This window comes from Ambystoma mexicanum, chromosome 11 (genome assembly GCF_040938575.1).
Source record: "Ambystoma mexicanum isolate Mex_15411 chromosome 11, UKY_AmexF1_1, whole genome shotgun sequence".
NCBI classification, from domain to species: domain Eukaryota; kingdom Metazoa; phylum Chordata; class Amphibia; order Caudata; family Ambystomatidae; genus Ambystoma; species Ambystoma mexicanum.
This window is the reverse complement of record NC_090934.1, coordinates 245,459,862-245,748,219: the sequence shown is the minus strand read 5'-3', so window position 1 is coordinate 245,748,219 and position 288,358 is coordinate 245,459,862.

The window sequence follows — 288,358 nt, the reverse complement described above, 5'->3', positions numbered from 1 at the left end:
AGTGTTTGCACTGGGAACATGACAACCTGAGTACAATCCTGGTAGCAAAATACTTGAGCAAGCTTGCCAACCTTAAAAAAAAAAGTGGTTGCATCTGCCCTCTGAAGAAGGAAAATAACTGCACCAGTGTCAAGAATTGCAAGCTCTCGTGGGCAAATATTCACAACTTGTTCTCTCATCATTTCCCCTCCTGTCCCCATGTCTAGCTTTCAACAATACTCTACTTTATAAAGATAACTTGAAAATTACACATACCATAGTGTTACTCAAATATATAAATCCTTATAGAACTATGTTAGGCAAAAAGTGTACAATTGTGGCATCAATCTCCCCATATTGACTGTGAGACTACAGATACCAGAATGCAACTCAGCAAAAGGTAAAAAATGGTTGCTGAGTTCAAAACTTTAAAGGACGAATAGTAGCATGGTTTAAAAAAAATATATAATACGGATGCCGGGTGTTATGAGATATTTAAAAGTAAGAAAACACACAGCATTCGGGACTGTGGACTGTCTCCCACTGTCTCCCAGTCAATTACATGCGTGATGTAATCTTTCATGTACTGGGTGCTTGTCTTAGAAGTGCACGGTCGTTGCATGAGTTATGGTTGCTTAGCTTACCATAACTGGTGAATTTCTGCAGTTTTTAGGTTTTCCTTTTAACCATAGCGTCCCTCGAACCAAGTTTTTTCATTGAATTTCATAGATTTTTATTAGTGCAACTTAACCATAACGTCCCTTTAACAACGTTTTTTCATTGAACAGAATGGGTATTTATTAGTGCAACTTAACCATAACATCCCTTTACTAGTGTACCCTAATTTGCTACAACTTACTAATATCATACATACCCCAATATAGCAACATGTTTCCAATTAGAACACTTCCATTCCCCACCTTCTAGCATAATTGTTAACACTTGCATACACTTTTTGCAACTTTTTGCACTGTTTTTCTGTTCATCGATGTTTGCAAATGTCTGACATCATCGCAGACTTTTCGGACAGTATCACATGACCACACGCACACACATGACATGATGATGTGTCCACAAACGTGTCCCCTCTTCTCGAACTGGTCCGTCTTCGCAAACAGTTTGGAACTGCATTTTTCAGCTCAACTAGGAAGTAAATGTACCTTTGCACAGCTCCTAAACCTATTCTTACTCATTATCCATTAACAATCTAGAAAAACAGCACAAAAACTGGAAGAATAATAGTAAAACTGCTATTTATCTTAAAAATAGTGTCAGCTAATGTCATCCCTCCTCCCCAAGAGCCACCACCACCAGCTGGAGGACCTACACAATGAAAGAAGCACAATACTTCAAAAGAAAACCAAGAAGACCAGGAAGATGATGTAGAAGTGCCTACCGCCAGCACCCAGCGATAATCATGGGAGTGGCAGTTCTTTACCACTGTTGTAAATGTACCAAAGGCTTAAGCTACCAAAGTGAAATACACTGAGTACTCAGTCGCGAACAACCTGGGCAGTATTCCTACCGGACCACCTCCACACCAAACCCAACCACTGCAATGCTCTCAAAAAGGCTGCTCCTTTCTTAGCAAGTAGTAGGATGTCTTCCTCTACCTCATCTTCCTCAACCAATGCTGTAACCAAAGTGCCTACTTCTGTGGGACACAAAATCCCACCAGCTACCTTGCAAGCAATAAAGAGGCTGTTGATCCATATCTTTAGAAGACAACAGTCCTCTGTATATACTGCAACACACCATTCTGCAGGGGGGAGCAATTACGAAGTGCTTTTAAAGCTGTAATTAAGGAGCATGAGAAACATTCACTTGTACCTTAGTTTTAACACATGCGCAACAACTTCCCCTATCCACCTGCCCCTCCATACGTGTGGTTGGTGCCCCTTCCCTCATTTCCCTCCCCATCTTACTTTCTGTCCTCTCCTGCGAAAAGAAAATATACAAAAAGGTTCCTTTGGGAACAACCTTTCACGGTTAAAAAATAGAACAAAAAAATAAGCTTATAGACTCCATCTACTTGCATTTGTCAGTAAAGTAGTTAGATTCAATAAGATTATCCAACATTCCCATTAGCATTTTCTACTATGCTAATGGAATTAATAGACAATTGTATACTAGAGAAAATGAAAAAAAGCACAGCAACACATTTCCGTCTGAAATTCTTCTCTCTAGCATACAATAAACACCATAATCTATTGCTGTTTATAACTCAACACCTTCTCTGCATTCCCCGGTGTAGCCAATGCCTTATTAGAAAACCCAGATTGCACATGCACACCATCACACAAAACAGTCCTTTTACTCTTGTTACTTTTATGTTTGTAACACTCGCTCATTGCTTGTTTTAACAATTCACACATATATCCACCAGTCACTTAAAAAACTCAACATATGGCCTATCAACTTATTAAACTTCCACCCACCAACTGCCACTTAACAATGTTCTACACAATCTTTTGCCTCTACATTTCCCATACTTATACCAAGAACTTGTACATAGTGCTCCACTTCTGTCACTGCACATATGCATTGTGCAGTGACAGAAGTGCATAAATAAAAGGGGCAGTACGGATGGACAAGTGCTCCTGGGAGAACAGGAGGGTAGTGCCAAACAATACCAGGGTGGGAGGCCACTAGCTAACTGCTGGGGCAGAGGAGTCCATGGGTGGGGTACTTCATAACCGTAACGTCCCTTTAAAAACGTTTTTTCTGTCAATTGAATACATTTTCATAAGACAAAATGTTTCATAATGTTACATCACTGTACATAAGTTGTTAATTCCTATTTTAACATATATGAAACAACTGTAAACCTCCTTTAACAAACATATCTTTTGCAATGCATACTTATGTGAGTCATTATCAGCAGCGCATGTCCAAATAGGCAAATCAAAGTAGATATTTGTCCTTGCCGAAGGCCAGCCCCTCTGCCCACAGCAGAAAATGTTATATCCTAGTTTTTGTACTTACATTTCGACAATTGCAAAAAAGTAAAACACAGAGGAAAGATTTCCCAAAGCATCCTTTCAAGTCCTTGCTGACGCTCCTCGCACAACTTTCCTGCAATCCCGACCAGCGCTACGGGCTGCAGCCGCAAGCAGATTTATTTTTTCCCATTTAAACCTATAGCTTCGGCCATGCTACATGCCCACAACTTTTCTTCAATCCCATCCAGCACTCCGGGCTGCAGTCACAAGAAAATATGTTTTCACATTGAAACCTACCGCTTCAGGCATGCTGCATGCCCAAATAAGTAATTCAAAGTAGGCATCCGTCCTTACTGAGGGCCAGGCCCATTGCCCATGCACCAAAGTTTTATCCCTATTTTTGTTGTGTCACTGCCCATGGCAGAAAAGGTATATTGTAATTTTTTTGTTCTTGGGTTTCCACACTTTCAAAAAAAGAAAACACTGGACAGATTTGCAAAAGCACCCTTTCAGGTCATTGCTGATGCTCCTCGCACAAGTTTTCTTCAATCCCGTTCAGCATTCCAGACTGCAGCCGAAAGCAGAATAGTTTTTCCCATTTCAACCTAGAGCTTCAACCATGTTGCATGCCCCAATAAGTTACTCAGATTAGGCATTCGTCCTTGCCGAGGGCCAGGCCCACTGTCCATGTACCAAACCTATATCACTATTTTTGTGCTTACATTTGGACAATTTGGAAAAATAAAAGACAAAACAGATTTACAAAACCGTGCTTTCATGTCCTTGCTGATGCTCCTCGTGAAGATTTGTTGTCATTTAGTACAGCACTTCAGGTTGTAGCCACAAGCAAAACATTTTTTCCTGTTCAAGCCTGGGGTTCAGACATGCTGCATGACCCAATAATGAAATCAGAGTACACTATTATCAAGTAATTGCAGGGCGGTAAAATGGGTAGATCACTGAGATGTACCTAGTACTTTAAACAGATTACCCTGCTGCTGGTGATGGGGTTCTTTTGTGAAGGTGCCCTTCCTTCTTCAAGTGTTAGGTTTTGAATAGGACAGTGAGCCCTGTTTACCTCAGCATGGAGTTATTAAATAAGTAACTGTTGGCGTAATGAAGCAGTCTTCAAAACCATTCTTGATGCAATATTTATTGTTAGAACTCAGCTGACACGTAATTCGACTATATAGAGTCTTTCTCAAGGCATGTGGATTGTGGGCCAGGCATTGCTGCAAGGTTGTGGAAATGAGTCCAGCATTGGTAAGTATCTGCTGATTAGCATTGTCTCGAAGTGGATGCAGCGATAGTCATGGCGATCTGTTCATGCAGTCCTGTGCTGCGCTTTGGGCTGTAGCCACAAATAGAATTTTAGCCACAGGCAGAATTTATTTTCCCATTCAAACCTATCCCTCTTTTGAAATACTTCACCCCATAGCCAGTCCCTGCTGGCCATCCCCACTTTAACCCAATTTCCAGTCCCTCATGGTCATGGCCAATAACCAGATTATCCTAGTCCATGGCCACGTGCTATATCTCAGTCACCAATGGTATATCACTATTTTTTGTACCTATATTATGACACTTTTCAAAAAACGAAAACACTGACACATTTCCAAAATCATGCTTTCAAGTCCTTGCCGATGCTCCCTACACTCCCTGCAAATCCATCCATGTTTTATTTTTTGAAGAAGTGTCCAAATGTATGTACATAAAATAGTCATATAACTTTGCTCCCAGTTGACAACATCCATTCAGACTTTGCAGAACAATTCAAGGTTTGGTCTATTATCTTTCTAAAATCGTTTGTGCACATTAGTCAAACAGCAACAAAGTTATAAACCATTTAAATATTTTGGGGCCCGTCCTCTTATTGTGTTCCCTCTTGTTAAAACAGCAGCAAACCTCTAGAATAATATCACAAAATGTCATACAGTTTCATTGAGTGGCACCAAAGTTGTACACTATCCAAAACTGCTTTTCACCTACTCTTTATTGCAGAAATATGTATGGATGTCCCTGAACATCTAAGATGTACGTGAACATTACATGGATGTCCCAAAATGTTTGAGAAGCTCGAAGGTGAAAACCGCCTGTTTTATTTTTGCTTTTTATGGCCACATCCCATCCCATACTCATCATCCCTCACCTCCCCACAGATTGTTTCATTAGTTTGACAAGTGCAATGTTGGGTTTTTTAATATGTTTTTACTGCGATGTTCACAGACAACAGGCACTGTCCACAAATCCAACATGGTGGGCATTTCCCAAAAATATGACGTACCTCATGCTTTTCATCATCCAAACAGCGGGCGCGTCCAATTTCTGCGGACATCACAATGCCCTCTGGGTCAATTGGAGACCCGTTAAAAAAACGAACAGGGAAGTGAGTCCACGGACCTAAAATAAGATAACACTAAATATTTTTTAACTACATCTTCGCCATTTAAAAAAAAGATGCTGAACTAATTTACACAAAATTTACAAAAGCACGCTTCTGAGACCAAGTTGCTGCTCTTGGCGAAAATTTGGAGAAAATCCATCCAGCGTTTTGGGCTATAGGCGTGACCAAACTTTTTTTCCATTGCGTCCTTGGGAAAAACCACAAATTATGGGACCCCCGATAACTTTGTCCCCCCCTTCCACTAAACCTCATGAAACTTTGCTGAATCAATCTGACAGGGCACTAAAAGGTTTTGTAAGGACTCGTTCAGGGTGGCAAAGTTATAAACTGCACAAAAACTGCTCTTCCTACGGATGGAGCAACTTAACTAGAACAATAGGGCCACTACCACAGGCCCTGTAATATATAAAAACCTCCAAAACAGCCTAACATAACAGTGCGCTGCCTCTGTAACAGCTGGTCACCTGGGCAAGGTGGGCAACACCTTAAACTATTGTCCAATCATTTACTTTAAAGATATGTATTATTTTGTAGTCTGACTGGAGGTTCACCTTTATTTGTTGTAATACCTTGAAACTTTTTTGCATATGGATGTTTAATATGTTAACAATGATCACAGAAACAAGTTTACCAGGGATTAGACACGAGTCCAAGATGTCTGGTCTAAAAGACCATTGAGATCCTTGGACTTGAAAAGGAACCAATGATAACATGGTGAACAGGAAGTCAATTCCTCCATAACTTCATTTCACAAAGCAAATGGAATGTTTGATTGTATACTAGCCTGAGGAAGTCTGAGTCATGGGCGGAACGTGTGGCGATTTTTTGCTACCTGCGAGTGTCATTTTGTACTCCACCATGATTTTAAATCACAAACCTATGAAGGTGATGTTTGTCTGTTTTTATGACGAAATTAATAAACTAAAAGCATTTGCTCTGCTTTTGTATCCTCACCCCACGTGTGCACAGGTTGTTTTCTTGGCGTTTATGGTGGCGGTAACCACCAGTGTTCGGCAACCTGGTGCCAGTGTTTACGTATATATTAGTGATGATGGATAGCTATAGGGCAATGGGTTTTTCTTTGAAGCAAAACAACGCAGCGCAACACAGATTCTAATACCAATCCTGCGCTTAGAAACCATTCGCTGGTATTAAGCGCATTATAAATGAACAATAAAATAAAATATATATGAAAATCTCCAAAACAGCCTAACATAACAGCGCTCTGCCTCTGTAACAGCTGGTGCACCAGAGCCCGGTGGGCAACACCTTAAACAATTATGCAATCACCCCTCAAAGCACAAAGAGAGAAAGCTACCCGTTTCCACCCTAACAGAAACAAATATAGCACAGGCACTCATAGAAAAAGTACTAAGTGCAGGTTTATTCACAGATACATTCAGCCCTAAAGATGAGGGGCCACTTGTGCTCCCTAAAAATATGCAAATATTCCACCAAAAATTAAGGTGTAAAAATACTGCGAAGAAAAAATAGAAAACAGACACATAGCGCGCAGGCTTTGGCGCGTTAGAAACAGATAAACGTAAACATAGAACCTTGTGTCCCATGTTTTCACTCACACAGCTCCATGGATACGTTTGGACCAGTAGTGCACGTACTAACACAGGAACAAACTGCTATCATAACTGCCTGATCGAAAGGAAGTAAACATGTATTTTTTTATGTGCATGAATAACTAGATGCCAAGAAATAATTATTACAAAAACATATACGTATTTTCAAACACACTCACCCACATGGGTGAAAATTACCACATGCTCCATCGTCCACGTGGCTGAGCGTGTTTGAAAATCGCCCATGTGTGTGAGTGTGTCTTAAAATACCAGATCTGTAACAAGTGTGCATTATATATATGCATATTTATTTTTAAAAAACAATCTGCAATAGTTTATCTATTTTTTCAATAGCTACCATATATATATATATATATATATATATATATATATATATATATATATATATATATATATATATATATATATATATATATATATATATATATTACATGGCCTGCGGTAGCGGCCATGTAGTTATGGTTAAGTTGCTAAACCCATAGGAAGAGCACTTTTTGGGTGGCTTATAACTTTGCTCTCCCTGGACGAATGCTCACCAAACTTTGCAAGAAACGTATATGGACCACTCTGAATTTTGCAAAGTTTGGTGAGCTTTGGTCAAGGGGGGGGAGTTATAGGGGGGTCCCAAAATTTCTTTTTTTTCCCAAAGGCATAATGGGAAAACCATTCTGTCGCGCCTACAGTCCAAACCGCTGGACGGATTTTCACCAAATTTGCGGCAGGAGCGGCGGCTTGGTCCAGAAAGCTTGCTTCTGTTAATTTGGTGTAAATCCATCCAGTAGTTTTATTTTTAAACAACCAAAACGAAAGGCAAAAATATTAGTGATATCTATGTCCGCTCTGCGGACTCACTTCCCTGTTCGGTCCACTGACTGGCCTCTGATTGGTCAGAAAATTCACTGACTTTTGTTTGGTCCATGGACATCGGGATGTGGCCACTGATTGGGTGGTGAGAAAACGTGAAATGCGCCGGTTTTCCTGAAAGGACCGCCACCTTGGATTCGCAGACTTTTTTGAGGTCCGAGGACAACGCAGTGTAAACATTAAAAAAGCAGCATTGCACTTGTTAAACTCAACAAACAATCTCAGGGGATGTGGGAGGGGAAGAGGATTGGATATGGCCATAAGAAGCCAAAAACCGGGTTGTTTCACCCCCCGAAAGTCCGCAAACACTCCAGATGTCCTGGGGCAGTCCTGTGGTGTTCGCGGACACTTCAGATGTCCTAGGACATCTGTACCTATTTCTGCATTTTAGGGTTGGGGAAAAGCAGTTTTGAGATGGCTTATAACTTTTGAACCACTCAAAGAAACTGCATGTAATTTTGCAATTTTATTCCAGAACTAATTTTGTTGGATTCTGTCAAAAGGGGGCACAATTGGAGTGGGTCCCAAAATATTGTAAAGGCATATAAATGTGGTGTCATTTGATGTTGCTGCACAATATTTGGCAGAACGATTTTAGATCTAGATATAAATGATTTTCTAAAGTTTGGTGGGATTTTCTGAAGAGGGGGGGAAATTAGAGGGGGGTCTCAACATTTTTAGATGGCTTATAACTTTTTTTTTCTATTTGACGAATGTGGACAAACATTTTGGGAAATATTATAGACCCAACCTTCAATGTTTGTGTAAAGACTGAATGGATTTTGGCAAGTGGGGGCTAAGTTACATGACTATTGTATGCACATATATTTTGATTCTTTTTAAAAAATATAACATGGGCGGATTTCAAGCAAACTCGTGAGGAGCATTGGCAAGGACATTAAAGCATGGTTTTGCAAATGTGCGAGTGTTTTATTTTTTGACAAGTGTAATAATGTAGGTGCAAAAAATATTCATATACCTTTGGTGCCTGAGGTATAGCCTTGGCCAGGGGAGGTAGCTAGATTGTCTGGGTCATGGCATGGCATGAGGTCAGACAGTCTGGCTACTGGCCATGACCGCTAGGCACGGTAAATGGTGTTAAAGTGGCTATGTCTACCTGGGACTGGCTATGTGGTAAAGTTATTCGAAGGTAGGATAGATTTGAAAGGGAAAAAAAGTGTGAGTGGTAATGTGTTCATAGGGTTTTGCAGGCTGCCATGGCGAGGGAAGGGGGGCTGTGTACGGAGTCCGCCTTCTCATTTGGCTGTCTTGGAAAAGGAAGGAAAATCTATGTTTTAGCACCCTGGATTCCCGCTTGACATTTGTGATGTCACCTTTGATGTCCTGGGTGTTAGTCTTAGTAGTGCACGGTGGTGTCCTGAGTTATGGTTGCTTAGTTTACCATAACTGGCGAATTTCAAGGGTTTTTCGGTTTTACTTGGAACCATAACGTCCCTGTAACAAAGTTTCTTTCACTGAATTTCATAGGTTTTTAGTAGCGCAACTTAACCATAACGTCCCTTTAACAACGTTTTTTTCCACTGAATTTCATAGGTTTTTAGTAGCGCAACTTAACCATAACGTCCCTTTAACAAAGTTCTTTTCACTGAATATAGAAATAGACAATATAAATTGGATAAATGTTTCCTAGGATTCCCTTACTTTATATACATATAACATAGAACATACTGAATCCCCTACCTGTGCTAGTGGGTCTGATGTTAGCTAACCATGCGTATGTCCGCGAACAGACTCGGTCAACATCAACACTATCCAAAAACTCAGGGACTATCTTACATTGTTGCATCATGCAATAAAAACACTAACATGTTCAAAAAGCAGCACATAAATACATTACATTCAATAATAAATAAGAAGTGGAAGCTGTATATGTAACACACCAACCTTCCAATTACATAACAATGCAAAATAATGCAACATACCAAATCAAAATAATTATGCCTCCAACAGAATTACCTCACACAAAATGCACAGCAAAAATCAGCAGCACACCTACGCAGCAGTAACTCCAACACTTATCAAGAAACTAGTGAGTAGACTACATTTATTTTATATATTTATAAACTTTCTGTATTAGGTACAGTAAAAATAATATATATATATATTTATTTTTACACAGAAATGTCTAGTCCTTTGGAATGGGTGGAAGAAACTGATCCTCGTGATGAAATAAGTGAAAACATTGATACTAATGGTAGACACTACACTCCTCTATCTAAACCAATTAATACCCATTACTTTATGTGTACTTACCATTTTTTTTAACACACCATACAGACATTAAAAATAATACAGAACCAGACCTTAGAATATGATCTGCAGCAAAAAATTGATCTATTAAAAGAATAGTGCACTCAGAAATATTATTGTCCCAAGTGTTCAGGCATGTGTTTCTAAGTATACGTTGATCGATCGTGCAAACATTTCCTATGCACTTTAATTTAATTTTCATCTTTTTTGCACCTGCGAAATCAGGCACCAGGGCACGGCCATCTTGTAATAATCTTATCTGTTCCCGCATCGACCAAGGTGGACTGCCCTGGTGGCAGTAATTCATATGCCCCACCCCTGAGGCTAACATCACCAAACCTAGTGATATTCTCCACCTATCTCCAGGACGTTACTATACAGCGTAGTAAAACGCACCCAATCATCACCTACATGATAACGTTACTTGACGCAGAACCCGGAATATCAACACTCATCATCTCACAACACATTGCGTCCCAATTTTGAATATAAAACCATACTTTTAAAGGAAATAGCAAAACTGTACAATTTGTAAAGTACTTTTATTTCACAATAAAGGCTCCAAGAGCTTCCGGCGATTGCCATATTCAAGGAAATAGATACTTTTTTTCTTTGTTCTCAATACACAAATGTGTATGGTGAGTCACGCGGTGTTCCTTTTGGGTATGAGAATGCATTGGACGCACTGTGAATCACAAGCCTTTGGCATGAACTTGGAGCTAGGCCACCGTAAACGATGTCAAGTTGCTCCTTATCGCTGGTACGGTGTACGGGCCTACGGGCCCATGGCAATGGTCCCAAAAAAGCATCACTGTGATCCACCCATTAATGTGTATCTGTATCTGATGGTTAAAAAAAACGTCACTTTGTATCTGGAATCCATGACAATCGCAAAAAGCCAAGATGTAGCTGTTTAAATAAAGATAACAGAAATGTGTCTCAGTAGCCAATCTTTATTACAATTTCCAATTTAACCATTAATTTGGCCCACTGTTTCAACTATTGATAAACACAAACGTGAAACAATGTGAACTCACACAAAACAACGTGCAAAGTACTCTTCAGTTTGCGTTATAAATTACTGCTATGGACTATGGTCAGCTTGAAATGGAATGCTGAGGCTGACGCTGCAATCAGGGAGTAAGATAAAACCAAGAAGCACACAAAGACGGAATTTTGATTTAATATTAGCATTGAATTACGCGTTTGTGCAACCTAGAGGAACCCACTACTGGACTACACGCATCTCGATGCTGCACTGCCATGTGCCCAGGACAAAACAAACTACACACACAAGTTGTAATTGCGTGTCGTTGCAATATGCCACACACAACAAACAATACAATCTAACCCACCAATAATGTCACCAAATGATAATTTGACTAGTTTGTGTACAAAATCGTCGTAAAGTAAAACTTACATAATATTCGGCATTTCCATTCTATCGCCGTAACATAGACACTCCGTTCAGTTCAACGAATTTTCATAAAATGAAATTACATGTTCCTGTGTCCAATTTTTGAATGGTGAACATTATCATATATGAAAGTCTTACATCTCTCCCTTCATGCATTCCTTTCGAATCCTCCCTTTGTTTCATGGTCGAAAAACAATTGAACCGTATACTGTGTACCATGCGTGGGTTTGCTCAGCTAGAAAACAAAAATGCAATGGTGCTGACCTTCACTCAGAATGGGAGCCGATACCCTTCAGACCACAGTGGCATTACAAATAATTTTGTAAAACATATGAATTGTTTGCTACCATTCACCAATGTGGGTGACATTTCTACGGATTTATTTTGTTCCTCTGGAGAACTTCGGACTCTCCCAGCGACTCCCACAGTCAGGCCACACTACCTGTCACCTCATCCCATCTCCACTTCACATGGCAAATCACGTAAACATTTTTGAAAGGAGCTAGTCTCGAGCCCTGACAAAAAGTGATCGTATGAGAATGTCGGAGCAAACCCTGCTGCAAACCCCTCCTGCCACGCCGCAGACCCTGACGCCAATGACCGCAGTTATATATTAGTGGCTTATAATTTGCACACGTATGTTTGTACTCTCCCACTTTCGGTCACTAGTGAGATGAACAGTGTTGGCGTCTTTCAACCTTACAAATACACACACATAGTAAAAACTTAATAGTAATGCTTTCACGTTAGAATGCAGATGGTTCCAAAAACATCTGCAAGCTAACTAGATTTATACATGGTAAACTATCACTTGGTAAAAAAACCTTCACAACAGTACGTATAATCTACCACGCAACACCCACAACCAATAGACATCACTACACTGCATATATAGAAAAAAAGTGTGAATGGGTCAAATATAATGATACCCAACATTACTGTAAAACAGGGAATGAGAAGGTCTGTGACCTACCTCAATAAACCGCACCCTACATTTTCTTCTTTCCACCTGGACAAAAAACAAAACTATTGCCCATATTGCCCTAGGTAATAAACCAGAAAAAATAATCTTAACATTTGGAAGTATTTTCATTACTGCCTGAACTAAATATTCCAAATCTTCCAACAAAGTAGGGGCACTGACATACCGCTAATACAAAGCACCACAGTGCAAAACAACTACATGTGCAATGTTGACCCTGCCCATTATCTCCACAAACTTGAACAATTCCCTGCACACTAAAACCAGGCACAGTGCTCCACACCACTTCCACTCCACTAACATCAACATTTTTTGCCACATTCCTACATTTAGCATACTACTCCAAACCATGCACAAACATATCTCCAACCACCAACTACCATCTTCACTAGCCTCTTTCAACACAAACCACAACCTCAACATCTGATTGACTGATCCCTGCAGTCCCCTTTAAATGCTTCATTTTCTGAGAAACCCTGGATGTGCCATGCCCTGCCCATGGATACCCACGATGTCCGAGGAGCGCGTAACACTGGAGCAGCCCTTCTACCCTTTCTGCACCATTTCCTCATTGGCTACTGTTAAACAGTCACACAATCATCCACCAATCACATTCAAGAACTCTACATCTAACTCTATCATCACACATCAGCAGCACTTTAGATGTACCATTGATCACTCTCAGTACAATTTGACTGTCACTGCAACAGACCTATAGCAACAACTACTATAAAACTGGCCAGTATTTCGACTTGCAGATTCATGCACATCCACATGCAAAAAACACAGACTACAGGTATGAATATTTTCTACACAATACATGTAGAGCTCTTCTAAGAATACATATAAACAGAGTAACTGCCACTTACCCTATATAAACTGTAAAATGACCTTACTGTCATTTATACCATCTGCTATGATGAAGGTTCAATTGCAAACCTGTCTCCTCTGCAAATTTTTGTTTACTGACACAGCTATCTACATTTTTTAATTTCATATTAAAAGATGGCAGAAATAACAGTATAATTATGAAAAAGACTGTCCAATGTGTTATAAAATTACACGCAGCCAGGATGTATACATGCATCTTCATTCAAGCACACACACAGACAATATCAATACAAAGGCTCCCAGCTCAAACAACACCACTGCCTCTATATGAAATCATACTCATTTATTTCCCACACCTTCACAAATGCATACATTGCAAGCTTGCCTGTACAATCTCTGCCATTTACCCTTAAAAAATAGCAAAAAATGCATATGACTATTTCTTCTACCTCTTACCATTCAATAACATAACATTAAAAAACAAGTGTGCTCAATACGTTTACTATTATACTCATGTATAAAACATATTCGACTAACAAATTCTAAATAAAATATACAGGATACACATAGGTAATGAAAGTGCATATGCATACTATGCTCAGTTGTAAGAAAACACTACTACTACAAAAACAAAAAAAACAATGTCTACATTAACAAAATTGCTATAAACACACATATTCGCTAATTTCTTTCTTTTACAATTGGAGTGAAGACCACTCTCCTGAAAAGCAGCAGAATCTGAAGTACGAACAACAACTTTGAAGAAACCTATTCTTTCCATACAAAAAAGTAAGTACAATACTAACATAATGTTCTAACTGTTTTACTTATGTAGAACAAAGAACTGTATTAACCCTTTCCCATTAGATGTATTATTAGTGCTTCCCCTTACCAGTTGCATACTTTCTATTGTCATCTGAAGTCCAGTATAGTAACACACAAATACGAGAATAACCTTCCCAACTTGATATAGCTGCCCAATGCATAATCACATACCTCCACAATCATCCTTACCATCATACTCAGACACTCATGCACAAAGCACGCATACACGGCACAACATCCCAACCCACACTTTCTTTTCTCTCCAACAAACCCCAAAGAATGCCTGCCATAAAGCAACTCTGTAGAAAACAACGCAGAAGTAGAGCAAATCAAAATAAATGTGTCCAAAATAATCATCCATCTCTACCAGATTTTGTACAAAAACTTCAAACAAAAGAGCTAATACAGTCATTACGCGAAATAAAACAAGCTTCCAGTACAGACACTTTCCCTCCTCTATCAAAATGTAAAACAAAACAAAAAGTGATTAACAAGACTTCAGCTACCACTACTGATAATGTTACAGCTATAAATCTTGATATAGTAGCAATTTACCATACCGAAGAAAATATTTTACAAAACATTTTCTGCCACAGAGTCCTTCAGAACCTTATAAAAACAGGAGAGTAAGCATGGACAACCCTTAAAACCTACCATGGAAAAATAATCCTAAAAGCTCTCATAGACAGTGCAATCCTTCTGAAAAGGAAGTTATTTATTTTATTTTTAAACAGAATGAAACCACTAACAAAACAAACTACTAAATTACAAAAAACACTTCTCAACAAACTGAATATCAACAAAAATAGCTCCTTAAACATTTGTGGAGGTGAATGGAGTCACACCACTAGCAAAGAGCCATATTTTAATGAAGAAGCATATAAACAAAAGCAAACAATCCCAATTGCCATACATAGCAGTGGACGAGGGTATGAAAAACTTAATAAGACCATTATGAAAAAAAGAAACCCTGCTCACAAAAATATCCCCAGAAAACTCAGTATCACCTCTCCTTTCTAATAAACCAAAACGTCCAGCCTACAAATGGCCGTGCACATCAATGTGAAACATTGTCAAAAAACCTTTCAAATCTTTACACCACTTCCTCAATCAGTATGTAAAAAGCAAAGACAAAATCAAAATGAAAATACTTCAAAATATGGATTCCTGTCCAGTGCGCAAATACACAGGACTACAAGGACATTCATTAGCCTGCATTTCAGGACCTATTTGCAAAAGCACCTTCCATCATATCAAAATGATATCAACACATCATTCAACTATGAACATCTGGTCCATTAACTCTACTATGCTAAAAGTCCTGCTTTGGCACTACTCAATTTAAATAACACTCTTCTACATGGTACATTCAAACAACTACTGAAACAAATAAAGCATATCTATAGGAAATATTTTGGAAGTGAAAGCCACTTACAAAATACATTAGCTTTACAACAAACTACAAACTACTGTACAAATAGCAACCTTCTATTAAACACATACAAAAAAGAAATACTAAAGTTTAAAAGTACCTCTGGCGAAGTACCAAACCATGTGTATGTGTTGCCACAGGACGTTTATTTTTATTTTTTTATTGAATTTTATTCAGGAAACCTGAATTTTATCAAATTTTCGAATGCATTTTGCTTCAACTTGTCACCCTGTCCTCTCTAAAGTCTATGACGATAATCCTGCAGCGAATTCCTGAAATTCCCTCCTCACTTTTGTCCATTAACAGAGTTTTGGTTCAACTGTGGACTGGACGATCGCAATGACTGGTTGATTTGCAGAAATGCTAGTTCTATTAATTTTACCATGGCCACTGTCCATTTAGTCGTTTCTCCAGATATTAGTCTGTTCCACAGCTCTTCTTCTTGCAGCATCCAGTGGTTTGTTGTCAGCGGCAGGAGATATGTATCTCGTTTTTTTTTGGTTTTGGGGCAATCTATCACCAAATGTCTCAGGGTTTCAGTCACTGCTGTCTTTTTACAGAGACGAAAGACATTTTCATCCCCGGATGGGTATAATTTCCTGTGTTAGTAAAAAATTGAATCTAGCTTTCATGAAGAGATTTCTTTTCTTTTTTTCAGGAAATTTGACAGAATAGTTCAGGGGACTTTTCCTTTTGTTGAAGGTCGGAGGAAGATGATTTAAGAGTTTGTTCCCTGCCGCTTTCTCAATCATCTGGATCCAGTCCATTTCTTGCATTTTCTGTTTGATTCTGTCAGGATTTTCCTTTAGCTCTTTTTCCGTACAGGCTATTTCTTTTAGCTTCTCTTTTCTATTGTCTACCCATTTTTTTGAGGGCTGCACATTTTCCGGTCTCGATTACTTCCATAATGATGTGATATGCTGGTAGTGTATCGGTCATGCTGATTTTCCTATATAATCTCATTGCACTTTGGTCGACCATCGAGGCTAGTGATACTAAGCCCAGTTCTCGTGTGATGGCCGGCATGGAGGTCGACTTTGGCAAACCCAGGACTGCTTTCCAAACAAGCCCTTCCAATTTATTCCAGAGTGGATGTGGGATATTCAGCGAGGCTTCCATTCCGTACACCAGTGCTGGGACAACTTTGGTCTTGTAAAAGTTTATTGCAGGGATTAATGAGAACTTCCAAAATTTGCTGTCTACTGCTCTCGTTTGCGATGTTAGCCATTTGGCTTTATCCCACAGCAGATCTTGCATTGCCATATCCCTTCCTGAGCTGTCCATTTGGACTCTGAGATATTTGATATTCTTTACCATTTCGATTTTGGTATTATCGAGGAACCAGTTCCGCTGCTTGGTTACTTTTCTTGGTGCCTTCTCGAGTACCATGATTTTTGATTTTGTTTTGTTTATCTCTAGATGATTGTCCTCCATGTACTTCGCCAGGTTGTTTAATTTGCGTTTGGTCTGGTCTATTAAGATAACGTCGTCGGCGTACAGTAGTCTCGGAATGCTGGTTTTTCCGATTTTGGGAGGGAAAGCCCTAATTTTTTTCTTCGGAATGTTGGTAATCGGCTAAGAACGCGATAAATAGGGCCAGAGCTAGAGGGCATCCCTGTTTGACACCTCTGTTGACCCTGATCTCTTCTGATAGTGTGCCTTGTTGGTTTAGCTTCACTCTTATCTTCGTTTGGGAGTGAAGAGCTTTTATTGGCTCTAGCACCATTGTGGTACAGTTCCAGCTGCGTAATTTCGTCCACAGTTTGTTCCGATTGATCTTATCGTAGGATTTTGAGAGGTCCACGAACACCAAATAGACATTGGGCGCTCCTTCCTTCACTTTTGCTTTTAAGATGTTTAATAGCATGATGTTAATCACTGTACTTCCGTTTCTCTGGAAGCCTGTTTGTAGGCTGTCTTTGGATGGAGCATTTCTTTCCCAATTTCTGAAGTGGTCGAGCAGGAGTGTTGCGAATATTTTTCCTATAATATCCAGTAATGTTATCGGCCTGTAGCTCTGGGGGTCCCCTCTAATTCCTTTTTTGGACACCGGAACTATGACTGCTTTCAGCCATGCTTCTGGGATCAGTTTTTTTTTGTTGCCACAATCAGCGAAGATCTTGCTGATCACTTCACATCACTCTTTCGGAAACTGCTTTAGATCCACATATCAGCCCATCCGGGAGCTCTGGATGTTTTTAGCTTCCTGATTTTCATTTCGATATCCTCAGGATTTGTTACGTCAACCCAGGTTGAATTTGGGTTGCACTCCGTCACAGGTGTATTTATCTCCGGTCCTTCAAATTCGGTCGCTAAATATTGTATCCACTTTCTTCCAACACCGCATTGCCCTGTGTCGTGCTTGTTGTACTGTTCATGGTTCTTATCAGTGTCCAGAATTTACTTGCTTTTTTTTTACGAGATTCTTCTCATCATCTCTTCAGCATTGTTTTGGTAAAGGGCAGCTCTATGCTGTTTCAGCCAGTTGTTATAGCTTTTTACTTCTAACTGCCATTTTTCCCAATCTTCTTTGATGTTCGTTTTCTTTGCTATTCTTCGCAGTCTCCGCCCCACTTTTCTTTTTTCGACCACTGCTTTGTCGTAGGCATTCTTTGAGTGCTCTGGTTCGGTGGTTTTTCTCAACCCTGGCTTTTGATAAGCCAGTAGCATAGGTAAATACTTTGGTCTTTCTGCAGTCTTGTTGGGCAAATTGCTAGCCACTGTCAGGTCCCAAGACAGCTTGATTTTCAGGATATCCGCTTCTGATATTCTAAGCCGTGTTTGTTGAGTATTTGATTCAGTCCCCACGTGATAGTTCAATTTTTCAGGTCTCTTTCCTTGCCAGGTACAGGAGAGTAAGTTGTGGTCACTGTGCTTTGTACTTTGCACTCTGAAACTCTCAATGCTCGGTATTAGACCTTCCATTATAAATATATAGTTGAGAGTTGCTTTTGAGGACATTCTCTCCCAAGTCGGAATGTTGATTTGTTCTTGGAACAACAAGGCAATATTTTGAATGTTTCTCGATTTGTTAACTTCTTTCCATGCTTCCCCTCGGTCCTTAGTTGCTTCAGTACCCTTAGGCCACTGTACCTCACTTGGCTTTGCCTCAGGTGCCTCATTACATTTGGCATTGAAGTCCCCACATATAATTATTTCTATTTTGTCGAAATCTTCATACAGCTGGTCTATTACTACTCCCATGTTGGAGCAGAAGGTTGCTGTTGACATGCATTGTGGGTTCCAGTAGCAGTTTATTATTGCTAGATGGTTAAGTTGGACTCTTTGTTTCTTCGCGCACCGTTGCGACCAAGTGGTTAGAGTCACAAGCATTTCGTATGCTCCTTTCCATTTTCTGGGTTCCGATAGGCCCAGGCCCGTTTTGATTGCCGTTAACAGGCCCGACGATGGTCGGCCTAAGAGGCCCTTAACTGCTGGTGATATTTCCACCGTGAACCCGTCAAGCATGGGCTTCTCCATCAGCCAAGTCTCTTGCAAGCAGACTATGTCATAGGGGCCCAGATTCACATCTCCGACTGTTGTTAAATGCGCGTGGCCTCTCGTATTCCAAGATCCCAGACTAAATTTTTCATTTTCGGGCCATTCCACTCCACTTGTTGCGTCCTTGGGCAGGTCGCGGGCAGGCCCTGGTCGTTGCTATTTCTCTGAGTTCTTGTTCCAATTCGATGTTAACCACTTCCAAGGGCCTTCCGCTTGGGGTGACCCTGTCCTTTTTGCCAATTGGGTTTCCGTTGCCTTTCTCTTCGGCTCTTGCGCTTTGGAGCTAGACTCAGTATGAGTCTGATGCTCATTTTGTTCCTCTCTTCTTCTTCTCCATAACCCCTACCCATTGTCTGGGTATTCCCTCTTATAATCGGTTTGTTGCCTGTTTTTTTCCTCTTCCTCCTTCCCAATTTGGTTGCTTTGTCACTTTTCATTTCTTTGCATCTGTTGGTTTGTCTACCACGGTTCCTCTTTTGCCTTGGGATTCATCCAGCGCTTGTGTCGGTATAGGTCCTCGGTTTTCGAATGATAATGCTTTGAGTACTTTATCATTTCTTTCTTTTCATACTCCTGTTCCCTTCGTCCCCTCCTCCTCCTTTTTATTTCTGTTAGGCAAAAGCCCATTTGTTCAATTTCTTTGAATGCCGAGCTATCGATGTATTTGATTCCGGCTGCTTTAACATGAAGATATGCTTTGGCCTTTCTTTCACTGTGGTATGGTTCCACTAGTTTTAGATCTTCTGTTCTGATTTTCCATTAAGTTTTCATCTTCTTTGTTATCTGCAATACTGCTGGTCGATTTAGTATTAGATCCTCATCCAATGCTTCCACTTGTTCTAACTTAAATACACGTGTCTCTTCTTTTATTTTTGTTTGCCTTTCCCCCTCCTCTCTTGATGTTCGATACAGGCGCGGGCTCCCTCGGATTCTGGTTCTTGATTTTTTTACTTTTCTCGTTCTTCACTTAAGTGTCTTTTGGATTTATATTGTGAGTCATCATTTTTTTTTTCGACAGTACTGCACTGCTTTTATCCTTTTCGCAATGTTCCTCTTCTTTTCCTTCCTTGTTTGCTCCTTTTTTCTGGTTTACGTCGTCCTCCTTTATCTCCATCCCATTTTGTTCTACGTGTTGTGATAAGTTCATTAGGTCGGACTTACTCATAAATTCCTCTGCTGTTCTTGGCGATCTTGTTCTGTCAATTTCTGTCGGCCGTTTGATAGCCTTGTTTGTAGACCCGTTTCGCTGTGTGTTGATTCGACCCTACAAAGATCACCTTTTTTTCTTCGTTTGGCTTATTGTTAGCTGCTAACTGCAGTACTATTTATCTGGGGTCCTTTTTTTGGTTCGGTTGGTGAACTTCTTCACTAGAGGTGAAGACATGATTTAATCCAAATCCATATGCTGTATCTGCCAGTCTGTGTTTTTGGACTTCAGAATTGTTTCTATTTATTTGTTCCATACTTTTCTTTCTTTCTAAGGCTTCAATTTTACTTCCCCAGTTCTTCTGCTGACTGGTAGTTCTGTCTTCTACCGCCGTTATATAACTTTCCACGTGTGACATTTTTTTATCATATTCATGAGAATCGCGGTATTGTCTTGGATCTCCTCTTTGATGGCTTCGTAGAGTTTGCAGAATAGGGCTAGTGCAATAGTCATCGAAGACATGATTGCTAACATGTCTGTTTTTTTATTTGGTGATTCTTTTTGCATTGCTGTTGCGATGTTACTTAGTCTTCGGTTTTTCTGTGATACTTGAATTTTTTCGGTTCTCCTAGTAACACTTGGTGATTCTATTGATGAGTGCTCCATAAACGACATTTGCTCCGGCTCCCTTACTGCTTGACACCTCGGTGGTCTTTTGGTCTATTGATAATTGTCCCGATTGCTTGTTTCCTCATCTGTTTTTTTCAAGGGTGTCATTTTTGTAAGACCTTTGGTCAAATGGGGCTTAGTCCAGGCAAAGCGCTGATCTCTCTCGACCTGAATATGGTCCCTCCGTTGCGCCTCTGGCATTTTTTGCTCCGCCTGTGCTATCTCCATCACTTGTCCCTCCATTTTTCCTTCTGCTTTGGCCAATTTAGGTTGCGCCCCTTTCTTCAGGTGTTCAATCTGATCATTGTACGCTTTAAATCGGGGATCGCTCCTTGTCTCTGATTGGTTGGGAGCTGGCTTCTCTCCCTTCTTCGGGTCTTCTTGAGTTCCAGTACCTTCGTGCTTACTGCTGTTTCTACTTTCTTGAGGACTAGCCTCTTCATCCGCTGGAATGGTTTTTAATAAACAGCCAATGTCCGTTTTCCTCTGTTTAGCAACTGGTGGCGTTTCTTGTGCCACTTTTAGCATCTCTGCATCTGATACTTCTATCTCCGGATTTATCTTTCTTTTGTGTTGTTGCGTAAAGAAAGCTTTTAGCGGACATGATAGGAGGGGGTTTGGTAAACCTTTTGAGGTGTACCCTCGCCTTTTGGTCACCTTTGGACCTCCACTTTCTTTTGATTTTCCCTTTTTTCCATTCTGCTCCGTCAAGGGGAGTTTGTTTGTTGATCTCGTTTTTAAGGAATTTTTCGCCCCTGATTTTATTGGTTTAGCCTCCATTTTTGTTTTATTTCTATTTTTTCTTTCTTCTCGACGTCGTCGTTAGTATTTCCCCATCAGACTCCTTATTGGAGTCTTCGGGCTCATCTTCCATTATAATTTCTGGGTCAGTGCCCACCTCTTCTGACCTTTTCCCTTTCCGTGTCCGTCTCATTTCCAGAGATCTTTTTTGCTGTTGTTAAGCAGTCTTTTCTCATTTGTTTTGGCATGTTTTCGTGATGCTCTCTACTCTCACTATGGATCAATGGCAATATTTTTATTTTGTTTTGTGTATTTTCCTCTTTTTCGAATCCATTCAGCGGTACTTTATTTGCGTCGTTCTCTTTGTTTTTTACAGACTTCTCAAGCTATTGGAATTTGGAGTTTCTGGGGGTTTCAGCTGAATTTTGTGGCCCTCGAGCATCGGGGCTGTTTTCCGCTTCTGCAGTATCGACTTGGGCCTCTCCTATGCCTGTCTGAAGGAGTACGGCTTTGCCGCCTTCTGCCTCTTCCTGGTCCCCATGCGGCTCCACTCCTCCACCTCGCTCCCCCCCGCCGCCGCCGGGACTCCACTTGGTGCCCGGTATGAGCCGTCCTCCGACCGCTCTCGCTTGGGCTCCAATCGCCTTACCGGCGGATGGTGGAGTACAACCAGCAGAGAAGGCAGTGGAGGAAGACGGATTCCTCATCTCCTCGGTGATGTCCCGCTCATGGCTTTCGAAACTGCTAGGATCGGACGTCTACCGACTGCCTCGGGTCTGCCTCACCCGATGTCACTGCCATCAGCTGCTCAGGTACGGCTGTTCTTTCCTCTCTGGGCATGTGATTTTCCGCTTCTTTAAATTTCTGGTGTACGGCCCGTGATTATCGGGTCCTTATGTTCGGTCAAATACTCATTCACTTCTCTAGACGGAGCTCGTAGACCGGACCCCTTTTCCAATTTTTCCTTCTCTTTGCGTCCTGTGGCCTTAAATCATGGCAACTTTACTGTTAATTTCAACAGTCGCACGTCGGGCTCCATACGGCTCTGGCTCCGCGTCTGCAGCGGACTGCTGCAGACTGCTCACAACCTCGGCTCACCAGCTCCGCTCACCGCTCCGTGGTGTGTTAGGGTAAATATAGGCACCACCTCCTCACAACGATGTGGAATGACTGGGCTGCTGCTGCAGACTGGCTCACAACCTCGGCTCACCAACTCTGCTCACAGCTCCGCGGTGTGTTAGGGTAAATATAGGCACCACCTCCTCACAACGATGTGGAATGACTGGACTGCTGCTGCAGAGTGGCTCACAACCTCAGCTCACCAGCTCTGCTCTTCTGACACATCAACCACAGGACTTTTTATAGAAGTAGCACAAAAACTGTAGACATAACGTACAAAATAGAAGACAGTGAAGATTCCAAATGGTTCCAATTAGCTCTCTAACTTATAGCAGAAAACAAATACAAAATTACTGACCCCTTAATACTTTGCAATTATTGCACTGCAAAACTTGAAAACAACCAAACACCTTAACGTGCTATAACAAATAACTTGAAATTATTCCCACTACCAAAACCCCTGAACCCCTGCAACAACTATATTTATATGAGAGCATCATCATTCATACAGTGCACCCACTTCAAACAATAATACGCCTTCAACAAAAACAGCTAAATTACCTCCCTCTAAACTAGTGAAAGTCATTTGTGGCAAAGTAGTTTATTTACCATTAGATCTCAAAGAAAATGTACACACTCATACACCACAATCCAAAATATTTACTTCCAAAGGTATCTTATAACGCAGTCCTATTACAAACTCTACAAACTTAACTGCATAGCCTAGCCAAAACTTCACATACAAACTGTAAAAATGAAACAATACACAAACGTTTGGGTTCTGGATATTTGATGTCTGTTCGATTCTATGGGTGTATTATGCTGCAGTGGTTGTGGCCAGGGCCTAGAGTCTTGGGTGAATGGCGTACGGCCTTCGGCCATACACCCAAGACTCTAGTCCCTGGCCACAATCACTGCAGCATAACACACCTATGCTACAAAACATTTTGACTGTGGTATGTAGTCTGTTTAGAGGGGATATTAATTACAATCAATCCTCTACTAACAACCAAAAACCAACATCATACTAAAGTAAAATAGCCAGTAGTACAGTTATTATGTCCTTGGACAGCCGCAAAGACCCCGGACATGGCGAACACATCAGGGGCACCTGCCACCTAAACAAATACAGTATTTGACCCATCTCTTACTCCCCAAACCTCCCCAACCACTTCTGCACACCAACACATTCCCCAAAATTACATTTTGCCTCTGTTCGCCGCCGTGCTGACGGCAGATCCAAGATGGCGGGCGCATCGAAACAATGTGACACACCTCACGTCTCACCCTAGCCAATAGGCAAACACGTTGCGTGTCTGCGGACATGACACAAGCCTCTCAGCCGATTGGTATCCTGTCCGTGGAGCAAACAGGGAAGCACGTCCGCAGAGCGGATACAGATATCACCATTTTTTTGCCTTACATTTTGGTTATTCTTTTAAAAAAATCTACTGGATGGATTTACACCAAATTAAAGTTTTTTCCCATCATGTCTTTGGCAAAAAAAATATTTTCGGACCCACCTCATAACTTTGCTCCCCCTGGACCAAACCTCACCACAATTTGCAAAAACATTCAGAGTGGACCATATACTTTTTTTGCAAAGTTTGCTGAGGATTCGTCAAGGGGGAGCAAAGTTATAAGCCACCCAAAAAGCGCTCTTCCTATCTTCCTTTGGGATTAACAATTTAACCATAACTACACAGCCACTACTGTGGGCTCTGTAATTAGGTTAAAAAAACTTTGTCAAAGGGACGTTATGGTTAAGTATCTCTACTAAAAACCTATGAAATTCAGGAAAAAGACTTTGTTAAAGGGACGTTATGGTTAAGTTGCACTACTAAAAACCTATGAAATTCAGTGAAAAAAACTTTGTTAAAGGGATGTTATGGTTCCAAGTAAAACCGAAAACCCCCTGAAATTTCACCAGTTGTGGTAAGCTAAGCAACCATAACTCACGCCACCACCGTGCACTGCTAAGACTAACACCCAGGACATCAAAGATGACATCACAAATGTCATTGATGACATTACTGATGACATCACATGTCTGGCTCCCTCTTTTTTCCTTTACTGACATATCTAGGCCAGTAACAGTCAGGAACTAACAATTCAAAAAGTACTATATTTTTAGACTTATACTTCAAATATGTTCCTACAGTAATTCACTTGGGGTTCACTCACAGCATATGAAACATAAACATAGGGGAAAACACAGACTTGGAAGACTGCAATGCTTTTTTTTAAAACTACCAAAATGTAAGTCCAAAAAATGTTTGATATCTATGTCCGTTCCGTGGACACACTTCCCTGTTCGCTCCGCGGACAGGACACTAATTGGTTAATCGGCTTGTGTCATGTCCTCAGACACGCAACGTGTTTGCTGATTGGCTGGGATGAAGCATGAGGTGCGTCAGATTTTTGGAAACGCCCGCCATCTTGGATTCACGGACAGCGGCCGTTGTCCGCGGACATTGCAGTAAAAACATATTAAAAAACACAACATTGCACTTGTGAAACTTGTGAAATAATCTCTGGAGAGGGGTGATGAGGATGAGATGGGATATGGCTGCAAAAAGCAAAAAAACAGGTGTTTTTCACAGCAAAAGTTTGCAAACACTTCTGTGAAGTTCGCAGACACTTCAGATGTTTGGGGGAAGTTTTTGAATGGCTTTTAACTTTGGTGCTACTTAATGAAAATGCATAGAATTTCGCAATTGCATTCCTAACCTGATCCCAAATGAGTTTGCAAAGTTTGGTGGGATACTGTCAAGAAGGGGCAAAACTAGGGCGGGTCCCAAAATGATGTAAAGGCTTATAAATGAGGTGCCCTTTTACGAATCAACACTTATTTTGGCAAACTGATAATACACATAGATATACATGTTTTTGTGAAGTTTGGTGTGATTTTGTGAATAGGGGTCAAAATTAGAGGGGGTCCCAAAATAATGTAAAGTCTTATAAATGAGATGCCATTTGTCGAATCTACACTTAATTTGGCAAACTGATAATAGATCTAGATATAAATGTTTTTGCAAGTTTGGTAGCCTTTTGTCAAGAGAGAGCAGAATTAGAGGGGGGTCCCAAAATATTGTAAAGGCTCATAAATGTGGTGCCATTTGACAAATCTACACAAAGGTTTACAAAAAGATTATAGATCTAGATATAAATGTTTTCATAAAGTCTGAATGGATTTTGTCAAGTGGGGGCTAGGTTATAAAAAATATCGAAAAAAAAAACAATTCGACATTTTTTTTTTCGACATTTTTGATTCGACTTTTTTGACTTTCGAAATTATGTTTTCGAAATTATGACTGGACACCATGACGATTGTATGTGCATACATTTGACACTTTTGAAAAAATAAAACATGGGTGGATTTCCAGCAAACTTTTGTAAGGAGCACTGGCAAGGATCTGAAAGCATGGTATTGCAAATGTGCCCATAATGTAGGTACAAAAAATAGTGATATATCTTGGGTGACTGAGGTGTAGCCTGTGGCCATGGGCAGTGGCCAGATTGTCCAGGTCATGGAGTAAGCTCATGATCCGGACAATCTGGCCACTGGCCATGACTACAACAGACAACACATGGGGTTAAAGTGTCCATGTCCACCTGGGACTGGCTTTGTGGTGAAGTTATTCGAAATTGGGATAGATTTGAAGAGAAATGTGCTCATGGTAATAAGGTCATAGGTTTCTCTTTTCGCCTTATACAGGCTTCCATGGAAAGCGAAGAGGGGCTCTGTATGAAACCCTGCCTTCCCTTTCCATGGTGGCCATCTTGGAAAAGAATTTTCCTTCCTACACCAGGACGCCAAAGGTGTCCCGGTGTAGGAAGAAAAATCCTTTTTTTCAGCCCCCCGGGTTCCCGCTTTGGGAACCTAGGGTGCTAATGGCGTTCATCCCCCATTACAGGGGCTGGAATGGGGGGGATAATGGTCCAGAGACCTCGTTATCCACCCTCGCTTCGCTTAGGCTGATAACGTGGGCTGCCGAGCCGGTATCCATCGTTCCAGTCCCTGGAACGGAGGATGAACTCCACAATATTCCCATTAGCATAACACAAAATGCAAATGGAAATGTTGGAAAATCTTATTGACTCTATGTACTTTACTGAGAAATATAAAGTAGATGGAGGCCATACTTTTTTTTTTTTTAGTTCTATTTTTTAACTGTGAATTTATTTTATAATGTTTTTATTGGCATTTGGCATTTACGGTTATATTCCGGGCCATTACAATCATGGCTTGCATCGATACATGAATTAGATACCACTTATGCCTTATTAGTTATGGGTAGCATTGAACAGCTCTTTTGTTGTTTTTGGATGTATTTTTTTTTTGGCAGGAGAGCTAAGAACGAAATGTGGGGAGGAAATGAGGGAAGAGGCACCAAACACTCATATGGAGGGGTAGGCGGACAGTGCGTGTGTTATTTCTAAGGTAGGGGGCAGTGTTTCTCATGCTCCTTGATTACAGCAGTGGTGGTGGCTCTGGGGAGGAGGGATGTCATTAGCTGATGCCATTTTAAGATAAATAGCAGTTTTGCTAAAGGTATGTGCTGCGGTCCTTTTTTTGGTTCGGTTGGTGAACTTCTTCACTAGAGGTGAAGACATGATTTAATCCAAATCCATATGCTGTATCTGCCAGTCTGTGTTTTTGGACTTCAGAATTGTTTCTATTTATTTGTTCCATACTTTTCTTTCTTTCTAAGGCTTCAATTTTACTTCCCCAGTTCTTCTGCTGACTGGTAGTTCTGTCTTCTACCGCCGTTATATAACTTTCCACGTGTGACATTTTTTTATCATATTCATGAGAATCGCGGTATTGTCTTGGATCTCCTCTTTGATGGCTTCGTAGAGTTTGCAGAATAGGGCTAGTGCAATAGTCATCGAAGACATGATTGCTAACATGTCTGTTTTTTTATTTGGTGATTCTTTTTGCATTGCTGTTGCGATGTTACTTAGTCTTCGGTTTTTCTGTGATACTTGAATTTTTTCGGTTCTCCTAGTAACACTTGGTGATTCTATTGATGAGTGCTCCATAAACGACATTTGCTCCGGCTCCCTTACTGCTTGACACCTCGGTGGTCTTTTGGTCTATTGATAATTGTCCCGATTGCTTGTTTCCTCATCTGTTTTTTTCAAGGGTGTCATTTTTGTAAGACCTTTGGTCAAATGGGGCTTAGTCCAGGCAAAGCGCTGATCTCTCTCGACCTGAATATGGTCCCTCCGTTGCGCCTCTGGCATTTTTTGCTCCGCCTGTGCTATCTCCATCACTTGTCCCTCCATTTTTCCTTCTGCTTTGGCCAATTTAGGTTGCGCCCCTTTCTTCAGGTGTTCAATCTGATCATTGTACGCTTTAAATCGGGGATCGCTCCTTGTCTCTGATTGGTTGGGAGCTGGCTTCTCTCCCTTCTTCGGGTCTTCTTGAGTTCCAGTACCTTCGTGCTTACTGCTGTTTCTACTTTCTTGAGGACTAGCCTCTTCATCCGCTGGAATGGTTTTTAATAAACAGCCAATGTCCGTTTTCCTCTGTTTAGCAACTGGTGGCGTTTCTTGTGCCACTTTTAGCATCTCTGCATCTGATACTTCTATCTCCGGATTTATCTTTCTTTTGTGTTGTTGCGTAAAGAAAGCTTTTAGCGGACATGATAGGAGGGGGTTTGGTAAACCTTTTGAGGTGTACCCTCGCCTTTTGGTCACCTTTGGACCTCCACTTTCTTTTGATTTTCCCTTTTTTCCATTCTGCTCCGTCAAGGGGAGTTTGTTTGTTGATCTCGTTTTTAAGGAATTTTTCGCCCCTGATTTTATTGGTTTAGCCTCCATTTTTGTTTTATTTCTATTTTTTCTTTCTTCTCGACGTCGTCGTTAGTATTTCCCCATCAGACTCCTTATTGGAGTCTTCGGGCTCATCTTCCATTATAATTTCTGGGTCAGTGCCCACCTCTTCTGACCTTTTCCCTTTCCGTGTCCGTCTCATTTCCAGAGATCTTTTTTGCTGTTGTTAAGCAGTCTTTTCTCGTTTGTTTTGGCATGTTTTCGTGATGCTCTCTACTCTCACTATGGATCAATGGCAATATTTTTATTTTGTTTTGTGTATTTTCCTCTTTTTCGAATCCATTCAGCGGTACTTTATTTGCGTCTTTCTCTTTGTTTTTTACAGACTTCTCAAGCTATTGGAATTTGGAGTTTCTGGGGGTTTCAGCTGAATTTTGTGGCCCTCGAGCATCGGGGCTGTTTTCCGCTTCTGCAGTATCGACTTGGGCCTCTCCTATGCCTGTCTGAAGGAGTACGGCTTTGCCGCCTTCTGCCTCTTCCTGGTCCCCATGCGGCTCCACTCCTCCACCTCGCTCCCCCCCGCCGCCGCCGGGACTCCACTTGGTGCCCGGTATGAGCCGTCCTCCGACCGCTCTCGCTTGGGCTCCAATCGCCTTACCGGCGGATGGTGGAGTACAACCAGCAGAGAAGGCAGTGGAGGAAGACGGATTCCTCATCTCCTCGGTGATGTCCCGCTCATGGCTTTCGAAACTGCTAGGATCGGACGTCTACCGACTGCCTCGGGTCTGCCTCACCCGATGTCACTGCCATCAGCTGCTCAGGTACGGCTGTTCTTTCCTCTCTGGGCATGTGATTTTCCGCTTCTTTAAATTTCTGGTGTACGGCCCGTGATTATCGGGTCCTTATGTTCGGTCAAATACTCATTCACTTCTCTAGACGGAGCTCGTAGACCGGACCCCTTTTCCAATTTTTCCTTCTCTTTGCGTCCTGTGGCCTTAAATCATGGCAACTTTACTGTTAATTTCAACAGTCGCACGTCGGGCTCCATACGGCTCTGGCTCCGCGTCTGCAGCGGACTGCTGCAGACTGCTCACAACCTCGGCTCACCAGCTCCGCTCACCGCTCCGTGGTGTGTTAGGGTAAATATAGGCACCACCTCCTCACAACGATGTGGAATGACTGGGCTGCTGCTGCAGACTGGCTCACAACCTCGGCTCACCAACTCTGCTCACAGCTCCGCGGTGTGTTAGGGTAAATATAGGCACCACCTCCTCACAACGATGTGGAATGACTGGACTGCTGCTGCAGAGTGGCTCACAACCTCAGCTCACCAGCTCTGCTCTTCTGACACACCAACCACAGGACTTTTTATAGAAGTAGCACAAAAACTGTAGACATAACGTACAAAATAGAAGACAGTGAAGATTCCAAATGGTTCCAATTAGCTCTCTAACTTATAGCAGAAAACAAATACAAAATTACTGACCCCTTAATACTTTGCAATTATTGCACTGCAAAACTTGAAAACAACCAAACACCTTAACGTGCTATAACAAATAACTTGAAATTATTCCCACTACCAAAACCCCTGAACCCCTGCAACAACTATATTTATATGAGAGCATCATCATTCATACAGTGCACCCACTTCAAACAATAATACGCCTTCAACAAAAACAGCTAAATTACCTCCCTCTAAACTAGTGAAAGTCATTTGTGGCAAAGTAGTTTATTTACCATTAGATCTCAAAGAAAATGTACACACTCATACACCACAATCCAAAATATTTACTTCCAAAGGTATCTTATAACGCAGTCCTATTACAAACTCTACAAACTTAACTGCATAGCCTAGCCAAAACTTCACATACAAACTGTAAAAATGAAACAATACACAAACGTTTGGGTTCTGGATATTTGATGTCTGTTCGATTCTATGGGTGTATTATGCTGCAGTGGTTGTGGCCAGGGCCTAGAGTCTTGGGTGAATGGCGTACGGCCTTCGGCCATACACCCAAGACTCTAGTCCCTGGCCACAATCACTGCAGCATAACACACCTATGCTACAAAACATTTTGACTGTGGTATGTAGTCTGTTTAGAGGGGATATTAATTACAATCAATCCTCTACTAACAACCAAAAACCAACATCATTCTAAAGTAAAATAGCCAGTAGTACAGTTATTATGTCCTTGGACAGCCGCAAAGACCCCGGACATGGCGAACACATCAGGGGCACCTGCCACCTAAACAAATACAGTATTTGACCCATCTCTTACTCCCCAAACCTCCCCAACCACTTCTGCACACCAACACATTCCCCAAAATTACATTTTGCCTCTGTTCGCCGCCGTGCTGACGGCAGATCCAAGATGGCGGGCGCATCGAAACAATGTGACACACCTCACGTCTCACCCTAGCCAATAGGCAAACACGTTGCGTGTCTGCGGACATGACACAAGCCTCTCAGCCGATTGGTATCCTGTCCGTGGAGCAAACAGGGAAGCACGTCCGCAGAGCGGATACAGATATCACCATTTTTTTGCCTTACATTTTGGTAATTCTTTTAAAAAAATCTACTGGATGGATTTACACCAAATTAAAGTTTTTTCCCATCATGTCTTTGGCAAAAAAAATATTTTCGGACCCACCTCATAACTTTGCTCCCCCTGGACCAAACCTCACCACAATTTGCAAAAACATTCAGAGTGGACCATATACTTTTTTTGCAAAGTTTGCTGAGGATTCGTCAAGGGGGAGCAAAGTTATAAGCCACCCAAAAAGTGCTCTTCCTATCTTCCTTTGGGATTAACAATTTAACCATAACTACACAGCCACTACTGTGGGCTCTGTAATTAGGTTAAAAAAACTTTGTCAAAGGGACGATATGGTTAAGTATCTCTACTAAAAACCTATGAAATTCAGGAAAAAGACTTTGTTAAAGGGACGTTATGGTTAAGTTGCACTACTAAAAACCTATGAAATTCAGTGAAAAAAACTTTGTTAAAGGGATGTTATGGTTCCAAGTAAAACCGAAAACCCCCTGAAATTTCACCAGTTGTGGTAAGCTAAGCAACCATAACTCACGCCACCACCGTGCACTGCTAAGACTAACACCCAGGACATCAAAGATGACATCACAAATGTCATTGATGACATTACTGATGACATCACATGTCTGGCTCCCTCTTTTTTCCTTTACTGACATATCTAGGCCAGTAACAGTCAGGAACTAACAATTCAAAAAGTACTATATTTTTAGACTTATACTTCAAATATGTTCCTACAGTAATTCACTTGGGGTTCACTCACAGCATATGAAACATAAACATAGGGGAAAACACAGACTTGGAAGACTGCAATGCTTTTTTTTAAAACTACCAAAATGTAAGTCCAAAAAATGTTTGATATCTATGTCCGTTCCGTGGACACACTTCCCTGTTCGCTCCGCGGACAGGACACTAATTGGTTAATCGGCTTGTGTCATGTCCTCAGACACGCAACGTGTTTGCTGATTGGCTGGGATGAAGCATGAGGTGCGTCAGATTTTTGGAAACGCCCGCCATCTTGGATTCACGGACAGCGGCCGTTGTCCGCGGACATTGCAGTAAAACATATTAAAAAACACAACATTGCACTTGTGAAACTTGTGAAATAATCTCTGGAGAGGGGTGATGAGGATGAGATGGGATATGGCTGCAAAAAGCAAAAAAACAGGTGTTTTTCACAGCAAAAGTTCGCAAACACTTCTGTGAAGTTCGCAGACACTTCAGATGTTTGGGGGAAGTTTTTGAATGGCTTTTAACTTTGGTGCTACTTAATGAAAATGCATAGAATTTCGCAATTGCATTCCTAACCTGATCCCAAATGAGTTTGCAAAGTTTGGTGGGATACTGTCAAGAAGGGGCAAAACTAGGGCGGGTCCCAAAATGATGTAAAGGCTTATAAATGAGGTGGCCTTTTACGAATCAACACTTATTTTGGCAAACTGATAATACACATAGATATACATGTTTTTGTGAAGTTTGGTGTGATTTTGTGAATAGGGGTCAAAATTAGAGGGGGTCCCAAAATAATGTAAAGTCTTATAAATGAGATGCCATTTGTCGAATCTACACTTAATTTGGCAAACTGATAATAGATCTAGATATAAATGTTTTTGCAAGTTTGGTAGCCTTTTGTCAAGAGAGAGCAGAATTAGAGGGGGGGTCCCAAAATATTGTAAAGGCTCATAAATGTGGTGCCATTTGACAAATCTACACAAAGGTTTACAAAAAGATTATAGATCTAGATATAAATGTTTTCATAAAGTCTGAATGGATTTTGTCAAGTGGGGGCTAGGTTATAAAAAATATCGAAAAAAAAAACAATTCGACATTTTTTTTTTCGACATTTTTGATTCGACTTTTTTGACTTTCGAAATTATGTTTTCGAAATTATGACTGGACACCATGACGATTGTATGTGCATACATTTGACACTTTTGAAAAAATAAAACATGGGTGGATTTCCAGCAAACTTTTGTAAGGAGCACTGGCAAGGATCTGAAAGCATGGTATTGCAAATGTGCCCATAATGTAGGTACAAAAAATAGTGATATATCTTGGGTGACTGAGGTGTAGCCTGTGGCCATGGGCAGTGGCCAGATTGTCCAGGTCATGGAGTAAGCTCATGATCCGGACAATCTGGCCACTGGCCATGACTACAACAGACAACACATGGGGTTAAAGTGTCCATGTCCACCTGGGACTGGCTTTGTGGTGAAGTTATTCGAAATTGGGATAGATTTGAAGAGAAATGTGCTCATGGTAATAAGGTCATAGGTTTCTCTTTTCGCCTTATACAGGCTTCCATGGAAAGCGAAGAGGGGCTCTGTATGAAACCCTGCCTTCCCTTTCCATGGTGGCCATCTTGGAAAAGAATTTTCCTTCCTACACCAGGACGCCAAAGGTGTCCCGGTGTAGGAAGAAAAATCCTTTTTTTCAGCCCCCCGGGTTCCAGCTTTGGGAACCTAGGGTGCTAATGGCGTTCATCCCCCATTACAGGGGCTGGAATGGGGGGGATAATGGTCCAGAGACCTCGTTATCCACCCTCGCTTCGCTTAGGCTGATAACGTGGGCTGCCGAGCCGGTATCCATCGTTCCAGTCCCTGGAACGGAGGATGAACTCCACAATATTCCCATTAGCATAACACAAAATGCAAATGGAAATGTTGGAAAATCTTATTGACTCTATGTACTTTACTGAGAAATATAAAGTAGATGGAGGCCATACTTTTTTTTTTTTTAGTTCTATTTTTTAACTGTGAATTTATTTTATAATGTTTTTATTGGCATTTGGCATTTACGGTTATATTCCGGGCCATTACAATCATGGCTTGCATCGATACATGAATTAGATACCACTTATGCCTTATTAGTTATGGGTAGCATTGAACAGCTCTTTTGTTGTTTTTGGATGTATTTTTTTTTTGGCAGGAGAGCTAAGAACGAAATGTGGGGAGGAAATGAGGGAAGAGGCACCAAACACTCATATGGAGGGGTAGGCGGACAGTGCGTGTGTTATTTCTAAGGTAGGGGGCAGTGTTTCTCATGCTCCTTGATTACAGCAGTGGTGGTGGCTCTGGGGAGGAGGGATGTCATTAGCTGATGCCATTTTAAGATAAATAGCAGTTTTGCTAAAGGTATGTGCTGTGTACTAGATTGTTAATGGATAATGAGTAGGAATAGGTGTTGGAGCGGTGCAAGGGAAATGTTGAAGTTGAAAGTTCCTAGATCAGTAGAAAATACAGTTCCAAACTGTCCATGAAGCATGGATCTTATCGTGAAGTGAGGATGGGTTCTCGGACACGTCATCATGCTGCGCGCCTATTTATGGTCATCTGGCACTGTCAGGAAGATCCGTAATGAAGTCAGATGTTCGTAGACGTCCACGGGTGTAGAACTAGTTGAAATTGTTGCAAAAAGTGTTTAGAAGTGTTAAGAATGATTCTACAAGGTGGGAAATTGCAGAGTTTTAAAGTGACACTTTGTAAATTGGGCACAAATATTGCTATAAACCTATGAAGTTCAATGAAAAAACATTGTTAAAGGGACGTTATGGTTACAAGTAAAATAAAATGAAACAGAAATGTGTCAGTTATGGTAAGTTAAGCAACCATAACTTGCACCACCACCGTGCACTGCTAAGTCTAACACCCAGGACATCAAATATGACACCACAAATATCATTGATGACATCACTGATAACATCACACATGACATTAATTTGATGAAAACTCCATATACACTTCAGTTATATTATTCCACCATATTACAAATATGTATACTCCCCCTATATTAGCTATAATAACTATACACATATTACTATAGTGCACGTGGCCAGTGACCAGTGGCCAGAATCTTGGGGGCCCGGCGTACGGCCACTGGCTACAACCACTACAGTGTAAGTAAGCCATATATTAAGTATATACAATACACCTTCAAATATCAGGACTCACCAAGATCCCGCTCCCTCCCAAGATGAGGTAGAAGAAGTCATGGGTGTGGCGGTTCTTTAAGACCATTGAGTGCAAGGTTGTACTTACTTGCAGAAAACCTAGGCAGTACTCTTTTGTGACCACATCCATGCGACACCACATTTGTTCTAAGAAAAGATATTCCTTTCTCAAGGAAGAAGTAGGTTATCTTCCTCTACCCCATCTTCCACAACCACTCCGACCACCACACAGGCTACTGCAGCGGGTCAAACGATCCCGCCGGCTGCCTTGCATGCCTTGCATGCCACACAGAATGCTCTTGACCCTTACCTTTCAAAAGTCACAATACTCTGTACTGTGACACACCACTCTGCAGGGCGGAGCAGTTTTAGAGTGTTTTGGGGGCCACAGTCAAGAAACATGAGAAACACTGCCACCTACCTTAGATTTAAGGCACACCCAACATCTTCCCTTGTCCACCTACCCCTCCATATCTGTGGTTAGTGCCCATTCCCTCCCTTCCCTCCCCCATCTTACCTCCTCACCTCTCCAACAAAATAAAACAAAATCCCCAGAAAACATAAAAGCCAGAAAGACAAAAAACACCTTTCCTAGTTATAAAATAGAACTGAAATTAAACATCTCTAGATGTTCTGCAGTCTGCATAGTCCATGACATTGCAAAAGTTTGTGGATGTCTGTAAAATTCCAGGCCTTGGATGGGGAAAATAAAATCAATGAACTTGCTTTTCATTCAAAAATGGTGGCTCTTTAAATAACTTTTGGGGGGGTTTATATACTGCAGGAACAAATGTTCTACTGTACTTAATTATTTTTGCTAACTTTCACAAAAAAATGTCTGTTTTTGTTTTTATTTACTACAACTACTAAAAAGAGCCTGCAAAACATATTTCACAAGTTCACAAAAAAAAGTCAGGGCATTGTGGATATTCAAAAGAAAAATATGATTTCCGAAGCCAGTGAAATGCCTTGCATCTCCTCGAAAAATATTTACACCATCCCACTTGATATTTGCATTGTCAAAACATGCCATTCCTAAACCAAACAAAAAAGCACATAAACCTTTATTGGCATGCTGTCTAGCTTCTTCTATTTCAGAGCAAAACAAGTTTGGACGTCTCAAGATTTGACTTTCATGGATTTCAGTAAAAATAATCTTTGCAGCTGGAAACAGTTCTATTAGATTTTTCAACATATCCTTCATGGCAAACTGCAATGATCTTGCAGTCGCATAGCCCATACCGCTGCCTCCACAATGCATAATAATAATATCTGGACATTTAAAGTGAGCCATATTCTCACCAAATAGTAATAAAGTTTGCACTTTAATCCACAATCTGCATACTACGAAACTTCCACTTCTTCCCATCCAATAGTAGCAGAGATGCCACGAGATTCAGAATAAACCTTCAATGAATGGATCCAAGAATCACCCATCCACACTCTCTGCTTCTTCATAGCCATAGCCTCAGCCATCTTCACTACACAGAATAAAGAAAAGACTTGCTATCCTTTACTCATGTTCACTTGCGCTCCTCCTCCTCAACCTCAAACTCCCCAATGGCCCTTTTCTTTGGCAGGCATCCTTAAAAGGCCCAGATGGCATGTGTGGGTCCGCAGACGACTGCAGTGTTTGCTGACATGGAGCACCTGCACACCTTTTTTCACCTATAGAAACAGCTACATATCAACTTTATTCCACCCCCACGCTTTGCAGGCTTTCTTTCGGCCACCAAATAACCCAAAATCTTTTTTCCAGACTTCTTTCTCACCCCGATGTCCAAGGTGAGCCGTGATTTCTGCAAACTCAGTGGCACCTGCACACCTTTTTTTTCACCTATAAAAACAGCTCCATATCAGCTTTAATCCACTCCCCTACCCTTTCCAGGCCCTCTTTCGGCCACCAAATAACCCCAAATGTGTTTTCCAAACTTTTTCCTGACTGCGCTATCCGCAGACAATGACGGCTGTCTGTGGATCCGATATGGTGACAATTCCCAAAAATATTACACAGCTCACGTTTTTGAACATCCAATCAGCGGGTTTGTACAATGTCCTCTGACATCATGTGCCCCTTGATTGGATCAGAGGTGTCCGCGGACCTCAAATCAGGACATGAGTCCGCAGACAGGACCCAGATATCACTAATTGATTTTTACCTACTATTTGCCCTTTTTCTCAGAAACTGCTGGATGGATTTACAACAAATTTACAAAAGCAAGCTTTCAGGAACAAGCCGCCGCTCCTTGCGCAAATTTGGTAAAAATATGTCCAGCGGTTTGGGCTTTAGGCACGAGCAAAGGTTTTTTCTATTGCATCTATGAGGATTTCCACACATTTTGGGACCCCCTTATAACTTTGTGCCCCTGGATGAAACTGCAACAAACTTCGCAAAGTCATTCTGAGGGAGCCATATACTTTTTTGTGCAAAGTTTGGTGCAGATTCGTCCTCAGGGGGCCAAGTTATAAGCTACTCAAAAAGTGCTCTTTCTATGAGTTGAGCAACTTGACCATTACTACAAGGCTGCTACCGCAGGCCCTGTACTATAGCATTGCAGGGTAAGTATACACGTTACATGTGTATCCCTGCAGGGGAAGCAGAACTTGTATACTTATACTGGATTTGTCACATTTATTTGCACAGATAGAACAACCAAAATGTAGACATTTGCTAGGTATTTTCTTTTTTAAATGAGAATGAGTACAAGGGGTTCAGAACTCAAGTCCTTTGTGTTCATGACCCAGCACATAACCACAAGGCCAAAGGATGGTTTATGTGTAAGCAATACACATATACAGTTTTACAAATTGCATATTCAGTTGAAGGTTAAGTATGAAACGTATGTCAATTGAAACACTCATGCCCATATTCTGAACTTGGTTCAGTGAAGCTGCTAAACAGAAGTATTCACTGCGCCAAAAGAGGACGCCCAGGCTCCACTAGTATTCTCAAGTGGGCCTGGGTGTCCTCGTAGAGCATGACAGTGCACTGTGTGGATCGTGCCTGTTTTTAGTTGTAACAGGCGCAATCCAATCTCGGCAGTATTTTTGTAAAATAACAACATATTTGTTATTTTACAAATATTTTGCAGAGAACACAGGTGTGTATGAACATGTTCCTATACACCAAAGTGAGCAGCTTCAACAGTGCAGGATGTTGAAGCTGCTCACTTTGGTGTAAATGAAAGTGTTCATATACACCTGTGCGGTGTATACGAACACTTTCATTTAAAGTGAGCAGCTTCACGTTGCATCATGCAACGTTGAAGCTGCTCACTTTGGCGTAAATGAAAGTGCTCATATACACACGTGTGTTGTATATGCACACTTTCATGTACACCAAAGCAAGCAGCTTCAACGTTGAAGCAACTTTGAAGCTGCTTGCTTTGGTGTACATGAAAGTGTTCATATACAACACACGTGTGTATATGAGCACTTTCATTTTAACCCAACAAGGCTTCTTGTGGCACTCCACCAGTTTAACACCACCAAAAGGGTACCGTATATGTGCACTAGTTTAGCGCACATATTAAACTGGTGGAGTGCCACAAGAATAGCCTTCCAAAAATCCAGTTTACGAATGTGGAGGTTGCTAGGTTGGTTTCCAACCCATCCTAGCACCGCCACATGTATTCTAAATTGGCGCATTCCTTCCGACTTCGGAAGAATGCATCACATTCAGAATATGTCTTAAGGTTGTTAACCCTTTTAACGTCCTTTTCGGTACTTAAGACTTTGATGAGAATATGTGCCTCAGTTCTCTCTGGCATAGTGGGTAAGTGCTTGGCTTAGAAATCTGGCAGACCAAGGGTTCAAGACGGCAGGATTTAAAAAAGAAAATAATTTGATTCATGCGCTCATTTGGCGCAGGGCTTTTAGGTCCAGCTGCTAAATGTCAGTACTTAGCAGCTGACCATGCTGCCCATTTGGATTACCGCTCTGTGAGTAGCTGATTACTCCTTGTAAATGAAACACGTTAATAGGCTCTATGTAGCACAGTACCTGTCAAAGTGCACCCTTTGCAAGAAATAATCTGTTCCATGTACGACCAGCTGCTAAATGTCAGCATTTAGCAGCTGACCATGCTGCCCATTTGGATGAGTGCCCTGTGAGCAACGCAGGCTGTGTGTACCACAGTACCTGTCAATGTGCAGCATTTGCAAGTCATAATCCATTATATTTGACAGGGCATTTATACGCGGCTGCTGTATCAGCTGTGTCTAAGTATCCCTTGCGCTAAATCAACGGTACCGGAATGGCTTTCGTCCCGAAATGGGCATGCCGAAATTGGTATGCACCATGGGCAAAGGCAGCATGAACAAATGCTGGAAAATGCTCTCATGCACTGTTGGTCACTTGGCATCTGCTGCCCTTTTTCATGTGTTACCCTACACAACCGATTGCAAACGGTATGGCTTTTCACCTAGGTTTTCACAGAAGGTGTGCTGTAAAAAGAATCATTTAAACATATTGTATCACTTTTTTGTGGGGGCATAACCTCTTTCAACTACCCATGGTTGCTTGGGGAAACCTTGCTATCCTCGGCCGCTCACGCACATTCATAGGAAAGGGGCACGCCCCTCCATTTATAAAATTCATCAGACTCCACTGGGTCTGATGCAGGCACCTGGCTAAGCCCCCCAGCTCCAGGAGACAAACAGATCCCTACTCATAGACCTGAACAGAGCCACCAGATTTGAGCCCTCAAATCAATGTCTTTTCATTGGTGCTTATCTCGTTTTATTGAGCAGAGGCAAACGGTTGAGTGTGCATCTGTGCTTTCTGTCAGAAAAAGCACTGTCTATTGCTCTCTTAGCACTAACGCTACAAGGCCTTGCTTGATAAGTGCCTACATGACTCCATCTCATCGGTTCGCCTTGATTAAACCCGCCAACATTTCCGTCACGCCGCCTCGTTGAATTATGCAATATTGAAGCAATTGTTCTGAGAACTCAATTGCTTCCATCTACACCCCTCTCCTTTAAGATTGGCTCCAGTATTCTCCCGCCACACTTCCTCCTCTGAAACCCACAATCGCTCAGAGAGTTATTACATCTCAATCAGCGCTGCCACTTCTAGTCCAGTGTTCTGGAACTGAAAGAGGCAGGAAGGAGATCTATGGTGGAGGAGGCAGGCTGAGCAGGCTCCTGTCTTCAAGGTGCAGGTTCATCTTTAACATCACTGAATCTGGGTAATGGATAATGTGAAAGTGGGTGACAAAAACAGACCACCCTGCCTCAGAGGCATGGGCCATAGTCATTATTACATTTAACAATATATATATATTATACAAAAAGAAGTTTAACAATTCGAAATTGCATATCTGAAAGGATATCCTAACTAGCAAACAATAACATACCACATTATTTCATTAACATATACTTACATTTTATTACTCACATGTAGTTAAAATTTTCAATAAAAACAATCATAAAAAATGATCATATCCCATAAAACCATTACAAAAGTAAAAAAGCAACACAAATATATCTGTATAAGTGGGTCCTAATGGTACGATTTTTCTAGGGTCAATAACAGTGTCTGGCTGTTTCATATTCTTTGATGTATTCAATAGGAACCTATTGAATACATCAAAGAATATGAAACAGCCAGATTCTTCTGTGGCTTAAGGATCTGAGTGTGAATTGCTGACACTGTTATTGACCTTAGAAAAATCGTACCATTAGGACCCACTTATACAGATATACTTGTGTTGCTTTTTTACTTTTGTAATTGTTTTATGTGATATGATCATTTTGTATGATTGTTTTTATTGAGAATTTTCACTACATGTGAGTAATAAAATTTAAGTATATGTTAATGAAATAATATGGTATGTTATTGTTTGCTAGTTAGGATATCCTTTCAGATAGGCAATTTCGAATTGCTAAACTTCTTTTTGTATAAGTACTTCTCCATGGAGTAAGAAGTTGTGGTGAACCCCCCCCACTGTGGATCAAGCCGTTTTTAGAATAGTATTTAACAATATATGTCATAATAATATGCTACTTTTTAAGCATGCACTGCTGCTGACGTTATGCAGTAAATGCTTGCTGTTACTATTTACAACTTTTGTAACTGTTTTGCAGCTGAACACCACTGAATATATTGACCTGGAAAAGATGAAAGGCTGAGTGGACGATGTTGGTATTCAAAGCTGTGACCTGCAGTATGGTGATAGATTTTAGCACTGGCCAATACATGTATCTGCTTATTGTGTAGGGCTCAGGGTGATACATATACTGTATACCTTTGATAGAGACAACCATCTCCGGGAAAGTAACATTTGCAGACATGACACCAACCAGAGCAGATGGGAGTAAGGGAAGTCTGTGCGTGTTTGTTAGTGTGTGCTTATGTGCTTTCTTTTGTTAGGGATGGGTGAACCTCATTGAACCAATCTTACAAATATAGCCAGGTTCCTAATCAGTTTATGTATTATTTATATATTTTGACATTTATACGGCACACCTAATCCAGTAGCATCTAGGCTCTTTTTGCTTAAGAAGGATGGTTACATTGGTAGCTTGCATAGGTGTTAGGTTACAAAGGTTGCTTGCATAGGTTACAGAAATTAGTTACATTAATTACATCATGCATTAGACTGAAGTCGTAATAAAAAGAATTTGGTTGTTATGTGTATAGAGGCAACATCATGGATAAGTTTGATACATTGCTTATCGGTTGCCTTGTGAATAGTGACAGGGTGGGATATAGTTGCTAGAGGGAGGTGGGTGTAGGAGGGTGGTGCCTGGTGCTGGTCAGCATATAGTAGATGTGGCTTTAGGTGTTTTGGGAGAAGAGCCAGGTTTTGAGACCTTTGTAGAAGGACCAGAGGGAGGGGTCTGATAACAAGGCTAGGCGTATGGAGCTCCATTGTTTGGCTGCAATCACAGGGAAGCTGCAGCCTCCCTTTGTTTGAGTCTAAACCTAGGAATGGCAAGGTGGCAGGTGTAGGCTGAACGGGTGGGTCTGGATGATTGGGCTTTGGATATTTGTTTAGCCAGGTAGATTGGGGCGCTGTTGGAGAGGCATTTGTGGGTTAAGGATAATGTTTTGAATTTGATTCGATCTCAAACCAGCAGCCAGTGAATATTCCGTCTAGCTGAGGAGATATGTTCTTTTTTAGAGACGTTGAGGGTGGCTCTGACTGCATTATACTGGATTATTTGTAGCTTGTTGATGTGTCTGGCATTGGAACCTGCAAAGAGGGAGTTGCAATAGTCAATGCTTGACAGAATGAGTGCTCTGGCGTGGGTGATGGAATTGTTGGAGGTTAAGAAAGGTCAACAGGCAGTGATCAGTTTGGCGGTGTAAGCCACAGCTGTGGCAATTGCATTACTTGCCTTGTTAGGGAGAGTGATGAGTCCAGGTAAACTCCTAGTGTTTTTACCTCTTTTGCTACCGTGATCATGATGCCGTCAATAGTGAAGAGTTTGTAGGATTGAGGTAGGTTGTTTAGCCTGTGTTGATTGCCAATAATGAGTAGTTGTTTTTTTCTTCATTGAGACATAGCTCATGTTGTGCCATCGAAGCTTGAATGGTGAAGTAAATTGTGTTCAGTGATTTGGAGTCAGTGCCGTTCTTTCCGGTAATTGGTAGAAGTATTTGGTTGTCGTCCTGCCTAGTTAGGATATGTGACGCCCACTTTTTCTAGGAGGTCAAATTGTTGTTTTGTGAACACGTTTTACAGTATTGGGAAGACACAGGAGCCTTGGGGGACTCTGCAAGAGACTGGTGCGGGGGGTGGGGGGGGCTGCCGCAGACGTGGGGAAGACTCTCATGGTACGGTTAGAAAGGAAGGATTTAGTCGATTTTATGGTGTCAGTCGAGAAGTGAGAAGCCATGGCAAGGTGTAGCCTGATTATGTTGTGGTTGACTAACTCGAAAGCTGCAGAGAGGTCAAGTAGGAGAAGAATAGCCAAGCCCCCCTTGTCTTTGATTTGGTCCATTTGAATTTTGAGGTCCAAGAGGGCCGTTTGTTTGCCATGACCCAGGCGGAAGCCAGATTGGCGGAGTCCTAGAAGGTTGTGTGTTTCCAGATATTTTTGCATTTGTACATGTGCTACTCTGTCGAGCAGTGGCGGCTGTTATTATAGGGCGGCAGGGCGCCGCCCCCCCATAAAGAAGAGCAAGAGAAAAAAGCAGAGCAGAAGCACAAAGATTCAGAAGAATCTCTTCTGAATCTTCTTGCATTTGCTGCATTTCCCAACAGCGCGGGGGAGCTGTGGCAACTATACTGTGGCAGCCGGCCGACGGCCATAGGACTCCTATTGGCGTCGGGCCGGCTGCCACAGCAGGGCGCGTCCAGTTTTACTTTCATTTTTTCAATAGAAGAAAGCGTGGAGCTCGTAGCTCCACGCACTCTACGTAAGCACCTTTCATTAGTAGGCTGGCGGGGCGCTTGAGGGGTGGCCCCGCCAGCCTAAAATGTGCGCAAACAGCGCACTGAAGATTCCTCCCCCCCACCTAGCTACAGTAATGTCATTGGCTGTTTTCCAGCCAATGACAAACCTTGCATTGGCTGGCAAACAGCCAATGACATTACTGTATCTATGCAGGTGGCGCAGGGTGTGTACGTGCGCCTGCGCCACCTTCACACTTCTCTTTCTCTGCCCGACGACGAGCGAGTGGACAAGGCCGACCGGACCTGCTCAGATGGATGAGTCCGACCAGAGACAGTCTGGGCCCTGCCTTGTCGGCGGTAAGTTAGTACCCACTGTTTTGGGCGGCCGCGTGTGTGTAACACGGCCCCTACAGTCAGCACTCAAAGACATGCAGGCCAGGGCCTACACGTCTTTCAGTTCTGACTGTCGGGGCCGTGTAGGCAACTTGGGGCCTTGTGTCACACATGGCCCCAGAGTTGTGTGTGTCCCGGGCCTGAGGCAGTCCTTAGCGCCCTAATTACCTGAAGGTTGATTCACCACTTTTTACTAACCTTCAGGCAATTAGGGCGCTCAGGAGAGCTCAGACACGTCTTGGAAAAACCATTACAATCTTAGAGGCCGTGGTTTTGTTTTTGTGGTCGGCGATCACGAAACTAAACCATGGCCTCCTCGATCCCAAGGTTTTTCCATGACGTGGTTGGTGTTTGGTAATGGTAATGCGCTTCATGCAGAGCAAACCGCCTCGAAGCGCAGGTGGGGAAGGAGCTAGGGGAAGGGGCATGGAAGGTAAAGTTCCTTTCGCAGGAGTCCTTGCATACACATAGGTGAGGTTGTGCGTCTACCATGCTCTTTTCATTCTTTCCCGGGATTATTTTTCTTGCCAATAGAGGGAGAAGCCCTCATTGCTAGCCTGCCATTCAAAAAGTGAGAATGTGTTCTCTGGCAGAAAGCATAGTAGCTGTTGCCAACAAACCTTTATGTGGTAGTCCCATAAAACAACCACTTGGGCCAGTGTCTTTACATGTTTGCCGTGTGCCAGTCGGGCTGCCGGTAATACACACATGCCCCTGTGTTGGAATGGCAGTTTGATTTTGGGTCCCATTTTGAACATTTCCTCGATTAGTGCATCCTCATCATCTCTATTAAATACTCACGCTTGCATCGAGCCATTCTTTGAATTTCTAGCGCTCGTAGAAGTGTGTTATTGTTTTTTTTCTTTCATATTTCTCTAGGCTGTTTTAGCTTATTCGTTCAGGCTAACGGTGGCTGTGAGCATCTTTGAGTATTCAAACGGTCTGGCGCAGCGTCAGTCTATGTACAGTGGCCCTGTGGGTCTGGTTGGGCTACAGTGTAGTTTCTATTAGGAGCGAATACTGGCCTTTTGTAGCCAATGCCAGATGAGCACCTCCGAGGATCGGGCCCCCCTTCTTTGGAAAACTTCCCGGGAAGTCTGCAAGCAGGATCAGATGGGGCTGGGTTGGGCTAAAACCCACCCCATTCACTTCCACGGGGAGGTCATGAGACTGTTCACAAATTGCATTCCAGATGCCAGGGACATGCAGTTTACTTATCGAAATGAGTGACACAGAGCGTACAAGCCAAGAACTCCTTCCAGAAGTAGAGAGTGAGTGAGCGGGCGGAGACCCCCTTCGCATTGGCATTGGTTTGAAACCAGACACTCACTACCGTGGGGTTTTTCCATTGGGTGCGAGACCTCGAGCCCACCTCATGTGCTGAATGTCGATTGAGCGCCCATTTCACCGACCCGCAATATGTGCCCAGTCGCTGGCTTCCATGTGACGGGCCTTAAAGAGGGGCTGACCGATGGCCTCCAAGATGGCTATTGTAGGCCTCTCTGCTTGATATGGGGCAGTAGGTAAACATTGTGCAACCTGTCGGATGGAGAACTCAAGCACAACATGCCCACCTCGAGAAAGGGCCAATGCAATGTAACAGGGGTTCGATACCCGGATCAGGGCTAGCTGCCCCCTTCATATTTCTGAAGTCTATATATTGAGTGTCATGAGTGCATAAATTCGATCATTACAGTGCTTTGAGGCAGTCTGTGACTGTGAGCATAAAGCGCTATATGCATCACCAAAAGGAATAACTAAGTATGCATTGCCAGTACATGCAGAATCGCCATGCGTCTGCTGACTGCAGGTCCACGTGCAACCGCTCCTGCATGTTGGCAACTCATTGCATGGCAGTGTGTGAAATGGAAGAAAAAGAGGGCCAGAGGTGTCTGTGGAGCTGGTTGGCGAGGGATACGGAACAGTTGGGCAGGGCAGGGCAGGGCAGGGCTAAGAGCAACGTGCATGGGGGAAGGTGGAGGGAGATGGAGAGACAGGGGAAGCGGGGAGGAGAGGGACACAGAACAGTTGGGCAGGGCTAAGAGCAACGTGCATGGGGGGCAGGCGGAGGGAGATAGAGAGACAGGGGTAGCGGGGAGGAGAGGGACTCAGAACAGTTGGGCTGGGCTAAGAGCAACGTGCATGGGGGCAGGTGGAGGGAGATAGAGAGACAGGGGAAGCGGGGAGGAGAGGGACACAGAACAGTTGGGCAGGGCTAAGAGCAACGTGCATGGGGGGCAGGTGGAGGGAGATGGAGAGACGGGGGAGCGGGGAGGGAGGACAAGATCATGGTAGTGTTGGTAATGTTACACCATAGTACCAGCTATTTTCAATACAAGCTGCTGTAAAATACACCATCACACTTGCACACGTAAGAATAGTGTACCACCATTAATATGTAAAACCTAATGCTTTTTTTCATATTTTGGTAGGTTTTTTGGACAGTAAATTGCACCTTTTGTAGGCCATTTTTCCAAAAGTTTCGCGGGGGAGAACCCCCCCGCACACCCTTTGGACGGGTGGGCTCGCGCGCCGCACGCGCTCGCTACAAAATTCACCCAGGGAATTTTACGCCCCACCAGCTTTCAAACTCACCAGCCGCCACTGCTGTCGAGTATTTTCAAATGGAAAGGAACGGTGGTGATAGGTCTATGATGAGTATGGATATTTGGGTAAAATGTAGATTTTTTGAGCATTGGGAGTACCCAGGTTTCTTTCAAATTTTCTGGGACATTACTAGAAGAAAAGGAGTTGTTGATTAAGGTTGTAATAAAGGGAGCCAGCTTGTCAGAACATTCTTTGATCGGAGAGGCTGGGCAAATGTCTACTTTGCATCTAGACATAGTTTGTCCCCTTATGATTTTTGTGGTTTCGGCAGAAGTAACAGGTGTGAATTCGAATCTGGGAATAGAGGTAGGTGGCGTGGGAGTCTGGGGGCTGTGCGACAGAGGCGAGTTTTACTTTTTTGGCTTGGATTTTGTTTTGGAGGAGTGTGATTTTGTCACTAAGGGCATTTTGGATGTTCGAACACCAAGGTAGATCCTTGATGCAGTGGTCTGGAGATGGGGCCGGTGATTGAAGCTCCTGCAGTATGGTGAAGAGTGCTCGAGTTAGTGTTTTCAATTCTCATATTGTATGAGTTGCCCTTTGCTGGGATGGTGGCTTCCTTGTATTCCATGGCAAGGGTTTTGAAGTGCAGTTTGTTTACGTGGGTAAGTGTTTTTTTCCAAGTGCTCTCGGCAGTTCTTTTTTTGGTACAAAGGTCTCTGATGCTGGCTGTGTACCACGAGTTTGTGTAGGCTATAGGTTGGGCTTTATGGTTGCCCAGAGAAGCTACTTTGTTAATGCCATCTGGAGGGTCTGGTTGTGGAGTGTCACCATGGAAGTGGGATCAGAGGTGGAGTTTGGATAGGTGGTTATCGGTAGTAGCATGGGGAGTATATTGTCTGGGGTGATACTCTGGTGATTTCTGGAAAGAACCGTCTGGGTGAGTTAAGGATGATTGTTATGCTGGGTTTTGACACTGATGGAGAATAGTATGATATTATCGTCTGAGCATGTGCATGGGTAGTTGGATATTATGTTGATGAGGCAATTGAGGTCTGCTAGCCAGTCCAATGTATATCCTTTATAATGCGTGGGATTGGAGATTCAGTGGATGAAACCTTGTGCTTCAATGGTGTTAGCGAGAGCCTGGGTATCTGATGGGTCATTGAGACCTAAATTGAAAACACCCATAATGACGATTTTTGACAGAGGTTTGGTATTGGATGCGAGGAGTGAAGCTATGCCTTCCTCAAACAATGTCATGGGCCTGGGGTTCTGTAGATAAGGTGGAGAGTGATGGTGGATGTGGCAGAAAGGGATATTTTGATGGCGATCAGTTCTCCCGAAGGGAAGGATTGGTTGATCGTTTCTATCAGTTTAAGGCTATTTTTGGCAATGATTGCTACTCTGCCACCTTTAGAGACCATTCTGTCTTTCGTGAGGATGGTGTACCATTCGGGGATGGCCATAGAGATGGCCGGGCCAGCTGTTAGGTGCAGCCAAGTTTCTGTGATTGCAAGGAAGTCTAAGTTGTTAACAGTGTTAAGGTATCCAATGTCCACGGTGTGGGCTAGGAGAGATCTGACATTGATAAGGACTCCCTTAATGTTAGTAGTGGTGCCTGGCTTTGCATAGTCCATGGTGGTCGTTTTCAGGGGGTTGGGCTTTGATAGTTTTTTCTTAACGAGTGTAGGTTTGGCGATTGGGAGAAAATTACAATTTAGGGCATTGCTTACTTCTTTATGGGGGCTGTTTCCCTCGCATAAGCTTGCTTGAATGACACAAGCAGGAGGTGAGCTAATGCGCGTGACTGAGTGTTGGCTTCTGGTCAGTGGGAGGGTATTAGATCTGGAGTTGAGTAGTTAATTTCTCTGTGCGATGGGAGGGGAGGTGGTTAGTGAACTTCTTTGAAGCGTAACATGGTGGGAGGCTACGCGGTTGTTTCTGTGTTCTAAGGAGCATGTTTTATTTTAGTGTTGTGTGAACTTATGGAAGGTGATAGGGGTTGTAGCAAAGGTATATTTCATGCAGGGGGATAGGCATGGTGTAGACAGCTCACTCATGTGTTCCGGGGGGTTGGGAGTGTTCTGGAGTGAGGTAGTCAAGTGTGTGGTAGTTGGAGAGTAGGTAGGCAGGGGAAACAACACACCTTGGGAAGGAATAGGGAAGGTGGAATGGCATGTGAATTATAGAGCGCCTGCACCATTTGCAATGAATGTGGGTGTTTGAACTGGGAAAAGGGGTGTGGGAGGTGGTTGTTAAGGCCGACAGTATGGGTTAAAGTCTCCATAGATTGGTTGGGCCAGGCAGTAGCAGGACTGGTAATTGGAGTTGTGCCTGAATTGGGAGGAAGGCCCAAAAGGGCCTCTAATATATGTGAAAATATCACCTCACACCTAGATTTGAAAGGTAGCTAAAGGGCCTCTAACACATGTGAAAAGCACATCTAGAATTGAAAGGTAGCCAAAGGGCCTCTAGGACATATAAAGAGCATCTAGCTTTGAATGGTCATCAAGTGGGCCTCTAACATATGTAAAAAGTACACTTAGAATTGAACGGTAGCCAGAGGGCTTCTAGTACATGGCAAAGCACATCTAGAATTGAAAGGTAGCCAAGGAGTCTCTAAGACAGGTAAAAAGCACACCTAGATTTCAGTGGTCACCAAAAGGGCCTCTAACATATGTAAAAAGCACACCTAGAATTGAACGGTAGCCAGAGAGCTTCTAGCACAAGACAAAGCACACCTAGATTTGAGTGGTCACCAAAAGGGCTTCAAACACATGTCATAAGCACATATAGGGGGTCATTACAAGTTTGGCGGTAAGGGGTTAACGGCGCCGGTAATGGTGCTGGTGCCGTTAACCCCTTACCGCCGCCTCACGAGGTCCTTTAGCGGCGCCCTTAGTGGGAGCCGCTAAAGGACCAGCATGCTAACAACGGGCCCGTTACTAATGGGCCTGTTGTTAGCATGGTCCCCATTCCCATTGAGCCCTATGGGGGCTCGAATGGGGATGGGTTCCCTTATGGGGAAATACTGGGTCCTCCAAGGTTGGAGTGGCCCGGTAATTCCCCATTCAGGGAACCCGGACCCTGTATTCGGTAATGGGGTAGCCATGGCGCTAATAGCACCATGGCTACCTCCAACCTCTTGATGGCCGCCATAGAGTTGAACGGTAGCCAAAGGGCTTTTAGCACATGTCAGAGCACATCTAGATTTGAAAGGTAGCCAAGGGCCTCTAAGAATTATAAAAAGCACATCTAGCTTTGATGTACAAATCACACCTCGAATTGAACGGTAGCTAAAGGGCTTATAGCACATATCAATGCACATCTAGAGTTGCATGGTCACCAAAATGGCTTTATACACGTGTAATGAGCACATCTAGAGTTGGACGGAAATCAGAGGGCCTCTAAAACCTGAAAAAGCGCACCTAGATTTGAGACACAGGTCAAGGGCCTCTGACATCTGTATAAGGAGCACAGCTACATTTAAAAGGTAGCCAGAGGGCCTGTAGTACATGGAAGGCACATATGGATCTACAGGGCAGATGTGAGTTTATAAAACCTATATGGCATACCTAAATATACATGATAGTCAAGGCGTGTAGAGCTTATGGGAGCAGACTTAAATTAGCAGACATGATTTGATATGCCATTTATAACATACGTGTACACAAGTGTTTCAATGCGCGACGAGGCAATGGAGGGGAAACAGACGGAAGACAGAGGGCCTCTTTATGACCCAGGTGCTAATGGGTTAACGGTGCGGTAAAAGGCTTCAGCGCCGTTAACCTATTAGCGCCTAATTGCGAGGTCCCTTTGCGGCACCGTACCTATCGCCTTCCCCATTCCCATTGAGCCCTATGGGAATGGGGAAGGGCCATGGTGGCATGGGGAATTACCGTCCCGCCAACCTCGGAATGAGGTGGTAATTGTCATGACCACTGCTTTCAAGGAGTCAGGACCTACCCAACATCCTTGGAAGCAGGCTCATAACATGTCTTATCGGCACCAGCAAGTCCCAATAGGGACCTTTTGGACCTTGTCCTGGCACCGGTGGTGCCAGGCTCATAGTAAGGATCCGTCCCGGCACAGGAAGCGCCAGGCTCATATCAAGTGTAAAAGTGCTTGGGTGAACCTACCTGGAGCAGACCATGCTGCTTACTTACCAACAAGATGATGCTTTACTCTCTTCTGGCAGGGACTACTTTTCCTTCTGGGTGGGGCAGGCACCACTCCCTGGATCATTGCTGCTGGAACCCTTCTGGAAGCAGGAACTCTTTTACCTGGGCGAGGCTGCTGTGGAAGAAGACATCTAAGCACTCCTATGGGCTATTTAAACCACACCCGATTGGTTCCACATGCTTCGCGTTATTCTGCATCTGCAGCAGGACGCTCACCGTGTCAGCTCCAGCGAATCTTCAGCTCCGGATCCTGTAATTACGAAAATTACCTGCTGGGAACCAATCTTCAATCTTCAGCGGCTCCTGCAAAACAAAAGGCACAGGTTAGACAAAGGCAAAGTTAGCGCTTCAACTCACCCGATCCATCGGCAGCATTCAAGACGTTCTTTCTGCATTTCTCGTCCGGCATCGGCCTGCAAAGACGAAGAACATTGGTTAGTAACGCTTGGTTACAATACTGCTTACCTGTGTTGCGCTTGCTCCAACCTTGCTCGCACTGCATTCCGGCACCTTTCAGAGACAAAAGGGGACATTAAGGTGCATTCTACGGCCCCAAAGCAGCCTTCCTACTTACGTGCCTTCGAATTCATCATCTTCTTGTTACGCTCTCTGCCACAAATCGGGGAGAGCATCTTCTTTGGCATCGACAGCATCTGAAAAGTAAAAGACATTGGCCCTCATTACGACCCTGGCGGAAATCGAAAAACGATGGCGGAAATGCAATACCGCCATCGAATAGCGCTCGGTGCGACTATGACCCGTCACCGCAAAGTACGAAGCCATTAGCGACACCGTAGTGAACGCCAACGCTAACTGCACCAAGCACGCGCGCGCGCGCCATGCCAAACCGCAAACACCACCATGGTGCAACGGTACGCCAATTCCGACCCTAGCGGACATGTACCTAACGCCATCAGGCATGGCGTAATGTACCATTCCGCCATGGCGAGAAGTACGGCATCGCGAATCAACCGTAAACGGCCCCACTGAGTGCCTGTACACCGCTCCCTGCCCACAAAGTACAACCCCCCGTAGGTGCAATGAAGTCACAATGCAACCATTGAAATGTACAAGTCACCCATGCATGCCAACGAACAAAAGAAACACAAGAGGGGCCAATGGGAGCTGCAGGGCACAGATGGCACGAATACAGAAGCAATCCCAATGGACATGACCACAGTCCCCCACCAAGAAACGCACGCAAACACAGGCACCTGTGACCAGCAATATTCCGATAATCACATCATTCCACCAGTCCACCTGGCTGACCGGCATCTGTTACACAAAACCCAATCCCCCGCCCCAGAGCATGACAACATTCAAACTGTCATATAGGCAGCCCCCATCCCTGACCTCACGGGCTTAGTAGGCAAACGCGCCCAGTACAGTACCACGCAACTAAACCCCGAAGCTGGAACCCAATGCAGATCTCCTCACAATACATCGCCCCCCAAATAGGCATATGCCACATCACTTGCAAAGAAAAACGCTACACGGGCCAAATCAGAATAGAAATTTATGCACATCAAAGTCACCAAGCCCATACAGCCATCAGGCCATGAACTCCAAAACACCAATCACCATTGTGGGCTGCATCCGCAAGAAATGACCAGCCACTACTTGTGTGTCGCCCTGTTCCCCCATGGTACACAGAGCCACATTCACGTACGAAAAGGCAACATGGAAGCGCACAGAACCGCAGGGCCGTCCCAATGGGGAGGCACTAGTCCAGCTGAAAGGCCGAAATGTTGCTCCGAGCCACCAGTACTGCGTAAGGGCATGTGGGCCATTGGCGATCGTCCCATAAGATCGTAATGCTGCTCCACTGATTAACACGAAGCAGCAGGTGTCGGGAGTAAAATCCATCTGCAGGAGTGGCATACAGATGGCAGTGGCAAAAGGGGAGGAGATACCTGTCAACCAAAAGAAAAGAAAAAGAACAGAATGGCCATCAGAACCACATTCGAACAACTCACTTCAATGATCACACGAAATCCACAGCCATATGCATGCTAGCCCACTCGAAAGGATCATCACCACCCCAAAACCACTTGCGACTCATAAACATCTATATCGAGGTGCAAACACCATCACAAACGAGTGTACCTGTGCATGCGTCTGTTAAAACAGAATCCATCAGATGGGAATGTTAACGTGCATGGACACAAGTGTCTGAGTGCGCCTCGAGACAGGGAGGGCTCAACAAGGCCAGATAGACGATGGTCCCACTATGGCAGCCCTGCATCACATAGCGTAGGGGAGGCGGATAGATCCCAAGAAGCCCTGTACATGGCAAACTCTGTATCAAATCACCTGCCCATGCATCCATTCATCATTCCCTCATCCCGGGATCAAAACGCCTGAATAATTACTCACATAACATTAGAAACATCCATTGAGTCTGTGCGTTATGCAGCCTGCAAAATCCACAGTGCCCCAGCCCGTAATTCCAGTGTTGTGAAGTAACATGTATTTGGGAACGGCCGGCCTCATCGCCCACGTAGCTATTGCGCATCCCAAACTATTCATATCAATCATTGCTCCCTCGCCATGGGCCCTGTCTCAAGGACATTGAACAATGGAACGTTATATTTGCAGTCAGACCTGTGGGCATCTCCTCGCCGCTAGCTGGAAACCGAAAGCGCCGCCCTTCGAATTCCTCATTTGCAACACCACGTCGGAAAGGCATCTGTGGCCGTTTGAAATCACTAATTATTCCATCGAGTGCGGCTGTGTGTGAAAATGGCAACTGCCTTCACCCACGAATGGGACGCCCCGCCCGTCGTTGCAACTCGGTACAGTGATGCATGAGGGCCCACCGTTACTCGAGTACTACGTTCCACTGACCCTTCACAAGTCTGTTCGCGACTGCACAGATAGTATGGGAAACAATGGGACCACAGCAGAATGAACATATCAACCAATCTTACACGGCCATCGGGTACAAATACATGATAGCAATAGCAAGATACCATTCCCCGAATTGCAGCGTTGTGCGCGTGACGTGCTCGGCCAAAGGGGAGAGCAGTTTGCACAGGTGGAATGAATCACCACAGGTGGAGGCCATACAGCCTGAAAACACATAAATTGCACAGCCAGTCTCCTCCCACAACCACACCGAAATGCTACCGGCAGGACTCGCGATGTTGGCCCTGGGGGACCTGATAGCACTGCAAGTGCTCCAACTCCAAGAAGAAGACGAACACCAACTACAACCAGCCGCACAGAGGAGACGCAGGAGGAGGAGGAGGCCAAGGCAGGGCCAGCAAGGCCCACCAGCACAGCCACTACCACCACGCAGGCAGCCCGCAATACCACGCCTCCGAGCCCATCCGTTCAACCTCACTGATGAGCAGATCCACACCCTCTACCGTCTGGACCGGGACACCATAGCCGCCATTGTGGACATGACACAGGCTGACCTTGTCAGCATGATAGATAGCCCAACCGCCATCCCACCCCGACTGAAGGTGGTGTCTGTACTCCACTTCCTGGCCACAGGCACCTACCAGCACACAGTCGGACAGTTGCATGGCATTTCTCAGCCACTGTTCTCACGGACACTATTGCAAGTGCTCGATGCCCTCCTGCAGCACGCAGACGACTACATCTCCCTACCACGCTCGGAGCAGGAAATTACAAACACGAAAGTGGGATTCCATGCACTTGCCGGCATACCGGGTTGCATTGGTGCCATCGACTGCACCCATGTTGAATTGGTCGTCCCACATGCCATGGAGGCCCAGTACCGCAACCGTAAACAATTTCATTCCCTGAATGTACAAATGGTGTGTGACTCCAACAGGATCATTACACATTGTTGTGCCCGATTCCCTGGATCAACCCATGATTCTATGGTCTTGAGGAACTCTACAATACCACGCTACATGGAGCGACACGCAGGGAACAGATCCTGGCTACTCGGTGAGTCTCATTACATGCATGATGATGTGGGGTATGTGAATTGCCAATGACCTGGCAGGAAGGGGGGGGGGTGTGCGTACGTATCAATGGCATTCCACATCATACGTTTCTCGTCCACATACAGGTGATGCTGGATATCCACTGAAGAGATGGCTCCTCACACCAGTCCGGAACCCACGGGACCAGCATGAGGAGGACTACAACCATGCCCACTCACGTACCCGTGTAGTCATAGAACAGGCATTCGGCCTACTGAAGGGCCGTTTCCGCTGCCTCAGCAGGTCTGGCGGGGCACTCCTGTACCGCCATGAGAAGGTTGCAAAGATGGTGATGGCATGTGTCATGCTCCACAACATGTGCGCAAGCACCTGATGATGGTCATGATGAGGGTGGGGATGTGGCAGCACCTCATGGAGTCTGCGAGGCACCGGAGGCCCGTGACATTCGTCAGCATCTCATTGATGTATGCTTCTAGCACTCACGCCTGGTGGCTGATACATGGACACGGGACTCGTGGCACTGCGTGTGTCTGGGACATGCACAACATGGACTGTACGCCTATGATGGCCTAGTACACAAAGATCAATGTCCACACATCTCATTGGTTGATCGTGCACTTTTAATGGCATATGTGATGTCATGTTGAACACCCTATCGACCCGCCACCCAAGTGAGCCCAACACACCCCCTCCACCCTCCTACCTCCCCCCCGAACACCAGTGTCCAAAGATGCTCATTGTCAGTGGGCTGTCGCTATTGCATGCCCCCTCTGCGGGTATCAGGGGCACCCCTGCCTGTGGAGGGCAGGTTCCTCCCAGATCTACGTTGGGGGCTGCCCTGGACGGAACTTGCAACGGATGATGTGTCTGCCTGCTCACGTCCATGCATGTCCCTAAGGGTTTGCGAGAGCTCAGTGAGCACACGGCGCACTGCGGCAAGTTCGGCACATACGTCCTTGGCCGTCGCATGCAGTTCCCCCCTGAGGCTCTCGGTGCTACTCTCCATTTGGACTCTCAGGCTCTCGGTGCTACTCTCCATTTGGACTCTCAGGCTCTCGGTGCTACTCTCGATTTGTGCCCTAAGTGTCTCAGTTGATGTTTCTATGTCTGCCTTAGTGCCCCCACATTCATCGGCATGGTCCTTGAGGAGCGTGGCCAGTTGCTGCTGTTGTTCGATCAACTGGTCGAGGGACTGTTGCCTCTGCTGGGCCATGGCCATTTGCGGGGGTGTCACAGAGGGGCTGTTGTCCTCATGTTGGCTTGCCACAGGGCTTGTGGGGGATGGCCAGTCGTCGTCTTGTGGGTGCCCCTGCGTGGTATCCTCATGTTGTACGGGATGGGACAGACAGGGGGATTGGGACAGGTCATGGATGGATCTGACTTCGGCATCCCCGTTTTCTGTGTCCGAGCATGCTGCCATCAATGGGGTGTCACCTATGGTGCTGCTGCCACCAGAGGCAGTGCCTTCTGTGGCATCCATTGGGGGGACCTGTGGTGGTGGTGTTGTGGGCATGCTGGCTGCTGGGGTGCCTGTTGATGTTCCCTCCTCTGTGCTGCCACCTGATTTGTGCTGCTGCCGTGTCTTGATGCGTGCAGCTGAGGTGGAGGGTCTCTGGCCGTTGGTCTTGGCCCTCTTTGCAGGTGTGCTGGTAGGGGTGTCCTGTAGCTCGTCGTTTGGATCGGACCCTGTGGTGGAGTAAAGGAGGGCGAGGGTTATTGATGGGTCTGTGGGAATTGGAATGGCATTGTATCACATGCATTGGGGTGGTACCTGAGGGTGATTTGGGTCGGGCCCTTGGAGGTGCTTTGATTTGTGTGTGGAGTGAGGGTGCAGTTGTTTGGCAGCCTGCAGTTAGGGTGTGCCTGCTGCACGTGTAGTGCGTGTATTTGGGGTTTTTAATTATTTATGTATTTATTGTGGGTTTTAACGTGCGCTATCAGGCCGATGTGTGTGGGCGTTCTCCTGGACATGTGTTTCTGTTGCACTATGTGGACGCATGGTACTTCACATGGATGGACTGTGTGGATTTGGCATTGTTTTATCTGGCCCACCTACCTGAATCTTCGGATGTCGGCACTCCTTTCTCCATCCCTCCGACTCCCTCTATGCTCTCCATTCCGATGGTGGAGGCACAGATTTCGTCCCAGGGGGTCAACTTGATGGGTGATTCAGGACCTCCCCCGGTGGCTGTGGCAATGTTGCGGTTGGCAGAGAGTATGCTGCGGACGCGTATCCGCAGGTCGTCCCATCGCTTGCGGCATTGCTGTGGGGTGCGGGGTGCGGTCCCCACCGCACTTACCCGCTGTGCCACCAGAGCCCATATGGCCTTCTTGTTTGCAAGTGCCGTCCTGGTCATTTGCGTGCAGAAGACGACGGCAGCATTCTCCTGGAGGGTCTCTGTTAGCACGGTGAGTTCCTCACGGGAGAAGTGGACCTGCCGCTTGCGGTCGCACGCTTTCTTCGCTACTTTTCCCATTTTTCTTGGTTTCGCTAGGGTGGTTGACGGGTTGGGGTGTGTTTCAGGGTAGTGATTTTAGTGGTTGTGTGGTTTTAGTGTATTTATAGGTGTACGCCGGGATGTTTCCCGTTCCGGCCCCATGTTTTAACTTCCGTTTCCGTATATTTCCGGCCACCGTACTTTCCGGTAGGCGCACACTGCGGTGACCGCTAAGTGGGGTGGCGGTATTGCACCTAGGGCGCCGTACGGCGGCGGTGTGGGCCGTTTTGGGGTCATTTCCGCCATCGCGGACTTTGCACTTCCGCCATGCCGTGGTGCTCGTGCCCGATGGGTCGGAATGGGCCGCACTTTGCTCCTTCGTGCAATGGCGGAAACGCTATTTACGCTGTGGCGCTCCGGTCAGTCGCTTTCCGCCAGGGTCGTAATGAGGGCCATAGACATTAGGGAAAAAGACATTTGAAGAGAGCAATCTAAAGAGAACTTTAATACTTACAAGTCACGCTCGTGCAGCAAACGGCGGCTTCGCTCTCAACTACCCTCTGCAATCAAGAGGCGGAACTCACATCCAGTGAAGTAACTGGACCCAGCGCCCCTGCACAAGACGCAGGATGGAGAGCTCAGCATTCACTTACTTAAGGTGAGCACAACAATCACCCGAGTACCACGGGAAGAGAGGGAGAGAGGGGCTAAGAACTACTCCCAACCTTCCAGCCACTAATACCTTGATTTTCCACTTGCAGACACCTCACTCTGCAGGTCAAGCTTTCGGTGAGGAAGGGGTCAAATCCGGGAGCCAAACGAATCCTACGCCTAACGTTGAAGACGTTTTCGCCGCCCAGTCAAGACCAGCGCCTCCGAGGGAACCAGGTGAGCGTTACAGAACGCGAAGCCTCACCATACATTTCCCGCCCAGGCGCAATGGAGACTTCGGACACAGACCAATTGGCCCAGTTGCTCGGGGAGTTGAGAGCAGAAGTACACGCAGCTCGCCAGGAAACAAATGCCCTAAGGAGAGAGCTAGTGGTTTCTAAGGAGCGAACAGACGACTTGGCTAGACAATTGTTACAAGCCCAAGCGGGACAGACTCCTCTGCCTACCCCTGGTGGAAGCCATGCCCCAACAGCTTCCTCTAATCCGGTGCAAATGAATCTACCATGAAATGTACCTTTGGCTCCGCCCGAACGCTTTTCAGGTGATCCGAAAAGATTTGCTGTGTTCATCAATCAGTGTCGTTTGCACTTTCTGTGTAGACCTGCCGCTTTTCCAACGGACCAGGCTAAGGTGGCCTTCGTGCTCTCATATCTTAGCGGCAGTGCCGCAGATTGGTCTATTCCTTTAGTGACTCAAGATAACCCTATTCTGTATAATTTCCAGGACTTCCAAGCTAGTATGGAAAGATTGTTCGCAAGACATTCTCAGGGACAGGCCCTGGACAATGAACTTCTTTCACTACGACAGGGCAATCAAGATCTTCTGGCCTACATTGCATCATTTAACAGACTAGTGGTTGAAACCGGGTGGCCTGAGGATAAGAGAATCACCCTTTTTTATAGAGGCCTTCGTGGAGAACTTAAAGACGTTCTGGCCCAGGTGGTGAATCCTCCACAAGACTGTTCCGAATACATTGATCTGGTGGTGCAACTGGATCATAGGATACAAAATCGAAAAGCCGATCGTTCCAGGTTTGAGAATCGAGTTTTTTCAAGACCACAGAGCTACGTTAAAGGAAATGATACTGTGGAACCCATGCAGATTGGGGTGGTGAAAGGACCTCTAACCCAAAAGGAAAGAGAAAGGAGAAGACAACTGCAATTGTGCCTCTATTGCGGGAACTCAGGGCACTTCCTCCAAGATTGCCCAGTGAAACCAAAGAAGAAGACAGTAGGAGCTTCCGATAAGGGTGCCAAAAGTTCAGAGTCGGAAAACAACCTCGCCCGACAAATGTAGAGGTCCGCTTGCCGAGCGTTAAAACCAGTTCTTTGACCTCGCATTTTACCATGCCCATGGTCCTCGTGAGTCCGGAACAACCCAATCGTATGCATGCCATTAAAGCATACATAGATAGTGGCGCAATCGGCAATTACGTGGACTGTGAATTGGCCGCCAGGATGAACCTATCTCTTTGTCCTAAGTCGGTGAAAGACGTTATCACCACCGTGGATGGTACGGAAATAGCTTCCGGACCAGTTACTCACACCACCATGGAAGTGACGTTGGTAAGCCAAGATGGACATCAAGAGAAAATCGTGTTTGACTTGATCAAGGCTCCACAGTTTCAAGTTATCCTGGGACTCCCTTGGCTGGAGAAACACAATCCTCAAATTGATTGGCGAGCAAAGACAATCCGGTTTCCAGAATGCGCACCTACCTGTTATCCGCAGCCCCCCACAAAGCTAGCTGCAACTGCTTCTGAGAGTCCTCACCTGCCTCCTGAATACCGGGAATTTCAGGACGTCTTTCGGAAAGATCAAGCTAATTCGCTGCCTCCTCACAGATCATACGACTGCCAAATAGACTTGGTTCCAGGATCCACTCCTCCATGCAGTCGAATTTATGCCCTCACAGAACCTGAAAATCTTCACCTAAGGCAGTATTTGGACCAGTACCTGACTAATGGATTTATCCGTCCCTCGAAGTCCCCAGCCTCTTCAGCTTTGTTCTTCGTGCCAAAAAAAGAGGGAGACCTAAGAACATGCATAGATTACCGTGCCCTGAACCAGATTACGATTAAGAACAGATATCCGTTACCATTGATCCCTGAACTTCTTGACCAGGTTAAAAGTGCCTGTATCTACACAAAGCTGGACCTCAGAGGAGCTTACCATTTAGTACGAATAAAAGAGGGCGATGAATGGAAGACGGCCTTTCGTACTAAATATGGACTGTTCGAGTATCAAGTAATGCCCTTTGGGCTTTGCAACGCTCCGGCAGCCTTTCAGTATTTTATGAATGACGTCCTCAGAGAGCTCATTGACGTATGTGTAGTTGTCTATATTGATGACATTCTGGTCTAATCGTCCTCCGAGGCGGAACATCGAAAACATGTCACCGCAGTACTGGAGTGGCTCCGAAAACACAGACTCTTTGCAAAATTGGAAAAATGCGTTTTTCACGTCACGGAGGTCGAATTTTTGGGATTTATTTTGTCACCTAATGGAGTCCACATGGACTCAAGAAAAGTGGACGCTATTGTTAAGTGGCCCTCACCAACGTCAGTGAAAGGAGTTCAAAGCATGTTGGGCTTCGCCAACTTTTATCGAAGATTTATCCCAGAGTTTTCTCGAGTAGTCCAACCCATTACAGCCCTCCTCAGAAAGAATAAACGTTTCGAATGGTCTACAGAGGCTGAACAAGCTTTTCAGGAACTAAAAACAAAATTCACCTCGGCTCCAGTTCTAAAACATCCTCGCCCGGAACTTCCCTATATAGTAGAGACTGATGCTTCCAGTCTCGCAATGGGAGCAGTACTTTTGCAAAGAGACCCGGAAACAAATCAGTTACACCCAGTGGCATTTTGGTCCCGCAAATTTTCAGCTCCTGAAATCAACTATACCATTACAGATAAGGAACTTTTGGCTATCAAGTCCGCATTTAAAGCTTGGCGGCATTATCTCTTGGGAGCCCGACACACAGTCACCGTCATCACGGATCATCGTAATTTACAGTACCTTAAATCAGCCAAAGCTCAATCCTCTAGACAGCTTCGCTGGGCATTGTTTTTCGCCGAATTCGACTTTGTGATAACTTACCGACCAGGCAACAAGAATGGAAAAGCAGATGCTCTCTCCCGAATTGGAGTAGATGAACTCACGACCAATCCTGAACCCGTACCCATAATTCCGGAACAGAGAATCCTGGGTTTGATAGATGCACAATCCATTGAAGACATTGAAGCTAAAGTTAAAGATCTTCTGACTCCAGCAGAAGTGCAAGACTGGCAACTCAAGGGAGATGATTTCACAATGGATAAGAACCTACTATACTTTCGAGGAAGATTATATCTACCATGTACCGATTTACAAAGACAGGTGATCTCTTGTTACCATGACTCCTTAATGGAAGGACATCCCGGCATTACCAAAACGTTGGAAAAGATAAAAAGACATTTCTGGTGGCCGTCTTGGAGAAAGGACATTAAGGATTTCATTAATTCCTGTGGTGTGTGCGCTCAAAGCAAAAGCCAGAAGGAGAAACCAGCAGGCCTCCTACATCCAATAGACATTCCTCCACACCCATGGCATACTCTCTCCATGGACTTCATCACGGATTTACCACCATGCTCCGGATTTAATACAATCTTAGTGATTGTGGACCTATTCTCGAAAATGGCTCATTTCATCCCATTGAAAGGGTTACCTACAGCTCCAATTTTGGCCCGAGAATTCCTCGAAAACATCGTTCGGTTGCACGGCTTTCCTTCAGTTTTAATCTCGGATAGAGGGAGTCAATTTATTTCCCACTTCTGGCGGAGTTGTTGTCGCCTAATGACATAAGGCTTTCGACCAGCCACCATCCCCAGACCGACAGGCAGACCGAGAGGACCAACCAAACCTTGGAACAGTATCTACGCTGCATGTTACAACAATCAGAGGGCACTTGGAAAGACATTCTCTGGATTGCGGAGTACGCTTATAATAATTCAGTCCACGCCGGAACTGGAAAAACTCTGTTTTTTCTTTCATATGGAATCCACCCTCGCACCTCAAATCTTGACCCACCTCAGACTCTTGGAACACCCGCTGTAGATCATCTGCATTCGACAATCACTCAAGCCTTTAAAGAGGCCACATCTCACCTCAAGCAGGCCAAGGAGCAATACAAGAAGTGTGCAGATCTACATTGAAAGGAAGCTCCTCAATATCTTGTGGGAGATCAGGTCTGGCTATCCACCAAGCATTTACCCCTAAAAGGACCGCGTACTTTCAATCCACGATACCTGGGGCCTTACCCAATCACAGCCATAATCAATCCCGTGGCGGTTAAATTGGGCCTACCTGCCCATATGAAGATACATCCAGTTTTCCACGTCTCACTACTGAAACCCATGCAACCTGGAACCCGTTTGACAAAATCTCCAGACCCTATTCTTGTGGACGGAGAACTAGAATTCGAAATACAAGACATATTAGACTCAAAGATTTCCAAATCTAAATTATACTATCTGATTGACTGGAAAGGTTATGGCCCCCAGGAACGATCTTGGGAACCATCGGAACATGTTCATGCACCCCGTCTGGTTAAGAAGTTTCATCGAACTTTTCCTGATAAACGAAAACCCCCGGAGAAGACGAATTTGGGAGGGGCCTTGAGCGGGGGTGCTGTCATGACCACTGCTTTCAAGGAGTCAGGACCTACCCAACATCCTTGGAAGCAGGCTCATAACATGTCTTATCGGCACCAGCAAGTCCCAATAGGGACCTTTTGGACCTTGTCCTGGCACCGGTGGTGCCAGGCTCATAGTAAGGATCCGTCCCGACACAGGAAGCGCCGGGCTCATATCAAGTGTAAAAGTGCTTGGGTGAACCTACCTGGAGCAGACCATGCTGCTTACTTACCAACAAGATGATGCTTTACTCTCTTCTGGCAGGGACTACTTTTCCTTCTGGGTGGGGAAGGCACCACTCCCTGGATCATTGCTGCTGGAACCCTTCTGGAAGCAGGAACTATTTTACCTGGGCGAAGCTGCTGTGGAAGAAGACACCTAAGCACTCCTATGGGCTATTTAAACCACACCCGATTGGTACCACATGCTTTGCGTTATTCTGCATCTGCAGCAGGACGCTCACCGTGTCAGCTCCAGCGAATCTTCAGCTCCGGATCCTGTAATTACGAAAATTACCTGCTGGGAACCAATCTTCAATCTTCAGCGGCTCCTGCAAAACAAAAGGCACAGGTTAGACAAAGGCAAAGTTAGCGCTTCAACTCACCCGATCCATCGGCAGCATCCACGACGTTCTTTCTGCATTTCTCGTCCAGCATCGGCCTGCAAAGACAAAGAACATTGGTTAGTAACGCTTGGTTACAATACTGCTTACCTGTGTTGCGCTTGCTCCAACCTTGCTCGCACTGCATTCCGGCACCTGTAGAGACAAAAGGGGACATTAAGGTGCATTCTACGGCCCCAAAGCAGCCTTCCTACTTACGTGCCTTCGAATTCATCATCTTCTTGTTACGCTCTCTGCCACAAATCGGGGAGAGCATCTTCTTTGGCATCGACAGCATCTGAAAAGTAAAAGACATAGACATTAGGGAAAAAGACATTTGAAGAGAGCAATCTAAAGAGAACTTTAATACTTACAAGTCACGCTCGTGCAGCAAACGGCGGCTTCGCTCTCAACTACCCTCTGCAATCAAGAGGCGGAACTCACATCCAGTGAAGTAACTGGACCCAGCGCCCCTGCACAAGACGCAGGATGGAGAGCTCAGCATTCACTTACTTAAGGTGAGCACAACAATCACCCGAGTACCACGGGAAGAGAGGGAGAGAGGGGCTTAGAACTACTCCCAACCTTCCAGCCGCTAATACCTTGATTTTCCACTTGCAGACACCTCACTCTGCAGGTCAAGCTTTCGGTGAGGAAGGGGTCAAATCCGGGAGCCAAACGAATCCTACGCCTAACGTTGAAGACGTTTTCGCCGCCCAGTCAAGACCAGCGCCTCCGAGGGAACCAGGTGAGCGTTACAGTAATTCCCCATTCCGCCATGGCGGACACCGGCATGGACTATGGTGCTAATAGCACCATGGTCCTCCGCCTGGGTCGTAATGAGGCCCAGAGACAACAATCCTACTAGGCCAGGTGAAATTGAGATTGTCCAAGGGCGCGGGAGGTGGGAAGGGGAAAAGTGCAGGGGAAAAGGGGGGGAGGCAGTGCAGTACATGGGATAACAGTAAAATAAATAAAGACAATAAATAAAAGTCCTGCCAGCTGGTGGCAAGTGCAAGGGTAAGTGCTGACATCAGGTGTCAAGTGCTAGTAGGGGCTGGATGGATACAGAAACAGTCCCCGAGTGCAAGGATTGCCAGGGGGGCAGTGCAGGTGTGCAACTGGCAGGGAGGGGACCTGGGCCCGAGATCAGGGGGTAGCCAGGTAACCATTGCAAATCCAGATACAGCCAGGAGGAAGTTTGGTAAATATGTAGGATTGTGTCTCAAGATCAGCTAGTGTTTGCAGTAGAATGTAGTCACTGCACACTACGTTCAGATGACATGCCTCGAATGTCCTGGTTGGCGGCCCGCGTGTGTCATGGATTCTGGCAGTAGAGGATAGGGAGAGGTAATTTATGCGTGTTTGTGCTTTGGCAGTAACAACAGTGTGATCCAGGGTTGGGCGTCAACAATGTGGGTACTGTGTGTGGACACAACTCAAAAAGATTGTCTTACTTGTGATACTGGTGTAGGTCAGATCTTGGGAGGGCTCACCAGTGTTTGCGGGTGAAATATTCTAGAAGTGTTGGCGGCGACAGAGAGAAAGTGGGGTGTGAGTGGCGTGAGTGGCGTGGTCGCGTCACGTTCCTCCACGCTCTTACAGGCTCAGACAGGAACCTTCGAAGAGGGGCCTTAGAATGATGTGGGCTGGATTCCGCCTGCCGGTCATGTGATTGGCTCTGTGTCGGGGTGAGGAACCAATCACTGTGAGACTACATTGGCATGGATAGCTGCTCGCAGAGGATTTACTTTGGTGGCCATCTTGTCTGATAATTCAAATCTTCACTTACAGTAACACAATGGTTGCAACAGTACCTTGCTAGTGTGATGGCCTGACATCTAGAAGGTGCGCACATGTAGAAAGCAGAGTATGGTGCAACACAGTGCACCACTCAATAAAGCAAGTTATTCGACACAGTTTTCATTCCTCTGTGCGTCTCTTCAACCTTTCACTGGATGATGTAGTCAGGATGCTCCTGCAGCAGTTTATTGAGGGTGAGGAGCTCCTGATCTCTCCAGGTCCTCTGATTCCGGCTGGGTGAAGGAGTGTGAATCAGTCAAACAATTTAGAGCTGAAACTTGATTTGAAATGATTCCAAAGTGCCAGACATAGATAATAGCAGCTTAAACATATCATTAGCTTACCTGTCTTGAGTTTTGGCAACATTTTCTGTTTTCCCTTTTTTTTAATCAGTCATGGATTTATTTTTTTACGTTTGATGATGAACAATATGCCTATGTTCAGATCTAATTACTTTAAAGCAGATTCAGACGTATGGTTCAGAATGATTCAGAATGGATCGAATGACTCCGAACCATGAACGAGGTAAATCTGTCATTGAGATTATCGCTTCAAACCCCCTAATGATTCGAACTGATTCTAACCATTATTTTATAGAGTCAAGCCATGGTTCAAGTTGAGCACTGTAATGTTATCCCTACGTGTTGCCTTCCATTGCTCCTTACTGAAGACACCACTATGAGGCAACTATGAATGTCAACCTTCCTTATATTATTCACTCCAATGGTAGGTAGAAGCTGGCAAATACAGACTTCAACCCTAGACTAAAATAAATGCTTCACATTGCCTTCCCAAGCTGTCTAGCTTCTCCAGCTCAATACACCACAGAGTTCTTCTTTATTGATCCTTCTTTTGACTATGCATTGCTCTTATTTTCAGTTACCCTGTCTTTTCTTGTATCCATCCCTCCCTTTCCTTATACTTCCATCGCTCTCTACTCAATGTCTTATTCTTGTTCTTTTTCTCTACATCTTTTTCATGAAATATGTGTCCATCCATGTATAGCATAGACTTTTTCCGTACATACCCCAACAAGAAGGCTCTTGTCTTCATTTCTCACTCCCTCCTTCCTGGCAAAACAGTTTATCATGGCATTGGTGAGATATCTGTCATTGGTGCATCAACCAGATCAAGAAAGCTCGTGATCCCAACACACAACTCACTTTTGAGGCCTCATATGCAAGATTGTATCTAGTTCTGGGGTCACCTTTTGTATCTTGTGACCAGTTAAAAGGCCTTATATGATGTATTGTGTCTATGTCTGGATACAAAATGTGCTGCATTGTTTGCATGTATGGAAGACAATGCTGTAGTTTTTAGTCCAGGACCTTTCAATGTACAGCAATAATTGTGTGTAGGTCTGACGCCATAATCTGATGTACTACTGCATGTTCTGGAGGGAAGCACTGAAGTACTGAGTTATTTCCCAAAGGCATCATCTCGATGATATGGCTGCCAGTTCTGGAGGCCCCATGTGTACTAGTGTGCTTTGTGCTCCTACACCCAAAACCCCACAATAGTGTACCGTGCTGAAGTCTTGTCGTGAACTTCTATCTTGTATAGTTGTAGAATCCACATCTGGAGCATTGTATCCAGTTCTAGAGGCCCCAATAGTGGATATAAGATGGCTGCATGGTAGGTTGCTTCACCAGATACTCTCAAGGCAGCAGTACAATATGCTATATTCTTATATCATTGTACAGGGCATGAATCTATATTCATGGTGGTTGCTTTCATGGGTCTGAGGGATGCAGTCGTAGACCTCACTCTCTTCTGTTCTTTTCTCTTTTCTTGATTATTTAATGATCCCCATAATGGCATTTATTATTGCACAAGCAGACACTGACAATTAATACTTTTGGTCTCAATGACATTTTGCCAGGCATTGGTTGGTTTCAGCCTTTTGGCTGTCCCTGGAGTTTGTTCTACAAGAATTGGAGGCTGTTCCTTCTCGGTCAGAGCTGCCATGTTGTGGAATGCCCTTCCAATTGCCCTTCTTGCTTGTCTGATTCCTATACATTTCAGGAAAGCTTTGAAAACACTACTCTTCTAGTCCGATGCTCTTCTCTGATACCTGTGTTTGGAGTCTTAGCACCAGGTTGCCTTTTTGGTGTCGGTTACGCTGTACCACTGTACAAAAAACGTTAACATAACAACATAACAACATCAGGGAGCAGGTCAGAACTAGGACTTTATCAGATGGAAGGAGCAAGCTGGATGTACGTATCGATGGGAAGATGAGGGTCTAAATTCACTGTGAGTAGGAGAGTAATTTGAGGGCCAATACTCGATAGGCCAACATGGATCCACGTATATTGGAACTGGCAATTGGGGATTGACATATGCAAAATGGCATCACTGGAGTGGTTATGTCATAGCAATAACAACAAGTGTTTGCAGACGTTGGGCAATACAAAGGTGATCTGACAAAGCCTTCTTGGAGCATAGACTGGTTGGAGGTTGATTCAAGCTGCAGGACATCTCCCAATTGCACACCTTTCCGTTCCACATGGACTTTAAATAGTAGTTTCTAAACATTGACAAAAATAGCATATGAGAGAAGAGGAGACATAGGCACTTGCCCAAGATCACACAGGGCATCTATCAAGTGGTGCAGCTGGGATTAGGACACATTGGGCCTCATTACGAGTCCGGCGGTAACCTGCCGGTTTTTCTGGCTCGGTTACCGCCAGACTTGTATTACCATTCCGCCTCTGTGATTCCCGGAATTACCAGGGCATTACAACCCGGTGACCCGGGAATTCTCGTGATGGTGCAGGTGTTTGCACGTCCGCCTGCAGACGGGCAGTTTTAAACCCGCCAAGTCAGACCTGGCGGGAATGACTCCTCCGCCTGCAGGACTCAAGATCACCTGGTATGGAAACAACGGTGACGTTGGGTTTAACGCCACCGTTATTTCCATACCGGGTGACTCGTAATGAGGCCAATTGAGTTTTTCTATAGTCACAGGGTCTCATCACAAGTCTGGCAGTTATCCAGCACAATTACTGCTGGGCGCTAATAGCGTTACTGCTGGGATGAGCAGCGGAATTAGCGCTGCATCACAACCTGGCGTGAACTCGCCCCGACTCCGGCATCAATGATATTACTGCACGGTGGTAACTGTGCCAAAATAAAGGCTACCAACGAGAAAGTAGTGCTAATAGCACTATGCCGCTATGCCACTGGACCCAATGCTATTAGTGCCAACGCTAATAGCACTGGCAGGGGAAAATGCATCACCGCTGGAACGGGAAGCATTGCAGTGGCCATTTTGAAAATCACAATCCACTAAATATTTCACTTCCTGCAGCCATCCGGTCCTGGTAAGCAGCTGAAATGTCTCAGAAGAGGACAAGAGGCAAGATGGATGAAAATCGGAGGTGGAAACCAACATTTGGCGAGGGGAAGATGGTGTTCCTCACAGATGAGGTAATTTTGCACTGTGAGGAACTCTATGGCAGTCGCCAACCAAGGCTACTGGGCAGGTCTGGACAGCAATATGGAACTACATCTCCTAAAAGGTGACAACAGTCTCAAGTGTACCCCGTGATGGAGAGGACTGCTGCATGCGATGCAATGATCTGAGGGTCAGGGTGCAGGAACCGCTGTCCCAACACTGTCAGGAGTCCCTGGTGACAGAAGGAGGCACTGTTGAGACACTGGTCCTCACTGCCTGGGAGGAAAAATGCAGCAAGGCGCTGGACCTCGAGGGGATAGTGGGAGCTGGCAGTGCAGAGGCGTGTACCAGCAGCCAGGAGGCTGCACAAATGACAGCTGAGCATGAGATGCCCTAATGGACAGAGAAACCAGTCAGCAGGCCCAAAAGTTGGGTATGTCAACAGGGCAGAGTGACGAGGTGGCAAATCAGCCACCCTCCACAGCAGAAATTTAGCAGGGCACAAAGGGCACCCCTGAGCATCACAGCAGTTGCAAGGGCAGGCAATTAAACCAACCAAATGCCATGCGCACCACACCCCAACTGACACACCCTGTGGCAGTGGGATTGAGGTGCATGAATGACCACAACACCATGCAGCAGTCACACAAGCATGTTGCAGGCCCAGTAGGCCTGCCCCATGAGGGCATGGCAGACAAGCCACAGGGAAGTACACATCCCACACACCAACATGTTCCCAGCCTGCCAATCATCGTGCATCACATACAGCCCTCCTGTCTGCACAGCATTGCCCCATAGAGTCATGACAGTGCCATGGAACAAGCTAACCCCCCACCATGTGAGTGACACCCAGGTATTGGGGCCATGAAGCACCACAAGCATGCATGTCAGATGACACCTTACCCTACCCACACACAGGCCAATGACCAACAAGCCATGGGTCACACACACATCTATACAAGCAACCCCATGATGCTGGGCCCACATGCATCCTCCCATGACCAACCATGGTCATTTGCCCATATGTGTGAGGTCACACTCAGTACCATAGCAATTGTGTCTTGCATGCCAAAACATGCAGGGGAACCATACCTGATGACATTCCCTATGTCCCCTACAAGCACTCACGCATCGCCAGAAGCATCAGAGGAGGAAGGTGTAGGCCCATCACAAAACGAGACATCCAGGTCCTCAAGGTCTTCCGCCACCACCACCCCAAATCAGCTGACACAGGCCACACCAAGGTGGATGTCCCGAAGTGATACACTGCAGCAGATCAGTGTCAAGGCAATGGCTTCCACACACCTGAAGGCCATTTAGGACAGCATCCAGGGGGCTACCCACATGTTGTGGGTGTCATGGCACACAACAAGGCAGATAAAACAGCCAATATGTCCGCCCTGACACTCTACGCACAACAGTTGAGGGAAATGATGCAAGCTGTCTCTGCACTAGCAAAAGCCATCCGACAGCAGCAGAACCTGGGGACAGGCTCTGTCCCATCCACCTCCTCCACACCCACAGTACGGTCATAGCAGGGCACCCCACACAACAGTCACTGCGCCTTCTGTACCCAAATTTACCAGGGGCCGGTAGAGGGCGGGGGAGGCCACGGTTGTGAAGGACTGTGGGACACTGAATGCCATGAGATCCATGCTGGGGAGGTGGTGGTGGGAGGCGGAGGGAGAATAATGTGTGGGAAGTGGTGGTGGGAGGGGAGGGGGGCTAGTCTGCAGGGAGTTGGGGGTGGGAGGGGCGATAGTGTGTGAGGAGTTGGTGGTGGAGCGGGTGGGAGGTGGGGGTTATGTGTCTTGGGCGTTGGTGGTGGGAGGGGGAGGGGAGATAGTTGGAGTATTTCATTCCATAAAAACAGTGAAAATACATCAGTGCGAGGACATTCCTGATTGTGTTATTGTCGTGTTTATTGATTTGGGTGGTGTCATAGAGTGGTGCATAGCTTGTGCCATGTGAAAGTGTGAAACAAAATTGTCTATAAGACCCTGGCATATTTTTCTCTCAACCCTCATGTCATCTCTGGCAATGCGTGCATTTGCCTATGCCACAGGCACTGCTTCCTCATCCTCTGGGGGTGGCAATGTCCATGTCAAGGGGTTGCGGAATATTTCTCCTTGGGCAGATATTGTGCAACATAGCACACACAAGCACCATTTTCTTAAATTTCTCAGCAGCATACATCAGGGCTCCACTGGTGTTGTCGAGGCAGAGGAAACGTGCCTTCAGGAGGCCAAAGGTATGCTCGATGCACACAAAGGTCCTGTTGTGACTGTGGTTGGAGCCATTCTCTTGCAATGTTTGTGGTTCACGCACAAGGGCATTACCCAGAGCAGCTGTGGGTATCCAGAGTCACCTTCATGGGTGGAGACACATGCATTAGTCACGGTGTAAGTTGTGGGGGTGCACTTACACAATATCAGGTCAATTGACTGTGCATGCATATGGGGCTTCATTTAATGGCATGTGTCTATTCTGTGTCTGCGCCATGCATTGTTTGTGCTTCACTTGCACCCTGTTCCCTTGAAGCATATGTTTTGTAAGGTGTCTGTCAGTGACATGGAAAGTAGACATGGTGGCTGTCATGTGGCTGTGTATTTGCCGCCTGCGAGTGCCATGCTGGGTTCCCCATGGATCCTCCCTGGACATCTGGTGTCAATGGGTGGGAATTGTGGGCTGGTCACACATGGGTGCATGGACGTGGCACTGGCAGGGATGTTGTTTTGTGTGGCAATGTGGTCATTTGTCTGCATTGCTTTGGATGTTGTATGTTGCATTGTGGTACCCCTAGTCATGTTGGTGTATTTGATTGATACTGTATGTGTACTACTGCTTCTCCAGCTGTAATGGCACCGGCTGATTTTACAGTTGGTAGTAATATGCCGGCCCATGATCGGGTGGAGCGGTATTGTCTGTACTGATTCCGTTCCTGGCACTTTTAAGGGTTACCGCCGGACTTGTGATGAGGCTCACAGTCAGCAATTTCATCACAAGAACACATAGGGCCTCATTACACGGTAGGCGGTGAGCCATGGCGCTATTAGCGCCATGGCTCATGCCGGTAAAATACCGGCACCGCCTTGGCGGTAAGGGGATTTACCGCCCCATCCCAAGGTTGGAGGGGCGGTAAATCCCCCTTCCGCCATTGCCCTTCCCCATTCCCATTTCTGCCCCATAGGGCTCAATGGGAATGGGGAAGGCGCTAATTACGGCATCGCAATTTAGCGGTGCCGTAATTAGCTCCGAGGTCCCTTAGCGGGTTGGTATTTAACGCCTGCAAAAAGCAGGCGTTAAAACTCCAACCCGCTAAGGGACCTCGTAGTAAGGCGGCAGGGATTTACCGGTACCGGTATTTTACCGGTACCGGTAAATCCCTACCGCCTACCGTGTAATGAGGCCCATATTCTCTTTTTTTAATGCCACTGCATTTCTAGCCAAGCAAGGAAGAGGCAGGTGTAATCAGAAGAGTAAACAGTATGTGTACACAAGCTCAGCAACTTAGCAACACAAGCTATTTGTATTATTTACACGATGGAGGATATTTATAATCGGAGCTCTGACAAAAGCAAGTTTGCATTTTTTAATAGGGAGCAATGGTTCTGTTACTATATGCCACACACATATATAAACGTAGTCTGCTGTAAAATGGTATGAATCACATGATTGCCAGTGACACTGGGAGGAGACGGCTACAATGACTAAGAAGCTCCCATCTTCAGGCAATAGTATTCTGATATAATGATGATTTGCACCAGCAAGCCGTGTGAAGAAAATCCACTATACCTGATGCATATCATTTCTCTTTCCTCTGTTATATTGTGATGTTTTTGAGGGGATTCTCCTTGATTATTTTTCTTACTTTAATTTCAGCTACATTTTTGGGTGGGTTACGCATACATGTAAAACATGGCACTGTAAGATTAATTAGCGTGTTTTGGGAACACAGAGCACAGCACCACTACACAGGATCAATGTATAGCATGTTTTTGAAGTGCAGTGCCATTGCATGGGTTTGGTGCATTGCTATGATGCAATTATTTCAAGATATGTGTTGCCAGTGCAACCTATGGACATGAAAATGAAGACAGGCTACACAGGTAAAAAACAAACCATTTTCTCATTTTAAAAGCACACATTTTTCACATTCAAAATGCACACCATTTTATCACCTGAAATTCCTCTGTTGCAAGAGACACATTTGAGAATTAATATACTAACCTCATTAACAAAACTAACCTGATCTTAACTTCTTAATAATATAATGTGGGTTATATCCACTGCAAAATGAGGCATTTTAAACACGCATCCAGATTTTTTTTCTTTTTTCGCTGTGCTGCTTTGTCCACAGTATTTGCAGGAAGCAAAGATTCGAATAAGCAGGAAATCAGTTTTGTTACAGTTGCTTACTGTAAAAGATTTCTATTGTGTGCAGGAGGAGGATAGGACATAGGGGATTCTTATTGGACAAGCATCATATTAGAGGCTGTAACCAAGTTTTCCTGTAGAATCTGGGGGAAGGAGAGAGGCAGAATACATTTTTACACAGCTCGGAGTAAGACCTGACTGGTGGCTGTGGAGTTCCTGATTGAAAAAGCAGATCCCAGCTGCACTGCTGCAGAGACTGGGAATCCCAGACAATAATCCCCGGTTTGAGTAACGGCAGATGCCTGTTCTCATTGGGGGTGCTTGAAGAGGGAATTACCACATCCAGAAGGTGACCAGCCAAAGAATTTCACATGCTGAACAGATTAGGTGCATTGCAAAGTACGGGGGCAGTGTGCATGTGTGCGAAACTATTCAGTCAGTGTAGAAGAAAGAATTCCAGTATTTTATCAACAAGTTTAATGTTGCGACTGTTCTTGTCGCCCTCTTCTCATTTTGTTACAGATAATGTTGACTGTGCTATTTCATTTATTTCTGTAAAAGAGTACGATCGTGTTTAAATGCAATTTTTATAATACACAAACATATCTGAAAGCAGACGGGTAGTGTGTTTTATTTTCTCTTTCCTTTGTGCATTTACCATTACAGTGCTGATGATGTGGGGAGATGTTTAGACAGTGCAATTGTCATGTTTAAGGTAGCTAAAAATAAGACTTGGCTGCAGCTGTGTGCACGATTTCATTAAGTATGAGCAATTAAAATAACTGTGTCTGAAATAGCCTGCAGAAATAGAGACCCGGGACATAGTTCACTATTGTATATAAAATAGTGAGTGTTGTACCACATGTTAGCTCGCTGGTGTAAATAATTCAGTGAGAATTGCCCATGGTGGCACACTAAAAATGAAAATGTGGTATTTCTGAAATGTAGGCCTGAGGTCTCTCTAGTGATCATACAAACAATCTAAACAAAAATAAGGGGTTCTGGATATTGGGGCCACAAATAAAACAAAGGAATTATGCTCACCAAAAATACCACCAACCACGCATACCAACCACGCATGTCTGTGTACTGAAATAATGCATATCCACCGTGTTATTATTATACCTAACCTAATCTGAGTAAAAGTAGTGATTGTTGCTAAATTATTTTGGTGGTAAGACAATACCGCAGGGCCCCAAATCTACACAAAATACCCAACAGCACACCCCATCCGTCTTCATTGTTGCTATTGTGCACCTTTTAATCCCAAAATGCTGCTGCCAGGTTTTTTTACGGGTGAGCATTTCCTCCTCAGAGGTCCCTTACTTTAGACCACTGGCCTTCAGTCTGTAGTGTTGGTCTCTCTAGGGGGCCAAGGGTTGTCTGAGGTGGGGAGGTACGAGGCTCTTTCAAAAATGGATTACAGTGACATATTTTAAACAAAAATATAATCAGTTATATCTTGGAGTAGTGTCTGGGAACAATATTTTTACTCAAGGAGGATGGGGCTCATTATAGCAAAGTTTTAATGCCACTGTTTAAAACATTCTGTTTGCATTCTTTGGATGTTTGCATGCAGCCCGGTACTTATTCTGTGGGGTCAGATGGAATGCTCAGGGCGTCTATTGAGCAATGAATGATATCACGGAGGTCGCTGCAAAGTTTCAGACTATGTAGAAGGTTTGCTCTCTCAGAAAAGGTCCTGCGTTTCCTTTCATAAAAATGAAAAGTGTAGAGGTCATAGACTCTGATGAGATTCATCCCTTGTCTCTTGGGAAAGTTAAATGTGAGCAGAAGGTGGTCATCTATGGAGGTTTCATGTCTACGCTCAGGTGAGGCATTGACGTGCGGCAGTGTTTCTGCTGGTTGGGGAGCGTTCTTTCTTTACAGTGAATGTCATTTTCAGGTTTGGTTCTGGATCCCGACATTGTGCCGCATTACAAGTTAGGAGGTGCAGGTAAAATGCAGCGGTATTATGATACACTGCTGCGTTACTGCACTGACCAACTATGAGTTTGGCGATAAATTGGCAGTAACTCTGCCGAAATCCCCCATGGAGTCTTATGGACTCCAATGAAATGGGGACAAACATGTAATGTGACCCATTGCATGGTGAATTGATCCCTAGACAGCAATGGCACTGCTTGCTGCCTCCCAATCTGAGAAACATGCAGGCAGAAGGCATCACTCTCCAATGATGCCCAATCCAGGTTGCATGCAGATGGGAAAAGAGCATTACAGCAGAAGCCTGTCAAATCCATCCCCTCTGAGAGCAGAGAGTGTTTAAACAACAACAAAAAGACATCAGTAGCAAACCAGACAGTGGCAGAGGAAAGAAGACTGTTCTGCACATATTAATGCACGGCTATGATAAAGCCAAAAACTTAGCTGTCCTCCTCCTCAGTTTCTGGAGAGTGAGTGTTGGGAGGCAGATGATTGCATCATCCATAGCTTCTGCCCCACCCCCAATCCAATACCACACAGCTGAGAAGTGTTACTCAGACAACCGTACCGCCTTGTACACTAGGTCAAGTGTGCATTTATACATGAAAAATATTAACATCGCAACCATAAGACATGAAGAACACTAACATAACCAATATATAAGCAGAATGCAACATGAATGACTCACAACTATAGCTCCAATTTAGAAATAATAGTGCAATAGAGCAGCCATATTCTTTGAAAATGGATGCTGCAGCATGCTTTTAAATAGACAAAAGCCTCAAGGCTTTTAGAGAACTGAAAAGGCTGAATCCGCAGAAATACAAAGCTCTGCAGAGCAATAGCTGTTAGTTAGTGCAAAGGTCAGAAGGAGATAAATTGGTTGGCAACGGCATATCAAATGTTCGAAATAGTGATTCCTAGGACATAGGCAACATACTCCCCAATTAATTGAAGCTTATAAGAGTACAACCAAACTTTGTTAGTGTTAGGCAGAATCCTGTGCAGTTCCCTTAGGGAACACTGCAAAAAGATGAAGACCACAGGAGTAAGCAGTAAACCCAATTGGTAGCGGTCTGCACCACCCAGATTTACCTGGTGGCTGTGGCTGAGCAGTCAGACTTTTCTGAAGAAGAGTAGGGCAGTACATAGAGTATACACAATAGTGCTAAAGACACCGTAGAGCAAACAAACACTGACCAGACTTTGTATAAAAAGTATATAGTTGTTTATTTAAAACACACTTTAGGCAATATACTAGCACTCTAAATCAAAAGCAAGTTAAAACACAGTCATGTAAAGTACACAAACCTCCCTTAACAACTATTAGACAAGTCAGAATTAAAACACCACGATTTGTTAAACAGATGTGAGCGCATAACCTGATTGCACTCCAATAGTTCAGTTAAAGGGAGAGAAAAAGGCAGAGCATAGAAATAAAACAGGTCCCAACACTTTTAGGAGTTCTCAGGGAGCAAAGCGAAATGTGCCCAGGATCACAGGGTTTAAAAATGCACTAAAAGTCTTTGCAGAATGTTCAAAAGAGGTTGGGGCGATTAGAAGGATTTAAGGGTCACCTTTGGCAAACTGAAGAAAGGGAGGCCAGGCAGGACACAGTACCTTAAACAGAGAGGAAGCTCTAGCAGTGGCAGTTGTTCCTGGCAGTGGTTGCAGTTCATTGTTGCGACCAGGGGAAGAGAGATTCTCATCGAGGAGGAAACGTGGAGTCGTTGCACTGCACAGGGATGAAACCAGCCGCAGAGTTTGTCAATAAAAGGAGTGTTCCTTTTATTCGCAGTCAAAGTGGTGAAGCTTGGCTATCCGGCCGCCGGGGTGCTTGGCACAGGAGATTCGACCAAGAGACGTCTTTGGAAGGCGAAAAGGGTGAACTGGTTGGTCCCACCAGCTCAGAGGAAGAAGACTCGTCCAGCAGAAGATCTTCTCTTGTCGTCGGGAAAGTGGTGAGGTAGTTGCAGCAGGGCTTCACCGGTGGTGTCGTCGTTGCAGATTGGTCAGCTTCTTCCCTCTTCGGATTCTTAGGTCCTGTGTCGACTTCTGAAGTTCCAGTCCCAAAGGCCCTGCTTTTATGCAGAAAAACCCCCATTCATCAGCCTAGGTGTCAATCACACATGCTAAGTGGTGAGCCGGACGGCTCACCACTGGGCCAATCAGAGTAGAGTGCGACTTGGGTTGCCGAGGCAAATCAGTCGAGGGTGCCAATTCCCCCCTCCACCCCTCCTGTGGAACCCAGACAGAGTGGCACCATTTGGAGGGCTTCTGTGGAGAAGCCCGCCAAAATAGTGGAACAAAGGGCTCGACCCTGGTCAAAATTTACAGAGACGGACATAAACGCCATTTTAGAAAAGAGTTCTGGCAAAAAGATCCAACCAGGGATTTAATATTAAATAAATAAACCAGCGGTATCTTTAACATTGCACCAAAATGTGGTGTGTTTAAAATCAATGGGAAAATCCCATAGAGAATATTGGATTACAGTGACATATTTTAAACAAAAATATGATCAGTTATATCTTGGAGTAGTGTCTGGGAACAATATTTTTACTCAAGGAGGATGGGGCTCATTATAGCAAAGTTTTAATGCCACTGTTTAAGACATTCTGTTTGCATTCTTTGGATGTTTGCATGCAGCCCCGTACTTATTCTGTGGGGTCAGATGGAATGCTCAGGGCGTCTATTGAGCAATGAATGATATCACGGAGGTCGCTGCAAAGTTTCAGACTATGTAGAAGGTTTGCTCTCTCAGAAAAGGTCCTGCGTTTCCTTTCATAAAAATGAAAAGTGTAGAGGTCATAGACTCTGATGAGATTCATCCCTTGTCTCTTGGGAAAGTTAAATGTGAGCAGAAGGTGGTCATCTATGGAGGTTTCATGTCTACGCTCAGGTGGGGCATTGACGTGCGGCAGTGTTTCTGCTGGTTGGGGAGCGTTCTTTCTTTACAGTGAATGTCATTTTCAGGTAGCGGTCTGCACCACCCAGATTTACCTGGTGGCTGTGGCTGAGCAGTCAGACTTTTCTGAAGAAGAGTAGGGCAGTACATAGAGTATACACAATAGTGCTAAAGACACCGTAGAGCAAACAAACACTGACCAGACTTTGTATAAAAAGTATATAGTTGTTTATTTAAAACACACTTTAGGCAATATACTAGCACTCTAAATCAAAAGCAAGTTAAAACACAGTCATGTAAAGTACACAAACCTCCCTTAACAACTATTAGACAAGTCAGAATTAAAACACCACGATTTGTTAAACAGATGTGAGCGCATAATCTGATTGCACTCCAATAGTTCAGTTAAAGGGAGAGAAAAAGGCAGAGCATAGAAATAAAACAGGTCCCAACACTTTTAGGAGTTCTCAGGGAGCAAAGCGAAATGTGCCCAGGATCACAGGGTTTAAAAATGCACTAAAAGTCTTTGCAGAATGTTCAAAAGAGGTTGGGGCGATTAGAAGGATTTAAGGGTCACCTTTGGCAAACTGAAGAAAGGGAGGCCAGGCAGGACACAGTACCTTAAACAGAGAGGAAGCTCTAGCAGTGGCAGTTGTTCCTGGCAGTGGTTGCAGTTCATTGTTGCGACCAGGGGAAGAGAGATTCTCATCGAGGAGGAAAAGTGGAGTCGTTGCACTGCACAGGGATGAAACCAGCCGCAGAGTTTGTCAATAAAAGGAGTGTTCCTTTTATTCGCAGTCAAAGTGGTGAAGCTTGGCTATCCGGCCGCCGGGGTGCTTGGCACGGGAGATTCGACCAAGAGACGTCTTTGGAAGGCGAAAAGGGTGAACTGGTTGGTCCCACCAGCTCAGAGGAAGAAGACTCGTCCAGCAGAAGATCTTCTCTTGTCGTCGGGAAAGTGGTGAGGTAGTTGCAGCAGGGCTTCACCGGTGGTGTCGTCGTTGCAGATTGGTCAGCTTCTTCCCTCTTCGGATTCTTAGGTCCTGTGTCGACTTCTGAAGTTCCAGTCCCAAAGGCCCTGCTTTTATGCAGAAAAACCCCCATTCATCAGCCTAGGTGTCAATCACAATTGCTAAGTGGTGAGCCGGACGGCTCACCACTGGGCCAATCAGAGTAGAGTGCGACTTGGGTTGCCGAGGCAAATCAGTCGAGGGTGCCAATTCCCCCCTCCACCCCTCCTGTGGAACCCAGACAGAGTGGCACCATTTGGAGGGCTTCTGTGGAGAAGCCCGCCAAAATAGTGGAACAAAGGGCTCGACCCTGGTCAAAATTTACAGAGACGGACATAAACGCCATTTTAGAAAAGAGTTCTGGCAAAAAGATCCAACCAGGGATTTAATATTAAATAAATAAACCAGCGGTATCTTTAACATTGCACCAAAATGTGGTGTGTTTAAAATCAATGGGAAAATCCCATAGAGAATATTCCGGTGGAATATTTTGCGTGGTAACCACTGCCACCAGCCAGAAACTCAACAAGGGGGGACTGGACAGTGCCCCCTTGAAAACAGACCAAGGGGCAATATAATTAACCCCTTCTAGTACTTCCACAATATGATGGTTTGTACTGGTTTTGTTCACAATTTAGGACTAGTAAAGTCAATGGTGACTTTACATGCCCTGGGCGACAGTAGTCAGTCCTAGGGTATGGAGTCTATGTTTGGGGGTCACTATGACACTCCTGTGTTACTGCACTGAGGGTGCTGTGTAACACACACATAACAAATAGATGATACCCTATGGAGTAGAAAGAAAACCCCATAGCCCATACGCACACACAGAGTCAAAGAGACTCAAATCATGCCTAAGAGTGGGAGGAAAAGAGTCTCACTCTTAGCAGGAGAAAAAAACAAACCCCAAAAATCCAGCAAAGCCGCTGGGTGACTCACTAGGTTTGGGAAATTAGCCTTATAAGAGAATTCTCCCTAACAGTTAGCCAAATGCAAGGGTGCAGTCAGCCAAAACAACATCATAGACAACAACTCAAGAGTGTCCCTAGAGGCAAAAGAAAACATGGCATACACTTTAACAATAGCTAAAATCTCATAAACAGGAGGGGATAATTCCACTTCACACACTGTCCTCTTGCACATGACTTGTAATTGTAAAACACTGGCTATTCATTAGTGGCAGCAGAAGAAAGGACACCTGTGGTACTCCCTAAAAGCACACACCGACTCAAGGTTAAGCACTTAGAGATTGCTGAAGCTCATGGTTTAGGGAATGAGGGATGGTAATTAATTTATTGAATAGAAAACAGTTCATGGACCTCTCTACCCCTACTACTCATCTGGTGCATATCTTCACAATCTGTCAAAATGTCTAAGGTTCGTTAGCAAGAAGCCAATCAATCGAATTCCTTAGTGTCAATCCGCCACCATGCCAGCCAATTGGTTTTTCTTATAAGTGATGTATTTTTACTTTTATCAATATTGGGATGGTCTCAGTAGGAGCACACAAATATGAGTTGCCTAGTTAACTGTGTAACCCCTATGTGTTCCATATGTAGCTACATCCCTTAACTAATCTCCATTCACATTGGTTTTGTAAAATTGTGATGATGTATGACTCCATATATGGCGCATCAAAGGTACTGAAAGTGTTGTTTTGTATGTATTCGAGGAGAGACTCAAGATTCTGATGCGTTTATGATGTCCCTGTTTATTTGGATGATAAAAAAGTTGAACTTTGCCTGGCACTTTGTCTACTTTGTCATTGAGTTTGGCTTGGAGTAATTCCAGGACCTCTGGCATACCAGGAACTTCTGGCCCACTAAACACCTGTTAGCAGAGTTTAGGTTTGGCTATGTGTTGTCGGGAGCATCAGGAAAGTCCCCACTGTGTCCTCCGAAGGTTGCAGAGGTGACCTGTCGAGAACAAGAACACACACGCAACAGGGAAGGGTCGACAGGAGCAGGCCACCCCATAGGGTATGGAGAGTCGCAGGCTGATATGGGAGATCGATACACAAGGCCTTTAACAGATCAACGGATATAAGTAGGACATTGGCACGGCAACACAGGGATGGTGGGATATGTTGTATATTGGGGGGTTGTGACTAGATAAAGAAACTAAGACAAAAGAGATAGCTGTAGCTACATAGTAAAAATTGTTACGAGGTAAAAATGAAAAGTGATGGATAACCTCACCAGGCGATGGGAAGATGGCCATATTATATTTTATTTTATTTTATTGTGCAGTGATTGCAGGTGCCAGCCTCATGGATTTGTGGTGAATATAAAGTGGCAGTATGGACCCGAAGTGTGTGGTTCGGTATGAGAGCAATAAGGCTGGGCTGCTCAGATTGTGAGTGGCATTTGTGGGGCCACTTAGAAGGCTTGAAGAGCAGCGCTGTGGGGCTGCTCAAAGGTAGAGTGGCATTTTGTGGGGCCACTCCGAAGCATTGGGTGATGCAGGAGGTGTAGCCTCAGGGAAAGATGGAGGAAGAATTAATATGGTGGAAAAGCATTGAGCGGAGGGTGTTTGAAAAGGAGAAAAATTGTGAATGAGAATTAATGTAAGGTTTGGTGAGTATTGCTAAGTTGTGTGTAAAATTATTAAAATGGGTGATACAAAATCCTTAAGTATCACACCGAGTTGGTTCAAGATACAGTAGGCAAGATGTTTATGCGATGGCTGCAAGAAGGCACTCATTTGAAGACAGTACTGCAACACATGTGCACTTTTGTACATGCCACCCATAAGAGAACACAATTACATAACAGGTTATGTATACTGGAATTATGAAAAATCTATTCAGTAGAAGGCAGGTCAACTGTTGGGCTTTCATTCACCGTGCTGCTGTTGGCAGTTGCCTTGGTGACTGGCTGACACTGCTCAATTTCGGCAGCCGGCATATCCACAACATAGGTTGAGGTTGATGCATGATCACGGCCCCCTCACATGACACAATTACGCTGCAAGCTGGAAATGGAACAACAAGGCTATGAAAATCCGCTTGCAAACAGCTTCCAGTGCTTATCAGTTGTTCTGGCTTTTTTGTGATTCCTGTTTTGGATCTCGGACGTTGGCTTTTTGACCTCGTGGATTTCCCCTTTGGATTGCCTTGTGGATTACCCTTGGATTTTGGTGACATTGATTTTTTGTTTTTGTTTTTGGTTGTTGGACTTTTTTAAATGTATTTATTGATTGGCTGAGAAACTCAACCTTTCAATAACACAAAAAGAGAATCATGCATTAATTATGACAAAATTATACTGAAATTACATTAAAAGAAGAAAGTTCCAGTGCACTCATATCACAACTCATAAAAAAGAAAAAGAAAAAAGAGAAATAACAAGAAATTACAACCATCCTAAATCATAATCCATCTCCAGTATTCCCATTACATATCTAAAAAGACAGTGTTTTTACATTTAATACATAGTCAATTAAAAGTGTTTCTTATTACACCAATCAGAACATTTGTCACATTTGTATGTTTTCTAAAAACATTTTCACACAGCCAAATCATCATTATTCAATTTTAGATCTGCTAAAAAATTCATAACAGCAAACCCCAATTATTTTGAATGTATATGATAGATGTGATACCACATCCTCTCTTTATCAATATTCCTGTATTTGTTAAAAAATGTCCAAAAGTATTTAACACGCATGTATACTCGTTTTTCACACTCTACCACTACATCTTTCAAAGTTTCAGTTGCACTATTACAAAAACGACATGACTATTTTTGAAGTGAAGAGGAGTGCCATCTCCCTGTTACCTCTCTTTTTTTTCCAAAGGTTTAGGGGTAATTCATGGAATAAATGTGCACTGAAATTTGTGGCGCAAGCTGGTGCAAGCGTGAAAAAGCTGGCATGAGATTCCTGGAAGGCCCAGCGCGCGTTTTTTCCAGGATGTGTGCCAAATCTGTGCTTACCTTACACGTCACTGTCACTTTCCAATCGCGTGTGTGACAGCAACAGGGAAAGCGCACAACTTCTCGTGCGCACACCTGAAAAGGGGGCGGAACACGGGGAATGGGGAGCAACGCGTGAAAATGTAGACGTAACGTGGGAAGTACCGCAGGGAAACACAGGCAATGCCCACACGCTAGTGAATAACACGTATTCATGGAATCAAATAGGGAAAACCTGCACACGTCAAAACACACGCACACGCACAATTACGTCCGCCACACAAAAGCAGGCAGAAGCACCCCCGCACAGCATAAAAGTGCGTGCAAACAACAAACAAGTATATACAGCTACGATGAATGTCCCATTCCTCACAGCAGTGATCGTGGGACACCGCAGGAGGAGGAGAATAGCCAGGCCCTGCATTTTTTTGCCCAGAACCAGCCTTTTTGGGATGCCTGGTGACCAGGTATATGGCAGGTATAGGTTTCCAACTCATATCATCCTAGAGCTGGTCAGGGTGTTGGAGGATGAACTCACATCACCCACCCTGTGCTCCCAAGCATTGAGCCCCTTGGAGAAGGTGCTCAATGTACTGCATTCTTTTGCCACTGGGTAATTTCAGCGGACAACTGCCATACTGGGGGGCGTCTCAGAGCCCACGCAGTCACATTGACTACACCAGGTGTTGGCAGTCATCACTGCGCACCCCTCAGTCCACAGGCACATATACATGCCCAAAACACCAGCAGAAAGACAGGTCATGGTCCTGGACTTCTACAGGGTGGCACACTTCCCCAAAGTGCTCGGTGCCAAAGATTGCACCCATGTGGCCATATGTCCACCTAGTGCCACTGAGCTCATCTATTGAAACCGCAAGCACTGGCCTTCCATCAACGTGCATTTGGTATGCGATGCCAAGGGAATCATCACCTCTGTCTATGCAAACTATCCAGTGTCCACCCATTATAGTTTCATATTCAAAATGTCCACCCTGAGCCAGTCCCTGGAAGCTGGGAAGCATGGCGACACATAGCTCATAGGATAGTACAAATGCCTGTGCACATGCATGCATGTCACACACAGAGAAATACACCAGCCCAACTAATGACAACTATTATCACCTTACCAGGGGACAGTGCCTACCCTCTGAGCGCCTACATGATGACGCCAATACGGAACCCCACCACACCACCCCAGGAAAGATACAACGCAGCCCATATTGCAACCAGGGCCATAGTGGAGCACACATTCAGAGTGCTCAAGTCACTCTTCCGCTCCCTTGACCGCTCTGGTGGACAGCTACTACATGCACCCCCAGTAGTGTGCCGGATCATTGTGGCAGCATGTGATCTGCACAACATTACAACACGGCATGGCGTACCGGTGGACATGGTGGGGCCCCCACATCCCCAACCACATGCACAGCCGCTGCGCATGGGAGGGGAAAGGGCATGTGGCAAGGCAGCCCATACCCAGCTTGTGGCCACATTTTTCACCTAAACTTCAACTCCTGCGGAGTGCACACAGGCCTGGCACATACCAGGTCACAATCGATGGTGAGAAAGGGACAGTTAACTGTCACAACCTAACCACCCTGAGAATGTGTCCACGGAAGTGCCACATTGTGTGCATCCCTGGCTACTTAAACACAACCAATCCCATGTGACCAAAGGGAACACATGCAAGGTGCATATCCCCAACCCCACAAAACAGAGCATGAAAGTATGGTATGCCACCCAAACCCTCCCAACCCCCATGACCCTCGTCTGCCACACTATACCATGGTATGCAACAGCAAAACATCAAACCATATACACAACACATGACACAATAGGTATGAAGTGCCACGTGAGAAATGTAAATAGGCACCAGACAATCACATCTGACATGGAATCTGAAGAAATTACTGAACAAAACCTCACACCCTGAAAATGGTGGCACAAATGCAAGCCACCAGTGGTGCAAGCAACAAAAGTCAGAATACCTGTTGGCATGTACATTGGACAATAGAAAATTGCAATATCAAACACTGTGAGATGCGTGTGTGTCCCCTGCAACACACCGCTCACTGGACAGCGCAGTGAGTGTTCATTTCGTTGGGGAAACCCCTTAAGCATCATTTAAAAAAAGTGCAATCAACAAAATAGTACCCCATCATGCATGTACACGATCAATAACTCGGAAGTGAACATGCATTGTCGGGACATAGCATGCCTGAGAAGGCAATCTGTGTGCACGTGTGTGCATGGTGTCAATGTAGTTGGTGTGGGGGGGGTGTTGCCTAGGTGTTTGTGTCAGTAGGGACATGCATCGAATACATGCATGTGAAATTAAGTGAGCCTCAGTGTCCTGTACACAGCACATGTGAACGAACATTACACTTAAGGACCCCCCTGTGTGTTAATCCACACCCATCCCCTGACACCTCAAAATAAAGCACAACATAGGATCAGCCATTGACCAGTAGAACATATCATGTACAGAGTACTCCACATCGACAATGGCAGCCAGTGACCCATCATTAATTAATTGAAAATCCTTATAGGACCTACACACAAAGTTCATCAAAGCGCCTCAATGAGGGAGGGGACAAGGGAGAAGACCAGTACATTCCTACAAGTCCTTCAAACAGTCCATAATCTGAAAATGAACTACCAAAACAAAGTACATTTTACAAGTGCCTGGAACAATAAGGGAGAGTCTAGGGAGGGAATGTGGGAAAACAAAACTAGCATCACCATTGCTATGCCTGACGGCAATAGTTGTGGTGCAGGAGTCATATAAGGAGGGGAGTGAGGGAAGAGGAGGGTAGAGGTGAGGAGAGTAACAAAACAAGTGACAAACTGTGGAAGGTCAACAAAGAATCAAGATAGTGCTGGGGAGGGGGAGAAGAAAGACAGAAGGGAAAGGGGGAAGAGACGACCTGTAATCAGTGGTGGAGGGACCAATGATAAAAGTAAGTGCCCAAATAATACTTAAAAAGGTGGAGGTGGGGGGGAGATGGACGAAGGCAGAAGGGGAAATGTCTGCAAAGAACAAGTGGCTACGTATCACCATGCCTGATGGCAATTGGGGTAGTGGTGGAAAATGACAGACAGAGGACAAGGAGGAGGGGAAAGGGTAGTGGAGAGGGAGGAGAGAAGGGAGGAGGTGGCCAGGGTCAAAATGCATGAAGGGGAAGATGGGGAAAGAAACCACACACAGGGGGCAGTGGGAAAGAAGACGGTGCAGAAGGGGAGGGGATGTGATGGTGAAGGGGGGAGACAGAGGGAGACTGGCAGGGGCAGGGGAGACAGGGGGACAATCAAGGGATACAGAAGGCTGGTGGACAGGGCTAGACGGGGCCTCCATTTTGGGCTTTTGGTAGTGGTGGCAGGCTCCAGCCCCCTGGTTGGCCAGATTGTCACAAGGGCCAAGTGCAACCAATGGGAGGAGGGAGCAGGTCCAGGACACAAACATGACAGTTAAGTCAAAACCAATACGGCCATACTTCAAATGGCACATCAAAACACCAGCCAGGGCTGCAAGATGCCAAAAGTGGTGCAAGCAAGGAATGGGTGGTCGTTGAAATGCGTGGTGACATGGATAACTCAGCATGCAGCCTTCATGTGGCATATCAAAATCACTGTGGGGAAAGTGTCCCAATTCAACATTGTCAGCACACGGACCCCTCCTACCATCAGTGTGTGCTACACAGCCAATGGGTGCCTGGTACAACCTAGAGCAGGAAGTGCATGAACATAGACAGTCAATACATAAGAAATATCATGAGCAACATGTTGAAATGCACAGTCAACAGAATACTCACCAAAGTGAAGTGCAGACATGCATTGGAGAAGCCATCTAGAATACCCACTAGGGGTGTACACACAAGTAGGACTGCAGGCTGGCCACAGATATGACGAAAGCCCAATGCCCCTGTGTGAGATGATGCTAAATCAAGCCATCCTTGTGAGCCCATGGAAAGGGGAAGCAGGAGTAGCATATGTGTCAGGACCCCAAGCAAAACACATACACAAGACAAGCCTGCATGGGCCAGCTGGAACACACAGTGGATGCTTTCAAATGCCACAAAGCACCACACTGTCACATGAATGCACAATAGACAAAAGAAAATGCAATAAATAAAAATCAGCAGAAAATTAAAATCAATTAAATAATTATTTGCTGGAAAAAAAGAAAGATAAAATTTTAGGAAAAAAAACAATTATTTGCAGGCAAAAAAAAAAACAAATTGCCAAAACAAAAATTGCAGGTCAAAAAAATAAAAAAATATAAAAATGGCCATATGTGACCCAGGGGTTGAGGAGGGCCCACAGGAGGGGGGAGGTACAGGGTGTACCTCAACACCCACATGTGTAGATGTTGAGATTGAGAAAAAAAACCTCACTGGGCTCAGCGCCTGCACGGCCCGACCTATGTGGGAGATAGGCTGTCATTGTCACCCTCTGGATGGAAATCAGAAGGTGGACGTGGCCCAGTTGCCTCACCACACCCATCCACGCCTTGCCCCTCAACGGCAGCAAGCATGCGGGTCTGGTAAGCCAGGTCCTGCATGGCAATGAGATGTAGGTCAGCATGCATTCCTCACATTTTACACGTGCTTCCTCCTGCAAGGACTGACGTGTAAGACGGAGTTCTGCCTGCATGGCCTCACATTACAAACAGAGCAACTCCCGGGTCACATGGAGTTCAGATAAGATGGTTCTTTCAAGCTGCACCATCCTGTCTTCTGTCCGCCTACTGTCATCCATCCAGAGCTCAGCCAGAGTAGATCAGAGGGATTGTTGTTCCACCCTCAGGGCCTCACGGTGTGCCTCTGCTTGAGCATCAAGTGCTTGAAACAGAGCCACCATTTCAGCCCGACGCGCCCTGTCAGACGCCACCATGCCCAGCTGCTGGATCAACATTTGCCTTACAGAGGGGCGGATGGAATAGGCCACACGTTCCATACCTTGAGTAATCATCTCAGCTGCTCCCCGCTGTTGCTGTGCTATGGCAATCATGGAACGCTCCCACTCCCATTCAGTTGACCCCGGTGGCACACGGCCACCGTGTTGCTGGACACCACACCTGCCGGGCCCAAGGAGCCGTGGTCCTTGCTGTGTTGGTGCCACCCACGGCTGCAGGTCTGCATCCCTCCATCAACCTGATGCCCCAGGAACATGGCCAACTGGTGTTGAGTGTGACCATGCACCCGTAACCACCCCAGGTAGACATTCCAAGCCTGCCTGGCCCCCTACTACAGGTGTCGCAGACAGAAGATCATCCAACACAGGATCACTTACCGGCGACGACACGTCATGATGCAGATCCGGCTCAACATAGTGGTCAGAGGATACAACAGAGCCTGACTCAGAGTCAGCTCTGGACACAATGGCCGGGAGCACCAGTGGGTTCTCGTGGGCTGCCACCCCATGACCACCACTGGTGCCTGGTTGGTCATGTGATCTGACCACCATGTCTGGGATGACCTCTTCATCCTCTGCCGCCAGTGTGTCATCACCTGCAACATAAAGAAAAGAAACAATGACAGGCATGTCAGTAGCACATACCACACACATACAGTTCACAACATTGACAGCCAACTAATAAAACAGCCATGTCATAGGCAACTCAAACCCCAACATGCATCCAGTGGCATCGCAATGCAAGAGTATCCCAAAAGCATAAAAGGATATGTGCAAAATGTTAAGGCAACAAATGTATTGCATGTTGCACATCACCTGCATCACACACAACCTCTAGCAGGCTCATATCCAAAGCAGAAATGTGATATGGCAACAAAGAGATGACACATAGCATAAGCATGGGGGAACACACAAATAGCCACAGCTAGAAATCAAAACAAACACACCATGACACATGTAACATGCATGTTCATGTGCAGCACTCAACTTCCATCAACTATGCAGAGTACATGTGTCACTGGAGGCACCCACGCTAGTGCCTTTCTATACAGTGAAAGGAGGGACATGGGTACATTCATGTCAGGTCACCATCACACAGCAGCATTGTGTTTGCATGTTGAAGGGCTGAACTTAGCACAGGAATGGGTGTGTGCAGTGCAGTGCATGTGTAGCCCCTCAACTTCCAACATCAACACGTACGTAGTGATGACAATCTCCAAACATGACGACAGTGTAAGGGCAATTGCAGCCATCATGTGCAAATGGCATGCACCTTGTAGCATGGATGCTGTGAAACACCCACCCTCTGGGGATAGCAGGGAGGCACTGTATGGCAATGAAATGTTCCTCACAGAACTGTGCATTGCCAGACAGTGTAGAATGCGTCTATTGCATTTCGCCATTAAAATGTCAATACAGCCGATGAGAAGTGGACATGATGGAGGACAGATGAGGAACCATCAATAGTACACCCATGCATGTAGAAGACACAGCACCAGTTGAAAAGAGGCAGTGGCCCTGTAACAGGGGGAGCCATTGCATTGATACAGATGTGGACAGCCTAAAGTGATGACACACAGACCTACAGTATGCATGACATGGCTGTCCAAAGGAGATGACACTTGGATCATCCTGGAAACATAGTACAATGAGCAGGTGGTCAAGGACACCTAGGTGCAGCCATGGAATGCACATGGAACATGATTGGAGCCACTGCAATCATCGCAGTCAGACTGAGACACACTGCTCCAAGGACAAAGGATGTATATGACATGATATGACATCTCATCAAGAATGCACTTGTACACGAGTGGCTCAGAGCGCAAACAAGCAAAGGGAAGGGAACAAGGGAGAAAAGGAATTCAAAACAACCATCATACTGGGCACAGTGACATTGAGAACATGCAAGTACACGGAGAAGGGATAAAGGGTTGAAGTTCCTGGAAAGGAGAGAAGGGGAACTTGCCAAACAGAGGAGAAGGAAAATTAAGTCCAATGATAGAATAACCATTCAAAAGGTGGTAGTGCAGCCAGCAAGAGGCAAGTGCAAGATCATTTGGATAGGGCAAATCTGATGAGTGCAGAAGAAGAGTGGGGAACTGTATGGGTACTCGCACAGGACCCATTGCAATAGGAGGCTTGGAGGCAATGCAGCATGGAGGCACGGTGAGCAGGTTCCTGGGCCGAAGGACAGAGTGTGTGCAGGGGCACAGTGCCAACAGAGGAAACTGTTCAGCTGGGGAGAAGAGGGGCTAATGCAGGAGCAAATAGGAAGGTCTTGAGGTGCTTCCGGAAGCAGAGATGTTTCTCCTCAAGTTTCAACGTGGCCAGTTGGCTGTTCCAAAGGGAGCTCCCAGCCATACACACAGATATGCCCCCAGATTATTTATCCAATTAACCACTGGCCCGGAGGGAGTGTGAGGTAGGTGAGCAAAGGACTCAAGAGGAGAGGAATTGGCAGTGGAATTGTTCAAGGTATTTTGGACCCAGTCCCAAAAAATCCTTGTGCACAATGCAGAGGGTCTGAAGTATCATCCTTGCATTCACTGGTAGCCAATGAAGGGATTACAGAGCTGGAAAGATAGGATCCCAGGACTTGAGGCCAAGGACAAGTCTCGCAGTCCTGTACTGGATTAGTGGTAGAGGGCGGAGTGTGGAGGCAGGTCAAATATAGAAAGAGCCTATCACAGTACTCCAACCTTGAGTAAACCAGAGCTTGAGAGACTGAGAGCATGTGGGTGAACGATACGAAAGGCACAGTACCCCTGAGGAGGTGAAGCAAGAAGTTAATCTATCTCAAGATACATCAGAAATGTGTGTGGAAAAAGAATGTGTGGAGTCAAAGGTGACCCTGAGGTTGTTGGCTTTGCAGGTGGAGGTAGGAGGAGGGCCAAGTGGGGCTGGCCAGAGAGTGAGGGGAAAGGATGGAGAAGGTGTACCGTTGAGGAGGATGTCAGTCTTGCTGGCATTTAGACAGAGATTGGTGGCAGTACACCGATTGCAAATGATAATGAGGCTATTAGAAATAAGGGAGGGAGCAGAGGTGGCTAAAGGCAGCCTGGAAATGAGTTGGTTGTCATCAGCATAGCACTGGAAGTCATAGCGGAAAATGAAAATGCAGTAGGCGAGAGTTGCCAGGTGCTGTTTGTGTAACGCTCACCTGAATCCCTCGGAGGCGCGAGTCTGGTCTGGGCGTTCTCCGAACCTTCCAAAGTCACTCGCAGGTCTTTGGCACCACCCTGGAAGGGCCAGCTCCTTACTGTGATCTTAATCTGGAGAGTGAGATGTCTGCGGGCAGAGAAGAAACAGGGGTTAATGTCTGCCTGACGGGGTTTCGGCCCTTTCCCCTTCCTGACACTCCTACAACTCTCCTAGGCCGCACGTGCTCACCTTAGGTAGGTAAAAGCGGCGCTCTCCATCCTGCGTATGTGCAGGGGCGCTGTAGCCAGTTACTTCACTGGACGATAGTTCAGCCCTTTATTGCGGAGGTAGAGTCCAGAAGGCAAGACCGTCGTTAGCTGCACGAACGGTGAGTGCCTTATATGAGTCTTTTTATTGTCCTTTCAGAATCTTGCCTCTTTTGCAGGTCCGGTATGCTGATCCGGTAAGTGGAGAAGTCCAGAGTTTTTGCAGGCAAGCAAAAAGTTCATCTGAAGTTAAATGCACTTTTAAAAGTCTTTTTTCCCTTTCTTTCAGGTGGCTGTGCAATCGGCGATGAAGACTGATGCCGAAGGATAGTGCCGGAGGATGGACAGGTATCACCGCTTAAGGCGCGTGAGTAGAAATGGAGTCCTGAGCTCTAATAATGTCCTTCTTGTATTTTACAGGTGCGGACAAATGGCGCTGAACGGAGCTCGCGGAGACCGTGGCACAGGTAAGCAGATATCACAGGGTTATCGCTAACCTGTATTCTTTGTAGTTGCAGATGGCTGGAGAACGAAGAATGGCGGCACGAGGCCTTGGAAGGCGCCGGAAGGTGGTAAGAGCAGCTCTGGTACTTTCTCGTGCTACTCTAATGTTCTCGTTTTCCTTTTCAGATGTCGCGGAAGGCTGGAGCTGGATTCAGGAAGGTAAGTTGAAGATTTTCCTGTTTTCAGGTGCAGAAGAAGAAGAGCAGCTGGAGCCGACACGGTGAGCGTCCTGCTGCTATTGCAGAATAACGCGAAGCAAGTGAAACCAATCGGGTGTGGTTTAAATAGCCTTCAGTAGTGCTTAGGCGTCTTCTTCCACAGCTTTCAGAGGTAAGAAAAGAGTTCCAGTATGTAATTCTTGGGAGTGGTGCTGGCCCCACCCAGCAGTTAAAGTAGTCCCAGCAGGATTGGATGAAGAGTTCATCCTGCAGGTAGGAAGGCAGCATGGTCTGCAGGAGGTAAGTCCACCCAAGCACCAATCCTTTTTATATGAGCCCGGCGCTTCCAGTGCCGGGACTGGGTCCCTTTATGAGCATGAGCCTGGCGCCGCTGGCGCCAGGACAAGGTCCAAAAGGCCCCTACGGGGGCCGGCTTGTGCCTGGAATAAGGGTCATGACCCTGCTTCCAAGGATGTTGGGCTAGATCTGACACCTTGGAGGCAGTGGTCATGACAGCACCCCCCCTCAAGGCCCCTCCCAAATTGGTCTTCCCCGGAGGCTTTGGTTTGTTGGGGAAGGTCCGATGAAATTTTCTGATTAGACGCGAAGCATGGATATTTTCTGAAGGTTCCCAAGATCTCTCCTGGGGGCCATACCCTTTCCAATCAATCAGGTAATACAGTTTTGACTTGAAAAACTTAGAATCCAAGATGTTCCGAACCTCGTATTCGTTTTCTCCGTCTACTTGGATTGGCTCTGGAGGTTTAGTCAGACGGGTTCCGGGTTGCATAGGTTTCAGGAGTGAAACATGGAAAACAGGATGTATTTTCATTTGAGTGGGCAATTCTAATTTAACCGCCACAGGATTTATCACAGCCGTGATCGTGTAGGGTCCTAAGTACTTTGGATTGAAGGTGCGTGGTCCTTTTAGAGACAGATGTTTAGTAGACAGCCAGACTTGGTCTCCTACTTGGTACTGAGGGGCCTCTTTCCGATGTTGATCAGCACCTTTCTTATAAGATTCTTTGGCTCGTTGAAGGTGTGCGACGGCTTCCTTAAATGTTTGAGTTATGGTCGCATGAAGATGGTCCACAGCGGGTGTTCCGAGATCTTGAGGCGGATCTAAATTAGAGGTCCGAGGGTGAACCCCATACAACAGGAAGAAAGGGGTTTTACCTGTTCCGGTATGTATTGAGTTGTTGTACGCATATTCAGAAATCCAAAGAATGTCCCTCCAAGTACCCTCTGATTGTTGTAACATGCAACGAAGATACTGTTCCAGAGTTTGGTTAGTCCTCTCAGTCTGCCCGTCAGTTTGAGGGTGGTGGCTGGTAGAGAGTCGCACATCAATTTGTGCAAGACGACAACAACTTCTCCAGAAATGGGAAATGAATTGGCTCCCTCGATCAGAGATTAGGACTGAAGGGAACCCGTGCAAGCGAACGATGTTTTCAAGGAATTCTCGGGCTAGAATGGAAGCTGTGGGTAATCCTTTCAGTGGAACAAAATGAGCCATCTTTGAAAAAAGATCAACAATTACTAGAATTGTATTATATCCGGAACAAGGGGGTAAATCCGTGATAAAATCCATTGAGAGGGTGTGCCAAGGGCACGGTGGAATGTCTATCGGATGCAGTAGCCCGGCTGGTTTTTCTCTCTGGCTCTTATTTTGTGCACAGATGCCGCATGAGGCCACAAAGTCTTTGATATCCTTTCTCCAGGACGGCCACCAGAAATGTCTTTTAATTTTTTCGGAGGTTTTGGCTACACCCGGATGTCCCTCTATTAAGGAATCATGATAGCAGGTGATGACCTGTTTCTGTAAGTCATCACACGGTAAATAAAGTCTGCCTTGGAAGTATAATAGATCTTGATCTATCGTAAAATCCTTTCCTTTCTGCAGCCAAGTCAAGGAATCTTCGGGAGTTATTATTTGCTTGATCTTCCTTTTTATGTCGTCAAGAGACATTGTGTTGATGACTCCCAAAATCTTTTGTTCGGGGATTATGGGTACTGGTTCTGGATTAGCTGCGAGTTTGTTAACGCCTATTCGTGAAAGGGCATCAGCTTTTCCGTTTTTGACGCCCGGCCGAAACGTAATCACAAAATCAAATTCTGCGAAAAATAATGCCCAACGGAGTTGTCTTGAAGATTGGGCCTTGGCTGACTTCAAATATTGGAGGTTACGATGATCAGTAATTACAGTGACAGTGTGCCGGGCTCCTAGGAGATAATGCCACCAGGCCTTAAAGGCGGACTTGATTGCCAGAAGTTCCTTGTCCGTGATTGTGTAATTGATTTCCGGGGCCGAAAATTTGCGGGACCAAAACGCCACAGGGTGTAATTGGTGTGTTTCAGGATCTCTTTGTGACAAAACTGCCCCCATTGCAAGACTAGATGCGTCGGTCTCGACGATATAAGGAAGTTCTGGACGAGGATGTTTCAGGACTGGAGCAGAAATAAATTTGGCTTTCAAATCTTGGAAGGCTTGTTCGGCCTCTGGAGTCCACTCGAATTTTTTGTTCTTTTTTAGGAGAGCCGTGATAGGTTGGACTATTCGAGAGAATTCGGGGATAAACCTTCGATAAAAATTAGCGAAGCCCAACATGCTCTGTACTCCTTTTACCGAAGTCGGAGACGGCCATTTGGTGATAGTATCCACTTTTCTTGTGTCCATGTGAACACCGTTGGGTGACAAAATGAACCCCAAAAATTCGACTTCCTTTACATGAAAGGTACACTTTTCCAATTTAGCAAATAAACGATGGTGGCGAAGCCTCTGCAAAACTGCGGTGACATGTCGTCGGTGTTCAGCTTCTGAGGAGGAGTATACCAGGATGTCATCAATGTAGACGACTACACAAACATCAATAAGCTCTCGGAGAACGTCATTCATAAAGAACTGGAAGGCGGCCGGTGCATTACATAGTCCAAAAGGCATTACTTGATACTCGAATAATCCGTATTTTGTGCGAAAGGCCGTCTTCCATTCGTCACCCTCCCTGATTCGTACCAAGTGGTAAGCTCCTCTGAGATCTAGTTTAGTGTAAATGCAGGCGCCTTTTACTTGGTCCAATAGTTCGGGAATCAGAGGCAGCGGGTACCTGTTTTTGACTGTAATCTGGTTCAGGGCGCGGTAATCTATACACGTTCTCAGGTCACCTTCCTTTTTCGGGACGAAGAACAAAGCTGAAGAAGCTGGAGATTTTGAGGGACGAATAAATCCGTTAGCCAGGTACTGGTCTAAGTATTGTCTGAGGTGAAGATTTTCTGGCTCAGTAAGAGCATATATTCTACTGCACGGTGGAGTGGATCCGGGTATCAGGTCTATCTGGCAGTCGTATGATCTGTGCGGGGGCAAGGTGTTGGCCTGATCTTTCTGGAAGACATCACTAAACTCTTGGTATTCAGGAGGCAATTGGAGGTTCTCGGAAGCGATGGCTGCCAGCCTGATGTCGGGCCGAGAATAACAAGTTTGGGTGCACTCTGGAAACCGGATTACCTTGGCTCGCCAGTCGATCTGAGGATTGTGTTTTTCCAACCAAGGAACTCCTAGAATAACTTGAAACTGCGGGGCCTTGATTACATCAAACACGATTCCTTCCCGATGTCCGTCCTGGCAGAGCAGCGTCACTTCCACGGTGGTGTGAGAGACTGGTCCGGAAACTATTTCTGTACCATCCACTGTAGTGATTACATCTTTTACCAATTTAGGACATAAAGGAAGATTCATCCTAGCTGCCATATCTTGATCCACGTAGTTACCGATTGATCCGCTATCAATGAATGCCTTAATAGCATGCATACGATTTGGTTGGTCGGGGCTTATGAGGACCATGGGCAGTACGAAATGCGAGGTCAAGGAACTGGTTTTTACGCTCGGCAAGCGGACCTCTACGCTTGCCGGGCGAGGTCGTTTCCCGATTCTTGTTGTTTTGCATCCTTATCGGAAGCTCCCAAGGCTTTCTTGACCGGTTTCACTGAACAATCTCGAAGGAAGTGTCCAGACTTCCCACAGTAGAGGCACAGCTGTAACTGTCTTCGCCTTTCTCGTTCCTTTTGAGTTAAAGGTCCTTTCACGATGCCTATCTGCATGGGTTCCACGGAGTCATTTCCTTTAGCAGGGTTTTGAGTCTTTGAGAACGTCCGGGTTTCAAATCTGGAGCGATCGGCCTTTCTGTTCTGTAGTTGATGATCTAATTGAACTACTAGGTCGATATAATCGGAGCACTCTTGCGGAGGATTTACCACCTGTGCTAAGACATCTTTAAGTTCTCCACGTAGCCCCCTGTGGAAAAGCGTGATCCTCTTGTCTTCTGGCCACCTGGTTTCAACCACCAGTCTGTTAAAAGATGCTATGTACGCCAGGAGATCTTGGTTACCTTGTCTTAGCGATAGGAGTTCATTGTCCAAGGCCTGCCCTTGTGAGTGTCGTGCGAACAACTTTTCCATACTGGCCTGAAAGTCTTGGAAGTTTTGGAGGACCGGATCATCCTGTGTCACTAAAGGAATGGACCAATCAGCCGCATTGCCACTAAGATAGGAAAGTACAAACGCTACTTTAGCTTGGTCAGTTGGGAATGCAGCAGGTCTACACAAAAAGTGCAAGCGGCATTGGTTGATGAATACTGCGTAGCGTTTAGGATCGCCTGAGAAACGTTCTGGTGGAGCCAGGGGCACGTTCCCTGGCAGATTAATCTGCACCGGATTGCTTGAGGTTGTAAGTGGATAATTCCCTCCCGAGGTAGGCAAAGGTGCTTGCCCAGCTTGAATTTGTAGCAATTGCCTGGCCAGGTCGTCCGCTCGCTCTTTGGAAACGATCAATTCCCTTCGTAAGGCATTTATTTCTTGACGAGATGCATGTACCTCGGCCCTCAGCTCCCCAAGCAATTGGGCCAATTGGTCTGTATCCGAGGTTTCCATTGCGCCTGGGTGGGATATTTGTGGTAGGCTTCGCGTTCTGTAACGCTCACCTGAATCCCTCGGAGGCGCGGGTCTGGTCTGGGCGTTCTCCGAACCTTCCAAAGTCACTCGCAGGTCTTTGGCACCACCCTGGAAGGGCCAGCTCCTTACTGTGATCTTAATCTGGAGAGTGAGATGTCTGCGGGCAGAGAAGAAACAGGGGTTAACGTCTGCCTGACGGGGTTTCGGCCCTTTCCCCTTCCTGACACTCCTACAACTCTCCTAGGCCGCACGTGCTCACCTTAGGTAGGTAAAAGCGGCGCTCTCCATCCTGCGTCTGTGCAGGGGCGCTGTAGCCAGTTACTTCACTGGACGATAGTTCAGCCCTTTATTGCGGAGGTAGAGTCCAGAAGGCAAGACCGTCGTTAGCTGCACGAACGGTGAGTGCCTTATATGAGTCTTTTTATTGTCCTTTCAGAATCTTGCCTCTTTTGCAGGTCCGGTATGCTGATCCGGTAAGTGGAGAAGTCCAGAGTTTTTGCAGGCAAGCAAAAAGTTCATCTGAAGTTAAATGCACTTTTAAAAGTCTTTTTTCCCTTTCTTTCAGGTGGCTGTGCAATCGGCGATGAAGACTGATGCCGAAGGATAGTGCCGGAGGATGGACAGGTATCACCGCTTAAGGCGTGTGAGTAGAAATGGAGTCCTGAGCTCTAATAATGTCCTTCTTGTATTTTACAGGTGCGGACAAATGGCGCTGAACGGAGCTCGCGGAGACCGTGGCACAGGTAAGCAGATATCACAGAGTTATCGCTAACCTGTATTCTTTGTAGTTGCAGATGGCTGGAGAACGAAGAATGGCGGCACAAGGCCTTGGAAGGCGCCGGAAGGTGGTAAGAGCAGCTCTGGTACTTTCTCGTGCTACTCTAATGTTCTCGTTTTCCTTTTCAGATGTCGCGGAAGGCTGGAGCTGGATTCAGGAAGGTAAGTTGAAGATTTTCCTGTTTTCAGGTGCAGAAGAAGAAGAGCAGCTGGAGCCGACACGGTGAGCGTCCTGCTGCTATTGCAGAATAACGCGAAGCACGTGAAACCAATCGGGTGTGGTTTAAATAGCCTTCAGTAGTGCTTAGGCATCTTCTTCCACAGCTTTCAGAGGTAAGAAAAGAGTGCCAGTATGTAATTCTTGGGAGTGGTGCTGGCCCCACCCAGCAGTTAAAGTAGTCCCAGCAGGATTGGATGAAGAGTTCATCCTGCAGGTAGGAAGGCAGCATGGTCTGCAGGAGGTAAGTCCACCCAAGCACCAATCCTTTTTATATGAGCCCGGCGCTTCCAGTGCCGGGACTGGGTCCCTTTATGAGCATGAGCCTGGCGCCGCTGGCGCCAGGACAAGGTCCAAAAGGCCCCTACGGGGGCCGGCTTGTGCCTGGAATAAGGGTCATGACCCTGCTTCCAAGGATGTTGGGCTAGGTCTGACACCTTGGAGGCAGTGGTCATGACAGCTTGTAAAGTCAGGCCGAGAGGTCAGACCCCTGGTGAACAACACAGGTAGAGAGGGAGATTGAAAAAAGGAAGGAGCCAAGTTGTAGCTGGGAGGGTCACACATGCCAAACACACATGTCATTGAGTAACACACATCAATACTCTCCAAACGATGCATCATAATCCATCCTCTCTCCCACTCCATGGATTTGTTTTTCCGGGATGAACTCTGAAGTGATCTCCTCATGCTGAGTGAGTTCATCCTCCTCTGGTGGTGGCCCACCACGAGTCACCAAAGACGTGGAATAATTGGAGGCACGCTTTTGTTTTGCACTGCGTCGGTGGTCATTCCAACGCTTGTAGCAGTCCTGAGCCGTGCGCACCTGGAATCCCATGGCTGTCACACCATCTGCAACATGCTGCCATTGGACCCAACGCTAGTGATGCGTTGTATGGCACTGTGGGGCCACAAGCATATCGCTTTGGTGTTCCGACAAGTATTCCACAAGGAAGTCCAATTCCTGCTTGCTGAAAGGCTTCTTCCTTGACGTGCCAGAGACCGGATCTGTGTCTGAGGTCCCAGCCTGTTGCGCAGGAGCACACTTCCTCCTTTTGGCCGGTGGTACTTACCCTGAGTGGCTAATGTGGCCCTGATCAGTGGGGGCAGTGGCGCTGGTGGACTGGACCAAGGCATTGGGTGTTGGTATGAGGATAGAAGGTCTGGCTTGGGTCTGACTCACTGCCGGTGTGGTGTTGGCTGCATCTGCACATACCACCACCCGGCTGCTTGGGGCAGAAGATGTCATAACTGCCCCAGAAAAGTGTGCCCCAGTCACAGCTACACTGGACCCACATGACCCGCACCTCCGGACAAGATGGAAATAGTCCTGGGAGTCCTTGTCACGCAACGCAACATGCGCTGCCTGACCCAGAGTCCGGGTGGTGGTTCCCACAGCTGCACCTGTAGCTACCACCACCGGTGGGCCTGTGACAGCAGATGTAAGTTGCTGTTGGGTCATATGGGCGCCAGGTTGTGATGCAACAGCTGCATCACCAGGAGCCACAGGGGGTGGTGGCATGTCTGTACCAGCACGTGGCTGGGCATCCTGCCCCAGTGGGGCATCCCTGCCTCTTCCCCCTCTGTAGCCACCCTGGCCACCCTGGACTCCCTGTCCTCCCTGGACTCTGTACCCACGTGCCCGACCACATCCAACCCTGGGAGGACGCCCAACTTTGTCGCCCTTAGCCTTTGGTGGCCTCCCAACCATGGCACAGATGCAAAATAGCCGATAGGAGGTGCACTCAACAATTGCCCTGGGCAATTGGCTAGAAGGGGGCAGGGTACTGGATGGAATAGGTACCCCAGTGTTCCTGCAAGGCTGCCTGTAACCCCTGGGGAAAAATGATGGGTCACGCAATCACGCAATGATCAGGCACCCCCAAAAATGAAAAAAAATAAACAATTTTAGAAAAGAAAAATGTGCACGTGACCCCGGTAGCCCACGTGCGTGGATTTAACCTCAAGCAGTATGGTGTGTCACCCAGGGACACAAATAAACACATGGCACACGCGGGCTACTATGACCTCGAAAACAGTAAAGTAGGCAGCCCATTACCACAGGGCATTACCCGCAGGCAGCCCTTCACCCCTGGTCATGCCCCGCAGGCAGCCCATCACCACTGGGCATGCCCCGCAGGCAGCCCATCCACCCTGACCATGCCCCAGAGGCAGCCCATCACCCTTGGGCATGCCCCACAGGCAGCCCATCACCCATGGGCGTGCTCCGCAGGCAGCCCACACCACAGGGGGGACTTTTTCTACGCAATTTTGCTGGAGCGAGCGGGGTACGCATATTCCGAGGGATGCCCGGGGAGTTTTACATTCGATTTCGCTGGCGCGAGCAGGGTACGCGTATTCTGAGGGGTGCGTGGGGAGTTTTACACACGATTTCACTGGCGCGCGTGGGGTACACATATTCCGAGGGGTGTGCGGTGAGTTTTACACGTGATTTCTCTGGCGCGATCGGGGTACGCATATTCCGACGGGTGCGCGTGGTGTTTTACATGCGATTTGGCTGTTGCGAGCGGGGTACGCGTAATCCGAGAGGTGTGTGTGGAGTTTTCCATGCGATTTCGCTGGTGCGAGTGCGTATCCCGAGGGGTGCACGTGCAGTTTTGCATGCAATTTCGCTGATGCGAGCGGGGCACGCGGGGAGTTTTACACGTGATTTCGCTGGTGCGAGCGGGGTACGTGCATTCTGGGGGTGCGCAGGGAGTTTTCCACACGATTTTGCTGGCGCGAGCTGGGTACGCATATTCCGAGGGGTGCACAGGGAGTTTTCCATGTGTTTTCGTTGGTGCGTGAGCGCTGTGTGGCATTTTTAGTGCTTTTTTGTGGTTGGGGGGCTGTATGCTGATCCACTGGCCTTTGCGCCATGTAGGGGATTTGTGCAATGTTTTTGGTGCACGGGGCGGGGTTGGGGGCATAACTGGCTCTGCTGCAGGGCCACTGCACCACTCTTCCCCACGGCTGCTTATGGATGCTAGTATCCATGAATACGCTGTGCGTCAAAATGGGTTTTGGCACACGCAGCTGGCGCAGACTGACGCACGCTCCCTCTGTGCGCCAGCATCGTGCACCACTTCTGCACTGAAAACTCATGCGCAAAAGGCCTGACCGGTGCTGTCTATCTGGGGAATCATACAGGTACTGTTCCATTGAGCCATAGCGTTTATGAGCAGAAGGATTTTGTTTAAAAATGCTATAGTTACCACATGCTTCACTTGTTTGGATCCAGTCCATTTCCCACAGCTTTTTCTTTGTTCACTTCGGGTTTTGCAATAGGATCACTTCTGAAATACAAGCATTATGCATTGTCTCGTGTGCTACCAACCTCCACTTACTAATAAACACATCATTAGATTGTTTCACATAGTTAGACAGTATATTTAATATATTCTGTTTGTTATCTACAGTCAAACACTTACGATACAACATAGATGCTTTCCATAAGTAATGTGCATACAAGGAAGACAATCCCAACTCATGTTTTACCAAAGCAATTGGAGTTGAGATTGGTAGTTTTAGAATGGTTTTCCAAAACCCACCCTCTAATTTATTCCAGTAAGATTTGGATTTTGGCATTTTTGTTTCTGATCCATATGTTAGAATAGGAACAGTATTCTGTTTATAATATGTCAGCACTTGTGCAACAGTGAATTTACCAAACTTTCTATTGATAATCCGAGCTTGTGATGAAGCTGTGCTTAATTTTATTTTCAGGCTTGTCTCATAAGGCTGATCACGGGGTTTATTATTTATTTTGACCCCCAGAAATATGTAAGATGGTACAATTTGAAGTTCTACTTTGTCTAGATGCCATATATTTTTTCGCTGCCGTTTTTTCCCATGACTAAACTCCATTATCTGAGTTTTTGTTCGTATTAATTGCTACCAGGTTTTGAGTGGCATTTTTCTCAAAACTTTTTTGCATGTTGGTTAAGCCAGATGGCGTCTTCGATAACAACAACAAATCGTCTGTGTAAAATAGCCATTTTACTTGCTTTCCTTCTAAGTTTGAAGAATCTGTTATAATGTCACTAAACCCCTCACCCAAATCCAATATGAAAAAATTGAATAAGGTAGATGCAAGACTACATCCTTGCTTCAATCGCCTTGTTGCTACAATCGGTTCAGATAAAATTCCTTCTCTACTTAATCTGATTTGGATTGAGGTATCAAAGTGGAGTTCCATAATCCATTACAGTATGTTCCATGGACAATGGTGTTTCAGGAGTTTCAGAAACAACAATTCTCTGGATACCATGTCAAAAGCTGTTTTAAAATCAACAAATGCTATATATAAAGCATGCTTCTTTTGCTTGTGGTTTGCAATAATAGCATTTAAGGTTAATAAATGTATGCTTGTCCCCATACCTGATATAAACCCTGTTTGATATGGGTCTCTCAGATTTTTTTCTGATAGCCCTGCATTAAATTCTCTAATTACAATATGCGCAAATATCTTGCCAGGACAATCTAACAGTGCTATGGTCTATAAGCAGCGGGATCATCTCTATTTCCTTTCTTATACAGAGGAACGATCACTGATTGCTTCCACGAGGAGGGTATTTTACCTGATACCATCACATGATTAAAGATCTTATACAGTATTTTTGACCAGATGTCCGAGTGCAATTTCAACATGGAGTTATTTAAACCATCTTGTACTGCAGCTTGCAATGTAGTGTTTTATATCCTCTTCATCAAAGCTCATGTGATTCCCGTTTAAAGATGAGTTGTAGATAGAATACCAGTTAAATGTGTTTGATAGATGGTTTGATAGTATTCTTTCCATGTTTTGTCTGCTATTGAATTAGATTGCACGGCTCCCTGAGACCCCAAAGCTACCTCATTGAATAAACCCCAAATTTCAGCTGTGGGCTAGATATAATCATTTTTAGCATCTGTTCAAAGTCATTCTGGTACCTCAACGCTCTCCTAACTCATATCCAATTTGTATACATTGATTTCAGATGTTTCACCTGTTTCAACCTTTCAGCTATTGATAAATGCTATAATTTCCGAATCTCATATCGTAATTGACATTTTCTAGTTTTTGTTTCTAAATCGAAAGCATGTATATGACTAATCCTTTGTGATACTGTATTCAATTTTGGTGCTAAGTATTTTTGCATTAAGGATACATAGCTCCTTTCTCCTTGCTTATCAATCAATGTTTCCAGATCATATAAATATTTACAAGACCACCGCAACCGGTTCCCACGATTGTTATCTGTCACTTGACCTTTATAAATATCCCTTTTCCCCCTGAGGCATCCCCATTCCATAACCAAGTTAGTCACAGTTGACAGTGATCACTAAAAGTATTAGGGATTATGTCCAATGCCTCGATCCTTGATAGATACTTTTTATTTATAAGGACATAATCAATAATAGCTTTAGAGGTACCTCGGTGCCATGTATAGTGGGTGGAACGTCTGTTTCTATAGCCCCATTCAGCATCACATATTGTCTTTCTTCCATTAGCAGATTCCATCTTAATTCCTCGGGCTTTAGATTATCTAGTGCATCTTTCATCAAATGAAGATTCAGGTCACTCACTATCATCACATCAATTTTCCCAACTAGGACCAGCCTTTGCAGTGTAGTTTCTATCTTCTGGAAAAATTCATTTGGTGACAATTGGGCTCTACCCCAATAGACATTTATTATAGTCATAGTACAATCTGCTTTCTCTAGATTTATCAGTTGCATGAATGGCAAAATTGGTTCATGTAATTTTGCATTGAAGCTCTTCGCTTTCTTTACAGCTATCATTAAACCTGCTGTAGGCCGACCTTTAGCTATTTTAACTGCTGGTGTAACCAGAATATTGTAGCCATCCCATATTGGTATATCTGTCAACCAAGTTTCTTGCAAAACAACAATATTGTAATCATTCAGGTTACTTTCTTTTGAATTTATAAAGTGACTGAAACCTCTGGTATTCCAGGATAACAAAGACACCCTCTCCAATGCTGATCATTCATTGGTACTGGTTATCCACTTGGAATCTATTTTGAGACTGTTGTTGAGCTTGTGGTATGATCGATCTTTCCATCTCATATATTCTTAGACTTTTCTTCTCCTCTTTCTAATTCGTGTTCCATCTAGGTTGAACCAGTTCCTGCGTCATTATGAATCCCATCTCATGGAGTATCGTCCTTTCTTCACAGATTTTATTCACAATTACCATAGATCATATGGCTATCCTGACTCTTGATAGATCAAAGTCATCCAAAACTGTATGGCATCTATGTCAGAGGAAATTATATTCCTTCATTTTGGAATATCTTGGCATATATTCATTATGCTAGATCGATTTAGATCAAATTTGACAAACGGATGATCTTGACATTCAACAATCAAATAATGGTACTTCATTGGTGTTTGCTGCTGTTTTGTACTTATAACCTTTTTACTACTCGCCATCTCTCTGTACAACAGTCAAAACTCAACATCTTCACCACAATATCATCTGGTTGGCTATGGCTGGATTAAAGTTTGAGGTTGTTTTTCTAGGCCACTCAGACCCTTCAAAATGTCTTGGTATACCAAGGTATTTTTGTCAATTTGATTTACATCTTGTACCACTTGGTTATTTTGCTGTTTTAATAGATACAAGGCTACTGTCTTCTGAATTTCCTTGAGGACTTCTATACCAGCTTTGTTTACTTTTTGTTTGTTTTCCATCGCTAGCTTCAGTTTCCCATTTTTCACACTGGTATTTTTTATTTGTAATTCTGCCAATGGTGCTAATTCATTGAGTGGTTTATACTCTGTGATCTTTATTGGTGTCATTTGTTTTAATTGGTATTCATTTGTCCTCGGTTGTTCTTTAGCTAATTCTTTCTTCATTATTTCTGCTCTTTTTTGTGATTTATTAATGTTCATTATCTTTGTTTTCTTTTGTATTTTTAAATTTTGTGTATCAAATATTTGGAAATGTTTGAGCATTAACTGTTTCAGTTGAATCCCTCACTGTTGATTGATTTGTTCCATCATTTACTTTATCCAGTACTATGTCTTCAATCATCTGAATCAATGGGCCTCATTACACGTTGCGCGCTAAAAATCGCAAATTACCGGCATGGCGGCCGTAACGTGTCTGCCCTAGCATGAGGGTGCTAATAGCGTACCATTACGAGTACGCGGTCACGAGCATCGCGCCATGCCGGTAATGCCACAACTGCCATGCCGCTAAACTCCCCCAATAGTCCCTTACCGGCTTCGACGACAGTGCAGATAGCACCTCTGCCTTGATGCAGCATGCAAATAGCGGTCACCGCTAATAGTGGTGACTGTTAAATAGCAGAACCGGAAACAGCGTCATCGCACAGGAACGGGAAAGAGCACGGCGGCCATCTTTAAAAACACAATCCATTGCCATCCTCTCCCCCCTGGAGCTGATTGTAGGACTTTGCTGTTGGAAAATATCTGGAACACCATTACCATTCCCAAGGCTCTCAAAAAAACAACTGACCGCCAGCGGAAAGAAAAGTTTTCGACTGAGGAGCTACTAATGCTGACACAGACCCTATCTGAAAATGCTGCAGTGATCTTCGCAAACGACATGTGCGGGAGACACTCCTCCAAAAAAAATCAATCTGGGAGGAGGTGGCACTGAAAGTAAGTGCTGTGGGCACCAGCACCCGCACTGTACTTGAGTGCCGGAAAAGATGGGATGACCTTAGACTCCGGGTCAGAATGATCTTGGCAGAAAATCACAACATTGCCACAGCCGGTGGATCGGGGTCGCCAATCAAACTAAAAGAATGGGAGGAGACATGTGCCAACCTCATAGGAGTTGAATGCATCGAGGGAGTCGGGAGGATGGAGCATGGTGTGGCAGGCACTTCGGATGGAGGTAAGTGTACCAATGAAATCATGCAATGTGAATCTACTGGTCCCCGCAAATGTCAGCCCAGAATCACCTCATGGATGGGCAAACAGCCACACATGCATCCCACCATGCCCACGTCAATGCCAGACCGAAACACACACACATGCACACATCAACAGAGCCAAGTGCCGCACACAACACTGCATGGATGAGCCACTGAACTGACACATCACCTGCATCCTTTACAATGACGTCCAAATGCCCACAAATGCATTGATGATGTATCCTGCATTAAGTTCATCGAACTGTACACCAATGCCATCCCCCTTCTTGTCCCCGACAGGGTCACACACAGACAGTCGCGATGGCGGGAATGCATCCTAGGCACCCCCTGCGCAGAAGAAAAAAAAGGCCACAGCCCACAGAGGACACCCCCACAACATCCAGGGGAAAAGGCACAAGGCTCCATTTGCAGAGTCTCAAACATTGGTCGAGCGCCACTGCCAAGGCCACACAAAAGCCAACTGCCCCACCTCCAGAGGTCCACTCACCACCAACGATCACAGCCACCGAGGGACCACCATCAGCTGCAGCCAGTTCGGCAGGAGAGGCGGCAGCCCTTCTCCATTATCTGATGTGGAGGACCCAACAGAATTGGACCTGGGTATGCACACTCCAAGCCCCCCGGAACCCCCCAGCCATCACCACCACACACACCTGGTTCCAACGTCACTGGTGATGAGACCATGGGAGCTTTCAGTAGCCCCCGGTGCCTCCATCTGTTCACCTGCCTGCACCACAATGCACACCAGCCACACCACCAGAGCCCGACACTGCCCTTGACCTGGCCAGCATCAGCCAGCGGCAACAGGGTCTCACTGTGCTGGTTGGGCAGCAAGTGGAGGAGGCTGCCCATCTCAGGGAGGAGATTGCAGAAACATCCAGGCAGTCCAGGGAGGGGATGGAGGCATGTGTGGGGAGCTCATCCGAGTTCGTAAGCTCCTCACACGTATTGCGGATGCTATGGACCGGCAATTCCCACCACCACCACCACCTGGACAGTCTGCCCCTTCTTCGTCCGCCAGTTTGCGGCAGTCAAGCCCACCCCGACGCTCCGCACGCACCACCAGGCGCAGCTCTAGGCAGCCTCCCAATGCTGGTTTTGGCAATGACCAATAGGGAGTTAATGTTCATGCTTCCGCGTGCATGCCTGGATGCATACATTGTGGAAGACACATGAGGGACTGTTGTGGGGGGTGGGGGGAAAGGTGTGATGGGACTGTTGTGGGGGGTGGGGGGAAGGGTGTGATGGGACTGTTGTGGGGGGTAGGGGGGAAGGGTGGTGGGATGTTTTGGGACATTCACATTTTCCTGTTTAAGATCATTAATACACTGGTGTTTGAGCAAAACACAGGCCTGGACTCCTTCATTGTGTATGTGTACTTTATTGAAGCCAGGGTCCATTGTGAGCACACAAACAGACACCAGTGCATTACTAGCCATATCCAGGTGACAGTACGAGAACATGTTACTCAGAATATGTGGTTGATCAGATGCTGTCTCACAGCACGTCCCTCCTGGCCATCCCCTCTTGCATGACCTGCATCCCCTTCACCTCCATCCTCATCACCATCATCATCCTCATCAGGTGCCTCCATTTCAACGTCAGGGGGCAGTGGCACATTCGGTCTGATACACATATTGTGCAGCATGACACATGCCATGGTGATCTTGGCCACCTTGTCATGGCCATAAAGGAGAGCGCCACCAGACCTGCTAATCCACCTAAACCGTGATTTCAAAAGTCCAAAAGTCTGCTCGATCACGATGCGGGTACGGGTGTGTGCACGATTGTATTCCTCTTCGTGCCTGTTCTGTGGGTTCCGTACAGGTGTGAGGAGCCACCTCTTCAGGCGATAGCCAGCATCACCTATGTGGGGGAAGGAATGGGGTCCTGTTACTGTTCACCTCAAGTGTGGCCTGTTCATTTCACAAACATTGACTTGGCATTGAGATTCAAGTACACAATCAACAGCATACATGCAACTGGTCTGTGTAACTGCAATGTGCAAAGGTGGGCTCAACCCTGCAAGTAGACATGCCCCATTAATGCCTCCAATAGTAATTGACATGTCCTGTGTGAGGCCAGGTCTTAGGTGTCACTGTGCCCAGGCAGATTTGGTATCGCACTGGTGGTGTACTGCCCTTCCAACATTGACATTGCCATGCTGAGAGGCATCACTTCAGTGGTGCTATGGGTTCGTGGTGCATTGCTATGGCTAGGGGGTATCACTTAGCATGCATTGAAGGGCACAAGTAGCCACAAACGTTGTCCCGTTTGTCGCTCCATGTAGCGGGGGATAGTTGAGTTCCGCAGGACCATGGAATCATGGGTTGATCGGGAAATCTGGCACATCAATGTGTGATTATCTTGTTGGCGTCACATACCATTTGGACATTGATGGAGTGGAATTGCTTCCTGTTTAGGTACACTACTTGATTGTGATGTGGGACGACCAATTCCACATGTGTACAGTCGATGGCCCCGATGCAACTTGGGATGCCTGCCAGTGAATAGAAACCGACTTTGGTGTTTGCAATCTCCTGGGCAGTCCGTGGCATGTATATGTGTTTGGGTGCATGCTTCAGGAGGGCATTGAGTACCTGGTTCAGTGTGCGTGAGAATACTGGTTGGGAGATGCCATGCATCTGCCCCACTGTATGCTGGTAGGTGCCTGTGGCCAGGAAGTGGAGCACAGTCACCACCTTCAGTAGAGGGGGGATAGCAGTTCTGATGTCTATGAGGCTCACAATGTCGTGGTGTATCATGTCCACGATGCTGGTGATGGTATTCCGGTCCACACGGTACAGGGTGTGTATCTGCTCAGGTGTTAGGTTCAATGGACTGGCTCTGATCCTGGGAATTGGTGGGTGCCTCTGTGGTATGATTAGGTGCTGTGGTGGTGCTTGCTGTGCCTGTCCTGCCCTCCTCCTCCTGCGTCTCCTCTGTGTTCCCTGTTGTTGTTGCAGCTGTGCTGCAATCAGATCCTCCAGACCATGTAATGCTGCTAGTATTGGAACCATCTTGGTGTGGGAAGGGGTGTGGGAAGGGGTTTGGTCTGCTCCTTTTGAGCAGCCACAGTCTCCATTGCCTCCACCTGTGCTGATTGTGGCCACCTGTGGCAGGTGGTAACACTGCATAGTTCTTTTAACGGGTGGTTCGCGATGGCGGTATTAGCACCATGCCGGTGAGGGGTTTTGGGTGCTTTTCCATGCCGCTATTGGCACATGCACCAGGCTTGTGATGATGTGCTAATAGCGGCATGGCGTAAATTACAGACGCGAGGGTCGCGTGCCCGCAGACTGGCCGCTATTAGTGGCACCATACTTAGCGGTGCCGCAAATAGCGGTGAGAAAGGTCATAATTTGGATGGGGATTTAGCGTTACCGGTATTCCATTACCGGTAACGTTAAATCCCTACCGCCTACCGTGTAATGACGCCCAATGTTACTTTTACTTGTACTTTTCCACCATTTATCTTTAGGGGGTTCAAAATTTCATCTACTCTTTCCATGATCTCCTTTATTTTCTTCTATCCCAGCCATAGTCATATTCGACTTGGCTGCTAAGAGTTTTCCAGAAATATTCCTTTCATCTTCAGTTTGAGAACTTACTGTTATTTGTTTGCAATGACGCAATATTTCATACCTTTCACTTTGGTTATCATCTCCATAGTTCCTGATTTGATTGTTCCTATTTTGATCCGCCATTTGTGAGATCATCATAGTTTGGTGAATTCTTTTTTGATCCATGGCTTTATAAAGTTTTGTTAAAGATGATAAAGCCACATTCATAGCAGCTAGCGTAATATTGACCATCACATGGTCCACCTCCTGTTCAACAGTTGCAATGGATTGGGTTGTAGTACTTACCAGGCCCTTTCTTTTTTTTTTTAGTTCTAATTTTTCATTCATCAATGTTGATGGATTAACAGGGATCAAATATGTCGAAATTACTGTCTCCCTATGTTCAAATGAGTCCATACTTTGTGAAGTCGGGAGAGCTTCCAGGCTTTCTGTCGATATAATAGTATTTTCTATATGTGAGACCCCTGTCTTTTCACTTGCGTGTTTAATTGGTGATACTTCCTCAAGCTGTATGAAATTGGCAGTGTTTGAGTGCATGAGCACAATTTCTTCTTCTATACACAAGGAATTACTAGTGTTCATAAAGTATATGGCCTCTTTATCAACCTGACCAGTGATATGTCATTCATTATAAGCTGCCCTTAATTCTCGTTGTTTCTCCACAGTGCATGGAGGCGGCTGGTTAATGCTTGCACGGATTAGAACTGATTGCTCTTTCACTACTGCCGTCTCACATCGATTAGCTTCAGTGGCCATTGTCATATCAGATATCCCTTTCACAGCTGAAAAGACTTTACTATGTACAGGCATGATTTTACTTGAATTTCCTCCGTCTTTGTCAATTCTGGCATCAAGTTGTTTTAGTTTATTTTGGGTAGCAGCTCTTGTTCCTACTGAATTTTCATTATGGTGGTAATAAGAACGTATGTCCGTTACTTACGGCCTTGAGCAAGGTAGTCCTTTAAGGAAGGATTTCCTCCCAGCCATTATGACAAGAACTATTTTACGCATTGGTGATTCCCCATTACTTTGGGGGTTGTCATTATCAGCTCTACACAATGGAATCCCCGATTTCATACTAAATAGGGAAAACGGCATTATCTCTTTGTATTCTTTGGCAAAAGTAGCAGCCGCATTGTGTTCTCGGCTACGCTATATACAAAGCGAACCGCTTGCACTGCCTAGGTTTAGAACACAATGCTTATGGGCACAACACACGTTACAACACGTATCGATCGAAGGATCGTTCACAGATAGCAAATCCACAATGTTTAAAGACACACCACACGTTACAGCATGCAACCGGTACAAGCTATTTACACAAAAGACACATACAAAATTCAAGCAAAATTAATAAGCTAAGTCAACTAATTTCGTTCCTTAAAAAAAATAAAAAAATAAATTAGGGAAGTCAGACCAACCTCCCCAATCCAGCCCAAGACAGCCACAGACAGCAGGCCTTTGCACCAAAGCCCTTCACGCAAAAGCGCGCGCACAAAAGCACAAGCGTGTTGACTACATGGAATGCTGGGATTTGAGGGCTGAGCAATCACACTTGGCAATGCCGGCAGAGAAAGAAACACCTATATGGTGGTAAGTAACAGAAAAAGTAGCGTTAATGTTCCATTGCGTTGCAACAGCTGACCAATTCAATTGAAGTCACTCAGAGTTTGTTTTCACTTCATATCGTAGTTCCTTGCATCTGAATGACAAAGTCCCACGGATTCACGTTGTACCAGCATTCACTGCAGCCACATATAGCTGCCCTTTGCACCAAAGCACTTCACACAAAGGCGCGAGCGTGTTGCCTTTATGGAATGCTGGGATTTGAGGGTGGAGCAAACACATTGGCAAACCAGGCAGAGAAAGAACCACCGTAGTTTGTAGCATCTGAATCACAAAGTCCCACAGGTTAACGTTGTACCAGCGTTCACTGAAGCCACAGACAGCAGTCCTTTGCACCAAAGCCCTTCACACAAAAGCGCCTTTGGATTGTACTTCCTGGAACTCTTTTGGATTACCCTACAGCATTGTATTTGTATTTGTATTTATTTTATTTCTATAGCGCACCAGGCCCAGGGGCAACCGGGCGCATAACTTGGATACAACATGATGAAAGCATAACATGGCAGTATAAATGTTTTTACAGGAGAATTTCAAAATTTACGATCAGGAGAAATAGCAGTGAGAAGATAAGCAGAATGCATATACAAGAGTCTGTCAAAGTGCAAGTAGGGCAGTGAGCCAGTGTTAGATGTCTTGGGAGGACAGCCAGGCTTTGGTAAGGTGTTTGAATTTCAGGAAGGAGGGTTCTGCTCTCAGCTCATTAGGGAGTGAGTTCCAAAGTTTGGCTGCCAAGATGGGGAAGCTGGTTCCACCTGATCTTTGGAGATTGAATCGTGGGATGACAAGGCAGTTGGCTTGGGCCGATCTGCGAGGTCTAGTGGAGCTGTGGAGGGCAAGTCTGTTCGCCTAGTAACAGGGAGCTTGGTTGTGAAGGCATTTATGGGTGAGAGCCAAAGACTTCAAGGAAATGCAGTGTGGGATAGAGAGCCAGTGAAGGTTACGCCTAGTATCGGATATGTGCTGGCGCCTGGGAATGTTGAGGGCGCTCTGATCGCATTGTTTTGGACAATTTGTAACTTATTTAAATTACAGCGATTAGTACCTAGGTAAAGGGCATTGCAGTAGTCGACCTTGGACAGTACGAGGGTCCTAGCCAAGGTCACGCAGTTAGCTGTGGAAAGGAACGGGCGACAGGCCGTAATAAGCTTACAAGTATAAGCTGCTGCTGATGAGACTGAGTTGGTTTGTCTAGTCAGGGATAATGTCGAGTCAATGTAAATCCCTAAGGTTTTTGTGTCCTTAGCCGTAGGGATAGTATTCCCGTCAATGGAGAAGGACTTAAAAGCAGGGTCAAGTTTCGTGAGTTTTTGTGGTGAACCAAGAATGAGGAGCTCTGTCTTTTCATCATTTAGACAGAGTCCGTGTTGAGCCATCCAAGCTTGGATGACCTGGTAGATGGCGTTGATGGCGAGGGAGTCAGTAGTGTAGTCACCTGTGATAGGGATTAGTATCTGGGTGTCGTCAGCGTAATTGGTGTACGTGACACCCAGATGGTCTAGAATATCAAAAAGGGGTTTGGTGAACACGTTATATAACGTGGGCGAGACACAGGACCCTTGAGGCACGCCACAGGAGACCGGGGCCGGTGGGGCGGCTGCTAATGGAGAGAACACGCGCATTGATCTGTTATCGAGGAAGGAACTGATCCAGGTTGAGGCTTTGTCTGAGAAGTGCGCAGCTGATTTGAGGTGGTGACAAAGAATTTTATGATTAACAAGATCAAAAGCCGCCGAGAGGTCCAGGAGAAGTAGTAGCGCAAGTTTGCCTTTGTCTTTGAGATCTTCGATCTGCGTTTTTAAATCGATAAGGGCAGTTTCAGTACCGTGGCGTGGCCGAAACCCCGATTGCCTGAGTCCCAGAGGTTTGTTTGATTCAAGGTATTCTTGAATTTGTAGGTATGCCGCACGGTCAAGGATTTTTAGTAAAAATGGGACAGTGGTGATTGGCCTGTAGTTTGTGGGTATGCTGGGATCCAAGGTAGGTTTTTCAGGAGCGGGATGACCCAGGCATCCTTTAGGTTGTCCGGTACAATCCCAGAGCTAAAGGAAGAGTTAATGAGTGTAGTGATGAATGGTGCTAGGTCATGAGCTGCTTCCTTAATAATAGGCGCAGGACAGAGGTCACCATGGCAGTTGGAAGGTTTAAGGCTGGCGATGATCTTTTCCACTTCAGGAATGGAGAGTGGAGAGAAGCTAAAAGGAGTCAGAGAATCTGGGATGGGGTGGTTTATAATAGGTGTAAGGATCGGTAGAGGGTTAGATTGAAGGCTAGTTTGTTTGTTGTTGATTTTAATTTGAAGAGTGGCAATCTTGCCTAGGAGAGCCTCTTGGATTTTGGAGCACCAAGTGCTATCTTTGGTACAGGTGTCAGGTGCAGTAACAGGAGTTTCAAGTTCTTTTAGGATTTTAAACAGTTCTTTGGTGTTGGATTTGGCTTGTTCGATGCGTTTATTGTATGTGTCTTTTTTTGCCTGAAGTATGGCTTCCTTGTAATTAAGGGTGGCCAAGAGTAGACACGATTTGTTGGCTGGAGAGTGGTTACTTTTCCAGTGAGATTCCGCAATTCGTTTATCTTTGCGTAAAGTTCTAAGGGGTGTGAACCAGGAGTTCAGGTGGGCTCGAGGTTTGGATTTTCTCAGTTTAGAGGATGCGATGGTGTCTAAGGCTTTAAGCATAGCCCCATTAAAGGCGTCAACCAAGGCCGTGGGGTCAGAGCATGAGAGAGCCTGGTCATTGAGAGCCGGAAGGAGGAGAGGGAGGAGTCTGTCGCAGGTGATGTTACGTTTATTGCGAGTGGCCGTAGCAGGTGCAATGCTAGGAGAGAGGCTGACAGATTTGGACTCGATATTGAATGTAATTAAGTTGTGGTCAGTCCATGAGCACTGTTGGTTGGAGGTAATGTTGATGGGACAATTATGGGCGGCTAGCCAATCAAGGGTTCTACCCTTGTCGTGGGTAGGTTGGTTTATGAACTGTGTGAATCCAGCATTCGTAAGGATATTGTCAATAGTCGTGGCAGCAGTGTCCTTGGGGTCAGAAAGACCTAGGTTGAAATCCCCCAATATCGTGACCTGGGAATTGGTTTTGGTGTTGTGATTGATGATGTTATAGATGTCCTCCGCGAAAGTGGATAGCGGGCCAGGTGGCCGGTAGAGTAGATGGAAGGTGATAGAGTGGTTAGGGGTAACAGCTAATTGAGCCGTCAGTGCTTCCAGAGAGGAAAAGTGGTGCGTGGCAGAGAGGTGGAGGTTTAGGGCATTTTTGTGGATGATGGCAATGCCACCACCTTTGGACTGATTAGAATTACGATCATGTCTGATAATGTTATAGTCTGGAGGGATGGCGAAGGAGAGAAGAAGACCTGAGGCAGGATGGAGCCAGGTTTCGGTAATAGCGATAAAGTCAAGGTCGAGGTTGAGGATGAGGTCAGCTACTTCTAGGGCGTGAGCCGAGAGAGATCTGGCATTGATTAACGCACCTTTGATGTTGCTTAAGTTGGGGGGATTGGAAAGGGATGGTGGAAGATTTGGCGTAGGTGTGGACAGTGTAGGGGTCTGAGGCAGTTTGTTACGATGCGCTGAGTGATGGGAAGCGTGGGTGAGTCGCGAGCCAAGTCTTGCATTTCTCAGTGTGATGGATCAAGGTATGTTTGGTAAAGGTCTAGTAGCAAAGTGTTGGATCCAAAGGGCTGGGTTGTTGAGGTAGGGGTTGGTGTGGTGAGCGTAGGATGGCATAGTTGTGGTGTGATGCAGGTGAAAGTGGAGGACGGGGGCGGTGGTGTGGTTAAGTACGGTCCAACCAGAGTGCAGTATAAGGAGAAGAAAGGTGGGCAGTAATCTAGTGAGTAGGACACTTAAAGTGTACATGGGTGAGTTTATAGCAATTAGACTGTTGGTGAGGGGCATGTTGACCTAGTATAGTATAGGAGCAAGTGGTCTGATAGTGACCAAGAGGGCGACCATTAAGCACAGCACAATTACAGTGGTCCGTTAGCGGCCATAAGGCACAACACAATTACAGTGGTCCGTTAGCGACCATAAGGCACAACACAATTGCAGTGGTCTGTTAGCGACCGTAAGGCACAACACAATTACAGTGGTCCGTTAGCGACCATAAGGCACAACACAATTGCAGTGGTCCATTAGCGACCATAAGGCACAACACAATAGCAGTGGTCCGTTGGCGACCATAAGGCACAACACAATTACAATGGTCCGTTAGCGACCATAAGGCACAACACAATTGCAGTGGTCCGTTAGCGACCATAAGGCACAGTACAGTGGTCTGTTAATGACCATAAGGCACAACACAGTGGTCCGTTAGCGACCATAAGGCACAACACAGTGGTCCGTTAGCGACCATAAGGCACAACACAATTGCAGTGGTCCGTTAGCGACCACACATTCACAACACAGTGGTCCGTTAGTGACCATAAGGCACAATACAGTGGTCCATTAGCGACCATAAGGCACAACACAGTGGTCCATTAGCGACCATAAGGCATGGTACAATAGCCTTGCAGGTTAGTCAAGACATAAGCTTGGTGAAGGCAGAACACGGAGAGACCCCTATAATGCTGTGGTAGTAAAGTCAGCTATAGTAAGACGGGTGAGGTCTGTAGTGACCAAATGGCACGACACAAATCAGTGTATACTGATAGCGATCATAGGGTACAGCAATAGTCATAGGTGGATAGTTATTGACCCTGGGGCAGAATACACATCATAGGATACAGTGCACACGAGATGTGAATAGGCCAGGATAGCATATTCCGGTGAGGCAGCTGTATGCAGCAAGGCAAGGCGGTAGTTAAGCAGATGACGTGGTGCGCATATCGTAATAGGCAGAGGAGTTAGTACGGAATTAAGCACATGCCAAGTTAGAGGTAGGTCAAAGGTAGAATGCTGGTAGGAGATGCTGCCATAGGGATTGTTAGCTGTGCGAGTAGAAATTCTACAGCAGTGATGTACTCACGGGTGGTGACCGCCGATAGCGGGAAGAACACTACTCCTCCGCCTTTGCAGGGGACTTCCCTCTGCAAAGCGGCTAACAGGGGCAAACAGGGTCGAATGGCCTTAAGAGGCCTTCGGATGGCCGCCGGCTCTTCCGCCTGCCGGCGGATGTTTGTATTTAAGTATAAATACAAATACACGTTGCCTAGCAACGTAGAGGCGTCTCAGCCTCGTTACCGTGCCGCATCGCGCCCGACATTTTGAAAAGGTGGATGTCGGCGCGTGCGGCTTTAAAGGGAAGATGGGGGGCCAAGGGTGCCAGGGAGGCGATGGGGTGCCCAGGCAGGGCAAGATGCAGCATCAGCTGGTGTCTGCGGGCGGGGAGGGCCGGCTGCCGCTCAGATGCAACATGCTCCTCGCCGGGATCTCCTCGCCGGGTCTTCGTTCCTGGTGGGTGTGGGGGCTCCTGCCTTCTCCACAAGTGGTGCATTGGTGACTTGAAACATTCTCTGAACTTTGTTTTTCAACTAGGATTGGAACTTTCTTAGAACTTTGTATTTTGAACTGAATACAGACTCATACCGCTCCCCATTCATCAGGTTTATTCCGTCAGCTTTCCATTACACCCTTGTGTCGGCAGGCTACATGACTCCACTTCACCTTCATAAACCTGCGAATGCCCATTTCAGGTACGTCATTGGTCGTATGGGTGGATTGACTGAGGTAAGATAGTATTATTGTATTGATTGTATTTTACTATTCCCTTTACAGCTGCCGAGGCCCTAGCAGAGCTGATCCTGTTACAACTTTGGCTTCATTGGTTGACAAGGGAGTGCCTTTATTGTCCCTGGCTGGCACATGTAGAGAAAGGTCTGAGTACAACTGGGACATCTAGCCGTGACAACAACATGGAAACAGCTTTACTATCAAACGAATGGGTGGGAGGACAAATAATGCTCAGGCTGGATGGAAAGGAAATCAATGATTCTAAAGTAAAGGCAAACAAAGTTATAGACAGGCAGGTGGAGGCAAGGGAAAGGGAGTAAAGAAGGGAACAGAGAGAGAAGTAAAAAAGAATGGCAAAGAGAGAGAAAGAGTGAGAGGTGTTAAGAGAGAAGGAGAGAAGACTAGATGAAGAACTGAGATGAGAAAGAGAAAAACAAAAAGAAAAGGAGAGAAAGCAAGATGCAGAAAGAAGCAGGGAGAGGTAATGAAAGAAAGTAGATGAGATTTTTTCAGGGCTTTGCATCTCACAAAGGGAAAGAGAAAGGAGGTGGAAAGAAAAGGAAGAGGTAAAGAAAAGAGAGAAGCAGCGAGATGAAGACAGGGTACGAGAAAGTAGCTTAGAGAAATGCTGCAAGAAGGCTGATGCCATTATGCACAGGCAGACTCGGTTGGATCAGGTGGAAGAAGGCGTTATGAGAAGGAGAAGTTACAGTTTAGACAGGAACAGAAAGGAGGATAGAGGGGCAATAGAAATGTGGAGAACGGGACAGTGGGAGAAAGGCAGGAATATCAAAGAAGACATGACAAGCGGAACGTACAGGACTGATCCCCTTAGGAGATTAGATTTCAAGAACAGGGAACACACAGAAAGTGATGATATGATGTTTGACGATTAAAAAGACAAAAAAAGTGAGGGAGAGGTGCCACAAGCCCCATCCACATGTACCCAGATATGGAGATGGCTACCGTGGGCAGAAATGGAGGAGCCATCCATAAAGCCAGAATCCTTTGAGTATCCACAGCACCTTAAGGCACGCTCAGACAGTTAAGAAGAGAGGTCACAGTATGTGACTAGATTGAGAAACCTACCCGGATGGAAGAGAGTTAGCATAACAGATGTGGTGACAAAGACAAGAGGCAACCATGGGTCAACAATATTACCATCTTTTACCACAATTTGAGTCAGTGACTCCCCAAAGAAGTACAGAGTCAATAAAAGAAAATTGTGGGTATAGAGGCAAAACCATGGCCAGAGATACATTTAAATATTGTTCATCACTGCAAATTGAAACAAGAGAAAGATATAAAGAAAGTCGAGGAAAGGAAGATAGAAGAAGTTATGCTAGTGCAAAAGAAATTATCAAAATTGACGACGGAAGGGGCCATGTTAATAGACACAGTTGTTAACAATGCAGTGCAGGAAGCTCAGCAAATGCAGCCAGGACCTAATGGAAACTTCTCTGGGAGGGGCTAATATAACTATTACCCACGAAGTAGTGAATTGGCGCATGGTGATAGCGCTTGATGAGGCACACAGGTTGACTGACGTGACAGATGAAAAAATAGTTTACATACGATGACTCAGACAACAAAGTAATTATTCATATTTGTTTCACATATCAGCTGCAAATTGAAAGCTGGGATATTCCCCAGAAAATAACATCAGTCAATAAGGTACCATCCTTTTTAGAGGAATATTTGGCATGTGTACCAAGCTCACTATGGACCAGAAGCAGTCCGTATGATGTTCCGCTATTAAAAGAAGTAGGGGCAGTAAAAACTAAACTGAAGTAAAGGTGATTTTGCCACGGGTAAGGCAGTATCCCATGTTAAAGGAAGCTGACAAGGGTTTCTTTGAAACCATTGCTACCTTAGTGTGACAGGGAATATTAGTGACTTCAGAGTCAACATGAAACACAGCTGTGTACCCAGTGAAGAAGGTGACACTGGGGATGTGGCAATTTATACAAGATTTACGTCCCCTGAACAATATTGATGAGGCAGAATTTCCATTAGTGCCAAACACAGCCACGATAATATGTATCATCCCAACGAAAGCTAAATATGTTACATTGATCAATTTAAAAAATGCTTGTTTTTGATTTCCCTACACCAGGAGTCCCAATATTTGACATTGTTCACTTACGCAGAATTAAACTGCAAAATACTAATTTACCACTCCACACCTGGAAAGAATCACGGGTGTTGTGTTTTTTTACAACCGTTGGAGGGGTTTCAAAGGCTTGGGCTGCCCGTGTTAAATGCACTAGGTGTGGAGTCACATTCAGTACGGACAACATAGGCACTACTCCTTCGGTACCACCTCCATGTGCCACCACACCCGGACATTCCACTTGGATGCTCTGAGAAAGGCTGTTTCTTTCTCAGGGAGTAGGCTATATGAGAGGCTGTTGATCCTTACCTTTCTAGGTCAACAGTACTCTGTATGCGCTGCGACAAACCACTCTGCAGGGGGGAGCAGTTTTGAAAGTGGTTTTGAGGCTGCGGTCAAGGATCATGCCAAACACACACCCTAACTTAGATTTAAGTCAGTCCCAACATCTTTCCCGGTCTACCTGCCCTTCCATACCTGTGGTTGGTGCCCCTTCCCTCCCTTCCCTCCCACACCTTACCTCCTTTCCTCTCCTGGAAAAACTGAAAAAATCCCCATAAAATACAAAATAAATAAAAAAAAAAACAAAAGGTTCCATTTTGAGCTACATTTCACAGTTAAAAAAATAATCTTATAGATTCCATGGACCTCATTCTAAGTTTGCCGATCTGGAAACAACGATGCCGGTAAACTTACTGGCACTGTTTTTTCCGGACTGGTAAACTATGGGTTTGCCTGCTGCAGCCGCTATGCCTGACAGATATGACCCTGCCAGGCACAGCGGTCACGGCATGCAAAACTGTCACAGAAGCACCAGCACTATTAACAACAATGCTGGTGCTTCCATGTCCCTATCGGACTCTATGGGAATGAGGATTAACAAAATCACTGGTGCCTGACTTCCAGGCTGCCGGACCTCGAATAGCCTAGTGGCATTGGGGAGTCAGACTGTGGTACTCTTTTACGGGTCTGGCAGCAACCTGCCGGTAACACTGGCACGCTTACCACCAGACCCGTAATGAGGCCCCATCTGCTTTACATTTTTCAGTAAATTAGTTAGACTCAATAATTTCCATTAGCATTTTGTTCTAGGCTAATGGAAATAATGGACAATTGTATAATAGAGATAAAGAAAAAAGGACAGAAACTATTTTCTGTCCCAAATACTTTTCTCTAGCATACAATAAGGGCCATGACTTCCTAAACACCTTTTGTAGTTTACATAGTCTGCAGACAGTGTAATAGTCTGAGGACATATGGAAAATTCCAGGCAGGGGTCGGAGTTAAGATCAATTAACTTGTTTTTGGTTAAAGAATAGTGCATCTTAAAAGAACCTTTTTTAAATGTGTGGGGGTTTTTATATACTGAACTAACACATGTTCTACTGAACTTGTTTTTTGTAACTTTCACAAAAACTTCTAATTTGTTTCTGTTTTTCCTTTTTTATTTATTACAGCTACTAACACATACTTCAATATATATTTTACATGTTCACATAAACTTTTTCAATGCATTCTGAATATTGGAAAGAAAACTTGATATTTTCATTGTGGAAAGATGTCATTCCAGCAACCTTTAAAAAACCACATACAGCTTTATTTACATTCCGCCCGGCTTTTTTGATTTGTGGACAAAAGAAGTTCTAACGTTTCCAATTCTGTCTTTTAGCTATCCAAGAAAAAATAATCTTCAAACATGAAACAGTTACATTAACTTTGTAAATGTATCTTTCATGGCAATCTGTAAGGATATTCCAGTATCATAGCCCAAACTGTTCCCTTCACAATGAACTACAATGATGTCTGGTTGCTTCAGAGTAACCATACTTTTGCAAAAAGGTAGCAATTCCACCCACTTCAATTCTCAAACTCCATAACAAGAACCTTTACATTCTTCTAATCCAAGATTCATAGATAATCCACACTGCTCAGAGTACACCTTTAACCAATGGATCCAAGATTCTCCCACCATCCAGATACTCTGCTTCTTCAAAGCAATAGCCATAGCCATCTTAGCTGCACACAACAACGAAAACATTTGCTCACCTGTGTTTCTGTGCAGAACAACCACAAACCTGATTGAATAATCCCCAGATGTCTGTGGATGTTCATGACATTCAGCGGTCTGTGCAGTCTCCTTTCCATGCCAGGCATCCTTAGAAGACCCAGATGGCACATGCAGGTCCATCAACCATCGTGCTTATCCATGGACACGATAGCACAGGGCAACCCTTCTACCCTTTCTACTTTTATTTTTGTAACATTCCCTCATTGGCTACTTTCAAACAGTCAAACATCCATCCACCAAAATCATCCCAAAACTCTCCATGCAACCCTCTCACCTCACTTCAACACTTCAGATATACATTTAAACTCTGAGCGTACATGTCTCTTGTTACTCACAGCCTCCTGCATCAAAAACTACTCTAAAACTCTCCAAGATTTCTGTTTGCAGATTGAACAATATTTACATCTAACAAACATAGTACAGGTATGCTTCTATTTTTTAAAGTCATTCTTTAAAACCCCTCTATAAATATATGCAAAGGGGGGCTGCCACTAACACTCTAATAAGCATCTTAATAAGCATACTCTCTTTTTTAACCACTGCTATCAAATGCCATGTATTGCAAGATTCTGCACCTGGTCACATCATGTAGCAGTAACTTACTTGTACTGCCAAAATATTAAACTTCCACACACCAACTGCCACTTAACAATGTTCTACAAACCCTTTGCATCTGGATTTCCCTTACTTGAAGAAGAACATTATACACAGTGCTGCTACAAATGCATTTTTTTGCTTTCAACAATATACTTCTAAAAGGAAACATTTTAAAACGAACAGCATTTTGCATTGTTTCTTATGTATAAATGGTGTACTTTCCAACCTTTCTCATCACATTCCCTATATTGTCACCATTATAACAAATGTAATCATTAATACATTCTCCACCTGCTCACTCATATGTGTATAATACCAAAGTATCTACATGCAACACTTCTCCATACATACAACATACTGATATTTTCCAACCTCTACTATAAGACACTATAAACTCCTCAAACTACAAACTGCCATTGCATTACCACTAGGACAGGGTTTCTCTATTTTTTAAAAACATTGCAACACAGAACAAATACATTGCACCATAAACACAGCACTTTTCTTATTAATAGCACCAAACCAAAAATTGCCCTAGTGCAAAACATAGATTTTTCATGCATTTTTACATGAAGCCAAACTTTGATGTACAACTAATACCATGACCTATTAGCCCTACAAGAAATGTTCCTCTGCCACACAAATAACCTAGATATGCATCTTTTTTACATGCCAATGTTTACCCTGTTCCTTATAGTGTCCCACACAGCACTAGTCATAGTCCAATTGTTCTAACAACATAGTTAACAGACTTTACTACTCAACCCACAACACAACACATATTCACGTTTGTTCCCAACAACTCCTCCTACCTTAAAAAATAACAACCTCTCTTTGTGAACTGCTTCACCATTTCCACACATACCAACTTACTAAAAAAGAAGATTGACAAAGACAGCTAACGAAGACAGAACACTCATCACATCCTACAAAGTAAGTAGATTAATATAGCATGTATATCTCTCTAATTGTAACAATGTACTTTCACTTTATATTAGGCTACAGTATTATTTTCTATTCAACAATGTTGTACTTCACTCTTTCTCATGTTATTGCAGCATTCACATGCTTTCTATTCCAATCTAAACATTGCTCTTTATTCAATACACCACCAATTCCTTACTGCCTAACAACACATCCAACTCTCATCAATTTTTATAGCACCATTTAATTTCCTTACTCATCCATACCCCTATCACGTGAGGTCCTTAGTTAAAACTCACCTACTTTCACACATTAGCACACTCCACACACTTCCTCACCCTTTTACAATTACACCCATGCAACACTCATACCTTTGCACTAAAAAACACCATTATAACAACATATGTTTTCCTCAAAACATCATAATATTGCTTCTTCTTCTGTCACACCACCACTCCCTTACTCATTAACACCAGTAGTGCTCAGCACATTCTACTATCAATAGTTTATTACCCATTCCCATCACATAGATATACATATTTTATAAAACACCACCCAATTTCAATCTCATATTTACCCAAGCCCATCACACCAATACAGTCTCTTACTCTTACAACCTTCCGAGCCACACCTATCATCCCACTACCAAATCACACACCACTCTATTCATCTGTACAATACATTCACTATTGCGTACCACTGAAAAGTAAATTGAAACAACACATATTTCGTCAAACACACCCTTCTTTAGTTTTTTGGCGTTGATGGTGAGGTTAGTATTGGATGGTGCGGGGGTAAGATCTTTTTTCAACCCATAGCCACGTTCCAAACAAACATAGGCAAACTTTGTATACAGCTTCACGTTCCCATAACAAGGTAATAACTTAAATTTTAAGATTGCTGATAATGAGTGAAACAAACTCTAGACCTGAAATGGTAAAAATGTCTTTGTCCTTATCTGTCGCTAAAACTGGAAATCACAAAGAAAAAGACGAATTAACACGCCACAAAAGGGATCACAAAAAGATCAAAGAAATATATTAAATAAAGAAAGGAAATTATATTATTGTTAAAAGAACAATTGAAAAATATGTGAAACACCTCGGATAGCATACTCAAGAATATCTGCTCTTTTTGGTGTTTTACAGAGTGTGTAATCAAATCCACTTGTCGCCCAACTACGCAGATACGGTACTTGAAAGGGCTCCCCACACCCATGTATATGAAATAAAGTAAGGAAATGATATTATTGTAATAAGAACAGTTGAAAAATATGTGAAACACCACGAATAGCATACTCAAGAATATCTGCTCTTTTTGGTGTGTTATAGACTGTTTAATCAAATCCACTTGTTGCCCAAATACGCAGATACCGTGCTTAGAAAGGGCTCCCCGCACCCCATTTAAGAAATACAAGGTTAGTGACAGACTAATCCCATATTAGACAGAGAATGCCATAACTTCTTAAATTCGCTTTTAGTAACCAATAGCATATTTGTTTTTTTACAGTTGCTCCTGCTCCAAAAAATGACGAATGTGGGGCTTAAGTTTATTGTTACATGAATGAGTGTACAAGAAAAGAAAACGTCCTGAAGACGGGCCCTCATAACCACATGATGAGAAGTCATCTGAACATGTTGTGTTACTAAGCGGACCTAGAAACACTAATCAGTGTTGACACATAAAAGGATACATTTTCATCCTTGTTTGGAAGTAGGCTAGGGGTTGACAAAAGACCATATCTCCCGCACCATCCAATACTAACCTCACCATCACCCCCAAAAATCTAAAGAAGCTTGTGTTTGATGAAATGTGTGTTGTTTCAATTTACTTTACAGTTGTACACAATAGTGAATATATTTTATTGTGTTTTTTATTATGTTTTTTTGTTCAAAATAATAATTAAAATATGTATTTGATTATGGCATAAGGCGTAGTTATAACTCCTTTTCCCTCTTTCTATATATGGTTTAAGAATTGCCAAATCTTTAGGATGCGAGGGCGGGAAGCTAGTGTGGAGCTCTCATAGATATTACTGGTTCTTGCCCCTCATCACCTAGCCCCCGAAAAAGAGGACCACCAAGCTCACGTGTAGCATTTTTCTTATTTGGACAACCCAACTGGTTGGTTGAGCTCATTTAAAAGCATGGAAAGCGTAAATATTGCATCGTTTTCCGAAGATCAATATAAAAAGTGTCTAGACCTGCCATCAATTCTAGGACCTCCCTTAGCGGGAGCGGATTTTGTACCCCCCACTAATCCAAATGATCTAGATTTATTTACCCAAACACGAAAGAAGTTGGTTTGAACTGAATCCATGGACAACTCATGGTTGAATATCTTAAGGCGGGTGTAATCCTAGAAGGGTTACAAGTCAAAATATATATATTTTTCTAGAGAATCCCTCATTTTTGGTTAATTTTGGTGGGGTCGGCAACAAATTCTCCCGTAATTGGGTGATCCTGGTAATAGAGACGGCAGAAGAGGAGACTAAAATGCAGATGGATGAACTGCTCCTCCTAGAAAAGAAAATTCAGGATAAATCGGTAGTTCCTGATACTAAAGTACTGCTTGACAAAATAAACGAAGAAATGGCAAAATGTAAGACTTTCACGATAGACAAAAAGATCTGGAAGCTAAAAAGGGACATCCAGAACTATAAAGGAGAGGTTACTTACCCATATCTGGTACCTGGTTTTTACCAACAATCTAACCAAAACCAGAATGTTAATAAAGGATCAAATAATTCAAGAGCCTACAGAATTGTTGTAACCTTTTCTAATTCATCCAATTGCAGTGACTCGGGGTCAAACAGCAGTTCACTGACAAATAGAGGTGGTAACCCCAGAAGAGGTCCATTTTTTTTCGGGGACAGGGCAAACAGGGCAAAACTCACCAGCCAAGCAACCATGGTATGAGAATGCACCAATGGCAACCACCCCCCAAAACTGGTAATCCTGATATTTAATTTAAGTGACCACATTCTTTGTCATACTGAAGTGGAGGTGCTTAGCAAAGGACTTACCTTTGTCCCAGTGTCAAAAGCAGATCACTTTAAGACAGAAATTGAATTACGTAATTTCTTTTGCATTGTAAGATTGAATTGTTTTTTAGAGATGCAAAGGAATCAGATGCAAATAAGGGTAGCACATCTGGCTTAAAACCTCCATCATACTTTACTCCCCTTTCAATGATGATCTCTCCGAAAATTCTTAATTTTGAAAATAAAATTCTAAAAGAAACTAGATGTTTGTTAAACACAAAAAACAGCCACAAAGATAATCTATCAAAAGAAGAAAGGAGTGTATTAAAAAACCTTGAGGACAACCAACAATTTTTGATCCAACTGGCCGATAAAGGTGGAGCAGTCGTATTATGGGAAACTTCACTGTAGAACACAGAAATTAAAAGACAATTGAATGATAGAAATTTCTACAGACAACTACCCAACAATCCAACAAGTAGAATTTCTGAAGAAATCGACAGCCTTATGACCCATGCCCTAGATAACGGCTGGATTGGCGAAGATGAGAAATCGTTTTTGATTAGGCGCATTCCAATCACTCCGGCTTTCTATTGCCTCCCAAAAATGCACAAAAATGTGCTAGTACCACCAGGATGCCCAATTGTGGCTGTGATAGGTTCACAATTAGAACCATTATCTATGTACACAGACACCTTTTGAAACCATTCGTTGTAAGAATGAAGTCATATGTGCAAGACACAACAAGTATGATAAAAATGTTGGCCACTTTAAGTACAGAGGAGGAAGACATCTTAGTTACACTTGATGTCGAATCATTGTATATGAGCATCCCCCAGCAAAAATGCATACAAATTATGCATTCCTACCTTGAGAAAAGATCTGATAAAACCATCCCGTTAAACTTTATTGCCCAATGCATAAGAGTGGCTCTTACAAACAACTTTTTTTTTGGCTGATGGAGAATTCTACCAACAAATGCATGGTACAAGTATGGGTGCTACATTTGCCCCAGACTTAGTTAACCTCTTTATGGATGATCTAGAAATTAGATCAGTATATGTGGATCAGAATCCATTTAAGACCCAAATGAAGTCATGGCATTGTTATATCGATGACATCTTTGTGCTATGGGGAGGAAATCAAAACAGTCTGTCGGAATTTCTAACATGGTTAAATACCCAACAGGCATTTATCAAGTTTATTATGACATCTAACAAAAACAAAATAGCCTTTTTGGACATGGACATTTTTAAGGTACCATCTAATAAACTGAATACCACCTTATTCAAAAAACCGACGGACAAAAATACTTTGCTATTATACAATAGCTTCCATCCACAATCCCTACGAGAACATCTTCCGTACGGCAGTTTTTACGCATCACGCGTAATTGTAGCACTAAAGATGATTATGAAGTTAACAGTAAACAGCTAAGTATAAAATTGAAAGAAAGGGGATACCCTGCTCACATTATCTGCAGATCATTGAAACAAGCTTGACACAAAAACAGGCAGGACTGTTTAGTGAAACAACCAAAAATTGCATAGGAAAAGATTACACGTGTGTCCACATTTTCTCCAATTAGCCATGATCTCCTTAGACTTATTATAAAAAACTGGGGAAAGATTTCAACTGAGGACTATAAAATCAATAAGCCCCATTTTGCATTCAGAAGAATGCCAAACTTACATGAAAAATTGGTCCATACTTACCCCATCATAAAAACCAAGGTCCCCCAAACACAAACCACCTTGTGTGGCCTCCCTGTATGTCGATTGACAGGCAATATAAAAGACATAGATCTAAAAGGCAGGAAATGGAGCCTAAAAACATTTACAAACTGCAAAACAAAGTGGGCAATTTATGGCATAAAAAGCCCCTGCGGTTTGTTTTACATTGGCAAGACAAAAAGACTGGTGCAACAAAGGGTGTGTAAAAAATGACACAACAGATAAACCTTTGGTGGTACACTATAAAGAAGCACACCATAATCAGGAAGACATCTACTAGTTTATAATTGAGACCGTTCCAGCACACCCTTGTGGGGGTGATCGAGATTTGAAACTGCTCAAGTTTGAACAAAAATTGATTTATCAATTAAACTCTGTAAAAGACGGCCTTAACATCGCAATTGAGTGGGGACTATTTATTCATTGAAAAAGTATAGTGTGGTAATTAAAAATATAGCAAGTATCCATATTGACACCATGTAACTACCATTTGAAAATTCAATTAACCATCTGACTTTCTGTATACAGTTATGGTGTAAAGGGGAATGCAACAGGGTCATCGTTGTAAACACCATTCAATACATCCAAGATGGCGAATCCATGAATTAATGCTGGAATCACACAGATGAAACAGAATGAAACATCACATGACTAAAAGATATGCAAAAATAACAATGGGCTTTCCCGTTATATATTAAGAGCAATGTAAACTGATTGAATCATATGGTCTGTCTGTTTTCCGACTCAAATCTGATGAGTACATCCAAGATGGCGGACTTCTGTCAGAGGGTGACGTCATCACGCGTAAAACTAAAAGACGTTGATCACATGATCGCGCGATCGCCTCCTATTTTTGAAAATAGCAAGCAGAGGAAGCGCTGGGAGTCAATCGAATTGAGATACTACTAAGTAGGATTGTTTTTGAAATAGCAAAGCCCCTTTTCCTAGTCAATATGATCACAAAAGCTCAAAATTACAAATATGGTTCATTCGGAGATAAAAACACGTAGTGTGTGAAGCTGCACTCTCATACAAGTCACACGACTTTTTCTAAGGACAAAAGACCAACAATGAGAAAGAAAAACCGCCCACTGAAACAAACATAGGTGAACTTTGTATACAGCTTCTCATTCCCATAACAAGGTAATAACTTACATTTTAAGATTGCTGATAATGAGTGAAACAACTCTAGACCTGAAATGGTAAAAATGTCTTTGTCCTTTTCTGTCTCTAAAGCAGGAAATCACAAAGAAAAAGACAAATTAACATGCCACAAGACGGATCGCAAAAAGATCAAAGAAATATATGAAATAAAGTTAAGAAATTATATTATTGTAATAAGTTGAAAAATATGTGAAACACCACGAATAGCATACTCAAGAATATCTGCTCTTTTTGGTGTGTTACAGAGTGTGTAATCAAATCCACTCATCGCCCAACTACGCAGATACTGTCTTAGAGAGGGCTCCCGCATTCTATGCAAGAAATACAAGGTTAGCAACAGACAAATCCCATATTAGACAGAGCATGCCATAACTGCTTAAATTCGCTTTTAGTAACCAATAGCATATTTGTTTTTTTACAGTTGCTTCTGCTCTGAAACATGACAAATGTGGGGCAATAGTTTATTGTTACATGAATGAGTGTAAAAGAAAAGAAAATGTCCTAAAGACGGGCCCACATAACCACATAATAAGAAGTCATCTGAACATGTTGTGTTACTGAGTGGACCTAGAAACACTAACCAGTGTTGACACATAAAAGGATACATTTTCATCCTTGTTTGGAAGTAGGCTAGGGGTTGACAAAAGACCATACCCCTGCACCATCCAATACTAACCTCACCATCAACCCCAACACTCTAAAGAAGGGTGTGCTTGATGAAACATGTGTTGCTTCAATTTACTTTTCAGTGGTATACAATAGTGAATGCATTTTATTGTGTTTTTTATTATCTTTTTTGTACAAAATAATAATTAAAATATGTATTTGATCATGAAATAAACCATAGTTATAGCTTATTTTCCCTGTTTCCATATACGGTTTAACAATTGTCACACCTTTTGGGTGTGAGGGAGGGAAGCTAGTGTGGAACTCTCATAGATATTACTGGTTCGTGGCACTCATCCACCTAGCCCCCGAAAAAAGAGGACCACCAAGCTCACATGTGGCATTTTTCTAAACAATATCACTACAACACAGGCAGTATAGCTCAGTGGCAACACATTCATCTTGGAAGCAAGACGATGCAGAGCAACACAGATTTGAATCACGGCTCCGCGCTTAGAAACCTCTTCGGTATTAATCGTGTTGTAAATAACCAATTATTACCATAATTACTTGTAAAATTCAATTTAGTTATAACATGCCAATGGGTACCTAACTGCTTTAAACATAACCTTAGATACAACACACTTCAAACAAACGTCCTATCACACTTACACTCACATAATATATACTCATGCTACCAAACACATGCATTATATAAAATGTATAGTCTTTAAACCATGTAAATGCAAAAAACTATATGTAAATATAGTCCTTTTTTTAAAATCCAGTATGGATTTCTTTTCCCAATAACCCAATGATTATTTAATGTTAATATAACAACTGTGTACCACACACTAACATTGTACCAAACATAGTACATACAATGTACAAAGTATGAGGGTCAAACAAGTAAATCTATATGTACTGCATTCTTGGTGAGGGACTGTTTGTGATGACACCTGCTGCAGTACCTACGCGCCCCGTTAAATTAAAAGGGTTTGTCCATGAGAGTTGAGGTGATGTTAAAGATCTTGCGTCGCACCAGGTTTAGCTACTACGGAGACTTAGAGTCCCTCCACTCCGTTTGTGACAATATATAATGGTTGTGTTGAGCTATCCCTTGATAGTGCGCCGAAAAATAATGGAATGGCAAGTAGTGATGATTAATCAATTCCTGTTTATTTTTGTGATGTTAGAGCCTTTGTGGATGACACGTGTTTCGGCAGAGCTGTACGTACATACGGAGGACTTCTTTGTATCAGGAGGGATTCATCCCTGTGAACTTCAGCACCTTTATGCATTATGCAGTGACTTATGAGCTATCTATATAGCCTGGATTCGATAAAGGCAGCTCTGCCGAAACACGTGTCATCCACAAAGGCTCTAACATCACAAAAATAAACAGGAATTGATTAATCATCACTAAATCTATATGTACAATTGTATGCAATTAAATATTTTAAACTGTCTTGTTATACAAATTATACTGTTTTATTTCACAGAAAAAAAAGAGAGATTCTAGCCTTATTGCCATATGGAACTAAGTATCCATAGCCCGTATTATACTTTTTTTCTTTACAAAGAAATGACTACAGAGTCCATAACCATTATGCTAAATTGTACTACAATCATATACACTTCAATTATATCATTCAACAATATCACAAATATTGTATACTCCCCTATAGTACCTAAAATTACTGTACGCATATTACTAAAGCTGTGGTCACTCGCCACAATGCCACGAATAGAATGAAACCATATAACAAGTACGTACAATACACCATGAAATATCAAGATTCACCCAGAAACCTCCCAATCCCAATGACGTCCGCAAACAAATGTTTGTATCTGCGAAAAGGAAAATTGACTACAGACTCAGCAGCACCTGCACAGCTTTTTTCAACTATTAAAACAGCTCCATATGCACTTTTTTCCTCTCCCCCGTCCTTTCCGGGCACTCTTTCGGGCACAAGATAGCCCCAAATGTTTTTTCCAGACTTTTTTCTCACTGCGCTGTCCGCGGTCAAAGGCCGTGGTTTGAGGATCCAACATGGCAACCGTTTCAAAAATATTGACTCATCTCACATTTTCAAACATTCAATCAGCAAGCATGCTTGATGTCTGCGAACAGCAAGCCACCCTCTGATTGGCTCAGGGGCGTCCGCGGACAGCGAAGTGAGTCCAGATGCAGATATCACTATTTTTTTGTACCTAGTTTCTGGCCAGTTATTTTTTTTAAACTATTGGACGAATTTATACAAAATTTACACAAGCATAGTTTCGGGACCAACCCGCCGCTCCTTGCCCAGGTTTGGAGAAAATCCATTCCGCGGTTTGGCTTGTAGGGGTGAGCAAACATTTGTTTACATTATGCCTATGAGGATTTCAAAAGATTTGGGAAACCCCCTATAGCTTCCCCCCCCCGGACAAAACCAGACCAACTTTCGGAAAATCATTCTCAGTTGGCCATGTACTTTTTTGCAAAGTTTGGTTAGGATTCGTTCAATGGCGTCAAAGTTAAATGCCACCCAATAAGTACTCTTTTTACGAGTTGAGTAACTTAACCATACCTACACGGGCCATAACCACAGGGTGTATAATATAAATAATAGGGTGCAGCGTTCGCCTCCCGATAGTTAAGGTGAGACGGACTCCCTTAGGAACCTCAAATAATTCTACTGATAAAAACCTTTGATTCATGCAGTGGATTTGGCCAACATTCTGAAGTCAATTAGAGATATATGCCCCTCCCCCCACTAGGCCTCGTTTGGCAAAGATGTGTTAAAAAAGAAAAAAGTTATTAAGAAAAAAAAACATGCAGCCTATTTGCCATTCATTTTCACTTAGATAAAAAAGGACAATTTTTTCCGGAACTCACCGCCCAAAACGCTGGACGGATTTGGATTAGGTCCAAAACAACTTGGGCACAAATCATTTCTTGGAGGCCTTTTTGTGGTTTAGGGTTATTCCACACAGACTTTTTAAAAAATATTTCTCCAAATTAGAAAAACTGGGTGTTTTTAGAAATGAAACAGAAACCATCTTGTTTTTCTCTCAATGAGAGAGATAGCTGCAGCTATAGCCAAGGATGACAGAAAATGAAACACAGGGAAAAAGCCATTTGTGGGTACAAAAAACATGCAAATGCATCAGGCTAGAGCTGGGGGTGGCTAGAGAGCATCAAGTGACATTTGGGAGTTGGAGGGGGTCTAGGGACTGAGTTTACAACACCAAGCTTTTTTGTAACCTGGACTAAATCCACAAAGAGCTGACCTCTCAAAGCACACTGCATCAAAGAAACAGTGTGTGCTTTGGGGGGAATGGGAGAAGGCAGGGGAGGTGGGGAGGCTGTTGGGGAGTGGAGGAGCTGGACCAGATGAGGGGAGCACTTGGTGAGGGCCTAGGGGCAAGAAATCATTTTGTTTTTTCGGCCTTTTTTTACATGTGCAGCTGTAAAACTACAGATAGCCACGGCTACCTGTAATCCATACATAAAATGACTGCAGATAGCCAAGTCTACTTGTAGTTCGTTACCAACGACTATAGAAAAAATGTGTGCAAAAATAAAACAGATATTTTAACAGTTACAGTGACATTGGGGGTGAAAAATCACTGGCTACGGAATAGGCATGCGGCACTCTGTTCCATGCAGTCACCAGGACTGACACTGCTTAACTTCAAAGCAAAGTAGCTGCCGGCACCTTGAGGCCATGTTGCCTGATAAATGACCACAAGTTACAAGACAGCTTAGAGCAACATGGTCTGAGAGGGCTGGCCCCTTCTTCGCTTTGAAGGCCTTGGTTACTGCATGAATGGGAAACATCCCACAGTCCCGGCTGCCTTATGTTTTCTTCATTTTAAATATCTGTTAACACACTAAGAAAACACACAGCACTGCATTCATTTATTTTAAAACCGTGCTACTGTCAGTCCTCGAAAGTATTGCACTCAGAGACCATGTGTTTGCCTTTTGCTGAATTGCATTCTGGTATTTGTAGTCTCACAGTCAAGATGGGGGAATATTGCCACTATTGTACACTTTTGACTAACATTATTATTATTATTATTATTAGTATTATTATGTTTATTAAGTGCGGGCCTAGCTTCGAGAAGCAACAGGGTGTGTTACAGAGGAAGACACCATTACAGATATTTAACAGTGTGCGTTTACAGGCATGTAACATAGTTCTATAAGAATTTATATATTTGAGTGAAACTATGGTATGTGTACTTTTCAAGTTATATTTAGAAAGCAGAGTATTGTTGAAAGCCAGACATAGCGGTGAGGAGGGGAAATGATGAGAGGGCAAGTAAGTCATGAGTATGAGCCCACGATGTGTCAAAAGAGTTTGCAATCCTGGACACTGGTGCAAACCTTAGGCATAACGTTAGACCAGAATCTAAACATGAAATCCCAAGTGAGTAACTTGGTCTCCTCATGTACCTATTACCTAAAGTTATTGGCTCATCTCCAGCTTCTCAACTCACAAAATAACGCAGAAACAATAGCCAGAGCTATAATTGGCTCAAAGATCAATTACTGTTGCAGTCTGCTCATCGGGGACCCTTTATCTGAGATCAATCTCCTGCAGGTGATTCAGAACAGCGCGATCAGGGTGGTGAAGGGCCTTAAATGGAGAGACCATGTGTCTGATGATAGGCCCATTCTGCGCTGGCTTCCAGTGAAGGCAATAATTCAATTTAGATTGCTTCTGATGATCCATAAATGTCTCTTGGGTCGTATGCCAATTTACCTGATGGAGGGGGGAGTTGAGAAACAGAGTTAGAGGGCACTGACATCCAATAACACCCACCAACTGAGTATGCATCAATGCAACTCCAGCAAAGCACTCAAGGGAGCCTTCAGCATAACAGCCCCAATGGCATGGAACAATGCCTCTTGGACTTAAGAGAGGTTGAATCTACTGATATCTTCAAAAAGAGATTAAAATTGCTTTTATTTTATTGGACTCCTGAATAGCTGAGAGTCATTCCCGCCTATTTGAATGCAAACTGACCTCATTGATTTGTCCTGTCTGCGTTAGTTTTATGTGCGTCCTTAAGCCTTTGGGTACAAGGAGCACGTTATAAATGCAACGTAAAGTAAAGTAAAAGTAAAGTTATTCTCCCTTGATTGTGGCTGCTTTTCAGGGCACAAGTAAAGGACAGTTGTTGGTGGAGAATGTAACTCTTTTTCAGAGGGTGGACGCAAACCCTCTGTTTCTTTTTGAGGTTGGCAAGCTTGCTTATCTATTTGACAACCAGGATTTTACTCAGATTGTCATTTTCCCAGTTCAGTAGCTTGCCCACAAGACCACAAACACTTGTTTCATATTAGACTTTTGTTTTCCAGGGAATATTTCATTACAGATTGCTGGGTTTAAAAGTTGAACATGATTTATACTTTGCCAGCATATTTATTAGAACATTTATTCTCTCAGTTTATTTTTCTGGTGTTCATCACTTTTTTTTAAAGTCCAATGCTATTTTGGCATGCACACGTTGTTGTTAGGAGAAGGTCAATTGAACTAGAATTGTATATTTCCCTTTAAGATATATGCTCACTTACTGTGCATACATTCATGGGTGCCAGCTTTGATTTTCACTGTGGGGGCAAATGTAGCTGGGCATATGTTATTCTTGCAGCCAGTCATGTTTTTTTCCTTTTCATTGCTGCTTAAATGCGGTAAATTGGGGTTGTACGATGTATCACAACAGTCACCAAGAGACAGGCCATAAAACAAGGGGCTTGTAGCACACTGCTTAACCAGAGTGTGTGAGCCTTAGCAAATTATTTAATCTCATTGTGCATTGCCAAAAATCAATGTGAGTTCTTGAAGCCTACAATTTTTTATACATAACAATATCATTGTCAAAACATGTCAAAATCAGTTTGTGACTAATGAACAACTTTGGAAGATGGGTTGCAAGTGTTTTACAATATAGAGTAGCCGTGCCCACCGGTCATTTCCAAAGGCCACGGCTGGTAGGTTGGTAGTGTTCTAAAATGGACAGTTGGCACAGCCGAAGGCCATGGCTAGTAGTCTGCTAGTAAATCAAAATGAACAGTGGGCACAGCCGAAGGTCATGGCTAATGGTCTGGTAGTGTTTTAAAATGGACAGTGGACATGGCCGGCGGGTAAGGCTAGTGGTCTGGTAGTGTTCTAAAATATACAGTATGCACGGCCATAGGGCATGGCCACTGGCCATGTGCGGAGTAAATCTATGGATTAACAAAACTCTTGAAATTCAAGGAATACACTTTAGTTGCAAGGACTTTAAGGTGAGCAATACATTGTAGCAAAATCATTGAAATTCAAGGACAAAACGTTAGTTGCAGGGATGTTAAGGGGAGCACTTAAGGCAATAAAACCCCTGAAATTCAGCTAAAGACATCTTAACTTAGTACCCCCCACCTGTTCAGCCTATGACCACAATGACAACCTCACAGATGACATCACTGGTGACATCACTAATGATATCATCTATGACATCATGGATGACATCAATGGTGGAATCGCTAATAGCATCATGTATGACATCAATGATTATTTAACTAATGGCATCAGACATAGGATCACTCTACGTATTTGCCCATATTTACACCACTCTTAAATTAATTTCTACACATGTGATATTAGCTTTTTAGACTAGTCCCCAAAAATGAGAACAGTTTTTAAACAGTAAACAGCTACACATACATCATATCACTACTTGTGAAGCTTTCCTTTGTCATACTTTGGTAAAAGATGTTATCTGAATTATAAATAGTATAATGCTTAGAATGTTCTGATTGTGTCAAGTATATCTAAGACATGTTCACTATAATATAATATGGATATACATTTATAAAAGAATTTGTAGAAATGAATAGACAGCAATATACGTTGAACCCTAATTATTAACTATGTTTTAAAATAAACATATGTAAATAGTCCATTTTTTTATTGTAAGAAAAAAGTGTACACGCATCATTTTCTAAATGACATGAAAAGTGCTTTAAAACAAGGAACAACTATGTATTAGAATATATTTTAAGATTTCCATCAACGGGTATTGAAAGTGATTATAGCTCTAAATGTATAAATGTATTGAAAATAAATGAAGTTTTAAAATTCAAAATTTGCTTGTAAACATGTACATAAATGTATATTTCTTTCAGTGTGTCTTTTGTACGTGATTAACCTGTTAAAATTGAATAAAACACATACTGTGATATGATAGGTTATTTATGATATGATAGGTTATTTATAACGCGCTTAATACCCAGAGGTTTCTTAGCGCGGACCCGGGGATCGACCTGTGGTGCTTCGTGTCATCTTGCTTCCAAGGCAAGCACGTTGCCCCTGAGCTTTCCTCCCAAGACTGTGCAAAGTAAACATCATTTTTAAATAGTATCCAATGTTTTAATACATTGACTTCTGTGTATGTCATTGATGTCATCTGTGATGTCATCAGTGATGTAATCAATATGGTCATAGGGTGCGCAACAGGGGGCGCAGATTTAAGGTGGCTTTAGCTGAATTTCTGGGGTTTGGATGTGTTAAGTTCTCAACTTAACGTCACTGCAACTAAAGTTTTTTCCTTGAACTATAAAGGTTTTGTTAAAATGAATTGCTCACCTTAACATCCCTGCAACTAGTTTATTCCTGGTTTTGTTAATCCAAAGTTCTTTCCTTGAATATATATTTATATAGATATCTATCCACTCTTTCGGTGCTGTTCCATCGTTCTGTGAGTAGCACCCCCGTAATGGATACAGTGATTCCCCACTAGAGTCCGAAAAAGATTTAAAAATTCAAACCTTTATTGAAAAAAACGATTTGTTCAAAATTCTTTCGTCACTATCCAGGTTGTATAAGACAGCAGACAACGTCAACTTGATGCATTTTGCCACAATCCTGAGGCTTGTTCACAATAACCACCACCATGTGAATCACACTAATATACAGTGATGTGATGATAGAAAGAGAAAGAGGTTTGCACAGATGACAAAATTGACAGCCATTTTGCCTTGGATTGTTTGAACGATGCAGTTTGATTATTAGCCAGAAAACTAGCCTTGTTCTTCAAATTGTGGCAGCTAATGCACCACACATGTGATATCAGCAATGATTTTAATAAAGTGCCAAGTTCATTGTTTAATTCGTTTTCAAAGTTTGCCATAGAGTCTTGTGTATTTAAAATGTGCAACTCTCCTATCAGCGGTACATGTTGTGGCAAAATTTAAAATTAAACATTGGCAGATTTTTCTATTCTGGCTTTTTTTTTTTATACGCGGCAAAATACTGCAAATAATGCCTGCCACAGAGTTGCATGTTGAAATGACAAATGTGCAAAATAATGGGGAGAGAATGTAGTATCCTATGTCATTGTCTCCTAGGTACGGCGTCCCTGCCTGCACGCGAGTTAGGAATGTTAGTGTTTGAAGTGGTGTTCGGAACGAGAGAGGTTGAGACGGGTTGAGGGAGAGAGCGGAGATTGTGAGCGGCAGTGCAGGGCGTCGGAGACTCTCATAGTAAATAAATACATTTACTCTTCACGTTGTCTCCGAAGCATACTTCATTTTGGCGACGAGCCTCGCCGGCGTCCTGAGAACACAGGAAGCCGCAGGGGTTCTCAAACCGAGAGCGGCCGCTCCGAGCCCTCGCAAAGCGTTGCGTGGCTTGTGCTGGGGAAGAGTCGTGTTGTCCTACCGGAGCCCTACCTAATCCAAGTAGACAGCGGATGCTCCGAATAAACGTGTGGGATCGTGTTAGTTTGTGCTGTTTTTTTTTTTTTTTTCTCTTGCTTGTGTCTTCACTGCTGCAGCAGCTGTATCGGTTTTGATTGGCAGCTGAGCCAATCAAACCACCAATGAGCATCTCGCACGGAGTGTATTGAGGAAAGGGACCCTCCTCACTAACACAGATCACGTGATCTGTATTTATTGGAACCAGGCAAATGAGGAGTAGATAGGAATCTCCTCATCCTCCTCACAGTACTTTTTGAACACAGAATTTCTTGCAAGTGATTTGGAGAGTTGAATCACTTCAAAGCAGTTTTAACCCCACAACTGGATTTGACCTCATCTCTTACAGACACAATTTTCCAGAAACATGCAGGGCATCAGCATACAACCCCCAGCTAGTTTCCTCCCAACTGCAGGTCAACCTGTTGTAAATTGGTTGGAATGGAAGGAATTTTGGTTGAACTATGTTCAGACCATTGACCAGGAAGGCTTAACTCCGCTTAAAAAGAAATCACTGCTGCTCCACGCCTTGGGATTGGAAGGACAGAGGAAGTATAGGGAGTTACCAGAATTGCCTGTGGATGAGGCTGGGGATACTGATGAACATGAAAAAGCTATAAGACAACTAGACAAATATTATACACCTGAGACCAATGTAGCTATAAACAGGTATAACTTCTACATCAGAACTCAAAAGGAACATGAGTCTATTGAAGATTATGTATCAGCCTTGAGGGCGTTGTCACGCACATGTCGTTTTGGGAATGGCATCACATTGGATGAACTCATAAGGGATCAAATCATCATACACACGAAAGATAGTTTGGTTTAGGACAGACTTTGGATGGTGGGAAACCCATCCTTGCCAGAAACTATGGCCATTGCCAAACGTATAGAACACAGTCATCTGTGCTCCAAAGAAATGAAAAATAGGAAACAAGATGCTGTTCTAAACATGCAGCAACAGAATGACAAACCTACGTTGGATTCAGGAGAACAAGGCATGGTCAACACTCTTAGGACAAGAGAACGTTCAGAAAACTATGCAACCAAGAGTTGCAGGTCCAGGGGATTTGAGAACAAAGGACATCTGGTCAAGGGCAAGAATTGGGCGAAAACCGAACCCAGACCGAATGCCCCACAACTTAAAGAAGCTGACAGATGTTACAATTGTGGAAGAACGGTACACTTTGCCTATGCCAAGCATTGTCCTGCAGTAGGACAGAAGTGTAGTAATTGTGGAGTTAAGGGACATTTTGCAGTCACGTGCAGACGGAAGAAGAGAATTTCGGTCATACAGGAGGAAGACGAAGAATCGGATGAAGATAGAGTTTTTACCATCCGCGTGCCTCCTGAGGGTGAATTCAAATGCCCAAGCTGTGTCATTATAATTGACAATTGGAGGCTTAAAGTGAAAGTTGACAGTTGTTCTCCATGGACGATTATCACGAAGAAAACCTGGAAAAATCTACTAGCATTGGGTTTTAAGAGCAAATTCAATGAATCTGATATAAAAAACCCTGGTGGATTCGAGGGGTCAAAGATCAAGATAATTGGCTGGTTTTCAGCCATCACTGAATTTAAAGACAGGAAGGCAGAAGTGAAGATACATGTTGCAGAGAAAGGAGTCACCATTATTGGATGGAGGGATCAGGCTGGTCTCCGTATCAGATTAGACCCTTGTGACAATGAACAAATCCTAATTGTCAATACAAGTTGCAAGCAGAGAGAAGAAATAGAGAGTATAAATGGCACACAGCAGAAGAAATTGGGCCTGGAGAGTATAAATGGCACACAGCAGAAGAAATTGGGACTACTGAAAGACTTTTCACATAGGATTTGTCTAAAGGATGGAGCGGTACCTGTCAGACATGTGAAGTCTAGACCTATACCATTTGCCATAGCAGACAAAGTAGAACAAGAATTGGCAAAGTTGGAAGCAGAGGGAGTCATTGAAAAGATCGAATCATCGGAGTGGGCAAGCCCCATTGTCGTTGTGATGAAAAAAAATGGAAATCTTAGAATTTGTGTAGACCTCAGAGATGTGAATAAGAACGTCATAGTTGACATTTTTCCCCTCCCATAATTTGAGAAATGCTAAATCGTATGGGTGGTGCAAATGTGTTCTCTACTCTGGATCTCTCTAGTGCGTACCATCAAATATCTCTGACGGAAGACTGCAGAGACATCACAGCTTTTGTTACTCCACATGGGCTGTATAGATACAAGCGCATGCCGTTTGGACTAGCGTCAGCGGCAGCGGTGTTTCAAAGGGTCATGGAGCATGTGCTGAAGGGATTGAAGGGAATATTTGTTTACCAAGATGACATTATTGTATTTGGCAAAGGCCGAGAGGAACATGACATGAGATTGAAAGATGTTTTGTTGAAATTGGAGAGCGTGGGTTTGAAAATTGAGAAGAATAAATGCAAGATTGGCATGGATGAAGTTGAGTATTTGGGGCACACAGTCAATAGCAAAGGGTATAAACCGAAGAGTGATGCTATGAAAGCTATCAGGGAATCTCCTAATCCTAGTAATAAAGATGAGCTTAGGTCATTTCTAGGACTTTGTGAATATTATAACACATTTGTTGAGAAATTTGCAAATGTTACAGAACCATTAAGGAAATTGTTAAAAAAAGATGTCAAATTTGTATGGAGTAATGAGTGTGATGAGGCTGTAAATTGCATCAAGAGACAAATTTGTAATTCAAAAGAATTGGGTGGTTATGTTTTTGGCAGGTTGACCAAAGTTACGGTAGAACGCTAGTGGTCATGGGCTAGGAGCAGTGTTGTCCCAAATTGATGAAAGTGGCAAAGAGAAAACAATCTGTTATGCCTCCAGAGCAATTTCAGACACAGAAAGCAGGTACTCTGTTATTGAAAAAGAGCTATTGGCGTGCTCATGGGCTGTGAACTATTTTAGAAAGTATCTGTGGGGTTGGAAGTTTATCATACAAACCGATCACAAGGCATTCATTGAAGTGCTATCTGTAAAGGGTATGTGTAAGGCATCACCGAGGTTGGCTAGGTTGAGCATTAAATTACAGGATTATCATTTTGTGACAAGGTATGTACCAGGTAAAAGAAATGTTATTGCAGACTATTTATCACGGCTACCATTAAAGAATACGGATTTGGAGCCAGAAGGTAATGAGGATATAGTGGCGGTTGTTCTAGAGGTAACCTCTAAGGAAAAGTGGTTGGATGAGTTTTCCAAAGACGTAACATTGCAGAAGATTGCAGATTTCACAATGCTAGGTTGGCCAGAAAAGAGATTGGTTGATGGAGAGTCTATGAAATGTTGGGAAGTGAAGGATGAGTTATCTATGGAGGAAGGATTTTTGATGAGGGGGTGTAAGGTGATACCTCCGAAGGTTCTGTATGAGGAGCTCATAGAGAAAGCACATCAAGGTCATCCTGGCATAACAGGGACTAAAACTAATGTACGTTCTGCATACTGGTGGCCAGGTATGGATCTTTTAATTGAGAGATTTGTCAGAAACTGCTGGCCTTGCCAGAACAGTGATGAAAGTTGAAGGAGCTTCAAGTCAGAACCTGTTGTCATAGATAAAGGGGAGGCTCCGTGGATGAAGTTAGGCATCGACATTGTGGGACCTTATGCAAGACTTGTAGGGGAAAAAAGGTTTTTAATTGTTATGATTGATTATTTTTCAAGTTGGGTGGAATTGAAAGCTGTCAAAAAAGTTGATTCTGGAGAAATTATCAAATTTCTTAAAGACATTTTCAGGAGAGAAGGTTTTCCCAAAACCATTATTAGTGACAATGGGGTTCAGTTCAAAAGCAAGGAAATTAAAGAGTTTTCCACAACATCTGTAATAGTTTGGAAGTTTTCTGCGTTGTACCATCCTCAAACCAATGGGTTAGTTGAGAGATGTAACAGGATGGTTGTGGAGACAGTGGAATTGGCTTTAAGAAACAACATGCCTGTGAATGAAGCACTTATGGAGAAATTATGGAGTTTAAGAATGTCAGTAAAAAGGGGTTTAAATATGTCTCCTTTTGAAATGATGAGGGGCAGGGCTCCCAAAACATTGCTCACTCCAGAGTGGATAAATTGCAAAAGAGTGTCAGAGTCCAGGGAATTGAGAAATAGTAAATGCCATGGAGTTAATAATAGGATGTCATTGGGATGTAAACGCAGGATTGAAATTTCACCGGGTGATATGGTAAGGATTAAATTAGGTCACAGTGTGAGGAAAGGTGATTCTAAATACAGTAAACCGGTTAAAGTGCTGCAAGTGCTAGGTAAGGCAATAAGGGTGAGTGGTGGTTCAGTATGGAACATTGACAGAGTAAGCAAATGGAATTGGAAACTGGATTATGGTAATAGGAATCAACCCAGACAAGATCGTGTTCTTGATGATTTGATGTATAGTGAAGACAATTTGAATTTGGAGACTGATGTTGTTTCTGATTCTGTCTCTCAAAATATGGAGGATTTGCATATGAGAGACAATTCTGATGTTTTGGCTGGTAGCCAGGCTCCAGGAAGTAATCAGTCTGGGGAAGATGGTGTGAGTCAGAGAATAAACTCTTGTATGAATGATGAAAACAGGAATGTTGGTATTAGATATAACAGTCAGCTAGTATGTGACATGGTGCGTAACCCTAGAATAAAGAGGTTACCGTTCTGGACAAAAGATTTTGTTATGGGGAAGTAGAGATTATGTCATGAGAATGCAGCATAGACACACTAATTGTGTTTTATCTTGTGAAGCGGTTGTTTGTAATGCATTTGTCAGTATATAGACATGCTATTCAGATATGCTTTAGTCAATTGATATTTGGTTATTTAGCACTACTTTGTTAATTTGTTGTTTCATCGTATTTCTTAAAATATACTTCTTGGTTTAATTTGTTTCTGTATAATTAATATTATTAAGTGGAAAAGGGGGGAGATGATGTAGTATCCTATGTCATTGTCTCCTAGCTACGGCGTCCCTGCCTGCACGCGAGTTAGGAATGTTAGTGTTTGAAGTGGTGTTCGGAACGAGAGAGGTTGAGACGGGTTGAGGGAGAGAGCGGAGATTGTGAGCGGCAGTGCAGGGCGCCGGAGACTCTCATAGTAAATAAATACATTTACTCTTCACATTGTCTCCGAGGCATACTTCAGAGAGTCACATACATGTCTTGCTCTTAGATCAAATATGATCAAAAGCAATGATATTTCTAATGTTAAAAACTGTCAGAATGGTTATGACAGACACTGGCAATAAGGAATAGATACTATGCCATGTGATCAATAGAATTGTGGCAGATCTGGCAGCATTATAAATACAGACAGGTAAAGTGTCTAGTCCTTTTGTTGAAAGTGTTTAAAGTATCGCATTATCTTGAAAAGCAGTGTTGCATTGAATTGAATTGAATTGAATTGAATTGAATTGATTGTTTATTTGTATAGCTCTATGCACAAAGTGTTTCAAAGCGTTTCAAGGAGGGAGTGGACATGGGAAAATACAAGCACATTCATAAAAGTCCTTCAAACAGTACATAATGTGAGAAATAACTATCAATCATAATAGATAGTACAAGTGCATGTAACACTAAGGGAGAGGAGAAAGGGTGGAAGGAGGGAGACAAAACAAGCAGTAACATTACTATGCCTGACGACAATTGTTGCAGTGCAAGAGTGATAAAAGGAGAGGGATGTAAGGGGGGTGGAGGGGGAGAAGAGAAGGGGCAAGGAGAGGAACAAACAAGTGACTATCAGTTGAAGGTCGACGACTAGTCAAGATAATACTGCGACGGGAGGGGGAAGAGGGAACAGAAGGGGAAAGGGTGACAGGCATGCTGTTATCAGTGTCAAGGGAGCAATGATAAAGTAAGTGCAAAGAAAAGTTTAGAGTTGAAGGGGGGAGGAGGGGAAACAGCTGCAAGACAGGCGGCTACGAATTACTATGCCTAACGGCAATTGGGGTAGTGCCGGAAAATGACAGACAGAGGTAAAGGAGGGGAGGAAAGTGTAGTGGAGGGAGAAGAGAGAAGGAGTGGGGGCATAGGACATAAAGGCAAGAAGGGGAGGGGGGAGAGGAAGGACAAATAAGGAGGCAGAGGGAATTTTAGAGGGGACAGAAGAGGGAGGGTGGGACTGGTAAGGGAGGCGCAGGGGAGACATGGGAACACTGGCGTGGCAGGGGAGATATGGGGACACTGGGGGGGACAAGGGGGACAAGGGGACACTGGCGAAAGGACAAGGGGACACTGGTGGGGGCACAGGGGCAGGGCGACAATGGGACACTGGCAGGGTCAGGGGGGGCAAGGGGACACTGACAGCGGGCAGAGGGACAAGGGAACACTGGCGGGGGCCAGGGAGTGAGAGGCAAACACACAGGACCAAGAAAGAGGTGGCTAGTGGCGTACCATGGTGGACAGGGGTAGACTGAGCCCAAGAGTGGCCATCAGATGTAAAAACTATCAAGGTGATAATGACGAGCATAAGCAACAATTAGTTGTATACCTTATAATCAACCAAATTGTGGCAAGTCGAGCAGCAATGTAGATGTTAATAACTTAAGTGTCTAGTGCCTTTTATTGAAAGTGTCTAGTGCATTACATGATCATGGACATTTCCTGAGTAATACAATGAGATCTCGCTGGAGTGTCATGAGCTACGTTCTTACTGGCAACTGAAGGGAGGAATTTTATCTTTGAACAAATGAATATCAGTAGCAAATTTATGAACATTACTGAGAAAAGTGTCTAGTGCCTCAAGTAATGACATAAATAATGTATGTCTTTGACTAAAATAGAACATGGTTGGCTGAAGTGTCCAGTGCATGAATAGATAACATAAGTTAAAAACATGTTAAGGGTTTAACGATCATGTATCTGTCTGTGCTGACATTGTTCTAGCGTCTACGTATGAGCATGAATGGTGAAAATATCTACCACTGCTCAAATCGGAAATTGATATTCTACGTAATGCTAGTAACCACCAACAGGTTTTGGGTCAGTGTCTAGTGCCTAAGTAAAAAAATAAAATATTATTATTCTTGACATCGATGTAAACATTGCTGGATAAATTGTCTAATGCATACAAATAAAACATGAACTGTGAACATGTCGAGATTGCATTGTATCTATAAAGGTTGTTATAGTTATGATACATATATGTCATGATGGATAAGGTGCTTTCTGTAGTTCATATTTAAATATCCTCCTATAGATGCCTATGGCTGTGGGTGTTTTATCATCCAACATTAACTGCTTGTTAATGCGCAATGTTTGAGAGTGGTTAGTGTATACACCACCTATCCATTAAAGCACACAGTAAAATCTCCTCTATTTCTGACATTTGTGGCATATAAAGTCGTATAGGCTGACAGACAATCCTATAATAAAACATATAACATAGACTTAACCATCCAAGATAGATGAGGTGTAAGAAAAGAACATACAATTAATATCCATCCCAAATGGGAAAAAACCTACATCAATGCCTAATCTTTATGGTATGTATAAAGATGTACATATACAAATAAGTAAAACAAACCATGGTTCACCGGTATGCAAAAGGAAATATGTTTTGCTTGTGAAAGGGAACAGCTGGAGGTGAGTAGCTCAGTACCCAATTGTTCATGGATTCTTGTTATAGCTACAGGCAAAGCATAGTGGCATTCTTGCATGCAGTGTTAGGTAACTATCTATTGGTGTCCAAATGTGTTGTTACTCTGACAGGTGTAAGTTATTATATGTTGGAGTTATTCCGTGCCCAGGAAAGTGTAGAGTTCTTTATCAAGATTGTGTCTTCCATAGTTTTTACTCTTGAAGAATATGGTGAATTGTGTTTCTTACTGTCGGAGTAGATGTTCTTTGTCCCCTCCTCTTTGTCCTGTTTCAATCCTGTGTATCCCCAAGAAGCTGAGTCCTGCGGGGTTACCTCCAAGTAAATCGAAAAAAAGTGTGTGGCCATGGGATGAGCAGCGTTGTTATTTTTAATTATTCGTACATGTTGTAAGATGTGCATCTTTAGTTTGCATTTCATGCTTCCCATGTACCATTTGTTACATGGACACTTGAGAACGTAGACCACAAATTCAGACTCACATGTAATCTTTCACTTGATGGTGACAGGGTGTCCCAATAAAGGATGGTTGTAAGTGTTATTGTTCGAGGCATATTTGCAGATATTACAGAGTGTGCACTCAAAAAAGCATTCACCACTGTTTTTTAAACAATTGCCACAGTATCTTTTAAGGAGCTACTTTTGGGGGCGTGGCCAGCATGCATGCTGTAAGGACAGGCTCCCGCGGAGCTCCGTTCTGAGATCCTTGCAAATCAACCTAATATCGCTATAACTGGTCTGCAAACTTAAGGAAATGAATAACATCGAAGGGGAACCGATTACTGACACTCAACCCTGTTCCTGGGGCGAACCGGGGCAGGGAAGGCTGAAAACACGAAGCTGGACGCTGAGCCCCTGGGACCCACAAGATGGCGGTTCCCACCCCGGAATAAGAACGAAGCCCTGGAGGCCTAAATTACCTTGCGGAGCGCGCCAACAAAGGACTCTCCCCAACACCGAAGCCGATGGGGCGGGCCACTCGTTCCCCAGCTGCGGAGAAACCACAGGGACTGAAATTCGAGCCCAGTGATATCGGCGCCGAAGGCACTCCGGGGAGCAGTCGCTGCGGGAGGAACGAGGGCCGGAGAGATGCACTCGTGGTGCAGTCGAGCAGAGCTGATGGGAAGATCGTAGAAACACTGGGCGCAGTGTGCCAAAATATTACGCAGTAAGTGAGGCGGAAAAGAACCAGATTTGGGGCACGGGTGCGGGTGCGCGACAGACCCCACACGGCCAACCAATAAGCGGGAGCGGCCAACTCGACTCTCGGACCCGCTACCCTCCGCCCAAAGACACGAAAACCATAACGCAAACCAAGAGCCGCAGGGAAGGCCTGCATAGCTTGCGTAACCAGACCCGGATAAGAGACTGTGGGACCGGGCACCGGGGATGTCTCCCCCCAAAAATAAACCGAAATTGGTTATGATGGATTCCTTCACGACAGTCAGACCCCAAAGACAATCACAACAAGACCGAGAGACCTCGGAAGATCCGCCTCAACAAGAAGAGGACCTCAAACACATGCAAGTCCTGCAGGCAATAGCGGCCCTCCGCACATCAGTCGAAGGGAAGATAGAGGAGGTGAAATTGGACATACAGCTCATGCGTCAGGACGCCTGAAACCTAACTGAAAGGGTCACGGCGATACAAACTACCCTGCAAGACGACGTGGAGAGTACCCAAGATCTAAAGATAAAAGTCCAAGACTTGGAACAAAAAGTGGCAAGGATGGAGGAGCGCTCCGAGGATGCCGAGGGTCGAGCCCGCCAAAATAACATTCGTATACTGGGGGTTCCAGAGGACTTGGAAGGCCCAGACCCGACAGAATTTATCGAAACATTGCTACAACAGGAAATTGGTCCAGGAAACCTCACCCAGGGGTTCTCCGTTGAAAGAGCCCACAGATCTCTCCAGAAACGTCCCCCACCCGGCTCACACCCGTGCCCAATCATTGCCAAAATTTTAAACTTTTGTGACTGGGAAACTATATTGTGGTACTCCAGAGAAGGTGGAGAGATCAAGAGGAAAGACTCGACAATAGTCATGTACCCAGATTATACCCCCACAGTGCAACGAGCAAGGAACTCCATCCCAATAAAAGCACAATTACGAAAGCTCAACCTAAAATACATGTTGCTCTACCCGTCGCGCCTCAAAATTCTGTACAAAGGAAGAGCGATATTTCTGGACACCCCAGCCACAGCAAATGTGGCTCGAACATAATAACCAGGCTGATGGCAAGGAGGAACCACCACGGTCAGACTTGGGCTGACTACGCACCCGCCATGCCAAGAAGAGCAATGCGATTCCCCCACACGAATACAGAAAGCAGACAATTATACTACAACTTAGTCCTACTGTGATGTAAGCCAGATCGGATAGGAGATCGGAGGACCACGCAAAATAAAAGAAAGGCGACCCACCCCACCGGAATCTGTGCAGGCAATCCGCCTACACACTACCTGATCCGGAAGGCCAGGAGTGGCCTGGAAGGCTCAGGACCCCCTGAGTGCTGCAAGTTCAAAGCAACTCCTAGGGGCAGTTTGTGTTGTTTTTCTTTTTGTTTGTTTTCCCCATTCACACAATGGGAGTTACTCAAGTTAAAAAGTCTCCAACAGGTGCAATAGGTGGTGCCGGGGAGGACGGGCACGGAGGGAGGAGGCCAAAAAGGGGTGAGCGAACGGAAGAGGTTGACGGTTGATGGACTGAAGCAGCGGAAATCCTATTAACCCACCATGGCAACTAGAATAAAAATAATGACTTGGAACGTGAGGGGCTTGGGAACTTACCTACGCCGGAACAGAATCAAGTCCTACTTGAACAGAAAGGGAGTGCAAATAGCACTGTTGCAGGAGACACATTGCACGGCGGACTCTCTGGCCAAATTAGGCGAACATTGGGGAGGACAAGGAATTGGAACCACCTACTCCAAATACGCCAGAGGAGTATACACCTGGATTCACCTCCCTTTCCATTTTATTAAGTCTGAGATAGATCTGGAGGGCAGGTTTGCGATTCTGTGGGGCCGACTAGAACAGGAAGAGGTATGTATAGTGAACTCCTATCTTCCCAACACTAATATTCCAGCACATCTGATCTCAATGTATCCCAAAATTGCCCCATACAGACACAGCATCTTTTTTTGGGCAGGAGACTTCAACGGTGTACGAGATCCCAACCTTGATAGGTCCCAGCCCCACCTGAAAGGTCCCTCAGCAGCCACGGTAGCCCTATCCCTATTAATAGATGGACTATATCTTGCTGACACATGGAGAGAGCAGCACCCCAACGCCCGAGGATACTCGTACTTCTCCTCCCCATATGACCTTCATACGAGGTTAGATTACGTTTTCATTAGCAAATAACACCTGTCACAAATAGACAGTGCACAACACCTAGGGAGAACCATCTCAGGCCACTCGTCACTTCTAGTAGAATGGAACCACACTGGCCCTAGACCCCCTATCCCTATGTGGAGAATGCCGATTGACTCCCTGGGTGATCTGGCATTCAGGAAGGAGCTGCACGACTTTATAGACAACTTTATAGGGGTACATACCAGAAGTGTCGACCACCTGACCACGATGTGGGACGTCCTAAAAGTAGTGATAAGGGGGGAAACTATAACAAAAGCGGGAGGTATTAGAAAACAGCTGCGAGGCAAACTAGACCAGTGGGAGCAAGAGATCGAGCAATTTGAGGCCACCCCGGTAAGCACTCACCAGAGAGAGGACACCCTCAAAGCACTAAATGCACATCGGCATGGGACAGACTAGCTAAATTTGACTACACCACCAAGACTAACAGAGCACACACAGAAGCCGACAGGCCGAGTAGAATGCTGGCCTGGCTGTGCAAGAAAGAACACCCCAGGCACACAATCACCAAGATACAGGATGCAGAGGGCAATGAATTCCAAACACAACAAGGCATAAAGGACGCCTTCAAGCGTTTTTATGAACACCTATACTCCCATAAGGACCAAATTCCCCGAGACCAAATCACAGATACATTGGAGGAAATAGGACTCCCCAGACTAACCCCTGAACAGACTGAGGCCCTAGATGCAGACATCACGACCGAAGATATAACAGAGGCGATTAAATCGCTGGCCAACTGCAAGACCCCTGGGACCGATGGGCTACCCGCTGAGTTTTATAAAGCGTACAAGACCTCCCTAACACCTTTCCTACATGAGGTTTTTCAAGAAGCATATGAGAGAGGGATATTGCCCGACAGCATGAGAGAGACTCTTTTGATACCGATCATTAAACCTAACAAACCTGTCGACGAATGCGGCTCTTACCGCCCAATAGCCATGCTCAATTATGATGTGAAAATACTGACACCGATATTAGTGAAGAGGTTGGCTAGAATCATATGGGAGATCATGCACATGGATCAGTACGGCTTCATACCGAGCCGGAACACGACCATGAACTTACGCAGATTACAACAGGTTATAAACCAAACTGAGGCTAGCACGGAGGCATGTGCACTGCTATCCCTTGATGCCATTAAGGCGTTCGATTCTATATATTGGGAATGGCTTGTAGTGGTTCTAGAAGGTTTCGGCTTTGGCCCGGGGTTCATTAGGTGGATCAAGATACTTTACACAAAACCCAGGGCTAGGGTAAAAAACGGAAAGTATGTATCCGAGGTCTGGGACATATGCAGGGGCACTAGGCAGGGATGTCCACTATCTCCCATGCTTTATGTGCTAGGACTAGAACCTATTTCCATCTATTTTCGGAAACAATTCTTCGATGCTGGGATACGCCTGGGGGAGTGGACCACATCATCTCACTTTATACAGACGATGTGCTGCTATAAGTTACGGACCCACACAATAACGTGCCCACAATGCTAGATGTCTTAGACAACTTTGTGAAGGTCTCAGGCATACAATTTAGCAGGGCGAAGTCCTGCCTCTTCCCTCTAGCTGGCCTCAACAACAAGAATATTGTAGAACTTCCTTCTGTGGGGATACAGTGGGAGGTCACCTCGTTTAAATACCTGGGAATACACATAATGCACACCCCCGCACTGATGCACGAACACAACATGAAATCAGCAATCCCCGTCCTAAGAAAATCCATGAACTTCTGGGCAAAACTTCCCCTGTCTATGATGGGCAGAGCCTCAATAATTAAAATGATTGTCCTCCCTAGATTCCTGTACAGGTTCCAAAATGTACATTACTACATCAATGCTTCCTTTTTTCACCTGCTAGAAGTGATACTCCGTGATTTCCTATGGGGGAAAGGAAGACGCAAGATAGAACTCACCACCTTGGTCCTGCCGCATAGCCAGGGGGGAATTCAACTCCCAAACTTCGAGAAATATTATTTGGCAGCGCTACTCAGTTTTGTGACCAAGTGGCTGGCAGACGACACCACATCTGAGACGCCCCTGCTACAACCTTTGGTCTCCCTGATCCATCTGAAGGAACTTATTTGGGCCCCCAGCCACCTGATGCGAAATGCCTCCTTCTTGGCTGCCCTAGGGCGAAAAGTATGGCACAGAGCACAGGCACTCACCCACGCAAAGCATCACTACTCCCCAGAAATACCAATGATCTCGGACCTATGCAGATCCGACATGGACCTGCAACACCTCAGACGCTGGGAAGAAAAAGGGATATATACGTGGGGAGACCTATACAACGATGGCACCTTTAAGGAATTTGAAACACTACAGGAGGAAGCCGGAACCCACACGGGCCAGTTTCTGTGGTATCAAAGGATACGGACTACAACACGAAATAAGTGGACAACATGGCCGGAGGAACCGGAATCAAACCCTCTGATCACACTATTGTACAGCTTGGGAGAGGGATGGAGACCAGTGTCCCAGATCTATGGCCACTTGAGTGACACCCCCAACCCACGAAGTGCCGATCTGAAAAGAAGATGGGAAACGGGCATGGGCCGGGAAATGGCTGATGGAGAATGGGAGAGGGCTCTAGCGTACCCTAAAGCAGTCTCCAGAAACCACAGATTTAGACAAATACAGCTGAACCTGTTATACCGAACATATTTAACCCCATCCAGGCTGGCGAAATTCAATAAATCACCACACTCTCAGGGTAATTCATAGAATTTCGCAGAAAAGTGTCGCAAGCGGCTGGCGCAGAGTGTCCGCGTGCGATTGTCTGCGCCAGGCACGTGCGCTAAAACCGATCTCCGCGCACAGCGTATTCATGGATTTTAGGCTCCCAAACCAGCTGTGGCGCAGAGTATCGCAGCGACCCTGCAGCAGCGCCAGTAACGCCCCCAAGAACGCCCTCGCGCAAGGAAAAGCCATCAAAATCGCTAAATCATCGCAAAGGGCTGCGCTAACCCTGGACCAGTTTACAGGGCTGCCAAACAAGGAACGCAAAGCGGGTAACGTGCATATCAGGGGTACGCGTGAAGTTATACACGCGATTAGCCAGGGTACGTGTATTTCAGGGGTGCGCGGGAAGTTCCACACGCGAATAGCCTGGGCGCGTGTATTTCAGGGGTGCACGGGAAGTTCTACACGCGATTTAAGCAGGGTACGTGTATTTCAGGGGTGCGCGGGAAGTTCCACACGCGAATAGCCTGGGCGTGTGTATTTCAGGGGTGCGCGGGAAGTTTTACACGCGATTTCAGCAGGGTACGTGTATTTCAGGGGTGCGCGGGAAGTTCCACACGCGATTAGGCTGGGTGGGTCCTCACAGGTGTTCCTTGTACACCCTCGACGGCCCCTGCAGGCAGCCCACAAAACAGGGGACTACCCTGCACACCTGCTCATGTCCCCCTGCACCCCCACCCCCCAGCAGTGCAGGGGCAGCCTCCACCAGGCCCCCACCCATGTCTCCCACCACCCCACCCCCCAGCAGTGCAGGGGCACCCTCCACCAGGCCCCCACTCATGTCTCCCACCACCCCCACCCCCCAGCAGTGCAGGGCCACCCTCCACCAGGCCCCCACTCATGTCTCCCACCACCCCCACCCCCCAGCAGTGCAGGGGCACCCTCCACCAGGCCCCCACTCATGTCTCCCACCACCCCCACCCCCCAGCATCCAGGGGCACTCTCCACCAGGCCCCCACTCATGTCTCCCACCACCCCCACCCCCCAGCAGTGCAGGGGCAGCCTCCACCAGGCCCCCACCCATGTCTCCCACCACCCCCACCCCCCAGCCACCAGGGGCAGCCTCCACCAGGCCCCCACTCATGTCTCCCACCACCCCCACCCCCCACCATCCAGGGGCACCCTCCACCAGGCCCCCACTCATGTCTCCCACCACCCCCACCCCCCACCATCCAGGGGCACCCTCCACCAGGCCCCCACTCATGTCTCCCACCACCCCCACCCCCCACCATCCAGGGGCACCCTCCACCAGGCCCCCACTCATGTCTCCCAGTGTGCTACGTGTATTTCAGGGGTGCGCGGGAAGTTCCACACGCGAATAGCCTGGGCGCGTGTATTTCAGGGGTGCGCGGGAAGTTCCACACGCGAATAGCCTGGGCGCGTGTATTTCAGGGGTGCGCGGGAAGTTTTACACGCGATTTCAGCAGGGTACGTGTATTTCAGGGGTGCGCGGGAAGTTCCACACGCGAATAGCCTGGGCGCGTGTATTTCAGGGGTGCGCGGGAAGTTTTACACGCGATTAGGCTGGGTGGGTCCTCACAGGTGTTCCCTGTACACCCTCGACGGCCCCTGCAGGCAGCCCACAAAACAGGGGACTACCCTGCACACCTGCTCATGTCCCCCTGCACCCCCACCCCCCAGCAGTGCAGGGCAGCCTCCACCAGGCCCCCACTCATGTCTCCCACCACCCCCACCCCCCAGCAGTGCAGGGGCACCCTCCACCAGGCCCCCACTCATGTCTCCCACCACCCCCACCCCCCAGCAGTGCAGGGGCACCCTCCACCAGGCCCCCACTCATGTCTCCCACCACCCCCACCCCCCAGCACTGTGGGGCACCTGCCAGCAGGCCCCCACCCATGTCCAACTCATGTCCCCCACCACCCCCACACCCCAGCACTGTGGGGCACCTGCCAGCAGGCCCCCGCCCATGTCCAACTCATGTCCCCCACCACCCCCACCCCCCAGCACTGTGGGGCACCTGCCAGCAGGCCCCCGCCCATGTCCAACTCATGTCCCCCACCACCCCCACCCCCCAGCACTGTGGGGCACCTGCCAGCAGGCCCCGCCCATGTCCAACTCATGTCCCCCACCACCCCCACCCCCCAGCACTGTGGGGCACCTGACAGCAGGCCCCCGCCCATGTCCAACTCATGTCCCCCACCACCCCCACCCCCCAGCACTGTGGGGCACCTGCCAGCAGGCCCCCGCCAATGTCCAACTAATGTCCCCCACCACCCCCACCCCCCAGCACTGTGGGGCATCTGCCAGCAGGCCCCCGCCCATGTCCAACTCATGTCCCCCACCACCCCCACCCCCCAGCAGTGCAGGGGAACCCTCTACCAGGCCCCCACTCATGTCTCCCACCACCCCCACCCCCCAGCAGTGCAGGGGCACCCTCCACCAGGCCCCCACTCATGTCTCCCACCACCCCCACCCCCCAGCAATGTGGGGCACCTGCCAGCAAGCCCCCACCCATGTCCAACTCATGTCCCCCACCACCCCCACCCCCCAGCACTGTGGGGCACCTGCCAGCAGGCCCCCGCCCATGTCCAACTCATGTCCCCCACCACCCCCACCCTCCAGCACTCTGGGGCACCTGCCAGCAGGCCCCCGCCCATGTCCAACTAATGTCCCCCACCACCCCCACCCCCCAGCACTGTGGGGCACCTGCCAGCAGGCCCCCGCCCATGTCCAACTCATGTCCCCCACCACCCCCACCCCCCAGCACTGTGGGGCACCTGCCAGCAGGCCCCCGCCCATGTCCAACTCATGTCCCCCACCACCCCCACCCCCCAGCACTGTGGGGCACCTGCCAGCTGGCCCCCGCCAATGTCCAACTAATGTCCCCCACCACCCCCACCCCCCAGCACTGTGGGGCACCTGCCAGCAGGCCCCCGCCCATGTCCAACTCATGTCCCCCACCACCCCCACCCCCCAGCAGTGCAGGGGAACCCTCCACCAGGCCCCCACTCATGTCTCCCACCACCCCCACCCCCCAGCAGTGCAGGGGCACCCTCCACCAGGCCCCCACTCATGTCCCTTATCACCCCCACCCCCCCGCCACCAGGGGCACCCTCCACCAGGCCCCCATCCATGTCTCCCACCACCCCCACCCCCCACCATCCAGGAGCACCCTCCACCAGGCCCCCACTCATGTCTCCCACCACCCCCACCCCCCACCATCCAGGGGCACCCTCCACCAGGCCCCCATTCATGTCTCCCAGCGTGCTACGTGTATTTCAGGGGTGCGCGGGAAGTTCCACACGCAAATAGCCTGGGCGCGTGTATTTCAGGGGTGCGCGGGAAGTTCCAGACGCGAATAGCCTGGGCGCGTGTATTTCAGGGGTGCGCGGGAAGTTTTACACGCGATTTCAGCAGGGTACATGTATTTCAGGGGTGCGCGGGAAGTTCCACACGCGAATAGCCTGGGCGCGTGTATTTCAGGGGTGCGCGGGAAGTTTTACACGCGATTAGGCTGGGTGGGTCCTCACAGGTGTTCCCTGTACACCCTCGACGGCCCCTGCAGGCAGCCCACAAAACAGGGGACTACCCTGCACACCTGCTCATGTCCCCCTGCACCCCCACCCCCCAGCAGTGCAGGGGCAGCCTCCACCAGGCTCCCACTCATGTCTCCCACCACCCCACCCCCCAGCAGTGCAGGGGCACCCTCCACCAGGCCCCACTCATGTCTCCCACCACCCCCACCCCCCAGCAGTGCAGGGGCACCCTCCACCAGGCCCCCACTCATGTCTCCCACCACCCCCACCCCCCAGCACTGTGGGGCACCTGCCAGCAGGCCCCCACCCATGTCCAACTCATGTCCCCCACCACCCCCACCCCCCAGCACTGTGGGGCACCTGCCAGCAGGCCCCCGCCCATGTCCAACTCATGTCCCCCACCACCCCCACCCCCCAGCAGTGCAGGGGAACCCTCCACCAGGCCCCCACTCATGTCTCCCACCACCCCCACCCCCCAGCAGTGCAGGGGAACCCTCCACCAGGCCCCCACTCATGTCTCCCACCACCCCCACACCCCAGCAGTGCATGGGCACCCTCCACCAGGCACCCACCCATGTCTCCCACCACCCCCACCCCCCAGCAGTGCAGGGGCACCCTCCACCAGGCCCCCACCCATGTCTCCCACCACCCCCACCCCCCAGCAGTGCAGGGTCACCCTCCACCAGGCCCCCACTCATGTCTCCCACCACCCCCACCCCCCAGCAGTGCAGGGGCAGCCTCCACCAGGCCCCCACTCATGTCTCCCACCACCCCCACCCCCCAGCAGTGCAGGGGCACCTTCCACCAGGCCCCCACTCATGTCCCCTATCACCCCCACCCCCCCGCCACCAGGGGCACCCTCCACCAGGCCCCCATCCATGTCTCCCACCACCCCCACCCCCCACCATCCAGGGGCACCCTCCACCAGGCCCCCACTCATGTCTCCCACCACCCCCACCCCCCTGCCACCATGTGCAGCCCCCACCAGGTCCTCACAATCCCCAATCATGTGCGTAATGGTCAGCCTCCACAGGCAAAAAGCCCTACCAAGTAACCCATTCACCCACATGGAAATGAAAACACATGTTACACCCCCAATGTTCATGAAGCAAATGAACCCATGTCCGTCACACACATATTTTCCAATTGAATGGGAAAACACACAACATGACATGCATGAAACCAATGAGATGAAACCACACAGTGAACAATGGAAAAAAAAATGTATTGGACAAAAATACGAATGCTAAAGAAAGAAAACTAACTACAATGTAAATGTGAAAAAATAAGCTGCATGTCCGCATAAAAACACAAAAGTAGAAAATCAAATCCAAAAAAGTTTTGTCCAAAGTGAAATGTAAAAACTCTCCATGCAACAAAGAACTATGTACAAAAATAACAAGGGTCCATCATCACAACTGAACTAAGGAAACCTCCTAAAAAACCTACCTAAATATCAACTATATACAAAAAGTGGAGCAGTGTCCGTCGACTCCAAATCATAAGAACAAACAAAGGAAACCTAAAACTAAAGAACTATATACAAAGGCGGCGGGCAAGTCCAGCGGCTCACTCCGTGGTGTTCCGGGCCAGGGCATCATCGAACTCCTGTTCGATGTCCCGGAGGCGGTCCAGTTCCATGGCCCCGAGGGTCCGCAGGGACGACGCCGTGTCCTCCTCCAACCCCCTGCGGATTGCCTCGAGGCACTCGGCCCGCCTCAGGGCCCTCCGCATGGAGTTCTCCGCCCTGACCATTGTGAGCCGCGCCTCTTCCGCCCGCCGCTGCTCCGCACCTATGGCGTGGCCCAACCGCTGCCACACGGAAGACACTCTCTGTCCTGGGTCCTCCTGCCCTCCGGCCGATGCCTGCCCCTCCGATGTCGAAGGCCCCGAGCCTTCATGGCTCCCACCATGTTGCTGCTGCTGCTCTGCCTCTGCCCGTGCACTGGCTCCTGCTGCCTGAACATCCTCCGCCGGCTGGGGTGCAGTTGTTGATGTGGCCACCCCTGCTGGACGTCCGACTCCCGACTGTGGCAGGGATGCCTCCTCCACCAGCCTGGCCGCACTGTCAGAGGCAGCTCCACAGGGCACCCAGCTGACTGATGGGTGGGAAGATGGCACAGAGGACGACTGGCGCGTAGGGGGTCCAGTTGAGGAGGGGGTCGGAACAAGCCCCATCAGACGGAGGAATCTGGTCTGGGTGACCTGTCCCAGCAGGCTGACGTGGTCAACGAGCCATTCGAGATGACGTGCAGTCTCTCCATGAAAAGACTGCAGGTCACCTCGCATGGCCCGTTGACGCAACGCCACACCAGCCAGGACAGGCTCAACCCGGACCTGGATAGCCACGTCCGCAGGCAGAGGAAGGCCAGTTGACGTCAGCTCATCCCCTGCCTGGAAACGGGTCTGGACGTAGGCATCCCTGCTGGTGCAAGATGATGCAGGGACAGGATCGGGGACAGGATTGCACACAGGCACCTCCGCGGCGGCCTGTGCTGCCTCCTGTCCCTGGTCCTGGACTGCACCACTAGCACCAGTGGGATCCCCACCTCCAGACCCCGTCTCTGGTGCTTGCACGGCCTCCTCCTCCACCAGACCCCCCACCAACCTGGATGACTCCGTGCCATCTTCCCCTGTTGGGCCCTGTGGGGTCCCAGCTGCCCCTTCTGCTGCCGAGGAGTCCAACTCCAACCTCCGCCTCTTGGACCTCCCCCCGGCAGCTGCGGCCTGGGACGCGGCACCGGACTCCTCACTCCCCGACGAGATGACAACACGGGAGGGGAGCCGGGCCTTGCGTCTCCGGCTGGCGGTCGGATCCCCGCCGCTGTGCTCCACAGCACCTTCTCCGCCCTCTTCATCAGTTGACGCTGCAGACAGGGAGAAACAAAACACAGGCATCAGGGCACTGTACAATGGACACATACACACATGACAGTTGCACATGAGTGGCATTGGCAAACCTCAGACATGTCATCACAATCCCCAACACACATGTCATTGCAACTCGCACACATGAGCCATACCACAGCCATATCGCAACTGCCACCACCATCCATACACATACAACAGCATGAGCAGCCAAAGGTGACCCAGACATCACATGCAACACAGGAAGTGCACCACACATGTACACACACCACCACACTTGCATGCATGTGTACACCTCTGCCAAGTGTGGCACTGTTCAGACGGGCATCCATGTCACATCTGCCAATCAGGCTTACACATACTGCAGTCACATGCATCCATGTTGCATCACTGTTGCACCCTTGTCAAATACACACACATGCACATGTACACAGTGCTCATACATGCAGCCCAAAACAACATACATGCCTGACATCACGGACATGTCTACTTACATACACATACATACAAACATGTGTGCACGCACAACTGCATTTGCCATGCAAGCCTACACACACAAGCACCATCCATGTCTCACACATTACAGCCCTCGCATGTGTCAGCCCCACGGCCATGTACACCCCCACCCATACTCGACCCCATACAAACAGATGTGCAACCTGCACAATACCGAATAATCACCACACGCACTGCTCACAATCAGGATGCATGTACACTCACCGCTCGACTCCAGACGGGTCTGCTTCTCCAGGACCTGGACGTGGAGCGCGGGGGATATGCATTCCAGGACCCCCATCTGTTCTTCCGACAAGTGGCCCCGGCGCCCCTTGGCATCCACTGCCTTCAAGAGGCGCCGGGCCTTGTTCAGGGTCCTGGACCTGAAGTCCTACCAGCGCTTCCTGACATGTTGTAAGTCCCGGACTGCCACCCCCTCCGCGTTGATGGCAGTCACGATGTCAGTCCAGATCCGAGTCCGTCCTTCCTTGTCGGCGCGGGAACTTCCGAAGAGGGCATCATACTGCCCCAGGACTTGCTCCACCAGGACACCAACTTCGGTGGCACTGAAGCTGGTGCCCCTCTGCCTCTCTGGCCGGGGGTTGTCAGTGGTCCCAGATGGTGTTTGCCCCGACATGACAACCCCAGAGGCAGGAGTGGGTGGGCAACTGGGTCCTGGGGCTGGGCTGTGGAGCGATGGAATCCCAGTCGGGAGTCTTCGGTTCCAGCAGGGGTGGTCACAGCAACAGCACCCCTGGCTGATGTGCAGGCAGCAAATGGCAGTGCACGTGGGCAGCAGGCAGTCAGGCAGCAGCAGATGGTAGGTGGGAGCGTGCTCGGGGCTCTGGGGGGCAGTAGTTCGGCCTTCTGGGCAGGAGCGTGGTCTTCCGTGTGCTTACGCGTGGCCAGCTTGGTACGGAGTGATTTGGCACGTGAAAATCCTGCACGTCACCGTGAAAATCGAGGAAAGGCCCTTAGCGCGTAAGCGCGTCAGCACGCATACGCGATTCTATTGGACCAAAGGCCCTCAGCGCGTAAGCGCGTCTGTGACGTGACCCGCACGGGTGTTTCCCACACAGCACGTGATGACAGAGCACACGTGGAAAGACTGCACGTCAGAGTCTCATCGCGTGTGATTGGTGGAAATGGCCCTACACGCAGAAGTGACAAAGCGTGTAATTGGTGGAAATGTCCCTACACGCAGAAGTGACAAAGCGTGTAATTGGTGGAAATGGCCCTAGCGCGTACACGCCGCGTAAGTGACGCTGGACGTGTGGCCCTGTATAAAAGGTATGTGTAGAACACGTTTTCCTTGTACGTGCTTTTCGTGGAGAGCGAGTGGGTGAATTCTGTACTTCTTGTCGTTTCACACGCGATTTACTTCACGGCGTTTCAAGTTCGTATTCCCTGTTACCTCTGACAGCTTTTTCTCTTTTTTCGCTTTTACTGGTTTACCTGGGCCTGTTTCCTCAAACAGTGTTCCCTTCTACTCTTGTCCTGTCTCCTCAGACAGCGTACAAATCTTCTTTTGGCGGGGGTGTTGCCAACCAAACGTGCTCCTTTTACACGCTCGTTTACCAGGCAGACGGTGAGTCACGCACGTATCTAACATCTGTGCTTGCCCCGTGTGTAGCCTACCCCTTCAGAGGTCATTCTAGGCTGCGTGTGTCGTCATCTCCCTTTTTTGGGGCTCCTGTGCGTAGCGTGACCCGTCATCTTTCCCCAGGGGTTACAATCAGCCTTGCAAGAGCACTAGGGTACAATTACCATCTGGTACCCAACCCCTTTGACCCCCTATTGCCCAGGACAATAGTTTCCAGCCACTCCCATACGCACATTTACATCAGTGCCATGGCTGGGAGGCGAGGATTCCGTAAGGGTGGCAAAGGTGGAAGAGCCACAAGTGGTGGCCGTGGTGGATCCGGTAGGGGACGTGGTTGTTACTTGCAGGGTGAGCCTGTCCCCCCATGTGTGGAGGACCAGTCAAGGGCACCCATAATCCCCCCGCCCCCTCCCGTTGAGGCTGATGTGGCTGACACCATCCATGCTCAGCCCTTGTTGGACCAGCCCATTGTGGCACCAGATCTGGCTGACTCCATGGCTGACTTCCAGGTCAGCAGGCCTATGACACGTGCGCTGGTGCACGTTGATGTCACCATGCCACGTGCATCTGGGCCAGCAAGGTCATCTGCTGCACCAAGGAGGCAGGGCGGAGAGGCTGCAGGGGCAGCTGCGGCTCCATCCACCCCAGCCCTCACACACCCAGCCAGGACAGTGTCGGTCCTAGTCCATGCTGCTGACATTCCCCCTGACACCATCACACTAGAGCCAATGCCTGCACCAACTCCCATGCTGAGTGTGCAATCCCACACTCCTGATACAGAGTCCACCAGGGCTCCTGCCCCTAGTGTCCAGAGCGGCGCAGGACACTCAGGATCACCACCACCTTCCAAGCGGAAGAGGAAGAGTGCTCGTCCGGCACTGGCTGATGCCCCAGACACGGCTACACAGTCCGGCCCCAGGACCCAGTTGCCCACCCACACCTGCCTCTGGGGTTGCCATGTCGGGCACTTCCACATCTGGCACCAGTGGCAACCCCAGGCCAGAGGGGCAGAGGGGCACCAGCTTCACTGACAACGAAGTTGGTGTCCTGGTGGAGCATGTCCTGGGGCAGTATGATGCCCTCTTTGGATCGTCCCGCGCCAGCAAGGAAGGACGGGAGAGGATCTGGGCCGACTGTGTGGTTGCCATCAACGCGGAGGGGGTGGCAACCCGCAACGTCCTGAAGATCAAGAAGCGCTGGGAGGACTTGAGGTCCAGGACCCTTGTGAAGGGCCGGCGCCTCGTGGAGGGGGGCCGGGGCCGCATGAGTTCCATCCAGATGAGGGTCCTGGAACGCGTACGCCCAGCGCTCCACGCCCAGATCCTTGAGAGGGAGGCCCGTCTGGAGTTGAGCGGTAAGTGTCCAAGCATTACTGTGTGAGACAGGGCATGTTGCGGTGTGCTGGTTCTATGATACTTGCCTGTATGTGTGCCATAGGCCATGTATGCATGTATGTGTGCAGGGACATCATGGTAATGCATGTGCGACCAGTGATGTGTGACCCACATGGTTGTTGCATGTGTTCAAACGCCGCATGGGGAGCCCTATGCAGATTTTGAACATGAGAGCATGCCAGTCTCTGTACCTGGACATGGGTGGGGGTGAGGGATGGGTGCTGATGCCAGGTACATATATGGTAGCCATGTCTGTGTGCCAGACCTGCGTGTCTGTGACTTGTGCATGCCATGGATGCATGACATGTGTGTGACAATGCACAGATTCAGTGAAGCAGCCAAATTACCCTTGTATCCGCTGTGTTTGGTGTGTTTGGGGCCAGATGGATGTGACTGAGGTGAAGTGTGTGCATGTGATAGGCATGAGCCATGATGCATGTGAGTTACATATCATTGAATGTTTCAAGAGTCCATTGGACATGCATGGAAATGTCCATGGCATGCACCATGCCTGTTACTGTGTGTGTTTTGCCTGGACTGACCCATGTGTTGTGGAGGGACATGATGGAAGTGTACTTTGACAGTGGTGCTCATCTGCTATTGCTTCCTGTCTAGGGGACCATTGTACAGTGCCCTGATGCTTGTGTTCTTTGTCTCCCTCTACGCAGCGGCTAGTGAAGAAGAGGGCGGAGACAGCGCTGTGGAGCAAGGCGGCAGGGATGCCCCCACGGCTGCAGCGGAAGGGGTGGGTGAGCCCCCACAGGGGCCTGCTACGGTGGGAGACTGTGAGGAGCCATCCAGGTTGGTGGTTTGCACAGAGGAGGAGGAGGCCGCCACTGGGGCACACATGGGGCCTGGTGGGGGCATCCCTGCTGGTGCAAGTGGTGCAGTCCAGGGCCAGGGGCAGGAGGCAGCACAGGTTACCGTGGAGGGGCCTGTGCATGTCGCTGTCCCTGACCCTGTGAGTGCACCACCATGCACCAGCAGGGATGCCCCGTCCCAGGCCCGTCCGCAGGTAGAGGGGATGTCCATGTCACCTGACTCCACCCCACCTGCGGACGTGGGAACCCCTGGCCTAGTGGAGAAGGTCCTGATTGGGGTCGCGATGCGCACGGCTGTGATTCGTGATGCCGTGCGTGCTTCCCGGGAGGAGGACGCACGTCATCACGAAGTGCACCGTGCCGACGTGGCCCAATTGGGATCGGCCATGTTCGGGGGTTTCCTGCATGTGTTGTCCAATCTGGCGGCCCTCTCCTCCTCTGTGCAGGCTATACACCAGTCGTTCTCCTTGCCGTCTTCCGGCCCAGATGCCACCAGGGCCCCCTGTGGACCTGCCCCGACCAATGCAGCCAGCTCGGTGGGGATCCCATCCCTGCCACAGTTGGGAGTCGGAGGTCCAGCAGGGGTGGACAACACAGCAACTGGACCCCAGCAGATGGAAGATGTGACAGCATCATCGGGCAGGGCACGTGCACGACGGCGTCGGTGGTTTCCATCAGCCTGGATGCCGTCGTGCTGGCAGAGGCAGTGGCGTCGGAGGCAGCAGCAGGCTCGACGTGGGAGGCATCATGGCTCGGGGCCTTCAAGATCAGAGGGGCAGGCATCGGCCGGAGGGCAGGGCAACCCTGGGATGGTGGTGTCTTCCGTGTGGGAGCAGTTGATCCAGCGGATAGGTGCGGAGCGGCAGCGGGCGGAAGAGGAGCGGCTCACCATGGTCAGGGCGGAGTTCTCCATGCGTCGGGCATTGAGGCGGGCTGAGTGCCTCGAGGAAGCTCGCAGGGAGTTTGAGCTGGACATGGGGTTATCCCTGCGAGACCTCGGGGCCAGGACAGAGTCCCGCCTCCAGGACATCGACATGGAGTTCGATGATGCCCTGGCCAGCAACATCACCGAGTGAGCCGCAGGACTTGCCCGCTGCCTTTGTATATAGTTATTTAGTTAGTTAGTGTTAGGTTTCCTTTATTAATTTTTTTATTTTTGGACCGCTCGGACAATGGCCACTTCTTTGTATATATTATTTTCATTAGGTAGTAGTAGGTTTCATTTATGGTGTTGGGCTCATGGACCCTGGAATTTTCGTGTATATAGTTTGCTTATTGAAGAAACATTTTTTTTATTAATTATTATGTTCACCATGAGGAAATGGTTTTTCATTATTTTACTTCCACATGATTTTGCTTTGGACAAAATTTGTTTTTGGATTACTTTGTTTTTTTTTTTTTACATTTGTTCTCGGACATGGACCATTTATTTTGTTATCCCCATTGTTGTATGTTTGATTTTTTTACTTATTTTTCATCTTTAATACATGTTTTTTTAACTTTCACTTGTGGTATTTTCTCATTGGTTTCATACATGTCATGATATGGGTTTTGACATTCACTTGCACCCATTGTGTATGTGTGTGTGACGGACATGTGTTCATTTACAGACTTGCCATTGGGGTTGTATCATGTAATTGCATTCACTATGTGGGTGGATGCAATCCTTGCCTGGGTGTTTGTGCTGGGTATGCTGGCCATTACTGCCATGATTGAGTATCGTCAGGACCTGGGGGCAGGGGGACATGTGTGGGTGCCTGGTGGAGGGTGCCCCTGCACTGCTGGGGTGTGGGGGGTGGTGAGAGACATGAGTGGGGGCCTGGTGGAGGCTGCCCCTGCACTGCTGGGGTGTGGGGGTGGTGGGAGACATGAGTGGGGGCCTGGTGGAGGCTGCCCCTGCACTGCTGGGGTGTGGGGGTGGTGGTTGACATGAGTGGGGGCCTGGTGGAGGCTGCCCCTGCACTGCTGGGGTGTGGGGGTGGTGGGTGACATGAGTGGGGGCCTGGTGGAGGGTGACCCTGGTGGCTGGGGTGTGGGGGTGGTGGGAGACATGAGTGGGGGCCTGGTGGAGGCTGCCCCTGCACTGCTGGGGTGTGGGGGTGGTGGGAGACATGAGTGGGGGCCTGGTGGAGGGTGACCCTGGTGGCTGGGGTGTGGGGGTGGTGGGAGACATGAGTGGGGGCCTGGTGGAGGCTGCCCCTGCACTGCTGGGGTGTGGGGGTGGTGGGTGACATGAGTGGGGGCCTGGTGGAGGGTGACCCTGGTGGCTGGGGTGTGGGGGTGGTGGGAGACATGAGTGGGGGCCTGGTGGAGGCTGCCCCTGCACTGCTGGGGTGTGGGGGTGGTGGTTGACATGAGTGGGGGCCTGGTGGAGGCTGCCCCTGCACTGCTGGGGTGTGGGGGTGGTGGGTGACATGAGTGGGGGCCTGGTGGAGGGTGACCCTGGTGGCTGGGGTGTGGGGGTGGTGGGAGACATGAGTGGGGGCCTGGTGGAGGCTGCCCCTGCACTGCTGGGGTGTGGGGGTGGTGGGAGACATGAGTGGGGGCCTGGTGGAGGCTGCCCCTGCACTGCTGGGGTGTGGGGGTGGTGGGTGACATTAGTGGGGGCCTGGTGGAGGGTGACCCTGGTGGCTGGGGGGTGGGGGTGGTGGGTGACATGAGTGGGGGCCTGGTGGAGGGTGACCCTGGTGGCTGGGGGGTGGGGGTGGTGGGAGACATGTGTGGGTGCCTGGTGGAGGGTGCCCCTGCACTGCTGGGGTGTGGGGGGTGGTGGGAGACATGAGTGGGGGCCTGGTGGAGGGTGACCCTGGTGGCTGGGGGGTGGGGGTGGTGGGAGACATGGGTGGGGGCCTGGTGGAGGCTGCCCCTGCACTGCTGGGGTGTGGGGGTGGTGGGTGACATGAGTGGGGGCCTGGTGGAGGCTGCCCCTGCACTGCTGGGGTGTGGGGGTGGTGGGAGACATGAGTGGGGGCCTGGTGGAGGCTGCCCCTGCACTGCTGGGGTGTGGGGGTGGTGGGTGACATGAGTGGGGGCCTGGTGGAGGCTGCCCCTGCACTGCTGGGGTGTGGGGGTGGTGGGTGACATGAGTGGGGGCCTGGTGGAGGGGGACCCTGGTGGCTGGGGTGTGCGGGTGGTGGGAGACATGAGTGGGGGCCTGGTGGAGGCTGCCCCTGCACTGCTGGGGTGTGGGGGTGGTGGGTGACATGAGTGGGGGCCTGGTGGAGGGTGACCCTAGTGGCTGGGGTGTGGGGGTGGTGGGAGACATGAGTGGGGGCCTGGTGGAGGCTGCCCCTGCACTGCTGGGGTGTGGGGGTGGTGGGTGACATGAGTGGGGGCCTGGTGGAGGCTGCCCCTGCACTGCTGGGGTGTGGGGGTGGTGGGAGACATGAGTGGGGGCCTGGTGGAGGCTGCCCCTGCACTGCTGGGGTGTGGGGGTGGTGGGTGACATGAGTGGGGGCCTGGTGGAGGCTGCCCCTGCACTGCTGGGGTGTGGGGGTGGTGGGTGACATGAGTGGGGGCCTGGTGGAGGGTGACCCTGGTGGCTGGGGTGTGGGGGTGGTGGGAGACATGTGTGGGTGCCTGGTGGAGGGTGCCCCTGCACTGCTGGGGTGTGGGGGGTGGTGGGAGACATGAGTGGGGGCCTGGTGGAGGGTGACCCTGGTGGCTGGGGGGTGGGGGTGGTGGGAGACATGGGTGGGGCCTGGTGAAGGCTGCCCCTGCACTGCTGGGGTGTGAGGGTGGTGGGTGACATGAGTGGGGGCCTGGTGGAGGCTGCCCCTGCACTGCTGGGGTGTGGGGGTGGTGGGAGACATGAGTGGGGGCCTGGTGGAGGCTGCCCCTGCACTGCTGGGGGGGGGGGGTGGTGGGTGACATGAGTGGGGGCCTGGTGGAGGCTGCCCCTGCACTGCTGGGGTGCGGGGGTGGTGGGTGACATGAGTGGGGGCCTGGTGGAGGGCGACCCTGGTGGCTGGGGGGTGGGGGTGGTGGGTGACATGAGTGGGGGCCTGGTGGAGGGTGACCCTGGTGGCTGGGGGGTGGGGGTGGTGGGAGACATGTGTGGGTGCCTGGTGGAGGGTGCCCCTGCACTGCTGGGGTGTGGGGGTGGTGGGAGACATGAGTGGGGGCCTGGTGGAGGGTGACCCTGGTGGCTGGGGTGTGGGGGGTGGTGGGAGACATGAGTGGGGGCCTGGTGGAGGGTGACCCTGGTGGCTGGGGGGTGGGGGTGGTGGGTGACATGAGTGGGGGCCTGGTGGAGGGTGACCCTGGTGGCTGGGGTGTGGGGGTGGTGGGAGACATGAGTGGGGGCCTGGTGGAGGCTGCCCCTGCACTGCTGGGGTGTGGGGGTGGTGGGTGACATGAGTGGGGGCCTGGTGGAGGGTGACCCTGGTGGCTGGGGTGTGGGGGTGGTGGGAGACATGAGTGGGGGCCTGGTGGAGGCTGCCCCTGCACTGCTGGGGTGTGGGGGTGGTGGGTGACATGAGTGGGGGCCTGGTGGAGGGTGACCCTGGTGGCTGGGGTGTGGGGGTGGTGGGAGACATGAGTGGGGGCCTGGTGGAGGCTGCCCCTGCACTGCTGGGGTGTGGGGGTGGTGGGAGACATGAGTGGGGGCCTGGTGGAGGGTGACCCTGGTGGCTGGGGGGTGGGGGTGGTGGGTGACATGAGTGGGGGCCTGGTGGAGGGTGACCCTGGTGGCTGGGGTGTGGGGGTGGTGGGAGACATGAGTGGGGGCCTGGTGGAGGCTGCCCCTGCACTGCTGGGGTGTGGGGGTGGTGGGTGACATGAGTGGGGGCCTGGTGGAGGGTGACCCTGGTGGCTGGGGTGTGGGGGTGGTGGGAGACATGAGTGGGGGCCTGGTGGAGGCTGCCCCTGCACTGCTGGGGTGTGGGGGTGGTGGGTGACATGAGTGGGGGCCTGGTGGAGGGTGACCCTGGTGGCTGGGGTGTGGGGGTGGTGGGAGACATGAGTGGGGGCCTGGTGGAGGCTGCCCCTGCACTGCTGGGGTGTGGGGGTGGTGGGAGACATGAGTGGGGGCCTGGTGAAGGCTGCCCCTGCACTGCTGGGGTGTGGGGGGTGGTGGGAAACATGAGTGGGGGCCTGGTGGAGGGTGCCCCTGCACTGCTGGGGTGTGGGGGTGGTGGGAGACATGAGTGGGGGCCTGGTGGAGGGTGACCCTGGTGGCTGGGGTGTGGGGGGTGGTGGGAGACATGAGTGGGGGCCTGGTGGAGGGTGACCCTGGTGGCTGGGGGGTGGGGGTGGTGGGTGACATGAGTGGGGGCCTGGTGGAGGGTGACCCTGGTGGCTGGGGGGTGGGGGTGGTGGGTGACATGAGTGGGGGCCTGGTGGAGGGTGACCCTGGTGGCTGGGGGGTGGGGGTGGTGGGAGACATGTGTGGGTGCCTGGTGGAGGGTGCCCCTGCACTGCTGGGGTGTGGGGGGTGGTGGGAGACATGAGTGGGGGCCTGGTGGAGGGTGACCCTGGTGGCTGGGGTGTGGGGGGTGGTGGGAGACATGAGTGGGGGCCTGGTGGAGGGTGACCCTGGTGGCTGGGGGGTGGGGGTGGTGGGTGACATGAGTGGGGGCCTGGTGGAGGCTGCCCCTGCACTGCTGGGGTGTGGGGGTGGTGGGAGACATGAGTGGGGGCCTTATGGAGGCTGCCCCTGCACTGCTGGGGTGTGGGGGTGGTGGGAGACATGAGTGGGGGCCTGGTGGAGGGTGACCCTGGTGGCTGGGGGTGGTGGGTGACATGAGTGGGGGCCTGGTGGAGGGTGACCCTGGTGGCTGGGGGGTGGGGGTGGTGGGAGACATGGGTGGGGGCCTGGTGGAGGGTGACCCTGGTGGCTGGGGGGTGGGGGTGGTGGGTGACATGGGTGGGTGCCTGGTGGAGGGTGCCCCTGCACTGCTGGGGTGTGGGGGTGGTGGGAGACATGAGTGGGGGCCTGGTGGAGGGTGACCGTGGTTGCTGGGGGGTGGGGGTGGTGGGTGACATGAGTGGGGGCCTGGTGGAGGGTGCCCCTGCACTGCTGGGGGGTGGGGGTGGTGGGTGACATGGGTGGGGGCCTGGTGGAGGGTGACCCTGGTGGCTGGGGGGTGGGGGTGGTGGGAGACATGAGTTGGACATGGGTGGGGGCCTGCTGGCAGGTGCCCCACAGTGCTGGGGGGTGGGCGTGGTGGGGGACATGAGTTGGACATGGGTGGGGGCCTGCTGGCAGGTGCCCCACAGTGCTGGGGGGTGGGGGTGCAAGGGGACATGAATTGGTGTTCATTAGTTCAAGGAGACATGTGCCTTTGCTGGGGGGCATGCCCATGTTGGGTGGGCTGCCTGCGGGACATGACCAGGGATGCAGGGTAGTCCCCTGTGGTGTGGGCTGCCTGCAGGGGCCGTGGAGGGTGTAGAGGGTACACCTGGGAGGACCCACACTGTCAAATCACATGTGGGACTCCCCGGCACCCCTGAAATACACGTACCGTGCAGAAATCGCATGTGAAACTTCACGCGCACCCCTGAAATACACGCGCACAGGCTATTCGCGTGTGGAACTTCCCGCGCACCCCTGAAATACACGCGCCCAGGCTATTCGCGTGTAAAACTTCCCGCGCACCCCTGAAATACACGCGCACAGGCTATTCGCGTGTGGAACTTCCCGCGCACCCCTGAAATACACGTAGCCCGCTCCCCCAGGCCCGATTGCGTGTGAAACTTCACGCGAACCCCTGAAATACACGTAGCACGCTCACCCAGGCCCGATCGCGTGAGAAACTTCACGCGAACCCCTGAAATACATGTAGCCCGCTCCCCCAGGCCCTATCGCGTGAATGACTTCACGCGCACCCCTGAAATACACGCGCCCAGGCTATTCGCGTGTGGAACTTCCCGCGCACCCCTCAAATACACGCGCCCAGGCTATTTGCGTGTGGAACTTCCCGCGCACCCCTCAAATACAGGCGCCCAGGCTATTCGCGTGTGGATCTTCCCGCGCACCCCTGAAATACACGCGCCCAGGCTATTTGCGTGTAGAACTTCCTGCGCACCCCTCAAATACAGGCGCCCAGGCTATTCGCGTGTGGAACTTCCCGCGCACCCCTGAAATACACGCGCCCAGGCTATTCGCGTGTGGAACTTCTCACGCACCCCTGGAATACACGTAGCCCGCTCCCCCAGGCCCGATCGCCTGAGGAACTTCACGTGAACCCCTGTAATACACGTAGCCCGCTCCCCCAGGCCCGATCGCGTGTGAAACTTCACGCGAACCCCTGAAATACACGTAGCACGCTCCCCCAGGCCCGATCGCGTGAGAAACTTCACGCGAACCCCTGAAATACACGTAGCCCGCTCCCCCAGGCCCGATCGCGTGAATGACTTCACGCGAACCCCTGTGATGCAAGTACCCTGCTGAAATCGCGTGTGAGACTTCCCGCGCACCCCGGTATACACGAACACGTATTTTTTGTCAGCGGGTGTCCGTGTTTGTGGGTACCCCTTTGCACGTCATTTTTCCTGGAGGGCCACAGTATGGGACATTCATCATGGCAGTATATAGGTGCTATTTGTTGGCGCACCTTTTGGCGCACATTTCTTACAGCCGCAGAGACGCTACCGCCTGCTTTCTTGTGGCGGTCGTGTTTGTGCCTGTGCGCTGGTTTGAGCGTGCGCTTTTTTCCCCTATTCTATTCCATGAATACGTGTTGTAGGCGAGCGTGTGGGCGTTCCGCGCACTTGTGCCCTGTACTTCCCCCGTGACGCCCACGTTTTGGCAAGTTGTTCCCCATTCCGAGTGTTACGCCCGTGTTCCGCCTACTTTTGTTGCGTGCGCCGCGCTATGTGCGAATTTCGCTGTGGCCTGTGCGATTTTCGCTGTGACCTGGCGCACGCTGTTAGATGGCCTTTGCGCCAACGTGCGCCGCGCACTTTTTTATCGCACATCCACTGGTTTTCTCGCGCACGGCCTTCCATGAATCGACGTGCGCTGCTTTTCGTGCGATTTTCGCACTTGCACTGCGATTTTCGCTATTCCACTGCGATTCGCACGTTTTTGCCCACTTGCGCCGCGCTAATCATTCCATGAATCGGCCTGTCTGTCTGCACCTGGTGCAGAGAGAATAATGCAGACTGATTCACATGTTCTGGTCGTGCACCAAAACACAGTCCCTATGGGCCACCGTACAACTGACAAGTGAAAAAGCAGGGTTGACTGGGTACAAGTGGACCCCGGACGAATGCCTTCTGGGAACGTACCCCAGGCCAGCCAAACTTAAACACCTGGCCAAATTAATGGACATCAAGTGCATACTGGCAAAAAGGACAATTGCAATGTCCTGGAAAAAACCCACAGGACCCCAACAAAAGGCATGGCACAGAGAATTGGAACAATGGGTACAAGCTGAAACAAAGGCATGGGAAGACAGTGTTGCCAGGTCCACGGACGCCTCGAGCATGACCCTAACGGCCTGGAAAGAACTCACAGGATCCTTGTTTCCCCCCTCGGATGACAAGCCCCCATGAACAAGAACAAACCCATGGAAAACGGATTCACAACCAACATCACAGGACCCCGAGAGCAACTAGCCACACCTTCACTGGGTCCTTACAAGCTCAAGTACCCTCTCCCCCTCTCCCCCCGGCTTGCCCAACCCCCTCTGAATCGACAGACTGCCCTGCCATGATGGAAGGAGCACTTGGAGACAGTTAAAGTTGAATTGTTAAATGTTAATGTTTTATCACGAAATGCATATTATCCTCTAACTATGGACATTTTTTATGTCATGCAAATGTAAAATTGATAAATGCCAATAAACAAATTTAAAAATAAATTAAGGAGCTACTTTTACGAAAAGTGATATCTGGGTATTCATTAAATATTCCACATAGATCTTTGTCTGCTCTCAATACCTTCCAATATGTTTTAATGATATAGCAAATAGTTTTGGCATGGGTGCCAAAAGTCAAGATGAGTCTTGCGGTATCCTCATTAGTCTTTTTAATAATATTCACTGATTTTCCTGTTTAGTGATCACACTTTTATGTAGGCCCATTCTCTAATCCTCTTGGGGTACTCTTCTTTTCGAAAGCCCCATGCAGTCCTCAAGGGTAGTCCAGTTTCTTCATAGCCTGATGAACTCTCCATCGGGTATGTTCCGTATAAAGTTTTTAGGGTGGCCAGTAATAGCGTGCAATGGAGCAGTAGAACCTGTTGATTTTTTGTAAAGTTCACAGATTGCTTGTTGGTCAACTATTTTCACTGTGACATCCAGAAACACTAGGGAGTTGAAGCTTTGACTTTCTGTGAAGGTAACTTGAAGCAAGATGCAGACAACAGATTCAAAGTTCAAAATAAAATAATTTATAAAAGCAAATGTCAGAATGCAAGAAGGCCTAACTTGCCCTATGCTAAGCTGGGATTTCCCTACCTGAACGAAACTAAGGAACATCAGAGTAAAAGAGTTCAACTTAAAAGTCCATCTGTGACCAAAATCTATCCTTGTCTTCACAACTAAAGCCAACCAATGTGTATGGATGTCAAAAATAAAATAAATGGTGATTAACATAAAGTTCTGAGCTTCTTCCAGCTTTTAGTTTCCATTTCAGCGCCCCTTCCCCAAGTTCAAAAAGTCTTAAGATTACCTTTCTCAAGTTCAAGGCACTACAGTTCCACACAATCCTCGGGGTTCCCTTCCCCAAGTTTCAAGCAACATAGTTCAAAAGAAAGGGGTCTATCAAGACAGCATTTGCAGTTTATCAAGTCTCTGGGTTCTCTTCCCAAAGACTTTAACTCAGCCAATTGTATTTGTGTCAGTCGTTTCAAAAGTTCAACACAACTCTAGGTCAACCTGACCCTCCTTCTGGATTGCATTACCAGTTTACTTTCAATGTTTCTCCGTGGCTTGTTTCACAATGTTTTTGATTTCCACAATTTAGGGCTCACTGGTCTAGGTGCAGTTATCAGACCATATGGTCCACCCATCCCAGGTCACATAACCAGGCTCCCTAAGCTCTTCAGCCCAAACAGGTTCTCTGTACTTGCCCCTGTGCACATAGTCACATTCACTTAGCTCCTTTCTGTCAGCCTCTTGGCTTTATATGCAGTTGTACACTCTTCTGGCTTCTCCTAGTGAGCTTCTTGGCTTTGCCATAAGGTGTCAAACACCTCCTGCCAGTCTTTGGTCTTGCCGCACTGCATACATTGATAGAATTCACTTTGTGATGGTTTTATTCATTCCCCATCTTTCTATGGCACTCTTTCACACTTATACTCTTTTCCGCAGGTTGCTTTTACATAGGCACTTTCCCTCTGGCTGTCATCTGCTATTTGCTTAACCCATAAAGTTTTATCCACTGCAGTACTGAATATGCTTAATTTCAAGATTCCATTCAGTTCATTAGTCAATATGCATGAATCAACTTTGTTTCGAGTTTTCATTCAGTTCGGTATTCAATATGTATAATTCATAATGGTTTCAAGTATTCATTCAATTCGATACTTTGTGACTGATGCGTAGCCTGGTAAGAGTGCCCTGACACGCAACGGTCCTCTGTGGTCCTCCCCGGTGGCTCCTGCTGCTTCCTTTCTGATTCTCAGGTCAGCAGGCTGGCCTCTGTGAGCCCCACAAACAAGCAGAGTGCTGTCTTGCACACGCTGGCAACTCTGCTGCCTCTGCAAGGACACAGACACCGTCCTCCCTTTTTTGCTGCCCGCTTGCTGCTCCAGCTGCCTTTCCCAGAATGGGTACTCCCACACCTGTGACAGACTAATGGCCAAACTCTCCTTGGTCTCCACAGGTCCTCGGGGATAACGGCCAGTGTCCTGGCTCCCCCTCGGGTCCCACCACAGCTGCCTCCCTATGGCTCTCTCTACTGTTCTCGGGCTCTCCCTTTATACACCTGCAACCACTTGACAGGTTGCAGGTGTGGATTCTCAATTGGGCTTGAAAAGTGTGGGACGAGAAGACGAGATCGTTTACAATAGCTCAGAGAGGCTGGGGAAGGGTTAGGTGTATTTTTAATAGGAAAAGGGGGATACCATGTCTCTTCCTTGACCCTTCTCTTCTTTCCCCTATTTCTGTTGTTTCTAGAGTAATAGTATCTCTGGATACTTTCCTGGTAAGTGGGATAGGGATAGCAATACCCCATAACATTTTTTGGGATTGAGGGTTCTCCCTGAAATGGAAATTGGAATCCTGTGCATCGGCTTATAACTTGGCCCCCCGGACTAATCCTCACAAAACTTTGCAAAAGAAGTATATGGCCCAGACAAATTGCTTCTGCGAAGGTTGGTGAGGGTTCATCCAGGGGTGCTAAAGTTATAGGGGGAATCCCAAAATGTGTTTTTTTTCCCATAGACACAATGGAAAGAAATGTTTACTCATGCCTACAGCTCAAACCGCTGGACGGATTTTCACCAAATTTGTGGCAGGAGCGGCTCGGCCCCAAAAGTGTGCTTTTGTAAATTTTGTGTAAATCCGTCCAGTAGTTTTTTTTTATATGGTCTCAGAGTAGGTACAAGAAAATTAGGGATATCTGAGTACGATCCACGGATTCACTTCCCTCTTCAGTCCGTGGACAGGCCTCCGATTAGTCCAGAGGGCGACATGATGTCCGTGGCATCAGACATGCCCGCTGATTGGATGGTGAAAAGCGTGAGGTGCATCATGTTTTTGAGGAACGCCCACCACATTGGATTCGCAGACGGCACCTGTTGTCTGCGAGTGTCGTGGTAAAACATATTAAAAAACACAATATTGTACTTGTCAAACTAATGAAACAATATATGGGGGGTGCAGCGTGATGAGGATGAAATGGGTTATGGCCATAAAAAGTCAAAAAAATAGATGAAAACACTTTCTTAAAGGAACATTATTGTTACAACTAAAACCGAAAAACCTCAGAAATACACCAGTTATGGCAAGCTAATCAACCATAACTCAGACCACCACTGTGCACTGCTAGAACTAACACACAGCACATCAAAGATGACATCACACATGTCCTTGATGACATCAGTGATGACATCACATATCTGGGTCCCTTCTTTTTGTTTACAGACATATCGATGACAGGCTGTTTTATTCAGTAATAGCCAGAATATAAACATTGAAAATGTGTTATATATCTAGACATTAACCAGCCTGTATGTTACTAAAGTACTTTCCTTAGGCTTTGGTGCACGTATATGGGGCCATAAGCAGGCCACAAAAACACAATTCATTTGTATACATGATGATTCATTTTAATGTTATTGACATTTTCTGGTGATGTTGTTTCTTTCTTCCATACTTACCCTGTATGTGTCTCTGATTTGTTTGAATTGTGGGTCTTCATATTGATGGGGCCCCTAAGGGACCCTCGCTTATGGAAACAAGGCACAATCACCACACACAAACTGATACGCCAGACACAAGGTTCAATTCCCAAAATCTTGGGTTTATTGCAAAGCAAATAGTCTCCGGTGGCTGGGTCTCAACGTGTGTCTCCAGACCCCGAGGGACGCAAAAGAGCAAGTATTTTACAACACTCACATATATACAAAACAAACATCTTACTATCAGTAATGACATTTTCAATACCGCCCATAATGTACTTCCTTTGAAATGGAGTTGATGATTGACAATTGTGATGAATATGACACCTTCAGACATTCATTTAGCAACAATTTGAAATTTGCGGACTTGCAGACATGATTCTTTGTTTTAGGGAACACACTGCTCCTGTTCTTACAAGCAAGCTGCGCGCAGGGGAGAGACACATTCCAGGCCTCACTATCTTCCAGTTTCTATTCGTGTGCTAGGGGTCAACTCGCTCTACAGGGCTCAGTGAAGGAGGCTGCAAAAGAGAGCATAACTCAAGCCATTAATTGTTTGTTTCTACCATTCCTACCACATCAGCGAGACTAGCTGGCACCTGCGTAGTGATTAAATGCCTTGTTGCTTACTTCCAAGGACTTGTGAGGGAGGAGACCGGGCATTGCTGTCTGGGTTGCCTGCGTTGTGTTTCAACATGTATCTTGTGGCCTTGCTCTATGCATGAGCAACAACGGAATAACGGAATAGAATATGCTTACAGCAAAGCAGTTTGGACAGAAAGCAAGAAGCGAAAATTAGTCAAAATGGCGAATTCTATTCCATCAAAATGGACACTCTCTGGTCATGCTCATGAGTCTGTACTAATAATACTGAACATATGAGACGGTTGGTTTTCGGCCAACAGAATACATTGCCTATGTTATGGGAGGGTAGTTTTTGGACTCACAATATGTATTGCTTGTACGAATACAAGTATGTAGTCTTGAATTATTACCTATTTATTCCATGTTTAACATTGCTCAAAACTCTGATAAGGTACCATTCATTTTTTTACTATCCAAAATTACCAGATTAGAAAGATTGTACTTCTATGGTGCATGCTGCAGCCATTGTAATTGGTTATTTAAAATACGCTTAATGCCCAGAAGTTTCTAAGCGTGGACCCAGGGATTGAACCTGTGTTGCTCTGCATGGTCTTGTTTCCAAGGCGAGCGCATTGCCCCTGAGATAGCCTCCCAAGCCTATGTGTTTGCATGATTAGGTTCCTGTATTTACAACAACACTCCAATATAATGTTTTTCAGATAAGTACATTCTTTAATACATTAAGTAATTCAAAATAGGTCTCCTGATAACTCCTGACATCTTGTTATCAACATTATAAACACAACCCATTGTACAGAGTTTTCATCAACATTAAGTGTATATGTGATGTCATCAGTGATGTCATCAATTACATTTGTGAAGTCATCTTTGAAGTTCTTGGTGTAAGTCTTAGCAGTGCATGGTGATGGCGTGAGTTATGTTTTCTTAGCTTGCCATAACTGGCAAGCTAATGAGGTTTTTTGGTTTTACTTGTAACCATAACGTCCCTTTAGAAAAGTTTTTTCATTGAATTTCATAGAATTTTATTAGCGCAACTTAACTATAACGTCCCTTTAGCAAAGATTTGTCAGTGAATTTTATAGGTTTGTATTAGTGCAACTTAACCATAACGTCCCTTTAACAAAGTTTCTTCAGTGAATTTAATGTGCTTTTACCAGTGCAGGCTAATTTCGTACAATTTACTAATATCATATTTACATCAATATAGCAAAATCTTTTCCAATTTACAAAGTTTCACCTTAAAACTCTGCCATTTCCAACCTTCAAGCATCAATTTTAACACCTCTATACACTTTTTGCAACTTTTTCCACTGTTTTCGCATTTGTCTACATCTGAAAACGTCTGACATCATTGTGGAATTTCCGGACAGTGTCATTGACCTCACGTGTGCACGCGTGTGCCATAATGACGTGCCCACAAACGGGCTTGCATTTTCTGGTAATCTAGCAACTTTCAAGCTTAAAATGTACCCTTGCACAACTCCTACTCATTAGACTTAACAATCTAGCACAGAGCAAATACTTCGAGGAATATAAGCAAAACAGCTATTTATCTTAAAAATGTCATCTCTATTGCCCTCCCTCCTCTTAAAGAGCCACCACCACCACCAGCTGGAAGGCTTACACAACAAAATAAGCTACGGGGCCATCTCCATGCATTGTCACACCAAATCCAACCACTGCAATGCTCTCAGAAAGGTTGTTCCTTTCTTAGCAAGTACTATGCTGTCTTCCTCCACCTCATCTTCCTCAACCAATACTGTAACCCCACAGTGGGACACAAAATCCCCCCAGCTACCTTGCAAGCTATAAAAGAGGTTGTTTATCCATATCTTTTGAAGACAACAGTACTCTGTATATACTGCAACACACCAATGTGCAGGGAGGAGCAATTTCAAAGTGCTTTTGAAGCTGTAATTAAGGAGCATGAGAAACACTGCCCTCTTCTTAGAGGTAATACACGCGCATCATCTAACCCTGTCCACCTGTCCCTCCATATTACTGCTTGGTGCCTCTTGCCTCATTTCCCTCCCCACATTACTTTCTGAACTCTCCTGCAACAAAAAAAACAACAACAAAAAAGGTTCCTTTATCAATCACCTTTCACAGTTAAAAAATAGAACTAAATAGAATAATCTTATAGACTCCATCTACTTTACATTTCTCAGTAAAGTAGATGGACTCAATAAGATTTTCCAACATTTCCATTAGCATTTTGTGTTATGCTAATAGAAATATTGTAGCGTTTATCCCCCATTCCAGGGTCTGGAACGGAGGTTAACGGCCCGGCAGCCCAAATGATTAGCCGATGCGAAGCAATGGTGGATAATGAGGGCTACGGACTGTTATCCCCCTTTCTAACTCCTGTAATGGGGGATGAAGGGCATTAGCACCCTGGGTTGCCAAAGCAGTAACCCAGGATGCCAACAAAAAGGATTTCCCTTCCTTTAGTGGGACACGCATGGCATCCAGCTGTATGTAAAAAAATCCTTTTCCAAAATGGCCACCATGGAACGGGAAGAGGGGCTCCATACAGAGCCATGGTGACCTGAGGGGGCAACACGAAGGAGCAAATTCAGCAGGAGCACCCACTGCTAATGTAATAAAGTAAGTAGGGGGTCAAAATAAAAAATGGGACGGGGCAGAGAGGAAGATGGTGGCGGGATAGCCGGCCATCCGGCGACTTGGAACACAGGCTTGTACCAGTGGTTCAGCCCTGCCTTCATACAAACCTGATTGCGGCTCCCCTGCCCAGGGCGCCAATGTACAATTGCATATTACAGAAAAATATAAAATGACAGAAACAATTTTCTGTCCCAAATACCTGTTTCTAGCATAGAATAAGGGCCATAAGCGATGGTCCTTTATAACTATCTACGGTTTCCACAGTCCCCTTTCCACGCCATGGATCAATAAAAGACCCGGATTGCACATGCACACCATTGCAAAGGGCAGCCCTTCTACCTTTTTTAATTTTATATTTGTAACACTCCCTCAATGCCTCTTTTCAAACAGTCACATATCCATCGAGCAAGCACTTCCAAAAACTGTACTTATAACCCTATGACCATAGTAAGCTTCCACTCATCAACTGCCACTTGACAATCTTTTACAAATCTTTTGAATCTACATTTCCCTTACTTATACAAAACACTTGTACGCAATTCTCCTATAAATGCACATATGCATTGTGCAGTGAGAGAAGTGCATAAATAGAACAAGCAGTATGGATGGGCAAATGCTCATGAGAACCTAGGAGGAAAATGCCAAGGTATGCCAAGTTGGGACACCACTGGGTAACTACTGGAGCAGAGGAGTCCCAAGGGTGGGATGCAACTTAAACATGGCATCCCTTTAACAAATATTTTTTTGTCAATTTAATAGGTTTTTATAAGTGAAACTGTTTTATGGTGTTTCATCACTATATATAAGTTATTAATAATTCCTCTTTTCATATATATGAAAGAACTATAAACCTCCTTTGACAAACATATTTTATGCAACACTTACTTATGTCTGTCGTTATCAGCAGTGCATGCTGGGGATGGAAATCATTGTTCAATTGCCTATGGCATAAGGCTCCATCATGACCCCAGCCGAACCAAACCACCCCTATTATTCACTGAACCTATCATGCATCCTAGCTCAGTGTCCACTATACCCTAATAATGTAACCAATGTCAGTTCACGTGGCTTGCAAACCATGGCCAGTCTCCAAATCCATGGGGCGTAGGCTTTGGCCATGCCGCATTCCCCAATGCGCAATCGGAGTACACATTTGCATTTGCCGAGGACCTGGCCCACTATCCAGGCACCAAATGTGTATCACTAGTTCTTCTACTTAAATTCTCACACTTTTGAAAAATAAAACACAAGACATATTTCCAAAAACATGCTTTCAAGTCCTTGCTAATGCTCATCACGCAAGTTTGTTGTAGTCTAGTCCGCCACTTCAAGCTGAAACCGCAAGCAGAATATTTTTTTCCAATTCAAACCTACTGCTTCAGCCATGCCACATGCCCGATGCCTCAATAATCAAATTACAGTACACATTTCTCCGTGCTGACGGCCAGGCCCATTGCCCAGACACCAATGTTATATCACTGTGTTGTGTACTCACATTTTACACTTTAAAAATACAGGACATATTTGCAAAACAATGCTTTCCAGTTCTTGCTGACCCTCCTGGTGCATATATGCTGCAATCCCATCCAGAACTTCAACCTGTACCCACAAGCAAATTATTTTTCCCTTTCAAATCTATTCCAATTTTAAAAAATGTTACCACATAGCCGGTCCCTGGTGGCCATGCCCATTTTAACCCCATTGCTGGACCCTCAATAGCCAGATTGTCCAGGTTGACACCGTAGGTCATGATCCCGACAATCTGGCCACTGCCCATGGCCACAGGCTATACCTCAGTCACCAAAGGTATATCACAATTGTTTGTACCTACATTACAACACATTTCAAAAATTAAAACATGGACACATTTGCAGAACCATGCTTTCGGGTCCTTACCAATGCCCCTTACACGAGTTTGGTGGAAATCCACCAATGTTTTCTTTTTTCAAAAGTGTCAAAATATACATACATACAATAATCATATAACTTAGCCCCCACTTGACAAAATCCATTCAGACTTTGCACAAACATTCAAGGTCGGGTCTGTCATCTTTCTGAAAACTTGTGTCCACATTCGTCAAACGGCAACAAAGTTATAAGCCCTCTAATAATGTTGAGACTCCACCTCTAATCTAGATCTGAAATCTATTTGCAAACTTTTGTGAAGATTCGTCAAATGGCACCATATTTATAAGCCTTTGCAATATTTTGGGACCCCCCTCTAATTTTGTTCCCTCTTGACAGAACAGCCTCACACATTTCATTGAGTGGCATCAAAGTTATAAGCCATCCAAAAACTGCTTTTCACCAACCCTGTAATGCGCAAATAAGCATAGATGCCCCCGAACATCTCTGATGTTCGCGAACATCACAGGACTTCCTGGACTGTTCACGGACATCAGAGAAGAAACAGGCCAAAGTTTTGGCTTTTTACAGCCATATCCCATCCTCATCACCCCTCACCTTCCCATACATAGTTTCAACAGTTTGACCATTGAAAATGTTGTTCTTTTAACATGTATTTACCAAAATGTTTGCGGACAACGGTGCTGTCTGCAAATCCAATATGGCAGGCTTTTCCAAATAATACGACGCACCTCACGCTTTTCACCATCCAATCAGCAGGTGCGTCTGATGTTCCCGGAGCTCACGTGGCCCTCTGGGCCAATCAGAGGCCCATCCGCATACCGAACAGGAAAGTGAGTCTGCGGATTGAACCCAGATATCACTCATTTATTTTACCCACTTTTTGGTTGTTTTAAAAATAACTATGGGAGGGATTAACACCAAATTCCAAAAGCACGCTTTTGGGACCAAGCCACTTCTCCAGCCACAAATTTGGTGAAAATCTCTCCGGCATTATGGGCCATAGGCTTGAGCAGATTATATTTTCCATTGCATCTATGGGAAAAACCACACATTTTGGGACCCCCCCCCATTACTGTGCTCCCCCTTGGCGAAACCTCACCAAACTTCGCATGATCGATCTAATGTACTATTTTTGTAAAGGTTGCTGAGGATTTGTCTGGAGGGGTGCAGTTATAAGCCCCCCAAAAGTGCAGTTTATGAATATTATTAGAACCTGTGTGTTATATCTACAAGCTATACAAGTTGTGACTGTTTGTTAGTATATATGGAGAGATCTTGGTTTGGAACACGCTGTTCACAATATGGAGGAAATGTTAGGTGCGGACCTCCCCTACAGACTGCAAAGTTTGATAAAGATTTGTTAAAAAGTTATTAAGAAAACAAAAAAAACAAAAATAGTTGTGTCTACTTCCCATTCATTTTCCCATAGACAAAACGTTAATTTTTGCAGACCGCACAGCCCAAACCGCTGGACGGATTTGGACCAGGTCTGAAACAACTTGGGCACAATCCATTTCCTAGTGGCCTTTTTGTGGTTTGTGGTTTTTCCATACAGACGTTTTTTAAATATTTGATGAAGAATTGTGTGCCCCCTCTCCAAAATAGATGGCTATAGCTTGGTTAAATTGCCAAAACTGAGTATTTTTAGAAAAGAAACAGCCGCCAAAATGGTTTTCTCTTGATGGGAGACAGCCCACAGTCCTGGATGCTGTGTCTTTTGTACATTTTAAATATCTCCTAACACACTTAGAAAACACATGGTATCCACTTTATGTTGTTTAAAACCATGCTACTGTCAGTTTTTGAATGTATTGTACTCACAGACCATGTTTTCGCCTTTTGCTGAATTGCATTTGGTTTTTGGGTTCCATGTAATAATGTCCCCGCAAAAATGTCTCCTGACAAAAAATGTGTCATTTTTTGCTGAGACGTTATTCCATTGAACATGCGGGGGACAACCCCGCAACCCACATTTTTTTTTTTTTTACAAGTGGAGCAGGGGTACTCCCTGCAACCCGTCCCCATAAATAATATCACCATATATAATGTTGCCAATTGCTTTTCTCAGCGACATTATGCATGGGGACATTATGTATGGGGACATTATTACCTGATACCGGTTTTTGTAGTCTCCCAGTCCAGATGGTGGGAATAATGCCACAATTGTATGCTTTTTGCCTAGAATAGTTCTATAAGGATTTATGTATTTGATTGGCACTGTGATATGTGTACTATTCAACTTATCTTTATAAAGCAGAGTATTATTGAAAGACAGAAATGGGGGTGAGGAGGGTAAATGATGAGAGGGCAAGTAAGTCATGAGTATGTGCCCATGATGTTGCAAGAGAGTTTGCAATCCTGTACACTGGTGCAGTTATAATCCGCTCATTGTGGGTGCTTTTCAGGGCACAATTAAAGGACACATTCAGTTGGACAGTGTCATGTTTTTTCAGAGGGCGGAAGCAACACCTTGAGGTTGGGAAGCTTTGCTCAAGTTTTTGGCTACCAGGATTTTACTCAGGTTGTCATGTTCTCAGTGCAGAAGCTTACCGGCAAGACCACAAGCACTTGTTGCGTAATGGGATTTTGTTTTCCATGTAATATTTCATGCCGGATTGCTGGGTTTAAATGGTGAGCACCGTTCATACTTTGCTAGCATAATTCCTCTCTCAGGTTATTATTCTGATGTTCATTATCTATTTTTAAAAGTCCATTGCTATTTTATTTTGTCTTCCGCAGTTTCTTCTATGGGAAAGTCAATTGAATACAATGTGTGTTTCACTTTAAGATATATGTTCACTTACTGTGCATATATTCATGGGTGTCAGCTTTTGATTTTTTTCGTTAAGGGAGCAAACGTACCTGGGCATATGTTATTCTTGCAGCAAGTATTTTTTTCCCTTTTCCGTGCTAGTCATGCAAAGCATGACAACAGTCACCAAGACACCAGCCATAAAACAAGGGGTTGTAGTAGCTGATTAACCAAAGTGGGTGATCCAGGCAAATAAGTAAATCTCATTGTGCATTGCCTAAAAGCATTGTGAGTATTCAAAGCCTGCAATCTTTTATACATAAATATACCACTGTCAAAACATGTCAAAATCAGTTTGTGATTGATGAATGTCTTTGAGCGATGGCTTGCAAGTGTTTTAAAATATCTAGTAGTCTGGTAGTGTTTTAAAATAGACATTGGGCACATCCAAAGGTCGTGGCTAGTGCTTTGGTAGTGTGCTAAAATATACAGTGGGCTCGGCCATAGGCCGTGGCTCACTTTCCATGTGCAGAACAAATCTATGGAATAACAGAATCCTTGAAATTCAAGGACAAAACTTTAGTTGGAGGGAGGTTAAGGTGAGAACTTAATGCAACAAAACCCCTGAAATTCAGCTAAAGCCGTCTTAACTCTGTCCCCCCTGCTGCGCAGCGTATAACAAGAGTTTTGCAGTGCAGCTCTCTACTTGAGAAAATTGACCCTGTTTTCTCCTTAATACTGACCTTTCCACCTATCTTCCGAACAAGGAAGCATTTCAGCCGCTTGTATTTGAAATTCACTGAAAAGTGGAAAATAAGAATATTATTAATACTACTTCACTATGTCTGGCCATGCATGGGGCACGAGTTGCATGCAACTGCCACGTGTGTACGCGTTTATATCGCATGGCACTGTTTCCAACTTGGGGTCCTTAACATTTCCAAATGGACCCACAGTCGGTGAACACACTATTAGTAGGCTAAATTTATAGATTGTAGGTCCTATAAAGGGCAAATGTGGGGGTAATTGGAGCACGTGTATTTTGATAATAAAAAGCTGTGCTCAATTTTTCTTTATTTTGGAGCCTGTAGGGAAAGTTAGCTGATGTGCAGCATATTGCAATGTAGGGTATTAGTAATGCAAATTTTAACATTACTAACTGTTAACAATACTCATTTTAACACTACTGACAATAGCAATTAGTTTCAGGGCAGAGTGGATTTACTTTTGCTTAGGCCATAGGCCATGTTGCAGGCACACAAACATTCACATTGCAATGTTAGTTTAGAAAATAAATGCAAAATTGAAAATCTGAAAAGTGGTGTATCTTGTAGATGCTGGATACATGGTGCATTGAGACAGCAGAATGAGCTCAGGAAAGAATACTTTCATTGTTCATGCTGGAATAAAGCACAAAGGCAAGGAGGTTTTGTTTCACATTCATCCGTACTAGGGTGGCATGTTGGTCAAAAGTGATGTGCAGAGGTCATTATGGAAAAGACTCGAAGAGACTGGAAAGTTACTGAGGGCGGTGACTGAAAGGGGGATGTTGACTGACCAGAGACATTGCTAGTGACATCACGGGTGATTTCTGGGAATATGAGGGAAAACAGTGGAGAATTCATATGGAGATAAAGGTAGGCGGCAGGTGGATGTGAGACGGTTTAAAAGGTGAGAAGAGGAGAAAAAGTGGGGAAGGACACTTGAAAAGGGAGGAGAGACAGAGAAGGTGAGGGAGAAAATGAAAATTTAACAGAGTTGGTCAGTGTGTTCCTGGTCTGGCTGGGATTTTTCAATGCATGCTGTTCAGCTTTTCCTGATGAGGGAGAGGTGCTGTGTGCAGCCCAGAGCTGCATAGATAAGGGCTGGGTACTGAGCTGTCAGCATGCTGCCCACTGTGACCCTAAAGCTCAAGCTCTATATTGGCAGTGGAGAAGGAAGCTTTGAATTGAGGGTGATTGCCAGTCAGGTGAGTCACGAAGCAGGCAGAGGCTTCAAACACTAAGATCTTGGTGAGTATAGGTAAAAGAATCATTAACTAGGGTACTACCCCCAGTCTAATTAGTGAAGTGTAAAATTGACCACAAAAGAGCAAGAACTAATTTGTCCTTGAGGTACCGCGGGACAACAGAGTTAGCCTGGAAATGAATTATAAGTCGTTGAGAAGAGGGTGAGTTTTGCTTTTTGTCATACAGGAGTTCTCAAAATGTGCTATTTATACTTCCAAGATTGTTTATAGGGAATGCATGTCTTCTGCTAATTTTACTAATGAATACTAGCTAGGTTCGCTCAAGGGAATGAGAAATCACTGTTCTGTGGCAGGGGGTTGTGAATGAGGGCTTAAGAGGTTTAGAGTTTAAAAGCTGCTGTTGTTTATAAGACGTGAATACAAATGTAATGATGCATCATGAAAGCTGTATTTACATGGTTTGTTCTCTTATGTCAAATGAGACATGTAATTTTGTTTATGTGCCCATGTGTAATAAGTATTTCTTAAGTGTTGGCTGTTTTTGATGAACCATAATATTACAAGAAAATCCCCAATTGCAAAAGAGTGTTTTAGTTATAATTGCTTCAGAATTTTATTTTGGTTTCTGAAAAAGGTGTGAGGGTGTTTCATATTTCCTGGTAAAATACCAAGCCTTCCTGGTGTCTAGCCAAGAAGACCATTATAAAAGTATAGTAACAGAGATGGCAATAAACATTTCTTACATTTGGTGCATTGGCAGGGAAATATTTTGGCTAAGTGTATTTGTTAGGGGTGGCGCAGTATAGCTGCCATAGTTTGCTTATTATTATGAACCTATTGCACACAAGGCCTCCCCCCGACCACAACCTGAGTGTTTGGAATAGAGGAAGAAGATGTCGGGGACTAGCAAGCTTATACAAACACACATTTTCTCTGCTTATCAAGGACACCTCAGACAGCACAACATATTATAAATCCCTTCTCTTAAAACTGCAACTCTCATTCTCCACTTCCCACAGCAAGCCACACCGTTGACGCGGTCTTCAGCACCACAAGCATCATATCAACACTGCCTCCACGTCCCCTACGATGGACAGATCACTCAGCAATCTTCTTTCCATACCACTTTCAACTGCGACCCCCTCCCAAGGCCATGCCTGGCAGCCACCAACCTACACACCTCTCAGCCCACTCTGGAATAAAGTTGTTATCACCCCATATCTAGCAAACTCCCTCCTTGACTCACTTACAGCACTCTCCCTCCAGGTAGACCCCCAACCATCAAACTCTTTCCCACGACTAGCTCTCCAGTGCCCTCACATCTCTCGCCCCAACAAATTAGACTTTTTAAATCTGATGACCGAAAGGGTCAGCAAGAGTGCATAGTTTGTTTGGGGTCTATGCCATTGTTCATTTTGCAAAAGTTGGTCAATCTGAGGAAGAGGGATGGTGAGGTTGTTGCAGGCCTACAAAGTGATTTGGCAGCCATGCGTGAAAAAGTGTTTCAGTTAGAAGAGACCCCAGAAGGAGTGGCGGCCCGTTGCAGAATTGCAGTCCAAATGTGAAGCTAAGTGTGGATGTTACGCAGAAAGAGAAGAAACTGGAAGAAAGTGTGGGGGAAATTAATCACCTTCAAATGATTTTCGATGGCAACCGGGCAGACAGTGATCTTACTTTGTCAGAGATGCAATTGCTATGGAAACATTATAACCAATCGGCTAGGGAAATGCAATCACTGGAAAGTGTCGTGTTTAGGTTGATGTCTGAAGATGATAGAAGATGGAGGCAATCAATGATTATAAAGTTCTGGTCACAGAAACAAATGATTTAAGAGTCAAACTAAGGAAAGAGAGTTCTGCAGTTTATAGAGACATACAAGAGTTCTGTGTACAGCTTAGAGAAATAAAACAGCAACATTTGGATCTTAGAAATCCAGAACTGTGCTCAATGCTCCGTGAACAGCACAGCATGGCTTTCACTGAGGCTATGCCAGTTCACAGTCTGAGAGATCTGCCAGATGATGCATGTTTAACAAGGGCTGGCCACGCTCCACTGTCAGAGGCTAGGCCTGTTTTCCATGGACCAGAGAGAGATAGGTCAAAATGAAGCACATTTAAATCCATTTAAAATCATAATTAAACCTTTAAAAAAAGATTTGGTTGTGACTATCAAAGAGCATCTAGAAAATGTTCTTCAATTGTATCGTACTTTGGAGATTCTAAAAACACACTATGTGAGATTTTCCGATCTAATGATGGATCCGGGTTCTGCTACTTTTAAATGAAGCCTTAATGAGCAGGAGAATTTAGCATAGGATGATTTTGAGAGAAAGATCAGAAAACAGATCCCCATTTCGGTCTATTCAAGATGCGAGAAAAGTGGCATATACATTGTCAGCACAGCCAGATAAGTGCCAGAGACAATTATTGCAAAACAGGAAATGAGTGTTTTCAAGATTTGTTGTGAGCTGTGATATACACTCAGTAGAGTTTGAGACCAGGTTCTTTTATGGCCTGCAAAAGGTAGTGGTATCTCAGCTCAACTAGAATTTAATAGAGATAGGACTTTGCAATGGATTCTAGATAAATATGGGTGAACATGCAAATGCTGGAGAATGATTGGTACCATTAATTTCCTGTTTATTGGTTTGAAAGAAGTTAGCAACTCTTGGTTTGTGTTCACATGTAGGTTTTATTTGTTGGTAGATATCCAATTGGCCCAACATGTATGCTAGGTGCATGTGAGAAAATTGCAACACGTGGTTCGACTTAAGTCTTTATCAAGCTGGCGGTCAGGAGGTGGTTGGTCCTTGTTAATGGCGCCTGGGCCTTAAGTGTTTGAGCAATGTCCGTTCAGGTAGGTGGCTGCATAGCCAATCTGTTGGTTCTCGGGTCAATTCCCGTCATTCAGCAGTGTATGCTCCAACCATGATTCTAGATCAAACAACAATCATTGTCGAAGTAATATGACAGAGTGAGAATAAAAGCAAGGAGTCAAAGCAGAAGTCAAAAGATACTGCCCTGAAGTGTTAGAAATTAGATTAGGGAAAATGTCATTAGAGAATGACACATTGCATAGCAAGAAGTTTGGGGACATGCAGGGAAAGGTAGCACCCCGGACAAATGTATTTCAATCCATAGACACTAGTGAGATATATACTGACATTATTCCCAGTTACTTTGTAATTCACCATGAATGGGGTTTTGGTATGATATAGTAGGGCCTAATAACACCCAAAGTCAACTGCATAACAGACCCACCAGCCATTGGGGGCACAGAGTAGATTGAACCCTGCTACAATGATGTACAGCAATCAAGCCCAGCATAGATATGTAGATAGGTTCATTGCAAATTTAAATCAGCAACGGGAGCAGTATCCATCAAAAGAGACAATGTTTAACCTATAGCCCTCACTCCTATGTGCAGGCCTCCCCACAAGGAGATCATGCACAGATGACAGCCATCCCATGCTGTCCACCTCCTCTGTCCCGGGAGTTTAAGGGAAACACTAACATGAATCAGTCTCCTGAAAGAAACCAAAATAGGACTGCCCAATATTAATCCAACCAGTACTGACTCAGAGTACACAGAGATGATTTTAGGGATATGGATAGATTCCAGTCCTTAGAGGCAAAAAATGTTAGCTGAGCAGATAGGAAGGCTTTGTGCAGGGCGGAAACAGCAGCTGAGTGAGAATGCAGAACATAAGAATGACATCACACAGGGCATTCATAAATGACTAATCAGGCAGATTTCCCACAGCGAAGGCATGAATGATCCACCAGTGACTGAACAAACCAAATTGCTTAGTGATTTAAACTTAAGAAAACAACCAAATGATAACAATGAATCAGACAATGTTTAACCTATAGCCCTCACTCCTATGTGCAGGCCTCCCCACAAGGAGATCATGCACAGATGACAGCCATCCCACGCTGTCCACCTCCTCTGTCCTGGGAGTTTAAGGGAAACACTAACATGAATCAGTCTCCTGAAAGAAACCAAAATAGGACTGCCCAATATTAATCCAACCAGTACTGACTCAGAGTACACAGAGATGATTTTAGGGATATGGATAGATTCCAGTCCTTAGAGGCAAAAAATGTTAGCTGAGCAGATAGGAAGGCTTTGTGCAGGGCAGAAACAGCAGCTGAGTTAGAATGCAGAACATAAGAATGACATCACACAGGGCATTCATAAATGACTAATCAGGCAGATTTCCCACAGCGAAGGCATGAATGATCCACCAGTGACTGAACAAACCAAATTGCTTAGTGATTTAAACTTAAGAAAACAACCAAATGATAACAATGAATCACATACATTAAAGGAGTTTGGTTAATTTAGAGTTAAACCAAACTTTCAGGTGGTATAGATAAGGACGAAGAAAGAAGAAATGCAAAGGAGGAACCCAAAGAGCAAAAGGTCAAAAGACATTTTAAAAAGACCATGGCACATGAAAAAGATGAGGCACACACAGCTGAACCTTTGATAGTCAATGAGCATGTGGACCATTACATGGTTAATGGTGCACTGAAGGCCTCAGCAATAAATGGAGGAAAAGTGAATTAAATGCTAGATGAAAACCGAAAATGTACAAAGACAGTTAATAGGTTTTCATTGGCTAAAATGTGAATAGTGCTCATATTTCCACAGCGATGAACATTCACTAGATGGAAATGTGCAGGTGAGTTCCCAGAGGAGTTTTCCGAGAAACAGGTGTTCCAAGAGGTGACATTGACAGTTATGGTACAAGATGCATGTGAGTTTCAAACACAAAATGCTGATATTCTGCCACATGAAGCTAATGAAAACACAAAACAGTTGTGCGTCAGAGTGGAGGTAAGTAAAGGAAATCAAAATCATGCAGCGAGAGCAGAAAATGGTTGGTGGGAGAATTCAAAGACCTCGCTATACAAGGGGATCAATCAGTAGCAAAACTCCAGATGCATACTCCGGACAGAAAATTAACAGAGAGATTGAAAAGGAGATGGACAAAAATGGGGGTAAAATGTCATTTCATATACCCCTTTGTTTAGCAAGAAGGCAGGCGGGTCTAAAGAAAATAGGTCCTGAGATTAGCAAAAATTCACATTTCCTACGTATACTTGAATAATGTGAAGACAGGTATTATGCCCCTATTACAAACAACTGAAGAACAATGCAATGTATTTGCAATGGGATATACAAGCGCCCATGTGACTGGAATGTCAAGGAGATGGTTGGATAGCATAAATGAAGGGAGACTCTCACAAGACATGTTGAAATTGAAACCGATTGAAGGCCCTGTGCATAATTTAAATGGGGAAGAAAACCGGTAGAAGGTGGCACTGGAGTTGACATCAAGGTAAGGAAACATAGACTGACGCAAGAGGTGGTGGTCATGCCCACTGAGGAGACCCCATTCCTATTAGGAAAAATGTGTCTGAGGAGGCTGTCACTCCTCACTGATGGGGTAAATGGGGTGCTGTGGTCTTTGGCCTAAAAGCCTCTGAAACCTCAAAAGGTGTTGTTCCAGGTTAGCAATGCAAACGTATGACAAACCATTGCTAGGTCAGAGACACCAATGGAGGTGTATCTTCAAAATGGCTTTGTACCCAGTGTCACTGTCATTCTCATGTGTCAGGGTGAAATGCAAGGAGACAAAAAGAGCAGTCATTGAAGATCCACTTGGATTCCCAGAAGAACTAACAAACACAGATAGATGGAAACGCATTGGTGTTCTATCTAAGTGATGAAGACTGCAAACAAAGTGAGGTTTCAGAGTCATATCAGAAAAAGTATATTTCCACAATTGCAGAAATACACACGAAGGAAGGACAGGCCAGTGAATGGGCATATATAAATGATTGAGGCAGTTTTGGCCCTGGAACAGGAAAGGAGTTTTATTAATGAGTAAGTGTTCAAACAAATGCTTGACAGTGAAGAAATTTCATGTTTTAAAACTAAATACATTTAAACATTTCAGATTTGATGGTTCTGAATTGGGACAGAGGGCCTCATTACAAGTCCGGCCGCCGGACTCGTAACACTGTTTCTGCCATCTGAGATCCCAGTGCCACCGGTACATAACAAGTCCCGGTGGCCCGGGATATCAGGCAGTGGCCCGGGATATCAGGCAGTGGAAATTATAAGTCCCCATTCCCATGGAGTTCCGCAGTTCCGCAGGACTCCATGGGAATGGGGATATAAAAGCACCGGCATCATTGATAACGGTGACTGTGCGCCTGTGAAAACTCTGTGGGCAGGTGCCATTATTCCTGGAAGCTCAGACCTGCCGGACGCAATGGCCCCAATCTGCAGAGTTGTAGTGTGGCAGTCCAGAAAGGGTGCCGGTATGGTGTGACCGGCACCCTTATTTCCGGAACGCCACACTTTTAATGAGGCCCAGAGAATTGTGGGGAGGTGAATGTTGAAAATAACAATAGTGTCCAAAAGCATTCATCACAAAATATGGATTGTGAGTGGGACTGAAGGCAAGTTTTATTAGGGGAATTACATCATGCACAGAATGAGTATGATATTAGCACCTGAATTTGAGGATAGAAGACAGGCATACCATTGCATGCAAATAATGCCATATGCAGTTGAGCTTCAAGTAAAGAAGAATGTTACCACTTCTGCATGCACAAGGCAATTCAAAATGGCATTGAAGTACAAGAAGGGACAGAAATTGAAGGAGCCTGATGCATTTTTTTTGTCTCAATGAATCCAAGAGGCAACATGGGCTAGAAAGTGAATACACACCATTATTGGAAGTCTGGGAGGGTCCCATCCAAATACTTATGGATAACAAAGGATGTTAGGATATTTACTTGGAGGTAGGTACACCACTAGGGATAGCAATGCAAGAATCACATTACACTGCAGTTGTAAAGAACCCAGTCATTCGGAATATTCCTGAAAACTATGTCACCTCACATGGTGAGTTGTCTGAGTCTCTAGATTCTAAACCAAAAACGGATTTTCAGAATTCAGTCAGTGTATCCTTATGAACCAAAGGATGTGATTTTTTGTCATGAGGATGACTGCACCTTATTTCAGGTGGATGAAAATGAAACAGAGGAAAAACAGCAAATTGAGGTGGAGGCTGAAGTGCCAAGGTACTTGAGAGTCTGTCTCTCCAAAAAGATACTGCCACGCATTTAGCGGAAAGCACAGAAATTCCTCCTTTGGAGGATTTTTGAGAATGTTCTAAAATGGTAGTGGAGCAAATCCAGGCAACATATGCCTGCACCAATGAAGAAGAGAAAGACCAATTGAGAAAAATTGTAATTGAATTCAAGAAGGTATTTGCGAAGGTTGCATATGATTGTGGGAATACTGATATGTATGGTGCTACACTGCCAGAAGGCTATGGTAGGAAACCTGTATTTGTGCGACAGTATAGGGTACCCTTGGCCTGTTTAGAGTCCCTTTCTGAAATAATAAAAAATGTGGAGTCAAGAGGAATTATTAGACCCATTCACAGAACCTCAAACACGCACATATTAGGTGTGGTGAAGCTCAATGTTCAATGGCAGTGTTGTACACACTTTAGGGAAATGGACAAGAGGGTACCTGTTTCAAGGTGGCCTCTTCTATTCATTGATCAAGGTCTTTCACAAGTCCAACAGTGAAAGGTTTTTACTTCCTTAGATCTAACAGCAGGGTATTGGTGTGTGCCTTTAGCAAAAGATAGGCAAAATATATTTCCCTTTTGGTTCCATGGAACTCAATATGCATGAAATTGTACTCTGTTTGGCTTTATCGATAGTCGAACTGAGTTTGGGATCTTTGTGAACAAAACACTCCTGAGTGCATCCGAGAGGGGAACTGTGGTCTATGTGGATGATGTCATGATAAAAAACGAGGATATAAAAAGCCATTTCAGTGAAATTAGACATATGTTCAGCCAGTTGCAAAAGGCTGGGCCAAAAGTGTAATTGCAGAAGAAGCATTGATGTAGAAAAAGGGTACATTTCTTGGGACATGAAGTTAAATAGCAAGGGTTAAACCTGCAAAAGAAAAAGGAAGAAGCCATCTCCAAAAGTTCAAAGATCCCAATGAATCTGAAAGGCCTAAAGAGCTTGTTTGTTATTATAAATTACAATAGGAAGTTCATTGAAAAGTACATGGAAATCACACAACAACCATTGACTAAATGACTAAAGCAGGGAGTGCCCTGGAAATGGGGACAGGAACAATGTGAACCGATAGCTAAATTAAAAGATTGTCTAGTAAAGGCCACATGTTTGGCTCATCCAAAGATGGACCAAGATTTCTTTCTGGAGATAGGGTTCACAGATTGGTGCATGTCAGCAGTCTTATATCAAAAGCATAGTTCAAATAACAAAACCATTGCATATGCTAGCAAAGCATTGTCAGAGGTGGAAACAACATTTCATGACTGTTAAAAAGCACTTTTGACTACTGTGCAGGTATTACAACATTTTCAACCCATTATTCAAGGAGAGCGGGTGATTGTTGAAACTAATCATCAGGTCCAGCAATTCTTGCAGAGTAAAATAATCAGATCAGGGAACTTATCCCAGTCAATAATGACATCATGAACATTGGCATTACAGGGATTCCCTGTAGAAGTGAGATATGGGCAGGATAAAAGGAGCCCATTAGCACAAGTGCTGGCAGACTTACATGACTGTGATGCTGTAGATGCTACAGATGTTACAGAATTGGAAACAAATTTGACTGAATTTGAACAATCACCGCACAAGGCCTTCGATGAAGAAGGTTATAGAGATATCCCAACTGTGTATGTGGATGGATCTGTTTACCACATGTCAAGTGGCAGAATTGGCAGCAATTTACAAAGCAATATCCACAGCAGTTAAGAACAAATTGAAAGAAATAGTTTTGTTTAGCGATTCTGATTATGCCCAGAATAGGTTTGTAGAATAGAATCACTTGTAACAACAACAAAAAACACCAAAACATGGAAAACTGATTCAGGCCATCGGCAATCTTGGTTAATTGAATAAGATGAAAATATGATGGCATTCCAGAATAACAGGGGAAGATAAGGAAGGAAAGGACAAGGCTGATAAATTGGGCAAAATCAGTGCAGCAATGGGGGAATTGTTCTCTATTGAACACTTGCTCGGTGTGATCCACGTGGATGCAGTGGCATGTTCCAAATCTCAGGGAGCAAGTGATCAACCGGTGGTGCAACAGAGCTTTGATACTTCCAATCAGGATTTGATCAAGGCACAGAAATAGGTCTCTTTTACAATCATCTGTCAGATGCAGAGCAACATCCTTTCTCTTTAACCAAAAGAAGGGACACATACATTATCACTAACAAGACATGTTACCCTCAGAACTCAGCAACATTAATACAGCCACTTAACAAATATGGGCTGTATGTGATATGATTAATAACATGTACACATTAATTGCTAAAATGTCATCTTTTTAATTCATTTACTTATTCATTGCACAAGTTTCAAAAAAGCATTAAAAAACACATATACACCACATAAAAGTATACAATGTTAAAAGTATTGTTTCCACCACACAATCAAGTTTACAGATGCTTGATACACTCCGCAGTAGCAACGTAATTACTCTTGCTTCCTACTACGGAAAAAAATCCCAACTTATATAAGTTTCTGTCCTTGGTGTTCTCAATAACTTGACATTCTTCAGGGGCAGAAATGTGTCTTGTGCTTTCTGTAGTCTTCTCTATTCTTTCCCCTATGGTTCCAGTTCCTATAACTGGGGGTACATACAAACATCAACACATTACTAACACGGTTTGTTTATTAAACCTAGCCATCCCTAATCACCAATAGGGTTCCACAAGTATACAATTCTTAATATACCTGTACCAAAAAACACTTGTAATCCTAAATTTGTACAAGTTCCTTAACAATTACTATTCTTGTTAATCACCTTTTAAGTGGTAGGGAGAGTTCGCCTATATCTCAACACAGCACCTAGGTCATTTCTAAGTATATCATACCCAGACAAACAACCAATCGTAGTCACTTCCCTCTAAACCTATTGAGAGAAACCATATCATAGGTATAGGATAATATCCTCACCTCGGTTACAGAGACTGGTATTCTCACTCTTGAGGAGGATTGTAGTTTCTTACTTAGAATCCCACCATATACCATGGCCAATGCGGGTCATTTGTTCAATTTTGCTCCATCCATGGCTTTAATGGAAAATGAAACCTCTATGAGTTTTTAAATTGCAATTTTAGGACTGCCTAAACTACCAACACCTTTGCAAAATATACCAAGGCTCTTACCTTCATACAGGCTGTGTGTATATTTCTAGCGGGTCCTTAAATACCCCACAGCTTCAGGTCATGTTCAATGTCAAGGGGTTACTTTCACCTTAACTGGGTAAGTAGGATTACAACACCTCCCTGTAGTGAAAACAGACCCATAGTGGATAGTGCAATGTAAGTTTAGAAAATAAATGCAAAATTGAAAAGCTGAACAGCGCTGTGTATTGCAGATGCTGGAATCCGGCCGTGATGAGACAGCAGAATGAGCTCTGGATGGAACACTTTCATTGTTCATGCTGGAGTAAGGCAGGAAGGAAAGTACATTTTGTTTCACATTCATCCGGGTTTGGGTGGCGTGTTGGACAAAATTGCTGTGCTAACCCACAAGGTTTGGACATATGTTTGGCACTAAACCCCATGATAAACCAACCGGCCCCTTCCAGGAATCCTGACATTCCTCTGATATTGACCCTACATCTGCTTTGCCCCGTCGCTGAACAAACCTCAGAAGATGGCATAGGAGGGTGATGACCTTTGTTGTTTATTTAAAGTTAATTTATCAGTTACATGATTTTTTTTTCCCACTGGTATATGTTGAATGCCAACTACTGCAATTGTAAATGTACTCTTGAAATGCCAATAAAAACATTTTAAAATAAAATTTTAGAAAAGACTGGAAAGTTACTAAGGGTGGCAACTGCAAGGGTGTGTTGACTGACCAGAGACCTCACTAATGATATCATGGGTGGCATCTGGGAATAGGAGGGAAAACAGTAATTAATCCATATGGTGAGATAGGTAGGAGGCAGGTGGATGAACAAGGGTTTGAAAGGTGTGTGGAGGAGAAAAATAAAAGGAGGACATGTAAAAAGGGAGAACGGACAGAGAAGGCGAGGGTGAAATAGACATTTTTACAGAGTCGGGTCAGTGTGTTTCTGACCTGGCTGGGATTTTTCAGTGCATGCTGTTGGGTTTTCCTAACAAGACAGAGGCACTGTGTGCAGACCGGAGCTGCATAAATGGGGCCGGGCACTAAACTGTCAGCATGCTGTGCCACTGTGATGCTGAAACGGAATCCGTATCTTGGCAGCGAGTGACCATAGCTTTGAAGGGAGGGAGATTTTCAGTGAGGTATAGGTAAAAAGGATAATTAATTAGGGTACCTACCATAGTCTAATTAGTGAAGTGTCAAACTGACCACAAAAGGGCAAGAACTCATTTGTCCTTGAGGTGCCAGGGGACAACTGAGTTAGCCTGGGTGTAAATTGTAAGTTGTTGAGAAGGGGGAGTTTTACTTTGTTCTACAGGAGTGCTCAAAATGTGCCAGTTATACTTCCAAGGTTGCTTCTAGGCAATGCATGTAATTTTGCCAATTTTGCTAATGAATACTAGCTAGGTTCGCTCAATGTAATGAGAAATAACTGTCCTTGGGTGGTGGTTGTAAATGAGTGCTAAATAGGTTTGGAGTTTTAAAGCTAATTATGTGTATAAGATGTGAATACAATTGTAATGATGAATCGTGAAAGCTGTTTTACGGGTTTTTGTTTCCTCTCTTGTGCTAAATGCGAAATGTTATTTTGCATGTGTGCCCATGTGTAATAAGTGCTTCTTAAGTGTTGGTTGTATATAATATAACAATAAAAAACCCAATCACAAAAGAGTGTCATGGTTATCGTTGCTTCTGAAGTTTATTTTGGTTTCTGAAAAAGGTGTGAGGGTGTTTCATATTGTCTGGTACAGTACCAAGCCTTTCTCTTGTGCCTAGCCAAGAAGCCTGTAAACATTGTGTAGTAAGAGAAAGGTGGCAATAAATATTTCCCTTGAAAAATCACTATTTAAATAACACCTGTTTCTGCAACTACAGAACCGGAATGAAGTCCCCCACCTGCTATACAGGATTTATACTAATGCCGACCGCTAAGCAAACCACTTTGGCCTTCGTAACACATGGTGGTTGAAATATTGTCTCCAGTTGCACACAGTTACCAAGAGATGCATGTTCTATGTTAAGTCGGCTTCTGTTTTTCCCTTTCCCTGGTTACATTAGAAGTTCATCAACAAGCTTTGCAAAATTAAACTCCATTTAGTGACTTTAAGAAATGCTGCATTTCCCAAAATAATTGACATATTAAATGTAACCAAAATTGAGCCGCAGTATCTATCTACCTATCCTTCCATCTATCTATCACTGGATCTGTCTATCAGTCTATCTATACATCCATCCACCTCTATCTCCAACAGCCTCTTTCTCCATCTGCCTCTGACTTTATCTTTCTCTACCTATATTTGTATCTGTCTCTATCTGGCTATCTACCTATCTATATATTGGCTTATAGCTCTTAATCTATCTAGTGCACCCTCCATGCCGGATCTATTTATCTCTCTGTGAATCCATATATCTACACTTCCAGCTGCACCTACTTCTTGCCACATCTGTCTATCTCTGGTTCTGTCTAACCACCTCTACATACTCTGCTGGGGTAAGATTCCTTGAGCAGAGTGGTCACTCTTATGGGCAATATGGATAGAGAGAAGTTAGTTAGGCAGGGAGTTGTTTCATTTTCTCTGCTTGATGAATTGTGTGTGCACCTCTCATTGCCCCACGACTCATGCTAGAGTTCAATTTACTCACAAAGTTTAAAAATAAGGATTAAAACAATTCCACTTCAAAAACGTTTTTGGAGGGCAGTTTGTAATGAAGCGCTATAAATTGAACGGAACCCAGAGATCACGGATAAAGGAATGCAGGCTGGGGTAAATACCTGCAAGTGATTAGGTTTATATGTGATAAAGATTCAGCAGTTTTATGGCTCGTTTATTGAGTGTTCTATCTTATTGGAATGGTCTGTGGCAAAGACATGGAGATATTTTTTTTAAATTAAGAAAAATTGCATTTTTATGCGACAGATTCTATCACCAGTGTGTAAGCCAATATTTGAGAATGCTATGTGGTGAGTGTATTTTGAATTCCATATTATGATTCTGTATTCTGTTTGTATTTATTTAAAGATGTGCAAATAGACAAATAACCTCCTTAGCTGTCAGTACATGTAAAAGTTAGGTTATGATGCAACAGTTTATTAGTACTCAACAATCAGCTTTCATTTTAAAACATATTTGATTCTACAGATCATCACCAGTGAATTTTTCCAGAGACCTCTGGTATACATAACACATATAAATTAGACACACGCATCAAACACTGCACATAAATACATCAATTTTTAAAAAACACTTTATAGTACTGACGCCGTAAAGAGCAACGTGCTAATAAAAGTGTTCCTTTGCTTGGACTGTAAAAACATATACTCTGAGTTAAATACTTTAGCACCAAAAAGCTAATCAGTAAAGAAAGAGTCTCCCTGCTATGAATGTCCTACATGTGTTGTTCCTTCACATCAGAATCAATCTTGTAACGTCTTTGGGGATTATATTTAAATTTTGACACATCAACAAGAACCCTGGTGGCATATATTTAGCCAAATTTCATAAAATCCTCAAGGATTGTTTCAAAACGTGTGAGCAACTGCACTTGTTTAAGCGTCACAATCTAGTACCCATCAATGTGGGTATATTTTAACTACTGCACCTGTAAGGGGTTCACACTCTCAACCCTCACATACATGCAATCACGTCTGCCAGGTAAACACTTGCAACATCTTGACATGACTGGCCCTCTAACTCGGCCCACAATTTAATTTTGTTTTTCAGACACTTGCTTGTAGCAACCAACCTGCCCCCTGTGAATAGAAGCCAGCAATACCAGATCAGACAAATGCCACATAATGGCCCTCATTAGGACCCTGGCGGAGAGGGTTTTACGCCGGCGTAGTGCATGGCGTACCTCTCCGCCAGACTACGAGTTCCCGTAGCGCCATGGATGATTTTTACGCCTGCTTTTTGCAGGCGGAGAAATCCATGGCGCTACGGGACTTGTTGTTAATTACGCCACCGTAATTTACGGTGGCGTAATTAACGCCTTCCCCACTCCCATTATACCCTATGGGGCAAGAATGGGAATGGGGAAGGGTAAAATGGGGATTGGGGACTTACCGCCCCGCCAAGGTCGGCATGGGGCGGTAAGTCCGCCAACCACCTTGGCGGAGTTGGCAGCTTAGCGCCATGGACCATGGTGCAAATTGCACCATGGTCCTCCACCAGGGTCGTAATGAGGCCCAATATCTCTTATAGTAAATGCACCTGTTTACTTCTTCACTGTTTGACCACTTACTTCTGGGTCTATTCCATCAAATTCAGCATATATTCTGCTCATGCAGCATGAGGAATCTGTACCAAATCAGATATGTATATTGAACCTAGGAGTGCTTTGCACTTCCTTATGTGGGCTTTCCACTGTTACACTCACCGGCAAGCAGAACTCGTAATGTGGCGGAGAGGTAACAACGGCGCCGGTAGCACTACTGGCACCGTTTTTGCCTTTCCGCCACATTCGTAATGAGGCTCTTTATGACACTAGTAATGTTAAATGTCGAAACAAAAAGTGTTATTCATACATAAAATGGATTTGATGGTTTCCTTAATAATGATTTACTTCATGAACACAAACTTCCCTCCACCACTGAACCTTCCTTTTTCTAAATGTCATGGCATATGGGAACTTTGTTTATGTATTGATATCCACCAGCAGAATCTATACATCTTCCTTGATATATTTGGTATTGGGTAGATATGCTACCAGACTACCTCTGCCCTCTCTCCTTCCAACCAATTCAATTTATCTGCATAGTGTTTGTGCACCATGAATAGTTATTTTATGACTTCCATGCCTGCCCATTTCTCATGGCCACAAACACACAGCATGACCTCCACGATGACTTACTGTATTGTAATGTGAAGGTTTGGAGTATTGCCAGTATTGAGATGGATGGCACTGGCTTGCTACATTTGCTCCTGCAAAACCTACTCCTGATATTTTATCAGAAAGTGGAGGCCCAAAAGCTACTTTAATATCTTACATTAAGATTGTTATTCATGATTTGTTTTTCATCACTTTTTGCATCAAACAATCTTCACTGATACTTTTCCTCCTTGCCCTTCCCATATTTTTCCTGCACACTTGTTTGTTGTTTGTTTATTTGGTAATACACAACAAACACGTAGGTAACGGGGTGCAGCAGATAAGAATACTTTAGACTTATTTACAACATGGTATCGATACAGAGAAAAATCAGGATAAATACAGGTAGGTTACATTAATGATACAATTAGGTTAGATAGGTTGCATGTAAGGGTGGTGCAGTAGAGAGAGGGTCAGGCATATAGGTGGGAACAACAGATGAACAAGGTTATATGTCATGGACCGCAACCAGTTTAGTGAGTTGCGTCTGAAGCTGAGGTAGGACTGATCAATTCTAAGACTCAGAGGTAGTGCATTCCAGTGTTGAGTAGCTTTAACGGGGAAGCTAAATTCTCCAGATGTGGTTAAAATTTAAACCTAGGTATCTCTAGACAGTGGGAGTTAGCTGCTTTGGGCGGGCGAGTCAAAGTTTTTCTGGTCATTCTTTCTCTGAGATATGGGGGCCCTGCGTTGTTGAGGCACTTGAAGGTGAGTGACACAGTTCTAAGTAAAATCCTATTGCTTATTTTAGCCAGTTGTGGTTTCTTCTGATGTTAGAGATATGTTCTCTATTGGTTAGGTTTAGGGCAGTTCTCAGGGCATTGTTTTGGAGTGTTTGTAGTTTGTGTCGGATATTTTTGTTGGCACCTAGGTATAGGGCACTGCAATAATCTAATTTTGATAATCTTAGAGCATTGGCGAGGGTGATACAGCTAGCTTCTATTAGATAGGATTGGCAGCCAGGATTTCCTCTTCTCATAATATTCTGATCCAGCTACCTATGTGTATTAGGTAGGGCCTACTTTCTTTCCTTCCAGCGCCTGGATGCCTTCGGGCTTTGGCGCCTTACAAATGAAATAACATAACATAACATAACAGGCTCTGATAAGTTTGCCTGTGTAGGCAGTGGAGGAAGCCAATTAATTAACCTTCTTCCATAGTGATAAGGTGGAGTTGAGATAAAATCCTAGTGTTTTTACCTCATTTACTGATTTGATTATGTTTTCGTCTATATTAAATGAGGCATAGTTGGGGCTGAGTTTTTTTAGATTGGCTTTGAACCCAAGGATCGGGATCTCTGTTTTACCGTCATTCAGGCAAAGGCCCTAGGATGCCATCCATGCCTGAATGAGGATTTATTTCATTTTTTATATTTCACACTGGTCTTGACTTACCAACAGATTGTGAACCTTTTTGTCTTTCCCATAAGTCTTTGTTCTACCAATAGATGCATCTATGTTTATCCAATAACCAGTTTGCAAAACACACTCCTTCTGTGGTTAACCCTAATTAGCACCCTGGTGGGTGCGAGCAACCAATAGGTTGCTCAGATCGCAGGCTTTGCCAGCTAATGTATGCCTGTGTTCTGAGTAAGCAGGTGGCTGCATAAAAACACTTCCCTCGAACACCTGGTCCTCTTGCAGAAATTTCTCCCCACTACCCTCTCCTTCTGCATCAAACTACCCCTTAAATTCATATTATAAGCCACTCTTAACTCATCCCTTCGATACCACCACATTCCGCTGCCCCCAACACCCGCATCACTCTAGACATTGGGCCTCATTACGACCCAGGCGCTAATGGGTTAATGGCGCCGTAAAAGGCTGCAGCGCCGTCAACCTATTAGCGCCTAATTACGAGGTCCCTTTGCGGGACCCGACCTTAACGGCTGGTGTAGACCAACCGTTAAAGTAGGGACCCGCAAAGGGACCTTGGTGCTAATTACGGTGCCGCAATTTGCGGCAACGTATTTAGCGCCTTCCCCATTCCCATTGAGCCCTATGGGGAAAAAATGGGAATGGGGAAGTGCCATGGAGGAATGGGGAATTACCACCCCGCCAACCTTGTAATCGGGTGGTAATTCCCCCTTTCTCCATGGCGGAGTTGGTAACTTACCGGCATGGTCCATGGTGCTAATAGCACCATGGTCTTCCGGCAGGGTCGTAATGAGGCCCATTGGCACATTGGTCCTCCAAGGAAATGCAAGATAATGGGGGCATCTTTTTCATAATTTTTCTTTATTTTGAAGGTGAAGAAACAGACCATGCGTCTTCCACAGCAGGTTTCTTTTTCCACTTAACACCCTGGATGTTAGCAGGGGTGCTAAAGGCAATAAACTCCTCAGTATTGGCCCTCCCTATATTTTGTGCTGTTATGGTGTGTTACGTCTGTGTTTTTGCTATGGTCCCAGCCATCTACACTCTTGATGCAAGGAGCCTGTTATAGCTGTATTCTGCCAGTTTGCTGTTTCTAGGCAAAAATGAGAACATTTTTCTTTTGCAGGATTTCAAGATGATGAAGGAGTTGACATAGCACTAGTTTGCATTTCCATCACCAGATTTGTTCCAGCGATGATTCTCTGCACTCTGTATGAACACCAGCCCCATGGTTTGCCTTTCAACATCACTGTCTACTTGTTAAGCACCACAGACTAGAACGCAATACCCCTTCCGTTATTGAGTGAGGCTGCCTCGAGCAGCACCACAGACTAGAACGCAATACCCCTTCCGTTATTGAGTGAGGCTGCCTCGAGCACACATTTAGGGTGGCATGTTGCTGAAGCTTAACATATGATCACTGCTGAGCAATTGCTATTATGAAGAACCGCTATTTTCAGAAACAGGCAGGTTTAGTTGCCTTTTAGTAGGAATGAACAGTTACATCCCGTAGTGGAGTAAAAGGTTGAGTAGTCGAATTAGTGTTTTAAAGTAAATCATTAGCTTGTACCAATCTGTGTAGCTGGATATTTTGGAGTGTCACTAGAGCAATCATCTATCTTCGAGACTGATTGGGCAGATTGAAGGCAGCACTTAGAACCGAGCGCACTATACTATTATTGCTAGTCTTTTCTCTAGTCTGATTTGTGCACAGATCTTATATGTTTGCAACACATCAAAGGAATAGTTGCTTAAAATAGTCCTTGTGCGTCAGTTCCTTGGACAACTTGGAAATGTCAACCTCATTTAATGCTTCAATTGTTCACCGCCATCAATGAAGCCTCTCCTTCCTAGCTTTGCTCTCTATAATTTTCCACACCACGTTAGTGTTTTTGCAGCATGCTGTCCCTGGATGGCCTTATACTTTTCAGCAAAGTGATTAATTGCCTGCGATTAGCTGAATTGTAGACTTTGCCTACATTGTGCTGTATATCCACTCTTGGGGTTTAGCTGTACTGATACTTTCATGGTATGGTGGTCAGTTGAAGCTTGCTGCCAACGTCGGTGCTTTTTGTTGAGCTGCTCGTGATTCATCTACCTCATGCTTTATGCACAATTGCATTTTGTCTCGCTGCTCTGAATCCAGGCACTGCATGGCAAACACTTGTACAGGCATGTTTTAAATATGCACGGCATATAGTGATGTAAACCTCTCCTCTACGAGCTTGAAATAGATAGAGTCGATATTTCTAATAAGCGAAAATTGATCTAAATTGTGTTGGTTCATTGGTCAAAACGTAAGACATGGCGGTAGGGATTTACCGGTACCGGTAAATCCCTACCGCCTTACTACGAGGTCCCTTTGCGGATTGGGGGATTTTAACGCCTGCTTTTTGCAGACGTTAAAATCCAACCCGCTAAGGGAGCTAATTACGGCACCGCAAAAATGCAGGTCCGTAATTAGCACCTTCCCCATTCCCATAGAGCCCTATGGGGCAGAAATGGGAATGGGGAATGGCAATGGCGGAAGGGGGATTTACCGCCCCTCCAACCTTGGAATGGGGCGGTAAATCCCCTTTCCGCCAAGGCGGTGCCGGTATTTTACCGGCATGAGCCATGGCGCTAATAGCGCCATGGCTCACCGCCTACCGGGTAATGATGCCCATTGTATTAGAATAAAATAAAGTTAACATTTCAAGGCTGTTCAATTATTGCACATTGAAACCCCTACGTTCAACTCTTCCCGTTAAGCCTATTGACCCCTAAATTCCAATTCTCTGTGAATATATGGTTAGAAAATCAATGCCTCTGTACTGAATGTTCAGCAATACATTCTCATAAAACAGGAGCGAGCAAAAGCCCTGAGCACTTGGGCATGTAAATTCCTCTTTGCTGGAAGATTTGAGGTCTTCTTGTCCTGGCCAAATGAACAATCTGAGACTGATCTGTGTATCAGGGGCGTTGCTAGGGGGGGGCTAAGGGGGCTATAGCCCCTGATCTTTTGGCTGCAGCCCCGGATATAATCTCAGGAGCTACAGCCAAAAGACTAGCTAGCCCCCAGTCCCAACAGTTCTGACATCAGCTTAGCCCCGGGTCTTTTCCAGACCTAGCAACTCCCCTGCTGTGTATCAAAATTTATTGAAAGTGATACCAACAATTTAAACAATGGTGAGTCAATCACAAATAATTAAACACTGATCACTTTAATACAGCAAAGCAGCAGCAACCGTATGCCTAAAGTCGCAGATTAACCATGGTCCTGAAGGTTCCCCACCACGGTCTTCTTTTGGGAGTCACTAACCCTTTCGCTCTGTCATATATAGCTGTTAGATTGGGATTCCTATTTTGCTTAATTGTAATACGGCATATATGATCCCTGAGTTGTTTCACAAAGAAAATTGGGCTGCTCTTTTGTAATTGCCCCCTCTTTTTAATTGTATTCGGCAGACAGTCAGCTATGACTCATATGTTCTATGCAGTAGTCTATAGCCATGTTTTTGTGTTTTACAGCATGGTAACATCCACCTCCTGAGGAAGACGTTGTGTTTACTACCACTACACGTCGAAACTGGTCGAGAGATACACCCTACAGGGATGTGATCTTTTGCACTTTTCCGTCCGATCCACCCTGACAATAGATTATTTATTAATTAATTCTATTGATTATGAATATAAAAATTATGTCTGTTTGATGGGGACCAGTCATGAATTCCTTCTCCCCACAGCATGATTCTTTTGTCTTTTAAGCTTTTAGGTGTATGTCACGGTATGTTGAGTTGGGTTTGAATGAGTGCACTATGAATGGCAAGTATGTGTGACAATGTTTTAGCCGACTTTAGGCATACGGTTGCTGCTGTTTTGCTGTATTAAAGTGATCAGTGTTTAATTATTTGTGATTGACTCACCATTGTTTAAATTGTTGGTATCACTTTCAATAAATTTTGATACACATTTTTCAAATTGATTTGTTTCTCTGGACAATCTTTTTCTGTTGTTCTATGCAATTGTAATACTCTGGTCCAGAGGCTAGAGTTTCCCTGCCCTTTTCAGATTTTTTGTTAGATTCGATATGAACCAGATTCTTGCACTTTGATGGTCCTCATGGCCTACTAATGTCTTTTTGAGTTGCTTCTGATGAGTGCTCTTAACAAACCTTGCCCCACTCACTGAAAGGAAAATTCACAGATCCTCTTCGTGTTTTTGCTTCTTACCTGATATCAGTGTTTCCATGTAACATGCAATAAATGTGACTATAATCCAGGTGTTTTTCGCTAATTTCAAAACCTGTAAAAAAACAACTCTTTATACTCCAGGCCCCACTCCAGTAATTACAGAATACTGCTGCTATGGGAATCTCTAGAATTACCTGAGAAGAAAGTGAGATTCATGTATTTCTTCAATAATTGAAGACCATGCTAAAATTGTCCTTTACAAGAATATTCTGAATCAATAGGAACTATTGTGGTAGGTTTCACAGAAATTAATAAGTTAGAATATAATACATTTTACATGCTATCGGGCAACTAGTTTATCAGAGATTTAGACAATTTTGCTGCGACTTACAATCTACTCTACCTATACAAATTACAAAATCACTCTCGAATTAGAGTCACAATGGCATAGTTGATGTATTTCATAGTGGAGTGGGTGACATTGCATGGTGGACCCCTGAAATGGCCTTTTTCAGAATTAGTCCGGCGGCCATCACAGTTGTGCCCGTTCGGATGGTATGGTATGGTATGGGACAAGAGTATCAAGGGTGTTGGAGATAGAGATATTGAAGTTAGCGAGGTCTGTGTCAGGGTAGGAGTCAGCCACAGGAGTAGGAAGTGGAGAGTAGGTGGAGGAAAAGGCAGCTGCTGTCACTCTTTCATGGGTCTGGTGACTTTGAAACCGAGTGGCCATGCCGAATGTGTCAATGCAAGAGGAGAGGAGAGCTTCAAGTGTGAAGAGAGAAGGAAGTGGTCCATCCAAGAGGGAGAGGTAGTGAGAGGGATAGCGAGAGGAATGTCAGTGGAGATGAGGGCACTCAGAGTATGGCCCAATGTCTGCGTGGAGCCAGAAGGTAAGATAGAGAGGGAGAGAGAGTTGCATAGGTTGCAGAAAGGTCTTGAGGAGTGAGGAGAGTTTAGATGGATGTTGAGGTCACTCAGCATGATGAGTTGAGAGGAGGAGGACAGTAGGGAGGAGGCCAGGTCAGCCCTTTCTGAGAGGAAGAGAGTGGACTGTCCTGGTTGCCGATAGAAGGTGGCCATAAGGAGAGAAGATTTAGGAGAGAGTGGAACACAGGTATCCATTCTGGGAAGATCAGGGCCACTCCCCCTCCTGTCCCCTTGGGCCTGGGCTCATAGAGGATCTATCCTCCAGGGAGGAGAGTGTTAAAGCTTGTGACAGAGCTGTCCTTGAACCATGTCTCCGTGATGGTGAGCACATCACAATCCATGAGTTCAAGGAGGTTGCAGATATCAGACAAGTGTTCGACAGCAGAGCGAGAGTTAAGTGTGGCAATATGGAGTAGCTTGCCGTCTTTGAAGGTCTTCCACAGGGAGTGGAGGGGACGGTGGCCCTTTCCCCAGAGGATGGCAAGAGAGCCAGAGGGATAGTGGAGGATGGCAGGGCGGCCAGGGCCGACAAGGGAGCTGGCACAGTGTGGCAGGGGCAAGGGCGCTTATACGGAGGGGGGCACCATAGGCAAGGTAGCCTGTGCAGAGGTGGAGGAAGGCACAGTGGGCGAGGGCTCTTGTGCAGAGGAGGAAGTGAGCACAGAAGGCAGGGGAGCCTGGCCGGATTGAGAGGTAAGGTTAGAGAGGCGAGACAGGAGCCTGTCAAAGAGAAGATGGTTGGGTTGAGGACACTGAACCATGATGGTTCCATTGCGAAAGACATGAATGATGACTCTGAAAATGGCCAAGAGGTCAAGGAGAACCTCCCAGCGAGTGCCACCAATAATGGGTCAGGAGGTGATAGGAGAGAGAAAGCCGACCATGTAACAAGTCCATAGGTCAGGTGAGTTAACGAACAAGAGGATGTCTGTGAGAGTCTCTCTGGCGGAAGCCGTGACATATATGTCTGCAATAGGAAGGCCTGGTTTGGAGCCCAGTATGTCCTTCTTAAGTTTCTTCAGGCCAGATTTAGTGATATAAGAGGGATGGGAGATAGAGGAGCAGTTAGATGAAGATAGGAGAGATAGAAAGTGACATAGATAGCTGCAGTGGTGAGGAGGATACTTAACAGTTTAATGTACTGAGGCACAAGAAGGATGGGGAGGATGCACAGGGGGGCGGGGGACCAAGGGTAGTGCACACAGATAAGTTTGATTTCAGTAAAACAGAATGGAAACACAATGCAGCCACTGAGCACCGCTAAATTTGATTTTAGCAAAAGAATATGAAAACACAATGCAGCCACTGGGCGCAGCTAAGTTAGATTTCAGCAAAGCAATATGAAAACACAATGCAGCCACTGGGCATAGCTAAGTTTGAATTGAGCAAAACAGAATAAAAACACAATGAAGCCACTGGGCACAGCTAAATTCGATTTTAACAAAACAATGCGAAAACACAATGCAGCAGCTGGGCACAGCTAAGTTTGATTTTAGAAAAACAGAATGAAAACACAATGCATCCACTGGGCACAGCTAAGTTTGATTTTAGCACAATAGAATGGAAACACGATGCAGCCACTGGGCACAGCTAAGTTTGATATTAGCAAAACAGAATGAAAACACAATACAGCCACTGGGCACAGCTAAATGTGATTTTAGCAAAACAATGTGAAAACACAATGCAGCCACTGGGCACAGCTAAATTTGATTTCAGAAAAACAGAATGAAAACACAGTGCATCAACTGGGCACAGCCAAGTTCAATTTTAGCACAACAAAATGAAAACACAATGCAGCCACTGGGCACAGCTAAGTTCGATTTTAGCAAAACAATATGAAAACACAATGCAGCCACTGGGCACATCTAAGTTCGATTTTAGCAAAACAGAATAAAAACACAATGCAGCCACTGGGCACAGCTAAATTCGATTTTAGCACAACAGAATGAAAACACAATGCAGCCACTGGGCACAGCTAAGTTTGATTTTAGCAAAACAGAATGAAACGCAATGCAGGCACTGGGCAGAGCTAAATTCGATTTTAGCACAACAGAATGAAAACACAATTCAGCCACTGGGCACTGCTAACTTCAATTTTAGCACAACAGAATGAAAACACAATGCAGCCACTGGGCACAGCTAAGTTTGATTTTAGCGAGGTATTGAGAGTAAGAGTTCAGATAGGACGGAGTGAGGGTAGGGACTGTCAGAAGTGTGGAGGTAGAGGGTGAGTGTCTTAGTTGTGGGGACTAACCTTCAGGGAAGTAGCTAGAAATGTGGATGGAGAGCCAACACCGTTGGTATGAGTGAGTCGCTCTGATTATCACAAAGCCCCAGGACGTAGTGAAAGGGCATCACTGGGTTCATATTGAATCACTGAATATCTTACTTTTTATCAGTTTGCATCTCTGATTCAACAAGGCTTTCCCTCAAACAGGATTTGGCAGAGTCTACCTAACCCTGCATTGATTTGATGTAGGAAGCCATTGTGCCACTTGAACCTGTTAGTGTTACTGTGGTCTCTGCTTGATGGTTTCCCCACTACATACTAAGCTAAGGGAACCTGGTTGCAGTTGCGTCCCCAGTGGAATTGAGAGACGCATTGGTGATTAGCTCATATTCCTTCCTAGCCATGTGGGAAATAAAGGAAACAAATTTATCCATTCCTATGAACCAAAGATTTCCCCGCCGTTTTCATTAGAGTTGACTTGCTAGTCTACCACAGGCAGATTAGCAACCATTTACCATAGTCCGCAGATTTTTGTTTTACATTCGCTTCCTGTGTTTGAGCTGTGCTTTACCAGCTCTTTGGACTTGAGCAAGTAGATGGCACCTACTTTGGCCATCGGGTAACATGCATAAAAAGTTTGGCACTCCAAAAATCTACATCATTGTATCTGGTGAGCATGTCATGATCCATCAATCACGCCCCTTCTGGTCTTCCTGGTCCCTGGCATGTCGGGGGTTACTCGCTGTAGTGCACCCAACATGGCCGTATACACGGAACGCGGTCTATCGACCTTTACGTACGTCCTATGCAGCACGTCCTATAAATTAGCCACCCCCCTGCGGTTCCGCGCGTCTCAACGCTACCGATAGCTGTGGCCTGACGTGCTCCGTAGCTCGTTCTCCTGAACTGTGTTGCTTCCTGGTTCCTGGACCTTCCTCCTTCTCCTTTCCTACTACCTTCCTTGGTCCTGTCTCTTCCACGTTCCACGCAGACCGCCTCCGTGTACTACCTCCATTCCAATCTTCCTGGAGTTTCCTAGATCCCGGACGAAGAAGCTGAACAAATCCTGGAATCCGAAGACGGCCGAGCGGGCTTGTACAAGACCCAAACTGCTCGAAAGACGACCCCGACAAAGGACTCAGCAAAATAGAGAAAACAGGTGAGAAAAGGGGAAACCTGTGACAGAGCATGAAATGCATGGTAGTGCCTTGACTCCTGAGACAATCTCCCACTCCCCACAAATATGAACTGGCCCCACAATATAAGAATGCAAATCTTGACTGTAAAGACTGGAGGGGGGTGTCTGTACTTCTGCTCTCTATATGGTAGAGGAGAGGCACAGAAGACCCCAGCCAAGATTCTCTGTTATGGTAGCAATGGACGAGCAATCAAGGCCTAGCTTCTCAGGAGGTGATGCAGGCTGGATCTTAAGTACAGTGTAGTCCCCAAGCCCCCACAAAGGAATGTCCACACACTGTATTACTGAAAACACAGTCTTTATATAATTAATATTCAAAGGAATGTACACTGTCACAATAACTCACTTTGTGCTCAGGAAAGTCAACAATGGTAAATATCTACAATTCTAAAGTGGTAACAACAATATTATTAGATCTCATTAAAGTGCATCCATAGCAATGTAAAAATGTCACACAGATCAATAAAGAGGAAACCAGCAATAGAGAGGAAGGAAAGCAAGATGGTTGAAACAATAGGCAGAGTACTGAGTCAGCTACGTAATTACCGTTCTGCGTGGAGATTCCCCCACCTGGGCAACCTGTAAAATAAGATATATAGCACAAGCCCAGTCCGTATATTGTTCAATAGTCTTATTCCCTCCTATAATGTTTTTACCCCCCAATGTACCTGGTGGAGTATAGTTCTTCGAAGAGGCGTCGACAGATCCTTCTTGAGTGACGCCCTTTAAAGCAGGAGTCACGGATCGTCGAGAGGAGTTGAGGAAGGCGAACTTGGCGTTCGGCGTTGGGGAATCGACGACCGTTCTTGAGGGCCCTCTCTTTAAAGCAGGAGTCACGGGTCGTCGAACTTCCGACAGTGAACAGGGTAGAACGGCGTCGATGAGGCGGCAGCTTTTATCCGAGCGGTGCTCGTCGACGACGGAGCATTGGCATCCTGCAAGGAAGAGGCGTGCGGGGCACCTAGGTGACAATAGTTCTGGACCGCAAAGAGTGTAAAGAACTGTGGCCCAGCAAGGGCATCGAGTCGTCAAAGTCTTTGTGGTCGTGAGGTGGCGGGGAACCCACCGGCGGATTCTCCTCGGTGCGTTGGTCGTCCTCGACTTTCTCCGGCGGGATAAAGTGGTCGACGGCATGGACAAGAGAGTCCTTCGATTCGAATGTCCTTAGGCAAAGGAGCGGGTGGCTCCGGTCGTCGGCGGCACGGCGTCAAGCGGTCCCCACGGCTGGGCAACACAACTTCGACAGGCCTCCAGCGGTTACACAAACCTGCGAACCCTGGTCCACGGCAATGGACTTTGACGGCAGCGAAGTCCAGGTGCTTCACTTCGATCTCCTTAGCAGTCCCGTCTCGGGTAGGCAGCCTTTTGAGGGTCTGACTTCCAGGAAGCTTTGGCAAAGTTTTTAGCGGTGCTCAATGGTCCCTCAGAGCACGGGAAGAGGGCGCCTTAGCAGGTCCTCTCTCGGATCAGTCTTCAACGGATTCGGCAGCTTTCAGATCGGTCGAAGCAAATGCAACAGCAAGTCTTCTTCTCCCAGCTTGGCTTCAAGGATCTGCAGTTCCAGTTACTCTTAAAGTGTAGACACAGCTTCTGAACGCTTCTGAACAATTTCCAGAGGTGAGAGGTCCCCAGATACACTATTCTGTCTCTCATCCACACTGCTGGGTCACTCTCAGCAGCCAATCATACATAAGGGCATTCATGCAGTCAGTCAGCCAATCAGGCACACATTGCATTCAGGCCATCCGCCTCCCTCTCAGACACTCACAACAAGGAATGTGGATTGGGACAAGTACCCAGCCATTCAGCACTACACACTGCATTCAGGCCAGTTTCGGGCAGGGCTGTCTCAGTCTTTGTCTCTCATGCCAGAAATCAGACAACCACAACAAGAAGTGCATATTGCTCACACACTCCATTCACTCAGGTCCCACCCACAGGAGGTACCCACAAAATACAGTCACTGTAAAGGCTCCAGCTAGTCTGGCCGGGCCTTCACACAACACCATATGTGGCACTTCCACCCAACAGCCAGTCAGGGGGAAGGGACAGAGTCAGGGCTTCCCAGGACTTTGGGAAAACAAGGTAACAGGCAATAGAAAGCAAGAGGCCACAGGGGCCATCTTGTTTCCTATCAGGAATCAACTGATTCCAATGGTGGGGCCTGGGTATCCCAAAATGGAGGACACCCAGAGCGCCTGTAAAATTCAGCATGGAGCTGCCACCGGCCCATACCCTGCTCTGTGGGCCACCCACAGGTGCCCAGAAACATACACTAGGGGCACAGGGTTGTACCCCTACCCATGGGTGCCATAAGGGTATCCCATGGGTCTGTACACCAAACCAAAAACAGTAAGATCTGCACTGCTAGGAGCCCCACATGCACTCCTGGGCAGAAAATAATACAGAACACAAATTAAAAAAGGACTACTAATCTCTGGAAGGTGGCAGGTGCATTCTTCAACCTAAAAGGCATGACCCTAAACTGGTAGAGTCCTTCTGGTGTTGAGAATGCCGTCTTTTCCTTGGCATGGTCCGTCAGAGATATTTGCCAATAGCCTGAGGTGAGGTCAAAGGTGCTCACCTATGGTGCTGCCTCATCATCCCTGGGCAATGGGTGCGCGTCAGTTTTGGTGACGGCATTGACTCCTCGGTAGTCCACACAGAACCTCCAATCCTTGGTACCTGCCTGAGAACTTGCTTTGGGGACAAGGACCACGGGACTGACCAGAGACTGGTTGAGGGTTCAATAACACCCAGATCCAACATCTTGGCGACCTCAGCCTGGATGTGGTTCTTAACAGTGTCTGACATACGGTAGCTCCTGCTTTTGACAGGCACGCTGTCACCAGTGTCAATCTCGTGCTTACACCACGGTGTAAGGCCTGGCGTCAGCGAAAACAGAGAGGCATACTGCTGGAGCAAAGTCCTGCAGGCCCTCTGCTGCTCTGTTGTCAAATCTGGAGAGAAGTGCACTTCCTCCACTGAGCCATCCTGAGGGTTGCTATGCAGCAAATCAGGAAGTGTCTCACTCTCATCCTCTTTTTGCTCTGAAGCTAGCAAGAGACATGAGACTTATGCTCGCCATTGGAAAGGCTTGAGCTGATTAACATGGAATACCTGAGGGGCTACCCCTGGGATTCCCATGTCAACCAGATAATTGACCTCGCCCATCTTGGAGATTATCCTGAAAGGTCTAGTCCATTTATCTGCCAATGCCCGAGGCTTGGTAGGCTCCACCATGAGGACCTCCTGTCCCGGAGTCCAATCCACTTGCAATGCTTTAAGGTCATGCCAGTATTTGTTCAATTCCTGGCTGGCCTTGAGTTTCGCTGTTGCCTGACCCATCATCTGTGTCATCCTCCATCTGAGGCCTAACACATAGCCCCCACTTGCTTGGCGGGACCTGGTGGGGTGGCTTCCAAACCTTCTCTGATTAAGGCAAGGGGCCCCCTCACGGGATTTCCAAAGAGTAACTCAAAGGGGCTGAAACCAACACCCTCTTGAGGTACCTCTCTGTAAGCAAACAGCAGGCATGGCAGGAGGAGATCCCACTTGCTCCTTAGGGGCTCATCCAAAGCACCTAGCATACCCTTGAGAGTTTTATTAAATCTCACAACCAGACCATTGGTCTGGCGGTGGTAAGAGGTGGAGAACTCACTGATGTAGGTGAGGTTGCTGCATTGCAGAGTCCATGCCTTAGAGAAGAGGTGATTTTGTTGACGTTGGTGTTGCCTGGTGATGGTGGTGATGGCCTGTGGGGACTGAGGGAGAAAACACATGTCAGTGCGTGCTCAACTGTTGTCTGAGCAGGGTTTCGGGCCTGGGTCCTCCCAGTCTGCACAGGTCCAAAGAGTAATTGCCATTTTCTTCATCTGCCCTTCCCTGCAAACAACTGCGTGAGGGACTCCCTTGATATAAGAGTTGAGAGCAGAAACAAAGAGGCAGGGCTAAGAAGGTAGGGGGGTCTTAAGCCATGTTAGGGAGAATTCTCTGTTTAGGCTGAATTTCCTAACCTAGTGAGTCCCCCAGCAGCTTTGCTGGATTTTTGGGGTTTCTTTTTTTCTCCTGCCAAGAGTGAGACTCTTTTACCCTCACTCTTGGGCATGACTTGAGAGTGTTTCTGTGACTTGCTATGTGCTTATGGGCTATGGGGTATTTTTTCCCCGTAGGCTATCATTGGTTTTTGAATGTGTGTTACACAGCACCCTCAGTGCAGTAACACAGGGGTGTCATAGAGACCCCCAAACATAGACTCCACACCCTGGGACTGACTACTGTCTCCCTGGGTCTGTAAAGTCACCATTGACTTTACTAGTCTTAACTTAGGAACTTAACCAGTACAAACCATCATACTGTGGAAGTACTGGTAGGGGCAATTAGATTACCCCTGGGTCTGTTGTCGAGGGGCTACTGTCCCGTCCCCCCTCGCCGAGTTTCTGGCTGGTGGCAGTGGATACCACGGAAATATTCCACCGGAATATTTCCCAATGGGATTTCCCATTGATTTTAATGCACCACTTTTTGGTGCAATGTTAAAGATACCGCCGGTTTATTTATTTAATATAAATTCACCGGTTGGGATTTTTTGCCGGAACTCGCCGCCCAAATGGTGTCTAGGTTCACTTCAGTAACCCTGAACCCGAGTCGAGCCTTTGTTCCACTTTTGGCGGGCTTCTGCACAGAAGCCCTCCAAAGTGGTGCCATTCTGTCTGGGTACCACAGGGGGTGTGGGAGGGGGTTTAGGCACCCTGGACTGAGTTGCCTTGCCAACTCATGTCGCACTCTAGTGTGATTGAACCAAGTGGTGAGCCGCCCCGCTCACCACTTAGCATGTTTGAGTGACAGCTAGGCTGTATGAATGGGGGTTTGCTGCATAAAAGAAGGGTTTTTGGGACTGGTTCTTCAGAAGTCGCCACAGGACCTAAGAAGCCGAAGAGGGAGAAGCCGAGCCGACCTGCCAAGACGACACCACCGGTGGAGCCCTGCAGAACCGTCTCACCACTTTTCCCAACGACAGAGGAGATCTCCCGCCTGGAGAGTCTTCTTCCCTTGACTGGTGGGGACAACCAGTTTCTGCCTTCTTTTCGCCGCCCTGAAGCATCTCGTGGCCGCCTTGCCTGTGCCAAGCACCCCGGCAACCGGGATACCACTTTTTACCTCAACCGCGAAAGAGGGGTAACATCCTTTTAACCGGAAAACCTCCACGGCTGGTTTCTTCCCTGGTAGTGCAACGACCTTCAGCTTTCCTCCACGACGAGATCTTCTCTTCCTCTGGACGACGCCGCAACTTGCACCCACTACCAGGAACAACTGCCACCGTTGGAGGATCCTTTCCATTTTAAAGGTACCGTGTTCCGCCCGGCTTCCCTTGCCACCGATTGTACGGGGTAGATTTAGACCTCGGCTCTCGACCCTGGATAAGCCTGCGACACCCTAACTAAACTTTTCTAAACTTAGTAAAACCTTTTCTACTCACCTGTAAAGACTTGTGACATTGTGTGATCTTGGGCATCTTTTCGCCTGGCTTTCCCTAGAGTGGGCTTGGTAACTGAACTTCCTTGCTCCTCAATAGACTGCCTTTCTAAACTCACTGTGAATCTCTGAAAAGTGTTTTGCCTTGCTATTTTCATTACTTTTGCCTTTTCCCTCCCTTTTTAACTAACTTGTTGGAGTGCCATCTAACGTTAAGCGCTCACCTCTGTTTGGAAATAAGTGGTGTTAACTTAGACTTGTCCAACAAATAACTAGGGATGTACATATAAGTAATAGTGACTGTGTTTTGACTTACTTACCTTTTCTGTGCTAGTGTAATTTATGAGTGTGTCTTTTAAATAAATAATTATATACTTTTACACCTAGCTCTGGTCAGTGTTTGCTTGTACTACTGTGCCTCTGTACCTATTATGTATGCTCTATATACTGCCTAACTCTTCTTGAGGGAAGTCTGACTGCTCAGCCACAGCTACCAGGTAAATCTGGGTGGTACAGACTGCTACCAAGTGGGTTTACTGCCAAACACCTGTAGTCTTAAATCTTTTGCAGTGGTCCCAGAGGGAACTGCACAGGTTTCTGCCTAACACTGGTGTACAGCGGTGGGATTTTTATTGAGCATTCACTTTAGTGTACTTTTGAGATACCTTAGTGCAACTAACCACAAAGCTTAAGCACAAAAAGAAAAAAGTCATTTTCTAACCTGTCTGCTGTGGAAAGTTATAGTCAAGAGTCCCTTGCTACAAAAACTGCTGATTGTTCAAGAGTTCTCTGTAAGCATAAGAATCTCATGACTAAAGGAAAGAAAATGGAGCTAATAGAAAGGTTGTTAGAAAACCAAAGTCTGGATGATGGTTCAGAGGAACCTACCACTCCAGCAAATGTAGAGAACAGCAATGATATTGATATTGAACAAAGTATTGATGATCTTGGGTCAGAACCAGAAGAGGAAGATGAAACTATTGTAGATGTTCCCTCTAGGCCTCTGTCTGCTCTACCAGCTGTACCTACTGGGCCTTTGCCAGGTCCCACATTTGGTCCTCAGTGCTACAAACTGGAGAAAATGAAACTTGAATTAGAGTACAAGAAACTTAATGCTCAAACTGACAAAGAACTAAGGCTAAGAGAAATGGAGCTCAAGTATGAGCTAGAAATGAAGAAATTGTCTGTTGAGAATGCTTCTCTCTCTGGCTCCTCTAGAAGTTCCAGTCCTAAAAGACCCCGGATGCCTAAAGAATTGATTGGTATGTATGAGCCTAGGTTGGATGTGTTGGATTGGTTGTCTATGTTTGAGTATAATCATGGGCCCCAGAACATCACAGGTAATGAGTTACTCACCTGGTTGTTCTCTAGGCTCCCCCCTGTTGCGACTGATGCAGTAATGGAGTTGGGGGATGAGGATAGGAAAGAGTATGAATGTGTGGAACTAGCTTTGATAGCTAGGTTTGGGAAGACCCCTTCCCAGTATCTTAGGAGGTTTAGAAGCCTCAAAAAGCATGATGGTATCCCTTGGGCTACCTGGGTGTGTGAAGGGTTGAACAACTTAGAGGGATGGATTAAGGGTTACAAAGTGAACACTTATGAAGGAATGAGAAATCTTGTAATGATGGAGTCAATTTATGATGCCTGCTCTCCTGAGCTCAGACAGCACTTGGCTGATTCACAGGAATTAGATCCTAGAAGGCTAGCTAAGGCTGCTGACTTGTGGGTTGCCAACAGGGCTACTCACAAGGATTCTGGGGTAACTCAGAAGAAGGATGAGAGAAAACAGCCTAAGAAAGACTCCAAAGAGAATTCTAATAATTCCTATCCCAAAGAGGGCCCCAAACCACAAAATAACCAGGGTAAGCCACATGGGAAACCCAGTCAGGCTAGTGTACCTTCTGGGCCCAAACCAGAAGGAGGTCAGAACCAGCCACCCTTTCAGAGAGCATTTGGACAATGCTATATCTGTCAGGGTACTGACCATATCAAAGGAGATCCCAGGTGCAAGGGTAAACCTGCCAGGATCAGCACAGTCTCCTTAGCCTTCACTCCTGGGGATGAAGTACAGATGTCTAGTGCTCACTTTGAACTCTTTGCTGAAGATCCCTTGGGACTTCAAGCAACTGTATCTATAGAGTCCATGGATCTGGTTAGCTCCCAGAATAGGGTAGTGTATAACTCCCTACCTGCAAACTCTAAAGTGTACTATGTGGACAGTGTTCTTGTCAATGGCCAGGATACTCCTGCCAGGAGAGACACTGGGGCCAGCAGAACAGTAGTGGATGAAAGCTTCTTTCAACCTGAGGATGTGGCCAAAGCACCCAAAGGTCCCACTAAGATGTCTGGAGGCCCTGTCCAAATGGTTCCTATTCTACCAGCCCTCATTCAGTGTAACAACATGACAGTGAGGATCCCTGTCAGTGTTCAGACTGAGGTACCTGGGAAAGTCCTGTTGGGGAATGACCTAAGAACTCTAGGAGTAGTGTCACATACCCCCAGGCCCCCCAGTATGGAGAAGCAGAACTTAACCAAATTGGCTAGAGAGGCTACCTTGAAGGACCCTTCTAAGCCTGTGGGACCCTCTACTGAGAACCCCTCAACAAGCACTGGTGTTAGTAAGTTGACCTCTAACCCAGGCACATTTCAGGCTAGTACAGTAGGGAAAGGGGAGCCCCAACCAAGCTCCATCATTGTTCCCCCAGTTTCAGAGTCTGTGACTCCCCCTGCTTCTGAGGAAGCGGAGGATAGACCAACTGGACCCCTACCTAGGCCTAAGAGAACTGGTAATTCTCAATGCTGGTGGAAAACCAGGAAAGAAGAGCCTAAGGCCAAAAACCTTCAGACTGTTGGACCTTCTACTGAAGACCCCGACCCAAATCCTAGTATTAGGAGTGAAACTCCTAAAGTAGGTAAGGTTAGATCTAAGAGAAAGGGGAAGCAGGTACATTGCCTAACCCCAACCCCTCCAACCAAGAGGCCTAAAACCCAACCTGCTCCCTCAAGAGAGGTGGTGAGGAACCTTGGAGGCCCCTCTAGATCTAAGGGAATCCTTTTTAAGGACCCTTTGAAAAAGCCTAACACAGGTTCAGGAGTTGTACCAACTTCTGAGGGACTAGTCAACCAGTTCCCCTATACCATTAAAAAGACTGATGTTCCTCAAAGGGTTTGTAGGACCTATAGCTTACAAAGGAAAGCCTTTGGGTTAACCATTGAGCACAGGTCAGGGTGTCACCATCAAAATGCTGATGGACTCTCTAGGATGTATGTCATCAACTAGAGGTATGAGGTTCATCCAGGAGTGGATTAAATCCTCCTGTCCCTTAGTCTGGGGGGGGGGGCGAGTGTTGGGGAGAATTCTCTGTTTAGGCTGAATTTCCTAACCTAGTGAGTCCCCCAGCAGCTTTTCTGGATTTTTGGGGTTTATTTTTTTCTCCTGCCAAGAGTGAGACTCTTTTACCCTCACTCTTGGGCATGACTTGAGAGTGTTTCTGTGACTTGCTATGTGCTTATGGGCTATGGGGTATTTTTTCCCCATAGGCTATCATTGGTTTTTGAATGTGTGTTACACAGCACCCTCAGTGCAGTAACACAGGGGTGTCATAGAGACCCCCAAACATAGACTCCACACCCTGGGACTGACTACTGTCTCCCTGGGTCTGTAAAGTCACCATTGACTTTACTAGTCTTAATTTAGGAACTTAACCAGTACAAACCATCATACTGTGGAAGTACTGGTAGGGGCAATTAGATTGCCCCTGGGTCTGTTGTCGAGGGGGTACTGTCCCGTCCCCCCTCCCCGAGTTTCTGGCTGGTGGCAGTGGATACCACGGAAATATTCCACCGGAATATTTCCCAATGGGATTTCCCATTGATTTTAATGCACCACTTTTTGGTGCAATGTTAAAGATACCGCCGGTTTATTTATTTAATATAAATTCACCAGTTGGGATTTTTTGCCGGAACTCGCCGCCAAAATGGCGTCTAGGTTCACTTCAGTAACCCTGAACCCGAGTCGAGCCTTTGTTCCACTTTTGGCGGGCTTCTGCACAGAAGCCCTCCAAAGTGGTGCCATTCTGTCTGGGTACCACAGGGGGTGTGGGAGGGGGTTTAGGCACCCTGGACTGAGTTGCCTTGCCAACTCATGTCGCACTCTAGTGTGATTGGCCCAAGTGGTGAGCCGCCCCGCTCACCACTTAGCATGTTTGAGTGACAGCTAGGCTGTATGAATGGGGGTTTGCTGCATAAAAGCAGGGTTTTTGGGACTGGTTCTTCAGAAATCGCCACAGGACCTAAGAACCCGAAGAGGGAGAAGCCGAGCCGACCTGCCAAGACGACACCACCGGTGGAGCCCTGCGGAACCGTCTCACCACTTTTCCCAACGACAGAGGAGATCTCCCGCCTGGAGAGTCTTCTTCCCTTGACTGGTGGGGACAACCAGTTTCTGCCTTCTTTTTGCCGCCCTGAAGCATCTCGTGGCCGCCTTGACTGTGCCAAGCACCCCGGCAACCGGGATACCACTTTTTACCTCAACCGCGAAAGAGGGGTAACATCCTTTTAACCGGAAAAACTCCACGGCTGGTTTCTTCCCTGGTAGTGCAACGACCTTCAGCTTTCCTCCACGAAAAGATCTTCTCTTCCTCTGGACGATGCCGCGACTTGCACCCACTACCAGGAACAACTGCCACCGTTGGAGGATCCTTTCCATTTTAAAGGTACCGTGTTCCGCCCGGCTTCCCTTGCCACCGATTGTACGGGGTAGATTTAGCCCTCGGCTCTCGACCCTGGGTAAGCCTGGGACACCCTAACTAAACTTTTCTAAACTTAGTAAAACCTTTTCTACTCACCTGTAAAGACTTGTGACATTGTGTGATCTTGGGCATCTTTTCGTCTGGCTTTCCCTAGAGTGGGCCTGGCAACCGAACTTCCTTGCTCCTCAATAGACTGCCTTTCTAAACTCACTGTGAATCTCTGAAAAGTGTTTTGCCTTGCTATTTTCATTACTTTTGCCTTTTCCCTCCCTTTTTAACTAACTTGTTGGAGTGCCATCTAACGTTAAGCACTCACCTCTGTTTGGAAATAAGTGGTGTTAACTTAGACTTGTCCAACAAATAACTAGGGATGTACATATAAGTAATAGTGACTGTGTTTTGACTTACTTACCTTTTCTGTGCTAGTGTAATTTATGAGTGTGTCTTTTAAATAAATAATTATATACTTTTACACCTAGCTCTGGTCAGTGTTTGCTTGTACTACTGTGCCTCTGTACCTATTATGTATGCTCTATATACTGCCTAACTCTTCTTGAGGGAAGTCTGACTGCTCAGCCACAGCTACCAGGTAAATCTGGGTGGTACAGACTGCTACCAAGTGGGTTTACTGCCAAACACCTGTAGTCTTAAATCTTTTGCAGTGGTCCCAGAGGGAACTGCACAGGTTTCTAGCTAACAAGCCATGTGACATAGATCCACTTGCACCTGTTCACCAACTGCATAGGAAAAAAGACTGGAGGGCTGCTTAAGTAGGGACAAAGGGCAGCAAAACAGGAAGGCACCAACAGTTTAGCAGTGATTGACAGGTGGGTGGGACTTAGGCCATGTGACCTGGATCCACTTGCACCTGCTCACCAACTGCGAAGGAAAAGAATCTGGAGGGCTGCTCAAATAGGTAAAAGGGCAGCAAAACGGGACGGTACCAACAGTTTTGCAGTGATTGACAGGTGGGTGGGGCTTCGGCCACGTGACCTAGATCCACTAGCACCTGCTCTCCAACTGCTCATTCTCTTCAGAGCCCACTTTGGCTGCGGATGGTCGCCAGGGCTCCATGACAAGTGGCTGCTCCAGAACCAAATTGTCTTCCCTGGTAGCCATTTTTAGATTAACCATGGTTATGGACCCATCCTCCTTAATGTTTTGAATGAAATCTCCAACTGATTGGCCCATAACCATTCCAATGATCGATGACTTGTTGCTGCCAGAAAACATAGCCATGATCTTGCAGAACTTCCCAGCTTCACAGTTTGCCATCAAATCCTGAGCTTCTTTCATCTCATCATGCCCCATAAAACAATAAGGGGTATAACTATCTTTGGAATTGCCTAAACCTACGGGGGTTGTTGTAAGAAACTCATGGTGCCAACAGTAAAGACATACACAAGTGATCGCAGTTCAAGGGTGTTTATTAAACTGTATAAATGGGTTGAATAAACACCTAATCTAAACCTAAATCTAAGATGGGAGCAAGCTACGACCATCAAATAACAATAAGGAAGTCATAGTGGCTTCTTGTCAAATAAAATAGCCTACACTAAGAAAAACCTATTGCCAATCCTTACAACTACATACAAAATAGTGTGGGATAGGATTCACAAGAAAGAAAGAAGTGTTCACAAATGATAAGTCAGGATGTAGTATCCAAGAGTCTCCCTTGCCCACTTTTTTAGCACGGGACAAGATGGGACTTTGGAGCACAGGTCACGCTCGAGCTTTTCCCAGTACAAGCCTACAGTTCCGTTCTCAGGTATCAGGACCTTTGTTGGTTTGTATTTGTATTTGTTTATTATTTATATCGTGCACCGAACCCTGAGGTAACTGGGCGCTGGAAAAACTTAGGAGTTACATACAGGAAATCATGAGACAAAGGCAAATGTGGAGACCCAAGGTCACAGGCGGGTCAGGCAGTTTAAAACATGTCAAAACATACATGAGACAATGGCAAGTGTGGTGATCAAACATGAACGCTGCTAACTGCTCGTAAGGCGGTGGTGGAGAGGTTGATGAGTGTCTTATCGGGTGGTTTGTTGAGCAGCCAGTTTTTGAGAACAGATTTGAACGGCAAGAGGGCTGGTTCTTATCTGAAGTTCAGGGGTAAGGAGTTCCATTGTTTGGCCGCTTGGAATGGGAAGCTAGCTTCAGCTGCTGTTTTTAGGTTCAACCTGGGTACTGCCAGGCACTGGGATAGAGCATATCTGGTGGGGCAAGAGGACTGGTGCTTACATATTTTGTCAGATACATATTTGGAGGCTGTATTTGTGAGGCATTTGTGCATGGTTAAGTCTCTTTTCCATTAAAGTCTCTGGCCTCCGAGGACCTGTTGCGTTAAAAATAATAAACAAAAGAATTCCTTTCCGTCTATGCGTTGGGTGATGATTTTTCACCCCTCGGTCCCCCTATTCCAGGTTCAGACCCCCTTGAATGTTAGCCTGCCTCTGCCGGGTTCACTATGGCTTTCCTCAATCAACTTTTAAGGCATTCACAAATCTCAATGTCTTTTTAAACAGTTCACTATGGACATCCATCTGGCGGGTTCACCTTTGTCAACACACTATTCATGAGGACTTTAGGCTTTACCACTTTCCATCGGATTCCCCCTGTCAGGTTCACTCTTGACAACTTTTACCAATCACACAATTTCTTCTACTTTCTTACGATGCTGGATTCACTTCCCTTAGTTTTCCATTACTTGCTGGTCAAAGGCTTCTGACTGCACAACGGATTTCACAATATCTCTGTATGACCACTTTGACACTCATCTCACAGCCCTTGCATGACCTTCTGGTATCAGTAGTGCCACAAAAATGGGGAACCATCCAAAGTCTCTCGCCGTACACCCCCGTGGTGCCGGACCCTTTCAGCTGGTTTTGTTCCACAACCTTCACAGTTCTTAGAACTTTCTTTAACTTGCAATTTTCATTCGACGCAGTTCAATTTCTTTTTGGTTCTCCCCTCGACTCACCGTCTGTGATGAACCAATTGGCTTCCTTGTATCTGGAGTCAAGGACGGTTCCACGGTAGCAAGCTCCTTCTGATCTCCTGCTTAACAGCATAGGCGCACTCTGTGTACTGTTGACATCAGCTGCAGCACATGTTCGCTTTTTGTTCATGGTCTTATGATTTCTTTCACAGAGGAATCGTGGGTCTGGATTAGAAAGGGCAAGGTTGCTTCTCTCCTTGTGACCCCTTCAGTTCTTGCCGCTTTTCTTCTTCTCTTGAACTGCTGCTCTGGGATAGCTGTCTCATCGTGCTGTCTGCTTTGCTCGTAGTGTGCTGTGCTGCTCCACATTCTATCCCTGTGGGTAAGGGAAATGGCCATCAGGTTCAAGTTATTTTTATCAGTTGCCTGACTTTGCCTAACGCTTCTGTTGGGACATGTCAGGAAAGGGCCCTAATGTTAATCTGTTTTCTTTTCTTAGCTAGACTAGTTGTGGGAAGTGGCTTTCCAGCCCAGAGAGCTAGAAGGTGCTACTCTTTTTACTTCACTTCATTTTTTTATGAAGCTGTTTTTTACTATGTATTTTATTCTTATATTAGAGAATGTGTAAATGCTTAAAATTAATTGAGGGATAATGTAGTAAAAGTAATATACTGCGCTTGTCACACGGTACAACCTTTGTGTTCACTTACGTGCCTGCACTCATGACTTGAGGGAGAGCGTTAGCTCTGTGTAGTTGAAAATGGACTACGCTTCCCAAGAAGCCCGAGTGCAAGTCACAAGTGGCTCGCGTCATCGGGGTGGGACACAGCCCTTAAATGGCGCGAAGCCTGTTTAGGCCTGTTTGTGGCCGAGTGCGGCGAGCGGCGGGATACGCTGCCTGTTTTCGGTGCCACAGGGCTTCATTATCATTGTGGGGAAGGTAAAGTCAGAGAGGATGGAGCACCAAAGAACAAAGGTACACAGATGAAAGCCTGGAATACTGGGCAGGGCCACTTGCACTTAAGATGTCTGAATAAAATTCGCCAGCATGGACTGGAAAGGGTATGGCAGAGGACAGGGCATGAGGGAAATACCACACTTAAAATCGCTTCCTTGAATGCACGCTCAGCAGTGGCTCACGCTGTAGAGGTGAGAGAGCTTATTCAAGAGTTAGATTTGGAACTGCTATGCCTGACAGAAACTTGGTTTACGGAAGGTTCATAGACCATGTTCCATAAATTCGTCCCAGAAAAATACACCATTCAGTTCATTAATAGAGAAGACAGGAGGGGAGGGGGCATTGCTATAATTTATAAGTCGGCTATGAATATTTCACACTTGGAGAAACTAGACTGGGATGAGAACACCCAATTTGGGGTTTTCTCAATTTTGGTGTCACATACCCAAACTATGAAGGTACTGCTGGGATACAGACCACCTGGACCCCTACTGAACTTTCTAGAACTATTAGACGCCCACCTCACACTATGGGGGAGCAAAAATAAAGATATACTGTGTATAGGAGATTGGAACATTTGGCTAGAAAATGATCATTTGCATCCACACCATGCTGCGCTGATGCAACTCCTAGACAATCATGATCTGGAGCTAATCACTAGGGAACCCTCCCACAAGAAGGGTCACTGCCTAGATCTTGTTGCAGCAAGAGGGGGTGTCGTTCAATTTGGGGAGATGATCCCACTCCTATGGTCCGATCACTACTTACAACTAGCGACTATCAGAGAAATAGGATATCAGAAGGGAAAAGGACGGGAGACTGCACCAATGTCCGACTGAGATAAAATCCCAGGGAAGGAAACCGAATATCAATTGGCATGCCTGGATATCAATATGGCATGTGAAGAATTTTTTAGTAAGGGGGAAGACCTGTTAAGAGTAACTTGTGATAAATACACCCCACTTAGTCTTAAGATAGTTAAAAAATCTAAATCTTGGTACACCCCAGCACTGGGCCTCATGCGGAAACAAGTGCGCCAGGCGAATAAACTCTGGAGATCCTCTAAATTAGCTGAAGATGCAGTGAAGGCGAGGGCCCGAATAAAAGATTATAAAAATGCCCTTTTTGTGGCCAAAAATAAATTCCTCAAAGAAGAAATTAAGTTAGCAGGTAATCAGGCAAAAGCCCTGTTTAACGTAGTGGCAAGGTTTAGGAACCCAGAATGTATGGCAGTACCAACCGCTGACTCTAAGGAACAGGCAAATAAGTTTAATTATTTATTTGAGAAAAATCATTGACATCCAGAAAAGCATTACGGAATTAATATCTGTGGAAGAATGGGGAGAATCTGGAGAAGAGGGAGAAGTAGTAGAAAGCCAGGAGACCGAGGAGAACTTCAACTTCCAACCAATTGAGAAGGAATATATAGTACTCAAGACTTAATACTCAAGTTAAAACCCACCAAGGACTTGGCCTTTCCTATACCAGCATGTACTGCTATTCGCTTAGCAGCCAATCTCACCCTTTTTTTAACAACGTTGTAAATAAATCCCTATCAGAGGGCTATGTCCCCTGCTCACTTAAGTGTGCAGTACTGAAACTGCTACCAAAAAAGACCAAGTTGGACCCAATGATAATAAAAAATTACCGCCCTGTGGCTAATCTATGCTGGCCTACTAAGATTCTTGAAAAAATAGTTTGTAACCAATTTCAGCAGTTCGTCGATAATAGAGACATTTTGGACGAACATCAATCAGGATTTCGCCCTAATCACGGGACAGAGACCGCCTTACTGGCAGTCCAGGATGACCTACTAGAAGCCGCGGACAGAGGAAGCAACAAAATACTGTTGATGCTCATTCTGTCGGCAGCATTCGACACAATCAACCACAAAATTATACTCCAACGGATTGGAAGTATAGGCAGAGCAGCTAAAGTTGTGGTGGATTGGTTCGATTCCTTCCTACAAGACAGAACTCAACAGGTGGCCCTGGGAGCCTTCCTCTCAGAGTTATTACAACTGAGATGTGGAGTCCCCCAGGGTTCAGCGCTTTCACCTCTGATTTTTAATCTATATATTCAACCACAGTTTGACATCCTGAGGAAACACGACCTACGCTTCCACTCTTATGCCAACGACACGCAGATCTATGTGGAGACAGATAATCTGCCGGAGGCATTCGAAAGGATAGACCGGTGTATGCAGGATATAAAAAAATGGATGGCCTGCAACCAGTTACAGCTTAATGCAGCCAAAACAGAGGTAATCCTGTTTAGACCAGAGAGCAAAAATAAAGAGGAAGGAACCTACATAACTCCACAGATCTTAGGCGAAAACCTCCCGTTCTATAGGAAAGGAAAAATTCTCGGTTGCATCTGGCAAGAAAATTTGGCCAGCGAAGCACAAGTTGGGGGAAAAATAAAAGCAGGCTACTATGCCCTGCGCCTGCTTAGGAATGTACTTCCTTTTTTTAACTCCCCAAGATCTGTCAGTGGTGGTGGGAGCCTTGGTAAATGCCCATCTTGATTACTGTAATAGTCTTATGACAGGGTACAGAGGTTAAGTATCCTATGTAGTAGGATAGGGAGGAGGGGTTATGAGAAGGTGAATACTGTGTCTTACGGTGTTCCCGCTCCACTCCCTGAGAAATCCCCATCCAGGTGATACTCCCGCAATGGTCTACCTGCAGGAACTGTATCCAATAGCGATGGCCGTGTCCTGGCCAGGTGCATGACAGATCCCCAGGGACTAGACTCCTTCAAGTTTCTCACATTGTCCTTCCCTCACCGTAACTGTACATAACCACAATTTCCTTTGCACCATGCTGAATAGTCCCTGGGAAGCTGGATGAGCGCGTGTGTTTTCCAGGCCTACAACAAAAGCTATGTAGCCATGCTGTAAGGCCCTGCCCCAGCGCAATCATAGCTTTGGAACTACCCATAGACCTATTTATAGCCCAGCAGTAAATGGTATTATCCTATTTATATCAAAATTATATCAAACATTCTTGGGATTCTTAGCATTTTATATCACATAATTATAGCTGGTTTATGTCAAATTTAAATAAAAATGTCTATCAAATGTATATCAAATTCATATAAAAATTGTGGGGTTCAATCACATTTATATCAAATTTATATAAACATGTTTGTGGTTCAATGCGTTTTACATAAAACATGTTGGGGAGAAATCAAATGTACAGTGTTTCAGGGGGCATGGAAAGGAATGTGGAAAGGGGCAGGCAACCTGTCAAATGAAATGCTTGATGAAAGGTACCCCCTTGTACTACTGTCAGATTTTCTGTGGTCCTGGCATGGTCACTCAGGCCTAGCGCTATTCTCTTGATATGGGCTCACTGGTGGGGTAGAAGGGCCCTAAATGGAGGGTTTGAAGATGGGAGTCTAACAGGCAGCATTTCGGGAGTTGTGGGGCTACTGACACTCTTTGGCAGGGGCGGCTTTGGTTTGAGGCCTGAGCGGGAATGCAGGATGCCCTAAGGGATGCCCGGTATAGTTCTGAATCCGGGTAGTGGTACTGAGCACCATTAGACATGGAGTGCAGGAGTAACATTTTGTCTGAGCTGCAGATAGATGGCTAGACCCTAATTAACAGTCTCTGCTGCAGGGACCGGGTTATGGCATGAGCAGCACCATAGAATTCACTCTAATTTTCTCACATCACACTCTTCACTCTATCTACTCCTGCTCTTTTCCCTGAAACATCCCTCTCCCACCAGTTTTCTTGCTTTTTTCAGAAAGGTACTCCTCTGGGATTTAAGAGGCACAGTGCTGTCAACACACTTGTACCATAGATGCACCACTCTTAGGATTATGGTTTTTCATGTGTTTAGACTTCTCACTTGTTGTGACCTCGCTTCCTTCTCTTGACTTTAGGTGCTACCCAATAAAATGGAACCAGCTTCTTCGCTTGCCATTTCCCAGCCTCACCCAGTGTCCCAATGGGAGATGACTCATCCCTTGATTTTTTTTCTTTCTCTGGCCCTTCATCATAATGACTTTTGTTTATTTGTGTCCTAAGGCACTTGGGCTGAAACCTGGAACCCTTTATTGCCCAGACCAGATGTCGACTTGACCAAACCCCAATATCATAATAAGCAAATTAGAGGGAACAGCAGACTTCACATGTTCTGCCAGAAGCTCCCAAACCACAGCTTGATCCATCTGCATGAATCTACATCGTCATGATTACATCTTTTCCATCCATCGTCCATTGTCACTTCCTGTCAGTGTCATCTCTTCTTGCACCCACTGCAACTTTTAAGGTAACATCACACTCCACAACATCAGCATTCCGCTGTAGGCCATTAAAGTTTCATATGCCATTTTCACACTCTCAAACTCTGTTTTACAAAGGGATAGCGTCACCGTTCATGGCATTCAGCATTTGCAGAAAGCTTTGCAATATTTGTAGTAACTTATTTACACTTACAGGCCGATTCATGGAATAATTAGCGCGGCGCAAGTGGGCAAAAACGTGCGAATCGCAGTGGAATAGCGAAAATCGCAGTGCAATTGCGAAAATCGCACGAAAAGCAGCGCACGTCGATTCATGGAAGGCCGTGCGCGAGAAAACCAGCGGATGTGCGATAAAAAAGTGCGCGGCACACGTTGGCGCACAGGCCATCTAACAGCGTGCGCCAGGTCACAGCGAAAATCGCACAGGCCACAGCGAAATTCGCACATAGCGCGGCGCACGCAACAAAAGTAGGCGGAACACGGGCGTAACACTCGGAATGGGGAACAACTTGCCAAAACGTGGGCGTCACGGGGGAAGTACAGGGCACAAGTGCGCGGAACGCCCACACGCTCGCCTACAACACGTATTCATGGAATAGAATAGGGGAAAAAAGCGCACGCTCAAACCAGCGCACAGGCACAAACACGACCGCCACAAGAAAGCAGGCGGTAGCGTCTCTGCGGCTGTAAGAAATGTGCGCCAAAAGGTGCGCCAACAAATAGCACCTATATACTGCCATGATGAATGTCCCATACTGTGGCCCTCCAGGAAAAATGACGTGCAAAGGGGTACCCACAAACACGGACACCCGCTGACAAAAAATACGTGTGCGTGTATACCGGGGTGCGCGGGAAGTCTAACACGCGATTTCAGCAGGGTACGTGCATCACAGGGGTTCGCGTGAAGTTCCTCACGCGATCGGGCCTGGGGGAGCGTGCTACGTGTATTTCAGGGGTTCGCGTGAAGTTTCACACGCGATCGGGCCTGGGGGAGCGGGCTACGTGTATTACAGGGGTTCGCGTGAAGTTCCTTACGCGATCGGGCCTGGGGTAGCGGGCTACGTGTATTACAGGGGTTCGCGTGAAGTTCCTCACGCGATCGGGCCTGGGGGAGCGGGCTACGTGTATTTCAGGGGTTCGCGTGAAGTTTCACACGCGATCGGGCCTGGGGGAGCGGGCTACGTGTATTACAGGGGTTCGCGTGAAGTTCCTCACGCGATCGGGTCTGGGGGAGCGTGCTACGTGTATTTCAGGGGTTCGCGTGAAGTTTCACACGCGATCGGGCCTGGGGGAGCGGGCTACGTGTATTACAGGGGTTCGCGTGAAGTTCCTCACGCGATCGGGCCTGGGGTAGCGGGCTACGTGTATTACAGGGGTTCGCGTGAAGTTCCTCACGCGATCGGGCCTGGGGGAGCGGGCTACGTGTATTCCAGGGGTGCGAGTGAAGTTCCACACGCGAATAGCCTGGGCGCGTGTATTTCAGGGGTGCGCGTGAAGTTCCACACGCGAATAGCCTGGGGGCGCGTGTATTCCAGGGGTGCGCGGGAAGTTCCACACGCGAATAGCCTGGGCGCGTGTATTTCAGGGGTGCGCGGGAAGTTCCACACGCGAATAGCCTGGGCGCGTGTATTTCAGGGGTGCGCGGGAAGTTCCACACGCGAATAGCCTGGGCGCGTGTATTTCAGGGGTGCGCGGGAAGTTCCACACGCGAATAGCCTGGGCGCGTGTATTTCAGGGGTGCGCGGGAAGTTCCACACGCGAATAGCCTGGGGGCGCGTGTATTCCAGGGGTGCGCGGGAAGTTCCACACGCGATTAGCCTGGGCGCGTGTATTTCAGGGGTGCGCGGGAAGTTCCACACGCGAATAGCCTGGGCGCGTGTATTTCAGGGGTGCGCGGGAAGTTCCACACGCGAATAGCCTGGGCGCGTGTATTTCAGGGGTGCGCGGGAAGTTCCACACGCGAATAGCCTGGGCGCGTGTATTTCAGGGGTGCGCGGGAAGTTCCACACGCGAATAGCCTGGGGGCGCGTGTATTTCAGGGGTGCGCGGGAAGTTCCACACGCGAATAGCCTGGGCGCGTGTATTTCAGGGGTGCGCGGGAAGTTCCACACGCGAATAGCCTGGGCGCGTGTATTTCAGGGGTGCGCGGGAAGTTCCACACGCGAATAGCCGGGGCGCGTGTATTTCAGGGGTGCGCGGGAAGTTCCACATGTGATTTGACAGTGTGGGTCCTCCCAGGTGTACCCTGTACACCCTCCACGGCCCCTGCAGGCAGCCCACACCACAGGGGACTACCCTGCATCCCTGGTCATGTCCCGCAGGCAGCCCACCCACCATGGGCATGCCCCCCAGCAAAGGCACATGTCTCCTTGAACTAATGAACACCAACTCATGTCCCCTTGCACCCCCACCCCCCAGCACTGTGGGGCACCTGCCAGCAGGCCCCCACCCATGTCCAACTCATGTCCCCCACCACCCCCACCCCCCAGCACTGTGGGGCACCTGCCAGCAGGCCCCCACCCATGTCCAACTCATGTCCCCCACCACCCCCACCCCCCAGCCACCAGGGTCACCCTCCACCAGGCCCCCACTCATGTCTCCCACCACCCCCAAACCCCAGCAGTGCAGGGTCACCCTCCACCAGGCCCCCACTCATGTCTCCCACCACCCCCACCCCCCAGCCACCAGGGGCACCCTCCACCAGGCCCCCACTCATGTCTCCCACCACCCCCACCCCCCAGCCACCAGGGTCACCCTCCACCAGGCCCCCACTCATGTCTCCCACCACCCCCAAACCCCAGCAGTGCAGGGTCACCCTCCACCAGGCCCCCACTCATGTCTCCCACCACCCCCAAACCCCAGCAGTGCAGGGTCACCCTCCACCAGGCCCCCACTCATGTCACCCACCACCCCCACACCCCAGCAGTGCAGGGGCAGCCTCCACCAGGCCCCCACTCATGTCACCCACCACCCCCACACCCCAGCAGTGCAGGGGCAGCCTCCACCAGGCCCCCACTCATGTCACCCACCACCCCCACACCCCAGCAGTGCAGGGGCAGCCTCCACCAGGCCCCCACTCATGTCACCCACCACCCCCACACCCCAGCAGTGCAGGGGCAGCCTCCACCAGGCCCCCACTCATGTCTCCCACCACCCCCACCCCCCAGCAGTGCAGGGGCACCCTCCACCAGGCCCCCACTCATGTCTCCCACCACCCCCACCCCCCAGCCACCAGGGTCACCCTCCACCAGGCCCCCACTCATGTCTCCCACCACCCCCAAACCCCAGCAGTGCAGGGTCACCCTCCACCAGGCCCCCACTCATGTCTCCCACCACCCCCAAACCCCAGCAGTGCAGGGTCACCCTCCACCAGGCCCCCACTCATGTCACCCACCACCCCCACACCCCAGCAGTGCAGGGGCAGCCTCCACCAGGCCCCCACTCATGTCTCCCACCACCACCACCCCCCAGCAGTGCAGGGGCACCCTCCACCAGGCCCCCACTCATGTCTCCCACCACCCCCACACCCCAGCCACCAGGGTCACCCTCCACCAGGCCCCCACTCATGTCTCCCACCACCCCCACCCCCCAGCCACCAGGGGCACCCTCCACCAGGCCCCCACTCATGTCTCCCACCACCCCCACCCCCCAGCCACCAGGGTCACCCTCCACCAGGCCCCCACTCATGTCTCCCACCACCCCCACCCCCCAGCCACCAGGGGCACCCTCCACCAGGCCCCCACTCATGTCTCCCACCACCCCCACCCCCCAGCCACCAGGGTCACCCTCCACCAGGCCCCCACTCATGTCTCCCACCACCCCCAAACCCCAGCAGTGCAGGGTCACCCTCCACCAGGCCCCCACTCATGTCTCCCACCACCCCCACCCCCCAGCCACCAGGGGCACCCTCCACCAGGCCACCACTCATGTCTCCCACCACCCCCACCCCCCAGCCACCAGGGTCACCCTCCACCAGGCCCCCACTCATGTCTCCCACCACCTCCACCCCCCAGCCACCAGGGTCACCCTCCACCAGGCCCCCACTCATGTCTCCCACCACCCCCACCCCCCAGCCACCAGGGTCACCCTCCACCAGGCCCCCACTCATGTCTCCCACCACCCCCAAACCCCAGCAGTGCAGGGTCACCCTCCACCAGGCCCCCACTCATGTCTCCCACCACCCCCACCCCCCAGCCACCAGGGGCACCCTCCACCAGGCCCCCACTCATGTCTCCCACCACCCCCACACCGCAGCAGTGCAGGGTCACCCTCCACCAGGCCCCCACTCATGTCTCCCAGCACCCCCACCCCCCCAGTCACCAGGGGCAGCCTCCACCAGGCCCCCACCCATGTCTCCCACCACCCCCACCCCCCAGCCACCAGGGTCACCCTCCACCAGGCCCCCACTCATGTCTCCCACCACCCCCAAACCCCACCAGTGCAGGGTCACCCTCCACCAGGCCCCCACTCATGTCTCCCACCACCCCCACCCCCCAGCCACCAGGGGCACCCTCCACCAGGCCCCCACTCATGTCTCCCACCACCCCCACCCCCCAGCCACCAGGGTCACCCTCCACCAGGCCCCCACTCATGTCTCCCACCACCCCCACCCCCCAGCCACCAGGGTCACCCTCCACCAGGCCCCCACTCATGTCTCCCACCACCCCCACCCCCCAGCCACCAGGGTCACCCTCCACCAGGCCCCCACTCATGTCTCCCACCACCCCCAAACCCCAGCAGTGCAGGGTCACCCTCCACCAGGCCCCCACTCATGTCTCCCACCACCCCCACCCCCCAGCCACCAGGGTCACCCTCCACCAGGCCCCCACTCATGTCTCCCACCACCCCCACACCCCAGCAGTGCAGGGTCACCCTCCACCAGGCCCCCACTCATGTCTCCCAGCACCCCCACCCCCCCAGTCACCAGGGGCAGCCTCCACCAGGCCCCCACCCATGTCTCCCACCACCCCCACCCCCCAGCCACCAGGGTCACCCTCCACCAGGCCCCCACTCATGTCTCCCACCACCCCCAAACCCCAGCAGTGCAGGGTCACCCTCCACCAGGCCCCCACTCATGTCTCCCACCACCCCCACCCCCCAGCCACCAGGGTCACCCTCCACCAGGCCCCCACTCATGTCTCCCACCACCCCCACCCCCCAGCCACCAGGGGCACCCTCCACCAGGCCCCCACTCATGTCTCCCACCACCCCCACCCCCCAGCCACCAGGGTCACCCTCCACCAGGCCCCCACTCATGTCTCCCACCACCCCCAAACCCCAGCAGTGCAGGGTCACCCTCCACCAGGCCCCCACTCATGTCTCCCACCACCCCCACCCCCCAGCCACCAGGGGCAGCCTCCACCAGGCCCCCACCCATGTCTCCCACCACCCCCACCCCCCAGCACTGTGGGGCACCTGCCAGCAGGCCCCCACCCATGTCCAACTCATGTCTCCCACCACCCCCACCCCCCAGCCACCAGGGGCACCCTCCACCAGGCCCCCACTCATGTCTCCCACCACCCCCACCCCCCAGCACTGTGGGGCACCTGCCTGCAGGCCCCCACCCATGTCCAATCCATGCCCCCCTGCACCTGGGTCCCAACATTCCCCAATCATGTCCGTAATGCCCATCCTCCCCTGCCAAAAGGCCCAACCAACTATCACACCCACCCACATATAAAAGGCAATTACATGTTACACCCCCAATTTAAATAATGCAATTGAACACATGTCTGTCACACATAATGGCTGCAAGTGAATGACAAAACACCCAACATGACATGCCTGAAAGCAATGAGATGATACGACACATTGAAGAATAAAAAAAATAATGTATTGAACAGCAAGTAGAATGGAAATGAAATAAGAAAAAACACAAAGCAAATCAAACAAAACAAGATGAATGTCCAAGAAAATAATCTGAAAAATAAAAATAAGCCAACGAAGAACCATGAAGAAGATCATCCTGGGTCCATGAGCCCAACCAAATTAAACCTAACTATGACTACTAACTAAAAACTGAACTATATACAAAAAAGTGGTGCATTGTCCAATCGCTACCAAAAAAAATCAAAAAAACAAAGGAAACCTAAACCTAACTATACAACTATATACAAAGGCAGCGGGCTATTCGGACGGCTCACTGGTTGTTGTCATGGGCCAGGGCATCATCGAACTCCTGGTCAATGGCTTGGAGGCGGGCATGTTCCCTGGCCCCGAGGTCCCGCAGGGTTAACGCAGTGTCAAGCTCAAACTCCCTGCGAAGACCCTCGAGGCACTCAGCCCGCCTCAGCGCCCTCCGCATGGAGTCCTCCGCCCTGACCATCGTGAGCCGTTCCTCCTCTGCCCGCTGCCGCTCCGCACCTATCCGCTGGCACAACCGCTCCCACATGGAAGCCACTCCCATTCCAGGGTTCTCCTGCCCTCCGGCCGATGCCTGCACCCCTGATGTTGATGGCCCCGAGCCATGATGCCTCCCACGTTGAGCCTGCTGCTGCCTCCGACGCAACTGCCTGTGCCAGCACGACGGCATCCAGGCTGATGGAAACCACCGACGCCGTCGTGCACGTGCCCTGCCCGATGATGCCGTCACATCCTCCATCTGCTGGGGTCCAGTTGCTCTGGTGTCCACCCCTGCTGGATCACTGACTCCCGACTGTGGCAGGGATGGGATCCCCACCGAGCTGGCTGCATTGGTCGGGGCAGGTCCACAGGGGGCCCTGGTGGCATCTGGGCTGGAAGACGGCAAGGAGAACGACTGGTGGATAGCCTGCACAGAGGAGGAGAGGGCCGCCACATTGGGCAACACATGCAGGAAACCCCCGAACATGGCCGATCCCAATTGGGCCACGTCGGCACGGTGCACTTCGTGATGCTGTGCGTGCTCCTCCCGGGAAGCACGCACGGCATCACGAATCACAGCCGTGCACATCGCGACCCCAATCAGGACCTTCTCCGCACGGCCAGGGGTTCCCACGTCCGCAGGTGGAGGGGAGTCAGGTGACATGGACATCCCCTCTACCTGCGGACAGGCCTGGGACGGGGCATCCCTGCTGGTGCATGGTGGTGCACTCACAGGGTCAGGGACAGCGACATGCACAGGCCCCTCCACGGTGACCTGTGCTGCCTCCTGCCCCTGGCCCTGGACTGCACCACTTGCACCAGCAGGGAGGCCCCCACCAGGCCCCATGTGTGCCCCAGTGGCGGCCTCCTCCTCCTCTGTGCAAACCACCAACCTGGATGGCTCCTCACCGTCTCCCACCGTAGCAGGCCCCTGTGGGGGCTCACCCACCCCTTCCGCTGCAGGCGTGGGGGCATCCCCGCCGCCTTGCTCCACAGCGCCGTCTCCGCCCTCCTCTTCACTAGCTGCTGCGTAGAGGGAGACAAAGAACACAAGCATCAGGGCACTGTACAATGGTCCCCTAGACAGGAAGCAATAGCAGATGAGCACCACTGTCAAAGTACACTTCCATCATGTCCCTACACAACACATGGGTCAGTCCAGGCAAAACACACACAGTAACAGGCATGGTGCATGCCATGGACATTTCCATGCATGTCCAATGGACTCTTGGAACATTCAATGATATGTAACTCACATGCATCATGGCTCATGCCTATCACATGCACACACTTCACCTCAGTCACATCCATCTGGCCCCAAACACACCAAACACAGCGGATACAAGGGTAATTTGGCTGCTTTACTGAATCTGTGCATTGTCACACACATGTGTCATGCATCCATGGCATGCACAAGTCACAGACACGCAGGTCAGGCACACAGACATGGCTACCATATATGTACCTGGCATCAGCACCCATCCCTCACCCCCACCCATGTCCAGGTACAGAGACTGGCATGCTCTCATGTTCAAAATCTGCATAGGGCTCCCCATGCGGCATTTCAACACATGCAACAACCATGTGGGTCACACATCACTGGTCGCACATGCATTACCATGATGTCCCTGCACACATACATGCATACATGGCCTATGGCACACATACAGGCAAGTATCATAGAACCAGCACACCGCAACATGCCCTGTCTCCCACAGTAATGCATGGACACTTACCGCTCAACTCCAGACGGGCCTCCCTCTCAAGGATCTGGGCGTGGAGCGCTGGGCGTACGCGTTCCAGGACCCTTATCTGGATGGAACTCATGCGGCCCCGGCCCCCCTCCACGAGGCGCCGGGCCTTCACAAGGGTCCTGGACCTCAAGTCCTCCCAGCGCTTCTTGATCTTCAGGACGTCGCGGGTTGCCACCCCCTCCGCGTTGATGGCAACCACACAGTCGGCCCAGATCCTCTGCCGTCCTTCCTTGCTGGCGCGGGACGATCCAAAGAGGGCATCATACTGCCCCAGGACATGCTCCACCAGGACACCAACTTCGGTGACAGTGAAGCTGGTGCCCCTCTGCCCCTCTGGCCTGGGGTTGCCACTGGTGCCAGATGTGGAAGTGCCCGACATGGCAACCCCAGAGGCAGGTGTGGGTGGGCAACTGGGTCCTGGGGCTGGGCTGTGGAGCGATGTAATCCCAGTCGGGAGTCTTCAGTTCCAGCAGGGGTGGACACAGCAACTGGACCCCTGCAGATGGCTGATGTGCAGGCACCAAATGGCAGGGCACGGTGGCAGCAGGCAGGCAGGCAGCAGCAGATGGCACGTGGGAGGCTGCTCGGGGCACGGGGGCAGTAACTCGGCCTTCTGGGCAGGAGCGTGGTCTTTCCGTGTGTTTTCGCGTGGCCAGCTTGATACGGAGTGATTTGGCACGTGAAAATCCTGCACGTCAGCGTGAAATCCGAGGAAAGGCCCTTAGCGCGTAAGCGCGTCAGCACGCATACGCGATTCTATTGGACCAGAGTCCCTCAGCGCGTAAGCGCGTCTGTGACGTGACCCGCACGGGTGTTCCCCACTCAGCACGTGATGACGGGCCACACGTGGAGATACTGCACGTCAGAGTGTCATCGCGTGTAATTGGACAAAAGTGCGCGTACACGCGATTGGCCTATGTACGTGTATTTAATGGGTGCGCGGGCACTTACACACGCAAGTACGTCAGCGAACCTGTATCCCGTGGTGCGTGTGAATTTCCACACGCTATTGGACTGGGAACTGGATTCCAGGGGTGCGCGGGTCACACGCTGTATCCCGTGGTGCGTGTGAATTTCCACACGCTATTGGACTGGGAACTGGATTCCAGGGGTGCGCGGGTCACACGCTGTATCCCGTGGTGCGTGTGAATTTCCACACGCTATTGGACTGGGAACTGGATTCCAGGGGTGCGCGGGTCACACGCTCGCCTAGAACACGCGCAAAGCATAAATTTGCGCACTTTAACAATAACAAGCTCAGACGCCAGGATGAAAATACCGTTCCTAGCAGCAGTGGCAGTGGGCTACCAAAGGAGGAGGAGGAGGATAGTCAGGGCCAGAATATTCACACCCAGAACCATCCTTTTCGGGATGCCTGATGACCAGGTGTATGGGAGGTACAGGTTTCCACCACACATTATACTGGACCTGGTGAGTGAGTGGGAGGATGACCTCACATCACCCACCCTGTGCTCCCAAGCACTCAGCCCCCTGGAGAAGGTCCTCAATGTACTGCACTTCTTAGCCACTGGATCATTTCAGCGAACAAGTGCCATAGTGGGTGGGGTGTCACAGGCCACCCAGTCACGCTGCCTACACCAGGTCTTGAACATCATCACTGCACGGCCATCAGTCCGCAGGCACATATACCTGCCCAGAACACCTGCAGAAAGGCATGCTGCCGCCCTGGATTTTTACGCTGTGGCATGATTCCCCAAAGTGCTAGGTGCCATCGACTGCACCCATGTGGCTCTACGTCCCCCCAGGGCATCTGAGCACATCTATAGGAACCGCAAGCACTGGCATTCCATCAACGTGCAGGTAGCATGTAATGCCAAGGGAATCATCACCTCAGTATATGCCAACTATCCCGGCTCCACCCACGACAGCTTCATTTACCGAATGTCCACCCTAAGCCGGGACCTAGAAGCTGGGCGGCATGGCGATACATGGCTGCTTGGTGAGTATGTATGCCACTGCACATGCATGCATGTTGGATACTGAGCAAGGTCACAACCCCACCAATGATACCAATCACCACCTCCACAGGGGACAGTGCCTACCCTCTCAGCCCCCACATGATGACGCCAATTCGGAACCCCACCACGCCACCCCAGGTAAGATATAACACAGCCCACATTACAACCAGGGGCATAGTGGAGCGGACATTCGGAGTGCTAAAGTCACGCTTTCGCTCCCTTGACCGTTCTGGCGGGCAGCTGTTATACGCTCCCCCAGTAGTGTGCAGGATCATAGTGGCAGCATGTGTCCTGCACAACGTTGCAACACGCCGGGGCCTGGCCGTGGACATGTGGGTGGCCCCACATCCCCAACCACATGCACAGCCGCTGCGCATGGGAGGGGAAAGGGCACGGGGGGAGGCAGCCCGTACACACCTAGTGGCTAATTACTTCACATAGAAATCACACCCCTGTGGAGTGCACACTGCCCTGGCACATTCCATCTGACAATCAATGATGACTCAACCTGACACTGATCCTGAATGTCTGGAGAATGAACCGTCAAAACCATATCAGCCTGAGATTGTTCACCTGGAAGTGTCACAATGTGTGCATCCCTACCCACACAGACACCACCAATGCAGTTTTGTGAAGTTACACATTGAAGCAGCTAAAATGAATACCCACTTGCAAAATGCAACAAGAGGACAGTGCCATGTCAGCCAACCCAACCCCAGCACCGCCACACGACACACCGTGCCATGTCATGCTAATTGCAGGTAAACAAAGTAATCCCCACAACATGACATCAGTCTCACTATGTACAGTGGCACTATTAGAAACCTGCAACACCTGAAATGCTCACAGCAATGCCGGACCAACAACATACTTGAGCACGTAGTACCATTAACATGACATCACAAATGTTACATATTAGTAGTCTCACCACCTGGAAATGCCTGCACTCCCACCACTACCAACTGTTCAGTGTTGTCGCCATGTAGAGTTGTAGGTGCACTGCTGCCGACATGGACCCCATCTCCAGACTAGAGGTCCTTGTGTGGACATGAGGAAGGGACCTGCAAATTGGGAGGTAGACACAGAAGAAGAGTTACACATCAATGCAACATTCAGTGTACAACACAACAGCAATATGCACTAGGAATGTATACACAGTATTGACTACAGACTGCCCACACAGCTCATGGGAGTCCAACGTCACTGTGTAATTCACTGTCACTTGGGCACACCCTTTACAAGCCCATGGAAACGGGAAGCAGGAGGGGTGTGTGTGACTCAAACCCAAGCATCTGAACCAAATACATTACAAGCCTGCATGTGCCCAGCCACAATGCAGCGTATGCCCACAGGAACCACGGAAGCCAACAGATCGTCCCAAAAAAATTGGGAATAAAAGAAATCAAAATAAAAATAAAAATAAGAAACAATCAAAAATGGCCATTGATGGGCCCGGGGGGGTTGGGGAGACCACCCAGGAGGTCCGAGGACAGGATGCACACCAGAACCCACCTGCGTGGATCCTGGGAAGATAAAACACCTCCATGGGCTCATGGCCCACACGGCTACCCTATTGTGGGAGTATCACTGCTGTCGCTATTATCACCCTGTGCAGCTGCATCCGGAGGTGGTTGCACTATGGGAGGCAGCCCACGCAAGGCCCTAGTCTGCTCCTCCATGGCAGCTAGCATGCGGGTGTGGTAGGTCTGGTTCTGGAGGATGAGTGTGCGGAGGTCCCCATGCAACAACTCACGGGATGCCCGGACCTCCGCCCTCGTTGCCTGCATCTCAGCTGAGAGCGTACGGGTGAGAGGCTCCAGCTGCTGTTCTGTCCTTTGGTGTGTTGAAGCCTCAAGCTCAACAAGAGTCGTCCTGAGGTGAAGGAGCTCCTGCCTCAGGGCTTCCCTGTGGCCCTGGGACTCAATGGAGATGGCCTCCTGCAGAGTCGCCAGTGCCGCCCGCCTGTCCCTGTTGGACCCCAACATGTCCTCCCTGTGTGACTGGCAGATGGAGTCGGTTGCCTGCTCTAGTCGCTCCATCAGCCTTTCTGGGGGGACAATGGAAGTGGCCACCCTATCCATGGCCTGAGCCATCATCTCGGATGATGCAGCCTGTTGGGTTGCCATACCGTAAATGGATTGCTCCCATGCGGTATTGCCGGGTGGCGTACGGCCACCACGTCGGCGGGCACCACACCTGTCTGGGGCAAGGCGAACTGCGCCTTGCTGTGCCGGCACTGCCTGAGGCTGCAGGACTGCATTCCCCCTCTGATCTGCTGGCCCAGGAACAGGATCAGATGTCACGGAGTGTGACCCTGCATCCGTAACCACCGAAGGCGTAGCTGCCAACACTGACATCCCCATGGAGGGTTCTGACCCTGGTGCAGGTGGGTGAGACAGAACAGAATCCCTCCCTGGAACACTCACCTGCGACGGCACGTAGGTCTCATCCGAATCAACACCTGAGTACAGCTCGGGGGAGGTGCAGCCAGAGACACCCCTTGAGAGCACGACCTGCAGCACTTGTGGGTTCTCCCCCACCACCACACCACGTCCCTCACTGGTGGTTGGTCGGCCCTCGGACCCCTCCTGGGTCGGCACCATCTCCACAACCCCAGCAGTATCAGGTGCGTCTTCCCCTGCAAAGACATGAAAACAAAGAAATGGAAACAGGCATTAGCACCATGGCACACATTGAGGGCTGAGAAGCAAGAGAACCAGTACTTGATTGACACATGTCCCACATGACAAAAACCCTCCCATGCATGCACCCTCACTGCGTATGAAGTCCAGGCAAATGGCACACACTGATGACACCAAGATGGAAGATGAACACATTTTCTGCATGCTGCCTGGCAGTGGCATCACACATTGGCCTGTGATTGGCAGGTGAAACACACATGCCATCACACAGATGGCATGTACCATTGCTATTGAGTGAAGATGGAGAGGAGGGCAGTACCTATGCATTCAGTCCAGTTCCCGCATGTAATAGCTTTTCTATTTCTAACAGGTCAGATTTTTCACCTGGAGCTGCCAGTCTGAAATGGTCCAATTGCACAGGGACATGTGTGTACAAATGATATCCAGGTAACAAAGTCACTCCACTTTACCATACCCATGTCAGACATGTGACTAGTGGACAGCGACATGCCTAGTGAAAGTGGTGGAATGCAAACAAACTGACTGAATGAACAGTGAAGAAGAAGCAAATATGTTGTGGCAAGGTGACACTTCAAGGGCAACTGGCGTGCAGTTGGGCTAGATGTCTACTGTTGGCAGAAGGGATACTGCTATGGCCAAATGCAGCTGCGCAGGAAGGATTGCAGCTGCGCAGGAAGGATTGCATGAAGCACATGGCTGACCCATACGACTCAGGCGCACACACTCTCACCTGGCACCCAAACAGAAGCCCTCACACACACACCATGCACATGGATGACACACACATGCATGTGCACTCACCGGACAATGCCTCGTAATCAGCCAGATCTCCCACGCCTTGGATCTGTTCCTCCGTGACATAGGTCCCAGCGACTGACTCATGTGGAGTGAGTTCCATGTCTACTACTGGAGACCCACCTCCAGTCACTAGAGTTGCGGCATGACTTGAGGCCAGCTTACTGTTTGCCCTGCGCTTTAGGTCATTCCAGCGCTTATAGCAATCATTGGCTGTGAGCCTCACAATTCCAAGGGCACTTACGATGTCCGCAACGGTCTGCCAGTGTGCCTGGCGTTGTGCAGGTGTGGTCTTGGATCCTGCAACAATGACCATCTCGTTGTCATGTCCGGACACATACTCGACAAGTGCATTCAGTTCGTCATCCGTGAAGCTGGGCTTCCTGGACGGGCCGGACTGTGTAGCCGTGTCTGGGGCATCAGCCTGTGCCGGACGAGCACTCTTCCTCTTCCGCTTGGAAGGTGGTGGTGATCCTGAGTGTCCTGCGCCGCTCTGGACACTAGGGGCAGGAGCCCTGGTGGACTCTGTATCAGGAGTGTGGGATTGCACACTCAGCATGGGAGTTGGTGCAGGCATTAGCTCTAGTGTGATGGTGTCAGGGGGAATGTCAGCAGCATGGACTAGGACCGACACTGTCCTGGATGGGTGTGTGGGGGCTGGGGTGGATGGAGCCGCAGCTGCCCCTGCAGCCTCTCCGCCCTGCCTACTTGGTGCAGCAGATGACCTTGCTGCCCCTGATCCACGTGGCATGATGGCATCAACGTGCACCAGCGCACGTGTCGTAGCCCTGCTGACCTGGAAGTCAGCCATGGAGTCAGCCAGGTCTGGTGCCACAATGGGCTGGTCCAACAAGGGCTGAGCATGGATGGTGTCAGCCACATCAGCCTCAATGGGAGGGGGGGGGGATTATGGGTGCCCGTGACTGGTCCTCCACACATGGGGGGACAGGCTCACCCTGCAAGTTACGACCACGTCCCCTACCGGATCCACCACGGCCACCACTTGTGGCTCTTCCACCTTTGCCACCCTTACGGAATCCTCGCCTCCCAGCCATGGCACTGATGTTCATGTGCGTATGGGAGTGGATGTAGACTATTGTCCTGGGCAATTGGGGGTCAAAGGGGTTGGGTACCAGATGGTAATTGTACCCTAGTGCTCTAGCAAGGCTGAATGTAACCCCTGGGGAAAGATGACGGGTCACGCAACGCACAGGAGGCCCAAAAAAGGGAGATGACGTGCACGCAACCCCTCCTAGACCACGTGTGCAGAAAGAAAAACCTGCACTACGCTGTGGCACCCAGAAACACAAGAATGAACGTATGCGTGTCACACGCAGCCTAGAATGACCTCTGAAGGGGTAGGCTACACACGGGGCTAGCACAGATGTTAGATACGTGCGTGACTCACCGTCTGCCAGGTAAACGAGCGTGTAAAAGGAGCACGTTTGGTTGGCAACACCCCCGCCAAAAGAAGATTTGTCCGCTGTCTGAGGAGACAGGACAACAGTAGAAGGGAACACTGTTTGAGGGAACAGGCCCAGGTAAACCAGTAAAGGAGAAAAAAGAGAAAAAGCTGTCAGAGGTAACAGGGAATACGAACTAGAAACGCCGTGAAGTAAATCGCGTGTGAAACGACAAGAAGTACAGAATTCACCCACTCGCTCTCCACGAAAAGCACGTACAAGGAAAACGTGTTCTACACGTACCTTTTATACAGGCCCACACGTCCAGCGTCACTTACGCGGCGTGTACGCGCTAGGGCCATTTCCACCAATTACACGCTTTGTCACTTCTGCGTGTAGGGCCATTTCCACCAATCACACGCTTTGTCACTTCTGCGTGTAGGGCCATTTCCACCAATCACACGCGATTACACTCTGACGTGCAGTCTTTCCACGTGTGCTCTGTCATCACGTGCTGTGTGGGAAACACCTGTGCGGGTCACGTCACAGACGCGCTTACGCGCTGAGGGCCTTTCCTCAGTTTTCACGCTGACGTGCAGGATTTTCACGTGCAAAATCACTCCGTACCAAGCTGGCCACGCGTACGCACACGGAATACCACGCTCCTGCCCGGAAGGCCGAACTACTGCCCCCCAGAGCCCGAGCACGCTCCCACCTGCTGCTGCCCGACTGCCTGCTGCCCCTGCACTGCTGGGGGGTGGGGGTGGTGGGAGACATGAGTGGGGGCCTGGTGGAGGGTGCCCCTGGTGGCTGGGGTGTGGGGGTGGTGGGAGACATGAGTGGGGGCCTGGTGGAGGCTGCCCCTGGTGGCTGGGGTATGGGGGTGCAGGGTGACATGAGTGGGGGCCTGGTGGAGGCTGCCCCTGGTGGCTGGGGGGTGGGGGTGATAGGGGACATGAGTGGGGGCCTGGTGGAGGCTGCCCCTGGTGGCTGGGGGGCGGGGGTGGGGGCCTGGTGGAGGCTGCCCCTGGTGGCTGGGGTGGCTGGGGGGTGGGGGTGCAGGGGGACATGAGCAGGTGTGCAGGGTAGTCCCCTGTTTTGTGGGCTGCCTGCAGGGGCCGTGGAGGGTGTACAGGGAACACCTGTGAGGACCCACCCAGCCTAATTGCGTGTGTAACTTCCCATGCACCCCTGTAATACACGTACCAAGCCAAATCGCGTGTGAGAATTCCCGCGCATACCTGAAATACACGTACCCTGCTGAAGTCGCGTGTAAAACTTCCCGCGCACCCCTGAAATGCATGCGACCAGGCTATTCGCGTGTGGAACTTCCCGCGCACCCCTGAAATACACGCGCCCAGGCTATTCGCGAGTGGGACTTCCCGCGCACCCCTGAAATACACGTAGCACGCTGGGAGACATGAGTGGGGGCCTGGTGGAGGGTGCCCCTGCACTGCTGGGGGGTGGGGGTGGTGGTAGACATGGGTGGGGGCCTGGTGGAGGGTGCCCCTGGTGGCAGGGGGGTGGGGGTGATGGGGGACATGAGTGGGGGCCTGGTGGAGGGTGCCCCTGCACTGCTGGGGGGTGGGGGTGGTGGGAGACATGGATGGGGGCCTGGTGGAGGTTGCCCCTGGTGGCTGGGGGGTGGGGGTGATGGGGGACATGAGTGGGGGCCTGGTGGAGGGTGCCCCTGCACTGCTGGGGGGTGGGGGTGGTGGGAGACATGGGTGGGGGCCTGGTGGAGGGTGCCCCTGGTGGCAGGGGGGTGGGGGTGATGGGGGACATGAGTGGGGGCCTGGTGGAGGGTGCCCCTGCACTGCTGGGGGGTGGGGGTGGTGGGAGACATGGATGGGGGCCTGGTGGAGGTTGCCCCTGGTGGCTGGGGGGTGGGGGTGATGGGGGACATGAGTGGGGGCCTGGTGGAGGGTGCCCCTGCACTGCTGGGGGGTGGGGGTGGTGGGAGACATGGGTGGGGGCCTGGTGGAGGGTGCCCCTGGTGGCAGGGGGGTGGGGGTGATGGGGGACATGAGTGGGGGCCTGGTGGAGGGTGCCCCTGCACTGCTGGGGGGTGGGGGTGGTGGGAGACATGGGTGGGGGCCTGGTGGAGGGTGCCCCTGGTGGCAGGGGGGTGGGGGTGATGGGGGACATGAGTGGGGGCCTGGTGGAGGGTGCCCCTGCACTGCTGGGGGGTGGGGGTGGTGGGAGACATGGGTGGGGGCCTGGTGGAGGTTGCCCCTGGTGGCTGGGGGGTGGGGGTGATGGGGGACATGAGTGGGGGCCTGGTGGAGGGTGCCCCTGCACTGCTGGGGGGTGGGGGTGGTGGGAGACATGGGTGGGAGCCTGGTGGAGGGTGCCCCTGGTGGCAGGGGGGTGGGGGTGATGGGGGACATGAGTGGGGGCCTGGTGGAGGGTGCCCCTGCACTGCTGGGGGGTGGGGGTGGTGGGAGACATGGATGGGGGCCTGGTGGAGGTTGCCCCTGGTGGCTGGGGGGTGGGGGTGATGGGGGACATGAGTGGGGGCCTGGTGGAGGGTGCCCCTGCACTGCTGGGGGGTGGGGGTGGTGGGAGACATGGGTGGGGGCCTGGTGGAGGGTGCCCCTGGTGGCAGGGGGGTGGGGGTGATGGGGGACATGAGTGGGGGCCTGGTGGAGGGTGCCCCTGCACTGCTGGGGGGTGGGGGTGGTGGGAGACATGGATGGGGGCCTGGTGGAGGTTGCCCCTGGTGGCTGGGGGGTGGGGGTGATGGGGGACATGAGTGGGGGCCTGGTGGAGGGTGCCCCTGCACTGCTGGGGGGTGGGGGTGGTGGGAGACATGGGTGGGGGCCTGGTGGAGGGTGCCCCTGGTGGCAGGGGGGTGGGGGTGATGGGGGACATGAGTGGGGGCCTGGTGGAGGGTGCCACTGCACTGCTGGGGGGTGGGGGTGGTGGGAGACATGGATGGGGGCCTGGTGGAGGTTGCCCCTGGTGGCTGGGGGTTGGGGGTGATGGGGGACATGAGTGGGGGCCTGGTGGAGGGTGCCCCTGCACTGCTGGGGGGTGGGGGTGGTGGGAGACATGGATGGGGGCCTGGTGGAGGTTGCCCCTGGTGGCTGGGGGGTGGGGGTGGTGAGAGACATGGGTGGGGGCCTGGTGGAGGGTGCCACTGGATGCTGGGGGGTGGGGGTGATAGGGGACATGAGTGGGGGCCTGGTGGAGGGTGCCCCTGCACTGCTGGGGGGTGGGGGTGATAGGGGACATGGGTGGGGGCCTGATGGAGGGTGCCCCTGCACTGCTGGGGGGTGGGGGTGGTGAGTGACATGGGTGGGGGCCTGGTGGAGGGTGCCCCTGGTGGCAGGGGGGTGGGGGTGATAGGGGACATTGGTGGGGGCCTGGTGGAGGGTGCCCCTGCACTGCTGGGGGGTGGGGGTGGTGGGAGACATGGATGGGGGCCTGGTGGAGGTTGCCCCTGGTGGCTGGGGGGTGGGGGTGGTGAGAGACATGGGTGGGGGCCTGGTGGAGGGTGCCCCTGGATGCTGGGGGGTGGGGGTGATAGGGGACATGAGTGGGGGCCTGGTGGAGGGTGCCCCTGCACTGCTGGGGGGTGGGGGTGATAGGGGACATGGGTGGGGGCCTGGTGGAGGTTGCCCCTGGTGGCTGGGGGGTGGGGGTGGTGGGAGACATGGATGGGGGCCTGGTGGAGGGTGCCCCTGGTGGCAGGGGGGTGTGGGTGATAGGGGACATGGGTGGGGGCCTGGTGGAGGGTGCCCCTGCACTGCTGGGGGGTGGGGGTGGTGAGAGACATGGATGGGGGCCTGGTGGAGGGTGCCCCTGGTGGCAGGGGGGTGGGGGTGATAGGGGACATGAGTGGGGCCTGGTGGAGGGTGCCCCTGCACTGCTGGGGGGTGGGGGTGGTGGGAGACATGAGTGGGGGCCTGGTGGAGGGTGCCCCTGGTGGCTGGGGTGTGGGGGTGGTGGGAGACATGAGTGGGGGCCTGGTGGAGGCTGCCCCTGGTGGCTGGGGGGTGGGGGTGATAGGGGACATGAGTGGGGGCCTGGTGGAGGCTGCCCCTGCACTGCTGGGGGGTGGGGGTGTTGGGAGACATGGGTGGGGGCCTGGTGGAGGCTGCCCCTGCACTGCTGGGGGGTGGGGGTGCAGGGGGACATGAGCAGGTGTGCAGGGTAGTCCCCTGTTTTGTGGGCTGCCTGCAGGGGCCGTGGAGGGTGTACAGGGAACACCTGTGAGGACCCAGCCTAATCGCGTGTGATAATTCCCGCACACCCCTGTAATACACGTACCTGGCCAAATCGCATGTGAGAATTCCCGCGCACCCCTGTAATACACGTACCCAGCTGAATCACGTGTGGAACTTCCCGTGTACCCCTGTAATACACGTACCCAGCCAAATCGCATGTGATAATTCCCACGTACCCCTGTAATACACGTACCCTGGCCAATCACGTGTAGAACTTCCTGTGCACCCCTGTAATACACGTACCAAGCCAAATCGCGTGTGATAATTCCCGTGCACCCCTGTAATACACGTACCAAGCCAAATCGCGTGTGAGAATTCCCGCGCACCCCTGTAATACACGTACCAAGCCAAATCGCGTGTGAGAATTCCCGCGCACCCCTGTAATACACGTACCCAGCCGAATCGCGTGTAGAACTTCCCGTGTACCCCTGTAATACACGTACCCAGCCAAATCGCATGTGATAATTCCCACGTACCCCTGTAATACACGTACCCTGGCCAATCGCTTGTAGAACTTCCCACGCACCCCTGTAATACACGTACCAAGCCAAATCGCGTGTGATAATTCCCGCGCACCCCTGTAATACACGTACCTGGCCAAATCGCATGTGAGAATTCCCGCGCACCCCTGTAATACACGTACCCAGCCGAATCGCGTGTAGAACTTCCCGTGTACCCCTGTAATACACGTACCCAGCCAAATCGCGTGTGATAATTCCTGCGTACCCCTGTGATACACGTGCCCTGGCTAATCGCGTGTATAACTTCACGCGTACCCTGATATGCACGTTACCCGCTTTGCGTTCCTTGTTTGGCAGCCCTGTAGACTGGTCCAGGGTTAGCGCAGCCCTTTGCGATGATTTAGCGATTTTTGATGGCTTTTCCTTGCGCGAGGGCGTTCTTGGGGGCGTTACTGGCGCTGCTGCAGGGTCGCTGCGATACTCTGCGCCACGGCTGGTTTGGGAGCCTGAAATCCATGAATACGCTGTGCGCGGAAATCGGTTTTAGCGCACGTGCCTGGCGCAGACAATCGCACGCGGACACTCTGCGCCAGCCGCTTGCGACACTTTTCTGCGAAATTCTATGAATTACCCTGTTAGTCTCCCCGGTTCCTTCTTCAGGACCTTACCTCGTTAGAGTTGCCACCCAGTGATTTTTATAGAATAAGATTTACTGGATGTGCAACGTTAACAGCAGACGAGGCATTAAGTTATCCATGTCCCACTCTCAGTGAGTGAGTATATTCTACCTTTGGGGAAAGCCTTACTTTGTTTGTGCTGGATTGGAGCGGCAGTGTGTGTAAAACGCAAATAACTCGCATTCCCTGCTAATATCCAGGGTGCATTCATTCAGTTCTCTGCAAGTAGGCACCAGTATGTTTGCCAAAGGTGTTTATTCTGCATATGCACAATTAATGTATTTTGGGGTTGGAGTACTGCGCTGTATCATAGGCAAAATAGTTTGTCAATAGTCCTCAAATCAATATTTATTGTAAAATAGCTTCACATTCCTTAAGCTCAATATTCTGGTTTGAATTCAGCTTAAAACACTATGTTGATAAGATGCAGATAAAGGTTTAACCGCTCTAATGACCAGACTTGGGACCTCATCACGAGGTGGGCTGTATTCCCGGCTGTAGTACCACCGACTGTAATAGCCCTAGCACCGACCGGTCCAGTGGCATTACCACCGGATCACGGGTTGGGCCTTAACGGTAAATCCCCATTCCTGATTGGGTCCATTGGACCCAATAGGGAATTTTCGGTGCTAATACTGCGGGCTAATACAGGTTGCTGTAATACCGCTGAAAACAAAAAAAGCTGGAGGTAAAACAGCCGATTTAGCACTCAACTTGTGATAGGGCCATCCCTTAAATGCGGCGGTAATACCATTACCACCACATTTAAGGGCTACAGCGCAACTCATGATGAGGCGCTTGGTGTATTCCTTAGATGTACAACACTCACTCCTTCTCTTACACCTGGGGGGGCTACCCTACTGTGTTAGTGTGGTGAGCTCCAACCCTTGCCTCTGATACTTCTTTTTTTTTTTTTTTTTTTTTATTTATTTGTTTGTTTTGGTAGCAAAATTAAATTTACACCTTTACAAATTATATATAACACATATAAAACATATAAAATCTCATAAAACATACGCAATAACACAAATAATTACACAACCAAACAATACTAAAATCATTGGAACGTTGGAACGTTAAAACATTTCCTAATGCATCAACAAGGATCCCCGGAATCACTGACTCACAAAGTCACAAGATCACATAAACATGGCATCACTGAATCACAGGATCACAGAATCACAGAATCACAGAATCACAAAATCACAAGGGGGGTCTACGATACCAAATGTCAATCCTAACCTAACCTAACCTACCCAACAGGATGGTACTAATAGGCGTCGCAGGCCTCTACCAACTTAGGTCTTGCCTCTAACAAACGGCAAGTACCAATAGTTATTGAATATGCAAAATCTCAAAGGTTTAAAGGTTTACCCTCTCCAGAAGGTCCTATTGAGTAACAACAAATGTTCTTCTATTATTGCAACGAGTCTAACGGTTGCTAATATGATGGAATTAGAATTTCCCTGCATACATCGCAGCCATAGTAGGTGGCATTCAAACAGAGAGAACGAAGTAAGATATGCGGCCAAACAACGTTGTCTATGCCTGAGAAAGAAATTACAGTGCATAAAGAGATGTGTCAGGGTTTCAGGCTCAGATGTATTTAGGCAAAATCTGCATCCCTCCCATTTTGCCAATGCCCTATAGCCGTTCCAATTTCTAATGCGGGCACCCGTCTGGATGAGGTCCATGCGGAAGCGCATGTAATGCCTTCTTGCTCCTTTGTCTGGGAAAGACAGGATATAAGGCAGCCGAGGTGCGACTGCATGTCTAAAGGTCGCATATATAGTGAAGGAAGAGTAGCGTCCAATTCGATCACAATTGTGAGCCCAAGAATTTTTTAAAAAACGCCTTTTGACTTTGGCAGGGTTATTTACCAGATCATCCTGCGTCATATTCAAAGAAGTTAGAACCGCTTGTATTTTATCTTTCACAATGGTGAGCGAAATAGGACACGTTCCGGCTAACATTTCCTGAAAGTCCTCATAGAGAGAATTTGGGGGGGGGGAGATCATTTTAGAAAACACAGATACCGTCCGCCAAATAAGTCTGTCTTCTAGTGGATATAGACCCAATTCATGAATAATTATGGCGTTCGGTAGGTATCCGGGCAGCCCCAAAATGTTCTTCCAAAGTTTACCCTGTAAGATGTTCAGGAGGGGCCCCAAGTTCAAAAGGCAGATGTCTACTGCATAGAGGAGGGTGGGCTCTATCTTCATGGTGTAGTAATGTATCAAAGGCAGGAGAGAGTAACGACAATATTTGGTGAAAATGATTCTCATTTGGGCCAGAAGGGGGTTAAACTTTGCAATCAATACTGAGCGCCACATGTTAACTGACATCCCATTCGATAAATGATAGCCCAAATACTTCATCTCCTCTTTTCTCAAGATCACCTGAGCATTAATTGTAAAGTTGAATCTCGGAAGCTTTTTTTTAGCAGTGAAAACCAATATATGCGATTTAAGTGAGTTAATAGTCATATTGTTGAGCTTACAATATTCTCCAAACAGATTTAATTTGTTTTGGAGTCCAAACGGCACTCTATCAAATATTATAATATCATCAGCGAATGCTAGCCAATGCAGCCGCATAGAACCCAGTTTGACCGGAAAAGAGTTAGAACCTTGCCAGATCTCATCGATGTCGGCAAGGTAAAGATTAAACAGGACTGCTGCCAAGTTGCAGCCCTGTTTAACACCTATGTATGTGGGTATGTTGTTAGACAATAGCCCTTCCGCATTAATGCGGACTCGGTAAGAAGTCTTCTGGTGTAAGGCTGCAATTAATGCAACTAGTGGAGATGGTATGCCATAGGCCAGCATCTTTTGCCAAAGCCGGGTACGGAGTACGTTATCAAATGCAGCCGAGAGGTCCAAGGCTGCCATATATATAGTTCCATTAGTTTTGGTATGTGCATTCCAAAGAAGATGGGCTAGGATCGTAGCATTTAGGTGGGTGCCCATTGCTCTGCGGAAACCGACCTGTGCTTTGGAAAGAATTGATAGCTCATGTATGCAGCCTTCCAATTCTGATAGAAGCAGACGTGCAAAAATTTTTGCAGCAGTATCTATAAGGGCAATGGGCCTGAAATTTAAGGGGTTGTTTAGCACACCCTTTTTATGTATTGGAATGATTATGGCAGTCAGCCATGATTCCGGGATTTTACCAGTTAAGTAGATTAGCTGGTAGCAAGGGAGAAGGTAACTGGCCCAAAAGTAAGGGTCATCTTTTAGAACGCAGGGAGGAAGCCCATCAGGACCGGCTGCTTTGGAGAACTTCAATTGGGAAATCGCCCATATGATGTCTTTTTTGGCCCAAGGACAGACTCGCGGCATGGACAAACACGTGTCTGTACTCTCAGTAGAGGCATGAGTGGTAGGCAAGGCATATTTTTGAGAGAAGTACTTCTCCCATTCGGAGCCCGAGATAATCGCCACAGATCGAGTGTCCACCTTACCTGAGGGGTTTCTTAAGATTGCCCATATCTCTCGAGTTTTTTTTTTGCAAAGCAAGCTAATCATATGTTGATTCGCGAGAGTGAAGGCAGCCTGAGAAAGAGACTTAATATGGTGCTTAAAGCACACAATGATATGGTTTTTTTCCCGATGGTAGGTGAGAGGGCTGAGGGCCTTTTTTCTTAAGGTAGCCAGATCCCGATTTTTTTGCTTTTTTAATATTGCTATCTGATTCAGGTTTGGGTTGGCATCCAATGGGCTACCTTTAGCCAAGGCGTCCTTCGCTAAGGAAAGTAGGTGAAGCTGAATCATGTTGATGTTTCTGTCGTTGATTTTTTTGATATTCCCCTGCGACATAAGGTCGTCATAGTTTGGTATGAGATCTCTATTCACCAAAAACACCAATTTCCTACACACGGCCGGATTCCAATTGACAGAGATGGTGTTTCTGTCGGGAACCGCCAAAGAGACTGGAGGTGAAGGACTATAGACCTCACACCTCATCTGAAGTATTGAACACAGCATGTGGTGGTCGCTCAGACCCAAGTCTAGAATTAAGACTGGTTCAAGCAACCCGGAACACACTTTGGATGCAAGGAAGTAGTCAATAAGGGATGAAAGGTTGCCCCGTGACCATGAAATATGTGAAGGGTTAGGTGCAAATTGAATTGGGTAGATACCCCATTTTTCAAAGAATCTTAACAAATGGTACCCTCTATGAACAGCTTGTTGGGCGTAGGAGGAAAGGGAAGAAAGAGATCCTAGTGAGTGAGAGAACTGAAGGTATGAGTTTAAATCGCCTCCAATCACAATTTCATGATAGGGACACGAGACTGCAGCATGACCCAACATCCTGTCGAGATCATCCACGAGCAGGGGAAAAGAAACAGACTTGGGGTTCCAATACAGCGACATTAGAAGCAAAGGGACAACCTCGGCGGGTTCAAACAACAGCTCCACTAAGACGCAAGATTTCGAAGTATCAAGAATGGAGGCCACTGCTTTTAGACCATTTTTGATAAGGACAGCAATGCCGCCCGAAGGACGGCCTGTAAGAATGCGACTGGCTGGGACCGAGAAACTAGAGTACCCATCGAGATAAAGCTCGGATAGGCTCATCGTTTCCTGCAAAAATAAGATGTCGGGTTTCCGATCAGGGGCAACCCGCTTGTGCCATGCAACCAAATTGCCCAGGCCACAACAATTCCAGGATGCAATGGTCAGTCTGGACAGTTATGAGCCTGGAGTAGGCCCTTTGATGGCTGCAGCTGTTTTTATCAGGAGTTCCAGCCAAGCTAGCCCACTCAATGCTTGGGTTAGCGATGCTAATTGGAGGGCTAGTTGCGTAACCTGAGAGTCAGATGAGTCTGTACCCTGCCCCACAGGACATACTGGCAAGGTGGGAGCTACCCAGTCAAGATAGGCCCATGCACTATCCATGTCCGAAAATAGGCATGGAGTCAGACCGATGGAATGGAAGTCCTCAGCGAAGTCCAACAGCATTTTGGTAATAATCTGCGATTGGACTCTGCACAGGGCTCTATGATTGTTATGGGTTGCCAATTTAACCCAATCTAGATCTTTAGATGAAAGGTTCCTAAGGGCTGGAATTTGAAAGAATGAATTCATCAAAAATGACCTGTTTATACGAGCAGGGCCGTTTGACTCTGGATTGCTCGACCAACCAAGGATTAATTTCATGTCCTTTGGTGTGTGCGAGAAGGACAGGACGGCTGGAAGAGATTTTCCTACCGCTGAGGGCGGGAGATGCATCACCTCCACGTTAGGAGACGCCGAGACCCCAGGTACTTCTAAAGGAGAAGGAGGACGACCAGGATCTACACTTACAGCACCATAGGGGGCTAGGGGAATGGTAACTGCATCCGTCCCAACCAAAACGGTTTCCAACTGGGGGGGAGCACAACTTGGACTCAGAACAGGGGTAACTGAGGCCTCGGCTAGCAACGTCGAGCTCGCCTTTCTAGGTTGGATGTTGGGAAAAAAAGAATGTAACTGTGATTGGAGCTTGACCGTGGAAGTTCCTTGGTGGCCACGAGAGGCGATCTGTGAGTTCCCAGCTTTCAAAGCTGCAACCTGAAGATGTTTCCTACTTTCTTCGTCAAGGTCGCAGAGGGTTAGGCCAGAATCATCGTGGCTGGTCCCCGTACCCAAGGTTGCTATAGGTTAAGGGGATCGTTAAAGCAAGAACCGGAGGTGGTATGTAGATGCTAGCTTTCTTTAAGCCAGCCTTAGTAAGTTTTAGACGTTTTTGGGCTCATAGGAAGGACTTTCTCGCTTTACGCGAAATGAAGTGTCTTCCTTCATGCACCACGGGTCCTTCCTCCAAGTCCGAGCCCAAGTCTACTGCCAACAATGCAGGACTGGGCGGAGCCTCAATGATGTCAGTCAAGGCGGAGGGACTATCAGAGGGAGTAGCAAGACCTTGAGTAACTTTGGATCCTTCTCTTGGAGGGTCTTCTGGGTCCAAGAGCTGTTTGGTGGCAGCTAGCTTATAGAGAAGCTGTTCCACCTGTAGTAGACGTTCGTGCTGGAGTTTAAGAACCTCCACCAAATCAATGGCCTCCGAGTTGGCATGTAACGTCATCAGTGGATTGGACCCTGACACTACCTGAGAGTAAGAAGTCTGTGGGACAGCTATGGAGCCCATTCCCGGCTCAGTCTGGGAGCCCTGAGTGTAAGTCCTAATAGGAGTTAGGAGCTGGGGTGCTCTATGTGGGACACTCTCCAACAATTTTTCAAAATGGGCCAGATAGAAGGATCTAGAGTGCTCTTCAGCTAGGATGAAGCCTTCCAGTCTGGCTATCTTGTCTTTCATAAGAGAAAATGAAGATTGCATCTCCCTTAGAGTGCAATGTGTCAGCTCGTGTCCCTTATCCAGTAAATTGAGAATGCGTGAAATGACTGGAAAATTGAAGGGTTCGTTTAACTGCGAATGTGAGCAGTATTCCTCTGGGGTGGAGGCCGATCTAACTGCTCCCTTTGGAGCAGAGACATCTGCCTCTTCATTCACCAGGGAAAAGGGAACCGCACCTTCTACAAACAAAGGCCCTACTGCCGTCTCAGTGCCAAAAGATGTGTTGTCATATGGAGTGGCGACACCCCCTTCCAAGACCCTATGTGAAAAAGTCGGTGGAGCCATCCCATGGTCGCCATTTTTTTCACTGATAATTACTGGGGGAATATGAAAGTGTACTTGTTCACAGAATGGAAAAGCGGATGACGCGGGAGACGAAGGGCCCAAGGAGAGCCGCACTCTTTTACTTAGTTCGCTGACAATCGTGGGTGCCAAGATAGACGTGTCTGTGAGACAATAAAGGCCTCGGAGGCCTTGTGTAGAGGAGCTATCTACGTCAAGCCCATGATTGAACACCTCGCCCTCATCACCAACATAGACGTTAGCGTCATGGACTGAAAAAGTTGGCACAGCCAATGCCGGAGACGGACCATGCAGTGATGGGGAGCTGGTCAAAGATGGTGCGGCTGCTATGGCGAGGTCCATATATCCCGCCTGACCCCGTCCCACGCCTCTCTCTATAGGGAGGCTAGGCCTAGGTAGCAAAGGAACGGAGGCTGCCGAGTACTGAAGAAGAGGAGGGATTAGCGGATTGGTAATAACCTCTAAGGCGAGGTCTTGCACGGGAGAGCCGATTTTACTACCACTTCTTAGTATCGGACTCATACTCAGGAGCGGCACACACCCCAAAACCAAGCTGTAGGGCCCGCCCCTTTTTTGCCAAGGCAAAAGATAATGCCAAATAACAGTGGTATAATGGCACAAGTCCGCACTTCAAGACGAGGCCTCTATAGATTTACAAGAAAAGTTACCAAAAGAGTAAACATGGCCTCTAGACACATAAAAGTAACATGTTGGAATAATAACAAAAGTAATGCACATTTGTTTGAATTGTGGACCCAATGTTGAAGGCACCCCACCCGGAGCACCACTCACTGTACCCCCCCGGACGGTGGGACTCCCCAAAACTTGGGTGATTGGGCCACAATAACCAAAAGTATAACAGAAATATCCAAATAATTTACAATAAACTGTGGACGATGAATGACAAACCGCTCGTGCCTCTAGGTCAAACAGGACACTAACGGAAGCCTAAGAACCTCCTCCGCGCTCCCGCGAACCGCGAACAGCCAACAGTACTTAGAATGTACTTGGCAGGTGCGCGGCGCGGGTGCGCGAGGAGGCTGATGTTATCAAGGCTTCCTGGGCGTCACTCGACACAAGGGGGCGGAGCCGTGCAGGTCTAGGCTCCTAAGTCTTGTGGATCAACCTGATACTTCTGTTAGTGGGTTAGGTATTATCATATTCCTAGAGCTCTCCTGAAGTGTGGGATTCGATATAACCAGCAGCCCACAACACAGTGGAAAACATGAGCACATCTCAAGCCCATCACATAGCCACAACACGATTTAAAGCAATTTCATGCAAACCTTGTACTTCTAACATCCGCCTTAAAGGGTGTCTGCCTATAAGGACAGTGCTCGGTTCTTTACCAGACCTATCCTTTCCTGGACTAAATACAGACAACTTCATATACATTCTTTCAACCACCATCTCTCACCCTCTAGAATATCTCTCCCTGCAGTCCTGACTCAAGTCGGTCTGTCTGATCGCCCCTCTCTTTTCCCTCCTCTCCTCCTTTTCCGCTTCTCCCTTTCACCTCACAGGCCAATATCTGCTAACACCTGTGCTGTGATCACAGTTTTCCCACACACAGAGGCAAGGTCGATGTGCCTTAAGAGTATAACATCCAACTAACATAACAGCTGAACTATTGTATACAGTTCGAGAGGCCACATCTGAAGCATTGTATCTAATTCTAAGGGCCACATCTAGAATGTTGTATCCTGCCCTGGGGCCACATATACAACTCTGTAGCCACTTCTACAGGGGGCACATCTGGGGATTTGCATCCAGGTCTAGATGCCACATCCAGAGGTTTGCATCCAGTTCTTAAGGCCACATCTGGAGCTTTGTATCCAGTTTTATGGCATCTGGAGTATTGTATGCAATTCTAAGGGCCACGTATGGAGTTTTGCATCCAGGTCTAGGGGCCATATATGAAGCTTTATATCCACTTCTTTAGGGCGGTTATAGAGTATTGTATCAGGTTCTGGAGTCCAAATCCGCAGTTGCCTACGTAGTGCTGCTAGGTCCACAACCCCAAACGTGACTAGTGCTGAAATCTTATGTTGAAATTCTGTGTACAGTGTAGAATCCAATGAAGAGCAATGGCTGTAAGAGAGCCGGTAATCGAGAGCTACCAACTCCATGTATTGAGGAAAGCGCAGTTCCTCTGGTGTAGCCTCCTTCTAACGTGCCCTACCCTCCACCATCACAGGAAAGGGAGGTGGCTGCCGGACACATCACAGCGCATTTCAAGTCCTCTAAACATGGGTGTGTGACCAGGGCAGCTAGATGCTGGGATGATAACGACCAATTTCTCACTGGGGGGATCAACCAATTGGGTGAAGCCATAATAAAATCTAATGGGTCCTCCTGTGGTGACATTGATGGCAATTCTCTGTTAAAGTTATGTCACTCTTTACAAAACTCAGCACGTTGCCATTGTGAAGCCGCTCATACTGCACAAGTACTTGTACACAATGGGCCAGGTATCTCTGCTTTGGCAGACCCTGCCACCCCCAGCTGTGGAGGCTTCACAGCGTTTGTCGTCCACCCCGCAGATGTTCTCGACAGGATTTTAGGCCTCAGGCAATGACTGTAAGACAACTCAGGACCCTATCCATCAAGATGTTTAGAGGGGTGAGTCAGTGGAGGTGGTGAATAACAGCTGTGTACCTGGACAAGACAAGTTGATTCACACAGGCAGTGACCTCTCCTGGGTGGCAATTAAAATTCTTCCAAAATGATGTGACTGTATTCATGAAGATGTAAAAAGACAAAGTGAAGTCTTAGGAGAGCTTCAGTCCTCTATGAGCGCATTTAGCATTCCGGTCTCTATGGGGTTAAATACCAGTACTTCCAACGAGCCGGTGTAAATGCCTATTCCCATTACGCTTATTGTTGTACCTTCTCAGGACGTGGAGAGGTCCCAAACCCCCTCGAGAGGTTCGATGCAATCCCCTCTCAAGTATAAAACCCATAAACAAATATGAAAAATAATTGAAAGTCTAAAGAGGGTGCAGAGCAGGCAACCTGAGACAGGTGTTGCACCCAGTGATGACCTAATACATTCCCTTAATTCTACAATTGTGACTGTCCCTAAACATAAGCCTAAGCATAGGAAAACTAGGAAACGGACATTACGTAAAAAGAAGAGGGAATCTTAGCAGGCAGGATCATTGACCAGCTGGCTTCTAAGAGGCAATGATGCAAGTGGGACAGATTTCGAGGTGTTGGAGGATGGCCAAAATGTTCAACCTGCCAAATTGGTGGATCCCATCAAACCAAGAGTGCTTAGGGCGGGGGTGATGAATATTCAGTCACTGTATCACTACGGACCCTCAGCCTTTAGCTGAACTTCCATTCTTGGAAATTTGTGTTCTATCTATTAACAGAAAGGGCCAGTGGAGGAAAAAAGGGGCATGTGAATCGATCAGAACGTTTGAGAACTTTTGGAAGCATTCCATCATTCCGATTGTTAAACTCTTGTGATTTTGAATTAATTGAACCTGTGAAGCCGGCGAGAGGTGCTATGGCTCGGATCCATTGCTGCCTTCCTATGACGGCTTCCCTTATTAGATCACAACTTGACTCACTCAAGTTTTTAGGGTTCGAATTGGCTCAAGCTATCCCCATCAGTGGAGAGGGGTCCTGCTTTGAACTCTGTTGTACTGGGAAAAAAATACAAAACAGTGGTCTGGCCATAGTTAGCTAAGCAAAGGCCCCAGATAATTTTGATAATGAAAAGGGGTTGACGTGGCTCGAAGGCATGCTAACTGAGGATGTGGGTGGCTCAAATTGAAAATTCTCTTTGTCCTCCTGGAACACTAGAGGCAATTCACATTTTCTGTGCAAGGGTTCCTCTAGAGCTTATTTATTCAAACATGCTGACTTTATGTTGTAGGAAATATGGCTTACAACTAATTTCCATGTAGATGAATTTATTATATACGTTATGCCAGCAAAAAAAGGTCCCAAAGGGAGGCTTTTGGGGGGTTTAATTATTGGGGTAAAGCAGAACTATAACTCCAGTAAAATAACCTCAGTTGACTTGGAAGGGAATGTTCTTGCACTTGAAATAACTTGGGAGAAGTCCTGTACAATAAACGTCTGTTAATAATCCATGTATACGACCCCCGGGGATAGGGGGTATGGGTAACATCTGTGTCTATATAGCCACCATTATTACTGACTGGGTGGAAAACCCTCTAACAGGCTGTATTCTGCTGGGAGTGGACCTGAACGCCAGATGTGGGGTGCACTCTTCCTCCGTGTAGTTCAAGAAACTTGTGGTAGAGAGTAAAATGGTGACTGATGCTGTTAATGCTAGAGGTCGTAGGTGGCTGGGGTTTCTGAGAGATTTGGTAATTTTGAATGGTAAAACAAAGGGTGACATTCTGGGGAAGCCGACCTGTTCTGTGAGCCAGGTGCAGGCTACCCTTGATTATGTGAGTGGAAACGTCCCTTTGCTGGAGAAGGTGAGTGATCTGGAAGTGTGCAAAAGAGAACCTAGTGATCATGCATCCCTTTCCTTAATGTGGGGTATGGAGACATCTGAAATTATACCAAAAGGGCCTGAGGGGCTTACGCCCAATCACTCTGGCAATAGGGTGTTGTGGTCGGAATGTAATACACCTAGGGCCTGCTTCGCTCTCAGGCTGCAGTTGGAAAAGGCATATTCGGTCATACATGAGGCAACCCCTGATGAGTTTGAAGCCTGGTTGCTCTCACTGTCAGAGCAAACAGGCAGGTTTTTTGGTAACCGTATAACATTGAGTGGGACCAAAGAGACACAGCCCTATGACAGAGGGATCAATAAGGCCAAACAACTGCTACATAAGGAGTTAAAAATCAAGGGAAACACCTGGCATGTGTATCAGCGGGAATTCTGGCGACTAGAAAATCGGTATATAAACTGGGTACGGAGCAAACGCCTTAGGGACTTAGTTTCAAATTGGCAGCGGATGGTAATAGCCTTAAACAGTGGTAACTCCAGGAACTTGTGAAGAGTACTGTTGCTGGCTAGTGGACCAGTGAATAAGCTAATATTAAATCCCATCCCACACGGATTCCTTGGTTAATAATGTTGAAAAGCGGATGTTTGTGACAGTTGAGGGTGGCCAAAGGGAGCCCAAGTGTAACTGTCATTGGAAGCTCTGTTTCACTCCCGGAAACGTATACTCTCACATCCAGAATCGAAAGACCTCCAGGGCCCCCGGTCCACATGGGCTGTCTGCAGCAGTATTGAAAGGTGATGGCCTATTGTGGGACAATCTTCCATGTGCTCAGTTCCAGAAATCATGTGGGGAAAAACAGGGTATTGGAAATAATCAATATTCATTCCAGTGTTTAAATCAAGGGCTTGTTTATTCCCTGGGAATTATCGTTCATTATGATTACTTGATGTAACAGGCAAAATATTTGCATCACATGTGATTGAACACTTGCAATCCTGGGTCTCTGATCATAAGATTGTACATGACTTCCAAACGGGTTTTAGACCCGGTTCGAGTACGGTGCATAATGTCCGGGAAACCATAAATTGTCAGGTTAAAAGGTACCACTCACCTGCAGTATATATTACTTTGCCGGCTTTAGGTCGGCTGTTGACCAGGTAGATCGTAATTTGTTATGAGTGAATTAAATTTAGGGGATGGGGTTACCCTAGTTGGCTATTGCAGATCATTGTGGCACTCCATACTCGGACTACTGTCCAGATTTGTCTAGATAACGATGGAAACCTGTCCAGTCCCATAAGAATTAACAAGGAAGTAAAACAGGGCTGTATGTTTGTGATGTTGTTGTTTAACAAATAAGCCACTGACTTACTGGCTAGATTGAGGAAAAGCACAAAGTGCCCCCCCCCCCACTATAGGGAAACTCATTGTTGCTGCCATGCTGCATGCAAATGATTTAGGGGCCTTTCATCGGTTGCTGACTGGCATGAAAGCAATCATGAAAGGGCTGAGGAGAAATGTGAAAGAACATGGAATGCCAGTTAACTTAAAGAAGACTAAAACCATGTTAGTTGCAGCAAAGAAAGTCAACACAACTCACCTGAATACCAGCCTGGGTATTATCAACTATACTGACACCTACTGACACCTATACATATCTGGGAGTTGAAATGTCTAATAGCCGTAACCACAAAAACATCTGTGAAATTAAAACTAGATTGTGCTGCCAAATTACACAGCTAGTCCCCAAATGTGTTGCTGCCTATGCAGGGTTTTCTTTTGAGGTTGTGCTATCTCTATATAAGCAGTGGTTTTGCCCTGTGATCCTGTACACCTTATGGCTTACCAATGTAAAATGGTTGGATGCGATTGAGGGGAACTTTTGATGATATGTGCATGGTCTGCCACGTTCTGCCTCTATTGAATATGTCTGCCTGGAATTTGATCCGGTCTCTATGAGGGCTATGCTGTTGATATGCAGGGGCGTTTTGTTTTTAAAAGCAATGCTATCCCCGTTGTGGCCACTCCTAGCAAAACGAGATGAGTATTATGGTACGGTACAAAAAGAGGGAATAGGCGAGCCACCTCATAAATTGGGTGCCACATTTTGAACGCTGTGATGCATTTTTGGTACTCAAAGGGGCTTTCACTAGGAGAGTAAAGAAGTGGGACTGGCTTAGAAATTATGAACACCTTTCAAGGATACCCGCAGGTGAGCCATATGACACTGCAACGTTATCTGTCTCTCTGTCCTGATCCAGAGGTTCGTAAATTCCAGCTGCTGATGTGCACTAATCAGCTCCTGGTGCATGCGGTATGATGTGCCAAGTTGAATTTATAAGATCCCTGCCAATATGGAGACAGTGTGTTAGGCAGAAACCTGTGCAGTTCCCTCTGGGACCACTGCAAAAATTTTAAGACTACAGGAGTTGGCAGTAAACCCAATTGGTAGCAGTCTGCACCACCCAGATTTACCTGGTAGCTGTGGCTGAGCAGTCAGACTTCTCTCAAGATGAGTTAGGCAGTATATAGAGTATACAAGATAGGGCAATTTACACAGTAGAACAAGCAGACACTGATCAGAGCTTGGGTGTAATGATATATAATTATTTATTTAAAAACACATCTATGAAAAACACACGGGCACTAATATGGCAAACAACTTCAATCACAGTTACTATAAGTATATATCAATCCCCTAACAATATTTTGACAAGTCTAGGTTCAAAGACACCACTTATTTGCAGACAGAGGTGGGTGCTTAACCTAGATAGCACTCTAGTATTTGTTAGAAAGGGAGAGAAAAAGGCAGGGTATGAAACCAACTTAGTACCAACACTTTTACGAAGCAAATGCAAGGCAAGCAAGGCAGGGTCTACTGTAGATCACAAAGTTCAGAGGCCAGGCCCACTCGGAGAGAGGCAAGGCGGTATGTCCCAAAAATAATACCACAGTGGAAATGCACTTCAAGTCTTTGTAGCAAAATGTCACAGAAAGGTTGGACCAGTTTCAGAACAAAAGTTAAGAAGGTCTGGAGGCGACCCAGTGGAAAGGTGAGGATTTAAGACACCTCATGCTAACCGTTTCAAGGGAAGCCAAGCGGACACAGTACCTTGAAAGTGGAGAAACAGCTCCGGCGGGGGCAGTTGTTCCTGGTGGTGGATGCAAGTCGGGGCTTTGCCAGAAGAAGAGATGATCTCGTCATAGAGGAAAGTTGAAGATCGTTGCACCACCAGGGAAGAGACCAGCCGCGGAGTGCTCAGTCACAAGACACCACCTTTTGGTCGTGGTACAGTGGTTAGTGGCTATCCGGTTGCCGGGGTGCTCAGAACGGGCAATTCAACCACTAGACGTCCTGGAAGTGAAGAAAAAGCAAGGGACTGGTTGTTCCCACCAGTCAAAGGGAAGAAAACTCTCCAGCAGGGAGATCTCCTCTGTCGTTGGGAAGTGGTGAGTCGGTTCAGCAGGGCTCCACCGGTGGTGTCGTCGTTGCAGGTCGGCTCAGCTTCTCCCTCGTCGGATTCTTAGGTCCTGTGGCGACTTCTGAAGTTCCAGTCCCCAAAGCCCTGCTTTTATGCAGAAAACCCCCATTCATTCAGCCTAGCTGTCAATCAACCCCCTGTGGTACCCAGACAGAATGGCACCACTCTGGAGGGCTTCTGTGCAGAAGCCCGCCAAAAGTGGAACAAAGGGCTCAACCTTTGGTTTGGAGTTACAGAGACGAACACATACGCCATTTAAAAACCGAGTTCTTGCAGAAAATACCAACCGGTGAATTTATTTTAATTTAATAAACCGGCGGTATGACCAAGGCTACATAGAAAAAGTATTAGCCTCGAACAATGGGAAAATCCCATAGGAATATATTCGTGGTTGAATATAAAAAGTAGTATCCACTGCCACCAGCCAAAACTCGACGAGGGGGATGGGACAGTGCCCCCTCGAACAACAGACCCAGGGGTAATCGAATTACCCCTACCAGTACCTCCACAATAGGATGGTTTGTACTGGTTCTGTTAGTAAATTTAGGTCTAGTAAAGCCAATGGTGACTTTACATGCCCTGGGAGACAGTAGGCAGTCCCAGGGTATGGAGTCTTTGGTGGGGGTCACCTAGGACACCCCAGTGTTACGGCACGGAGGGTGCTGTGTAACACACATAGCAAAACACATGAGACCCTATGGAGTAAAAGACCCCATAGCCCATAGAACACATTAACATTCTAAGAAATACCACAAATCATGTCCAAGAGTGGGAGAAAAAGAGTCTCACTCTTGGCAGGATGAAAAAAACAAACTCCAGAAATCCAGCAAAGCTGCTGGGGGACTCACTAGGTTAGGAAATTCAGCCTAAACAGAGAATTCTCCCTAACACAGTGAAACATCTCCTCACTGAGCGTCCCTGCTTAGGGCCCCTATTTGTGACCACTCTGTGTAAACTAGTGCACGATTATGACACCATTAAGCTCTATGAATTTTGAATCTACTGCTCCAATACACAATCGATTACAACGCACTTGGCACTTTACCGGGTATGGAAAATTGTACAAGTGAACTGAAAATTATTGAAATAGCCGTAATTTGATTGAAATTGGATTGAATTGACTGTGAATTGATAGTGTCACTGAATTGTAATGAAAGGTTTATTAGGATTTTATGGAAATATTTTATTATTGTGTTTTAATCATTTTATTGCTGTTTTGTAAAAAGGAGATTTTTAATTTAATTACGTAATAATTGGATAATTGTAATATTAGTAAATGAAATCGTATATGTTCTGATTGAGCTAAATACAATAAAACAAAATTAAAATAAAAATAAAAAAAGAATCCACATCTGGAGCATTGCATACATTTATGGAAGCCACACCTGAAGGATTGCATATAGCTCTAGGTGTCACATTTAGGGAATTGTATCTAAGTCTAGAGGCCACATCCCTGGGTGTGTATCCAGTTCTAAAGGACACATTTGTTGCTTTATCTTTACTTTTTGTATTTCTGTCAATGCTTTTGTTTATTGGAAAACTGATAAATGAAGTATTTAAAAAAAATGATATGCATGCCATTCTTCACTTAGACATGTGCTGCACTGCTCCGACCACTGTGGTTGGACTCAGGAATAGTTTTTGTTTTGTTGGTGGGATGCAAAGCTCTGAGCTGTTTCAGCCAGGCACTGCCAGGGCCAATGCAACCCAGCTATTGATACGGTCTCAGAAACTAGTCACAATCCTCCAGAATTGGCTTCTAGACCTGGGCACAATACCTCATTAAATGATCTCTAGAACCAGATACAATTCTACAGATGGAACCTCTAGAACGGGATACAATTATTCATAGTGGCATCTAGAACTAGATACAGTACTTCTAATGTGGCATATCGAACTGGATATCAAGCTCCAGGTGTGGCCTCTATAGCTGGATACAATGTTTCAGATGTGGCCTCTAGAACTGGACACAATTCTCAATATGTGGCCTTTAGAACTGGACACAATTCTCACTGGCCTCAAGAACTGGATACAACACTCTAGATATGGCCTATAGAAATGGTGCCTCCGAAGCATAGAAATCCATTTAACAGGAGAATTCAAGCCCTGTACATTAAGAGTAGCAATTTTAAAAGGGTGAACTTCCCCCATAAACAAGTGTAAAGAACAACATTCGTAGTTGCTGAGAAAATCATGAGAGAAAGTAATGGCATATGAGTCCCCCAAGGACAACATTCAGAAAAAACAACCAAAAACAGAACAAAGAAAACCCCAACAAACCCCCTCATCCCCCCTCATCATCCCCACCCCATGTACCCCAAAAAAGACCCCGCCAATGGGCCATTGTGGGCTTAGGCCAAGGGATCATCTAGGAGGGACCCTTTGAAATGGAAACTACACCAGTGCCATCAAAACAACAAATTGTTAATAAAGGGAGACCAACCAGGGACCAAGAGAAAACACAGCCTTGGCATAATGAGCATGTAGGGGCTGAACAGGCCAGTCACCTTTCGGGGGAGCATCTGGAATGGGCTACTCTTCCACCTGTGTAACACGTTTGCGATTTATGGATCTAGCCACTTTAGACCGGGCAGAGAACTTTTTTAGACGAGCAGAGGACCGTTCATCCCCACCTTCAGGGTCAGGTGAAGGTGGACTAGATGCAGGGTTCATAATGGACATAGCCTCCTGAGTTGTAGAAATCATGCGCTGCTCCCCTTCCCACATAAAGATCAATTCAACTGGAAACCCCCAGTGATATTTGATGCTATTGCCTCTCAGCCATTGAGTAAAGTCTCAAAACAGACATCCTCTTGCTAAGGTCGAAGGAGCCAGGTGTTGCAAAAGAGTGATCGTGGAACCCTGAACTTAAGCCTAGGCAAGCGTGACTAACCTGCAGAATATCCTACGTATGCCTATAGGAATGGATCCTGGGCAAAACATTGGGAGCCCAAATATTCTGGACCTGAACGGAGGCGAATACCCTATGAATCTGATCTAGTTCAAGCTGCTTCTCCATGGGCCATTGAAGCAAATCCTTGAACAGGGCATCCACATACAATGCCAATTCGTGGTCAGTAACCTGGGGCGGGATCCCTTGAAGCCTGCTGTTGTTTCTCCGGGAGCGGTTTTCTTGGTCCTCTGTCTGCAACAGCAAGTCTTCACTAGTGGATTCCAAAGCCTCCACTCTACCAGTCAATTGGGAAAGCTCATAGGAGTACTCCCGAGCCTCAGACTCCAAATCTTCAATTCGAGCTTCAGCAGCCTAATATGTTTGTTGACCTCGGAGACCTTTCGATTGAGCCCCCCAACAGCTCCATGAATCTCCCTCGTAAATTTCTGCAAGCATTTGTCTGAGGTCCGCTCTAGTCGCCAATCACACTGTATCACCTCTCTCCTCCTCCAAGCAGGATGCGTGGACCTGCACCTCAGTTGCAATCCCCACACCATAGTTGCGATCTCATGAGGCCTGCTCCCTTCCTGATTAAGCATAAGTGTCAAGAAATCACTGCTCTTGCTGCCGATGTTGCTTTCCTCGCCATGACCACCATGGGTAAAGGACCTGGGTGCTACACAGGTATTGGAATAAAGCAAGGAGCCCACTGCAGCGGGGATCTGCCAACAGCAAAAGGACTGATTATTAGCAGCATGCTGGGATGGACCACCTGGTCACCCTGGTAGAGAATACACAGAAGAACGTAAATGTGGAGTTTGTGGGTGAAAGATGTTTCCTTTAATGTCCACAGAGAGTGGCTCAGGAGCAGAAGGCACAGCGACCAACCTTAAAACCGCAGGAAGAAGAGTCCATAGTTCCGGGGCTGAGATGAGTAGATGCAGACCAAGTATCACAGTTTCTTTACATGCAGGCAGATTTCAAGAAAAGAACAGGGAAGGCCCAAGGAACTCAATGAAGTGGGGCTACAAATGGCAGTCAAGAGTGCAGCTCCAAAGGGCAGTTGCTTGAAGAACGAGGGCACTTCAGACAAAGAGGAGATTGTAGCTTATCGGGAAACCAAAATGGAAGCTGAGGCACCAGGTCCAGTCCAGGACAGAAGCAGCGCGGGTAACAGAGATCCCTGACTATAAAGATTCTGTCATGGGTAAAAGTCCTGAACTTAATTTCACTGCACATCATATTAACATAACATCTTCTGTTTATGAAAAACTCAAGTGCAACCAACAATTGAAACAATATAACCTTGGAAAGTGTAAAAACGTTATGGACTTCAATTCCCATAATATTGATGGTACTGGGACGAAGAAGAGGAGAGAAGAGTCAATGTGGACCAGAAACGACCTTAAGCCAAAGGTGCAGACTAGTTCTAATCGTGATCAGCTGTGTGGGAGATTTAAAAATGGTGCACCTTACTATGCACAGGAGTGTGACAGTAGAGGAGGAGGCTGTTGCAGGATGAAGGAAGAAACAGGAGCAGAAAGCCATGGCAGACACAGAGCGGGAGACGATCTCCGAAGCATAGCCACCGGAAACGAACTGCGCTGGAAGAGGGAGATGCTCACAGGCACTCACCTGGAGGCATTGCATAATGGAGGAGAGAGACTCTGATGGAAGGCAGCAGCTGCAAAACCCAACGTGACGCAGTCTTGCTGAACAGCAGAGGTTCCACCAGCACTGGCGCAAGAGACCGACACAGGAACCATGAAAGACTTGGGTAACTGGGGCAATCGGCCTGGTAACAGTGCTCCATTACAGACACGTCAACCCAGTGAGTCAACCAAAAGGAGTTGCGGTCCCCAGGACATGTTGTGAAGCTGGAGACAAGTTGGGTAGGTAATTTAAACACTGAACAAGTAGAAGTGAAGGGATAAAAGGGAGCAATACTCCTCACATGAGATGTCAGTTTGGGGCAACTTGGAAACCACGATGCTATTTGCCACGAGACTTTAAACAAGAGACAATAGGGGAAAGAGGTACAATTCTCTGCACATGAGATGTCAGTTTGTGGAAAATTGAAACCCACAAAGCCACATTCAAACAGTTTGCAGACAAACATTAACAGTTGTGTAAAAGTGAAATCATTCCTGGCAGGCGAGTAAACCAGGAGAGGAAAAGTTGTGTAAAAGTGAAACCATTCAGGCAGGTGAGTGAATTGGGAAAGGAACAAGTTGGTGTGAAGTAGAAAGCATTCATGGCAGTTGAGTAAACCAAGAAAGGAGCAGTTGCTTTAATGGAGAAAAACCTTGTTGTTATAAAGAGTGTGGCGGAAAGAAAGTATTTGCTTTACCATTTTGTACAACTATTGTACAACTAGAGAGACTTGCTTTGCCATTCTGACAAAAGTATTCTACAAGAAAGACTGTTCTTACATCTTTCGGAGTAATCTTTTTGGCACCTTCAAAGGAATACTTTGTGAGAGAAACAGTTGATTTCGCTTTGAAAAATTATATTATGGGGAAGACTGTTGTTACATCCTTCTAAGCCACTATTCTGACATCTTCAAAAGGAATACTTTGTGAAAGAAACAGTTGCTTTGGTTCTGAACCAGTGTTCTATGGAAGATACATTTGCTTTGCCAATATGAGAGACATGTGGGATGAAAGAGACATTTTACATTGAACTGCATAGAATATTGTTGGAACAGAACAGACGTTTTACCAAATTGATCAAGGGGAAGGGAGTCCAACCCTGGGCACAAGGATTACTTTATCAGAGTTACATTATTGAACTGTTGAACATGTTTTTGAGCTGGTAGCAGACACATTTTCCTTGCACACTTTGGTTGTATATGTAATTGTGAGGGTTAGATATATTTTGGACACAAAGTCTACTTTCTTTAGGTTTAGTTTGCCAGGTTAGGACATACTTGTTAAGATAGGGACAGTTAGGCCTTTATCCCAACCCCTTTTATTTTTAATAAACATGCCAAATGTTGAAAAAAGTACAGCTTTGTGTCTGTCTCTAATTTCTGACCCCACAGACTCACCCCACCAGGCTCTTAGAAGCCAAGTTTTTTTTTCTAAAGCCTGACGTTCTAGCGTGTAGGAAAAATCTTCAGGCTTTAGAAAAAAGCCTTGCTTTTTCATTGTGTCACCACACCGACTCCCTGCCAGACACCCTATCATTAGAGATGCTTGGGTGATGGTACCTGCATCTCTAAAGAAATAGGTGTCTGGCATGGGGGTCAGCAACACAATTCTATTTCTGGCATGGGGGCCAGCAACACAATGAAAAGGCAAGGCATTTTTTGTAAAGTCTGAAGTTTTCACATGTAAGCAGAAACTTCATGCTTCACAAAAGCCTTGCCTTTTCATTGAGTCGCTGCGCCAAACCCCTGCCAGACACCCCCTTTCATTAGAGGTGCAGGGATCATCACCCTCGCACCCCAGGTGAGAGGATGATGATCCCTGCATCTCTAGTGATGAGGGTGTCTGGCAGGGGGTCAGCACCACAATTAAATGACAAGGCATCAATTTTACTTACCTGACTGCTGCCTGTTAGGCGATGGCCCTTTTGCAGGGCACCTACGGGCAGGGGGAGGGTGTCCTAATAGTCAGCATTCAGTGTTTCCTCTTAATTGCGGCACCGACAAACTGCCAGGCCATACCCCCTAGGAGCCCCGCTCAAGTTTGTAGGCCACTTAAAGCACTCAATTTAACAGAGACCATCAAGCGATTTGAGACCAATATGATTTATGGTACCACTTGAGTGCTTGAGTCGGCAGGGCTTACAATCATTTCATAAGTAATTTGAGACTATAATACAGATTCTTAGCAGTTAGGAGGTTAAACCTCCCATCCTAACAAGGGAGCCTCAAGATCACACACATCTGTCCAGTGGAGGAAAGGGATTGGTGAGATATAAAGGAGTCATTCAATTTCCCAGATGGAATACACTAACAATAATATTTGATTTTCAGTGTTCTGTAGTTCTCTTCATACCTTGCCTTTATATTCTTTGGTCCTTTCTCCTATGTTGCTGTTCTACTCCCTCTCCATGCACCAGTCTACCCATGAAACCTTTCTCCAGTAAAGACCCTGCATGCACAGCAGAAGTCTCCATTGTGCATGTGAAGTCAAGATAACCTATACTATCATCGATGAAGCTCTAACCAACAGGTACATCTGCAATGCACAGTGAACAACTGGGGGTATATACCAGTCATCTGCAGCTGCGGAAGGGAAATCTTGGATTCCCAAAAATCAATGAAAGGAAGATGTGGACAACAGAGGTCGTCTGCATAGACCTTCAGGAAGTGCCACAGTCACATGCGCTATCCCGAGAGATAATAAAACTGATGATGCATAAGGTTTTAACCTGAAGACCTGCTAATGATGCTTGACCTAGTGAGAAAATACACACTACTCTGGGATTAACCCCTGCCCCTCTGTGACACTGTACTTGATGTTGAAAAAGTCGATTTTCTGCTGTGCCGCTCCAGTTGAGATTGCTTTGTAACACCAATTTAGCCTATGTTCGGAGAAGGATTAGTGTATTGTGTGTCTCAAATGGATTAGAACATGTATCCTAGGAACATTGTATGTGCCATAGAAACATGTGTTGTAACTGTTTGTGCCATAAGAGTGTGCTTCTTAAGAGCTTTGATGTGAGTTTCAGGACCTGCACATTGTGTAGTATATGAACTGTGAAACTCATACACCTATTTGTACAGTTTGCATGAAAGATGTACATTTCGTATAAAAGCTGTTCCCACAGCAACTATGCTTGGACACAGACACTTGGCCTCATTTTAAGTTTGCCGTTTTGGAATCTACGGTACCGCTAAGCATGCCGGTACCATAGTTCCTGGACCGGCAAACTACGAGTTGTGCTTGCGGTGCCTTTCTTCTCGCAAGGTCTGACTTGGCGGGCAGAAAGGCACCCGCTAGTACAGCATGGTGCATCCGACCTCCCCATTCCCATTCAGCCCTGAGGGGCTGAATGGGAATGGGAAGCATCTTTTTCCAGCACCCGCAAATGGGCAATTATCGGATCCGGCAGGGCCGTAATGACCCGGTAATTGCCCATTCGCTGGCTCCAGGAATTTTCGGAAGTTTGGTGGCAGCCTGCCGGTTTTATCGGCAAGTCTACCGCCAAACTTCAAATGAGGCCCACTGACACCGTTTGGGTATTCCTGCTGCTGAGCAGACCAGAGTAACAGCAGTGCTCCACACTTGGGCCCTCATTACGATATTGGCGCTAAACCATGGCGCTATTAGCACCATGGTTGGTGCCGGTATCGTAACGAGTCCGCAAATGTTCAATGGGGAATTGCCACCCCATTCCAATGTTGGTGGGGCAGTAATTCCCCATTGAACATTGGCCCTTTCCCATTCCCATTCTTGCCCCATAGGGCTCAATGGGACTGGGGAAGGCGCTAAGTACGGTACCGCAAATTGCGGTACCGTACTTAGCACCAAGGTCCGTTTGTGGGTCACTACTTTAACGGCTGGTCTAGACCAGCCGTTCAGGTCGGGTCCCAGAAAGGGACCTCGTAGTAAGGCGCTAAGTGTTTAACAGCGCCGCAGCCTTTTACGACGCTGTTAAACACTTAGCGCCAGGGTCCTAATGAGGACCTTAGTATCAAAGATGCAATACGCAGTGTATGTTTTTAGGTACACCTTTTATGTTTCTGAACTACGGTATCATTGTAATTACATGTGTTGTAAGCATTTGTGCCATAAGAGCATGTGTGGTAAGATTGTGTGTTGTTTGTGGAGTAGGAGTGTGCATCATAGAAGCATGTGTTGCTGGATTGTGTGTTGTGGGAGGATATGTCATAAAAGTATGTGTTGTATGAGCATGTCTGAGTGTGTTTCATAAAAGCATGCATCGTAGGAGCTCATGTTGTAGGAGCCTGTGTCGTCAGAACACATATCTCATAGGAGCGTGTGTGTCGGAGGAACATGAGTACTAACAAGGTTTGTTGTTGGAGCATGTGCCATTTGTGATGTCATCAGTGTGCTTAGGAGCCCCACAATGGGGGCCCCATAGTGAATGGGGCCTAGCTTCCAACATCTACTGAATTTCAGGGGGTTTGTTGCATTGCATTGGCACACTAATGTCACTTCAACTAAACATATTTGACTGAATTTCAAGGGTTTTGTTGCACTGAACATATTCAATTTATCTGTCCCTTAACTAAAGTTTTTTCACTGCTGTGTGCTTCCATGGACATGGCTGTCAATCTGCAGGCACAATATTTTTTGATATTTCTCATTTTCTTTTTTCTAATCCATTAGCAAGAGTTTCATCAAACGCAAAACCCATCCATGTCTGAACTATGGTTTTAATTTGGTGCATTATTTCAAGCAAATATTCCTACAATAAATTCACTTTTGGAACCCTCATCTTCTATAACCTTTTCCAAACTTTATAAAACATTTGCAAACATTGTAAGTCCCCTTTTTGGGAAAATGTCATGATGGTTTATCAAGTCATAAGTGATCCAAAAAGATGTTCTTTCAGTGGGGAGAAGATTGGAGCATTCAGTAAATACAGGGATACTTTCCATACTCTTTAGATGTATACAGGGGTGGACCGGGAACCAAAAGAGGCCCTGGAAATAATTTTGAAAGTGGCCCCATATTACACATTTTCAGCAAGCCCAATCATTTTCCTATGAGAAATTTTGGAATTAAAACACAAAAGAGGCCCAGGGTGCAGAGGCCCACCGGGAAATCTCCAGAGTTCCCTATAGGCCAGTCCACCCCTGGATGTATATGCAATGTATCAAGCAATGCAAACGCAAGCATTTGCGGTATAAACGTGTTATCTATTTGCAAGACTGCTAATGGAAGACTCCCCGACTGCAAATGTCTGCCTGCATCGTTACGTCTAACTCCATGTAACGTTAGAGTAAAATAGACTTGCGAACACCCCTCAGCATGCCAGGAGAAATAACTTTCAAAGACCTTCTAAACAAATATACAAAATGGAAGACAGCGTCTTCTGAAGCAGCAGTAGGCCCCACACCCTCTTTTTTGTTTAGAGAACAACATGGAACACGCTTATGCCACCCAGCATGGCACGCTGCTTATGGGGAAAAGGATCTTCCAATGGCTTCATAAACAAAAGATTCAAAATGGAGGGAAAAAGCTACTCCAGTAGTGGTGGGCAAAAATGTAGCACAAGGAGAACAATCATGATAATAGACATATTTTCTTGCTCTTGTAACTGTGTTGCAAGAATATCCTTATGAATACGTTGTATCTCATGGTGGTAAAAGTATCTCTGCCATTTAAACAGGGTTTAGCAAGATCTCAGGCTGTGCTTACACCCACTCTGAACATGTTTTATGTTAGATCTACACACAAAAAAGTATACAGGTATAGTAAATTAATAGTCAATTATGTCATTAAGTACAACCTGAAATGCCCTCCAACCGTACTAAGTGTGCCCTAGGATGCTTTGGAACTGTGCGCTGTGAGATACACACTACCTCATGTGGTCTATCAGGATTACTCTAGAGTCCATACCTCTGAAGAGAAAAGAACCCAAGGGGGATGAGGTACAATTTGGGGCTCCACACTAGGGTACATTCACCAACCCCCACCCAGCAGTTCAACGGCGTGGTGCACAGTTTGCCGCCATAGGCCCTAAACAAAATAGTTACACTTATATACACCACTGAAACCGGTCGGCCATCTACTTTGAGGAGTTCGTAACAAATAGGGATCCTCAAAATTAGGACTCATGTACGTTAGAATTTACATACTGCTTCTAGAATTCTGAGTTGTTTATTTATTATTTTTTACTTTTGATTTTAAGTCATTTCACAGTTCAAAAAGAAGGGTAATTAAAGTAACTAAAACTCTTGCTAGACCTCTAACACTTTTGGGCGCAGCGCAAAGTATCATGATAGTGTTTTTAGCCTTATTTTGGGTTTTTTCTTGTTCTAATTTGGTTTATTATCTCCAGTAGCAGTAGAGTAAGCCTGTAACTGACCCCTCACCCTAGATAGGTGGCACATCACCGACATCTAGGGACATGTCACACAACACACTAGTGCACAGTTAGTACAGTTGGGGGGCAATTTAGGTTGTATTTAAGGACATAATTGACTAAACTATTAATTTACTATACCTGTCCTGTACACCTTTTGTGTGAAGATGTTAGGGTGTTGGTACAGGTTATCCACCCACGTATAGTAGTTGTGTAGTTTATGTTAGATCTAACCCGATCTAACCAGTTTCTTCAAAATGGCGAGGCTATTGATTTTTTTCTACACATATGTCCCCATCCCAATATAAGTAAGGTATTTTCAAAATATTTCAGAGAGATCCAATCAGACTGCAAACTCCAGTTAGAATACAGGAAATGATAGATTGGTCTTCCAGACTGGTTTTACCATCTGAGGTCTATTACTTGCTAGATTGCAGCCTAAGCAAACGCTGCTGTCAGACTCTAGCTCTGAGTAAGCCCTGAGTAAATATATTCAACCACACCTCCCATGGCCTTCATGCTTTTCAGGGGAGATCAGTACAGCAAAGAACATAATAATTATTATTAATATTATTGTAATATTTATTGAGGGCGGACCTAGCTTCGAGAAGCAACAGAGCACTTTACGAGGTATACAACAATACAGATACATAACGGAGTGCTTTTCAGTGGTAACAACAGAACAGATATACAGTCGGGGTGGGATATAGAGGAGCACAGATGAGCTCCCGGGTGGCAGGTAGAAGAGGGCAGGCGGCGTCTAGCGAGTCAGGAGGCACGAGGGGCGATGTGATGGCCTATTGCTCAAATGCAAGTGCCTCTTCCATATAATGGTACATGGTCACCGTAAGGATCCTGTAGTAGACAGGGCACCAATCTACTGTCTGTTCAGATCGCTAAGCATGAATGATTGACACTTATCGACTATGGCAACATTTCACAGCGTACAGATAGATTCTATTACCTTTAGTTATAGGGCATGGAAACCCTAGAACAATCTGCCTTTGTCTATCCGAAGCTGAAGCATCCTTCTTACTTTCTGGAAATGTCTCAAAACATTTCTCTTTCACAACATGAAGAGTCTTGTTTGACCACCCACTTGGCTTCGCTCTCATCTGGTTTACATGTTTGTAGATAACCTGGCATAAGTGCCAAGATGCCTCAGCGTGAAAGATTGTACTCTATAAAACCCCCACAGATGCACATAAATACATATTTAGGAAGAGGCCGTGTTCACCAAAAAGGTCACACAATCACTAACAGAAAATTAATTGATCAAAAGTCATCTGTATAAGTGCAACCATGTGACCTTCTGGGGCATAGTGTGTCGCAGGTCTATGTGGAGAGGGTCTTGAGAAGGCAGTTGATTGTAGCGGGTGGGGCTTGAGGATCATGCCAATACTGTCGCCCAAAATAAGGTGTCCCGTTTTAGAAGAAAAATAGGCCTTAGAACTCTTAAGTTCAGCTACCAAGCAAACGATGTTGATGGCTAGAGTGGGCTGCCACTCTTCTGATGCGTCCTCGGGAGGGGACATTGGTTTGCAGAAACTCCTAAGAATGCATTTCTGAAACATAAGGATGTCAAAAAGCTAATTCCTTCAGCAGCATCATGCACTATCTCATTGAAATTCTGGAATGCATTCTTCAATTAGGAGTTTGAATAGTCCCCGCGCACCTAAGTGGCTACTGCAACTTGTTTATATGTGTTTTACATTGCTTGTATACAGGGTCCGTCTGGGCCATACAATTGTGTCGGGCACCAATGAAAAAGTGTCCCACAGCCCCAAATGGCTTTGCATTCCTTTTGTGACACTGTTTGAATAGTAACCAAGGGGGAGTTTTTTTTATAAAGTGTGATGCAAATTGTGTATTTTCTAAAGAATACTTCATCAGCAACAATGGTCAAAACTACTAGTCACAGAGTGAATTAACTCATCAAACAGGCCTAAACTGGCCAAAAAAGTGGCCCACTTTGACCAGAAAAACTGGCCCACAACAGCACGTTGTGTTATGGTTCGGCCATGGGCCTAGTGCCCTATAGGCCAGTCAGAGCCTGCTTGTATAGCAACAAACATCGCTGTTTAGCAGTGCTATTGATGTATATGGGAAAGAGATGCAGGAGTGGGCAAGGCACGAGCAGGAGCATTAAAGGAAGCCATGTCAAGCTCCATTCAATGGCATAAGATGCCTTGGATAGCGCTTAATAGTGCCTAATAGTGCCATGAAGCTCCTTGTGGGAAGAGGAAAGTGCAAGTAGACCAAGAGGAGGAGAGAGTGACATTGGGGGTCATTCCGAGCATGGAGGTAAGGTAAAAACCATGCCGGTAATGACTTACTGGCATGGTTTTCCGCTCCATGCTATCCTGACCCCTCAGACCGTTAATTACGGCACCGTAAACTACAATGCCGTAATTATCGGTCTTGGGTTGCGCGCGCGCCCCACCATGCCGAAATTAACGGCATGGCGTAAACCGGAGCTGATCACAAGTAAGGAGCACATGTAAATTACAGCCTCCTCAAGCCCGTAAAGTACCTTACCGGCATGAAGTACATACAGGCATCTCAGAGAAGGAGTAAAGAAGCCTGAGCAGTGGGTCCCAGAGCCACAGGTGCACACATGCAACACAGATGGAGGCCAGGAATCTGCCACAGCAGAAAAGGAACACACCCACACACCACCCCCCTCCCACACCAAGATGACACCAATAGAACAAGCAAGGCCACAACCACACAGACCCCTGCAACAACACCACGCCCCCCCACTGAGGAGACACAGGGGTAGAAGGAGGGGGAGACAGGCCCTGCATGCAGCACCAGTGCAGCCTCCGTTACCACCCCAGCAGCCCCCATGCACACGCAGCATGTCCGGCCACTCAAGGAGAATTCCTACCAGATAGACACCCCTGACCACCTAGACTGTGACACCGTCACCACCATATTGCACCACAGACACAAGAAAAGCGAGCACCATACAAATGTACAGTGCCAACCTGGCACAAGTGACAGTGTTGCCTGTGCCCCACACCCATGCCACAGGCACCTACCAGCACACAGTGGCATGTCACAACCGTCCGTTAGGCGGCCACATATACAAGTGCCGTTACACCTCCCCAAGCACACAAGGGCCTACCAATCCCCAACATGGACCACCCATGAGATACACAACAGTAAAGCTGGACCTAATGCAAATGGAGGCATGCCAAATGACAATGGTCCCCTGACAGCACTCACAGGTCGTATGTGGACCAGCATGGCATGCAGGTGGCGGACAGCAACTGCAAACAATACCACTCCCCCTACGTGCAGATGGAATCCAACCCTACCAAGAACCGCACACATGGGTGGGCCCGACACCAAACAACTACACATGACTCAAAGGGCCAGCAGTTCACCACGCTACCGCGCCACATGGTCCAACATGCAGGATGACCTGCCTGGCTGGCGGTTGAGTCGTCTGACTGTGTCATGCAAGTGCACTGGTGCCATGGGGTGGGAGCCTGCATGAACCAACTGGGTTGAAACAATGAAGCCATCGTACGGTGTTCACCTGACAACAAATCTGCCACAGAACCAGTGCAACGGCACATACGAACAGATTCCCACTTTGCTAGAATAAGGCACTCACAACACACTACATCTCCACCAACTGACAAGGGCTAATCACACTACACCAGCACCACTCATTGGTGAACACCACATTCATAAGCGCATATCAGACGACACACTGCACATGCACAATGTGGCATCCCCCAGCTTGGCACCACATTGGAGACCCATCCCTGGGAGTGGAATTAACGGAGGGCAGCAGGGGTACGACATCACGTCACCGGCATGGCACACCCATAGGAGTGTTGGGAATCACCATAGAATGGATCAGAGCAGGATAATGGCCATGATCCACAGACTACAGCCATCGCACCCAAATACGATTATACACATGTCACAGCACCACATTGATCTGAAATCAGGACAGCAGCATGCAACAAAGGAACATGTACCCCAAGATGTCCACACCATCGTTCACGGACTATCATGTAGACGCAACCCCCCACTGCATTCCATTGCATCGGACGCATATTTGTGTCCATGATTGTGCCCAATACATCCATGGACATGTGCAGATGGCCATCATTGAAACCCTGCCATGACAGCCAAGCACTGTTCTCCACCATGACAGTCCACACACTCACCTCATTTGGCTACACATGCAGCTGTTGTTGGCTGTCCCTTGACAACAAGCCACATTACCCCTGTCATTAACCCCCTGAACAGGCCCATGGGGTAACCAGACAATGGCCATACCCATGCATGCGTGTAGATGAAGCAGTTACCTGGCTTGCGTGAAGCACATATGTGCCGGCGAAGCAGGACTGGTGGTTGACCCATCCACTGATATCTGGTGTTGAATGAGCCCATGTCATATGTGCAGATGGACAAACAGTGCATCACTACATGAGCGGCTATCACCCCTGACATGGTACTGCTACAACCACAGGACGATGCGGTGAAGGCAGAGGGTGAAGTGGCAACAAAGGTTCATTGAGGCAGTGCACTTGAGGGACATGTAATGCTCTGTACTTACAGTGGACAAGATCACCAGGACAAAAGTCAGTAGAGGGTGTCATGACATAGGCACACAGGGCACTGGACTCGTGTATACTTGTACACCATGCACTGGCAGTAGTCAATGAACAAATGTGCAATGATGAATGTCCACAACGGTTGAAGTTTGCGACACCAATTGTGTATTGTGAGAAAAACAAAATAGTGCATACATCAGCAGCAGCCCCTCCCCCCTACCCCCCAACTCCAGAACAAACCATCAACCCCCTCCCCCCTCCCCCCAACTCCAGAACAAACCATCACCCCCTCTCCCCTCCCCCCCAACTCCAGAGCAGTCGTCCCATGTAGGATGTGAAGCCCACATGTGGCAGGAATGCCTAATGTTTCTTGCTCCCCTTGTCTGGGGGAGGCATATCCCGGTGACGCATGGAACGCCGAGTGCGTCTCTCCGGGCTGCCTTGCGTGGCCTCACTGGTTGCAGCCGTGTCCTCCTGCTGTGGCTCGGAATTTTAATGGCCTGCCTCAAGGGCATTCGCTATACGGCCAAGGACATGACATAGCCGGGTCGTGCTGTCTGTCAAAGAGTCACACAATTTGGTGGTGCAGTCGGTGAGTGACTGCCGCATTTGACTGAGTTGTTCATGCAATTCTGCCCTGGCCTGGCGGTTGTCCTCAATGTAGTTTTGTATGAGGTCCGTCAACTGATGCACTCGCTGCCGGCCAAAAGATGGGAAACCATCGGAAGATCCACTTGGTCCAGCATGCTCTGCAGGGGGCGGTATGGGTGGACTGGGGAGTCAGCGTCATGCCCCTGCGGGTCGAGTTCCGGACTGTGCACAGGTGAAGGGGCATCCCCAGAGTCACTGCATGAGGCCAGTGTTACGATGCATGGCTCCGGGCTGTGCACTGTGTCTTGGCCGTCCTCCAAAAAGGCCCCCCAGATGGGTGACGGGCTGTGCTCACACTCATCAGGCGCGGTAGTAGCAGCCTCCCCTGAGACGCTCGACTGTGCCAAGCTAGGGGTTGGCATAGTTGCTGCCGCCGATGCTGTGTGGGATGGTGGTCCGGCAGCTTCCAGTGGCCTTTCCGTAGGCAGGGGGGTGGTTGTTTTTGGTGCTGGCTTTGGCCTGACACTGCCACTACCTGTGGAGGTGCTTGGCTGGCTTGATTTGGGCTCTGTGCTGTCATGGTCAGTGCCTGTGGGGGTAGAAGAGAGGGACAACATTAGTGAATGTGCAATGTCCTATTTGCATACATGGCTGCATGGACATTTCGGTCATTTTAGGTTTGTTCTGTTTTGGGGGTAGCTATGGCAGTGGTACATGTGCATGGTAATGACATATACGCATGTTTGGGAGTGACTCATTGTGCCCTGGTTATGTACATTTTGGCTAGTACAATGCCTAATACGCTGGACAGTGTGCATGATGGGCTGTGCAAGTCAATGCACTATGGTTGATGTGTGTTGTGTACTTGCACTTGGACCATCGTTAGGCGGCACTTGCCGCAGCATTTGTTGGATGGGGGGATGCGTTGGATGGGGGGAGGGCAACACAAGAGGGTGCCTTCGATGGCCCCTGGGTCAGTTTTCATCATTCAATGGACATTTCCAGTGTACACTGTGGACACTCACCTCCTTCTGCAGAAGTCGTTCCCCCGCAATCCATGGTCCCCACGCCCTCAATGGATTCAGTGCCAATGAGAGCCGCACAGGTCTCCTCCCATGGCTCAAGTTGGACTGCGGTACTTGGTCCACCTCCTGTCTGCAAGGCCTGGCTGCGGTTGCTGGAGAGGAGGCCCCGCACCCGCACGTCATCCCACCGCTTGCGGCAGTCCGTGGGGCGCGGGGGCTGTTGCCTACAGCGCTCACCCTCTGTGCAAGTTCCACCCAGATGTTCCTCTTGCGGAGGGTGGACTCCCTCCGCATGCCGCTGCTGAAGACAACATCGGCATGCTCTGCCAGGAAGTCGACCATGGTCTGGAGTTCCTCGGGACAGAATCTCTGCTTGCGAATGCGATCCGCCGCCCTTTTGGGTGCTTTGGGCATGTTGTGAGGTGCCTGGTCCTGTTCCCGACTTTAGTTACCTCACAAGGGTGCTGGCTGCTGAGGGTAGGCAATGGATTGTGTTTTTAAAGATGGCCGCCGCTCTCCTTCCCGTTCCTGTGCGATCTCGTAATTTCCGGTTCCTTTTTTTTATTGCGGTGACCGTAATTTACGGTCTCCGTAAATTACGGTCACCGTTATGCACTAACGCTACAGCTTACAGGGCGGTGTTGTTGTTTACGTGTCGCAGCATGCCGGTAGGGGTTTTTCGGGGCGTTTTGCAGCAGGCCGCTCTGTCCTTTTCCGGCATGGCGAAAAGCGCGGGTCCGTGAACTCGGAATGGGCCGAAATTTGCGGTCTTGCACCAGCCCGGTGTACGCCATGATGGAAAGTACTGATACTTACCTTCATGGCTCGGAATGAGGCCCATTGGTTCGGATGTCGGGGTGGAATCAGGCAACATGATTAGCTTCTCTGTGAGCAGAGATGTTTCTGGGTAAATAGAGGCATTACATGAGTGTTAGCTGCATGTAGAGTAATTCAAGAGGTAAGGCATTCGGTGGGAGGTGGCATTTTCCAGAGAATAGTCTGATTGTTGTTTCCAGAGGGGGGAAAGAAGAAGTGCAAGAGGTTTTTAACTGACCCGTCCCTGCAACCACCCGACCTAGACACTTGCCTCACGCCCCAATCCTTCGGTGAGAATACAGTTCACTTCTGCAGTAACTCTCGCAGGAGAGGTGCAAAGAGACCCAGATCCGCGAGAAATGGATGTGAAAGCAGAAGGCCATACATGAGTTTAGCATCCTATGTGGCAAAGTGGCTCATGATTAGGAGAGACGCCAGGCTGAGCGGTGGAGCATTAATTACAAGCATGTACTCAAAGATCCACATGTCATCAATATAGGCATCTTGATTCTACAAATTACATTGGCATATTACAAGGGCATCACATCACCATATGGTGAAATCATAAGATGCCTGCAGCATGTGCCAAGCTAAGGCAGCAAGGGAAGTAGTCTGCAGACTCGTCAGATGGCTAGGAATGAGAACAGGGATTATGAGGTGCACACACACACTAAATATTAGGGTTTAATGTTTTTTCAAATAATCTGAAGATCGTTGGTTCTTGAATTTGACAAGGAGAAAATGGACGGGCAGTAACTTTGAAACACTCCTTTTAAAAAGGCCTAAAGAAACAATGAGAGAAGAGTCTGGACCCTGAAGAAGAAAGAAGAGTATCAACCATTGTTTATGATACCCATCATTACACTAGTATACACAGTATTATCTGTTCTTTTTTCCTACATATTGCAGATTTATCCAATCTTAATTTGAAGAGGAATAAATATGATTACATATTTGGAAGACGCAAAGAATAATTGTACTGTCTGGAGAGTGACAATTGCCATAATACTACAGTTTTTGATATAGAAGGGATTAGAAAGGAGATAATACATGTGCATATTAAAGTAAATAAAAATTGGAGAGACTTCCATACTTCAAAGGTTCATTGCCATCTAGAAAGTTAATAGGTTTTCATGGAATGTTGATGATGATATCAGTTGGTATTATGATTTGTGTTTTTCCTTAATATTATGGCAATTGGAAATGTGGCAAAAGGTAGGACAGATGTGGAGGGTATTAATGAATAATCTACTGTTGCCCCCACTAAAGGTATAAACAGTTTGTTTACAACATAACTAGAGGTCTACTTTTTTTTTTAGAAGGGATGTTGAGGAAGATCATGAAGGTATAAATACATACCTTGACAATTTGGCTTATTTAAAAAATAACTTATGGTATCAACATATGAAGTAAGTGGGAGAGAGAACATCAGATGAGAGCTGCTATGTCTGTTCTTTAATACCGTATGCCATGAATGCAACAAGCACCTTTATTGCCAAAATGAAGGCTGGACATGACAACCAGAGGGCAATTTGAAGGACAATGGGCAACTTTATGATGGCCATCAAGAGGAACATTTACATATGAACATACTTGTATAAAGACAAAAAGGATGGAAAGTGGGATGGGATGAACAAGTAAAATACCTATGCATCCAACTCAGATTGGAGAACAGATAAAAGTTGTTGAAATGAAGAGGGTGGACTGCTCAGATATGACGGAATGAGCAGGAGAGCCAGAATGATGGTAGAGACCTCAACTCTTGGTCTATGGGCATGCTGCAACCAGTACCGAATGGGAAGAAGGACTATTTTCTTGCCCTGTACACTTATTGAAGAAGGAACCAGTAATAGTTAATGACAAATGACCAGGATCATGGGCCAGTTATTCTAAGTTACTAGCATGAGTTGACAACAAAGCAGTACCAGTATCTATAATACCATTGAAGAATATGACAACATGATTTAAGAATGATTCTGGTTGAAGTGAATAATGGATGTAAGCAGGTGCTCAAAGTACCAGTAATGAAAGGAGGGACTGGCGTACTGATGGATCAATACTGGGCCTGTGGATCAAGAGTTTACATGCAATTGCCTATGAATTTGGGAGGAATATGCTCTATTGTCAAGGTACATGTTCCAGCGTTAGTGATCCCCCCAAAGTGACCTTCATATTGATGAATTCCCAAAAATGGATGAACACATAAGGAAGAAGAGGTCGCTCAACCTCTATCGCAAGAAGAGAAGTAGTTATTCCTAAGCAAAATCAATAGAGGCCTATGACAATATTTCAGATGAGCACAAACTATTCAGCAAGACGGCAATCATGATGACATTGATATTTCTGCCAGTACTCCAGACAGCAGTGAATGCCAAGTGGTTGCAAATCACAAGATGGGAGCTGTTACAGACAATTAATGCAACAATAAAAGGATTCAATGCAAACAGTGAAGAATTAAGAGCCATTAGGCTGACGACTCTCCAGAAAAGGTATGTCCTGTACTTGATTACAGCAATGGCAGGAGGCGTGTGCACCAAGATCAAACCTTCTTGCTGTACATTTACCATCTCATGATGAAGAAAATATAAGCCTGAGGAAGCAATACCTATGCTGATGATTTTGCATACAAAGATAAAATATGAAGCTGAAGAGACAGCAGGAGACGACTGGTTTTCATTCCTATTGTCATGGATTCCAACTTGGCTGGCCAATGCTTTCAAAATACTCAGAGAAATACTTGTGTTGATATTGCTTAGATTCTGTCTTATGAGGATCATCTTGGGACAGTGCCAGCAGACAGCCAAGAAGGCTATTGGGATGAAGATAATGATTGACATCGATGCTGGAACTGGTGATAAGATGCAAAATGAAGCCAGTACCCATGAGAATATAAAGAAAAGTACCCTTGCCCCTCCAGGAACCACGTTCCATTACCCCAAGGATTGAAAAAGATATGTAGGACGTTGTATATTCTGTTCACTATATGGAGAGTGCTGTTGCATGACCTGGAGTGTGGATGAACACATAAAAAATGCAAGACACCTGAGGGGGGTGACCAAGACTTGGATTCCAAAAGAGAAACAGGATGAACAGAAGATGCTGACAAATGATGATGAAGAGATAAAGACCACGGAAGAAGAGAATTTGGTAAACAAATTTGACCAGAGGGGTGAATGTAGAGGAGCAGGTAGATGCTATCCTGCCAGTTCCCACCCCCGCACCTCTATCATATTAGAACAGTCAGAGAAAAGTTATAGATGGGACCCCCTGCATCATTCCTATACAACATTGAGTATATGAGAGATGATATGCACTCAGACAGCCATACAGAATGTACCCTTGCACTGAAAGTGTGGACGGAAGATGCATGGAAGAATGCTACATGGAAGGATGTTGCCTGCTGAAAACCCTATCCCACACTCGTTCTATATTTAGTTGTAAGGATTGGGCCTATAGCCTTTATTTTGACAGGACTCCACAAGTACTGCCTTATTTTTCATTTGATGGTCGAAGCTTGCTCCCATCTTAGATTTAGCTTTGGATTAGGCATTTTTCCAACCTGCTTACTGTTTAAATAAACACCATTGAATCGTGATCACTTGTGTCTTTCTTTACTGTTTCTACCATGAGTTCCTTACACAACTCAGAGTGTAGGTTATTCAAGATCTCCTATCCCTCCCCCTGCCCGAGCACTGTTGCTGGGGTGGGTACAGGGGTTCAACCTGATGGTCTCACCAGGATGGGGGCCAGTGTGGATTCCGTTGAACTACCTGGGGTGGCGTTGGGTTGGAAACAACAGGCTGCCTGGGGTGGGTGCTGGGTTGCAAGCTGATCACCTACCTCGGGTGAGGTCTAGTGTGTAACCTATTGAGATGCCTGGGATGGAGGCTGGTGTGCACGCTATTGAGCTCTGGTGGTTTGGCTGTGACGCAAGAAGATGAGATGCCTGGGGTGTAAAATGTGAGTTGCCTGGAGTTTGGGTTTCAGGCACAAAGTGATGAGATGCCTGTGGTGGTGACTGGACTGAATGCTGATGGGCTGTCAGGGGGTCTGCTTCTGCTGTAAGGCCAACAATGACTAAACAGTTAATCTCTGCAGCTGCCTCATTTGGAGCTATGAAGGTGCTGCTCCTTCATGATGCTTGAAAGATAAGTTATGTGCTGTCCCCACCCCTTAATCATTAGTTAGTTTCACGTGTGGCTTCTCAAGATGTATTCAGGCTCTCCTCTACAGAGGGTGACTTTCCTCCTGAAAGTATTGCCCTGTATGATAAAAGAACGCGACAGGCAATGAGTTCAGGCGAAATGGCGGGATGCAGATCTACTGGAGACCAGGCTGTGGAGGACAGGAACAAAATAGATTAGAAAGAGTCCCAAAACTCACATACTATATTACCTCCCCCATACCCAATAGTACCTGAGGTCTGTGTGAAAATGGAGGTTTGCACCTAGGATAATGTCCCACCAGTGGTAAGGTAGTCAGTAGAACAGATAACCACGCGTCGCCTACGGTGCAGATAGTGAGGTTAGTAGTGAGCAAACGTTCGCAAGGATCTAACTCAAACAGCCCAAGGGGGCGACAATAAATAAATCTGGAGGAGAATTAAATCTGTAGGGAAGAATATCCAGAACAAGATCCAAGCAAATCGTGTTCCAGTAGCAGGACCAATCAATGTAGAATGACCAGTTCACCAGTACAAAAGACTGTGAAGGAAAAGAAAATCCAGAAAGCAGGCCAATATCCAGGTAACAATCCAAGGCAGACAGAATACAAAATTGAGCAGCAAGCACAGTCCAGGTGGAAAAGCAGAGTTGGGAACCCGGAGGCAGTAGTGGATAGTACCAAGTAGGAGGGACCAATGCAAAAAGCAAAGTTGAGACAGGAAGCCAAAAAGATCAGATTAAACAGGAGCTAAAACAGAACAGGGCAGCCAAAACAAATGAAAATACAGAAACCTACTTCATTTTGAGAAGCACTGGCGACTTGTTTCGTTGTGTTGTTATCTTCATTGTGATCTTCCATTTGCAGCGCTCCAGATGACGCGATGATGTCACGCTCATGGTTTCATAGTGTGACGTGGCATTGTACATGCCAGCGTGTCCAGTGGTGGATGCTACCTAGTCTCCATGTGAACCTGCAACCCAGGCGTCCACGTCATGTAGAAATACGGACCGTGACACTCACCCTTACCTCTGTTTTCTTCCCCTCTTTCCACTGCCTTCCATTTGTGCCCCTCTTGTCACTCGCACAACCACTGTTTTCTTCAATACATTGCTTCCCCTTTTTAGTTGTTGCCTCACTCTTCCCTGGCATGTAGAGTACCTTCTGCCATGTTTTCACACTGTGGTGCTGCCTGCTGCAGCCCTTTCAGCAATCCGGTCCTTCTTTCCTAAAGCCGCAGTCAGAGCACCACTGCCTTACAGACTTTTCCACCTCTGAAGGGTGGCTATGTCCTGCACCGACCAAGCCACAGCCACCCGACCTCCTCCCTCTGGACTTGGCTGACTCTCTCCCTGCTGCAGCTGCTACTCTCTGCCACTGAGAACCTGCGCCCTGGCCCTCACCATGCTGCTGCTCCTGTGAGGTGGCAGACAAACACCAGTCTCTGTTCTCGTTCTTTATCTTGCTGACAGTTTTGATCTGTTAGTGTTGTTGTCGGATACGGAGGCTGAGCCTCATAACTCTAGTTTCTCTGGCTGAAGGTGTAGTCACACTTTGTATTGCTTCTTAATCTGTGTTATCTTGCCTGGGAGAAACCTGAAGGTGTCTCCCTAACAAGTCCCCCAGGACACGGCCATAGCTATTAGGTTCAGTTCCTGGCGGTGGACCAATGAGGGAGGATCACCTGTATGGGGGGTCCTCAGGCAGTGGAAGCGGGACACCGATGGGTGAGACACGGTATCCCCCTTCTATCAACACCTTTTCCCTATCCTACCACATAGGATATTCAGAAAAACTACCCCCTCCACTTTTCGGACACAAACACTTTCACACGCGACAGACAAGCATTTATCTGACATGTCCCAATACAACTGTCAGGCAAAGTCAGGCAATTGACCAAAATTACACATACCTGACGGCCCTTTCCCTTCCCCACAGGGATAAAAGGTGTAGCATGAGAGCACAGTACGAACAGGGCAGACCGCACAATGTGACAGCTAATCCAGCACAGCAGTTCAAGAGAAGGAGAAAGGCAGAGGGAAGCGAGAGGGTAACAAGGGCAGAAGCGACCTTGCCCTTTCCGTCCCAGGCCTGAGAAGCCTTTGCAGTTGGAAACATAATACTGAGAACAATAGTTCAAGTGTGTTGCAGCAGATGTCAAAGGTACACAGAGAGTTCCTACGTTGATAAGCAGGACCGTGGGAGACTCCTGCTACTGTGGTACCGGCCTTGACTCCCAATACAAGGAAAGCCAAGTGGTTCATGCTAGCCGGTGAGTCGAGGGGAGAATCGATAGGAAACCGTGTTGAATGAAAGTCGCAAAGCGGCATATTGAGAAAAGTTCAAAGATCGGTAAATTGTTTAGGGAAGACCAGCAGCAGAGGAGACCGGCACTACGTGAGTGCTCATTTAAGAGACTTTGGTTGACCCCATGGTGATTGAAACTACTGATACTAGAAGGCCGTAGGAAGGTCTCCAAGAAAGTTCAAAGGTGTCATACAGGGGTCCAGCACAGTCGAAAGTCCTTGACCGACAAACCTGTGAGAATACAAGGGAAGTGAATCCTGCATGGAGAAAAAGCAAAAGGAAATGTGAAGTGGCAAGAGTGAACCCGGAAGAAGGATGCCAACAAAGAGGGGGGCGAAGTCTAAAATCCAAACAGAGTGTTGACAAGAGTGATTCCGGCAGAGAGATGTCTACAATAAACTGTTTGAAAAGATGTTAATATTTGTGAACAACAGGAAAGCCATAGTGAACTTGGCGGTTCAAGGCTGAGATTTGAGAATTAAGATTTACAAATGTTATAAACAAAATTGAGTGAGAAGGCCGTAGTGAACCCGGCGGAGGGAAGCAACCACTCAAGAGGGATCTGAGCCCAGCAGAGGGAGATCCATGGGTGAAAAGATATTACCCCAACTACATGTGAAGACAAGCGAGAACACCATCTCTGAATAAAAGTTAGAGTGAACCCGGTGGGAGGGAGGCTGATATTCGAGAGGGGACTGAGCTCAGAAGAGGGAGACCAAGGGGTGAAGACGCATCACCTCACATACAATTTGAAAGGAACTTTTGTGTGTCATTTTGAGAACCTATCAGGCCCTCGGAAACAGAAGACTCAGTCACCGAAGGTACTGATATTGATAGGAACTGTTTTGGGATCCAAGCATGGAAGAGGGGGACCCAGGAGAGAAAAGTCATCACCCTAAGTGCCATAGGGAAAATAACTTTCATTTGTTTGTTATTTTACTGATCCTCGAAGGCAAGAGCCTGTTGTTAAAAAGAGACTTGGCTGTTGAGGCTTCTGAGAAGTTAAAACCGGAACTATTGTCTTGTGCTGGGGAAAGCTCGAGAAGTGTGCTGTTCTTTGAAGTCCCACTTTATCCTGTGTTCAAAACGAGGGCAAGGGAGATCACTGGTAACTTACATCCTGACTTATTATCTATGAACACTTCTCTCTTTATTGAAATCCCTATCCCACACTCATTCTATATTTAGTTGTAAGGATTTGGCAAAAGGTTTTTATTTTTTCATATAGGCCATTTATTTTGACAAGATGCCACAAGGACTGTGTTGTAATGGACATCTGTGTATGGATGCAGATGGTGTGCTGTCACATGGAACATGGAGTGTTAATGTGACTGGGTTATATTAGTTCTAACAGTGACAGTTGGAGTTGCTGTGCTGGCTGGGGTGGATGTCCCAGTATTTCTATCCATCAATCATACCTGAGCTCACAGTCAGGAATAAACGTACCTGATAAATAACGCCCTCACTTCAGAGTGGTGTGTGAGTCTGAGAACCTCATTACTTCATTGGCAACAGGGATGTCTTGGCTGCTGGGAAGGGGCAGCAGGGGATGAAGTACTGCCCTCCAGGTGTGACATCCATCCAGGAAGGTGCCAGTTCCCAGTGGGCCAGAAGGAGTTGTTGCGGGGTGATCCTGCAGGCTGGGTGGTGCAGGAGCAGCAGCTGTTCAGGGCGAGACCCGGCTGTATGGCCTCGAGGGACTGTCAGTCCGGGTGAAGTTGGTGCAGGACCAGCAGCAGCTTGGGACTAGGACCAGGGAAGAGGTCCTTTGAAGTTACTGTCTGGGCGGGCAGTACAGGAGAAGGTGTTGCTGGTGTCCGGGGCCCAGGAAGGCGTGGTGCCCCAGGAGGAGTGTCCGGGCTATCAGCCCCATCCAAATCCACACTGAGGCACAAGCTGGAGGTACAGACATTGCTGGCCGGCATTTGGTGGTCCCTGGGGTCCCAAAAGGCAACAGACAGTTTATCACAGAAATAAGAGCACCGGGCAGTGCAGGAGCTGGTGGGAGACGGTGTTCCAGCAGTTGGTGATGGTGGCGTTAGGTGCCGGTTGTTGCATGGACAGCAGTTTATTGTTACCAAGAGCGCTGGGTGGTGCGCAAACAACGGTCCCACTAAGCCCTGTGGCATTGCAGGCAGGGAAGTCAAGGCTGTTGTCCGTGGGCAGAGAACTTGCAGAAGGACTGCAATGGTGAGTGTTTGTCCCAGAAATTGTGGGAGCATGAGCTGCGACATCGCTCAGGTTGTTGGTTTAGCAGCCAGGGTGTATACGGGCATGTTGCAAACTCAACAGGAGTGGGCGGTCAGGTCTAGCGAGAGCCATACTGGAGGCTGCTCCTACACCTTGTGTTGCCACCGCTGTACTGATGATGTTGATGGAAGGCACCGCATGGGCATCATCACACATCACGTGTCGATGGGGCACACAAGCCATTTGTCTTCTATGGCATGTTGGGGGCAC